The following is a 243,793-nucleotide window of genomic DNA, read 5'->3' on the forward strand; positions in this document are numbered from 1 at the left end:
AATCTCTTAAGGGCACGAAGGACAGAGGTTATAACAGGGACCTGCAGCAGTACCCCGTGAAACTTAAGGAGCTCAGGCAAGCATACCAAAGAACCAGAGATGCAAACAGCCGCCGCAGACATGCCACTTCTATGATGAGCTGCATGCCATTCTATGGGGTACCCCTACAACTACCCCAGCCCTGTGCGTGGACTCATCACACACAAGAGGGATGCAGATTCACACGCAAGAGGAATGCAGATTTTGGGGATGAGGAAGATGATGATAAGGAGGAGGTTGAAGATAGTGCACAGGAAGCGAGTGGAGAAACAGTTTTCCCTGACAGCCAGGAACTGTTTTTCACCCTGGATCTAGTATCCTCCCAATGCACCAAAGGCAGTTTCCTGGACCTAGATGGTGGAGAAGGGACCTCTGGTGAGTGTACCTTTGTAAATATAATCCACAGTTTAAAACCAAGTGTGTTTAATGATTAATTTGCCCTGAAGACTTGGGATGCATTCGCAGCTAGTATAGCTATGAAAAAGTCTGTTAACGTGTATGGGGTTGGAGTGTAAATCCTCCAGGGACATCTCAATGAAGCTCTCTTGGATGTACTCCCAAAGCCTTTGCAAAAGGTTTCGGGGGAGGGCAGCCTTATTCCATCCTCCATGGTAGGACACTTTACCACACCAGGCCAGTAGCATGTAGTCTGGAATCATTGCATAACAAAGAATGGCAGCATATGGTACCGGTGTTTGCTGGCATTCAAGCAACACCTGTTCTTTATCTCTCTGTGTTATCCTCAGGAGAGTGATATCATTCATGGTCACCTGGTTGAAATAGGGGAATTTTATTAAGGGGACATTCAGAGGTGGCCGTTCCTGCTGGGCTGTTTGCCTGTGGCTGAACAGAAAACATCCCCACTGTGCGCCACATAACGGGGAGATGGGTGTAGCGGTCATCCCAGAGAATAGGGTGGGGTGCAGGGGTTTAGTTGGGTTTGTGCTGTACGTTAACCTGAAAACTGCAGCCCCCTCCTTTTAAATGGCCAACCCAAGAGTGCTTGGTATGGGACATGAGGGCGCTGCTGTTTGAAATCATTCCCACATGTTATGAAGGTTAAAGAAGCCAAAAAACGGTGGCTTACCATGCTTGCCTGCAAGCCAAATTCTGTTGCCCACCGGCCCTGCGTGTGTGATCTCTCACACTAAACCGGCAGGCCCTCAAAATGCGACCTTGTAAAGAAAGCACACATGCTATGTAATATTAACAGCTTGGTTCACTGTGAAAGCGTGCACCCACTGTTCTCTAAAATGTGTCTTTTTAAATACTACTCCCCCTTTTTTTCTCCTCCTGCAGCTGCAAAGGTTTCACTGCTCCCCGTATCATCTCCGTCCCAGAGGCTAGCGAAGATTAGAAGGCAAAAAAAACCCACACTCGCGATGAAATGTTCTCTGAGCTCATGCAGTCCTCCTACACTGAAAGAGCTCAGCAGAATGCGTGGAGGCAAACAATGTCAGAGTGCAGGAAAGCACAAAATGAACATGAGGACAGGAGGGATGTGTGAGAGGACAGGTGGCAGAAGCAAGAGGAAAGGTGGCATCAGCATGATGAAAGGAGGCAGGAAGCAATGCTCAGGCTACTGGAGGATCAAACTGATATTCTCTGGCACATTGTTGAGGTGCAGGACAGGCAGCAGGAGCACAGACTGCCACTGCAGCCCCTGTGTACCCAACTGTCCTCCTCCCCAAGTTCCATAGCCTCCTCACCCAGATGCCCAAGAACCTGCGGGCACCCAACTACTCCACCCGAGAAGACTGCCCAAGCAACAGACTGCTGGCATTCAATAAATAAGTTTTGAAGTGCAGTGTGACCTTGTCCTTCCCTCCTCCCCCACCCCTCCCAGGCTACCTTGGTAGTTATCCCCCCATTTGTGTGATGAAGTAATAAAGAATGCATGAACTTGAAACAACAATGACTTTATTGCCTCTGCAAGCAATGATCAAAGAGGGGAGGGGAGGGTAGTCAGCTTACAGGGAAGTAGAGTGAACCAAAGGGGCAGGTTTTCATCAAGGAGAAACAGAACTTTCACACCGTAGCCTGGCCAGTCATGAAACTGGTTTTCAAAGCTTCTCTGATGAGCAGAGCACCCTGCTGTCCTCTTCCAACCACCCTGGTGTCTGGCTGCACGTAATCAGCGGCCAGGCGATTTGCCTCAACCTCCCACCCCACCGTAAACGTCTCCCCCTTACTCTCACAGATATTATGGAGCACACAGCAAGCAGTAATAACGATGGGAATACTGGTTTCGCTGAGGTCTGAGTCAGTAAACTGCACAAGCGCGCTTTTAAATGTCCAAAAGCCCATTTTACCACCATTCTGCACTTGCTCAGCCAATAGTTGAACAGCTCCAGACTACTGTCCAGGGTGCCTGTGTATGACTTCATGAGCCATGGCATTAAGGAGTAGGCTGGGTCCCCAAGGATATTTATAGGCATTTCAACATCCCCAATGGTTATTTTCTGGTCTGGAAAGTAAGTCCCTTTCTCCAGCAGTTCAAACAGACCAAAGTTCCTGAAGATGCGAGCGTCATGTACCTTTCCCGGCCATCCCACGTTGATGCTGGTGAAACGTCCCCTGTGATCCACCAGTGCTTGCAGCACCATTGAAAAGTACCCCTTTCGGTTTATGTACTGGCTGCCTTGGTGGTCCAGTCCCAAGGTAGGGATACGTGTTCCTTCTGTCACCCCACCACAGTTAGGGAATCCCATAGCAGCAAAGCCATCCACTATGACCTGCACATATCCCAGAGTCACTACCCTTGATAGCAGCAGCTCAGTGATCGCATTGGCTACTTGGATCACAGCAGCCCCCACTTGCTTGTGAACTATGAAGGCTGCTTTCATCTTGGTATTCTGGCATTTCAGGGCAGGGGAAAGCAATTCACAAAGTTCCATGAAAGCGCCCTTATGCATGTGAAAGTTTCGCAGTCACTGGGAATCATCCCAGACCTGAAACACTATATGGTCCTACCAGTCTGTGCTTGTTTCCCGGGCCCAGAATCGGTATTCCATGGCATGAGCCTGCTCCATTGCCACCAGGATGGCCAAATTACCATGGCCCATGCTTTGAGAGAAGTCTGTGTCCATATCCTCACCACTATCATCACCGCGCTGTCATTGCCTCCTCACCTGCTTTTGCAGGTTCTGGTGCTGCATCCACTGCAGGATAATGAGCGTGGTGTTTACAGTGCTCATAACTGCCGCAGCGACCTGAGCGGATTCCAGGCTTGCCGTGGTATGGCATCTGCACGGAAAAAAGGCACAAAACGATTCTCGGCTGTTGCTCTCACTGAGGGAGGGGCGACTGACGACATGGCTTACAGGGTTGGCTTACTATACTCTTCCTGCAGTCTTTGCCGCCCATTGGAATTCTGGGTTGCTCTCCCAATGCCCGATGAAGCAAAAACATTGTTGTGGGTGGTTCTGGGTGCATGTAATCAGGCCCCCCTCCCTCCTTTCCTCTGTGAAAGCAACGGCAAAAAATTGTTTCTTCCCGGGTTACCAGGGCAGATGACATACCATGGAGCCTGCTCAGCTCACTGTCACTCTATGTCTCTTGGCAGATGCGGTACTACAGCATCATAGAATATTAGGGTTGGAAGGGACCTCAGGAGATCATCTAGTCCAACCCCCTGCCCAAAGCAGGACCAATCCCCAAACAGATTTTTGCTCCAGATCCCTAAATGCCCCCCCCCCAAGGATTGAACTCACAACCCTGGGTTTAGCAGGCCATTGCTCAAACCACTGAGCTATCCCTCCCCCATTGCTTTGTCTTGCCTTGCCCTGCCCTGCAGACAGCAGACAGTAAAATACAACTGCTAACCATCATCATTGTCCCCTGGGTGCTCCTGGCCGACCTTGGTTAGGTTGGTCAGGGGCGCCTGGACAGACATGGATGCTCCTGACCGGCCTCAGTGAGATCAGTTGGGGGTGCCTGGACAAAAATGGGAATGACTCCAGGTCATTCTCTTCTTTAAGCTTCATCTAATGGAGATTCAGTCCTGACTGGAATATCATGCCAGCTGGAGGCTTCTAACTCAGGCTGCTTTCCCAGTCGGCAGCACTCCATGGTCACACCTACCCCAGCCTACCCCTTGCTCTCATGGCTCATGAAGCCTGGACAGTAGTAAAGAGCAGTTCAGCTATAGGCTGAGCAAGTGCAGAATGGTGGTTCACTCTATTTCCCTGTAAGCCAACCGCCCTTCCCTCCCCCGTTTGATCTCCACTTGCAGAGGCAATAAAGTCATTGTTTCAAATTCATGCATTCTTTATTAATTCATCACACAAATGGGGGAATAACTGCCAAGGAAGCCTGGGAGGGGTGGGGGAGGAGGGAAGCATGGGGTGGAGCAGTTGTCGGGGCACCCCCTAGAATGGCATGTAGCTCATCATAGAAGTGGCATGTCTAGGGCTCTGACCCGGAGCAGCCGTTTGCCCCTCTGGTTCTTTGGTAAGCTTGCCTGATATTCCAGGCAGGACTGAATCTCCATTAGACGAAACTTAAAGAAGGGAATGACCTGGAGTCACTCCCATGTCTGCCCAGGCACCCCCAATCGACTTCACTGAGGCCGGCCAGGAGGAACCAGGAGACAGCAGCAGACGGTACAATATCGCTGCTAACCGTATTTGCTAACTTGCAAAGGCAAGGAGCTGCTGCTGTGTAGCACTGCAGTACCGTGTCTGCCAGCAGCACTCAGAAGACATATGGTGACAGTGAGCTGAGTGAGCTCCATGCTTGCAGTGGTATGTCGTCTGCACTGGTAACCCAGGAAAAAAGGCGAGAAATGATGTTTCGCTGTTGCTTTCACAGAGGGAGGGAGGGAGGGAGGGAGGAGGGCCTAATGACATGTACCCAGAGCCACCTGCAACAATTTTTTTGCCCCATCAGGCATTGGGATCTCAACCCAGAATTCCAATGGGCAGTGGAAACTGCGGGAACTGTGGGATAGCTACCACAGTGCAATGCTCCGAAAGTCAACGCTAGCCTCGGTACTGTGGATGCACACTGCTGACTTAATGCGCTTAGTGGGAGATGCACATAATCGACTGTATCAAATCAATTTCTAAAAAAATCAATTTCTATTAAATCGACCTAATTTCGTAGTGAGGACATACCCACAGAGGTCCCCTTTTTTTGTGCAGCAGGATGATACCTGCCCTGCGGCTACTGAGACAGCTCATTCTCCTTGATACACTCCAGCACCACTAGAAAGAAGTCATGTCTGATAAGATGCCAGAGATGCTTATAGAATTCAGATGGCAGCATATCAGTAGTTGAGGTCTTGCTTGCAGAGAGCTGCTGAACTGCAACAGAGAGCTCCTGCAATGACAGCGGGTGGCCATGCACCACTTTTCCTCATCAGTTAGATGGGTAACCTGCAGCTCCTCCATTACCAGCACATCACAGGTTTCAGGCAAATACAGAATACTGTACAAGGAAACAGCTGCTTTCCGGATCTCAGCAGGGTCAGCTGTCAGATGACCATCTAGCAGCTGGAGGTGAAAAAAAAATAAAAGAAAACATCTGTCAATGGTCCATAGTCTTCTCCAACCCAAAAAAGAACCTTTTAGGAGCATCAGTTTAATGCAACTGAGTAAAACAGGCCCAAACCAGGGCTCCTTGTACCTTCTCTTCCAACAAGCACCTCAGGAGCCAGTACTTCTCAGTTAAGGCTTTGTGAATTGCACCAAGTTTCCCACATCAAGATTGCCAAGAAGGCCCAAGTTGTCTCATTCCAGGGTACTCAGGGCTTGATGCAAGGACTGCATGGCAGTCTGTACTTCTGGCAGAACAGTTTGATCTGGACATTTCTGACATCTCACCACTGTCTCAAGGACTTATACAGCAGTTTTTGCTGATGCCCACTCCCCCAAAACAGCAAACATCTATATGAAATTCAGGTCCTGAAACAATTTGGTATTAAGCGTCAGTGGGAAACACAGGCAGGAAGAGGGAAAGACACTGATGATAAGAGAAGTGAGTGGGAGACGTGGAGAACCGAACAAACATATTCACACTGGCCTTCATGGTATAAAAGCAACCCAGTCTAGACCTGGAGTAACCTTTAGCCAAGAGTACTTCCTAACAGTGGGACGAGAAAACCTCCAAACATCTACTATCCCAAAGGTCTGCAGGAGACAATACAGTTCCCTGGCTGACTGAGAGTGTGGCTGAAATCCCCTCCCAGAACAGTAATATCAGGGTCACAGCTAAGCATGACATAGGCAAGTGTCTACAAAAAGGAGACATGGTCTCACCCCAGGGTGGGAGGCATACACAGTAAAAAGATGGGGGGGAGGGAGAAACAGTCCCAACATGTGTCTCCACCTGGAGGAGCCAGCCCTATACAATTTCCTTCAGAGAGGATCTGTGCCCCTGCACCCTGGAAACAGAGAACAGCTACCCCTGCAGTGACACTGGAGCCATGGCTCAAAAAAGCTTCCCCTTCCCTCAGCCAGTTCCCCTGATTATCATGGACTGAGTGAGTCTCTTGCAAAAGGATAACTGCAGCCCATTTTTGACTGAGAAATTCAAAGAGCTGTGCCCTTTTATGACCATCCTGGCATCCATTATATTTAGAAATTGATCAGCATCATAGAGACTAGAAGGAGAGAGCCAAAGAGCAGAGAGAAACAATGGAAAGTAGAAATACTTTGGAAAAAAAAGCCCCAGGAAAGCCTATAGGCACCAACTTTTACTTTCCCAAAGAGGTGCTCCACCCCCACACTGAGACCCCACCTCCACTCCATCCCTTCCCCCAAGGCCCCACCCTTGCTCCGCCTCCCACTCTGCCCCCTCCCTGAGGCCTCCACCAACTCTCCACTGGCTGGTGTCCACCCTCTCCCAAACCCCTCTCAAGCTACCAAACAGCTGTTTGGCAGTGCACTTGATTAGCTGATCGAAGGTGCTGCCGAACAGCTGTGAATGGTGGGAGCTGAGCACCCACTATTTTTTCCCCATAAATCCATCTCATCTGTGTGTTCTCTAGAACCTGCTTCTACTTGCTCTACAAAGAAGTGCTCCTCAGCTTCCAGTACTTGCTTCTGTCCAGGCACAAGTGATGAGGTCACAACAGAAGCATCCTCTGGGGGATTCTGCTCCCTGGATAATGGCAGACCACATAAGGCAAGGGGCAAGGATAGAATTTGGCAGTGCAGATGTAGGCTCTGTCTCCTCCTGGTCCCCTTGATGTCCCAGCCTCCTACACCTGGGATCACACATTCTTACCAGATACCCCAGAGCCAGTAGTACATGGGCAGAAACCCCTCAAGTGACCAAGGTCACCACACAAGAAATACTTAAGGTTTTCAGAAATAGCAAACACTGTATGATCCACCCCATCCATGTGCTCCTTTAACTCCAGTTTCAAGGCCTGTTCAGGGTTATTGAAAACCACGTCAACCTGGCACCAGAATGACATAACATGCCTCACATTTGGGTTCTTGATGCTTAATGAATCATCCTTGAACAGCAGAAACTCCCTTCTCATAACATGAGAGCAGACGTGTGTCTCATTGTGAAGGGGGGCACTGGAAAAGACCCCTTTCAGTAGCAGAAGTAAACAAAGGTAAAACTGGAACAGAAAACTCCTTGCCCTAGAGCCCCTTCTGTACCAAACAATTTACAAACTGCTCCTGGGCCAGGAAAAATAATCACTATAGATTTGCTCATTCGAGAGTCAGATTTTATATTAACACAGCCAATAACTTTGCTTACATTCAGCAACACATCCTCCACAGCTTGAGAGACAGCCGGCACACACTGAACCCCATGCTTGCAAAACGCTAAACCCACCTGAAGTGGACCCCATGAAAAAGCCCCACACATTTCCCCCCCCAAAGAAAAAGAGGAAACACCAGTTAACAAAACAAGACAAACACAAATAGAAACACAACTAGTACACAGCACACACCAAAGACAGCCTCGCTCTCAGCCAGTCCCACAATCCAGAGAGAGACTAACTCTGTAGTCTAATGGTGAAAGCACCCACCTAGGAGGTCAGAGACCCCAAGTCTGGTCCTCCTGCTACAACCACTCTTTATTTATCCAGCATGCAACAGCTTCAACAGGAGAGATTGAAGGAATGCTGGATCAGAATATTCCATAGCTCAGTGACTGGAAAACTCTGAGACGGTAGATCCCTACTTAAATCCTCTCTTCACCTCTGGCAGAGCAGGGTGGGAGGGGGAGGCAATTCACCCTGGGTCTCCTAAGCCCAGATGAGGCCTGTAACCACTGGGCAAAAAGTTGTAAGATGAGGAGCAACACCACCACCTCCTCCAGCCATTTTGTGTGGAGCAAGGCAGGCATCCAATTCATTCCCACAAGAAACACTTTAGGCACCTAAGCCATCTAACTCTAGGTGGCTAGTTCTGCTTGTGGATCACCAAGCAGAGCTTGGCAACTCCCTGCAACCTGGATTTAGGAGCCTATCCCTCTTATCAGCATCTCCCATTGGCTAGGTTAAGTGACTACATGTCTAGCTTGCTAACTTTTGTCAGTCACCATCTTAGATGCCTACCTCTCCTCATTCATTGTATAGGCACTTAACTTGGCTTTGTGGATTGCCATGTGTTCCTGGATTTTTTAGGTGCCAAGATGCTCAGCACTGCAACACCTACATCCTATTTGTGGATCCCACTCGAGGTGCCTATCTGTATCTTTAGGCACCTAAATATCTTTTTCTGAAATCTACCCCTAAATGAATAAAGAGTGAAAAACAATGCAATCACAATGTTGCCAGTTGTACTATTCTGGTAACTCAGGTCTGAATAAAAGCATAATAGTTGCAAGATAAGCAATCTGAGATACAGTAGTTAAATCACTCACAATTCTGTACTACACTGTAACCTAAATTATCAGATCAATTATTCCTAAGTCTCCGTGATACAAATTTGGATCATGCCCTCCAACATCTGTTACATAAATTGAAAATTCTGTTGATTATCTGAAAATGTATTTACCCAAACAAACTCAATCTCTCTGTTTGTACTGTATAGGATTTCCAGCTGGACTGTAGCAAACCTGACTAAGTCAGAGGCAAATGCTACTACATCTCATTCATTCACTCACCATGGGTGAAATTCAGCTTTTTGTCCTATGCACCAGTTCAATCTCACATAAACCCACAGTGTTAATTTAATCTCTTGTGCATTCACTCCTGTATTGTTGAAATACCTTCATCTCCTCAAGACCAACATGTGAGTTCACAGGAGAAAAAAAAGGAATAAGAATTAAAACAATAAATGAGTATTTACTAGAAAGTTTCCAGCAGAGTTTTTGGAATGCCACCTTTAAGTGAGGTAAGTCCCTTTTAAATCAATACAAGGCAGGCAATGTTTATTGGCAAGCTAAGGAAAAAAAAGTGGTTTCTTTCCTAACCCTAATACTATTTTTCACATGTAGCTCCCTTTTCACTTGCATTACACCTTTCTTTATGCAACTTACAATGCAGAGTAACTAGACACCCATTTTAAGTTTCTTAGCCAAAAGTAATGTGCTTTCAGTAAACAGATGCAGAGAAGGCTTAAATGTGATCAGAGAACATCCCTCTATTCTCAGCATCTTTCAACCTCCTGTAATTTAGACCATCACAGAACTGATTTGCTGATTTTAAGTGGCAGCTATAAGAAATTATGATTTCTTTATAGAATTATTCTACACTTGATATTCAATTTAAAGATGAGATAATTAACTATATGACATAACTTTGATCCCATCTGAATGATTTGCATCCAATTACAAAACATCAGTTGTTAAACTTAAATCTCGGATATTGAATTACCTATTAATGGGGGGTTGGAGTTGGGAATTGTATTGCTTGAGGGATTTGTGATGGGATATGAGAACCTTCCCTCTGAGGCCCTGATTCAGAATAGCACTTACGCACATAGTTACAAGGAAACCCTGACACAGGCACTCTTCTGCAGCCAACCTCAGCAATACAAACATGACCTGCCTCAGTTTCCCTTCAATCAGCCTGAACAAAGGAATATTGCATGTCTCAGCAGTAAATTCAAACCCTTTTATTTGCATAGATGGTCACAAGTCCACAAATCCCTCATGGTAAAAACAGTTCTTTCCAAATCACTAAAGTAAAACAAAGTTACAATGCAGTAGCTCTTCAATCTCATTAAAAGGTTACCATTCTCAGGCCACCCACCCAAGAGTTATTAACTATTCTGTCCCAGGGCCACATTCTCCAACCTATCTACCAGAGAGTTCCAGGAATCACTTCTCTCCCATGAGCTGTCTCCTGAAGCCCCATGTCAGATCTCCCACAAGAGGACTCTCTACAGCATCACACCCCCAGCCTTCTTGCCTGTAAGTCCTATCCCTGGTCTGGAGTTGCAACCTACAGAATCAGTCCCATTTTCTCGGCTATGCTTACACTGACCATGCTGGTTCTTCCCCTCATTCTTAAAAGCATCTACACAAGCCTTCCTGCAAGCTCCCTCAAGCCATTCCCCAGCTCTAGCCTATACTCCCATCAGTTTCCCTCAGAACTCATCACAAGCTGCTCACAGTTACTGTTATCCTTCAGGACTCCTGAAGCTACTCTTCTCTCATGGCTGTTCTCAAGTATCTCAACTGCCTTACTTGACTCTCTCCTGCTGGATGCACTGGACCTCACTCCATCTTAAAGGAGGCAGTCACACAGTGATACACATGCTTAACTTTAAGCCTGGGCTTAAGTTTCAGTGACTTCAGTGGGACCTAAGCACGTGCTTAATTGCTTTCCTGAACTGGGCCTAAATCACCTGTTCAAATCAAGCTCAGTTTGGTGCTGACTAGAAGTTATTACTATCTGATGGCCTTCGGTAGCTTATGTTATGCTCTCAATTGGACAACAGAGAAACCATCAAACCTATTATGTACCTCTGTAATGTCTGTCCTGAGACAAATCAAATCTGGCACTTTATGAGGTAGAATGCCAGTGAGGGACATATAGATTTTGATGCCATCCAATTGTGTTTTAGCTCTTCTGGGGTGGCAGGAGAGGGAGATGCTCTTTTCCAGACTGCGTTAAGTGGGTCAAAATCAAAGATGATTCTCAGAGGGTAGTTGGTAGGCCGTTGGAGCAGATGACCATATCACTGTAGGGAGCACTGGGGGACCATTGAGTGTGCGGTACCTGTTTAGTTAGAACATGGATCTCTTCCTTTGATTTTAATCTGTACCTTTTGATGTCTTCCATCATTTGGAGATGCTTCAGCTGAATGGTGTCTAAATTCTTTTCAGTCTTGACTGTGAGGGACCATGTAATAGCCTCAGTCCATTTCCTACTGAAGAGCTAGTGATACAACAGAACTACCACTACATTAGGCAGCAAATTAACCTTTTTTGCAGTCTCAGCAAATGTAAGATGTCAATGACTGTAGAAGCCATGGAACCTAAACTGCCTCCACCCTTAGAGTAGACCCTTCAGAACAGGGCTGAGTGGGGAAACAACTGATCTGTGGTTAAACAGGCACCATGAGGCACCTTCCAGACCATTACATTCTCATCAGAAAAAAAGCACATATACTTTTATTATTGCTTTTAGATACAGTCTAGTCAATATTAGAAACATACAACAATTAAACAATTTAAAATAACTGCAGTTTGTATAGGCTACATATCCTAAATAATTAACTCTAATTTTAGTCTTAGCAATTAAATTGAATCTTTGAAAGTTAGTTAAGTGGCTTTGATATCAAAATGAAAGATAAGAGTATCCTCTGGCTTTAGAAGTTCCAGATGTGTTAACCAGTGGTCGGCAACCTTTCAGAAGCGGTGTGCTGAATCTTCATTTATTCACTCTAATTTAAGGTTTCGCGTGTCAGTAATGCATGTTAGCATTTTTAGACGGTCTCTTTTTATAAGTCTATAATATATAACTAAACTATTGTTGTATGTAAAGTAAGTAAGGTTTTTAAAATGTTTAAGAAGCTTCTTTTAAAATTAAATTAAAATGCAGAGTTCCCCGGACTGGTGGCCAGGACCCGGGCAGTGTGAGTGCCACTGAAAATCAGCTCGCGTGCCGCCTTCGGCACCCGTGCCATAGGTTGCCTACCCCTGGTGTAAACTTTCCCTCTACTTTACGAACAGTCTGTGAAAAGAGACAAAGCAAATGCTAATGTCATCCTGGCTACATTTATTCAAGACCATATATTGCTATTTTATGATATACTCATTCCAGTTCAAATCCAGGATTGTTTGTCACAGTCATGTAATCACAATGGTAAATACATTTTAAAAAAGAATGAATTATAATTTTTGCCTTCTCAGTGTGAGGTTAATTAGGGTCAAGTGATGACACCATGAGCCTGCTCCTATTGCCATCAATGGCAACAATTCTATTAATTCCCATGAGAGCAGGCTCAGGCCCTAAGTCTAATTAAGGATATGTGCATTTGTACAGAACATCTACTTAAAAGCTCCTACAGTCACTTTGGAATTACAACCCGAATGGAATTTTAAGAATGAAGTCCTGCTTTCCAGTGGATTACTGTACTGCTCTTTTCCAGTTAACAGAAATGACTTATTTAGAAGAATGTGCAGATCTGCTAGTTATGTAGATTTTTACATTATCACACTTTTTAACAGCTGTAACGACCTCCATCACATACTTCCTGGCAGTTAATCCCCCCCAGAAAATAAGTGTATCAACAATTATTGCTTAAATCAAGACTTATTATTAACCTCTGTGATGTGTCTGTCTTGTTACAGCCTTTTCTTTTTGATACTTGAGCAGACTAGATTCCATTTTATTCAGCACAGATGAACTGATCTGACCTTTTAATCTGATTTCTGAGGTTGGAGATTTTAGGTTTGAAAACTAGGTTCTATTCCGCTCATATCTGACATTCCTCTTTTTGTGTACTCCATGAAAACAAAACCGGAAGATTTCACATTCCAACAACTGTATTTTATACCTATTGGATGTTACTTATGGCACACAGATAAGAGCATCCATTCATATTACACCTATATCTCCTTCACTGAATTTATTTCATTGGCTTGAGCCAAATAAAAATAATTAGACTGAATCCTAAAGAATATGGATTTTTAGCCCTTCCTAATGACAAAACCTCACCAATGGATGGCATTATAGTCTTTTCAGAACTATACTGAATATGCTGAGTGTCTGTGGTCTCTTGGAAAAAATATTTTCCCTCTCTCTTTTAAAGGGATTCAAAGTCATTATTTACAGCTTCTTCTCACACTGTAATTTTCTAGAACAGGAGTTAGATTAACAAAAAAAAAATATGATGGGGCACGCAAATCATGAAGTATGCTATGCAGCACGTCTAGGTCCTTAAATGTTTCCCTTTTTCTGAAGAGAGCAAAACTAACTCCTTTGGACTTTTAAGTAGCTTCTTTTCCTTTTAGTTTGTTGTTCCAAAGTTATAATGTGATGGTTCCCGCTGCACAGCGACCTTTGGAGAACTATCCTTCTGGGACAAACTCATGAACCTGTTCACTATGATTATTACGTTTTGAGGGAGCAGAGGTTCTTTTTTTTTTAAAAAAACATTTTAGACAGATTTTGATTATGTTACAAATGATAAAATCTAAGCTATTATTATTTTTTCCCATTTATTGGTTTTGTCTTATTAAAAATAACTAAGAAGAAAGGGATTCACTCTGTCAGTTTTCATGTACTCAACACAGTCTGAACGGTTCCCCCCTTTTGAGTCAGATTGTCTGTGCATGTGTGTTTTTGCATTTGTTATTTTGTTTTTTCCTTTTTGATTGACTGAAACCACTCTGGCACCCACTGTGCCAGCTCTGGTTACATTGCTGCTAGTGGATATATGGTTACAGTATCATCTTTCAAAGGAAAGCAACTGTTGTCTCATAATTTAAGAATAAACTAGACTTGTGCCATAAATTGTCTTTTTACATTAAAAACAGTTCTATTTAACTTATTTATCCATGAAAGCTACCATTTTCCATCAACCATGCAGGAAGTAAGAGAAATCAGGACAAACATCTTATCTACTGTAATCAATGGTGTGGCGGGGGGACGACAAAGAAAGCACTGAACTGTGAATGCTGATGTAGGTAAGTCTTTCAAGTTTGGGGTAAATGTAGTTTTATTTTCACTTAGGCCTCATTCCTGCAAAGACTTACACACATGAATAATTCCAATACATCAATTGATTTACTCATGTGCACACAGCTAAATCTTTGTTGGATCAAGGTCTTATGCCCCAATTCAGAAAAAATAGCGAAGACCATGCATCCTTCCTTAATAGAGACCTTAATTTGTATTTTATTATTCTATTGTCATATCATGGGCCTAATCCTACAGCAAAGTCTATGTGAGTTTTGCCATTGTCTTTAGCACAAACAGGCCCCATGTGCAGGAATTCACTCACATGGTGTGAGTGCAACGCCATTGAAGGTAGTTACAAAGTCAGGCTGAATTGGAGTCTGAATTTGGCCCTGTGTATTTCAGTGTACGGTGTCTTTTTTTGCTTAGGTTTTCTTGCTGATGATGTCTATTTTATGAGGTATTCATGACTCCCAAGAAAATCTATCTTCTACAATCTGCTAGAAAGATGAGTGTGATACGAACACTTTATAGCATTAATAATTGTTCTACAAGGCAAGAGAAACTCTTATGGGATGAGAAGATGAGAGAAATCTGTTAAAGTAGTTCAGAGAGATATAGCATCATACACACAGTAGGGCATGTTTAATTATGGCATGGATGGCATTTATTGCTGAGCACTGTATGCACCAAGGAATTGTGAAACTAATTATCAGATTATACTAAATTATGTGCATGGAAAGTTTTAACAGATCTTTAGATAACACATCAATAGAAATTATACAGACTTGTCTGGAGAAATATTAAAGACATTTTCAAAATGAGTTCAGATAAATTAAGTAACTATGTGAAAGCATGGGTTCTGGTACTATAAAGCTTCATGTCTGATTATTTTGTAAAGATTTTATCCTAAATAGTTTTATGCTTATTATATTGCTACATACTAACATTTATTTATTCTTATTCACTGGCAACTAATCCCAAAATTTGTTGGGGACAGAACCACAGCCCCAATCCTGCATTGAGTTCAATAGGTTTATTCATGTGCTTAAAATTAAGCATGTGTATAAGTTTTTGCAGGATTGGGGCCTAAAATAAGAGCATTAATATCTCATGAAACATTTTCTACAGCTGGGATTCTCCCCAAACCATGGAGTTGGTTCATCCCTGGAGAAAGACTACTGAGCTTAATGGAGTTTGTCATGGTTTTGCTCCCTCTATTGCACATCCTTGGGATGTGACAGCATCGTGTATAAAACCCTTCATCATACAGATCTGGGATGGAAACTCAGCCTTCTGGCTGGATTCTGCTGGAGCTTATCTCTTCTGAGGTTCAAGAGAAAAGAAAATGAAGAATGGAAAAACAAATGAAGAAGCTCAGACTTACCACGGGCTTACCTTCCATCCTCCTCTGATGAGAAGTCTGGCCTAATGTCCTCAGTGGGCTACTAGAAAGTGTCTTGAGGCAAACATTGGGGGTCCAGTCCACTTTTCAATCAGGGGACTCGGTCCATCTGCAGCCATATGACCAGGCTCCATTCTCAGCCAGGATCCTACTCTAAAGAGAGTATTACAAGTCTGTCTCCTCCTAGAACTCTTCCCCCCCTCCCTGTCGCCAACCTTGGGGAGTATGAGTCACCCAGCCTCCAATCTTCCATATCCAGGTAGTCATCAACACAGGTTTAAGGCCTGGGAGACTCTGCCCTCCAGAGGAGGCCCACAGGAATCTACCCCTTCCAGGGTAGTCATAGTTCCCAAAAATGGCAAAGGAAAGAAAAACAAGCTAACTAATTAAAACCGATATTCAGGCTCCCTTCTGGCAAGTGGCCTCCAGTAGTCTGTAATAGTTCAGCACAAGGCAGGGGGGAGGAGAAGCTTGCTGTGAATGGGGAGGTAGAAGGAGGGAAGCTACTGAAATTTGGAGATGAGGAGGAGCAAGCTCCAGGCTGGGAAAGGACATCCCAGAAGTCTTAATACTGACGACCCTAAGGCAGTTCCTCAGCAGCTGATGTCCAGTGCTTCACCCTTCTATCAGGAACTAGCATCCTGTATGCCAACAGCCCCCTGTCCCTCACTCAGGGGCCAGTGCCCTGTCCCTCACCCCACCAGTAGGCACACATGCTCCTGCCCCTCTCCTGGGCCAGGTGTCTGTGCTAGGATCTGCAGCGGCTGCAAGGTGGGATGGAGCTGGGTCAAGGAGTCATATAAGCATCCACCTCTCCCAGCCAGCTGGAGGCATACACTGTCATCCCTGCACAGTCCCTGCACACCTCCCTGGCTCATTCAGTCATTGCAGCTGGCCAAGTGAAAGAAAAGGGGGAGAGGTGAGATCTTCCTGTTCCCCAGCAGCTGGTCCACCCTTATGCACTGCAGTAGGCACTCCAGACCTTCCTCTGGGATCTGCTTTAGCCTCCGCACTCCAATGCATGCACACAGGAGAAGAAAAATAGCCAGGTTCTGCTCTTGCCTCCACACGATATTGTGAGGGCAGAAAACATTGTGGTGGTTATGGGTGGGGCAGGAAGATACATAGCCCCTCCGCACCCCAGGTTTCCTGGCACTAGACTACCCCAATCTCCTGGTTCTGCATCCTCAAACAAGTCATTCACAGGACTTCAAAAGCAGACATTCAGAGTCTAGCCCACCTGCTACTTCCAAATTGCTGTCAGGAATCTGTTTATGACTTTACAAATAGTTGCTGATGAAATAATTATGATGTAACAAAGAGGATTATGAGTTCATGTGGAGAATAACTTTTACTTTGTACAAATTCTTTCCCATGCAAATAGCCGTAGTAATAAAGAATGTAGACAAATGATGAAAATATAAGAAATTTACATAAAATAAGCTAGATTCCCCAGTGTGCACCAGCTGGTTTGTACCACTCTAGATTTATAGGTTTTTGAAGTTTGTGTTGCCAGAATGGTGCAAAGCAAGCAGAGCATTTTGGTGAATCTAGATCAAATATTTCTTAATACAGTAAAAACAGCAAAGAGTCCTGTGGCACCTTATAGACTAACAGAAGTATTGGAGCATGAGCTTTTGTGGGTGAATACCCACTTCGTCAGATGCATGTGCATCTTAATACAGTGTTTTCCATATTTTTGCATGAGCCATAAGTACACTACTGATCACAAAATTAAGGACAATTTGACTTTACAATTTGATTGTCCAACATGAAAATGTTTGTCTTTTTACGCATTAAATTTGAAATTTGCATAGCAACTCATAAGAAAAGTTTTAAATGTCATTTTAAATGTCTTGGATTCCCGCAACCATTTTTGAGTTTAGAAAGAATGGTTGAGAGCATTGTTACAAAAGGTCCTAATTCAACTTTCGTTGAAGTTAATAGACACATTTCCACTAATTTAAATGGGTGTTGAAACAAACCTTTGGTAATTTGTTCCTTGAGGTGCCTGAAAACCAGTCATCCCAAAATCAGTGTCCAAAAAATTAAGTGACCTAAGCTATAATTTCCCTCACCCCATTCTTCAGTTCTCTCCCTTCTCATCTACAGTACAGTCTTTCTAAGATGGCTGGGGGGTAATTTTCCTGATGAATAGCACAGATGAGTTCTGCTTTCCTTTAATTATGAACAACTCTGGCTGTTTTCCATAGAGGCTTTATAGAGTTGTGCAGTGGTTTAGGTTTAGGTTCAGTTAGTTCATGTCACCACAACAAAAAAATCCTTTTTGCAACCCATTGTGTCTCTCAAGACTCTTATGGTCTGATCCAGCTACAGCTGAAACTTTATCCAAAGACTCCCATTAATGTCAACAGGACTTGGGTCAGCCCTTTATTTCTATTTATAGTGCTATATTTACAACACAAGATCCAAAACAAACCAGTCTGTCTTGCCGGAAATCAAACAGAAAAAAGTCTCAGCCTGGGCTACTGCCTCTGGGCCCAATCCTGCAAACCTTTATGCACCAAGGCGTACCATCAAGGATTCACCTTTTGACTGACAGTTTCTAACTTATTAAATCTGAAATGTGTTTAATTTGATATTTATACTATAGATTGTAAGAGCTGTGAAGAAGATGGCAAAAAATTACAAGGGAGAAAAAGATTTTGAATAGCAAATGTGGTATCCTGGGTAGATCAAAAGGACTACTCAGCCACAAAGAGATTAGCAGAGGATTGTAAAGTGAGCTCCCCTGGTTGCACACCTCCAGTAATGGAGATGCTACCTAAGAAGAAGAAGAAATCAAAGTCTATTCTTGGGGTAAATATTCTGCACAGTAGGCTGAATTTAGCCATGTGACTGATTAATGCTAACATTGTAGGGTGAACAGCTGAATGCTTACCTCATTGCATTAAGCTGAATAAGGAGTGACATCAGTGAATGTTATGTGTGCTGAATCGTGCAATACCATAAGCACAGCAGTCTGTGCAGGGGCATAAGCACCTCTGAAACTCCCCAAATTCTTATTCTTTCTTATCTCATTGCAGTTGTTCTTCCTCCTCTCCTCTGTTTTACCTGCTTCTGAAGTTTTACTTGCTTGTGAATTCAGTTATTGAAGTTTCATGATGCCATAGTTACAGAGTGTAAAAATATTTTGGTTCTGTGAGCGACTAGTAGTGATTGTGTAATGGTACACAATCTGGTACCACTATTTTGGATGGCATATCACACCTACTACAGTCTCCTCCAATGGTTGAGCCAGTGGAATTATTCTTTTAATTTAATAGTTAGAAGCCCAGGTTTTTGTAGTCAGGAGTAAGGGCTTACCTCCTTGGTTATGATGTCATCCAAACTGCAAAATATCACTCTCTTCCTTTTCAACTCTTCCCAATTCTTTTGTGCTTTTTTGACATTTTCCTCTCGTTGTGTTGGGGCTTTTCAACCTATTAGCAACGGGGGGCAGGAGCCAGGAATTTCTACTTAGGAGGGCTATGGTGGTTCAGCAACTGGAAAACTGGGAATGAGGTTGTTTGCTGGAGAGGTTGTAGTAAGGCTGGCAACTTGGGGAGTCAGGTCACTTGTCAGAGATGGGCACTTGGTCAGGTTGCTCCCGAGAGGACAGGGTGTGAAATACTCATGAATCCCATGACTGTAGTATTTCACACTTCTTCACAAATCCATGAATATAGAGATGTTGAACTGTTACTGCTTAGGTTCTTAGTCATTATATCTACTCTTTTTGCATACAGTTGGTGGGCTGGCAACAATGTTAGCTGCATATGTAGCTGTGAAACATTGCAATGGCTCAGCAGAATAGAACTGGCAAAATACAGGTAGTGACAAACAGCAATCATCATAATTCCAGATGTGAACTGGGTGCTTAGGATAGTGAGGCATTTGGTAAGTCTTTTGAAGTAGCCAAGATTTGTCATGGTGGTGAGAGGTACAAGGAGTCTGGCAGAAGATAACAGAATTAAGGCTCCTATTACCCCTCCCCTGTAGTTTTGTATCCCTTGAAGTCTTTCTGGGGTCTCATCAAAGCAAGTCATCTCAGACAGCAGACTATGATGTCCGATTTGATTAATAAGTCTCTCTCTGTGTGTAGATAGATGTAGCATGTGTTAAAAATTAGTGGCCGCTTCAGATTCCCCAGCAAGGTTCCAGGGCACTGAAATGATTTTTCCATAACGCTGCTGCTGTAAGGTTTGAGCGGCTGCAGATTCTTTCCTGTTGACGTTTCCCCCCAGCCTTGGCAAAGCTGCCGAGCAGACCGCTCTCCCGTTACCAGTCCCAACCTGCCCCCTCCCCGTGCTGCCCCTGCCGCCCAGTCCCGCCTGCTCCCCTCTCTCCAGCAGGTGCCCACGCTGCATCTCCCCACTCGCATCCAGTCCCCGACCCACCTCCGCCTGCCGGCATCTCCCGCTGGCCCCCGCCCGCGCCCCAACCAAGCCCCCCGTCCGGACTCCGGATTGGCCCGCGCGCTGCTCCAATGGCGGCGGCGAGGGAGGGGGCTGCGCGCGGGGGGCGGCGGGGCCGCGGCCGGGGGAGGGACTAGAACTTTCCGCCGCGGCCGGGCCGGACTTTCCCCCGCAGCAGCCCCAGCCAGGAGCCGCGAGCAGAGCGCAGGGAGCGGCCGCCACCCGCCGGGAACACGGACCCACCGCCGCCGCCATGACTCACTTCAACAAGGGCCCCTCGTACGGGCTCTCCGCCGAGGTCAAGAACAAGGTAGGGGTCGGGGGGGCGGGGGGGCCGGGCGCCCCCCAGCGGGCGGGGGCGGGTTCCTCGCTCCCCGCCGGGCTCTTCCCGCGCGGGGCAGGATCCCTCATTGTCTCCCCGGCCCGGCCCGGCCCGGCCTCATCCCTCGCTGCGCCTGCTCTGCCCGCCTGTGGTGGGGCCGTGATCGCCGCCCATGGCTCCCTCCGCCCGGGTAGGGCGCTGGGCAGCAGTCGCCGCCCGGAGCAGGGTTCCCGCCGCGGAGCCGGGTGGGGCGCGCCAGACAAAGGAGGACGAGACTCCCTGACCGGCCAGGCAGCCAGAGGGGTGCGCCCGCCCCGGGCTCTCGCTCGGGGGGTGGGCGGCTGGGCAGGAGCAGGCTGGTGCGGGTGCCCCTCTGGTCTGCGCCCCGCGAGGCCGTGGCCCGCCCCGTCGCGGAGGTGGGGAGAGCGAGGGATGCTCCGGGTTACGTGGCTGGGGTCTGGCTCCTTGCTGGTGTTTGTGGCGTGTGTGCGGTGCGCCTCGGGCAGCCCCCTGCCAGCCGAGCAATGCTTAATGTGTCATGAAGGAGCCTGGGCTCATGCGGTTAGGTACCCGGGCTTAAGCAATTTTGTTTACTTTCACAACTGATGCGACGAGCCCAGGGGTAGCCGGGGCCATGAACTGCTGAGCCTAGAGGTGCCAGGGCTCAATCCTGGCAAGCCCTGGCACAAGTTAAGGACTTGACAAAATGCCTGACTCTGCCTGACCACTCAGGGCATATTCGTCTAGTCAGTAAAAGTCGTTGTCACACTGAGGAGTAGGGTGTTTTCAAAGTTAATGTGTCCTCCTAGAGTTTCCTAGGAGCAGCAGACTTGTGTAGTATGTATCTGTTTGTATCAATGTGTAATATGCTAGAGCCATCTTTCTCCGACAACATTGCGACTCATTCCTTGTACCGGGCTGCATCACTACTAGTGCCCCCCACCACATCCATGCTTATCCCTTCATTTACCACTATATCTACCTCTCTGCCCCATCCCCCAATAGGGCCTTTCCACTCTTGCATATACTCTCCCTCCCCTGTCTGTCTAGTCTGCAACTTTCTGAGGGGATGAAATTTCTGATTCACCTTTGTAACTTTTAGGGTTTTAACTCTCCATTAGATTTGCAAACAAACAGACAGTATGAAAGGTGGTGGAGGAGCAGCTGGGTGGTATTTGTCTCCATGTTAATTAGTGAACCCTTTCGTCTGGGAAACGGATGAGAAATCCCCTCTCCTCCCAATAATTCCAGCCCAAAGCTCCGATACATTCCAATCATATTACATCATGGGGTACTGAGGAGAGACCAGCCAGTGGTGGGGGCGCTGTGCACAGAATGCTCATTGTCTCCTCTGCTGCTCCAGCCAAAAGGGAGTGGGTAGAAGAGACACACAAAGGAGGACTAGGGAGGGTGAGGCTGCAGCAGCTACTGCTGCTGGGGTTTTAGTTTCCATTACTCTCCTGGGAAAGTAAAGCATTTCAGGATTGCCACCATCACATTCATCTCATTGCCTAGTGCAAAAAGGCATGCTCCAGTGGCAGCTAAGCCACAATAAAATATGTTCCTATAGTAGTACAATCATGTCAGAGACACATGGTACAGATAATATTAATTCAGCAATTGCTTCTCCTTTGATAGTGATTTTAATCTGTTTACCAAATGTGTGTGAAACTACCTCCCAGAGTACCTATGCTTTAATATTAAAACAGTTCTAACATTACTAGCATGGCTACTTCTATACATCCTTAGGCCTCTGAGCAGCGTTTCACTGGTCGTCTTCTGTTGTTTTTGATTTGGTTGTTCTCTCTTTCCCATTATTCTGCTCTGTGAAAGATACTTTTATTAGTATTCCATTAAATCAAATCTTAAATGATAGTATTCAGAGCTGAGCAGTTGTTTTGGCACAGGCAAACATCTTTTCAACACAAAGTACACTACTAATACAACAACCATGTTGTTTATTCATAACTGGTTGTTTCACTTGTTTGTAAAGTGCCAAATCCAGCCATCAGACTTGACTTAAATTCGAATACGCTGTTTCATACTGATTTATAGTCTAGTGGAATCATTGGGTGCATGTTTATTTTACACATAAGACTAGCCCAAAAATACATAGCGGATTTTACAAAATATCCAAAATATAATTTTCTTCCTTGATAGCTATTGACTTTCTAACATAATTGTGTTTAGTTACAAACCTTGGGGAATCTGGCTAAGCAGATGCCTATTTCAAGGAGTTTCTTTTAGATTTCTAGAGTTGTGTTTGTCCAGTAAGGTTAGGGTAAAATGTGTAAAACATTTGAGCACGTTAATTAGAAGAAGTAATGCCTTTCTGTCTGATTAAGTTTCTTGGCTGTTAAAAGAGAAATCATTTTACAAGTTGTGAGTTATGTACATGGAGTAGTAAAGAAGCTTTGTGTTCGTTCTTCCACTTATTGTCATCAACTTCCTTAAACTAGTGGGCCCTATGAATGTCAGGCTGCAGTCCATAATACTAAAATAGTAAATAAAACTGTGGAACCCATTTCCATAAAGACTTAAATGTTTCACCTTGCTGAGTCCTTGTTATCTGAGTAACAAACTGGTTTCTCTGCTTTCTTCAATAAGATTGTCTTTCCAAAAAGATTCCCTCCATATGCAACTTACGGTTGATTTCTATTCTGGCTTGTGGCTTCACCCAGCAACGTCTATCAACTCAGCACCAACAGAAAGGATTTTAGAATGGAGTTAATTTCTCCTTTTTGTAGCACTGGGCATCTGTTCTCAGAATTTTGTCCTTAATGCAGAGTTCAAACACGAAATATTATAGTGCAGCCAGTCTTACAGCTTCTTTCCTAAGAGGAATCTTATGAGTGTGAAGTACAGTAGAACCTCAGAGTTAGGAACATGAGAGTTAGGAACTGACCAGTCAAGCACACACCTCCTTTGGAACCAGAAGTATGCAATCAGGCAACAGCAGTGGCAGAGACCTTCCCCCTTTCCCCCCAGAAGCAAATACAGAACCATACTGTGTTAAACATAAACTACTAAAACGTAAAGAGCCGCCTTTTTCTTCTGCATAGTGAAGTTTCAAAGCTGTGTTAAGTCAATGTTCAGTTGTAAACTTTTGAAAGAACAACCATAACGTTTTGTTCAGAGTTAAATATTTCACAGTTATTCATAACTTCCATTTCTGAGGGGTTCATAACTCTGAGGTTCTGTTGTAGGTCTTCCCTTCATGTAGAGTTCCAGAAGACCAGGAAGAAATGGCTCCTACTAAGGTCCAGATGGTCCTTTCCTAAAACTTCTTGTGTTTTGAGAATGAGCTTTGTTCATCAGTTGTTTGATTCATCCTTTTTACTTTAGTGACCCAGTATTGTCGCACCTTTTCAGTCATGCTTTCTAAAAATATTCATGCACATGGCAAACATTCTTTTTCCTTAAATTTTGATACTAGTCTTGTTTTGATGGTTTTCTGAGCTGGGTAGAGAAGTCTCTTGATTTGGTTTTAGTATTTTATTTGGCATTGTAACAGTTTTAAAAGATATTTGTTACTGTTCTGTTTGTAAGATTTTTTTTAATACAGTCTTGGTGCTCCAAAAGCATTATTTGATTGTCTTTTTTTAAGTGTAATTTGGAGCTTCAGAAGCTCCATCTACTTTCTGCATTACTAAGCTCTAATTCCATATTGACTCTGAGAGAACTTGTCTTTTCCCTTTTGTTCCTAACCTCTTAGTCATTATTAGTGGGGTGCTTTGCCTCTTTTATGGAACACATTCCTCCCCTCATTCAAACAGATGTCTTTATAATTGGTGGTAGCAGAGATATTCAGAGGTCTTGTCTACACAAGAAAATTGTATGGAGTTAGTTAAATCCATGCAACCCTCTTGTGTGGATGCTTTTGTTTCAATTTACAAGTATCTTCTCTCAAGTTAGCTTAAGTTGATTACTTACTGACTTTAGTTAAACTAATAGAAAGTACTCTAAGCAAAATGAGTGCACATATAAGGGACTATAAATCACTTTATCAATTTATTTGGCCCCCACTTCATGATTGCACATTTATATGTGCAATCATGAAGTGGGGGCCAAATAAAACTATGCTCAGTCAAGATACAGACTTTGCCTGACATTTTACTTACCCCTCAGTGTACTATTACAAATGAAATGGTTTGCAGTTGGCAGGAGTCTGTGCTTCCACCTTGTGGAAAACATAAGGTGCCAGATAGCGTAGGGGGAAAGGGAGGAATTATTTTCTTGCTGGACCAGGGTCATTACCTATCTCTTTCAAATCTCTCCTCCCCTCTCCCCCCGCCTCAACAAAAAATCAAGCCTCTTCCCCATCCTCAGTATCCAAAAGGCATGAGATCTCTGGGTGTATGGGCATTTACTAATCTAAGTTTTTAGGATGTTTTGACAGACCCCAGCAAATGCCATTATCCAGATGCTATATCTGCTGCTCCTTTCTGCTGGGGGTTGTGGGTTTTTATACTTTTAGACTGTCTAATTTTTCCCACAACTGAGAAAGGAAGAATAGACACAAAGGGAGCGTGTTGAACTTATTAGGGGGTGTGTGTGTAAATTTGGCATGATATTGTGTTCCCTATGTCTTACTGCAGGGGTGACCAACTTTTTGGCCCGAGGGCAGCATCTGGGTATAGAAATTGTATGGCGGGCCATGAATGCTCACAAACTTTGGGGTTGGGGTGCAGGAGGAGGTGAGGAGTCTGTGTGTGTGTGTGGGGGGGAGGGGCTCTGAGGTGTGGCCAGAAATGAGGAGTTCAGGCTGTGGGAGGGAGCCGTGGGCTGGGACAGGTTATTTGGGTGCAGGGGCCGGGGGAGGAAGTGAGGGCTCTGGCTGGGGGTGCAGTCTCTGTGATGGGACTGGGGATGAGGGGTTGGGGGTGCAGGAGGGTTCTCTGGGCTGGGACCAAAGGATTAGGAGGGGGATTGGGGCTGGGGCAGGAGGTTGGGGCACAGAAGGGGGTCGGGGTGCAGGCTCTGGGTGGTGTTTACCTCAAGCAGTTCCCAGAAGCAGTGGCATGTTCCTCCTCTGGCTCCTATGCAGAGGTGCGGCTGGGCAGCTCTGTATGCTGCCCCGTCCGCAGGTGCCACCCCTGCAGCTCCCATTGGCCCTGGTTCCCAGCCAATGGGAGTTGCGGGGGCATCACTCAGGGTGGGGGCAGCACACAGAGCCCGCTGGCTGCCCCTACTTGTAGGAGCCGGAAGGAGGACATGCCGCTGCTCCCAGGAGTCATGCAGAGCCATGGCACATGCGGAGCGGGGCAAGCCCCCGACTCCACTCCCTGGCTGGAGTGCCGGAACAGGACAGGCCTCCACCCCTGCAAGCCGGTAGGAGGTTGAGGGCCAGATTAAAATGTCATATGGTCCCCGGGCCGTATTTTGCCCACTCCTGTCTTGCTGCTACTTTCCATACTTTGCTTGGCAAAAACCATCAGTTCCAGCAGGAAATTGACACAAGAATAGTCTTTCTGACCCATGTGAACGATACTAAGCTTCAGTTATCCTCTCTGCAGCTGTGACCTTGAAAGGGCAAGTGCAAGGATGCAGGGGTGTGTGTGAATTGTTTTAATTTTAAGTTAGAGATTGGTAGCTAAAAGAAGCTTGGAAATAAAATATCTTCTCCATTTTTAAAGTGTGCAGGAGTGGAACATTGCCTCTGCCTCTCTCCCAAGGAGAAAACTTGAAGGAGTTTAAGTGAAAATTTGGGCTGAATAATGCCAAAACGTTTGACTTTGTTTCTCCTGCAACAGCTGATAGAGAATTTTTTAGGTTGTGATGTCTTCAGTTATTGTAGGGAAAACACAACCTTGAATTCAGTTCTTTGCCCACAAGTGATCTTTTTCTGAATATTTAAACTTACAATTTTTATTTTTGTTACCTACTTAGGAGTTTCTTTTTGAAGCTTTAGGGTTAGTGATTTAGGAGTGGGTTAGAGTCTTGGCTGCCTCCAGCTGGACTGGTTGGCCCTCTTTCCTCTCCCCCACCTTCACCGAAACTCAAATATTGTTGCTCTACTTATTTAAAAGATAAAATATATGCTTTTGTATATCTTTTTCCTTCTCCTCCCACACTATATATACTTCTGCTTCCATGTTCTGTTTCAGTTGCCTTGCCTAATGTTCTTATAGCAACAGAGGATTGCATATGTGCTGCTGCACACAGTACATCTCTAGTAGCATCACCTAGAGGAGTGTAATGAAAATGAATAGCATGTAGGTTTGAGGCCTGTCTTCACTAGTGGGGGGGGATCGATCTAAATTATACAACTTCAGCTACTTGAGTAACATAGCTGAAGTCAACATATTTAGATCTACTTAGTGTCTTCACTGCGGTAAGTTGACTGACGCTCCCCTGTTGACTCTGGCTACGCTTCTCGCTCCGGCGGAGTACCGGAGTCGACAGGAAAGCGATCAGTGGTTGATTTATCGTGTCTTCCCTATTACTGAAACTTGGTGGGATAATACACATGACTGGAATGTTGGTGTGGATGAGTATAGTTTGCTTAGGAAGGATAGACGGGAAAAAGGGAGGAGGTGTTGCCTTATATATTAAAAATGTACACACTTGGACTGAGGTGGAGATGGACATAGGAGACAGAAGTGTGGAGAATCTCTGGGTTAGGCTAAAAGGGGTAAAAACCACAGATGATGTCGTGCTGGGAGTCTACTGCAGGCCACCTAATCAGGTGGAAGAGGTGGATGAGGCTTTTTTTAACAAAATCATCCAAAGCCCAAGATTTGGTGGTGATGGGGGACTTCAACTATCCAGATATATGTTGGGAAAATAACACTGCGGGGCACAGACTATCCAATAAATTCCTGGACTGCATAGCAGACAACTTTTTATTTCAGAAAGTTGAAAAAGCTACTGGGGGGAAGCTGTTCTAGACTTGATTTTAACAAATAGGGAGGAACTTGTTGAGAATTTGAAAGCAGAAGGAAGCTTGGGTGAAAGTGATCATGAAATCATAGAATTTGCAATTCTAAGGAAGGGTAGAAGGGAGTACAGCAGAATAGAGACAATGGATTTCAGGAAGGCGGATTTTGGTAAGCTCAGAGAGCTGATAGGCAAGGTCCCATGGGAATTAAGACTGAGGGGAAAAACAACTGAGGAAAGTTGGCAGTTTTTCAAAGGGACACTATTAAGGGCCCAAAAGCAAGTTATTCCGATGGTTAGGAAAGATAGAAAATGTGGCAAAAAACCACCTTGGCTTACCCTTGAGATCTTGCGTGACCTACAAAATAAAAAGGCGTCATATAAAAAATGGAAACTAGGTCAGATCACGAAGGATGAATATAGGCAAATAACACAGGAATGCAGAGGCAAGACTAGAAAAGCAAAGGCACAGAATGAACTCAAACTAGCTATGGGAATAAACGGAAACAAGAAGACTTTTTATCAATACATTAGAAGCAAGAGGAAGACTAAGGACAGGGTAGGCCCACTGCTCAATGAGGAGGGAGAAACAGTAACGGGAGACTTGGAAATGGCAGAGATGCTTAATGACTTCTTTGTTTCGGTCTTCACTGAGAAGTCTGAAGGAATGTCTAGTATAGTGAATGCTTACGGGAAGAGGGTAGGTTTAGAAGATAAAATAAAAAAAGAGCAAGTAAAAAATCACTTAGAAAAGTTAGATGCCTGCAAGTCACCAGGGCCTGATGAAATGCATCCTAGAATACTCAAGGAGTTAATAGAAGAGGTATCTGAGCCTCTAGCTGTTATCTTTGGGAAATCATGGGAGACGGGGGAGATTCCAGAAGACTGGAAGGGGGCAAATATAGTGCCCATCTATAAAAAGGGAAATAAAAACAACCCAGGAAACTACAGACCAGTTAGTTTAACTTCTGTGCCAGGGAAGATAATGGAGCAAGTAATCAAAGAAATCATCTGCAAACACTTGGAAGGTGGTAAGGTGATAGGGAATAGCCAGCATGGATTTGTAAAGAACAAATCGTGTCAAACTAATCTGATAGCGTTCTTTGATAGGATAATGAACCTTGTGGATAAGGGAGAAGCGGTGGATGTGATATACCTAGACTTTAGTAAGGCATTTGATACGGTCTCGCATGATATTCTTATAGATAAACTAGGAAAGTACAATTTAGATGGGGCTACTATAAGGTGGGTGCATAACTGGCTGGATAACCGTACTCAGAGAGTAGTTGTTAATGGCTCCCAATCCTGCTGGAAAGGTATAACAAGTGGGGTTCCGCAGGGGTCTGTTTTGGGACCGGTTCTGTTCAATATCTTCATCAACGATTTAGATGTTGGCATAGAAAGTACGCTTATTAAGTTTGCGGACGATACCAAACTGGGAGGGATTGCAACTGCTTTGGAGGACAGGGTCAAAATTCAAAATGATCTGGACAAATTGGAGAAATGGTCTGAGGTAAACAGGATGAAGTTCAATAAAGATAAATGCAAAGTGCTCCACCTAGGAAGGAACAATCAGTTTCACACATACAGAATGGGAAGAGACTGTCTAGGAAGGAGTATGGCAGAAAGAGATCTAGGGGTCATAGTAGACCACAAGCTTAATATGAGTCAACAGTGTGATACTGTTGCAAAAAAAGCAAACGTGATTCTGGGATGCATTAACAGGTGTGTTGTAAACAAGACACGAGAAGTCATTCTTCCGCTTTACTCTGCGCTGGTTAGGCCTCAACTGGAGTATTGTGTCCAGTTCTGGGCACCGCATTTCAAGAAAGATGTGGAGAAATTGGAGAGGGTCCAGAGAAGAGCAACAAGAATGATTAAAGGTCTTGAGAACATGACCTATGAAGGAAGGCTGAAGGAATTGGGTTTGTTTAGTTTGGAAAAGAGAAGACTGAGAGGGGACATGATAGCAGTTTTCAGGTATCTAAAAGGGTGTCATCAGGAGGAGGGAGAAAACTTATTCACCTTAGCCTCCAATGATAGAACAAGAAGCAATGGGCTTAAACTGCAGCAAGGGAGATTTAGGTTGGACATTAGGAAAAAGTTCCTAACTGTCAGGGTAGTTAAACACTGGAATAGATTGCCTAGGGAAGTTGTGGAATCTCCATCTCTGGAGATATTTAAGAGTAGGTTAGATAAATGTCTATTAGGGATGGTCTAGACAGTATTTGGTCCTGCCATGAGGGCAGGGGACTGGACTCGATGACCTCTCGAGGTCCCTTACAGTCCTAGAGTCTACGAGTCTATAACCCCCGCTGGATTGATCGCTCCGGAGGTAAGTGTAGACATGCCCTCACTGTGCTCATATTGTTGTCTCTCTGGATGAGTGTGTGCAAAGGCATAGGAGATCTTCTGCAGAGGTGATCTAAAAATGTAGGATTTCTGCAGTCTAGTTTGTCCCTCCATTGTGTGAGGTAAATGCGTATGTTAACACCTATAAAACATGCAAACGATCTGAATATCTGAATTACAATGTTAAAATTCAAACATTTTCAGTTTGAATTATAGACCAAGTCTTTTTGTTTCCTTTTTATGGAGAATAAATTAAATCTGCCATCATAGTAGAACTCTTTGTAAAAGAGATTACAAATTGAGTGCAATATTCCTTTATAAAACCCAACGATATTTCAGAGTATGTAGTGATGTGATGTTCTTATGATCAAATAACTGGAATCAAGTCTCATTATTTTCATCTGACAGTAGCTTTTTAAATGGATAAACATTTACTAGTTACTCACAATCAAACTGATGTTTAATATTAAAAAAATTACTCCTTGTCTCAATTCTGTAGTTTGTTTCCCAAGGAACTATGAAACTCTCTGGATCCATGTGTGAAAGGAATTGAAATACTTAAACTCCAAACTTTTTGGTAATAGGGCATTACGGTGGAAATAATTCTGTGGCTGTAAAGTATCTTTGTGATTTGTTAGGTGACTTCTCTAAATCTAATATTCGTATCTATTAATGGTGTGTCTCTATTTTGTCCCTAATATTTGTATCTATTAATCGTAAGTGTCTCTATATTGTCCCTATTAGCAGTTAACTCCTAAGCATTCTCTGCGTTAACTGATACATAGGGATTATGGAATATTGACCAGAGCATTTTTATTCACTTTAGTGGAAGTGTAGCAGTGTGCAATATTTGAGTGCAGTGAAGGAGTGATGCAGAATTATAAGCATATTCTTAGAGAGAATGATTCAGCAAGAAATCGGTTACAAAATGTAAATATCGTGGTGGTATAGTGACTCCATAGTTAAGTTTGCATTCTATTAATGCAGTTAGCTGACACTGTCCAAAGTATGTGCACTAATTATATACATTTACATCACTAATGTTAAAAGTTCGTGTATATTTTCTGACTTGACGTTAAGGTGAATTTCCACAGGTCCATGTAGCTAAACAAATGAATTGTCAGAGTAATGTAGCTTACATAGAATATCCTAACTAGTCACTTTCACTCTTTCTATACTTAGGCTGTGTACACACTACAGCTTAGGTTGGTATAAGTTACATCGCTCAGGGGTGTGAATAAGCCACCCCTCTGAGTGATGTAAGCTACACTGACCTAAGTGCTGGTATAGACAGTTCTATGTTGGTGGGAGAGCTTCTCCTTTTGACTTAATTACTCCAGCCCCCTCAAGCAGTTGTAGCCAAGTAAACGAGAGAGCTCATTTCTGTTGGCTTAGAGCAGGGGTAGTAAAAGTTTTATTGGAAATTGGGGATGATTTAGAACAGTAGGTCTCAATCAGGGATATGGATACTCATGGGAGTATCCAGAGGTCTTCCAGGGGATACATCAATTCATCTGCATATTTGCCTAGTTTTACCACAGGCTACATAAAAATCACTAGTTAAGTCAGTACAAACTAAAATTTCATACAGATGACTTGTTTATACTGCTCTATATACTGTACACTGAAATGTAAGTCCAATATTTATATTCCAGTTGATTTATTTTATAATTATATGTTAAAAGTGAGAATGTAAGCAATTTTTCAGTAATAGTGCACTGGACACCTCCCCCTGCACAGCAAGCAGGAGGCTCCCAGGAGCAGCTCCAAGGCAGAGGGCAGGAGCAGCGCACAGCAGTGTGGGGAGGACAGCTGAGCTGCCCGGCAATTGAAAGCCTACTGGGCGGCTGCCACACAGGGAATTTAGGGGAGCTGGGAGCTGATACGGGGGCTGCCGGTCCACCCTGGTTCCAAGCCCCCACCAGCTAGCTCCAACGGGCTGCTTTTTCTGCAAGCAGTGGACAAAGCAGGTGACTGCCAAACCATGTTATAAAGGAGCATTGCGCAACTTTAAAACTAGCATGTTCTCTAATTGATCAGTGTCACGGAGTCCCCGGGCGATGCTCTGGAACTGCTCCCCACCAAGCCAGTCAGGACTTTGGGGAGCCTCCTCTCCCTTGGAGCAGACTTGTTCAGGGCAAGAAGCTCCCACGGCTTCACCTCCTGGGTCTCTCCTTGGAGCATTCAGCATCCTCTGCCCCTTCGTGCGCTTCCCACAGAGAGTCCACCCCAGCGGGGTCCTGGGGAAGCCACCGGGTTCTGCACCCCCACTTTGCAGTCAGACGTGACTCTCAGCCAGCCAGTAAAGCAGAGGTTTATTCGATGACAGGAACAGGGTCTAAAACAGAGCTTGTAGATACAGCGAACCGGACCCCTCGGCTGGGTCCATTCTGGGGGGCAGTGAGCCAGACCCCCAGGTCTGCCCTCCACCCTCAACCCCAGCCAGCTCCAGACTCACAACCCCTCCCAGCCCCTCCTCTCTGCTCAGCTCCTTTCCCGGGCCAGGAGGTCACCTGATCCCTTTGTCTCCAACACCTTCAGCTGGCACCTTTGCAGAGGAGGGGCCCAGGCCATCAGTTGCTAGGAGACAGAGGGTCAGGCATTTAGGTGCACTGGCCCTTGGCTCTGCCAGATACTTAAGAACTGCCATGGGGACACTGAGGCACCAACACAGTATTCAGAGAAAACATTAAGAACTTTCCCAGTTTGTCACAATCAGCAATGTAACAGCGTTAACCAGGACGACTTTAAGTGAGGAGTTATTGTATTGCTCAGAATGATGGGAAGTGATATCAGTGACCTATCCATTGTCAAGTTTTGCATAGGCAGCACAGCAAAGGAGAGTTTTTAATTGTAACGTCAACCTTTGCTCCATTCAGTTTCTAGTTTTTACTGCCCATCAGTCAGCTTTTCCTTTGTACACTGTTGTGCTTTTTCTCATGCTGCCCCTCATGTATAGGAAATTCCTGGGGAAAAAAAATGGTTCAGACACTACTTTACTCCCCTTCAAATACTTCCTTAAAACTCACTTCTGCCCACTATGCTTACAGAAATCTTCCTGGTGACTGCAACTTGGCAGGTGATGAGAAACGACCACTCTGTCTGCTGCCTTCCTTTATCTTAATCAACTACTACTACCTCCCCTGCTCCTGCCATGCCGTTTCATTTCACCCTTCACTTTACCTCCATTAGAAAGAACCCCACATTGGCATGATTTCATTAGTTACATGTTTTGTCAATCTCCACCATGTTCCTTTGCATGGATATCTCTGACTCCAACCCATTGTCTATTCTTGTCTTTTTTAGATGTTCCAGAGAACTTACCAGATGGCCACTTTTTGCTGGCTACTGTCTAAATACAATGGGACCCCAATTCTGAATGCCTTTGGGTACTCCTATAAATGTTTAATACTAGAATGTTAATATATGAACCAGACCTACTATAAAGTACTGAGCCAGTTGTAGCAAAAGCTGGTTGGCGTTCAGAGTTGATGACCCATATTTGTGATTACACTCGTGTTGTGACACCCTACTGTCTGGCCAGAGCAATGCAGCAATGTTTGTGCTGAGCCAAAGACTAATCTCATTTGAAATGAAATAAATAGGAACTTCACAGATTTGAAGAGTACAAAGAGCCTTATTAGTATCACACCCTACATTAATTAATAGAATTATCAAACAATTCCTGAAATTGTTGAGGGACACTTGAGTTGGACATAGTAAAAATGGTGACTGTAAAGTTCTTAAGGTTGCCAGTATAGGACAGACAATCAGAATTAAGTTTCTAAACAGTTTGATTTTTCCCAGAAAGATTCAGCCAATCATTGAATAAACCACAGTTTTGGTGTCATGAGGTTTCCTTAATTAAAAAAAAGTCTCTTGAAGAACTGACCATTTTGAACTCCTATGGACTCTGATTTGAAATACTGAACTCCTTACTCCTTTAGATGACCAATATGTACTTAAGTTTTAACAAAATAATTACTCGTCCAATAAAAGAAATGTAAAGTTTATTGCAATAACTTAACTATTCATTTGACTAGTCCCTCAAAGTCTTTACTGAAACTGTCAGTAATGGAAGAATATGAAGCTTGCTGAGGTCATCATCCAATAATCTAGTAACATGTACAGAAAAGTTAACTGCATGACTTCACACTTATTGTATGCATCATAAGACTGTTTGAATTAAGAATGCGGGAAAGACAATTTGCCTGAGTCTTGGTTGAACCAAGCTGAGGACGTGGGATTGGGGGTCTCTGAATTAAACAGGTTTAACTTGCATTTCAGTAATGGTTGCTTGCTAAAATGTACAGCTGAAGTTGTTTTGAATGCAATGTCAGTGTGATTTTTATTTTGAAATTTTAGAGAAAATTTTGCTACATTCTTGATGCCATATCAATACCATAAGGGGATGACTAAATCATTCATTGTTTCATGCCAGTGAAGTTTCAGTGAATTTGATTTTCTCTCACCTTTATCTGTGAGCATCTTAAGTCAAAAGACATCTCTTAATTTTTTGTGGTAACCTGCCTTTGAATATAAAGGATAGAAGCTTTTCTATATTCAGAACTGTTCGCTTCTGTAGCTATGTAATGCCGTATACAGAGTGCATCTAACATATCCTTTTAAGGAAAATTTTTTAGAGAGATTCCTATCCCCTATGGAACTGTACAGGAAAGGCTTCCAATAAAACAGGCTGGAGGCCAGGACACGTAGGGCAATTTGAAACAGATTTTTTCTAAGTGAGATCATGTGAAAAATCACTTTCTTCCCTTTAAAAGCTTTTTGCTAAAAAATACTTTACAAGTAGTTCATTCTAAACACTGTACACTGTTCTGCCTCAACCCGACCTCTTGTGTAACTGTTTGAGACTATAAATTCACTTTTGGAGTTTTGATTTTTTTTAACAGTATGTTTTAAGTTTGTGTTGTGTGACAATATGTTCACTGACCAAATAATCTGATGAAGTTTCTCTGCAACAAAATACATTTTTTAAACTCTATAAATATTTAAAGCTGCACTACAGTTTGTTGCAATTTCTGAAATCAATGCAGAAACTTCTTGTATAGCAGATACTAAAACCCAATAATCTTTGGTTGTTTCCACAAAAGCTCATTTTATCTCTAGCAGACATGACTAGATTTAACATTTTATAATAGATACCAAAACATAAAGGTTTTAGTTATGCTGAAGGAACTTGGCAGTAAAGAGTTTTCAAAAGAGCATTATGTTGAAGAATGAGTAAATTAAACTTCAAGTATCGTATACAGATTTTAATTCCACCCAGAAGATGTAGTCTGAGCATACCTGACTAAATGGCTTTTTCTTCTGTTGTGAAGATTTTGTTTTAGGAAACTTTGTATTGCAGCAGTGGTCTAGTCTAAATACAGTTAGTGAACAGGGGTGATTGTCTTCAAGAAAGTAGATATTAAAATAAGATAAAAGATCATAATGCTACTATATAAATCCGTGGTACACCCAAACCATGAATATTGCATGCAGTTCTGGTCACCCCATCTCAAAAAACCTATTAGAATTGGAAAAGGTACAGAGTAGGGCAACAAAAATGATTAAGGATGTGGAACAGCTTCTGTATGAGGCGAGTTTAAAAAGACTGGGATTTTTCAGTTTGGAAAAGAGATAACTAAGAAGGGATATGAAAGAGGTCTATAAAATTTGAGAAGGATGTGGAGAACATGAATAAGGAAGTGTTATGTACTCCTTCACGTAACACAAGAGCCCTGGGGTTATGCAATGAAATTAATAGGAAGCAGGTTTAAAACAAACCAAAGGAAAAAGTACTTCACATAATGCACAGTCAACCCGTGGAACTCATTGCCAGGGGATGCTTGAAGGCCAAAACTATAATGGGGTTCAAAAGAATTAAATAAGTTCATAGATAGGTACATCAGTGGCTATTAGCCAAGATGGTCAGAGACTCAACCCCATGCACTAGACTCTGATTGCCAGAAGCTGGGAGTGAACAACCAGGGGATGGGTCATTTGATGATTACCTGTTCAGTTCAGTAGCTCTGAAGCACCTGGCTTTGGCCACTGTCGGAAGACAGGGTACTGGGCTAGACAGACCATTGGTCTGACCCAGTATGGCCGTTCTTAAAGTTAGAAAAAAGACTTGTATCCTGTTTCTCAATCGTACCCTTTTAAATAAAAAAGGGTACCCAAAGCACATTAGATGAAGTATAAAAACGAACATTGAAATGCAACCCTTCTCAAATAGAATGCACTTTAACAGCAGAACAGCCAGTGACATCAGGTTAGGATGAAGTAAAGAGCTGTTTTCTTGAAAGATGGGGAAATTTGGAAGGCAAAATGTAACTAATTAATGCGGCGTTTGGCCAAGATACTACCCAGCACACATTTAACCCTATAAAAGGGATCATGAAACTTTCAGAGGACAAATGGTGAGGGCTTTCATTTTATACTTCATCTGAAATATGGCACTACCATGAGTGTAGTGCTTTCTACTATATTGTTTCAGAACTGTTGGGTTGAAGAGTGCCACTGCCTGCAGCATATGGGTTTTTTTGGGCTAAGCATGCCCAACCCCATAGGATTAATGAAGATGGTTTAATGTAGACCAGGGATTCTCAGACTTCATTGGACCAAGACCCCCTTCAACAACAAAAATTACTGCATGACCCCAGGAGGCGGGACTGTAGCCTAAGCCTGCCCAAGCCTGCTGCCCTGGGTGGGGATGGGCAAACCCTGAGCCCCACCAGCCTGAGCTGGGGGCCAAAGCCATAGTCGAAGGGTTTTAGCCCCAGGCAGGAGGCCTGTAACGTAAGCCCAGCTGCCCAGGGCTGAAGCCCTTAGGCTTCAGCTTTGACCCCAGGTGGTGAGGCTTGGGCTTTGGCTTCAGCCCCAGGTGGTGGGGCTTGGGCTTCGGTTTTGGGCCCAAGAAAGTCTAAGCAAGCCTTGGTGACCTCATTAAAATGTGGTCCCAACCCACTTGAGGTCCTGATCCATAGTTTGAGAACCGCTGAAGAGACTATATACAAATAGATAGCGTCAGACTACAGATCATTGTAATATGAAATCAGTGATATGGTGAGGCGACAGTGACTACTGAGTTGTCATTTATTAGGTTGAAAAAGATCAGTATCAACTTTAGAATTCCTAGTGCTTTATATAAATCCATCTAGAGTAGATTCTACTTATTAACAGTAGATTCTACAGTAGACTCCACTTATTAACACCCCCTTAGTGGATGGTTAAAAGTTGCCAGTAATAGGTAGTTGCTAATAAGTAAAAAGCAGATTTGCCAGTTTGTGTCCAGGGTATGAAGCACTAGGACATGTCTTCCATGGCTGCAGCAGCGCAAACTGCTTGCGGCTGCTGCATGGCATGTCCCAGGGCTTCCTTCTAGGTTGCAGCTAGAGAAAGAATAATTGGGGCTGCCTGGTACCTCTCTCTCCCTGCACTCTGTGTTTTTATCATGTGTTGGCACATAGGGCCTGGGCTTGGCAGCTCCCAGTGCTTCCTTCCCTAGCTGCAGCCCCGCATACCTGCTTTACAAGGGAACGGGGGATTAAAGCCAGGGATGGAAGTGCTAAGATGCATGGAGTCCTGGCTCCTGGTGCTAGCAGAGGATGCAGCCTGGAGAGCCCAGAGATACCATTCAGTCCCATGGGCCTCCAGTGCCCCCACTCCTTGTAGAAAGCCCTGGCATCAGGGTAACAGCCCCACTCCCTGCTGCTGCCCTGCCCAGAATCTACCCTGGGGCCTGGGCTTGGCACATCCTGGTGCGTTCATCCCTGGATTTAATGCCACAGACCTACCTGTGGCCATGCTTTCCACATGGAGTGAAGGAGCCAGGGACCCAGAAAGCTGCATGGCACATAATAGAATTGCCAATAAATAGCAAGCATGTTACCAATAACTAGACCAATTAACATTCTAGTCAGTTGGATAATTCCAGGCAAAATGTTTCTATTGAAGGAAAGTTAATAGGTTGCTGTTCAGTGGAATCTATTGTATAAGTAAAGACAGGGTATCAGCAAAGGAAAATAGTTTAAAATACAAGTAACTAACTGTATACAAGTTACTTCAACTGTTTTCAGGAAATCTTTGTCCTGGGAAGCAGATGTTGGTTATTCAGAATCTGTCAGATGATGCATAATCCATTATATAAAAGGAATTATTGTCCCAAAAATTAAGTGATGAACTATAATTAATTTTACCTTACTGGTAAGAGACCCTGCTGGTGTCAGTCTATTTATTTATTTATTTATTTAAAAGTAATTTAATTTTAGATCTTCTTATGACTGTGTTAAGAGAGCTTTCCTGGATGCAGACCTAATGATGTACTGTAATGGGCAGATCCAGAATATTATCAGGCACTGGACAATGTCTTTAGGGACAACAGGGTTAAGAAAACACTTCTTTTCCATTTCCCCCTATTCTTAAACCCTACAGGGATTCACCATGGGATATAGCCCACGTCCAGACTAACCCGCGGCATTGGCGGGTTAAAATCGATTGCTCGGGGATCGATATATCGCGTCTAGTCTGGACGCGATGTATTGATCCCCGAGCGCGCTTACATCGATTCCGGAACTCCATCAACCCGAACGGAGTTCCGGAATCGACACGGAGAGCCGCGGACATCGATGCCGCGCCGTCCAGACGGGTGAGTACCTCAATTTTAGAAATTCGACTTCAGCTACGTTATTCCCGTAGCTGAAGTTGCGTATCTAAAATCGATTTTAATACCTAGTCTGGACATGGCATTAGGATATAGAGGCAGAAGCAGATTCTTAAGGTGGCAGGGGAATATAGCTTCCCAAGTCTGTCAGGTGCTGAGGGAGCAGAGGGTGGAGCAAAAAGTATCATAAGGGTCTGAAGCAGCTGATGGATAAGCTCTTCTCACTCCCTGGAGAAAGGAGACTACATATCTTGGACTTGAATGGGCAACTACACTCCCACCAGGAAACTGGCTGAAGAATGGAGAAGAGGCTTGGTTGCAGGGAATTTCTGTGTATGGAGTTGAGGGTTTTCTCCCAAAACCTGCATGGAGAGAGGGGAAAGTGTTCTAATAGACAACATTTCTTTACTGTGTCACACCATCTCTTCTAGCTTCCTTGCAGTCCTGACCTGTGGAGAATTGCTGTGGCCCCAGCAGTTAAATTGCTCATTCCTCTATTTGGTGGACTGGTTTGTGTTTTTCTTCCCATCTTTTGGATTCTAGAAGGGGGTGTGTTCTTGACACAGACAGTGTTGCAGCAGAGGACTACCAGCTGCCTGGGAGCTGCCTTGATCTGCCGTTTATGTGCAGTCATCCAATCTTTCAAGCAGATTGTAGGGGCATGGTTTCAAGACAGGAGGTCAAATTTTAAGAACCCTGACTTGGGGTCTACGGTGCGGTTTTTCCTTTTTTTTTTTTTTTTTTTTTTTTTTAAATGGCTATCATATGTACCTCAGTTTGCCTGCTTGATTTGTGTTCTGTGTGACTGCATGGAGTTAAATCAAAGGAGGATGTTAGAAGGAAACAAACAGGAAATGAAATTGACAGAGACAAAGCTATTGTCAGTGAGAATTTTATTCATTTGCTCCACGTTATGTACCCTTTTGGTGAATAAATACCTGTTTGGAAGAAGGTGTGTCTTGAGTCATTTTAATCAGCTGTTATCATTGGGTTCTGGATGAAAAGGGATTACAGGTGCCAAACACCATTGGGCTTGTTGTGTTGTCATGGTTGGCATATAGGAAGAGATTTGGGGAAATTCAGAAAAATGGGGATATGAGCTATGGTGAATTTGTAACCCAAATCAGGGGTTACAAGAAGAAACGATTGGGGAGTTACTGTTGGTGGTAGTTTTCTAGAAGTCAGGTGAGCACAATTTTTAAATGTACTGCTAAAGTAAAGCACACAGACTCAAGGGGGCTGGTGTCTTGGACCATTTTATATTAGTAGGGCTGTCAAGCAATTAAAAATTAATCCTAATTAATCATGTGATTAATTGCACTGTTAATAAAAAATATTTAAATGGTATTCTGGATCTTTTCTGCATTTTCAGATATATTTATTTCAATTACAACACAATACAAAGTGTACAGTGCTCACTTTATATTTTTTATTACAAATATTTGCACTGTTAAAAACAAAAGAAATAGTATTTTTCAATTCACCTAATACAAGTACTGTAGTGCAATATCTTTATCATGAAAGTTGAACTTACAGATGTAGAATTATGTACAAAAGAAACTGCATTCAAAAATAAAGCAATGTAAAACTACAGCCTACAAGTTCACCCAGTCCTATTTTTTTGTTCAACCAATGACTCAGACAAACAAGTTTGTTTACATTTGCGGGAGATAATGCTGCCTGCTTCTTGTTTATAGTATCACCTGGAAGTCAGAACAGGCATTTGCATGGCATTGTTGTAGCGAGCATTGCAAGATATTTACATGCCACATGTGCTAAAGATTCATATGTTCCTTCATGCTTTAACCACCATTTCAGGGGACATTGTCCATGCTGATGACAGGTTCTGCTCGATAACAATCCAAAGCAGTGCAGAGTGATGCATGTTCATTTTCATCCTCTGAGTCAGATGCCAACAGCAGAAAGTTAATTTTCTTTTTTGATGGTTCGTGTTCTGTAGTTTCCACATTGGAGTGTTGCTCTTTTAAGACTTCTGAAAGCATGCTCCACTCCTCGACCCTCTCAAATTTTGAAGGGCACTTCAGGTTATTAAACCTTGGATACAGTGCTGTAGCTACCTTTAGAAATCTCTCACTGGTACCTTCTTTGTGTTTTACCACATCTGCAGTGAAAGTGTTCTTAAAATGAACAACATGTGCTGAGTCATCATCCGAGACTACTATAACATGATATATATGGCAGAATGTGGGTAAAACAGAGCTGAAGACAAAATTCTCCCCCAAGGAGTTCAGTCACTAATTTAATTAACACATTATTTTTTTAATGAGCGTCATCAGCATGGAAGCATGTCCTCTGGAATGGTGACCTAAACATCCGTATGCCCCTTCATGTTTCGAACATCTGGCACATAAATACCTTGCAGAGCTGGCTACAAAAATCCCATGCGAACGCAGGTTCTTATTTACAATGTTACCAGAAAGTGACAAGTGGGCAGGATTATCTCCCATAAATGTCAACAAACTTGTTTGTCTTAGCAATTGGCTGAACAAGAAGTATGACTGAGTGTACTTGTAGACTCTAAAGTTTTACATTGTTTTATTTTTGAATGCAGTTTTTTGGTACTTAATTCTACATTTGTAAATTCAGCTTTCACGATAAAGAGATTACGCTGAAGTACTTCTATGAGGTGAGTTGAAAAAATACTTTATCATTTTTACAGTGCAAATATTTGTAATAAAAATATAAAGTGACCAGTGTACACTTTGTATTCTGTGTTGTAATTATAATCAATATATTTGAAAATGTAGAAAAATATTTAATATATTTCAATTGGTATTAACTGTGATTAATTTTTTTCATCGCAGTTAAATTTTTTTAGTTAATCATGAGTTAACTGAGCTGCAGTAGCACTTCAAAAATGTAGGCCTGGTCTACACGGGAGGGAGGGAAGGGGTGTGTCAATGTAAGATATGTAATTTCAGCTATGGGAATAGCGTAGCTGAAGTCGACGTATGTTATTTTGACTTACCTCCCATCCTCATGGCACAGGATTGACGGCTGTGGCTCCCCCCCATCGACTCTGTTACCGCCACTTGCTTTGGTGGAGTTCTGGAGTTGACGGGAGGGCGTTAGGGGATCGATATATCGCGTTTAGATGAGATGCGATATATCAATCCCCGATAAATCGATTGCTACCCGCCAGTCTGGTGGATAGTCTGGACGTACCCATAGAGGCTTCCTATGCCAGTGGGAGGGGTTCTCCTGTCCATTGGTAATCCTCCTCCTCCTAAGAATTTTTCTGTTATCTCAGTGCTGTCAACATGGGGACTTAAGTCAGTTTAATTGCACAGCTTGGGGGTGTGGAATTTTCCCAGCCGATGTAGCTAATCTGACCTGATTTTCTAGTGTGGATCAGACCTCTGTGTACAGGAGTGTTTTAGCATTAGACTGATTCTGAATGTTTTCTATCAACATATTGAAACATTTCTGTTTTTTTAGTAAAAGAAGTGTTCTTGAACCGTAGCTTGCTTCACTTTATGGTTGCTATTTTTTTTTGTAAAATACCATTTTTTTCTTGTTGGTTTTAATCAGAGGTCAAAGGGGGTTGTTACAAGGTGACTCTGACATGAGTGCCCTGTAGCCAACCTCAGTAGCACAGGTATTACTTATTTCAGTTTTCCCTTCATCTGCCTACAAATGAGAATACAGTCCCAGCAGAAAATTCAAGCCCTCTTTATTCATATAAAGGCCCCAGTCTACAAATCCCTCAAGGTAAAAGCAGTTCCTCCCAAATTTCCAAAGTAAAATAAGGTAACACAGCAGCTCTTCAATTCTATTCAGAAATTAGTACTCCCAGGTCACTCACCTGAGAGTTATTAAACCAGTGTTTCTCAAACTATTGTACAGGTCACCCCTTTCACATAGCAAGCCTCTGAGTGCACCACCCCCCCAAATTAAAAACCACTTGTTTATATATTTAACACCATTATCAGTGCTGGTGGCAAAGCAGGGTTTGGGGTGGAGGGTGACAGCTCATGACTGCCGTAGGGGTCCCTGTAGGCGTGTGTTGTTGGGGTCGCCTCTCGGGTGGCTGGGAGCCAGACCGCCTCACTACACAAGTCCGGTGAGTCGGGGAGTTAGCCTGGTGGGGCAGGAAACAGTCAAGGGCTCAGGCGCTCAGGCTGGGGCTGAGCAGAGAGTTCAGTAATAAGCCCAGGCCTTCAGTCAGCGTGGGGCAGCGAACAACAGTTCACGAGCAAAGCCCAGGCTCCTGGTCCTGAGCATCGGGGCAAAGGGGAGACTGCCACCTGTGAATGGGGTGGCAGGGGGGGATGCAGGCCCACCCACTCCACTGCATCCCAGCTTGGGGCCCTGACAGCGGCAGGCGACCTGCTGCTGTTTCAGTGGGGATCCTGGCCGCAACACACTGACATTGGCTCTGGGTGGGCCACAGCCTGACTAGAGTCGGCTGCCCCTGGGCTACTTCTGACCTCCCCCTCTAGCAGTACCTGCGTCTGGTCGGCATTTTCCATGGCATCAAGCACCATGGGCTCCTTGGGGTACTCTGCGAGCGGCAAGCTGGGCAGTTCCTCTGGGTCCCTTCTCACCAGTAGACTTACTGGCTTCTCCGGCATCTGATCGGCATCCGTCCTCAACAGGTAGGGCCAGTCCTCAGGGCGGTCACAGGTGGCAGGAGTCTCCCCAGTGGGAGCTAGGGCACCAGTGTCCGGCCTGTCTGGTGGCCAGGTAGCTTCTGAGCCCTGGGGTCGGGCTTTTATGCTTCCTGTCCTGCGTCTTGACCTCTGGGTGGCGGGCGCAGGCTCCAGTGGCTCTGCTCACTTTGGAATCCGGAGAGGCTCGTCCTTCTCTGGGGCAGCTGGGAGCCAGACCACCTCACTACAGTCCTGTCCTGACCCCCAATTTGAGAACCCTTGCATTAAACACTTGTCCTGTTCCTTTTGCTCCCTGTCAAGGGCCCCACTCTCTAGCTCATCTACCGGAGGGGTCCAAGGTATGCTTCTCTCCCCAGCATTTTCTCCTGTAGCCTCAAGTCAGATCTCCCGTGAGAGGTCTCCTTGCAGTGTTCTACTCAAGAGTCCTCCTGAGCTGCAAATCCTATCCCTGCTCCTGGGGACCTTCCTCCAGAGTCAACCCTGTGCTTCTGGGCTCAGCTTGCACTGACCAAGGTCTCCTGCAATTCTTTCCCTCTGGCAACTCTAGTGTTCCTTATCTCTCCTCTCTGTTCTCAGACAGCACTCACTGCTCCCACTAACTCTGTCTCTTCTTTATTTGGCCCAGGTACCTTCTCTTAAGCCCAGTTGGGAGGCAGCTGATGAAACACAGGTGCTCTTGACCTTGCCCCCTCTTAAAAGGGCTACTCTTGCTGTGACAGGGCATTGTGGATAAAAGACATGACAGATCTTCCTTTCTTTTTCTCCCTGCTCTCTATTTTGAAATTCCCTTGTAGGCTAGGGGAGGATTGTGCTGATTTTGCTCTCAGAATCATGCAGTTGCTTAAGAAGTTGAATCTTTATTTTACTTTGCCGCTCGTACATTGTGGTGTTTTTAAATGTGCTGTGATACATATGCAGGCAAAGTAGGCACAGATGTGGTCTTTTGCTGCTGTTGGTGCAGAGTGGTGGAGTACAGCTTTTCTCTGAGTTTTCATTCCCTTCCCTCCCTGGGTTTCTCACCCTGAGGACATTGTTGCTTCTACACACAATAGATACTTAACCAAACTGTAGTAGGAAACTCACTAAGACTTAAGTTTATAAGCAACTGCTGCTACTTAGTTAGTGGGTAATATCAAAGGTGGGGCAAGAAATCCCAGGAGACTAAAAGGGGAAATTAGTATTAATTTTAGGATAGAATGTACATTGAATTTCTTGAAGCTGTCTATCTGAAGTTCACTAGATTGCTGGCTGAAAGGAAACTATTAAAACAACCACTGACACCTGATGATTTTAGTATTGTCTCATTTCTTTTCCCAACACCCAATAGCTAAAAATCAAATCATTGTGGTTTGAGAAAAAGAACCTAAGACACTGGAAACTTTGAGCCATGTAGACAGTGTGATCTCTGGTAGTATAATTAAAGACTACACTTAAAAGATTTTTTTTTTTGACTCGAGAAGTGTTGCACAGGGAAATATGCAATGGTTTTTTGCCTCTCTCTCCTGTTAAAGCTTTGATCTACATGATTTTCTATGCTAGAATATTTCCACCATGATGTTTAAAACAGAAAGTTGTGTTTTTAAAGGCAGAAAAGCCCATCTCAAGTAGAGGGCAAAGCAGTAGAGATTAAGTGAAGAGCTTGTTGGCATGGCCAACAGGTGTTTTAATTTCTGTGATAGTATTAACTACAGCAAATTGACATGCTGTCTTAGTAACATATCAGATACTCTGTGGCATGTGAAGACATGGTCTCTGCTACAGTGGCAAGCTATTTGTAACAAAAAGGGTAGATTAAATGTAAGTAAAAATAAGATAATTGGGTTTGATTTCTGAATATATTTTCTATCCATTTTCAAAACTTTGAATGGAAAATGGTTTGAGGCTGGCTGTCTTTCTTATCCCCAGCTCTTAGCTTTGTTACATATAATATTGCTCATGACTTGTCTGGGAGGAACTTTTTGAAGCTTGTATCTTTTCTTAGTCCAGGTTCCTCTGAGAAACTGGGCAGAGCTTTTTGTGGCTGCTGTTAAGACTTACATACTAGGTAAGAAGTTTCAAGTAAAAACTTGAAAGAGGTTGTGTCACAGTTCAGGGCAACAGTATTATTATTATTATTTCCTCCTTATGGTCCAACAAGGGCTCCAACTCTTAGGTTTCCGGCTCCCTCGCCATCACTTCTCTTGGACAAGTCTCACCCCCTCCTGATGGGGTATATCCAGGCTGCACAGATCCCTGCTTACACTGTGAATTCCTCAGCAAAGTCAGACTGTCTAAGCAGGCATGCTTTACTTCTCTCCTCAGAGATTATAAACAGTGTAACTACCCACAGTTAAATTACCACACAGCTCTTTCTAAGCAAGCACACTTACTTTTGAGGTGAACACATTACAGAGTAAACCTATTGCAAATAACAAAAGAACCCACATGCATGCTGATAAGCTTACCAGAGATCATCCCAACCCCAACAAGGACTCTGGCAGGCGAACAGTCCTTCAGACCCCACAAAGGGCGTTTTCTCTGGTCACAAGTTCATAACAGCTTTTGTTCAGCACATGCAGCCCCATGTATCTCTGAGCCACAGTTTTATCCAGCCTGGGCCTCTGATCTTGTCTTTGTTATAGTTAATGAGCAGATAAAAGTCCCCTCCTCAAGGTGCAGCTTCAAAAGGTTGAGTCGGGGTGAGAAGTAGACTTCCTCTTCTCCCAAGTATTTCCTAGGAGTCCCACTTTAATTACATTTGTCTGCTTTAGCACATTGTCTCCAAGAGTCCTTTGAAGCTTGTACCACTTCCCACTTACCCATTAGCCATATCTTCCCCCTAGAGACATTCAATACAATCACACAGTAATACATAGATGTATATTAAAATGCAAATGTGTAAGATACTTGAAACTTAAATCAATATGGTTTAACAATTCAAAATTCAGTAAGATTCGTCCAGGATATTGCAGGAATTTTCCGTTGTCTATTATGGGAAGAATGACAAAAGAGGCTTCCAGCACAGACTGTAGCAAAACAAGTGGTGTAAACACCATGTGCCTGTTTCTTGACTTGAAGAGGCCAAGAATGCCTTTTCTGAGCACAGGGTCTTTCATGGCAAATTGCATGTTTGTGGGAAAATATCCACTAGAAACCAGCAAACTCAACTTCAGTGACATAAGTCAGATTGAGAGAATGCATTTCCACTATCCAAACGAAGAGCTGCTCTGCTAACAAACTTGTTTAAAACTTAACCTTAATCCTGAAACTATATAGTTGATTTTTTTTACCTTTTTATATTTGTTTCGTAATAGTTTTGACACTAAATGTGTGAGTAGAATATTGGTATTAAAAAAAAATCTTAGCTGGATTTGGATGAAATTCAGTATGAGGTTAATATGTTCCCAAACTTCTCCCACCAATCTTCTACCTCTGCTTCTCTTTTGGCAGAAAAACTGTAACCTATGTGTCATTTTAAACAAGGCTGTGAACCCTGCCAAATTTTTCTATCAGGAATATTCACACCTGAAACTGAAGTCCTTATTAAATAAATTCTTGTTTTTCACCAAAAGTACATATTGAGGTGTGTGCATAACCTCAGACTTTATCCTTTTACCCAAAGAAAAGTTCTGGTCATGTCTCCAGGTCTGACGTAGCATGCAGTTAGTTGCCTTTTAAGAAAAAAGTGAAAGGAGAACTCTTTTCAGGGGTGCTGGAACAATTTGTATAGTGGGCATAGGCTCTGGGGCTGGAGCACCCATGGGGGTGAAAATGGCTATGCTCCCATCGGCAGCCCCCCTGATCAGTGCCTCACCTCCCCAGTGCCTCCTGCCCACCACAATCAGCTGTTCTGTGGCATGCGGGAGGAGTGAGGGGGGACGCACCCGGGGATGGGGCCGGGACGAATTGGGGGCAGGTCTTGGGAGAAGGGGTGGAGTTAGGGCGGGGCCTGGGGCAGATGAAACTAAAAAACCCCTCCAAGACAGCAGTGTGGCAGCACCCCCAGCTCCAGCACCGTTTACATTTGAAGTAGAATACTTATTAAATATTTAATATAAGATTTGTGAATACAATCCATAGATCAGGATGTTTTGATTTCAGTCTGACAAATATTCTAACTGATAAAACATCTGGCTCACAGAATACATTCTTCAGATGAAAATTACAGTTTATTGATACATATTAAATTCCTTTTTAAAAGAGAAATCAAAGCACAGTAGACTGAAAATCAGTTGCAGACACTGCATGTGCTTTGGTAACCTGCTCTCCCTGTAAGAATAGCATGGTCAAGTGGTTAAGAGTACAGAACTGAGAATTGGGGGTTACAAGTTCAAATCCTGACTTTGAGGTTTAATGTATGAATCTTGAGCAAATTATTTTAATCTAATTGTTCCTTAATGCCTACCTGGTAGGGGAGTTTTGAGGCCTAAGCAATTAATATTAAGTGGTTTTAGACAAAATACTATGTACATGTTAAGTATTATGGCATCATAGCAAAGAGCATCAAAACAATTTCCATTATAATCCTGCTTTCATTCACTTACAACTCTGAAATTCACCTTTTGGATCTTAAATTTCCATGCTGGTATATCCTAATTTGAATTTTTCTTGAAAGCTTGAGCAAAACTGCTGTTTGGGTTCTTTAAAAATGGCTGAAGTATTTTTTCAGAGGAATAGCAGGTAAAGTGCTAAACTCTTAAGCCTTACAATATGGCATACATGTAGTTCTTAATGTGTACTATGTGCATTGTAATTTTTTAAAAGGTTAATGTAAAAGGAAATTGAAAGTCTACATGAGATCAGCACAGTATGAAATGCAGCTACTTTTATTGAGATGTCAGCCCTCAGTGTGTTAGATATCTTTTTGTTAATTTTGCAGTTATCTGCTCTGGTTCCTTGGATAGCCTGAAATTAACCAGGATAATTTTACAGATGTTTCTAGGACTCCATGTACTTAAAAAAGGAATAGTCATGCTGTTGCTTGCTGCCTTTGTCACTAAAATTTACTGGTTGCTCAAATGATGGTGATCACAAGATATTGTATAATTAAAAAAAATAAAACAAAAACTATATGCCTACCTGAATAGAATAGTACTTGAGTATCAGGCTGGGAGTTGAAGGATTTTGAATTCTCATCATGCCATTTCTATAGATTGATGGCTTAGTCATTTGAAAATTAGATGTGTGTGATATTAAGAACTCTTTGGTGAAAGGTGCTATGTAATAATTAACACATTCTAGAGTAATTTACATATTTCATTGGACACAGTATATTGGTATTTCTCCAAATAAATCAATTTTAGGCTATCGTAGTTTTATTGCACTAAACTTACTGGCATAAATTCAGCTAGTGCCAAGTGGTCTAATGGTCATTAACCAAGTATGAAATTCTGTGTTAAGACTTAGAATGGAAGATATTTGTTGCCAAACACAATAAAAGGTGTATTTCCTTCGTACCCAGGAAGCCTGCTTCAGGATAGAAGTGGTCAGGTGATGGTTGTATTATGGAACTACTTGCAATTTTTTGCCAGCCAGCAGAGCATTGAAGTCCTGGTGTTCATTTCTCTTGCTCCTCCTACCCTTTCTCCTTTTTTTTTTCCTTTTCCTTTGGTAATAAACCAAATGCAAAAAGAAGATAAAGGGACCCCAGCTAGACATAACATTGAGTAAAAATGTTTTACATAAGAATACTATAGTGAAATTGGAGCGGCTTTTTTAGTTTCATTTGTGAACTTGACAGCATTGAACATAGGTAGTGTCACTGCTTCCTCTGTATTGTTAGACAGTTTCTCCTTCTGATTGTGTGGGTCTCCTATACAGCATCAGGGAAAGGGGGGGGGGGAAGCCTTTGAAACTTCTAGCTCTTTTTGCAAGTTGGTGTTTCTTTAAAGCAAAACTGAAATTGCATGAGTATGCACAAGTCAGGAAAGCCCAAAGTCAAGTCTGCATATGCAACCTGAACACTACTTCCTTATGTATTATGAAGCATTCTCACCATGACCACACCTTTTCTCAAATAGAATAATATATTATTTTTGTACCCCTGGATGCACATTCAGCATGGCTTAAAACCCCACTTGTTACTCCTGGGGGAATTCTGTGCCAAAAAAATTAAAAATTCTGCACACAATGTTTTAAAATTCTGCATGTTTTATTTGTCAAAACAACATTATAATAATTCCAGTTTCAATTATTTTTGGTCATTTATTTCAAAATACCTGTCAGCAAGTATATCTAACAATACAGACAACAAAAAAAGATTCAGGAAATGTTTTTTGACAAATAGACTCCTTCGTGGGCATATTAATACAGAACTCTGAGTAATTCATTTAAACTACAATACAGAACCATATTTCCCACACCCCTCGGAAGCAGTGCAAAGGCTTGGGGGAGTCGGGTAACGGAGGAGCTGAGGGAGAGGAAAGTAATTGCTGGGAACTTGGAGGGTTGTTAGGTATGGGTGGGAAAAGTACAGAACACGTTTTTTTGGGTGGGCGGGGAGGGATTATTAGGGACTTCCTCCATGCAGAAACCTGGCTGACCCCTGTCCTCTCCCATTCAGTGAGGCACATCTTCCCCTGTCCCCATGTGTCCCTCCACCACATCTACTCCCCCCATCCCCATGTGGTCTAGCACCCCTTCTCCTGTGTCTTTGTGCCCCACTTAGCCACCCCTTGTCCTCCTTCCCTCGTCACCACATGGCTCTGCATCTCCCTCCTCTCCTCTGGCCCTGTGCCTCCACTCCCATTCAACCCCTGCTGCAGTCTGTCCTCCCCCACTGGTCCTTATGAGCCCCTGTCTAATCACCTCCCCCCAGCGGCCCTGTGCTGTCCGTCTCCCCATTACCGGTCTCCTGACCTGGTCTGACAGGCACTGTGAAGAAGTCAGGCTCTTTCTCTTCCCTAGATAGCTAGAAGCTGCTGCTCTGTTCTATTGCCATACCACTCTCAGGTGGGCAAAAGGTGGAACTCAGGAACTTTCCAGCCAAAGCCTTTTTCTTTGCACAGCTCATTAATTATGCACATGGTAGTGCAGAATTCCCCCAGGAGTAACTTGTTGATCAGTAGGGAAGTTTCCATGGAAAGTGAGTTGGAGAAGGGCAAGACAAACTTTTTTCATCTTTCAAAAAAATAATTAGCATTTCAGGTATGAAACAAGGGCCTTGGCTACACTGGCACTTTACAGCACTGCAACTTTCTCACTCAGGGGTGTGAAAAAACACCCCCGAGCGCAGCAAATTACAGTGCTGTAAAGCGCCAGTGTAAACAGTGCCCCAGTGCTGGTAGCACAGCTCCCAGCGCTGTAAGCTAATCCCCACGGGGAGGTGGAGTACCTTCAGCGCTGGGAGAGCTCTCTCCCAGAGCTGGTGCTGTGACCACACTCGCACTTCAAAGCACTGCCGCGGGAGCGCTCCCGCAGCAGCGCTTTGGAGTTTCGAGTGTAGCCAAGCCCAAAGATGGACAGTGATTTCATTCTGAATCTGCCGACTATTGCTGTGTGTCTTTCATACCCAGTGTTATGAAAATTCAAGTGTTAATGTGCAAGAATGAAAAATTACAAAATTCTACATGTGTATCTAACATTGTAGAAAGTGTTTGCAGTATTTAAGAAATAGCATGTTCAATTATGGACTGTATCATAATGCAGATGCTCAAGGGACCTAAGTACTTAATTGTACAATGTTAAATTTAAAATAATTAAATTGGTTATGAACTTGCTATAAAAGGGTCACTTATCTGAAAAGGTTCCTGGAAACAATAATTTATAGCAGCATTTAAGACAAGTACTGTAAATGAAGCTATTTATGTAGTTTTTCTGTCTTCACTGGAACATACTTTCTTTTGCCACAGATGTAATTGTAAAGGTTTTAAAAAAAACCCTTCTGATGCAACTACAGCACTTTAAGAATCAGATCTTGCCAAATTGTCACTTGGCACATAAGGTAGTAATAATGGAAAAAGGGATCTGTTTTAGTACTTCAGTATATTAAAGCTTCCAATTTTCCTTCAGATAACCATCAAAAGAAAATTTGAACACGTCTGGCAGATTACTTATGGAAATTTTGAAATATTCCCTAGTTTAGTATGTTATGTAACTTTTTTGATCCTGTCATTAAGACCAAGAAATATTATACACTTTTATCTTTGACCCCTGTATCTCCTAACCCTATTTTCTTTCGCTTAATGCTTGTCACATGTTTTAAGTTAGATTGTAAACTCTCGAGGATAGGGAGTCAGTTCCTTGCTGTGCCAACGTATTGTTGGATTCTATAAGTTACAAATTCTTGAAGAAACTGCCACCAATTCTTTTTTTGGACTCTTGACAATCAAATATTTCACTAGTCCAAAGAAATTTCTGTTATGTACCATGAGTGAGTCATCTAATCCCAGAGCTGTAAAAAATTATGGTGACCGTGCATTATCATATAATCACTGAAGCTGACAATGAAACAGATTTTAGTGCTGATAAAATGACTTTCCACAATGTGTATGATCCATTATTCATTTGCATCTTTAAGCACAGCAGTTAGAGTTGAGAAGGCACTGTCATTTTATCCTCTTAAAATATTTTAAAACCTGTTTAAAAAAAAATATTGCAGATTGGGCCTGTACTTTTCATCTATGCATTCAACCCAAAGTAAATATTTTTTCAGTAGGGTTTAGTAAAATTCCATCTGGATATTTCTGAGTTATGTGAACATGGGTGAAGAGGGAGAGATTTCATGATCTTTTGTGCTCAACTCACCACTTCATTTTAAAACATCAAACTTGGAATGTATTTAATATACAGTGAGGAATGTGTTCGCCAATAAATGTGAATAAATGGTTGAAAAATCAGCTAGACTTAATTTTTTTTAGAAGTTTTTGGAGTATTAAAAAAAAAAAAGCAGGTATTTGCCGAAGTGCCATGAGTCAGTCCAAATCTAAGTAGGTATAGGAGTGCATGGCCGTCCCTCCCTGTCAATCTCAGAGGGCAGCCATGCCTCCTTGCTCTCGGGTCCCTCTTTAGACAAAGATTGGTTCAGGATTAGCAGTGTCTAAGGCCCTGGCCCTCTAAGTGGGGCCAAGCGACAGGTAGTCTGGGGCCCTGACTGTAGGCAGGGCAGAGCCCCAAACAGTTTGATTCCCTAGCTCTGCAAGACAAACACAGGCCTTTTGACCTAAGGAGGGGAGGCTGCCACCCCAGGGTGGCAGTAGGGGGTAGGGGCACTCAGGCCCACTCTACTCCACCAGGTCCCAGCCCAGGGCTATAACAGGTCAGTGAGGATCTGCCTGAAACACAGTGGTCTGGATTGAAGCAACAATCCAACCAGACTATAGTCTAGTGTCCCTGGGCTACTTCCTACCTTCATTTGGTACCTTGGTATCCTCCCTTTCCCCGGGGTAGATAGCCAGCAACAGTCTTCACAGCTCCTCAGCACCTGGTTTGGCTGGCAGCTTTGGCAAGGGATCCTCTTTGGACTCCAGGCCCAGCAACTGGTGGGAGACATCTGTCTCCTCCAGAGGCTCCAGCCCCATTTTGCTGCAAGGCCCAGCTTTTATACTTCCTGTCCCACCTCTCTGCTTCCGGTGGGGTGAGCATGACTGTTCTGGCTCTGCCCACCTGAGGTGGGTGGGGTTTCCTCCTCATCAGTCTCGGAGGGAAGCCACACCCCCTTGCTACAGTGGGATTGAAAGGAAATCCAGAATGTATGCTGGCCTTTCTGCTCATCCTGCATCCTCTATTGGGATGAATATTTTAGACTCCAATGTGTGCTGGAGGCTAAGTCCCCAGACCAATATTTATTTTTAACATTTTGTTTGCACCTTTCTAAAATACCTGTCTACAATCTGACAAATCATAATACATTGAAGTTCTACTGTAGATCCAACCTTGAGAGTTATAGACAACCTCCATTCCCGAGGTATTCATAATTCTGAAATGTTTGTAACTCTTAACAAAATGCAGCTCCAGCTCCAGCAGTTCACACTCTGGGCCAGGTTCCAGAGACAGCTAGGCAACTTCTTTCCCTGGTCTGGGCAAACTTGTCCCCTTTCCAGCTGGGGTGGGGGGATGAAAACAGCATGTACCCCTCCCCACCCACCCCCAAAAGCCAGGCTGATCTTCTGTAGAGCTGTGTGATCATGGTGAACAGGAAAGTATGGTGGGGGCTATGTTACTTGTAGACAGATGAAAATATATAGAATGTTGTTGTTTCACAGTGATACACAGAAGCATTTTTGGACTATATTTCGACATTTGCTGACATTTTAAGCTCCAAGAGCGATCTCAACTGTGTGTTTAGTTTTTATTGAAGAATAAGTTTTGAATCCACTTTCTTTGCATTGGAGTTGAAGGGTATTGTGTTTTGCCTGTGATCACTTACTCTGGCAATGTTTCCAATAGCTTTGTAAAGACTGCTGCAGGATGTCAGACTAGTTTGATTCCTCTAGTCCCCATTTCTACTCATTTTCTGCTTCAGCTGATTTTCTCAGCTAGCTGAGGCTGGTTTGCTGGATCAGTCTTTTCCAGGGTTGCCAGTCCAGTACTCATTCCACAACTACTTCATCCTCCCTTAAACAGTCTACCAACTGTTTTCCTGGCTGTCAGCTTCTCCACCTGCAAACTCGTCTCAAATGCTTTTTATATATCCATACTATCTCAGCCTCCTGTCTTATAGCTTCTCTGGTATTGCAGACCTTGATCTCACTCTTGACATTGTTCTGTACGTGGTCCAGCATTGCCACCCCTCTGTGCCATCAAACAGCTCATTTCAATGGCATCTAGTCTTAAGTGCCTCTCTTTGTTCGTCTGTGTCTGATCCAGACAGATGTGGCCTCACTCTGATTTTGTGGTTATCCCTTAAGTAATCTGGTCATAAATCACTCTGCTCATGTTGCAACAGACTTCCCCTGCATTTCTCTGATTTCTCCATTTGTTGTTAACCACCCAGAAGTTACCCAGTGCATCCACCTAGGATCTTAGCCAGGGGCGGCTCCAGGCACCAGCTGACCAAGCACGGGCTTGGGGCGGCACCTTGGGGCAGGGAGGCGCTCGGGTTTTTTTGCTTCGTTGGGGCAGCGCTGGAGGGTTTTGTTTTTTTTCCGACGGCATAGCGCTTGGGGGGGCGGGGCTTCAGGCAGCATGGCGCTTTGAGGGGCAGGGGTGTGGTGCAGCACTCAGAGGGGGGGTGAGGGCTTGGGGCAGCGCAGTGCTTGGCGGGGGCAAGGGTTTGGCGCAGCACTCTTGAGGCGGGCAGGGCGGCGGTGCGGCGCTTGTGGGCGGGGGGGTACGGCGGGGCAGTGCTCTTCTTTTTTGCTTGGGGTGGCAAAAAAGTTAGAGCCAGCCCTGATCTCAGCTTCTCAAATCAATAAATTTTTGAAAAAACTCCACTCCTCATCTGTCTAATTTGTGTACCTGTTGGCTCAAATTTTGCAGTGGTCTCAAACTTTTCTGTGCAGTCATCACATCTCATGCATGACTCACTGAATTACTCAACGTGGGTCCATTTGCCAGTTGCAACCATTACCACCAATGGTTTGTGTTGGCCTCTGAACGTTTTGCTTGGGATAATCTTACAATCCTTAACCATCTTATGACTTATTGCTATCTAATATCCAGTGAGTACGGTAAACTAACAAAGTAGCCAGACTTGAGGCTACCCAGTGGGAGAGGGAAAAAAAAAAACTCCAGTCAATTTCTCTCCTCTTGGTTTCTCTTAAATGAGAGAGAAGGTGGAACACAAAGATTTTTGCAAGAGCAGCAGTTATTCTGCAGGGTTGTTCATTGTACTGGTATACTTTTCATTTTGTGCTGAAAACGAGATGAGTAAAATCTGACAGTTTTTATACTAAATAGAGATGAGAGAAAAGTGAAGAGGACTTGCGAGGAAATTCCGTGCCAAAAAACTGAAATTGTGCACACAATATTTTAAAATACTGCATATTTTATGTCAAAAAAAATGTGGAGGCTCCAGCATGGCAGTGGGGAGCACAGGTCACTGGCTGCATGGATGTAGGAGATCACGCTGTAGCCCCTTCCTCAGGATATGAACTCAGTGATGAGGCTGCACCCAACCCAGTGCAAGGGCTGGGCCTGCCCCAGAAACACCCCAGGACCTTGCCCCTCTATGCCAGGTGCACCAAGATAGCAAGCAAGAGGGACAGAAACTCACATGCATGCCTTGATTCAGGTGAGGCGCATGCAGGATCCAAGTGTAAAGAGGCTTACTGTGAGGGGATCCAGGTGTGGAGTGAGAGGGTTCTGTGTGGGGCAATCTGGGTACAGGCAGCTTGGTGGGGGGGTCTGGGTGCAGTGAGGGATCTGGGAGTTTTGGAGGGGGTGAGAGTCAATGGGGGATTTGGGCATGAGGGAGGGGTCCAGATGCATAGTAGTTGGGCAGACAGGGGAGTAGCTCCCAGCATACAGTGACCACTGCCCCATAGCTAAGGAGCGATAGGGGCAGGTACAGAGGTTTCTAGCCTGGCCCTGGCTGCTCCTTGCAGAGGAAGAGGAAGTCCTGTTTTCCTCATCCAAAGCTGGGATCAGTAGCTGAGCCTGATGCAGGTCAGGAGTCACCAGCTGGGGCATCCCCAGCCTCCCCTGTGCCCCCATAGTGATTCATCTCACCACCAGCTGCTCTGGATGCCAGAAACATGTCTGTGCTGCTGAGGAGGGGCATGTGACTGCTTTTTGACTTCCCTTACTTCCCTGTCAGAAGTTACGTTTCTGTGGGGAAGCAAAGAAATTGGTGCAGGACATGAATTCTGCATGCACTGAGGCTCCCAGGCACTATTGCAATAAAATTTTAAAAAATACTTTCAGAAATATAAACAAAACTCAGACAAATTCCTGAAACAAAGCTAAGGTTATAGTCATTTTCCATTCCCCTTAGACAGCAAGACCTAATCAAAATGATATGATTACTTGGTTTGGTTTTAGCCAGTTCATGTTTGTGGATTGCTAAGGCTAGAAACAAATACCGTCATTCATTTCTAGTCCTGGTAGTCTATCAATCTGATCAGTGCCATGCCTTCTCAAAATGGTCACTGGTCTCTCTGACCATAGGTTTTTTGGGGGCTGCAGTGTAGAAGTGAATGTGACAAGTCTTAACTATAAATGTATGTTATCTGCTAGGCATGCCTTCCTTGTTAAGAATACAACCAAAAAACTACTTAAGCTGAATTGTCTTTCCATTAAACAGAAATATTATGGGTTTATTTTCTACACTTGACTGTTGGGTTTGTCATGGTAATTTATGATGTTTGTTTATGGAAGCTGTCACACTTAAGCCTGATCTATACTTACTGTTTAGCTGGCATAGCTACGTTGGTTAGAAATCCCCTAAATGATATAACTATGGTGCTGCAGTGTAAAGTATTTATTATGGGGGGGGGGAAAAAGTTCTCAACAGTATAGATTGCTTTGCTTTGTTTGGGGAGCTGGTATGAACTATACTGACAAAAGAATTCTTTTGCCTGTATAAGCAGTGTTCCCAGTAGGAGGGTTATGCCATTTCTAGTGTAGCAGAACCTTAGGGTATGTCTGCACTATTCACCGGATCGGTGGGTAGTGATCGATTTATTGGGGATCAATTTATTGTGTCTACAACTGATTCCCTGATTGCTCTGCCGCTGACTCCCGGGGGAGCGGCAGCGATTGACTCGGCCAGGTAAATCAACCTAAGCTACGCTATTGCATATGTTAAGTTGACTCTCTTTCCTCTCGCTCCCCCCCATGTAGACCTAGCCTTAATAGTACTGAAGGAATTGTTGGTGTAGCTAGAAGGAATATTTAACTAATCTTCAGTGTGACCTGCAAAGGAAAACAATTGGATTTTTGCCTTTTTATGTGTTAGTTTTAACATTGTTTTTAGTAGTAGAAATTTGGGTTCTGCCTGTACTGAAGGCCCCTAGTTACTAGAGAACAAATAAAATGATGACCTCATATGTCAGAATGAAATCTGAGTACTTGAAAGGGTCAGGAGGATATTTAGCTGGACTATTTAAAACCTTGTTTTTGTTAAGACCTCCTTAACTTCAGAGGGAGGAAGCCTGTGTTATTCTTTGAAGTATGGGTCAGCATGCTGACCCTTTAGTTGAATTATGAGGTCTTACTATTCATACCTTCTTAGGCATCTAGAGAATCCTCAAGCAAGCCAGGCTTGTTGTTCCCGATATTTAAGATAAAAGACAAGCAAGAGAACTTTTTAGATGTAGGGGGGAAGAGGCAGCAATTCTACAGTCTTCACAAATCATAGAGTCAGGAAACCCAACTTAGGAGAGTCAGGAAACCCAATCCTTTCTTGGTTACTTATAAGACACTCTGTATAATGGCGAGAGGTGTCTAATTCATTATCTGAGCAATATCTCCAAGGGTGCTGGAACAATTTTTATAGTAGTGGGATGCTATGAGCCATTGAATTAAACTGTAAATCCTGTATATAATGGAAACCACTTCAAGTCAGGGAGTGTTACAGCACCCGCCCGTGCCCTTAGTTCCAGCTCTTATTAATACCACAGTCATGGTGCAGGTTCCCAAAAAAAGACCGTTACTCACCTTTGTAACTGTTGTTCTTCGAGATGTGTTGCTCATATCCATTTCAAGTAGGTGTGTGCATGCTGCGTGCACGTCCGTCGGAAGATTTTTACTCTAGCAACACTCGGTGGGTCGGCTGGGCGCCCCCTGGTGTGGCGCCGCTATGGCACCGAATATATACCCCTGCCGACCCGTCCGCTCCTCAGTTCCTTCTTGCCGGCTACTCCGACAGTGGGGAAGGAGGGCGGGTTTTGGAATGGATATGAGCAACCCATCTCGAAGAACAACAGTTACAAAGGTGAGTAACCGTCTTTTCTTCTTCGAGTGCTTGCTCATATCCATTCCAAGTAGGTGAATCCCAAGCCTTACCTAGGCGATGGGGTCGGAGCGAGATACTGCAGCGTGTAGAACCGCAGAGCCGAAGGCTGCGTCTTCTCTGGATTGTTGCACCAGGGCATAACGGGAAGCAGAAATTAAACTATACACAATAAGTATTAGAACGAGCGAAAAGCTAGGGAGGTGGAGATCAGCTAAGCTGTGCTCCACTGTTCCTGCGACCAACACAGGCGGTAAAAAGGAACTGAGGAGCAGATGGGTCGGCAGGGTATATATTCGGTGCCATAGTGGCGCCACGCCAGGGGGTGCCCAGCTGACCCACCAAGTGTTGCTAGGGTAAAAATCTTCTGATGGACGTGCACGCGGTGTGCACACACCTACTTGGAATGGCTATGAGCAAGCAATCGAAGAACCCTTGTTCTCATAAGGTGAGAACATTTATTTATATGTTGCTGTTTCACTTGCTGCTATTATAGAGCTTGACTAACCAATTTCTACTGCATTGGGAAATTATCAGAACACTGGTATGTCTGTGAAATGTTATAGAATATCCTATGACACAAATTAGCTTTAGATTTGGACTAAAATATTTCAGGAGAGAGCACAATGACATATCTCTTTAAGCAACTAATTTGTATTACAGATCGCCCTGAAATATGATCCACAGGCAGAAGAAGATCTACGCAACTGGATAGAAGAGGTTACGGGGATGAGCGTTGGTGTAAATTTTCAGTTGGGCTTAAAGGATGGCATAATCCTATGCGAGTAAGAAGCAAATTTTCTTTTTATCTTAGGTAGTTTTGCTCTTTCCAGGTTCTAGAGAGTACTAGCTGAGGACTTTCTTTTGAATATACAGGCCTCTTGCAACTTACGTGCATTTAACATGCGCAATTTCAGCTTTACGCTGAAAGGCCTGGAGTCCGGGAGGGGGCTCAAGATTTAAAGGTCCTAGGCCACCAGCTGTGGCTGGGAGTCCCAGGGCCTTTAAATCACCCAGGGGGCTCCCAGCTGCAGAGGTGGCTGGTAGCCCCTGAGGCAAACTAAAGGGCCTGAGGCTCCAGCGACATGGAGCTTTGGGCCCTTTAAATGCCAGCTCCAGCCCAGCTGCCAAAGCTGCGGGCGGGATTTAAAGGGCTCCTCCGGGCTCCCCACCACGGCAGCAAGCCTGATGGAGCCCTTTAAATCCTGCCCGCAGCTCCGGCGGCAGGACTGGGGGGCATTTAAAGGGCTCCACTGGGCTCCCCACTGTGGTGGGAAGCCTGGCAGAGCCCTTTAAATCCCTCCTGCAGCTTTGGCAGCTGGGCCAGGGCGGCATTTAAAGGGCTCCACTGTGGCAGAAAGCCTGGCGGAGCCCTTTAAATCCCGTCCGCAGCATTGGCAGCCGGGCGGGGGGGGAGCCCTTTAAATCCCACCCACAGCTCTGGTGGCAGGACCTGGGAGGCGGAGGGATTTAAAGGGCTCCACTGGCTCTTTAAGTGCCCTCACACACACACCCCTCCCCCCAGCTGCTGCCGGAGCTGCGGGTGGGATTTAAAGGGCTTGGGGTTTTGACTATACGTGGTTTTCACTTTACGCGATAACCGCGGAATGGAACCCCTGCCTAAGATGCGACAGACCTGTATCACAGTTCTCAATAATCAGAATACAGTTGCTACCAAGGAAGAGACTGTTTCCATGTCTGCTCTCTCTTCCCTGGGCTCAAGAAAGATTTAAGAATTGAACCCAGATGACCAGTGTTTCAACAAAATGTATCAGAAATATGATACTACAGTATGAAACTGGCACATTTTTATGGATTTGTGTATGAATTAAGACACTTGTCAGATGTCCTTAAGCCTAAGATAGGCCCTTTACATAAATCTAAATAATTTAACCATGACCAGACCTGTTTTGCATCAAGTCACTACATCTACAGTAGCATGACAATGAAGACTTCTACAAAATGCCTGTACAAATAGTGTGAAAATGAGATTCGCTATTTACACATTTCGTTAATTTTTCTCCAGACTTATAAACAAACTGCAGCCAGGATCAGTGAAGAAAATCAATCAATCAGAACTAAATTGGCATCAGGTAAAAAAAAAAAAAAATCCTACTTCTTTTGTTTCCAAAACTGATGTGAATGGGATATTACTGCCTCTTTACTTAAAACTTTCCAGTGGTTGATTAACTATGTACATGAAGTCTTAAGCAAATGGGTAGACTGGATTGTCCTCTAAATGCTACTTCAGTACAAATGTTTAATAGCAGCTTTAATTACTAGCAGAAACGTTAGGTAGTAGACAAATGGGACACATAACAAGACTACTTCCTTGGGAGGAAAGGCTTTTAAAATGTCTGTCTTAGTTAAACTTTAACAGGAACTTTCTATCAGCCAAATATGCTAGATGCCACAGTCTATGCCATATGAAGTTAACAGCTCTGTGTGCCATACTGTTCAAGGTTACTGCATGAAATGTCATTCTGCAAAATAGGAATAAATACCACTGAAATCCTTTCATTATGCTTTTTTTTAGCAGTGTTGGATGAAATGTTGGTATATAACCCAGAAAAAGATTAAAATGGCAAAATGCACAAGCAGTAATTGTATCTCTGATATCCAGATTAAAATTTAAATTAGGCTACAAATTTGTTTTTGTACATAAGGATTGGCCTGTCTAGTACACAAGACATGTTATGCTTCGTAGTCCCTTGTAAATGGTTAGGACTAGTCTAAACTAAACAGTCTTAAGAACAGTTCTTCTGTCGTGCCTCTGAAAGAAAAAGCCAAATTTAGTCCTTACTTATGCTCTATGCAACCCCCCCTCATCCTGACTGGGACCTATAGGCACTACCCAGAAACTACTAGTAAATAATACTTGAACTTGTCCCAGTGAGTCAACAGCAAGGTGCACAGTAAAAACAGGTATTTCATATTTGACAGGTTATTAATGGACCAGTTTAAGTTAGGTTGGACACTAAGTGCCTTCTGAAACAAACACCTTATTCCATAATTTCTACACATTGTAGTTCTTCCTTCAAAAAGTATTTTCTATAACATAACTTAATGGAACTAAACTAGCACAGAAATTTGACCTTTTTTTGAGGGGGCAGGGGCATATTTAAACCAGAGGCTTTCAACCTTTCCAGACTACTGTACCCCTTTCATGAGTCTGAATTGTCTTGCATACCCCGAAGCTCACCTTGCATATAAAATCAGACCTAGAAATACAAGTGTCACAGCACACCTGTTGCTGAAAAAAGTTGCTTGCTTTCTCATTTTTACCATATAATTATACAATAAATCAACTGGAATATAAATATTCTACTTACAATTCAGTGTATAGTGTATATAGAGCAGTATAAACAAATCATTGTATGAAATTTTAGTTTTTAATGACCTTGCTAGTACTTTGTATGTATACTGTTGTAAAACTAGGCAAATATCTAGATGAGTTGATGTACCTGCAGGAAGACCTCCGCATACTCCCAGAGGTATGCATATCCCTGGTTGAGAACCACTGACTTAAACTAGAACATCTCTGGAGAAAGCATACAGATGCTGTGTAGTGCCTTGTTAAAGACATCTGCTAGGGATTTCAGGCACTAGCCACTGTTGGAGACAGCAGCCAGGCTAGATAGACCATCAGTCTGATCGGATGTAGCAGTTCTATGTGCAAAAAACAAAAAGTCCAAATGCAGAATGAATGAGTGTTATGGTAAGCTTTTCCACTCGTTTACTTTGCTTTATGTTGTGTCCCATCTATATTACATCTTGGCTAAACTCTACAAGGCAGGGACCTTGTCAAAGTTCCTACTGTAATTTTGAAGTTATAAATATTTTCCAGAATGAAACATTTGCCTTGACATATTTTATTTTTCAGTTGGAGAACATTGGGAATTTTATCAAAGCCATTCAAGTCTATGGTATGAAGCCACATGATATTTTTGAAGCAAATGATCTTTATGAGAATGGGAACATGACCCAAGTTCAGACTTCACTTGTGGCACTAGCAGGTCTGGTAAGTATTTATCTACACAGAATATACTGTACCACACTGAACTGGTAGAAATCCATGCACTGGCCAGAATAATCCCTTCCACTCATAAGTGTGGAAAACTTGGCAGGCAGGTGCTTCTGGTATGCTCCTATCTTCCCCCAGGGGTCCTGAAGAAGCCACACTTTGGGTGCCTTGGTGTCTCCCTTGTCAAGGTTGGGGGTACAAGGATTGTGGGTAAGAGCAGTTGGGGTTATGAAAGTGGTCTTTAACAGCATTGTCGCCAGCTTACATGTGAGCAGGAAGGAGTTTGACACAGTTATTAACTCATGCTAAATCTTCTCCACAACAACTGTTAAGCAGCCACAGAGTGACTTTGCTAATGGTAGCCTGAAATATATTAAAGCTATGCTTGCAGGGAACAGAAGCCAAGAGGGTTAGCTGTAAGTAGGACCACGTTTTCTCTGTCGACGAGGGATATCTTAGGTATGTGAAGTAGCAAGGCCTTGTACTCAGAACACACACAGCAACCAAATCCCATTCACTAGAGAAGATGAAGTCTGAGAATGTGGAGGTTAACCTCAGAATTCTTTATCTTTAGACCCCCCAACCCAGGGACTTTTCAGGGTGAAGACGACCAATGAATCACATGTATTACTACTTTTAAATTTCAGAAAGCTATATGAATAATTACTAGTGTGGTTGGCTACATAACCAATAGAAAAAATCCTGCCAAAGAACACTTATCTAATTGTACAGGATGACTATAGTTTAATATTAGAAAATGTTTCTAGCAGTAAAAGATGTACATACTAAATGTAAGACTTTAGTCAAGTAATACTTTCTCTTTTCAAGCAAATATAAAACTTGCTGACCAATATTTTTTGAGAAGTGACTAATGGTTTTGGGTGGTAGTTTTTTAAGTTCCCATAGTGACACCTTAGAGGGACTGATTTTCAGAGTACAGATACGCAGCACTTTCTGAAAATCAGGCCCATGTAAGGCATATTAAGTTTGGGACCCAAAAGTTGAGGCACTCAATTATTAGTCACTTTTGAAAAGCTTAGCCTGCTGTCCATGGATGGGGACAAGAAGTATGATTTGAAAAGCGTGTGTTCACTTTTTGAATGACTTGTTTTTTACTTAGGCAAAAACCAAAGGATTCCATACCACAATTGATCTTGGTGTCAAATATGCAGAAAAGCAAGCAAGGAGTTTTGATGCAGGAAAACTAAAAGCTGGCCAAAGTGTAATTGGCCTGCAGGTAAGCATGAGATTAAAGTTTTGTGTATGGTAAACCAAATTGAGAAACCATCCTCAAATGTAACCGATAATCTTCTGTTTGGAAAAAGCCGTTGATTGAAGTGCTATTCACTTAAGTGCTTGTCTATATGAACATTTAGTGCATGGCAAATGTTAATCTACCAAACACTAGCCTGATGTACAAACTGTCCACGTGGACATTGCCATTGCAAACTACAAAATTCCCTAGTGCACTTTGTAGTACCCAGCGGCAGGCTCCTGTGAGGTAGATTTATACTGCAGCTTGCTGCATGCTGTTTATGTAGACAAGCCCTAAAATGGGCTGCTGACTTCTCACCTAGAACAAGTTCTCTTTCTGCTGTTAGTGTGCAGTTTTTCTGTCCTTGTAAACAATTGATAGGATTTCTAAAATTGAGTGACAGTCAGTGAAAGAAGTTTCTTCCTCTACTGTAATTTCTAAATTAGGCTTGGCAGAATTGGGTATTTATCGATAAAATCTTGATTTCACAGTACACAAAGTAGATGAAAGATATTTCTGTTCCTACTCATGAAAATGTACTAGTGAGCAAAGAAAGAAAAATGCTGCTTGAGACTGAGTCCCAGCTTCCTGTTTATAAAACATGTTGTATTGCCAGCATTAGAAGAGCTGGAACGGGTGCTGTTTAGGTAGCTTTCAACTTTTTGAATCTCAGCATCTGCTATCATTAAATAATTATTCACTGACCCCTTTCATCTCTCCACATGTTGCAACTGTGAACATTTAAATTGGTAAAAATTGGGGGGGGGAATGCGCAACCTATAATTTTAAACAACTGAATATTTAAAATTGATATCAATGCTTAAAAATAAACATTGATCTGTCAAAACTATAAAAAATAGAATTCTGCCAGGCCTAAATATAATAGAGGTAGGGATGGACAAGTGGGCTTAATGTTTCTTGTAAAACCCAGAATTTCTCTATCCCAAGAAATAGTGGTTTAGATGCAAGTTGGAAGCTTGCTGGAGGCAGTGCTACTTTGAATTTTGAGGGGTCTGTTCTCTGTGCAAATCAATCAGAATAAGACAATAGCATCAAATGTTAATGTGTTGTACCACACAACTGCAAGTATAGTAGAACCTCAGTTAGGAACATCTCAGGATTGGAGGTTGTTTGTAACTCTGAACAAAACATTATGGTTGTTCTGTCAAAAGTTTACAACTCACTTAATACTGCTTTGAAACTTTACTATGCAGAAGAAAAATGCTACTTTTCACTACTTAATTTAAATGAAACAAGCAGTTTCCTCGCCGTGTCCAGTTTTTTAAACTTTCCATTTTTAATAGTTTACATTTAACACAGTATTGTATTTGCTTTTTTCTCTGACACTGCCTGTAGTTGGCTGGTCAGTTCATAACTCTGAGGCTCTACTGAAATGTGATATGAATTAGCCTTTCCGTCATAGACCATATGGCTAAAATATGCATTGGTGCACAAAATGAAATTCGGTTTCTCTCTCTAATCAACACACTGTTGGACACACATACCCCCTTGCATAGCCATTCAAATAGGGCATTGGATTAGTCATTCTTTGCTCAAGAGAAGCTCAGTATCTGTTTAGAAGTGAACATTAAGGTCAGTGGCTAAGCTTTAACTGCTTTCTCTATATTAAAGGTCCAACCAATGCAATTGTATCTCTGTCCTGCACTAGGTCTCCTTGAGTTGCTATATCACTCCCCTCTCACCCTTTGTGTTTTTTATAAAGATGGGAACCAACAAGTGTGCCAGCCAGGCAGGTATGACTGCTTATGGGACCAGAAGGCATCTCTATGATCCAAAAATGCAAACTGATAAACCATTTGACCAGACAACAATTAGCCTACAGATGGGTACTAACAAAGGGGCCAGTCAGGTAAGCAAGATTACAAGTGATACAGTATTTCAAAATTGGCTGTTATGACACTGCAACACTCCAGTGAGCAAGCAGGTAGGTAACAGGCTGAAGGGCTGGATCTGCATCTTGCTAAGGGAGTCTTCAGTTGAGACCTTGGGAGGGCACAGAACCAGCAGTACTTCCTTGCAATGATTCAAGAGCTGAGTCTCTTGTGGGCACATGATCTGCTTCCTGCTGAGAAGAACCTGAAGGAACAAAACACAGTGCCTACAGCAAGCCCCTTTCTCTGGCTGTATTGTCAGAAAAGTAAGAGGAAGCATCATTTGACATACCAAAATGAAAGACAGCTCCCTGGGCAGTATCCTAGTTGAATGCCCACCATCCTCTTTGCAACATCCAAAAGGGAGGCATGCTGGGCTTCTCACTAGGGCCTTCCCCCAGGGGTTATAGAGCTATAGCATAACTTTTTCATTGGTGTGCTTAGGTGTTAACTGTGGGTCCTGTAATATTGTATTTTAAGTCACTTTTACTGTTCAGCTTGTACAAGTGAATGCTGTACATACAGAAATCAGTTAGAATCATTGTCAAGATTCTTAACTGAATTTTAGGGTAACCTTAACAAAATTTACTTTATTATCCTATTTCACTAGGCTGGGATGCTGGCACCTGGCACCAGAAGAGATATTTATGACCAGAAGCTCACATTACAACCAGTGGACAACTCTACTATTTCACTACAAATGGGTACCAACAAAGTGGCTTCCCAGAAGGGAATGAGTGTGTACGGGCTTGGACGACAAGTGTATGACCCCAAATATTGTGCTGCTCCAACAGAACCTGTAATTCATAATGGAAGCCAAGGAACAGGAACTAATGGGTCAGAAATCAGCGATAGTGATTATCAGGCAGAATATCCAGATGACTATCATGGCGAGTACCAAGATGACTATCAAAGAGATTACCATGGTCAGTACAATGACCAGGGCATTGATTATTAGATCTGCATCAAAAGCTCAGTATATTAGTCCATTATTTTATTCAGTAAAAACAAAACTAGCCTTGTGGAGTTGTTACCCGTCTTCCTACACACTATGCTTAATGTTCCTAAAGAAAGATTGCCTTACATACATTCCTTTTTCCTTTCTCTACCTTTCCCTCTTCTAGCTGCCTTTAGTGCTGTAACAGTTGTAGTCTACAGCACAACCAATAACTGCATATGAAGTAAAAAGGAATACTGTGAAAGGGGAGTACTCATGTACAGCCAATTCTAATAAAGATCTATGCATCTTCGCAATCCTCTACTTAAATAGGTATTTACAGACAACATCCACCCCTCATTTTACTTATTTAGTACTTACCTAATTTCTGCATGGAATACTGAAGACTTCCATGCTTAGGTTAAATGCTAATATTAAGCTGCAGTATATTAGTAAATAATTTCTGCAGTATGGTTTGCTTATGTTTAAAGTCAGACAGACAGGATAAATGTGCATTTGTGATTGTGTATTCATTCCTTTATCTACACTGACCAAACTCCTAGAAATAGTTGTCTTAATAAAAAGGGAGCTTGTACAAAGTCCTTGAGCCCACAGAAGTCCCATGTTTTGCTGGTGCATTTATTTTTGTTTGTGCCATAATATATCCATGTAGAAACGCTTTTTCTTCCTTGAACTGTATTTATTGCCACATTTCTTATCAAACTGATCCTATTGTATTTTTATAAATATTTTTCTTGAAGGTCTATGATGTTGATGTCTCATTCATTTATTACATTACCATGCTTTGAACATTAGTTATCACAGAAATTATTCCCAAATCTTATTCTTGGCTGTGGCAAGGTAATCTAGAACCCCCACAGCTCAGGAAATGTGAGAATGGTTCTGAAAAAAATTCTAGTGTACCTGTGTCAAGCCACAGTATGAAATGTTCTTTTCAACATCCAAGTCCTAGAAAGGGAGGGGATCCCCTGCAGATCTCAACTGGGGGCAGCATACATAAGAGAATACTCTCTCCAATCCCATGAGCTACCTGGGGCATAGGTGAAGCATCTGTAGAGTATCACTAGGTCCTCCTCCCTAATGTTGAGAGTAATATTGTCCCCAATGTGTCTAAGTGCACCTGCGTACTGGCCGAAATGCTGCCAACAAGCTGCATCATCCAGAGGCAGCTTGTTGGTGAGTGCTCGTCCTCCACAGCTCATCGTCTGGTGCCGGCCAGACAAAAAGGGTTAGGGACCACTGGGGTCTAACTCCACAATCTGCAGGAACCTGCTCTGCTTACCCTCTCTTTCCCCCAGACATCTGTAGGTAAGAAACAGACCAACTTGAAACATGGAGTTTGTACTGACCCTGGTGAGAACAGCGGTTTATGACTAAAATGCAATTACAAAATCCAGAATCCTACAATTTGGGAAACAGGAGGAGTTCATGTGTTAACACAGTGAGGAGTTGCAGATTTACTACAGAGCTTCTGCTTTAGCCTACACCATTGACATGGCCAGTATGTACATTTATAGTATATCTGCTACTCAGAGGTGGTGCTTCAACTAACTTAACAGAGCATTATGTCTAGCATTCAAAAACTACAAGTTTCAGGCAGCAGCCAGCACACAACAGAAAATAAGGGCATTTTTTGTGAATGGACTAGAAGGCTGTCTCCCTCTGTGTGGACTACTGAGAAGCAACACTAAGGGTTTGTAGACATACTTATGCTGACAGGAAAGCTTCACTTGGTGGTGTAGGTAATCCACCTCTTTCATCAACCGAGCACTGTCTACACTGGGGGTTAGGTTGGCCACAAGTGTTGCTCAACCCCTGAAGCAAGGGAGCTGTAGACCAGGCCTATCTTATTTGCCTTCTCTAACCACTTTAACAATAGCCTAAACACTAGAGTTCCCAGAGATGTTAACAAAGCTGTTAGCAGTGGAAGGGGGACAGTTAAAAACAACTGTTGATGGGGCCCTTGATGTGAGCAAGTACTTAAGGAGTCATACTAATAGCAAAGCATCCTGAGCTTGTGGAGGGCCCTTCCTTCAGGAAGATAAATAAACTGCCTGTTCCTTACCGAGTTCCTTCTGTTTGCTTTTGATACGGTTTGATATCAGACATTTTCAGCTGGCCTGTTGACTGTAGCTTAGCTATTTATGTCTAACAAATCATCCTGAACTAGCTGCCTGCGTCAACAGAATTAAAATAACCATTTCACATATTAAGAGGGGGGAAAAGGAACTGTCCATCAAATCTGTGAACTATATTTTACTGCAGTTAATCCTGTATAGGACAACATGGAGTTAAATCCCTATGAAGGTAATTAATCTCAGGGCCCACCTATGGTTTTCATACTGCTTTTAAGCATTTTGTTTATTACTACTATGTCACTTATCAATATGGCATAAGTTTATTTTAAAAAAATGCAAGCTCCAGGAAAGTAGTTTAAACTACTCTTGCTCATTAGGACCACGATCTTGGCCTAACTGAAGTCAATTATTTTTCCCATTATGATGCAACACGGACCAAGTTAGTTAGCATAAAATGTGCAAATCACTTTCTTCAATCTATAAACACAAGTTTTCATTTTTCAGTGGTTTAGGCCTCATGACTCTGAATTCAGTGGACAGTCCCACTGTAGGCATGAGGAAATACCGACAATGCTTAAAAATACACTTCTCTAAATGTCATACTAGTTGGTACATACAGTCACAAATGTCATTACCTGTTTTCTTAAAAGCCCATGCTTTGTGTACAGTTGTTTTTCAAATTCATGTACTTTGAAATATACACTAATCTTGATGTCAGTTACTTAATGCTGTACTGTCATGCTCATAACTTCCACAGGGCAGACCTGTACACGCCAGACTAGTGCTGTACATCTGAAACATACTCCAGCCTGATTCTTACCTGCAACATCCCTTCTGATTTTGAAGTTCTTCACTAAGAAGTGAGGGTGCCTGTCAAACTGCCAAATTTTATAAAGACCTTTATCCACAGAAAAGGTGAAAAGGTGCTGTAAGGGCAGTGGCATTGCAGCCTTTACCACAGTGTGTTAAAGCTGGTCTTAGATGAGAAGGTATGACCTTCCTTCCCTCTACCCTTCTAGAAAGACTTATTGAAATTCCATAAAGCAGGGGATTTGCACAGAGGAAAAAGCTACTCTTCAGCAGTAACTGATACCTCCTAACTTTGTGATTTAATTCTTAATCTGAGTCCATTATGCTCTGTAGATAAAACTGAGGGGATGCTTATTAGTTACTATAACTTGTTTATCACAATTCTTAAGACAGTCATTTTAGAGGGGACACCCAACCCCACTCTAGAAATGCACAACAGGTTTGGTCCTGCCTCTTTAAGGTTGCAAATCAGAGGAATGAAGAGCTAAGACATGTCAGGATCAGATTTTACTTTTAAGAGCCTGCAAAAAGCGAAACTGACCAACCTAGTTTTACAGCAACATGTAAACAGCATAAATGGTGAAAGTAAGTAAAGGCAACTGAATATAGGTCATCAAAAGACTAAATGCATTAAGTTGGCAGTTGCACCTGACAACTTTTGATATTCAAGTACTCTAAAGTACATTTTAAAATGATCAATTAGGCATTCTTTGAAAGAGATGTAGTTAAACATATTTGGGAAGTGTCTATTTCACACACAAGCTCATGTTCCTATTTAAATGCTTAATTTCCCACTTCTAGCAGATGCAGCAATGTATTAGTAAATATGGAAAGATGACACATAACTGCATTAAAATAAACCAAAAACTCAAATAGGAAACCATTAAAAGATGTATGTGGGAGAACATGGAGATGAAACCATGATGAAAGACTACGGTTAAGCTATATTGCATTTAATTCCCAGACCAAGTTAACTGTCCTCCTACACACTGGGATGAGAGAAGGTAGCTGGTCAGTAATCCACAAATTTTCTTAACATACTCAAGTTCTTCAGGTCAAGGAAAAATCTTTCCTCTGTAACAACACTGTACAAGTTGAAGGGACTATACACATTATTGTAAGACAAGAACTGAAAATCCAGGACTTTCTTTTGAGAAGAAAAGAGATGCTGTTCAGAAACCTGATAAGTGTCCATGGCCATTCAGTATCCTACTTAAGTCTTAAGATTTTCTGTAATTTTGGCAGGGGCTAGAGCACTCAGATTTTTAATATACACCTCTACCTCAATACAACACAACTCGATATAACACAAATTTGGATAGAACAATAAAGCAGTGCTCCGGGCGGGGGGGGAGGGGAGTGCACACTCCAGTGGATCAAAGCAAGTTCGATATAACACAGTTTCACCTATAACATGGCAAGATTTTTGTCCCCCGAGGACAGCGTTATATCGAGGTAAAGGTGTATTAATATGCACAAGGATTCTGAAGATGATCTGAAGACCATCTCTGCATTTCTCAAAAGCTTGTACCTTCTACCAACAGAAGTTGGTCTCTTAAATTACCACCTCACCTACCTTGTCTCTCATACATCCTGGGACCAATATGGCTTCAAAACCACTGCCAACAACTACGGAAGATACTGTACTTAAATATCATGTCTCCTTTTCTTTAGCTTTAGGGTTCCTCCACTGCTTTAAATTTACCATTCTAAACTATACTCCAGGTTCTGACATGACCTCCCACTTAAACGATACTATAAGTTTATTTTACAAGAAAATTAAAAATAGAACTAAAGTTTTATAAATGATTTCCTACTTCCCTCTTGGTGTTTAGAAGTCTTCAGCAACAGAGAAACTGATTATACATAAAGTGCTATCAAATGCACAAAAACTTACATGACAAAAAAAATCCAACTTTTTAAAGTCACACTAGGGATTGCATCCATCACGGCTACTAAATTTTCAGTAAAGGACTAGTTTCAAGATGACTATGTGCCTTTAAAATAAGTCTCTGCTGTTGGTTTAATTAGAAGGACTCTGAGTGGATGAAGTACATCACATGCTGTCCTCTGTTTGGCTTGAAGGCTGCTGATCTAACAATGAGGATATTAGATCATAGGACTGACCTATATAAGTTGTCCTGACAGTGTCTAAAGGTAGGGTAGATACCCAAAACAGACAAAGATGGAATACAAATGAATCATTAATAATACCTTAGGCTAACAGACTTTCTTACCTTGTCCTTGCCAATTGGGTAGAGCAGCTATTAGTATGTTCAGGCTCTCACATAGTAGGAATTCACTTCTGGGAGCCAGAAGCGAAGTAAGTGAACTCATTTTAGTCCCCTTCACAAAATAACACCACAGTTTAATATACTTCCGCTGAACATAGGTGTAGCCATGACTGGAGAAGCTTTCACAGTGTCTGGCTGAGCTATGTGTCACTTGGGTCATTCTCCTTTTACAGTAGAACCTCGGAAATATGATCAGAGTTACGAACTGACCAGTCAACCACACACCATTTGGAACCAGAAATGTGCAATCAGGCAGCAGCAGAGAGAGACAGAGAGACACCCACACACAAAAAAAAATACCATACAGTTCTGTGTTAAATGTAAACTACTAAAAAAATAAGAGGAAAGCAGCATTTTCCTTCTGCATAGTAAAGTTTCAAATTAAATCAATGTTCAGCTGTAAACTTTTGAAAAAACAACCATAACATTTTGTTCAGTTACAAACAACCTCCATTCCTGAGGTGTTCGTAACTGTGAGGTTCTATTATACTAAATTCTCTCAATGCTAGAGCCAATTGCCCTGTCCCATGGGAAGAACCTCAGTGGGGGGGCTAAAGGGGAAGAAATCTCCATAATGTTTCCCTTGTGGAATTTTCTCCCCAGTGCTTGGGTTTTCAGGCTGGGCTTGCAGCTCATGTGGAAAAGGCTGCAGGTCCTGCTCCCAAATGCTCAGTTCTCCTGGGACAAGCAAGAAACTGGGTCTATCCTTATAGAGGACCTGTGTCTCTGGTCATCCCAATAGCAATAGGGTTTTCACAGCCAGTGGCTGTACCTGCAATCCCTTATATACAGCCTCTGGAGATGATCCCACCCACTGCCCTCCCCTGCATGGATCACCACACTTATAGAGTGTTAATGTCTGGCTGAAAACATGGGGGATAAGGAAATGCTGAAATGTCTAAACCTCCTTTTCACATGGCAGGGGGAGGAGGGAGGGAATCCATAGATCTCAATGGAATGGTCTGACCAATTTTTATTAGAAGACAAGAGAATTGTCACTAATTGCCTTTGCTGCATCTGATATTTCCTCAGTTATTAAACAAACTCTGTCCTCCTCCACCTCTGAGTTTGTTCTTTAGGGCAGCAAAGACAGGAACTTTCTCTTACCTGCTGAAATGTTCCAGCTCATAGACTGAAACCATCTGTACTACATGTATATCTCTGCTAGAGACATCTTCTGGTCTCCCACTCAATCCTGCCTTCAAACAGGAAGTTAAAGCAGCTCTGGGGGGGAAAAAAAAGGATTGTGTAGCACTAAGTAAAAATCGATCATCAGATCTAGATGAATTAAAAACAAAACCTCACTATATCATGTTCTTTTGAAATCTTTTCCAATTTCCTCCCAAAAGATAGAGAAATGGACCCATGTATCTCACGAAATGAGAAAATTTTGACCTCATGAAAATTTATGACATCCAAGATCTAAACCCACCCCCGAGCTCAACAAAATTTCAATTGTGCATAACGACATTCCCTGATGCTCTTCGAGGGTTTTATTATTGCTATTTAAATTTTTTGTCTTCCCCTTCAGCATCTCTTCTGGAGGCTCCTCCTCTCCCCTCAAGTCTTCTTAGGATTCCATCCTTTGTCATCTCTTCACTCTCTCCCCATGAGGTAATTTTCTTCACTTCCCAAACTACCACTTCTATGCCAGAAACTTCCACATCTACTTCTTCACCCCAATGTCTCAACCTCTGTCCAATTACGTCTGCCTCTCTCTAACATTTCATCCTGTGATCTCAGATCAACATCAAGTGCACAGCTTATTTTCTCTGCTTTCTGTCACATACTAAATGTCTGTTCATTTTAATTTACAAACCTTAGTACATGTAGAGGATTTATCCCTCCTCTGCCCTGCAGAGAGGAACAAAAGGGCTGTTCATAATTTTCCTCCTCACCAAGACCACCCATCCACCTCCACAAAAAAAAAAACTCTCCTCAAACCAAAAAACGACCGACCTCCCACAAACCCCACATACCTCGTAGCTATTGTCTTGGCTGAGGGAAACTGGAGATAATTTCCTTCCAATGGCTTCAATGTTGCTCCTTAATTGGGTGTAGTGGTTATTAAGGATATTAAATAGTCCAAATGGGAATGATCTAAAAGAATCTTCTTTACAGTTCTGTGCATCAATTGACTCAGGGACTACTGACCAATATTTTCCAGATAGGTGCATACAGAATTACTGCTGGATCATGTCAGCTGACTTATCAAGCGGGTCCGATACCAAAAGGATAACTCTTGGATTTAGTCAACTTACTGTTTTCAAGCAGCACCACAAATTTTACAGGAGATTTGTTTATTAATTCAACTTTTATAAAACCTCAAATACTTTTCCATTTTTTAATAAAATCAGATATGCTGGAAAAATCCATTATTGTACATAAAAAATTAAACAATAATTAAATATCTAATTTTTTCTTCAGTGTAAGAGGTACAAACCAGAGTTTACACATCTAAAAATTACTTTGTTGCAACATATCTGTAACCTTCACTTTGTTTTGTCTGAATTTCTATTACTGTTTATCCTGTATGCTTTCAAGGTCAATCTCAAGTTCAAGTCTACAATTGGGGGGGGGAGGGGGAGTCAAATACATAGCACTGGCCCTGACATCTTTATCAAAATATTTGTAAAATGTGATCTTTCAAGAAAATAAAGGGGGATTGTGCACTCTTATATCTGTGTTTCCAGGATTTTCTTTGGTGGGGGAAAGTAAGAGTACAAAGAACTATTTTGTATTCCTTTTGCGCTTTTCAATAATTCTTTACTAAATTCACCAAAAGTACAAGTAACAAAGACACCAAGCACAGCCATTCATAATCAGAATAATAAACTTAAAACCATGAATTCTAACCTAAGAGCTTAGGTTATTTCTCTATACAATAATGCTATGAAAAAAGTGTAAGTGCCTCAGGCCTTGTCTACACCTATAACTTAGATCAACCTAGCTACATTGCTCAGAGCTAGGAAAAAGTTTCCACGCTGTGTGTAGTTAGGTTGACCTAACCCTCACCGTAGATGTAGACTGCTCAAGGGATTAATTCTTCCACCAACCTAGGTACCATCTCTTGAGATGGGGTGGATTTACTACAGTGATAGAAAAACCCCTTTCCATTGCTTTAGTGTTACACTACAATGCTACTGCAGTTGTACCACTGCAGCACTTGTAGCATAGACCCTCAGTCTGCAACCTCTTGAAAAATAAATCAGGTAATAATCACCAAAATATATTGTTATGAGCTGGATAAAACCTTGTTATGGAATGAGTTAAAACTTCTTTAAACTGGTCCCCCATTTAAGCCAGCTGTAAAAAACAGTTAAAAGGCCACACCTAAAACAAAGCCTAATAAAGTCTGCTCAGACACTGGCCCCAGGTGGACAGAAGGTTTGCCTCGGTATTGTGATCATGGCTAAGTCGGAGGCAGACAGAACACACAGAAACTGAGAATGGACTGAGGCTATGTCTACACTATCACTTATGTTAATCAGGGGTGTGAATAAGCCACCCACTGAGCACCATAAATTACACCAACCTAAGCCTGGTCTGCACTATGTCAGCAGGAGAGCTGCTGTCCACACAGCTGCTGACACTTGTTGGGGTGGATTAATTAAGTCGGCAGGAGAGCTCTCCTGTTTGCTTAGAGTGGCTCCACTAGAGATTTTACAACAGAGCAGCTGCATGCATACAGCCTGAGTGAGTGACACTGACAGGCTGAAGAAGCAGATGAAAGTGGGTGGCTCACCCTGGAAGACACGTGGGGAGAGGTTTTTGGGTCAGGTGCAGCCTGACAAATGCTCTTGGTCCTATTAGCAAAAGAAGCTGTTTCCTGCTATTTGATTGCCTATGTGTTCAGAAAGACAGAACTTTGTACATTCGTTGTAAATAACCAAAACTGCATCAAAGAAACACTTGACTTTCACCAATTTGTACTCCCATCTGAACTCTTATCGGCCCCCAAACTTTGACTAGCCACTTGAGTCAAAAAGGGGCAACAATACCAACTTCTTTTTTGTGCATGACAATTTAGCAGGACATGGAATGGCTGCTGCTGCAGACCATTTATCAGCAAACCCTGGGCTTTACTGAGAATTAGATTTTATGCCTGGGTGACAATCATGCTGAGTTCTAACCACACCGAGTCAGATTCTCAGCTGATGTAAATTGTCATAGCTCCATTAAAGTCAACTGGCAACCTTTTTCTCTGAGAGCTTGTCTTCACAGCAACATAACTCGAGTCTGTACACTCAAAAAACTGCATCTGAGCTAGTCTACCTCAAGCGAGAGCAACCACACTACAAAAAAAAACTGGATTTACAGAGTGATACGATTAGCAGTACAGAGTAACTGGATTAATAGAGTGGTTGGATTAGCTGCTAATGATTTGTAACTCAAGCTGTTACATCCTCACAGCAGTAGGAGCTTGAGCTTCAGCATTACTTGAGTCTCAAACTATCCCATTCCTCCCCCACCCAAACAGGTTTGAGCATAAAACACCATTTCAGGCTAATGTCTACACTACAAAGTTAAATTGCTGTAATTAATCAGCTGTTGCACATCCACACTATGTTCCTTGTATGGGCATAGTATATCCACAGTTGCAGCTCTTGTATTAACACAGAGAGCAGTGCACTGTGGATAGCTATCCCACTGTGCAACTGGCCGCAGAGTGTTTTGGAAAGGGTTTGCAATGCCTTATGGGGGCAGGTTCAATGTCACATGATGCAGGTTTCTCAATCCCATCATTCCATGGGCATCCTACTAGGTTTCCAGCTGCTTTTCAGCCGCCCTGGTCACCTGTGAGCCAGCCATGTGTGGCAGAACGCATGGATCCTGTACTGCTCTTCAGTCTTGTGCTGGCATTATAAACACAAGGCTATAAGAGGAGCTCAAGTGGGGGAGCTATTCACCAACACTGAACCCAGCCTCATCCTTGTAAAAGCGGCATGTCTGTGGCTCCGCACCAGAGGTGACTATTTGCCTCCCTTGCCTTCTGCAGCTCTTTGAACTGCTGTATGTCGTAGCCCTTCTCCTTCATGCCCCGAGCAAGTTTCTGAGGCTGGAGCAGAGCTGCACCTGCACAGCCTCCTCTCCCCACAGATCCAGGAGATCCACCACCTTCCGGGTACTCAAGGCAGGGTACTCCATGGAGCCAGCATGCTGGGCAGTTGCTATGTGACAGTTAAAGCAGCGGGAGGAGCATTGCAGTGTGTACACCTCTAGTTAGGTCAACATAAGCTGCCTTATGTTGACAAAACTATGTAGTGTAGACATGGCCTAACTCAAATTAGAGATTTGAGTATGGATGAGAGTCTAGGGGTAACACAAATTATAACTTGAGTTAATTGTGCTTGAAGACACACCCTTAGTCTTTAAGTCTGAAACTGCATCTTGAGGGGGCATCTCCCTTCTTTCACTTCATAATTTTAAAATAGTGTAAAGCACAATCAAACAAAAATATCAGCTTAAAACATGTGCCAGAGTCTCCACCACATCTGAGTACTGCTCTGTGCATGGAAGCAGGATATCTATACCAGTCCCAGTGTGAATTAGAACAACCTAGCACTACAGAAATTTACACTTAAGGCCTTTTGAATCTTTACGCCAATGGAGGATCAATGTGGCTGCGAGGAATCCCGCCATATGCTCTCTCTGTGCCTCTTCATCCCTCTCTATGCTGGGGATGGGAAGGGTGGTTGGCACAAAAGCCAGCTGTGCCTGCTTTATACCAGCAGAGTTCATTGCTGGCCATTCATGGCCACAATCTGGCCCTGAGCTTCCAGTGTTAGTAACAATGATTAGTGTGAAAGGATGAAAGCCCTGGGGCTCAACAATTTGGCTGCTGCAAGAAATCATAAAGTAGAAAAATAAATATTTACAGTCTATCCCCATTCCTGTAGTACACCTGGGAGACAACATGTTATTTGATGTCCTCATCACATCGTCTTTGCTCCCGTCTCACCATAGGCTGTAGTTCTGTACCATCTTCATTGTTTTGGGGGGTCTTTTGCTTTCTGTTTTTCTCCCACTCTGTTAGCTTGGTGCTGTGATTCACAAAACTCTACAAAGCAGAAATAAAGGACAAGGTCATCCAGAAATTTAAACTAATCAACAACCTGGTGAAACACTGAAAAGGAGGACAATTAGCATGGAGCGTTAAACCCTTCAACCAGCTAGTTCCCAAGTGGATGACACTGGAAACTGGCTATGTCTAGTGGGATGATTACAGCTGTTGAGGAGAGAGCAGTCTCTCTACAACCTCCCTTACTGGAAAGCTTTATTTCCCTCTCGCCTCAAGGGCACGGCAAGTTGCACAGCCCACGTCCAGACTAACCCGCGGCATCGACGGGTTAAAATCGATTGCTTGGGGATCAATATATCGTGTCTAGTCTGGACGCGATGTATTGATGCCCGAGCACGCTTACATCGATTCCGGAACTCCATCAACCCGAACGGAGTTCCGGAATTGACATGGAGAGCCGCGGACATCGATGCCGCGCCGTCTGGACGGGTGAGTACCTCGATTTTAGAAATTCGACTTCAGCTACGTTATTCACGTAGCTGAAGTTGCGTATCTAAAATCGATTTTAATACCCTAGTCTGGACGTGGCCACAGGGAGTTAAGGCCAGAGTTGGAGAGCCTGGTAGTAGGGATTAGGAAAGAATATACACAGCAGTGCAGTGCAGACAGGGAGTGGCTATAAATTGCCTTCTTGAGGCACAAATTAAAGTTAGACACATTCTGGTATTTGGCAAATAGTTTGTGGTTGACAGAAGGAGAAGTCTCTCATTTGAAGAAGGAAAAGTTTGGAGGGCAAGACTCCAAAAGATTCCATGCTCAAGAATCTCTCTCTATTCATGACAGAACGTAAACACATGCATAGTCTTAAGCATGTGGTTAAGTGCTGTCCTGAATGGGAACAAAAAACCAAATACACCACTACCTCGATAGACCACCACCCGATATAACATGAATTCGAATACAGCATGGTAAAGCAGCGCTCCGAGGGGGCAGGGCTGTGCACTTCGGTGGATCAAAGTAAGTTCAATATAACATGGTTTCACCTATAACACAATAAGATTTTTTGGCTCCCAAGGACAGTGTTATATCGAGGCAGAGGTGTAACTCTTCTTTTGGCCAAAGGGTTATATTCATTTATAGGAAGTTTGGGTGTTTAAACCCCCCACCCCAAAAACTGAATTCTGTGAACATTACAAGGAACATGTACTATTTCAAATCAGCTATTATGGCATCTTTTCTGACGAAATCCATCAAGAGCATCCATTTTGTATGGGTTATTTTGGCTGCTAAATTTATTTTTCATGGACCAGTAATACTGTCTTTGTCACATGGCATGTGAGGAAAAATGCAGACCTGGACAGAAAGCAGCATGAAAGGAAAGAACATCTGTCTCTTTAACCTTCCTCTCCATATGAAAGAAAAGGTCTATGTACATTTAAACATTCCACGTGCCTCTGTAACTAAAATACCTTTTACTATCACTAACTACTGAATATTTGTTTAAACTTAAACTGTCTTCCTAATCTTTCGAATGATTCTCCATCATGGATCATCAGGAGTCTGGCACAGGAATTCTCATGATACAGATAAACAACCCAGTGGAAAGAGACTGATTAAGTTTGCCAGACAAGGATGAGGTTTGTTCAAAATTGTAGTGTCTTCAGGGCTTACCATAGCTACCTGAACAACTGCTGAAAACTAGAGGGAACATTTCTGGATGCAAGTTAAGATACATTACATCTACATTTCTAGTTTTAGGTCTTCATGATGTAGATGGGGACTCTACATACTGGGTCACCTATTAATTTGTTAAGCACCAATAAATGTATTTAACCTATGAAAAACACAAACGAAGGTGGTTTTTATCCAGAGAGACTGGGTCTAAAAGACTAAAGCAGATGCACTGGGAGACCCAATGGGAGATGTTAACTTTATTATATAATTTGTATCCTTTAGTCCACATCTTCTAAGGAGCTGGAGAAGGCATTTATTGTGGGTTAGTTTTTAAGGGTGTGGGGGAGTAGGGGAAAGTGAATCTTAGGCACTAGAACACCACTTGATCAATATACTATTAAAACGTATTACTGAATTTATCTGTCTGCTGTGTCTACAAGAGTTTACCAGTAATTCTTGATCCATGAAGTATGGCTTCTCTGGAGATCCATCATTTGTTTCCATATCAATTGCAAAACAAAAGAACAGGGCATCCATGACCACTTCGAAAACCGACAAAAAGCTGTGGGCTACCAAGCAGGCAAAAAGTGCAACTAGCAACAGAGGAACTACCCACACATGGAACTCATGATGGTAGTTAAATGCCATTAGCCCTCCAAAAACTGTGAAACATACAACAAACACCTGTATAAAGGGGAAAAAAAGGAAGCAGCTATATTACAATATGCACCAAAGCTATGGCAAATTTTTTATTGGCTAATCTTTTAAAGACAATTTATTTCATAAACGGGAGAGAAGGCTTGAGATCAATCAATTTGAAACCATCTAGCTGTTCACACAGGACACATGTGGATACACAGATTTACTATCAGTTATTCTTGTCCTCCCATTCATGTCCTTGCCATATGTTTGTTATACCCACTTGTCATGCCTTGTCTTAAATTAGACAAAGTTCTAACGGGCATTAACTCTCTCTTACCATGTGTTTGTGCAGCATTTAGTGCAATGAGGCCTCTCGATGCTTCTGTAATACTAATGATAATAATGAAGTAAATATAGTAAGCGGTGAATTAAGTTCCTCCAACAAAAATGCAAGAACCTGATTCTCCTCTCATCAAGCTCATTTTACATTAGTGTAACTCCATGACTTCAACAGAGTCATACTCCCGATTTACTTAGTGTATGTGAAAAGAGAATCAGTCTCAAATCTTTGTCTTCATTATTACAGGATTGGGCCTATAGTTAGTCTATAATTAGGAGTTTATACATGGACTTTGTAAATTACAGTCTCTTACCTTTCCTAGAAAAATAATGAAGTCTCCAAAGCAATTAATGAATGCTATATTAGCAGAATTCTTTGCTAAAATAAAGAGAGCATCCTTTGCCGAGGTACAAAAATTTGTCCCATTTATGGCCGTTGTGGTGTATACATGCTGAAATGAGAGAATAAAAAGGTAGAAATCTTTTAATCTGGAATTTACTATGGGAAAAGGAAAGCCTTAAAATATCTTTGGAAATATCGATGTTGTGCTTGCACATACAAGAGTTATTTTGCATAGTCTTGCAGTTTAATTTCAAGCAAGTATATTAACTATGCCTGTAACTTCAAACTGACTTTTCACATAACTTCTGCGCTAGTTAAAAAAGGACAAAAGTAAAATTTGTGATTCGAAACTACCTCTTTCCAATTTCTTTTGGAACACTGCAGAGCCACACCCATGTCCTTTGATAACGAATAACTAATATGACATGTAAACTACAATGAAACTCGTATCTGGACATATGCCATGCTGGCCGCCTTTTCGATGTATATGCCAGCTAGAGTGTTGTGTTTGGTAAATTATACAAATGAAACAAAAAGTAACACTTGTTATTAAACTTTTCACATTTAAAAATCAATGATTAAACAAGTTTTGTATCTGACCCTTTCACTTACTATTGAGCTTTTGAATTTTCATTGACCCATAACCATAAAAAAAACTACTTCACAGAAAGACAAAATAATAATAAGAGTGGCAGGGAGTGTCGGGACTAGATCAGTTGGTCTTATGTGGGGAAAATATATGTTGATTTCAGTGGAAATTGCGGGCACTCAGGATTTTCAAGTAGGTACCGAGATTTTTGCAAGATTTTACTATTATTTGTCTTCAAGAGGAGTTTTGCAAAGGCAGACTGGAGGATAGCCTTATCATCTACTTCTATAGGATTCTTCTAGCATCTTTTCAAAATAGTTTATATCAACATAATGGACAGAAATCATCAATGAGGAGTTGAATTAGTATCTGAATAAGGAGCAGGAAAAATGTCACGATATATAAAATATAATTATACTATACTAGTTTTTGAAAAAAGAAGCCAGATTATACAGTATTAAAAACATTAGTTGAGTTTGGCATGCTCACTAAGACTAACAGAATGCAAGAGTTTTTGTGCAAAAGGAATTTGATGGCCTCACTGTTTATTTAGGGATTAGAACACCTTCTGCTTTGCTTGTGAATAAAAAAAATTCTCAGCATCTGCTGAAGGAAATATTTCTTTCTGGATTTCTGGTCTAACTTTCCACTTTTTCTTATTATAAATCAAAATACAGAACTGCCCAGTATAGCATCTATTTACTTTACATATTCCTAGAATGCCCAGTTAGTTATCCCAGTCATGGAAAATAACATCTAGGCACCAAGTCCTGGTATAATATAAACTATGACATGACTGTATTTTAAAATATTTTAAAAAGGGTATTCATAAAAGCAAATTAAGACTTCTGGTATAAACGTAGTAGTACAGCGTTTCTCGAACTGGGGTCGACGTTTGTATAGGGAAAGCCCCTGGCGGGCCGGGACAGTTTGTTTACCCGCCCCGTCTGCAGATCTGGCTGATCGTGGCTCCCACTGGCCGCGGTTCACCGCTGCAGGCCAATGGGAGCTGCTGGAAGCAGCGGCCAGTAAGTACCTCGGCCCGCGTCGCTTCCAGCGGCTCCCATTGGGCTGGAGCTGCGAACCACAGTTTGAGAAACACTGTAGTAGCATAATATTCATTTTATCTGATGAGACAAGGGAAATAGTTTCAGTTCCTAAATCAGTGAAACCACACAGTGGGGTCATGTAAGCAATGATGTTCTTTCATTGGGAAATTATTATATAGCACCAAATGTGTTCCAAGTGCTTCCACAGAGCTTAAAATAATTCATGTCAAGACTGATTTCTACAGCACTAGGCAATACATACATAAGACAGCGGAATGGACACAGAATGTAGAATGTTTGCATGCATATCTGCTTGTTCATATTATTTTAAATAAGCTGGTTAGAAAAACAGACTCCCGTACTAGACAGTTTCATTTCTACTCAAGCTGCTCCTTTTCCTTGCCAGTACCGTAACAATGTCTGTGCAGGGTATAAAAATATTAGCTAAAGTATCTGTTAGTAATAATGATTAGTAATACTATGGGCATAGCATGTCTTCCATCTGAAGATCTCAATGCACTTTACAAGCTTTGATGGATTTATTTAACACTCTGTGACATTATTTGCCTTCAGTATCCTAAGCGTAAAGGCTACGTACCTGGTCCTGCTTCACTGAAGTGGATGTGAGTTTTGCCATTAACTTCAATGAAAGCAGGACTGGACTCTACTTATATAACTGGCACAGTCTCTTCTCTTGAATATCAAGAGAATACTATGTACTTTTGTACAAACACTATTTCCATCCTTCAAAAGACAAAAATGCACTTGCCAGCTATGTTGGGATGCGAATAGCACCTGCATGATGATTTGTGGTACTACAAGCAAACAAAGCAGAAACAGAAGCAGCAGCAGCAGCATTTAGTCAACGCTTTGAAATTTCAAACCATATAAACATTAACCAAATCACCACAACACTCAGCAAGGCAGACAGGTAAGTAATAATACAATATTACGGGAGTAAAAAGAAGCACAAAGAGATTGAGTGAGTTGATCAATGTCACAAAAGCAGTCAGTGACTGAGGCAGGATTAGAACTCAGGAGTTCCTGGCTTTCACAGTGCAGGCTAAATCTCCTAAACCAAGCTCTCTCCATGCTTTGAACAAATTTACAGGTACAAGATAAAATGCATGGTTTAGAGAGCAATTCCATGCACTTTAACCACATTTTACTAGTTTATTATACAAACAATGAAATAACACATTGGTTCCACACATATTAAAACCTCAGTCTCACAGTTCAGGTCTCTATGTTCCTAATCCATTAAACCACTTATGTACCTGCCTAATTTTAAAGCATATGAACAGGCCTATCTGCATGGTTGACATTAAGCACATTACTGGAGGGTTTTGTTGGATGGTGGCCTTAGCCACTGTGAAGAACTGGGGCTATTATGCCTGTACATAAGACTTCTGGTTGGTATTGTGAAGTTGATTTAGGAAAAACTGCTGTATCACAGGTGTCTAAATGTATGTGGATCCACCACTGCTGGCAGGTACACGCCAGACTGATACAATGGAGGTTATTAGGATTCAGTGATCCTAGTCAGGTACAATGAATGAGCTGCATCTTTACAAAACCAGTTTTGGCTCAATCACCTGAGGAGTGGAAGAAATAAGGAAGGAAGGAGCAGTAGAAAGTTACATAAAAGGCAGAACAAAGGAAGCCAGCAGGGTTTAAAAAGCAAGCCACACAGGAATATGAGAGTCAGACAGGAGGAAGCAGCAAGGGGGAGGAGAAAGCAAGGTCACCCAGGATGGGGCAGCATCATGGGGCAAGGTGCTCTGACCACTTTCCTATGCCCAGATGGCCCCAAGGCCTCTGAAAACCCGGACTCCGGACTCCGACCCCAGTCCAAAAGAATGCCCTGGAGTGATGAGGAAACTGAGACAGAGATGTGAATTTAGTGTTTATTATTTTGTATGGGGGAGGGACAGCTCAGTGGTTTGAGCACTGGCTTGCTAAACCCAGTATTGAGAGTTCAATCCTTGAAGGGGCCATTTAGGGATCTGGGGCAAAAATCTGTCTAGGGATGAGTCCTGCTTTGAGCAGGGTTTTGGACTAGATCTCCTGAGGTCCCTCCCAACCCTGATATTTTAGGATCAAGTATAAAAGAGAATAAATGTGTTAGACGTGCAGACTCTGTGTGCATGTTAACTGCTTCACAACTGCTGCATGCACCTTAGAGAATTAAACTATAAACCAGAAACTTAACCCCTTGGGGTGGAGTTCTTGGGAGAGGGTGTGTTTAACAACAAGATATCTTGAGGGGTCACCACTGCACCCAGAGGGATTAGACAGCTGGACAGCAAGTTCCAGATCACAAGGGGGTACTAGATGGAAGGTCTGAGCCCTGAAAATGTGCCTAGGGACCGAGAAATGGCTGGACTCCATTCATACACCAGGGGCTTAAAACACACAGGAATCTAGAGCGAAAGAGGCTTGGATTTCCCTCACAACAGTACTAGTGAGTGACTGAAAAGGGTCACTTGCTAGGATCTGCAACAATCACCAGCAACCAACACAGACAGACAGACAATAGCTAAATCAGTGTCCCCAAACTGAGCAGTTACAATCGTTAACACACAACATTATACTCAGCCTAACACCTATTTGGAAAGAGCGTCCCAAATCCTAAATCAAAAGGAGCATTTCCAACGTGTTATGAAATCTTAAATGTTCCATTGTTTTCTAGTTAGCGGGAGAATTCACTAACTCATTTCCTTTCATGGAAAGATATATTTGCTGAGTAAGGGAAGGTAAATCAAAGTCAATTTAGAATTTGCTTTCATTTGGAAACAGGCAATATAAATAGATTTCAATAGATTTTAAACTTTTCCCTTAGTCACTAGATTCTGTTTAATATACTAGTGATTTTCCACTAGCGCAGTCCTTCCCAAAGGACTACAGGCAAGCAGTTATGACATCAGAGCTGCGCCATAAATCAAAGGGCCTGGGATGCAGTAGATAAGACACAACCTCACTCCTTCACTAAAAAGAGTTAATGTACCAAAACCACCTTTGTGAAGAACACAGCCCTCTTTGCTTTGAAGCCTGGGAACCAGACATATTTCTCAGTATCAGGACAGATAAATAAGGAATGTGAATGTTTACATATTTTCTAATACCACAGTATGCAAGAAAACTACTTAGAAAAAACATCCTTCTATATTTCACAACACAGAATGTCAAGGGTCTTGGAAAAACTGACCTGCTAGCTTCATGAGAAAAGCACTGTGGCAGAGATCCAGGCCATAAATTCTCTGTCTGTTGAGAATAATTGCTACTTTGTATAACAGCTGAACACAGTCCTCCATTGAAGGATTGGCTATAACAAAATGAGCTCAGTGAAAAAGAATTGCCATAGCAACAGAGTCATCTTAAAAAAGAAGCCAAAACCAAGCTGCTTAGATATCCCACTTCAGCTTCTTCTGCCCAGCCTGGCCTGATTTTTTCTTTGCTTCAATAGAGCCGCAGACTCTAGAGGGCCGGCCTGCAATGTGGTGGATCTGAGTTTAAATCCTGAGTGCCATAGAAATATGCTCAGAGAATGAAAGCTGGATAAATAAGAGACTATGATGTAACTCTGGCTAGCTTACAGAGCAGTATCAGAGCAGACTCTGGAGGAAACCATGTCACGCCACCTCTGAATAGAGGGACGAAACAGAGCAACATGGGGCCTGTGAGAACTGCAACAGGGAGGAAATGCAGGACTCCTTCAGTGCCTTGGAAAATACCATCTCTTGAAGTCTCAGGAAATTTAAAAAAGTGCTACTCATCCAAAGGGCTACATTAAAACACCAGTCCACCCTCCAACAACTTTCCTGATGTGCCCTACACAGACTCACAGGCCTCAACTCCTTGATCTTCTCAACTCCTTGATCTTCAGCCCTTTCCATCCTTGAATCCTTGACCTGCTCAAGGGACTACGCATGCCCCTCCACTGTCTTCTTGTTCTTTTCCATGCATGTAATCTAGTCCCTCCCTGGCTATCAAAGACAGACTGGTACTAGCAGCACATTCTCTGTCTCAGCCCCATTCCTCTCCCTCAGCAACTCACTGCTGCATCTGGGTTTCCTCTCAACCATGGGACCTAACCATAAGGACTCTGCCTCTATTGACCCCGTAGCCCTAATGTATGTTCTCTGTAGTTAGTGCCACACTGATTCTCATTTGGATGTTCTCAAATAAACCTGTGCTGAGCCCCAGCATAGCTCAGGAGTTACCCGTCTCAAAAGCACTGTTTCTGAATTCCTTGGCACCTGCTTCCTTGTTTTAAAAAGGAAGTTTCATTTGGCAGACACTAATGGACAATCACAGATCAAAGTCAGGTCTATGAACTACACTTGCTATTAACTGAGAGCTTATTATGGAGTCAAAAGTTCACTTCAACCTGCATCAATGGAATCATAGGCCAGTACAGTATAATTGTTCTCTAATTCCCACATGGTAAACCATACAATAGAATATATAAAACCGAAGTTTTTATTTCCTGTTGAGGCATTTATGAAGGCCCTTAGGGAAAGCAAACAAGCTTTTTTAAAAAAATATGATTTAACTGAAACTATTCATTCTTTTAGTTGACTGTGTTTTTGAGATGCCTGAAAACTCTAGCCGACCATCTAGTAGCAAATCTGTCAGTAACATTAAAATACAGTAATTTTGGGAGGATGGGGATAGGAAGAGGTATCTGATGGGGTAAGATAGTAAGAATGTTTGACAGTCTGCAGAAGAAAGTGTATTTATATCAGCGTTTCTCGATTTTGTCTGCATCCACATCACTTTTGCACAAGGTATTTTAATCCCATGACCACAAAGCTCTTGCCAGACTGCCACCCAAAGGTTTAAATTACGGAAGAAAGCACACCAGTAGACATGAATATGATTGTTAACTAGGGTTACTATTACTTTTATATTTATATAATAAGGCAGTTAAAATAATTTCATAATTTTGCTGAATTTCAGTACCAATAAATGGTGAGCCATAACACTGGCTATTATCACTAATGGCCGCCACAAGGTTCTATATGCCATTGCAGCCTCAAAATCATGGTGCAGATTAGAATAAAGAAACCACACGCTTCTCAGAAATTCCTTCAGAAACCTATGTGCTGCACTTTGGAATGGGTGCTTGCCAGTTGGCTGCAGATCAACCCAAACCGGACATAGAAAAGCAAAATTACACTTCTGGTGATGTACTATAAAATACATTTATTGAAACAAGACTAAGGAAGGAGAGATGTCTTTGAAATACCCAAAGTTAAGGAACTGCCACAACTATTTAAGAGACGAGGCAGAAATTGTGACTACCAAACCAAAAAAAAGGGGATTATTTATATGGAAGAGAAATTCCAATCCACTGGATTTTACTTGAGATGATTTGGATAGGTTTATCTGGGCCTTACTGAAACCATGAATGCAAGATGATGAAAAATCTATGGTAATTCTAACAAATGTTGGCAAACAGAAGGATAATGATTTTGTATTCATAATGCACCTTTCATCCAGATAGATCCCAGAGAGTTTTACTAATGTATTATACACATACAAATCAGAAATACAGTAGATTTGGGGTGAGCTGTTTAACATAGTAACGTTATGCCACAGGACAGGACCCAGTTGCAAGTACGGAGGGAATTTAGGCAGGCAGAATATAATTACCCAAATTGTAGTCCAAACAGAACATTGGGGTAACACTGCTGCTTATGCGGGAAGTGTCACTGAATCTTTAATGATTATAAGTGGCCACTGCAACAGAACTCTATAGTCAGCACATGTTATAACTATTAGTGACTAACAAGTAACCCAGGTAATGGCAGGATGTCTTTGAAGGAAAGTCTCCACTGTAATTAAAAGCCCACTGCTGGCCCACGGGGCTGTTTAACTGTAGTGCAGACGTTCGGGCTCAAGCTGCAGCCTGAGCTCTGAAATCCCCCCACTTTGCAGGATATTAGAGCCTGGGCTCCAGCCCGAGCATAACCATCTACATTGCAATTAAACAGCCCTTAGGTTGAGCCCTGCGAACCCCCATCACCTAGCACAGGCCATCAGTGGGTTTTTTTATTGCAGTGTAGATATATCCTAGGCATCTCTTGAGCAAGGTCCTTAGAGATCTGTATGAGACTCAGATGAGTGCTTTGGGATTATGATTCATTTCCAGGAGACTGTGTTTGAACTGAGCTGAGGGGAGAAGAACAGAAGATATTACTATATACCAGCTGTTTTCTAGCCTAGGACCTGATGCTTTGAATTAGTGAACTAAAGACAGAAGAGTGGAGATACAGAAGTGCAGATAATCCTGAAAATCCACAAACAAGGGACATTTATTCAGTGAACAGGCCTTAATGGAAAGTCTAGGGAGAAGGTAATCAGCAAGAGGTTCTTATTGCCTGAGCCACTTTTGAAATCTGCGGATGAGTGAAAGGGCAGTTATAATCTCTTTCCATTATTTAGAGATCTAGCATCCTGTTCATGTTTTGGTATATTTAATATTAATGTCGTGCTGTTCTGCACATCCAAGCTACTGTTTCTATTCCACATGCAGCGTTTGCAGGTTTTTAGATATAGCATGTGAACAAATATCCTTTGGAGTACCATATAGATAAAAGGAAAGAAAGGCAGAATAAGAAGCCTAAATGGATCCACACTTGAACAATATTATGTTGTAACAGATGATTAAGGGGGATCACCAAATCCACACAGCACTGGACAGTTCAAACAACATAGTAAAATACCCTATTGTTGGCAATGGGCTAATTCTCCACCTGTAGGAGATGCACATGAAAATCAGGGCCCAAGTTTAAAATCTCATCTGAAAGATGGCATATCCAGCTGCATAGTGCCCACTCACAACATAATGTGCCACTGGGTTGATACTATCTCACAGATAAGAGTGCTATAGTCTGAATCACCAACATTACTTCCTGGGGCACTTGTTATTCCTCTGCAAGTTTCCCATCCAAGTACTGATCCATTAAACCCTGCTTAGCTTGCGAGATCAGAATTTGTGTCAATCAGATTACTTAATTCCTCCTCAGAGACAGGTAGGATAAGAAAATATCAGTGTTGGAATGATGGGGAGAGATTTGAATTCATTTTTTTTAAATGTGATTTCTTCCCACCTATCAGGGTTCTCTATGGATTTCTTTTTAGAATTCCCAGGTAATGATGCATTTGCAAAGGGAATATTATCACCGATGAACAAGACTGCAACAAAGGACAAACAGAGAATGGAAAATGTCAGTACACGCAGTAACTCTAGGATCAACTTCAATGACAACTGTTCTACATTTGAGTAACGTAAACCCCTCTTAAAGCTTTTAGTACATTTCAGATTTTTTAAAAAAATAAATATCAGAAATATACAGACAGGTCAAATTTTTAAAAATGTGTTCCTAAAGTTAGGTTCAAACCTAAGCAGGGCTGGCCGGAGGTGGGGGGGGAGGGGGACGGCAAGTGGGGCAATTTGCCCCTGGCCCCGCACGGGCCTTCACAAGAGTTTTTCAGGGCCCCTGGAGCGGGGTCCTTCACTTGCTCTGGGGGCCCCGGAAACTCTCGCGGGGCCGGGACCCCGGAGCTTCTTCCGCTCCAGGTCTTCGGCAGCAATTCGGCTGTGGGGGGTCCCTTCCACCACCAAACTGCCGCCGAAGTGCCGGGTCTTCGGCGGCAATTCGGTGGCGGGGGGCCCCTGCTGCAGGTCTTCGGGGCACTTCTGCGGCAGGTCCCAGAGCGGAAGGACCCCCTGCCGACGAATTACTGCAGAAGCGGGGACCCCCGCCACTGAAGACCCCAGGCCCTCTGAATCCTCTCGGCAGCTCTGAACCTAAGTCCAAATTCAGAAACTAAATAGGTGGCCTCATTTTCAGAAGTGCTGAACACTCAGCAACTTCTATGGATTTCAATGAGAGTAACTGAATGTTCAGCACTCTTGAAAATCAAGCCACTTATTTAGACACCTAAAATTGGGCTTGTCTTTTTGAAAATCTTGGTCACAATTTTGCAAACTTGAAGCCTGGTTCAGATTTATTTACCTAATCACCCCCCAAAAACCTGCATACACCTTATTTTGTGGGAGGAGAGGGGGGAAGGATTAGACAAATTGATTATCCTGCATAATACACTCATCTGTGCTTGTTCTAACTTTTTTCATATAGCTATAACTTCTATAGGTTACCTTACAAAAGGTTTATGGTTATCTTCTTTTCTAACCTTCTCCCATATGCTACGTTGCTCTGGTTTACAAAGCTGGAGCCATGGTCATCTTTGCCAAAAACATATCCAAACAAACAATTATTTAAACAACAGGCACAGTAATATGATCTTGAATTTAAAAAAAACAAAACAACAAAAAAACCACACAAAACACAACCCTCAGTTTTTTGGTTTGTTTTTTTTTAAAAGAGCTATTTTTTACTACAATGGCCAAGGAAAATAACAGGAAATCTTTTAACAAAGTAAGAACTGAAGCACAAGCCTTTGACCCAAGCAGACAGCATTACAATAATTAGACATTCTTGTAACAAAAACATAAATAATATACAACAGCAGCTGGCGAAACCAAATGCTTTTATATTGGCTATCATCTTCGAAGGGCAGGAAGCGAAGGTGAAGGGTGACAACAACATGCTTGGAGTCCAAACTAACTACAAGGCTCTTAACCAAGTCAGTGACCATGAGATCTAACCCAGAATGTGAGCCGAGAAAGTTCATCCCACGGAACTCATGATTTTGTTGAACAAGAATTTAGTGTGGTCTGGACTAAGACATATCCTATTTCTTTCAAGCCATTCAGCATTCATTTTCATTTATGCAGCCACTTTAAAATAGCAAAATGCAGCTCTAGCAGAATCTGACTTTAAGAGTTATCAAAGCTCAACTTGTACTGCCCAATGGCATCTTCAGAACTGTAGCATACAAAGTATTAAAAGGGACTGGAGTGAAACAAGAACCCTGAAGACCACCACACATAATCTTTAGGGTGAAGAAGATCTTCTTACTGTTTCTATTCTAATGGCAAAGGATGTCAGAGCCACCACAGATGACAAAGGGACTTTGTAAAAACACAAGAAATAAGTATAGACAAGAATGGAGATGGAGTTAGGGGAAATGTGGAAGAAAGGACCAGGAAGAAAAGAGTAGAAGTCAAGTATTTGAAAACTGGCAGTATGTAAAAGATCAATTATTTCCAATAAAAACACCTTGGAAAATAACAGCTAAAAAAGTTGTCTTTCTAAGAAAGGGAATACTGTATTTTGTGCATGCTCCATTTTGGTTTATATTCCAGATAAAGTAATACTGAAAATCAGAAAAGATTAATAAGAGAGTTTTTTCTGTTAGTGAAAGCTCCCAGGGTGGACAGTTATTTATCTATCTAGATTGTATTATAAACTCTTCAGGGCAAGCACCATGTATTTTACTGTTTGTCTAGTGCCCAACACAATTAGTTCCCTATATTGAATGAATAAGGCCTCCAGGTACTGTTTGTCCTACAAACACAGTAATAAATAATAAGCCACACAGTGTCCATGAGCCATCAGGAGCTGGACATCATCTTCTATTCGGCTTCTTGCATCCTCTAGATCCTCCATTTGGGCCCTCGACATCTCAACAGCCTGTCACCTGACTCATAGAACCCTCTGGCTTTCTAAACCTTGAAAAAGATGGGGAAGGGCCACTGTAGTTTTTCTAATAAGATCTTTCTAAATCGGGGTTCTCATACTTGGGGTTGGTACCCCCCAGGGGGTGGCAGGGTTATTACATGGGGGGTCGCGAGCTGTCAGCCTCCACTCCAAATTCCACTTTACCTCCAGCATTTATAATGGTGCTAAATATATTTTAAAAAGTGTTTTTATTGGGGGGGGGGATGTCACACTCAGAGGCTAGCTATGTGAAAAGGGTCACCAGTACAAAAGTTTGAGAACCACTGCTAAACCATCCTTTACACCCAGCTACTTACAGCTGTTTGTAATCTCTCTGTTGCTTTGCCACAGGCACCTCTGGATATGCTAGTGAAACAAACAACCCACAAGTTCATGAAGAAACTTGCACAAATACAGACAGATATCTTCCTTTCCAAATGCAAACGGATGGACATCATACCAAATGGACTAAAGGTAAAAAATCCACTGCTATCTACATACTACACGGACCACAGTGAGAGATTATGTTATACTCTATCAAAAAAACTGAGGAACCACCTGATCAGCATCCTATACAGCAAACAGGAAAACATCAAAAAAGAGCTCTCCAACCTGGAGACTCTCATTAATAACCAAACTTCTATACAAACGGACTTCACTAGAATAAGACAGGAGATCTACATTACTCACTTCACCTCTCTTCAAAGGAAAAAGGACTGTAAGCTGTCTAAACTCCTACCTGCCACATGGGGCCACAACAGTGGTACTCCTAACCCACCCAGCAATATCGTCAATCTATCCAACTACACACTCAGCCCAGAAGAAAAGTCTGTACTATCTCGGGGACTCTCTTTCTGCCCTGCCACCCCCACCAACATGATACAGTTCTGTGGCGATCTGGAAGCCTACTTTCGCCGTCTCCGACTCAAAGAATACTTCCAGGACAACACTGAACAGTGCACTGATACACGGGTGCCCTCCCACCAACAGCACAAGAAGAAGAACTCCACATGGACTCCTCCTGAGGGTCGAAATGACAGTCTGGACCTATACATTGAATGCTTCCGCCGGCGTGCACAGGCAGAAATCGTGGAACAACAACATCGCTTGCCTCACAACCTAAGCCATGCAGAACGCAATGCCATCCACAGCCTCAGAAACCACCCTGACATTATCATCAAAGAGGCTGATAAAGGAGGTGCCGTTGTCATCATGAACAGGTCTGACTATCAAAAGGAGGCAGCCAGACAACTCTCCAATACCAAATTCTACAGGCCACTTCCCTCAGATCCCACTGAGGAATACACTAAGAAACTACAGCATCTACTCAGGACACTCCCTACACTAACACCAGAAGAAATCAACATACCCCCCTAGAGCCCCGACCAGGGTTATTCTATCTACTACCCAAGATCCACAAACCCGGAAATCCTGGACGCCCCATCATCTCGGGCATTGGCACTCTCACTGAAGGACTGTCTGGATATATGGACTCTCTACTCAGACCCTATGCCACCAGCACTCCCAGCTATCTCCGCGACACCACTGATTTCCTGAGGAAACTACAATGCATTGGTGACCTCCCAGAAAACACCATCCTAGCCACCATGGATGTAGAGGCTCTCTACACAAACATCCCACACACAGATGGAATACAAGCTGTCAGGAACACCATCCCTGATGATGCCACAGCACAACAGGCTGCTGAGCTCTGTGCCTTTATACTTACACACAACTATTTCAAATTTGATGACAATATATATCTCCAGATCAGTGGCACTGCTATGGGCACCCGCATGGCCCCACAATATGCCAATATCTTCATGGCCGACCTGGAACAACGCTTCCTCAGCTCTCGTCCACTCACACCCCTTCTCTATCTACGCTATATTGATGACATCTTCATCATCTGGACCCATGGGAAGGAGACTCTGGAAAAATTCCACCATGATTTCAACAGCTTCCACCCCACCATCAACCTCAGCCTGGACCAATCTACACGGGAGGTCCACTTTCTTGACACCACGGTGCAAATAAGTGATGGTCACATTAACACCACCCTATATCGAAAACCCACCGACCGCTATGCCTACCTTCATGCCTCCAGCTTCCATCCCGGGCACATCACACGATCCATTGTCTACAGCCAAGCACTGAGGTACAACCGCATCTGCTCTAACCCCTCAGACAGAGACCAACACCTACAAAATCTCCACCAAGCATTCTCAAAACTACAATACCCGCATGAGGAAATAAGGAAACAGATCAACAGAGCCAGACGTGTACCCAGAAGCCTCCTACTGCAAGACAAACCCAAGAGAGAAACCAACAGGACTCCACTGGCCATTACATACAGCCCCCAGCTAAAACCCCTCCAACGCATCATCAAGGATCTACAACCCATCCTGGACAATGATCCCACACTTTCACAGGCCTTGGGTGGCAGGCCAATCCTTGCCCACAGACAACCTGCCAACCTGAAACATATTCTCACCAGTAACTGCACACCACACCATAATAACTCTAGCTCAGGAACCAATCCATGCAACAAACCTCGATGCCAACTCTGCCCACATATCTACACCAGCGACACCATCACAGGACCTAACCAGATCAGCCACACCATCACTGGTTCATTCACCTGCACATCCACCAATGTAATATACGCCATCATATGCCAGCAATGCCCCTCTGCTATGTACATCGGCCAAACTGGACAGTCTCTACGGAAAAGGAGAAATGGACACAAATCAGACATTAGGAATGGCAATATACAAAAACCTGTAGGAGAGCACTTCAACCTCCCTGGCCACACTATAGCAGACCTTAAGGTGGCCATCCTGCAGCAAAAAAACTTCAGGACCAGTCTTCAAAGAGAAACTGCTGAGCTTCAGTTCATCTGCAAATTTGACACCATCAGCTCAGGATTGAACAAAGACTGTGAGTGGCTTGCCAATTACAGAACCAGTTTCTCCTCTCTTGGTTTTCACACCTCAACTGCTAGAACAGGGCCTCATCCTCCCTGATTGAACTGACCTCGTTATCTCTAGCTTGCTTGCTAGCACACATATATATACCTGCCCCTGGATATTTCCATTACATGCATCTGAGGAAGTGGGTATTCACCCACGAAAGCTCATGCTCCAAAACGTCTGTTAGTCTATAAGGTGCCACAGGATTCTTTGCTGCTTTCACAAACAACCCACAAAACTCCCCAAATATAGTTGGAGAAATGCTGCCAACACCTATCTTCAGTTTGTCTACACAACTTTGTTTTTAAAACTCAAGTTAATTGATTGCCAGTTGACTGGGGTTAGCTGGTACACGTGTACATACTAGTTGGGACACCTCACAAATGTTTGTGGTGCATCCAGACTCGCATGGACAAATGTGCTAGCTAACTCAAGTTAATCAGCAATCAATTAATTTGAATGCAGACTCAGACTTCAAGGTCAGAAGGGACCAATATGATCATCTAGTCTGACCTCCTGCACAAGGCAGGCCACAGAATCTCACCCACCCACTCCTGTAACAGACCCCTAACCTATGTCTGAGTTATTGAAGTCCTCAAATCATGGTTTAAAGACCTCAAGGAGCAGAGAATCTTCCAGCAAGTGACCCATGACCCATCCTGCAGAGGAAGACAAAAACCCTCCAGAGCCTCTGCCAATCTGCCCTGGAGGAAAATTGCTTCCCGATCCCATATATGGCGATCAGTTAAATCCTGAGCATGTGGGCAAGACTCATCAGCCAGTACTCAGGAAAGAATTCTCTGTAGTAACTCAGATCCCATCCCATCACAGACCATTGGGTATATTTACCTGCTAATAATCAAAGATCAATTAATTGCCAAAATTGGGCTATCATACCATCCCCTCCATAAACTTATCAAGCTTAGTCTTGAAGCCAGATATGTCTTTTGCCCCCACTATTCCCCTTGGAAGGCTGTTCCAGAATTTCACTCTTCTAATGGGTAGAAACCTTCGTCTAATTTCAAGTCTAAACTTCCTAGTGTCCAGTTTATATCCATGTTTTTTTGTGTCAACATTGGTACTAAACTTAAATAATTCCTCTCCCTCCCTGATATTTATCTCTCTGATATATTTATAAAGAGCAATCATCTCTCCCCTCAGCCTTCTTTTGGTTAGGTTAAACAAGACAAGCTCTTTGAGTCTCCTTTCATAAGACAGGTTCTCCATTCTTCGGATCATCCTAGTAGCCCTTCTCTGTACCTGTTCCAGTTTGAATTCATCCTTCTTGAACATGGGAGACCAGAACTGCACAATATTCCAGATAAGGTCTCACCAATGCCTTGTATAACAGTACTAACACCTCCTTATCTTTACTGGAAATACCTCACCTGATACATCCTAAGACCGCATTAGCTTTTTTAATGGCCATATCACATTGGCAGCTCATAGTCATCCTGTGATCAGCCAATACTCCAAGGTCCTTCTCCTCCTCTGTTACTTCCAACTGATGTGTCCCCAATTTATAACCAAAATTCTTGTTATTAATCCCTAAATGCATGACCTTGCACTTTTCACTATTAAATTTCATCCTATTACTATTACTCCAGTTTACAAGGTCATCCAGATCTTCCTATATGATATTCTGGTCCTTCTCTGTATTAGCAATACCTCCCAGCTTTGTGTCATCCGCAAACTTTATTAGCACAAACTTTATTAGCACATTTTTGTGCCAAGGTCAGTAATAAAAAGATTAAATAAGATTGGTCCAAAAACCGATCCCTGAAGAACTCCACTAGTAACCTCCTTCCAGCCTGACAGTTCACCTTTCAGTATGACCCATTGTAGTCTCCCCTTTAACCAGTTCCTTATCCACCTTTCAGTTTTCATATTGATCCCCATCTTTTCCAATTTAGCTAATAATTCCCCATGTGGAACCGTATCAAATGCTTTACTGAAATCGAGGTAAACTAGATCCACTGCGTTTCCTTTGTCTAAAAAATCTGTTACCTTCTCAAAGAAGGAGATCAGGTTGGTTTGGCACAATCTACCTTTTGTAAAACCATGTTGTATTTTGTCCCAATTACCACTGACCTCAACGTCCTTAACTACTTTCTCCTTCAAATATTTTTCCAAGATTTTGCATACTACAGATGTCAAACTAACAGGCCTATAGTTACTCACTTCTTTTTCTTTTCTTAAAAATAGGAACTATGTTAGCAATTCTCCAGTCGTACAGTACAACCTCTGAGTTTAATGATTCATTAAAAATTCTTGCTAATGGGCTTGCAATTTCATGTGCCAATTCCTTTAATATTCTTGGATGAAGATTATCTGGGCCTCCCCAGTTTAGTCCCATTAAGCTGTTTGAGTTTGGCTTCTGCCTTGGATGTGGTAATATCTACTTCCATATCCTCATTCCCATTTATCATCCTACCATTATCCCTAAGCTCCTCATTAGCCTCATTGAAGACTGAGGCAAACTATTTGTTTAGATATTGGGCTATGCCTAGATTATCCTTAACCTCCACTCCATCCTCAGTCAAGTATCAGAGGGGTAGCCGTGTTAGTCTGGATCCGTAAAAGCAGCAAAGAATCCTGTGGCACCTTATAGACTAACAGACGTTTTGGAGCATGAGCTTTCGTGGGTGAATACCCACTTCTTCTGCATCTGAAGAAGTGGGTATTCACCCACGAAAGCTCATGCTCCAAAACGTGTTAGTCTTTAAGGTGCCACAGGATTCTTTCCATCCTCAGTGTTCAGCAGTCCCACTTCTTCTTTCTTTGTTTTCTTCTTATTTATATGGCTACAGAACCTTTTACTATTGGTTTTAATTCCCTTTGCAAGGTCGAACTCTACATGGCTTTTGGCCTTTCTCACTTTATTCCTACATGTTCTGACTTCAGTAAAGGTAGCTTTCCTTGCTAATCCCTCCCATCTTCCACTCCTTGTAGGCTTTCTGCTTTTTCTTAACCACACCTCTCTGAGATGCTCGCTCATCCAGCTTGGTCTACAACTCCTGCCTATGAATTTTTCCCCCTTTCTTGGGATGCAGGTTTCTGATAGTTTTTGCAACTTTGACTTAAGTAATTCCAGACCTCCTCTGCCTTTAGATCCACAAGTTCTTCAGTCCAATCCACTTTCCTAACTAATTTCCTTAATTCTTTAAAGTTAGCCCTTTTGAAATAAAAAACCCTAGTCCCAGATCTACTTTTGTTTATCCTTCCATCTAGTTTGAACTGAATTAACTCATGATCACTCGAACCAAGGCTGTCCCCTACAACCATTTCTTCTATGAGGTCCTCACTACTCACCAAAACCAAATCTAAAATGGCATCCCCTCTTGTTGGTTCTTCAACTATTTGGTGAAGGAATCCATCAGCTATCATGTCCAGGAAAATCTGAGCCCTATTATTATTACTTGTACTTGTCCTCCAGTCTGTATCCGGGAAGTTAAAGTCTCCCATGATCACACAATTCCCATTAGTGTTTACTTCATTAAAAACATTAAAGAGGTCTCTATCCATATCCAAATCGGATCCTGGTGGTCAGTAGCACACGCCAAGCCTCAGGGGAGGCTCTTTCTTTCTCAATGTGATTTTTGCCCAGACAAACTCTGTTTTATCCATTCCATCACTTATTTCTTGACAGTTAACCTCATAATTGATATACAATGCTACTCCACCACCTTTGCCTTTATTTCTGTCTTTCCTAAACAGCACATAGCCTTCAATACCTCTACTCCAGTCATGACTAGTACTCCACCACGTTTCTGTTATCCCTGTAATATCCAGTTTCATTTTCTCCACCAGTAGCTCTAGTTCCTCAATTTTGTTACCTAGGCTCCTCACATCAGTGAACAAACATCTTAAATTTTTGCCGTTTGGTTTCACTGACATTCTTTACCCAATTAGATACAGACATTCTACCACCAGTATCACCTATTAGACTGGTATCTACACTACCCTTCTTCCTTATGTCCATTCTCAAACCCACAGCTGTATCCTTTCTTTCTTTGTTTTCTTCCCTCTCAGTGTTAAATTCTGGTGTGGAGATTACCTGGACATCTCCCAACCATCTCCCCCAAATTTCTAGTTTAACGTTCTCTTAATCAGTTGTGCCAGCCTCCATCCTAGAAGTCTATTTCCCTCCTTAATCAGGTGAAGTCCATCCCAAGAGAACAGTCCTCTGTCCATGAATGCTTCCCAGTGGCCACACATCCCAAAGCTCTCCTCATAGCACCACTGCCTGAGCCATCTGTTGAGCACCATAATCTTGTCACACTTTTGTTGCCCTTCTCTAGGAACAGGCAGAATCCCACTGAAATTACCTGAGCCTCGATTTCCTTAAGCATCTTCCCCAATCTGGCATAGTCTCCCTTGATACGTTCCAGTGAGAATTTAGCCATATCATTTGTTCCCACATGAAGGACAATCAGCGGATTCTTTCCCGCTCCCGTTAGGATCCTTTTCAGCCTCAGGTGCACATTCCGTATCTTAGCACCCGGCAGACAGCACACCCTTCTGTTCTCTGGATCAGCTCTGGTTACAGGCCTGTCCATTCTTCTCAGTAAGGAGTCTCCAATCACATAGACCTGCCTTTTCCTGGTGATGGTGCAATTCTCTGGTCTATCCCATTCCCTCTGGCTGCAAGTCCTCTCGATTTCTATTGTCCTCTGCAACCCATCCCGTATCTCCTGGGGCTCATATTTGGTGGTGTTATCTCCACTGACTCTTCCCCTCTTTTCTATAGGACTAGTTGCTCTTCTCTTCTTCCTTGCCCTCTCACCTTCAGCAACCACCTGCTGTGCCCCTTCTTCATTTTCCAACTCCACAAACCTGTTTCCTGAGTTCTATTTCTCCTTCACTGGCCCATCTTTTCCCCTGCCTGGTTCTCTTAGTCACATGGTTCCACTGTCCACTTTCGTCACCTGGCAGTCTCCCCTCAGAATTCTTTGGTCCTGCTTCCATCTGCAAGTCTAAGCTTTTCCCTTCAGCCTCCTCATGTCTTTGCTCCACCATCTGCTCGAACCCCCTTCTAAACTCAACCATCAGCTCTATCAGGAGGCACTTTGTGCAGATGAAACTCTTATCAGGTGCCCCCTCCAGGATCATGTACATGCCACAGCTTCCACATCCAGTCATCTTCATTGTGTCTTCCACCGCTGCCTCTGTATTGGTCATAGCCTTCCCACCTAAAATCTGTTAGCCCAGGAAACACAAACCAAACCACCACCACCCACAGCAAAACAAACCCCCAATGGGAACCAGAACACCATCCACTCCCTTCACTAGCCTGTCTATTCCTCGGCCCAGCTCTCTTTGTCTCCCCCGCAAACTCCCGCTGAAACTCCCCTGTTTACAGCTCTGTTTGCTGGCTCCTGTGCAGCTGCAGCTGTCTAAAACAGTCTTACACTAATCTGGCATGTCTACATTAATTTTCCTGATATTACACACCAAGATTGTGCCTGTGTTTGATAGGGTTCTTCCATACTGTAGACAATATTTTATAATATTTAAACTAATATAGCTAGACACAATGCAGACAACAACTCAGTCTGAAATGAACTCTAGGATGCAGAGTACAATTCATCTATATACAGCCTTCACTATATTGAATAACTTCACTTGTAGATTACTTTAGATATGCACTTGATATAATGTATTGTACCTGGTTAAAGTATCTTAGGCATCTTTCTAGACACCAAAAGCAGCAGAAACAGCATTTGAACATGCATCTTGCACATGCACTCTCCTGCAAGGAAATGAAGTAACTAGTTAGTGCGGACAGATTTTATATAAAACTGACATTTTACACCAACTTGCTTAACAGGACACTGCAGTTTTTTTCACAAAGTATTCATTTAAACAGCAGAGATTTCCTTCCTGCTTGTGGGAATTGTTTTTAATTCAGATCCTACAATATTAATGATTGATGAGCTGAACATTTTTTTCCTTTGGATGGAAGATTTTACTCTGGAAGGAAAATAACTGACGTAAGCAACTTTGGTTTGCTAACAGCTGCATGTAGCACAAAGCATGCAGGCAAATCAGTAACCGTCAGTGTAATATTAGATCGATGACCAACAGAGAGTCTATTTACAATTTTTTTTTTTTTACTGTATATATAGTATTTATTTTCTTTGTAATTTATACAAATGTTAGTTTTATTTTTGGGTTGTTTTTCAAGTGTTTGAAATAACCGGAACCCTGACAGAAATAAAAAGAATATAGAGATTTATACAAATGTGTGCATCACACACAGGAAATGTCTACACAGCAGCTGGGATCATGCTTCCTAGCATGGCTAGATGGACATGCTAGCTCTGCTTAAGTTAGTGTGCTAAAAATAGCAGCATGGCTATGGCAGCACTGGCAGTGGCTCAGGCTAGCCACAAAAGCACAAACCTGTCTAAACCCCTGGGTACGTATTCAAATGGCTAGCCTGAGCTGCTGCCCAATGCCACCACAGCCACAGGGCTATTTTTAGTATCCTATCTCAAGTGACGGTAGCACATGGTCTTGTCTATCTGTGCTGGGAAGCACACTCCCGGCAGCTGCTATGTTGACATACCCACAAAGTACTTTAATTTTATTAGGAAAGGTAAAAACGACAGGCTTAAATTCTCAAGGAGATCACTCCTTTCAGGAAACAGTCTGAAGTTCTTACAAAGACTTTGATGAATATTAATTTTATATTAAACATAAAACAAAACAGGGAAAAACACCTAACATTACCTCAAAAACCAAAGTTGTTAATCCTACAGAGTATTTTAATATATAAACATGAAATCCTACATCATGAGTGCCATTGTGGCATGGCCATTTCCCCCAGATGGTATTTAAAAGCAAATTCCATGTGGTGATATTTGATCAAAAGTCTTTTTTATCCTCTATCTTCAGGGCTCAGAAAGGTGTTTTTTTGTTTGTTTGTTTTTTAAAGTAAAGCTCTTAGAATGGCTGTGTTAAATCTTCAGGTCACATGCATAGCGGTGGAGTTGTATGGAAGCAGTGAAGGTGAGAATTGTTTAGTCTGGAGTTTAATATCCATGGAAATTTTCCAGCATTCAATTTTTTTTTAAGTGTCACCAAAGAATAATATACTCTGAACCACGATAAATGGCAATACTTTGCCATGTCTCGATGGAGAGCTGTGTTTATTATAAAAGCAGCATGCTAATTTCCTCACAATGGACAATATTCATCCCCTTCCACATTAAGACTCAGAGAAGGAGACTCTGCAGGTTGCGATTCCTCTTGGTAATTCTGTCAGGAGGAAGGGAGGGGGTTGCCTGGTGGAAAAGGCCTGGATGTCCTTCTACAAACCCACAAAACTCCAGGGACATCTATATAGATGCTCTGGCCTCTAGCAGTACCTCCCCTCTCCCAGACAGCATGGCTGCAGTGGAGCAAAGGATCCCCTGTTTCCAGAGGGAACAGGGACATCTATGGAAAAGGCAATAGAGTCTAGTTACGTCCTGTGAGACCACAGGAGGGATGATTTGCATCCCTTCCAGTCTGCCCACTCCCCAACCACTGCCACCTTGTTGGCCCCTGTACTTTGTGGAAGGGAGTCTGCAGAGTCCAGAGATATGGGGGATTGTACTCTGGTATGCCAGAACGGAGTGGAATCACTGTGTGGAGGGTCTTCCTCCATGGATTTGGGGGGAACAGTCTGGCCCACTGTTAGCAGGTGCCCTGCAGCCTGTTTAGGAGCTGCACTGCCTAACTTCAGAGGAAGTCCTGTCAAGTCCTCTTCAACTGGAAGGCTGTATGCTGGCCATGGGAGGTAGAAAAGAAGAAGACGACGTGGAGGATACACCTAGGGATACAAATAAACCCTCTTTGCTAGACAATATTGGCTCATTCAACATTTATCCAGAATTTCCAGCAACTAGCACATCTGCTTCAGATGCACAACAAAAGCAGCCGACCATAAAGTTTCTGGGTAGTTGAATCTTGTCATTAATCTGTAATATCCCATTTGTTCTTATGCATTATTTGTGACTTTTACATAGACTCCAGTGAATGGTCTTGTATGCTTCTGGTTTTAACTCCTTCACAACTGGAAAACAAAACGTATATTCTTCCTAGTAACAAAACCCTTCTTATCCATCATGTCATATCTACTGGCAAAATGCAAGCCTCAAGGTGTTTAACTGAACCAAACACCCAAGGTTTAAGGGCAAAATTTTCCACAAATGGGTGCCTAAAGTTAAGCAACTACATCCAAGTTTAAGCACCTAAAAAGAGTAACTAGATTTTCAGAGGTGCTGAGCACCCACAGCTCCTCTTGACTTCAGAGAATGTTCTGAGTACTCAGCACCTCTGAACATCAAATCCCTCGTATTTAGGCACTTACAGAGTGCCTGCAAGTGGATTCCTGCACTCATACGGAGCCCCAGTGATGTCAGTTGAGTGCCACACAGACCCACTACTGCTACTAATTTATTACAAACTGCAGATTAAGAAAAAGAGCTTAACATCTCATAAGAACAAGCCGGTCCCATGAGATTTCCAGAAATAAACACAATTTGCATTCCTGTGTTACTATGATACTTCTGTTTCCAGCAGAAGCCCAGACATGCAGAGGTACATGAAAATTAAAAAGACAAACAACAAAAACACTTAACCACCCTTCTTTATACTTTAAAAGATATGCTGAAATTCTGGACAAGAAAGTGGGCTACTCTTTGTATCCACATCTCTACCTCGATATAACGCTGTCCTCAGGAGCCAAAAAAATCTTACTGCGTTATAGGTGAAACCACATCAAACTTGATTTGATCTGCCAGAGTGAGCAGCCCTGCCCCCCTCAGGGCACTGCTTTACTGAGTTATATCTGAATTCATGTTATAACGGATCGTGTTATATCAGGGTAGAGGTGTACTCTTGAGTCTCCCATCACAAGGCAGGTGAAATCACCTAGAGAAGAGAGCTTTCATGCTGAAAATAAGCCATTCTTGGTAAGTTGGATTTTTAAAAAAATGATTATGATGTGAGAGTTTAAAAAAAAAAAAATCCTTCTGCCAACTCTAAATTGTTCCTTACTCCTCATATAAGATTTTACATTAAAAAAGTAAAAATAAAATCACCTTTGATTTTCTTATTTGAAGTTAAAAAAATCTGATCTGAGGCAGAAAGGAATAGATACAAAGAAGAAACTATTTCATGAAGAAATCAGAATAAAACACACTACAGATCACATTTCTATTTCTTACACAGAGGTTAGTTTTTCAGTACATTTCTTTCCTGAACTTCACCCCTTAACCACTGTATTATTGTGTTACACAAGTATGTACTCACCTTTTCTTTTAGAGCATCATAAAGGTATATAAGAATAATTCTTGGAATTCTCACTATTGTGATTAAAAACGACCCCTTTACAACTGTTCCTTGATGATAGCAAAAAAGAACTGATATTGAAGACAGGATCAGGTGTCGTGGCAAGCTACTCTTATTTCTATGGGGGAAAAACAAACAGTATTTTAAAATGTTATAGAAGCAGAAAATACAGCTGATTCTACTGCTGTTTAAACAAATTAATATATTTTATTGTTTCAGTTTCTTGTAACTGAAGTATTACTGGGATTGCATATCTAGTGGAATCCCATGGAGGTCACTCCGGAATCCAGTGCTATTGAATATTTTCATTAAATGACTTAGATAATAGAGTAGAGGGTATGCGTATAAAGTTTGCAGATGACACCAAGGTGGATGGGATTGAAAGCATGTTGGAGGAAAGGCTCAGAAATCAAAAACAACCTTGGAAAATTGGAGAATTGCTCTGAAATCAACAAGATGAAATTCAATAAAGATAACTGAAAAGTACTACCTCTTAGGAAGGAAGAAACAAAACGGACAAATACAAAATGGGGAATAACAGGCTACATTGTAGTAGTGCTGAAAAGGATCTGGGAGTTATCACGGATCATCAATTGAATATGAGTCAATGATGTGATGCGGAGAAAGCTAATATCATTCTGGTGTGTATTAACAGAAGTGTTGTATAAAAGTCACGTGAGATAATTGTCTTGCTCTCCTCAGCACTGGTGAGGCCTGAGCTGGAGAACTGTGTTCAATTTTGAGTGCCACGCTTCAGGAAAGATGTGAACAAATTCCAGAGAGTCAGAGGAAAGTAAGAAAAATTACAAAAGGTTTAGAAAATGTGACCTATGAGGAAATGTTAAAAATCTGGGCATGTTCAGTCTTGAGAAAAGAAGACAAGAGTCTTCAAATATGTTAAGGGCAGTTATAAAGAGGATGGGGATCAACTGTTCTCCATGTCCACTGACGGTAACACAAGAAGTAATGGGCTTAATCTGCATCAAGGGAGATTTAGGTTAGATATTAGGGAAAATTTTCTAATTACACCTCTACCTTGATGTAACGCTGTCCTTGGGAGCCAAAAATCTTACCGCATTATAGGTGAAACCATGTTATATTGAACTTGCTTTGATCCACCGGAGAGGGCAGCCCCATCCCCCCGGAGCACTGCTTTACCACATTATATCCAAATTCTTGTTATTTCAGGTGGTGTTATATCGAGGTAGCAGTGTATAAGAATAGTCAAGATCTGGAATAGATTCCCAAAGGAGGTTGTGGAATCCCCATCATTGTAGGTTTTTTAAGAACGGGTTGGACAAACACCTGTCAGGGACAGTCTAGGTTTACTTGGTCCTGATTCAGCATAGGGGACTGGATTTGATGACCTCTCAATGTCCCTTCCAGCACTATATATCTATGATTCTATGATCAATCTAGACTTTTATTGACTCCAGTTGGGAGCTAGATCAAGCCCTAAGTCCAGATGAAGGAAAACAAGTTTAAATCTTTTACCGGGTTAATTAAGTACATAGGCAATGACTATTTTCATGCATTCATTAACAGATATCACAACAGGAAAACTGGTGGAGGCGGGAGGGGAAATGTTCTAAGTAAACAAACAATGTATGAGAATTATACTTCCTTTGAATGCCTCCTACCTTGCTTCTGACATCTTTCTAGCCCCTCTGCATTCCCTATTTGATGATATTACAATAGGAGATCAGTCTGCAGAACTGGGTCCACTTGCTCTGAATCAGTGGTCAAACTAAAATAAACAGTCTGGCAAGATCTTACATGCAAAACTAAGATTTACTCTCTGATGTCACTGTAATGATTGGGGCAAATTTTGCTCTCAATTTTGCTGATTTAACTCCAGAGGTTTATTTCAACAGGTTTATTTCACGTATATATTCAGGTTTATTTCAAGTCAGAGCAGAATTTGGTCTAATGTGTTTAAAACATTATCTGGCCTACTCATAACTGAAAATATACTATTCTACTGCATTTTAGCTGTGATGTTTTGAGGCAATAACAAATGTTCTAAAATCTAAGTATACACATGAAAATTAACTTCATTTTTTGTCTTATAAGTGATGTCAGAATCCCACATGAAGGGGTTTTTTTTGTTTGCATTTTAAAGATCACTTTAACATGAATCAGATATGAGAAATGGCATGACACAGGTCTGAAGAATTTAAACTTATTAACTCTCCAAAACCAAGAAATGAACTAAAAAAAAAATAAATAAATGACTGAAATCAGTCTTCTCAGCACAATAAATCCCCCAAAAAACATTTTGGGGTCTTCAAATACAGTGATTACTATTCACTGTAGTCACACTAGCATAAAAAGGCAAGGAGACCCTTTTATTAGCAACCCTAAATAATAGGCTCAATGCTGAAATATTTACTCAAGTGAAAATACACTGAATATGGAATTAAGTAAGAGTCAGACCCCAAATCATAACTAAAATGTTCACTCTTCATAAGGAGCTTTTGAAGGATTCATTTATTGCCTTTAAAATGAAGAGTTTACAGAAAAAACGGAGCATAAAAAGGGTTTGTGTGTATGTGTGTGAGAGACAGAGCAGCTGGGTGGGATTTGAAAAGGAAGGTCTGCAAACACATTTTTATTAAATCTTCACCACAGCAGGGATTTATACAACTAAGTTAAGATAGGTATCATAGTGCTCCAATAATCCTGAGTATATCACTGCAGTCCTTTCATAGCAATAATTACTTTGCAGCTATAAAGTCATATTTCTATATGCCTATGTACCACATTATTTTAAATAGGAAATACCAGCAAAGCAGTTGCGAGTATGCAGCAGTTTTGATCTTATGGCCAGGGGAACAGCTTGAGGGATGGTGATTTTTTATGTAGAATGAGTACTTTGATAGACTCTCTTAAAAACATCATTTTTAGATGTCAGAAATACATATGTATTGATAAACTTTAATGATTTCACCCCTGTACTGCTGCTCTTTTCTATTCATAGCAGCTTACACTCAGCTGGGAAAATTAAAGATTAAAGAACAGCAAGTTGAAATATTAACCATGTTTAGAAAATATAGAGGACAAGGTTTACAATTCTGTTAATAATTCACTTGCTGCTGAAGAGATAAAGTATAAATTTTCCTTCTCTACTTTAACAGTACTGATTAATAAGTTAAGTTTGGCTTGCATAAACCTCTACAAATTTGGAGGCTGTTGCAAACCGCCTTGGTCTAGCTGCGAATTGTCATGTTCTAACGAGATTTCATTATAGTTCCAGGCATGTTGGAATCTGATTTTCCTTCTAATCATGGATCAAAGCAGGAAAGGATGAGAGCCACTATGACAACCCAGTTCCTGTTTCGCTTCCCTCTTCCTCCTGCCCCCCCAGAGCCCAGCTAGGGGGCCAGACACCTACAACCCCTTACCCCCCGAGCCCACCTCTGGGTCCCCTCCCCAGCCAATACACCCAACCTCCCTTGCCCCAGAGCTCAACCGCAGGGCCCCTCGAGCCCAGACACCCATCCCCCTCCGGCCCCAGAGCCCAGGGATCCAGAGGGAGAAACAGCCTGATGCTTGGTTCCAGGCTTGCACAAAGTAGAGGCAGCTCCAGGCCCCAGCACGCCAAGCATGTGCTTGGGGCAGCAAGCCGCAGGGGGTGCTCTGCCGGCGCTGCGAGGGCGGCAGGCAGGCTGCACTCCGCGACTTGCCTTGTGGAGGGTCCGCTGGTCCCGCGGCTTCGGCGGACCTCCCACAGGTCCGCGGAAGCAGCGGACCATCCCCAGGCAAACCGCGGAGGGCAGCCTGTCTGCCGTGCTTGGGGCGGCAAAATTCCTAGAGCCGCCCCCGCACAGAGTTTCCTGCACACTGCTGTCTCCTTCCCTCGGGGCGTGCTGGGAACTGCAGCTGCCAGGAACCCTCTAGCTCCTTCCCCCACCCCCAGCACTGTCTTCTATTTGCAAGCGGCGCTCTGCCAAGTCCATTGGCTCCTAGTGGCAGCTAGCAGCACTGCAGCCCATTTCTGTGGGGGAAAGGAAATTCTGCACGCATGTTAATTTCTGCAAAATTCTGCATTGCGCAGTGGCACAGAATTCCCCCAGAAGTAATACATGTAAGGGTTTGCAGGCTCAGGGCTCTGATCCTACAAACACTAAAGCAGGTGAGTAAAGTTACTACAAGAGTACTATGGGACTACTTGCATGAGAACAGCTATTCAACATCCTTAAGCATTTGTAGAATTGGGCCTTCAGTAAATAATTTTGGGTAACTAGTCAAATCCACAAAACGTTTTTCTTTAAATCAATGGCAGGGGGAACATCTGATCACAGTGAGGAGGAAGCACCTATGCACTTAACCCCTCAACACATGATGGAAACAAATCCTTATACAAAACAAACCAAGCTAACAAGATTTCCATGAAGAATGTTCTACACACACACACACACACAAACAAAGGGGGGGGAGGGGCCCCGTCAGGAGCACAATCTCTTTTTGCAAGTTATAAAAGAGTAGCCATTACATGAACCACAATTTCTTTAATTAAATTAATAAGGCCTCTTAGGAATTTATCTTTTATCTGAAATAAAAGAAAGCAAAGTGTAGTTTCAGTATTATTATTTCAGGTCAAACAGATGTCACCTGTAAAGCTAATCCAGCTGAAACAACTCTCGCCCTCCACATTTTTAATTCCACTTATGGACAGTGGCTGAGAAGTGCCTAATGGATTGTTGTGTTATTGAGGAAGCAAGTTTCCTCAGGGAAAGGCTGTTCCATTTCCTGTGGCCATTCACTAGCTAGAAGGAAAACCTCTCCATGGGGTATCATAAACAAAGCAATTGTGACAAGCATTTATGAAGCTGCATCACAGAACACATTAAATTGCAGATTCCTGGTGACAAATTCATTGTTGTCAATCAGAACTAAGATAGTTAACTGCCCTCTGAGATCAATACTATTGCTATTTCACCTTTCTATCACCCTTACTTCACTGCTTTGATTTATCTACTTATTTGTACTGACAGATTGAGGGAGAGGAAGAGGAATCACCATCATTAAAAATATATATAGCATTTCCCTTCCCATGCACAACTCTCTCAACACAATGGGTGTCAGCTGCCAAGCAAATGAAGTACATTTAAGGAGAGAGATTTCAATGGAATTTGGAGCACAGAACTTGTCTACTCCAAGAACCCAAGTCCACTGGCTAAAACCAGTTCAGCCTGAGCTCTATTGAGAGCCCGAGAGTAGATGCGCGTCTGACAGTGTTTTAAGTGCTATGTTGATTAGACTTACTTTGACCAGGGACAGAGAGAACAGTGCTTAAAATGGTGGTGGCAGCCAGCAACTTGTCTACTCTTGGGCTCCCAACATTGCTACACCAATGGAGTGAAACCAGTGTTCCAACAGTGGAAAATTATAGAAAAGGTCTAAGCTGGGTTTCCTGCAGGAAGAGAGGAGAGTAGAGTTCATCTGGAGTTTTCCAAAAGAAAACTTCCTATCCAAAAGTGCTGACTTGTCAAAATCAAAATGTTCTGTGGGATTGTTTCGATTTGGATGAAATTCCAGCAGGAACCCAGCTGGTTTCCTAACAGCTTGTCTGATAGCTCCCTGTCAGCCTCAGAGCCTGGATGCCCTGGGAACCCCAGCTCCCACACAACCTGGGTCCCCAGCTCTAGGGCAACCTGCCAGGTAGGCTGTTGTGCTCTCAGACTCTTCACATAGCAAACTGCTAGAAAACTGTAGCTCACATGGATACCCACCCCCCACTGGCCATACAGCTTTTCTGGGGGGAAAAAATAAATCCATTTATTCGTTTTCTTTGTTCCACTGCGGAACAAGAATTTTTTCAAAATCTCAGACTTTCACAGAACAGAAAATTTTACCATATTTGCATGAAATGGAGCAGAGGAAACACGGCAATGTGGCTGGAAGATCAAAACATTCCTCTGCAGTGTTGGAAATTGAAACAAAAACAGCACTGATTTACTGCATGAAACCCATCTTGTTTCACTATCCAATATGAAGGAAGTGAAAAACGTAAAACAGGATAAATAGTAAGTAGCAAATGAGATTTTTACAATTCCTGCACGTCTAGCTAAGGTGGTATCTTGGTAACAAAGTAAAACACTTCCAGTAAAAATATTTGCACGGCATGACATGATTTTCAATTGTTTTCTACAGTAAACTTTAGAGGCTTATTCAGCCATACCAGACTAAAGCCTGGCGGGAGAGATGGAAAGGAGAACAAGTCACACTACTTTAGAATTACTCTGGGGCTATGTGTTACACCTTTACTTAGAACTACCGACACTTACTGAGAAAAGGTTAAAATTTAATCTGGGTTTTGCTTGCACCAGGGCTTAATTTGGCTCAAAATTTTCTAGGATTTAAAGAGAGGTGATACAAATTAATGTCACATGAGATCGCGTTCGAAGCCTTGCAATGAGCTGCTTGAATTCCTAGTCACACATTCTTAGAATAATTTAGCTCCCAAGATACTACCCTAGATATAAATCCATGGCATTTATAGTGGTTTTCCTAAAAATAGACAAAGTCAATGCTAAGAAAACACCAACCATATAAGGAGGTAAATTTTACACATACCGGTTGAAATAGCAAGTAACCACTGCTCCAGCAATAGTCATTTGTTGACAAGCCAAGATGAATTCACTAGTCCAGATAAGGCCGACTAAATGGTACCACCACATGTAGCGAATGCCAGACAGAATTTTATATTGTACTTGTCCTCCTGAAATGACTTGTGCACTCCCTGAGAAGTCAAAGATATCAGAATATTAATCACAATTCCGCAAACAAAACAGAACTTAAACATGTCTCATATATCCCATGTATTCGCTTTTTTCAGTAAAGTTATAAAACAGAATCTAGCTGTTGTTTAATTCTATCAAATGTTTACTAAAGCAAACAACTAAATTTTGAGAAAAATATTCTTATAGGGCCTAATGCCTCTGTTTTAAATCAGGTCATTTTTACAGTTGCCAGTAAAGTCAATAGGACCTGTTTGAGCAAGGATTTAGGAGAAACCAGGTTACAACTTCAGGATTTCCTCCAAAATGAATGTTTGAGAAATAAACAAAAAATCTTTGTTATCAAAATCTGAAATCAGATTAAGGTCAATTACAGAAATGTCTAAAAATTAACGTTTTCACTTATGAGGACAACAGCATTATTATGCAGACAAAGCACAATTAGAGTTGCAGCTGGCAAGGGATGTGAAGGGTAACAAGAAGGGTTTCTACAGGTATGTTAGGAACAAGAAGGTAGCCAGGGAAAGTGGCGGGCCCTTACTGAATGGGGGAGGCAACCTAGTGACAGATGATGTGGAAAAAGCTGAAGTATTCAATGCTTTTTTTGCCTTGGTCTTCACAGACAAAGTGATTTCCCAGACTGCGGCACTGGGCAGCAGAGTATGGGGAAGGAGGTGAGCAGCCCTCAGTGGTGAAAGAACAGGTTAAGGACTATTTAGAAAAGCTGGACATGCACAAGTTCATGGGGCTGGATCTAATGCATCCAAGAGTGCTGAGGGAGTTGGCTGATGTGATTGCAGAGCCACTTGCTATTATCTTTGAAAACTCGTGGTGACTGGGGGAGGTCCCGGACGATTGGAAAAACGCAAATATAGTGCCCACCTTTAAAAAAGGGAAGGAGGAGAATCTGGGGAACTACAGACCAGTCAGCCTCACTTCCATCCCTAGAAAAATCATGGAGCAGGTCCTCAAGGAATCCATTTTGAAGCACTTGGAAGAGAAGGTGACCAGGAACAGTCAACATGGATTCACCAAGGACAAGTCATGCCTGACCAACCTAATTGCCTTCTATGATGAGCTAAGTGGTTCTGTGGATATGGGGAAAGCAGTGGACGTGATATATCTTGACTTTAGCAAACCTTTTGATACCATCTCCCACAGTATTCTTACCAGCAAGTTAAAAAAATACAGATTGTATGAATGGACTATAAGATGGATAGAAAGCTGGCTAGATCATCAGGCTCAACGGGTAGTGATTAAAGGCTCGAGGTCTAGCTGGCTGCCAGAATCAAGTGGAGTGCCCCAGGGGTCTGCCTTGGGGCCAGTTTTGTTCAACATCTTCATTAATGATCTGGATGATGGGATGGATTGCACCCTCAGCAAGTTTGTGGATAATACTAAGCTGAGGGGAGAGGTAGATATGCTGGAGGGTAGGGATAGGGCTCAGAGTGACCTAGAGAAATTGGAGGATTGGGCTAAAAGAAAACTGATGAAGTTCAACAAGGACAAGTGCAGAGTTGTCTACTTAGGACGAAAGAATCCCATGCACTGCTACAGCCGGGGACTGACTGGCTAAGCGGCAGTTCTGCAGAAAAGGACTTGGGGATTACAATGGATGAGAAGCTGGTTATGAGTCAACAGTGTGCCCTTGTTGCCAAGAAGGGTAACCGCATATTGGGCTGCATTAGTAGGAGCACTGCCAGCAAATTGAGGGAAATGATTATTCCCCTCTGTTCGGCACTGGTGAAGCCACATCTGGAGTATTGCATCCAGTTTTGGGCCCCCCACCACAGAAAGAATGTGGACAAGTTGGAGAGAGTCCAGCGGAGGGCAACAAAAATGATTAGGGGGCTGGGGCACATGACTTATGAAGAGAGGCTAAGGGAACTGGGCTTATTTAGTCTGCAGAAGAGAAGAGTGTGTGGGGGTTGACAGCAGCCTTCAACTACCTGAAGGGGGCTTCCAAGGAGGATGCAGCTAGGCTCTTCTCAGTGGTGGCAGATGACAGAACAAGGAGCAATGGGCTAAAGTTTGCAGTGTGGGAGGTTTAGGTTAGTTTTTCCTAATATCCATTTCACTAGGAGGGTGGTGAAGCACTGGAATGGGTTACCTAGGGAAGCGGTGGAATCTCTATCCTTAGAGGTTTTTAATGCCCGGCTTGACAAAGCCCTGGCTGGAATAATTTAGTTGGGGATTGGTCCTGCTTTGAGCAGGGTGTTGGACTAGATGACCTCCTGAGGTCTCTTCCAACCCTCCAATCTTCTATGATTCTACTAAAAGAGCAGAGAGAGAAAGATTGCTTGAAAAGATTAAGGATATATATGTATCATTGAAACAAAACAGAATAAAGTATATGTTATAGCTGTGACAAAACTAGGTTTTAGAACATTAAACAGACAAAATTAACAAAATTCAATCCAAATTCAATGTCGTTTTTTTTTCTCTCTTTTTTTTGAAAACAGAATGTAGACATCTTTAAGGTAACAAGAACTCTAAGGCTGTTTGCATCAGATGTGTATTCTTGAACGTGCACACACATTTACATCTAATTATGTTAGCGAAATGTATTTCCATTTATGTTGACAAGACATGAACGTATTTCCCTATTAACCTAAAAGTAGCTACACAAAATTTGTGATGCACAGTCCCAATTGCTGAGTTCAAGTTAGACACTGCTATTTATAATTCGTGAATTTGAACTTTTGTTTGGGGGTAGGCAGACAGAGGCAGGATACTTTTTGTGGCAGGTCATTGGATCTGGAACTTACTCTCTTAATCAGTTTGCCAGGGCTCAAATTTGCTGACCTTAAGGATGCATCTGTTCAAAAAAAAGAGAGGAATTCTCTAAGGACGAGCTGTGGATATTCCATGTTACTAACTTCCAGTACAGCATTGGTGCTGTCAATGTCAACTATGCGAGTAGGGGGCAGGATAAGGAACTGTCCACTGATGTCCCTGCGCTGCTTCCCGCGGCTCCCATTGGCCAGGAACAGTGAACCACAGAGACTGGGAGCTGTGGGTGGCCATGCAAATGTAAACACAGTCTCATCGCCCACCAGCGGATTACCCTGACAGATTGCCCACCACTGGTCTAGTGGGTAGAGCTGAGAACTGCAAGTCAAAACAAACGAGTTCTCTCAGATTCAGGTAGACCTTGTTCTCATTGTTCCCTGGATCAAGAGTCATACCCTGCACCACGATGCAGCTGGACTAGACTACTAAAAAAAGTTCATAGGTTGTAACAGACTAGTTAATTGTTGCCATGAGGTAATCCTCTTTGAAGTGAAGGCACTGATGCATGCACTGGTTACTTCATGTTCAGAAAGATGTCTCAACAGAAAAGCACTGTCATGAGCTGCAGGCATTTAAGAGAGGTTAGGACTGTGTACTGCTGTAAGTACACTGCTACTGAAATTTGGTTCTAATGCTTTTTAGGCCTGTAAAAATTCAAGTTACTTTACGAGTGGAAAAGCCTTTCGTACTACCATGGTATAATTCCCCACTCTGAACCTTAGTGTCCAGAAGATGAGGTACCAGCATGAATTCCTCTAAGCTCAATTACCAGCTTAGAACCTGTAGCGCTGCCACCAACCAGGAATTCCAGTGCCTGGTACACTCTGGTCCCCCCAAAACCTTGTCCGAGGACCCCCAAGACCCAGACCCTCTGGATCTTAACACAAGGAAAGTAAACCCTTTCCCTCACCATTGCTTCTCCCAGGCTTCCTCTCCCTGGGTTACCCTGGAAGATCACGGTGATTCAAACTCCTTGAATCTCAAAACAGAGAGGAAAATTCACCTTCCCCTCTCCTTATCTCTCCCCTTCCCAGACTCTCCCTGAGAGAGAAAGTAATCCTAACAGAGAGAAATTTAACCTCTCTCTCCCCCTTCCCTCCTTTCTCCCCACCAGTTCCCTGGTGGATCCAGACCCAGTCCCCTGGGGTCTCACTAGAATAAAAACAAACAAACAAACAAACAAACAAACAAACAATCAGGTTCTTAAACAAGAAAAGCTTTTAATTAAAGAAAGAAAAAACAGTAAAAATTATCTTTGTAAATTTAAGATGGAATATGTTACAGGGTCTTTCAGCAATAGACACTGGGAAAACCCTCCCAGCCTAAGTATACAAGTACAAATCAAAATCCTTTCAGCAAAATACACATTTGAACTCCTTCCAGCCAAATACACATTTGCAAATGAAGAAAACAACCATAAGCCTAACTTGCCTTATCACCTAGTACTTACTATTTTGAATCTATAAGAATCTGTATCAGGGAGATTGGAGATAAACCTGGTTGCATGTCTGGTCACTCTCAGAACCCAGAGAGAACAACCACCAAAAACTAACAGCACACACAAAAACTTCTCTCCCTCAAGATTTGAAAGTATCCTGTCCCCTGATTGGTCCTCTGGTCAGGTGACAGCCAGGCTCACTGATTTTGTTAACCCTTTACAGGCAAAAGAGATATAAAGTACTTCTGTTCTATTAACTCCTACTATCTGTTTATGACACGTACCATCTCCCTCTTTCCCCCACTCTACCCCCTTTTTTAAAAAATGCAGACCCAAGAGTTGTTTTTCTTCCTCAGAGAATTCTGAAGTGGATCACATTTCCACATACTATCAAAGTAAATTTCATCAGCTGCACTGTACATTTGTGTCTCATTTTGTATTCTGAGCATTTCTCAACTCCTTTAACTCTTCCAGCAGTTTTAGGCCCCTATGTTCTTACAGCATGTACAACTAGCCAAACATGCTCATACATCAATTGTAATCATTACCAGCAGCAATAGTGCAAACAATACATTGGATAAGATAAATGGAGGTCTCTTCAGCCTTCAATATCATTTGAAAAGAAGTCATTTCCTTCAGTAGCAGAACTGAGGACTTTTTCCTGGTGCGCAACCTTTACTTATGAACATTCCTATTATGCAAATTGTTAAGATATTTTACTTCTGCACCGATAGACTGGTTAAAATGATTAATGAATCTCTGCAGCACAAACTGTAATTCCATTGCTCTTAACAAGCCACTGCCTTTTAAAATAATGATTAACAGTAACAGCCTTGGCTAAACAGAAATTGTCATGGGCTGGTATTGTGTGCATGTGTATCACTGCCCTCTGCTGGATGTCATCATGTGGCAGTGATCACCTTATTTCCCAAGTAATAGGAGCTAAAGATTATGTGCTGCATTCCCTCACGGCGTACATCTGTGCCTGCCTGATACCCTTTGTGTCTATGGTTACCAGGCACATACAAATCTGATGACAGAATAATGCATTATATTATGTTTCACATATAAAGATAAGTATATTGGTAGCATGGATCAAACAGCAAGGATCACTCTGACATCCTAATAAAAAATACATTTCCTTTCCTTGTCATTCCAGTGTGATCTGGTCATGGAGGCACAAAAAACAGAACAAAACCTCAGAATATGGTTCTACTTTGTCTGCAGTACATTTTTCTTCCAGCAGTATCATCACAGGAGAGAAGTCATTCACCGAAAATCAATCCTGCCAGTGCAGCCATTTGCCAATTCCAAGTGGTTAATAAGTGACTAAAATCCCCATTGTTGAGCCATGACATTGCCGAAAGCTGCCTACTGTATATATATTTTTCTTAGATTTGTTACTGTGATGCAAATACTTCAAAAAAATGTTGGTCAGATACCAAGATGCTGCCATAGAATTTTTAGTAAGACTGAAAAGTTTCTCCATCAGATTCATTAGCCCAATACTACAGCCTTATATCAGTCACAGCCAAAGAGATGCACAATATCAATATCATACAGTATATTTTGTGACTTGCAGACTTGTGCCATACATTCTACGGGAGTGGCTACTGGAGTTATTTTTACTGCTATCAGGAGCAACCAGAAGTTTTAAGTGGTTGGAACTCCTAGGAACTGGAAATCATATTTTCTTCAATTTAATCAATTCCACTGTGGGCAACAAAGAACAATTGGCCAGAAAGTACTAACTCAGAACCAATTTCCCAGTTCTTGCTAATATGACAATATTTGCCACTTTTAATGCTTCCTGCTGCAGAGTCGGAAAGTTTCTATAAACCATTGTTCTATAAAATTTGTGTTTCCTCCCAACTGAATTTCCTTTGTAACTGCTCCTTTCTCACATATGAGAATTTACAATGAACTTAGCTAGATTTAGTTGGAATATCTTGGACCCTTCAAGAAATTTGCTTTCACTGGTTTATCCGCAGCACATTTTTACTGTAATAGTTTTACTCCTCACTATACTCAGAGATATATTTTCATTATGTGAAAATCTCGCCTAGCACTTCCATCTTACACTTATACTCCATATCCTATTCCTGATGTGGATTTCACTGTTTCTGCCAGATTCATACATGAGGACACACATTACAGCAACACTACTGGAATACCACAAGGCCACATCTAGTTCTATTGGCTTTTCCAAATCCTCACTGAGCTCCAGTCCCATTAGAATACATAGTTACAACTGGTGCCACTTGATTTTGTGCTAACTCCAATCTCTTGCAATTTGGCATCTCTCCTGGCCAATGTCTGGCATTTGTCCCAGACATATAGATTTGCAATACACTTGGCTTCTGCTACTCTGACAGCCCCTGATTTAGCAAGGTAGTTAAGCAGGTGCATAACTTTGAAAACATAAGCTGCCTCACTTCAGTGAGACTACTTGTATATTTAAAGTTAGGCATGGGCTGAAGTACCTTGCTCAACTGGGGCTACAGTTATCTGATCCTCCCAAGGAGTTAGCTTCTTCTCAATGTAACAATAGATATTAAAAATGACATAAACAAGGTGATCTGCATGGATGCATAAAGATCAGATACATCACAGATGAAACATGGATCAGGTGCCTCAGAGTTACAAGATGCACACAGGCTGTAAATATTACAGAACTACAAGAAGCACAAGGGAAACATTAAGAACAGGTGCAGCACAGTAGCAATTCAATTTCACTAGCCCATCTCCTCTTGCTGCACATAACTAAAAATACCTATTTGCTGAAAAAAAATTAAATATGTATAAACATCATTCTCAAAATATTTTCTGACAAGCCCAAACTAAAACTAAGTGGGTGTTTAGCCAAAAATTAGAAACTGCTATGACGGAAAGGTAAAGATTTTACAAAGATTTTAAAAACTGAGCCCCTTCTGAGAAGGCTGGAGTTCTCAAATAACCAGGACATGGAGGTTCAGAGCAGTATTCTGATCTCCCTCAAAGAGCCCAGAAAAATCAGAGAGCAGGAAAAAGTTTTCTTCCATTTCCACAATCAGCTGATTCCAGAGAGAGTGGAAAACACAAAAGCTGTTCTGATAATATATTATGGAATATGAACCCTAGATGAGATTTAAAACCTAGATGAGATTTTATGTTAAAGAGCGTATTTAAAACTAAAAAAAAAATGTTTTTTTTCAGACTGTCAAGTAAAATACTATTTACTTTAGAGTAGGAAGATGTCCCGCTACTGTATGGAAGTTTCAGGTTCTCTTCCTCCCCCAGAAGCCTTTGCTAACTTTTTGCCATTTTACAATACAATTTTTTAAGTGTTTTTCTCCCCCCACCTCCCATGCAAGAATTACCAGGGAAAATTGTGAAACTGGCTTATACAAAATTTGCTGTCAATTGCACAAAGTAAACCCATTTTACTCTAATCTTTTTCAGATACAATAATCTTAGATGTTATTTGAAACAGGGTAAAAGGCAAAGAAAGTATTCAGACAAAAGTGTAATTTTTAAATTAACATCGTCCATTTAGCTTATTATGAGACATTAATGGAGCAAGCAAGTCAATCCCCCCAGTAGTGTTCTCAATGGACTATGCAGAGGTCAGAACATATTGAGATAAAGTGAGAAAGGCCAAAAGCCATGTAGAGTTCAACCATGCAAAGGGAATTAAAACCAACAGTAAAAGGTTCTATAGCCATATAAATAAGAAGAAAACAAAGAAAGAAGAAGAAGTGGGACCGCTAAACACTGAGGATGAAGTGGAGGTTAAGGGTAATCTAGGCATGGCCCAATATCTAAACAAATACTTTGCCTCAGTCTTTAATGAGGAGCTTAGGGATAAGGGTAGGATGACAAATGGGAATGAGGATATGGAGGTAGATATTACCACATCCGAGGTAGAAGCCAAACTCAAACAGCTTAATGAATCAAAATTGGAGGGCCCAGATAATCTTCATCCAAGAAAATTAAAAGGAACTGGCACATGAAATTGCAAGCCAATTAGCAAGAATTTTTAATGAATCAGTAAACTCGGGTTGTACCATATGACTGGAGAATTGTTAACATAGTTCCTATTTTTAAGAAAGGGAAAAAATGTGATCCGAGCAACTACAGGCCTGTTAGTTTGACATCTGTAGTATGTAAGGTCTCGGAAAAAATTTTTGAAGGAGAAAGTAGTTAAGGACATTAATGTCATAGGTAATTGGGACAAAATACAACATGGTTTTACAAAAGGTAGATCGTGCCAAACCAACTTGATCTCCTTCTTTGAGAAGGTAACAGATTTTTTAGACAAAGGAAACGCAGTGGATCTAGTTTACCTTGATTTCAGTAAGGCATTTGATATGGTTCCACATGGGGAATTATTAGTTAAATTGGAAAAGATAGGTATCAATACGAAAATTGGAAGGTTGCTAGAGAAACTGGTTAAAGGGGAGACTACAACGGGTAAAAACGAAAGGTGAACTGTCAGGCTGGAAGGAGGTTACTAGTGGAGTTCTTCAGGGATCAGTTTTTGGACCAATCTTATTTAATCTTTTTATTATTGACCTTGGCACAAAAAGTGGGAAGGTGCTAATAAAGTTTGCGGATGACACAAAGTTGGGAGGTATTGCTAACACAAAGAAGGACCGGGATATCATATAGGAAGATCTGGATGACTTTGTAAACTGGAGTAATAGTAATAGGATGAAATTTAATAGTGAAAAGTGCAAGGTCATGCATTTAGGGATTAATAATAAGAATTTTAGTTATAAACTGGGGACACCTCAGTTGGAAGTAACAGAGGAGGAGAAGGACCTCGGAGTATTGGTTGATTACAGGATGACTACGAGCTGCCAATGTGATATGGCTGTTAAAAAAGCTAATGCGGTTTTAGGATGCATCAGGCGAGGTATTTCCAGTAAAGATAAGGAGGTGCTGGTACTGTTATACAGTGAGACCTCATCTGGAATATTGTGTGCAGTTCTGGTCTCCCATGTTTAAGAAGGATGAATTCAAACTGGAACAGGTATAGAGAAGGGCTACTAGGATGATCTGTGGAATGGAAAACCTATCTTATGAAAGGAGACTCAAAGAGCTTGTCTTGTTTAGCCTAACCAAAAGAAGGTTGAGGGGAGAGATGATTGCTCTTTATAAATATATCAGAGGGATAAATATTAGGGAGAGAGAGGAATTATTTAAGTTTAGTACCAATGTGGACACAAGAATGGATATAAACTGGACATTAGGAAGTTTAGACTTAAAATTAGATGAACGTTTCTAACCATTGGAGGAGGGAAGTTCTGGAACAGCTTTCCAAGGGGAGTAGTGGGGGAAAAAGACATATCTGGCTTTAAGACTAAGTTTGATAATTTTATGGAGGGGATGGTATGATAGGATAGCCTAATTTTGGCAACTGATCTTTGATTATCAGCAGGTAAGTATGCCCAGTGGTCTGTGATGGGATGTTAGATGGGGTGGGATCTGAGTTACTACAGAGAATTCTTTCCTGGGTTCTGGCTGCTGAGTCTTGCCCACATGCTCAAGGTTTAACTGATCGCCATATTTGGGGGTCAGGAAGGAATTTTCCTCCAGGGCAGATTGGCAGAGGCCCTGGAGATTTTTTGCCTTCCCCTGCAGCATGGGGCACAGGTCATTTGCTGAAGGATTCTCTGCAGCTTGAGGTCTTCAAATCACAATTTGAGGACTTCAGTAACTCAGACATAGGTTAGGGGGTTGTTACAGGAGTGGGTGGGTAAGATTCTGTGGCCTGCACTGTGCAGGTCACACTAGATGATCATAATAGTCCCTTCTGACCTTAAAGTCTGAGTCTATGAGATATTTATCAAATATGATATAAGCTTTAAAATTTATGAACTACCGAGGGTGGTAAATAGAGGACAGCATGATGATATACTTCTGCCAACCCCTAGTTCCATTTAATGCAGATTTTCACACCTTTAGTCAAGAAGTCCTACTGATATCAGAGGGACTACTTGCACAGTGAGGAACAAGGGTGGATAAAAATCAGTGATTCTCTGGGAAAAAAATCAAATCAAATTTTGATTTGCTTATTTAAATTAGCTTTATTATTAAAATAAAACTGTTTAAAATGAAATCTGAATTTAATACAAAACATGTTAAGACCTAAAATTATTATAATCTCTTTACATATTTAAATAAAAACAAATATGCTGAATCCATGAGCCAAAAACTTTCAGTTAAAGGTTACTTTTCTATACAGAGAAAGAAAGCAGGGAAAAACATCTAATTTTTGAGGTGCTATTTTTACAAAGCTTGACAACAGGTTGTGTACCATACTAATGGCTTGAGCCTTTGGGGGACCCACAGGCTGTGCCACTGGGTGCAATATTATCTAATAAAAATAAATTTTATATGCTATTGTGTGTGTTTAATTAAATTCCAGTTATCATCCTTACGCAGCCTGACGCAAACTATGAAGAAAAATTTAATTATTTAGTAAATAAAAAATATTCACTAATTTCTAACATACTAAAAATGTACAATTAATAAGAATCAGAAACTTTGACTACTGCCGATGGAGGCACACTCACCAGCTCATAGCAGTGTCAGGGATACACGCTGATTCAGGATGAAATCCTTTGAGCAGACACAGGCACAGACATCCTGTCTGCCACCGCCACGAACAGCTGTGTTGGCTTACAGAATGGCAGTGTCCTATTGATATAGAAGGCCAGCACCCTCCATACGTCCAGGGCATGTAACCTGTGCTCCTCTTCGGATTTACGGGGCTTTGGAATGAAGACAGGGAAGAAAACATCCTGGCCAGTATGGAATGGAAACTACCTTGGACAGGAATGCCGGGTGCGGCAGCATCTGGACTTTATCTTTGTAGAAGACCATACAGTGTAATGAAAATATGGACCAGAAGTGTGGTGATGAATCTGAAGGTTAAAACCATTATTAAGAGAGAAGGCTGGAAAATTAAAAAAAAAGAAGAATATATGCATATATACATATATACACACACACACACACACACACACACAGGTGACATAGTGTAGTGGTTAAGAGCGCTGTCCTTTGATACGGGAGACCGGGGTTCAAATCCCGGTTGGTACCCCTAACGCGTCACCTGCCTACCTCAAATATGAGAGCAACACGAACTAGGAGAGCCATACCGGCTCGGATGTTGCCCGGATTAACAAGGTCCGCACCAGATATCGAGGAACCAGGACAATCTGACGATAAGTGGGCTACTGGAACAAACCATTCATGGACGAGACAAGAGAACCTGAAACTGATGGAATGCTACTATAACAGTAGACCTAAGGAGAGGGGATATATGAAACGTATGAGGGGGCTATGGATAGACAAAAGACCTACATCCTACTTACTGAGAAACAGCTAGTTATCCAACGCTTCAACATAGTAAAGAGGAAGCTGCTCTCACAGCTTGAGATAGACCACCTCCACATTACATCCCAGACTCAAGAAGGCCTGGAAGAACAAATGGATGTGCAGCCCACTCCTGAAGCTGAAACTTCACTGCCACCTCCTCCATTGCAGATCACAGCAGCTGATATGAGGCATAAGATCATGGAGAAACTAGCTACAGTCAATCCTCGAGACCAATTAGCAAGGCTCAGTGGAGAAGTACCATCAGATGGTATGTTAGAAGATGCCAGTAGGGCCCTCATGACAATCCCTACTACCACCATAACTCAAACCAATGAACTGGTATACGCTACAGCCTCTGTAATCCTGGAGATGCTTGGCTGTACGATCAAGAAGAACAACAGTATATACCCACCCTGGAAAATGAGGCTGGAGGATAAGACCAAGGTGACTTGGAGAGAAGTTAGTCAGCTGGTGGAACTACAGAAGGGTGTAGAGATTAAGGATAAGACTCGGCTACTGAAAAAATACAAGGGCCTGACTCCTTCTGAAGCCCTAGAGACTGCTAAACAAAGGCTCACAGCACTGGCTACCAGGTTAAGGAGATCCACTAGAGAAGCAGAGGCCAAAAAAGGTAAATGCCCTGTTCTCTAAAGAACCATCTAAGGTGTACTCCCAATTACAGTGCAACAGCAGAGCCACCAGCAGCAGAAACTGAACAGTACTGGAAGAACATATGGGAGAAAGAGAAGACTCATAACATCAGTGCAAAGTGGCTGCAGGACCTGAGAACAGAGCACAGCAATCTCCCAGAACAGAAATCAGTTACCATCACAGTAGAAGACATCCAGCAGCGCGTCAAGAACATGAAGAGCTGGACAGCACCTGGACCAGACATGATCCACACCTACTAGCTAAAGAAACTAACAGCAGTGCATGAACGCCTAGCAGCACAGATGAACCAGCTGCTGGCAGCAGGCTCCCACCCAAACTGGCTAACACAAGGAAGGACAGTGCTGATCATGAAAGACCCCTACAAGGAAATAGAACCATCCAATAACCTGCCTCCCCACAACATGGAAAATCCTATCAGGTATCATAGCCGCCAAGCTACAGGACCATATGGGCCAGTACATGAGCACAGCTCAGAAGGGCATTGGGAACAACACCAGTTGCTCATAGATAGAGCAGTCACCCAAGACTCAAGGTCTAGACAGATCAATCTGAGCACAGCCTGGATTGACTACAGGAAAGCCTACGACTCAATGCTGCACACGTGGATCTGTGAATGTCTGCTGCTATACAAAGTCAATAGGATACTAAGGACCTTCCTCAAGAACTCAATGGGACTATGGAAGATGACACTGGAAATCAACTCAAGGCAGCTTGCACAAGTGGCCATCAAGTGCGGCATATACCAAGGTGATGCACTGTTTCCACTGCTGTTCTGCATAGGCCTAAACCCCCTCAGCCAGATAATTACAAGGACTGGATATGGGTATGGGTTTAGGAGTGGAACTACCATCAGCCACCTCCTCTACATGGATGACATCAAGCTGTATGCTAAGAATGAACGAGACATCGACTCACTAATCCACCTGATGCGGATTTACAGTGAGGATATCGGGATGTGTCATTCGGACTGGAGAAGTGTGGCCGGATGGTAGTGAAGAGAGGGAAGGTAGTCAAGACTGATGAGGTGGAACTACCAGCAGGCCACATAGCAGACATACAGACCAGCTACAAGTACCTTGGCGTCCCACAGTCACATGGAAACCACAATGAGGAGGCAAGGAAGACAGCAACATCCAAATATCATCAAAGGATAAGACAGGTCCTGAAGAGGAATTCGAGGAAGGACTGCTAGGAACAGATGGCGTTCACCTTTCGAAGAGGGGAAAGGCCTTATTTGCGCACAGACTGGCTAACCTAGTAAGGAGGGCTTTAAACTAGGTTCGATGGGGACAGGTGAGCAAAGCCCACAGGTAAGTGGGGAACAAGACCTGGGAGATGGGTTGGAAACAGGAGGGAGCACGGGCTATAATGGCAGAGAGGAAGGAGGGTCAGGGCAAAGCTGGGAGGCAAGATCAAACCAGTATCTTAGATGCCTATATACAAATGCAAGAAGTATGGGTAATAAGCAGGAGGAACTGGAAGTGCTAATAAATAAATACAACTATGACATTATTGGCATTACTGAAACTTGGTGGGATAATACACACGACTGGAATGTTGGTGTGGATGAGTATAGTTTGCTCAGGAAGGATAGACAGGGGAAAAAGGGAGGAGGTGTTGCCTTATATATTAAAAATGTACATACTTGGACTGAGGTGGAGATGGACATAGGAGACGGAAGTGTGAAGAGTCTCTGGGTTAGGTTAAAGGGGGTAAAAAACACGGGTGATGTCGTGCTGGGAGTCTACTACAGGCCACCTAATCAGGTGGAAGAGGTGGATGAGGCTTTTTTCAAACAACTAACAAAATCATCCAAAGCCCAAGATTTGGTGGTGATGGGGGACTTCAACTATCCAGATATATGTTGGGAAAATAACACCGCGGGGCACAGACTATCCAATAAGTTCCTGGACTGCATAGCAGACAACTTTTTATTTCAGAAAGTTGAAAAAGCTACTGGGGGGAAGCTGTTCTAGACTTGATTTTAACAAATAGGGAGGAACTTGTTGAGAATTTGAAAGCAGAAGGAAGCTTGGGTGAAAGTGATCATGAAATCATAGAATTTGCAATTCTAAGGAAGGGTAGAAGGGAGTACAGCAGAATAGAGACAATGCATTTCAGGAAGGCAGATTTTGGTAAGCTCAGAGAGCTGATAGGTAAGGTCCCATGGGAATTAAGACTGAGGGGAAAAACAACTGAGGAAAGTTGGCAGTTTTTCAAAGGGACACTAGTAAGGGCCCAAAAGCAAGTTATTCCGATGGTTAGGAAAGATAGAAAATGTGGCAAAAGACCACCTTGGCTTACCCTTGAGATCTTGCGTGACCTACAAAATAAAAAGGTGTCATATAAAAAATGGAAACTAGGTCAGATCACGAAGGATGAATATAGGCAAATAACACACGAATGCAGAGGCAAGATTAGAAAAGCAAAAGCACAGAATGAACTCAAACTAGCTATGGGAATAAACGGAAACAAGAAGACTTTTTATCAATACATTAGAAGCAAGAGGAAGACTAAGGACAGGGTAGGCCCACTGCTCAATGAGGAGGGGGAAACAGTAACGGGAGACTTGGAAATGGCAGAGATGCTTAATGACTTCTTTGTTTCGGTCTTCACTGAGAAGTCTGAAGGAATGTCTAGTATAGTGAATGCTTACGGGAAGACGGTAGGTTTAGAAGATAAAATAAAAAAAGAGCAAGTAAAAAATCACTTAGAAAAGTTAGATGCCTGCAAGTCACCAGGCCCTGATGAAATGCATCGTAGAATACTCAAGGAGTTAAAAGAAGAAGTATCTGAGCCTCTAGCTATTATCTTTGGGAAATCATGGGAGACGGGGGAGATTCCAGAAGACTGGAAGGGGGCAAATATAGTGCCCATCTATAAAAAGGGAAATAAAAACAACCCAGGAAACTACAGACCAGTTAGTTTAACTTCTGTGCCAGGGAAGATAATGGAGCAGGTAATCAAAGAAATCATCTGCAAAACACTTGGAAGGTGGTAAGATGATAGGGAATAGCCAGCATGGATTTGTAAAGAATAAATCGTGTCAAACTAATCTGATAGCGTTCTTTGATAGGATAACGAGCCTTGTGGATAAGGGAGAAGCGGTGGATGTGATATACCTAGACTTCAGTAAGGCATTTGATACGGTCTCGCATGATATTCTTATAGATAAACTAGGAAAGTACAATTTAGATGGGGCTACTATAAGGTGGGTGCATAACTGGCTGGATAACCGTACTCAGAGAGTAGTTGTTAATGGCTCCCAATCCTGCTGGAAAGGTATAACAAGTGGGGTTCCGCAGGGGTCTGTTTTGGGACCGGTTCTGTTCAATATCTTCATCAACGATTTAGATGTTGGCATAGAAAGTACGCTTATTAAGTTTGTGGACGATACCAAACTGGGAGGGATTGCAACTGCTTTGGAGGACAGGGTCAAAATTCAAAATGATCTGGACAAATTGGAGAAATGGTCTGAGGTAAACAGGATGAAGTTCAATAAAGATAAATGCAAAGTGCTCCACCTAGGAAGGAACAATCAGTTTCACACATACAGAATGGGAAGAGACTGTCTAGGAAGGAGTATGGCAGAAAGAGATCTAGGGGTCATAGTAGACCACAAGCTTAATATGAGCCAACAGTGTGATACTGTTGCAAAAAAAGCAAACATGATTCTGGGATGCATTAACAGGTGTGTTGTAAACAAGACACGAGAAGTCATTCTTCCACTTTACTCTGCGCTGGTTAGGCCTCAACTGGAGTATTGTGTCCAGTTCTGGGCACCGCATTTCAAGAAAGATGTGGAGAAACTGGAGAGGGTCCAGAGAAGAGCAACAAGAATGATTAAAGGTCTTGAGAACATGACCTATGAAGGAAGGCTGAAGGAATTGGGTTTGTTTAGTTTGGAAAAGAGAAGACTGAGAGGGGACATGATAGCAGTTTTCAGGTATCTAAAAGGGTATCATCAAGAGGAGGGAGAAAACTTGTTCACCTTAGCCTCCAATGATAGAACAAGAAGCAATGGGCTTAAACTGCAGCAAGGGAGATTTAGGTTGGACATTAGGAAAAAGTTCCTAACTGTCAGGGTAGTTAAACACTGGAATAGATTGCCTAGGGAAGTTGTGGAATCTCCATCTCTGGAGATATTTAAGAGTAGGTTAGATAAATGTCTATTAGGGATGGTCTAGACAGTATTTGGTCCTGCCATGAGGGCAGGGGACTGGACTCGATGACCTCTCGTGGTCCCTTCCAGTCCTAGAGTCTATGAGTCTAAGAGCCAGCTCAGTGGGAAAAACAAGATCCACGCCATTAACAGATACGCCCTGCCGGTTATCAGATACCCTGCCGGTATAGTGAGCTGGCCAAAGGAGGACATGGAGGCTGCCGATGTGAAGACCCGGAAGCTCCTCATAATGCACGGAGGTTTCCACCCCAAGTCCAACACCCAGAAACTGTATACCAGCAGGAAAGAAGGCGGGCGGGGCTTGGTGAGCGTCAAAGCCACTGTCCTGGACGAAACCCGAAGCATCCAGGAGTACATCAGTAAGATGGCCCCCAAAGATGAGCTGCTGAGAGAATGCTTGAGGCAGCAGCAGACATGGGAGGAAGACCAAGCAGAAGAAGTGCCATGGCAAGACAAGATCCTGCATGGGATGTACCATCAACAGATAGCTGAGGTGGCTGACATTGGGAAATCCTATCAGTGGCTGGAAAGGGCTGGACTAAAAGACAGCACTGAGGCACTGATCATAGTAGCACAGGAACAGGTACTGAGCACCAGATCCATTGAAGCAGGGGTCTACCATATAAGAGAGGACCCAAGGTGCAGACAGGCCTCAGAGACAGTCCAACACATAGTGGCAGGATGTAAGATGCAGGCAGGAACAGCATACACTGAACGGCACAACAAAATGGCTGGCATTGTGTACAGGAACATCTGCACAGCGTATGGGCTAGATCCTCCCAAGACCAGATGGGAGATTACACAGAAGGTTGTGGAGAATAGCAAGGCTAAGATTCTGTGGGACTTCCAGATCCAGACGGACAAGCAGGTACTGGCCAATCAACCAGACATTGTGGTAATAGATAAGGACCAGAAGACAGCGATAGTGATAGATATAGCAGTGCCAAGTGACAGCAACATCAGGAAGAAGGAGTATGAGAAGCTGCAGAAGTACCAGGGCCTGAAAGAGGAACTAGAGAGGATGTGGAAAGTGAAGGCCAAAATGGTCCCAGTGGTGGTAGGAGCACTCGGGGCTGTGACTCCTAAGCTGGGTGAGTGGCTCCAACAGATCCCAGGAACAACATCAGAGCTCTTCCAGAAGAGTGCAGTGCTAGGAACAGCTAAGATACTGCGCAGAACCCTCAAACTCCCAGGCCTCTGGTAGAGGACCCGAGTTTGAGGAAGACACATACCACCCATAGGGGTGAGAGGTTTTTTTTTTTTTTAATATAAGAGTTAACTTCAGATGACTGTTATGATCTATTTACTTAGGAGATGGGGCATGCACCGCCTGGGGCAAAGTATTCAGTAGGACCTTAACTGCTAACTATTAACTACATTTAATTACTTAACACTAACTACTATAAACAAACTATTTACAAGGCCCGAAGTCGGTAGACAAAAAAACAGCTAGCCCTTGCAATGCAAGGAAAGGCGCTCTGACTAATCACCATGGGCGGTAAGAAGGAACAGAGGGCTTAGAGTTGGCAGTAGCTGATATACCAGTGCATGTGCATGGCATTCAAGGGGACGACATTGCCGACTCTACAGATACTGCTAAGAGAAAAATCTCCAAAGACCACGCACACACCTAGAATGGAATTGACATGAGCAAGCACTTGAAGAAGAATGAAAATGAGTTACTCAACAGAAAGTTTTTCAAACTACATTAATGGCATCTAGTGGATTATGGGTGTTATTACAGTTTTCTTTTACTCAACTGGTAATAACAAACAAGTATCACTTGAATTATTAACAAAAGCCACTGTTTAACTTTGATGTACGCTAAAGCCATAACCTGATTAGAAGCAGAATTAAAGCTCCTAAAAGCTCACTTGCAATAAGGAAGACAAATGAACACATGGGTTGATATTTCTGTATCTACTCTAACACTTCCTTTAACACTCATATTCTCACTTTACTTTGTTTTAAGTAACATGCACATTCTCACTATAAATATTTATACTTTAACTTACTAAATGGCAGAAAATTACAACTATTGACACATCTGCTAAAAACAACCCAGACACAGGATTGAAAACAAACTCCTAATGAAGTATACAGCAATACTCAGGAAACACCTGTCCGTTACAGCTATTCCCCTATTCCATTTTGTTTCCCCAGACTCCATTTTGTTTTCTGTTCTCCTGTGGCCGCCCTTCCCTGGCTGTTAAGTTGTTTACCAGGGCCACTGCCCTTCTCAAAGGGATGGCCACTTGTGCTGCATGCTAAGTGGGACCACTGCCCTTTTCAAAGGGTTAGTCCTGTTATCACCTCGTTGAACCTGGGCTTGGTGTAGGGTAGGCAATGTCCAGAGCTGCAAGGCCTATTGTGGTTTTAAGATCCTGGGCATGAGTCATAGTCTCATGTGCTCTTGAATCACCTATTGCACAGGACTATGTCCAGGCATGTCTCTGGGCTTACCTTCAGTTTTTTCCCCTGTGCCCCCTCCCCTGTGACAGAGGGAGCCTATCAGGATTACTGGTGGGAAACTGCCCAAGTTTGCCTTTAAAACCAGACATTTTTGAAACACACCTCAGAAAGGTTCCTGCATTGCTGCCTGGTCTGATCAGCCAGGGGTTCTGGGGGGTCCTTTCTCCGCTCTCGTTTTATTTTTGAGCGTACCCCCGTTTTTGAAAAACCCCCCACGAAGAACGAATTGCTACTTGAGAGATCTCCTGATTATTGAGACTGTACCGAACCCTCCTTGCCTCTGCTGATGTTGCTGCTGCTTCTGCCTTTGCTGCTGCCTTGGGGACTGGTAAGAATCCCTCTGTAAAACTTTCTATACTTTTATTTTATTATTTTAGCTGCTGGCTCTGTTTCCCCAGCACACAGACTCAAGCTAAACCTTGGTCTGTGTCTTAAAACCTCTCTTAAACTACAGGGCTCTTTGCCACTGCTAAGCTCTGCTCCTGTGGGCTTTGCTTTGGGGCTCTCTGCTTTCAGCTGTATCCACCGCTGTAGCCACCATCCCTTGGCTTCCTTGGGAGCTGGGTCCTGGATACATACCACTCTGCCCTCTGTAACCTCCCCATAGCATAAGGTGCACCATAGGTCTTGTGTTTTTTTTTTTAATTTAATAAGTTATAGTTTGTTAAGATTGTAGAGCTTGTAAGTTTCTGTGATATTTGTTGTGTTGCCTAATTGTTGGTTAAGATAAGTTTAGAAAATCATTGCCTGGTTGTATTCTGTAGCTGCTTGTCATTTTATATAAGTTTGATTAAGTTAGGGGATAGATAAGGTTTTTACTATTTGAATTTGTCTTCCCACTGCCCCAACCCACCCCCCTGAGCTCCCCAGTCACTCATTGCAGTCTCTCTGCTGTTTAAACTTGCAGCCTGTCTGCTCTCTGTGTCTCCCTGAGTTTAAATCTCCCTCTGTAGCGCCTCTATCTTTGGTTTCTGCTCCACCACGTGCTCCTCTTCCCCCATCCCCTAACCTCATTCCTCTACCACTGCCTTTCTCTCTCTCTCTCTCTCTTTTAATCCCTTCCCCCACGTGTTCACCCCGCTCCTACTGCTGCCAAACCTCAATTGTATTACTGAAGTCTAGCATAAAACCCCATTGGTTACCCTTTTTCTCTCTCACACACCTCACATTTTATATTTACACCACTGTGACACATTTTTACCTAGAGTTGTTGGTTATTTAACACATTTTACCCATAACTGTTAGTTGGTTATATGCTGCTGTGACACACCCTTTACCTAGAAATTGTTAGCTACCTGTTACATTTATACTTCAGTGTTAGTTGGTTACCAACTGTATTGTACCCCACTATTGAAACCCCCTATACTATACTAAAAGAACTCCCTCCCCAATTGCCTACCTTAACAAACCCCATACCCCTCACTATTAAATTTTCCCTGTTTTTTGCATTTTCTTAATAAAGTTTATTTTGCACCCCACCTGTGTGGTAATTGCTCCCCAAGATCCCATATACCTGCAGGCAGGGACAACACCCAACTATATCATCTTGCACTTCTCATCAAATTGATTCTGTTACGCTACCCAAAATATTTATAACCTCTAACTCTTTTGTATCCCTAAGAGACTAATAACCTTTTTGAACACTTTGGGCTCACTTGGCATTTTCCGAATTTAGATTTAATAAGGACAAACTTCACACACAGTGTTTTGTTGCATTGGAGAATTACAGTGAAGATTCCTTTGGGTTTTTGTGCAGTCTCTTATAGTCAGCTCTGCTTAAATGAAGAATGTCTGTGTTGTTTCCTCTAGCTAGCATTCCTGAAAATTAGTATTTCCAATTTAGTTTGTTCAGATTCATTCTACTAACTGCTACCAGCTTTACTAGAGTTACTGTAATTTATGTGACTAATACCTTGTACTTAGATCTAACCTCTGACCAAACAGAGCTGTTCAAAAACTACATGAAAAGCACTCCTATACTACCTAAAAATGAGCAGTTATACCCATACATCTTTAAGGCATAACCTTTATCCAGATTAATAAAAGGCCTTAACCAGATGAAAGCAAGCCACTAACTGAAGCTCCAATGGCCTCCTGAACTATACCACTGCACTGACCGTTCGTGATTCTGAAAGGTGTGCTTCCCTTTCAGTAACAACCACATAGTGCAGCATCTGGCATACCCAGGCAACATGTGAAAAGCACCAATAAGGGGCAAAAATTACAGGCTAATAACAGTGCTTTGAAGAAGCATCCATGACATCTCAAAGCAAAGTAAATCTGTCCCACAAGAACTGATGTTCAGTTAGGCAGGAAAGATTCATGAAGAGGCTACGGGGGCTGAAAATTTGGTGCCACTGTGCCTAACAACTTGGAGAAGCAGCAAGTCACCTCTCAGACAAATGCTTCAAGCAAGTGCTTCTGAAATACCTTAACAGTTGGGGATGGAAGAGGAAGAAAGAGAATCTCTCCACAAATCTGCAGAGCTTTCCATCAAATGCTGGGAAGAGATATTCAGAATAACTTTACATCTCTTTCCTGTTGTTCCCATAGTAGAAACACATTAATTTCACAACCGCTGTACTAAATCAAAACACTCCCCCTTTCTGTTATGCTCCCCATTTACAAAAAGCAACTACATAGTTTGGATCTGGAATGACATTTTATATTATGAGAACTAAAAAGAAAGAACAAAAGTTAAGTCTCTGTGAGAGTGCACAAGTGTACAGGCTGTATTATCTTTGCCTCATAAAACAGTGGCTACTTTTGCAGTACTCCTAGAAATGCAAAGGTGAAGTAAACAGAAAACAAGAACATATATTACATCTTGTACACTAACACCAACGGGTTCTGATTTTAAAGACCAAATTTTAAAACAAGATAGTGTACACCCATGACCATGATAAAATACAACTACTTACCTGCAGTTCCTAAGCTAAGTAGCACAGCAACCCAGAACACCCAGAAGAAAATGAGAATCAAAAAAGTCCACAGTGGCTGGAACAGTAGGGAAGGGACCCTGCTAATTATTTTATTAGCAACCCAAAAGAGCTGTATAGTCAGCTGAATCCTCTTCCTTAGTACAAATATGAGGGAAAGTAGAACCATCTATTAAAAGAGATGAAAAACAAATCAGAAAAATAGTAAACTAGGAATTTCTTTCTTAAATTATCAGAAGTTGTCAAATTTTGTAGGGGGAGCATGGTACTGATTTCACAAAGGAACTGCAGCAGAACATGTCTTTTCATAAAACTATTATGCACTAAATCTTTAACACTGAACTGCAATCATCATCTAAAAGACATGCACACTGGAAACTACAAAACAACAAATATTCACAATAGAAGCTGCTTCATCACTTTTCTAGCCTGCTCTACAAAGATGCCAGATGGTCTCAGAAGAGCCACTGGGAGCAGATGATGTATTTGCAATTCTACAAATGGCAAATGCATTGCACCTGAACAAATCTGCATCCAAAGAAACCTTCTCTTATTTTTTTATTTAGGAAGAGAAGAGGTGCAGAGTCCACTGTCTGATAATGTACAGAGAATATGCAAGCAATCTCTAGTGTGTATCACAATTATATTAGTCACTTTAACACAATACAGACTGTCGATTGTGGACAACCACATTTTCTTTTAAAAAAATATTAATGTAACTGATTCATTTCCCAACAATACATAACCTGTTCACACATTCATACTGGGCTACAATGCTAAATAAGGTGAAACATTCATTTCAACAGCATAAAGCCATAGTAATCAGGTTGTGTGGTGAACAGGAGGTGGATGATAGGAAGGCAAAAATTCAGCACTACAGCTTCTGGCCAGCAAACTAAACTGCAGCACAGACCTTTCACCCTTCTGCAATGGCTGTTGCCCCTTTGTGCCACCTACAAGGTATGTTGGGTCCACAGGATTCACATTTCCATGGATCCAGTGTCTCTCTGCTCACTCAACCTCATCATTAGCTTAACTGAGGATGGTCTATAGACCCACACCTCAGCAGTGTGCCCAGGGCAAAAGTCCTCCAGCAAAGCTGCTCTGCTGGCATCATCCTATACCCCTAGCACAGGGTTTAAGTTTGTCAAGAGACTCGTACAGACTCTACAAGTGAATACAGCTGAATGTCACCATAAAATGTAAGAAAAGGATTCAATAATTATAAGCAGATCTTATTTGGCTGCAAATGGAAAGCAGAATGCACTAGAGTGCAATCCACAGAGAGATAAACTGTCCATGTCAAGGTTGAAACATCACCACACAGCCTCAGTTACCCTCTACAATGGAGTTTCTCCTTTTCAATGTCAAGTGTAAATAAAGGAGGGAGCATGTGCACTCACATTACTGCAATATAGTTTTATTTCAAGGTTTCAGATTACCATCTCTAACATTAAACTCCCTAATGATCATTCTGTAAAATTTCTCACCGTGATGATGGTAGATATGATAGCAAATCCAAGTAAAAATTTTACATTTTCCTTTTCAGTTTCCAGTTCTATGCTTGGGTCATTAGTGTAGTCATAGTAGAGCCACCACAAAACACCTGAGACAACTAGAACAAACACAAATCCATGAAGGTGCAGAGAGCACTTCACAAGTGACTGGCAAGCTAATGTGTACATGTTATAGCTCTGTTACCTTCTCTTGAATTACAGATTAACTGAAGAATGGAGTAGTGTAGCACAGAATAAGAAACATTAGGAGTAAATACACATATCTGTGCTCACAGAATGAAACTGTGTGGCTGGTTTGCTATTTTGAGGTCAAAGCCAACATTAAGTCTGGTTTTCTCGCAGCCTTGAAGTTACAGCATCATTGCAGGAGATAAACATAACTTATAAGATAGCTCACATTTCAGGCTTTGATCATTCTTAATAGTTTTCTCTTTATAAATGATGCATTGTTCAATTCTCTATTTAAACTTTGTTGGAAACGTTAACACTGCTCATACTCAAATCATTTGTCAAAAGAAATTCAATCTGCAGACATCTATAAATAATTAAAACAAAACATACCTCTCAACACTCTGATCCTACAGCTGGACCTACACAGCCAGGCCTTTTCATCCACAGAGAAAGAATCCAGCACAGAACTGACTGCAGGATTGGGACCCAATTTAGCTTGCTGAAGGATAGCCGAGGAAAAACAGGCTTGCTGTTTATTCCTTTATGTTTTTCCTTCAATTCGGTGAAATAATGTGCTACTTAAACATCCATTATAAATAAATATACTTACATAACAATCCAAACACAACTAGTGTAATGAAAATATGGACCAGAAGTGTGGTGATGAATCTGAAGGTTAAAACCATTATTAAAGAGAAGGCTGGAAAATAAAAAATATACATACATATATATAGAAAGAGTTAACAGTCATCTGAAGTTATGATCTATTTAATCAAACTAATTATTTTACATGGAAAATTTAGGTTTTTCTACAGTCCTGATTTTTTATTTGTAAACACTGATCTCAAAAGCAGAGATCAATAGGCCTTAAAACTGAAGAGATTCTGTTTTGACCAGAAATGTTCCAAAATCAGAGCCTAAAATGACCAGAATTAGTAATTATGTAGAATAGTCAGGTTCGTAAGGTAAATTCATTACTGGTATAACCCTTGACTTCTGAAGTCGATTCTCTCTAGGATGGATTTACCCTCTGTTCTCTCATCCTGAAGCTAGTTTTTGTTAATTTCAACTCACAAAACATGAAATCAAAGCTATCAAACTGATTTTTAATACTGAAAATGTAAAATTACCATTACCTATTAATAACTAGCTTAATTACTTTAATATTTATAAGCATATAAAACATTTTCAGTTTACATGAGTAAGAGAGTTATCTTCCTGTACTGTAGGTATTGCTCTTCAGGGTGAGAATGCACATTTATATTCCACTCAGAGGTCCATGCTGAGCGCACCAAAGCCGGAGAACTTTTGGCTAGCAGTACACTGATGGGGTGGTGCTAGTGTAAGGGCGATCTCCCCAGTCTCTTTTTTCATGCCTGTGGTCCCAATCTACTGATTCAGTATCAGTCAGATTTCACACCCAGCACTGAACAGCCTGCACCTCACAGCATGGATGCTGCATGGATAGACACGGAACAGGAGTGCTGTTCTGAAGCTGTTTGACAGGTTCTACACTAAGGGCCGCCTATCTGGCTAAACAGACATGTTTTTCAATTTGGTTCCTAGGCTGCAGGATTCTACCAATACAATCCTGCATTCAGGACATTCTGGAGTAATTGTTGCACCTTCACTCCTGTGGTCCGTCTCTGTTTGTGGAGGGTCCACCTGGCAGTGATTCTGGCATTTCATCCTCCATCCAAGGCAAATCAAAGTCTTCTCAAACTCCATGGTAGTCAGATTTCTGAAAGGATCCCTTGTCTCTTCCCACCAGTGCAGGAAGTGATTCCTCAATGGGACCTTGGCACTGTGTTGGATGCCCTCATGAGTCCTCATCTGAGCCCCTGGCAACTTTGTCTTTTCTTATAGTAGAGACAGAGAACGAGTTATTTGTGGCCATAACGTCTGTGAGCTGAGTTAGTGACCTGCAGGCCCTTAAGCATATACTAGAATAACCAGTTTTTCAAAGACAAGGTCGCTTTGGTGCCACATCTTAAGTTTCTGTCTAAAGGTCGTGTCACAATTTCATCTTACTCAGACAATACTCACTTGTATTTTTTCCCAAACCTCATTCAAGTGTTGACAAACAGCGTTTTCATTTGGAAGGAAACTAAACCATTCCGTTCATCACTTCATCTTTTTGTTTCCTTTGCAGACTGCATGAAGGGTCTATTGGTCTCCATGCAGCTGATTTCCAGGTGGATAACATCCTGTATTACAATAGCTTATGGGATAGCTCAGACTTCACCTCTACACAGGTTAAGAGCTATATAACTAGGTTCCAGTGGCACTGGTCACATTTCTCAGTGGCATTTTGACACTGGACATTTGCACAGCTTCTACTTGATTTTTCATACATAAAGTACTCTAACCACGCATTATGTTAATACATCTGAGTGCAGATCAGATGCAAATTTTGGGAAGGCAGTCTTGAGAAGACTCTGAGCCCTACTTCCTTCTTAAACTACTTGTGAATCACCTGAGCACATGTCTACAGTCACTCGAAGAAAAGACTGTTAGTCACAGTACAGATAAGTGTTGTTCTTCAAGATATAGGTGCAGAAGTGTATTCCTTGACCCACGCTCCATCCCCTCTGCAGCCGAGTCTCAATTCTTAATGTTTGGTAAAGGAACTGAAAAGGGTCAGAGTGCTCTTAAACAGCCTGGGAAGGAGCTAATGGCCAGAAGGCATCAGCGCCATCCCTACAGGTACTGCTAGGTAAGGTTCTCTGGCTTTGATGTGCTAGGCACATTCACGCCCAAGGAAAATACAGATCTTCAATCACTCAAAGGAGAAACTAGTTTCTAAGACCTCGATGGCCCCCTCAGAATGGCAAGAAAAGAGGAAATAGTATCATTATCATTAGTATCATTTAATATCATTAAAACATACCTCATGCTAGGATAAATTCTGATTTAAAAACTTTAGGTGACAAAGTTATAAATGGAGTCAGACAAAAACCAAATAAGTGCTACAGAATAAGTTTCCAGTCTGGTTTCTATAAATCTGAATTTCATTAGTCTACTAAATGTCTTGTGAAAGCAAACAGCAGTTCTCTCTCTTAACAGAACAAACTTGTCTAGGCAGCAAATATCAAGATTCAATATTTTAAAAAGTGTGTTCTCTCTACAAAGATCTGAAACATGAGACTCTGTTTTAACAATTTTTTTTAAAATCCATCTTCTATTCATAACCTTACCTAGTGCAAGGACACTCAGTCCTATGACAGTATCTCTTCCTGCCATTATTCCACTCAGAATACGATGAAAAACATCAACTTCATTAACCACATTTATCAAGATGGATACAAACTGCGAATAGCACTCAGGGTTTTGTGGAACACATCGATTAAACAATGGAAAGGATTTGCTGGAAAATTAAAAAAAAACAGAAGTGGGAGAAAAAGATTGATTACTGGAGAGTAAGGTTTCAGATACATTCAGGGATCAATCCCGCAGTCCCAAAACAAGTGCAACTCCCAGTCAAGTTCCCTTGTTTTGTTTATATGTACTATTATGTTTTCTTCCTTTTTAGTAAAAATTAAATATATTAACACTGCCACCAAAATAAAGAAACAGTTCCAAATTGAAGTAAGCAGTTTATGCTGAATTTGGAATATTTAGACTGAATTTAGGGTTCCCCTGAACTATTTCAGGTTGTCTCAAAACACTTTCCAGAACTTAAACCAATATACAGAGATCATTTCTTCCTACCCACTAAACTGTAGCCACTTCTGGAATAAAATAGCACAGCAAATTTAACAATGCACAGCAGTTTATAATGGAAAGTGAGTATCTCTATCTGATTAAAACAGCAGGAGAGATTTAGGAAGGCAGAACATATTCAGCCAAATTGGAATTTTCCCAGGTCATTGTGATTAATACCACTACTCTTAGGAAAAGAGACAGAAGATCTTTCATGGCCACAAATAGTGAGCAGATCAGTTATATTTCACCTGAAAGACAGCACTTCTATCAGCATAGTGCCTCCACGTGAGGTATTGGTTCACTACTGACTCAGGAAGAGTGCCATCTACTAAACACCAACAGTGTTTCTGCTCTGTTTTGGGCTCCTATTCAAATATGAACTGGGCTTGACTAGTTAATTTGCAAGAATGGATGGGATCAATGCACAAGTTAGTATAGCTGTAGGCTATATCAATATTATTATTCATTGTAGGTATTTTTAATACACACACATTTTTCATGGTGTTTAAGATATTCCAACATTCTTAAGGGTGTATTAAACTAGAACTGACCAGCTTGAGAAAACAGGTAGGCCAGTCAAATATTTACATATAAAAATAATGTTATTTGGCACTGTTAGCCAAGTGTCTTAAATATATTATCTTTTTAGTCTTGGCACTGCTACACTAAGCCAGCAAGAAGGTTTTTAGATCTCAGACAAACTCATGTGTGTGTCTAAAAGGAGACAGCAGTCCATCAGCACAGTACGCCTCCCTAATTAATAAGTAAATTGTGACTATTACTAGGGAAACTGATTCAACCAGTTTTGCTTTTATGAGGAAGTATCACATACATAAAGAGACTGTTCTCAAGAATTTCACGCTGCAGAAAGAAAATACAGATTGTCAAAGCAATAAGCGCGAGGTGCCCTCTTTTCAATTCATTTTAACGTTTCACCTCTGAAAGGTCTCTCATGCTCTTTTTTCCACTTTCCTTTGTGCAGCGGAGTAGGTAAGCATAAAGAGTCCAGTTCTGTGCCTTCAGGAGGCAATGGGATTTCACTTGAGCACATGCTTAACTATCTCTGCTGAACAGGGGTATGAACTGTGTGTGTATAAACATGAGAATTCAAAAATATAATATCAAAGATATTAAAGTAAAATAAATCTGATTGACTTGATGCATAACAAAGACAAAATGGGAAGAACAGTCTTTGAAAAGCTGTCTCGAACAAACAGTGCAGTAAAGCACACAGTAATTCTTACCTTGGTGAAACTGGCAGTGTAGGACACAGCTCAGATGCCTTTGGATTTAGCGTGTAACTGGAAATGTTCACGTTATAAATACAAAGGGAAGAACCTAAGAATAAAAAACCCACAAATGGTAACTTATTAGTTCACATCCGTTTTTGGGCAGAACACACACTTCTTAAAAATACTAAAAATCTCTATAAATAGCCCTTAATTGCATGGCTGCTCAAATAAATCATTGTTTTGATGATTTTGTGCAGCATAATAAATATTAATTAGCAAAACTACAGTGTTTTTCCTCAATAATTCTGTATTTAAATTAAAAAAAACCATGATGCTAAACACTTATGTTTAAGATTTTAATCTATCTCCTAAACAGTCCACATAACAGTTTCATGAATCAAGATCAAACCCCTATCCACTCTCTACAGAGTACTGTTTTCCATTTTTCCTACTTTTATCACTACACTGTTGTAACTTCTTTTAGAAAATGCAAGTACAGCTAACTGAAACACCGGAAAAATCCAAATTTCTCTAAACTCAGATGATTACACTAATTCCTTTTCTCTCATTTCTCATACCTCGAGAAGCCTCCCCTTTGGGCCAAATTCAGAGATGATGTGTAATATGGTGTAAATTAGACTTACTTATACCCATTTGCTGGGTAGATCAAGCTTGTTAACCTGGGAAATTGGGCAACTGATCTAAGAGAAGGTCATTCTGAAAATAAACATGCAACCAGCAAGTCCTTCAGTTGTCTCGATTTACATTGCCGCTGGAAATTGTCTTGTTGATCGAGAGAGTATGTGAGTTGGTATGCAACTGCTCCTCCACCTTACACAATTTCTGGCACAGCCTTTGACAGCGTAATAAGTCCCAGAGTGATAGGGTAACGGTGAAAGTGAGAGTGATGGTCATCACTGGGAGTCATAGTTGTGAAACTGCACGTGGGCAGGTCAAGATTCTGCTTTGACTTGGAGTGATACTATAGTCTAGCAGCATCTTGATTGACTCAGCTGCTCTACTCAGGAATAGCACAGCTGATCTCAATCAAAGGAGGGTGCTAGAAAAGTTCTCCTGAAAATTGCTCATCGTGAACAGCCCATCGAAGCTGGAGGGCATCCCATCAAGCAGTCAAAATTCAAACAAGCCTTGAAAAGTTTCCTTTGTTTCAACGTTGTAAGGTGGACTGTTCGTACACCCCTTAACTGTCCAAACCAAACTAATGGTCCTGCCCAGTGGACTGCTTCAGTTGCTCAAGAGCTTGAAAGATACTGTATTCACATTGCAGCTCTGAGAGAGATGTGCCTTGCTGAAGAGGGTCAACTGGCTGAGGAGCATGCTAGGTGTACTTTTTTTCTGGAAGGGATGCCCACAAAATGAGCCCCACAACACAGGTGTTGGCTTTGCAATCAGATGGAATCATGTCTCTTGTTTGGGGAACCTGTCGGTATGAACAACCGACTGGGAACTCTGCCCCCGAGTTGAATGATACACTTCACTGATCAGGTCTTACATACTGACAGTGATTAACTCTGATGAGGGTGTGACATTTTGGAGTTCAACCCAGACCAGTAACGGGTTGTGTCACCACCTACCCTGCACCTCTGGGTGCTTTCAAAACTATGCTTCTGTGGTTCACAGCCTTAACACCAACAGCCTGCACACAAACATACCGGTCACACCCTGGCTTCCACTGCCCACTTACCATTTCTAGAATAACCTTAATACCCTCCCAGTCCTGAATTTTCCCAAAATCATCTGCCAATCTGCTGAGGGCCCCAGAACTGAGTTACTGTGTTACCCTCTCTGACTCAGCAAGTGAGAATTTTGCTGCTGCTAAGTTGTATGACAACTTCCTGACACACCAGCTTGTGTGCCTTGCCAGCAAACTCTTCAGGGCTCTGTCAGCCCAAACCTTGCCCTACAAGTAACAAACAGTGAACCCCAACTCCCGAGTTCCCCAGAAATGTCTCCCTCTAGCATGCAGCCCTCTCCTGGAACACTCACAGAACTTAATAAGTTCTTTGCTCCTTCAAAGAGACAATGCAGCTCACTAATTTAATTAGGGTTTGACAAACACACTAATTTCAGTCACAGCCATCAATTGGTTTATAGTAAAAGTTAAACAAGTTTATTTAAAAAAGGGCATAGGATTAAGTGAAATCCAGTATAAGGAATAAAGACACAAAAGGCTACAAAAAAAAAAAAGTAAAAATATGCTGAAAACTGTTTTAGTCTTAGAAGCAAGTTACAATCTTTGCTTAAGCAGATTTCTCACCAAACTCATTTCCCAGAGACTTCAACCCCTTTGGCTAAAGGATCCAGCTCTCGCCCCTTGAATCCCTCAAGTGATGGACAACTCACATCTTTTTGCCCTCCTTATATCATCACAAAGTTCATTGTGTCTGTCTCAAGAGCCTAGAAGGCTTCCTGCTGTTCTTTCCTTCTTGTGGATTTTCTATCCTCATGTTAATTTGTATTTAAACAGCGCTTCCATTGTTTTGACTCCACACTGCTTAATTTACATTGGAGACAGGTAGATAGCCGCCTTTCCTCCTGTCTGGAAGAAAACCTGTTTCTCCCTGTGTTTGAGCACCAACTTTAAAGCATAATATCAGTGAGTATCCATGATTCCTCCTAGGGTGTTAATACATACATTTCACAATGATATTAATCACCAGAATGTCACTGGCTTTCATAAAAAAATCTTACTTGATACAATTTTAGAATATAGTAATATTGTATACAATCAATTGATTCAATTGCTTATCATTTGAGGTTAAGAACCCTTGTCTTTATTGTTAAGAGGCTACCTTCCACACTTGCTAATTTGACACTTTTTTTTTTTAAACCTTGCATTTAAATGTACCTTCATTGTCTGCCTGACCATCAGGCTGGTCCGATAAGGAAATGACATTCTTTTTTCTAAGGCAGACTGTGCTTATGCATTGCTTGCCAAACACATTTTAAGAACAAATTTCTAGTGCATATTTATAACTCTTTGTACACAGCCCACACAAGTCAGACAAGAATATTAATGATGATACATTATACGCCAACTTTGGGGAATATATCATGACTAAGGATACAATTCTGTCACAGAGGTCATAAAGATCATGAACTCCATGACTTTCCGGGACCTCCATGACTTCTTCTGGAGCAGGGCCAGAGCAGCAGACCCCAGAACAGCTGGCCAGTGGCCAGCCCTGGGGTCGAAGGAACAGCAGCCACGGTAAGCTCTGGGACTGCTGGAGCACCAGCCAGTCCCAGAACAGCAGCTCCGCAAAGAGCCAGCTGGCGGTCAGCTCCTAGGGCTACCCAACAGCTGACTGGCCTGGACCTGCTGGAGCACTGGCCCTCAGCCCACCGGAGCAGCGGCCAGGGTTGGGTCAGCTCCCTTGACCCTCCCCCAGGAAGGAGGTTTGGCCAGTTCCATGCAGGGGGAGGGGGTGGAAGGGAAAGAGGGCTCAGGTCAGCTCTGCACAGGGAGGGTGGGAGGGGAGGGAGAGGGAGTTCAGCCAACTCTGCACAGGGAGAGGAGGGTTTGGCCAGCTCCGCGTGAGGTTGCTGGCCAATGGGAGCTGCGGAGCCAGGGCTTGGGACGGGGGCAACGTGTGGAGCTGAGAGGAAGGGAGGGACATCACCACTTCCAGAGATCCGCGAGGAGTTGGGTAGGGAGCCTGCCAGCCCTATGAACCCCTCCCCCCAGCACTAGTGGGGGTCCCGGGCTGCCTTCCCCAAGCATCCGTGGTGTCCCCCCAGGTTGCCCCCCCCACAGCACCCCCTGTCGTCATCCTGCCCTTCCCCGCCGCCCCCCACATTTAGTCAGGGGTATATAGTACAAGTCATGGACAGGTCACTGGCCATGAATTTTACTGCCCGTGACCTGTCCATGACTTTTACTCAAAAACCCGTGATTAAAACATAGCCTTAGTTAGCGTTGATGGTGATCTAAACAGACTCATTTCTAATCACAAATATGGTGAAGCAAGTATTTCTCCTAGCTCCCAGTCTTTTTGTATTCTTTGCTGCAATGCTAGAAGAAGCCTTTTGTGACTCTTCAAGTGGCATCTTTACGAGCTTTACACTGTAAGCTCTTCAATCTTTCCCATCTACATGCAAACACCAAAGCGACAGACACATTGATCCAAGAATTGCTCTACACTGATGACTGGGTTTTGATGACACACTCTGAAGCCGCAGTAAAAGATCTTACAAATTGTTTTGCTGAGGCAGCTCATGACTTCGGCTTCACCATCAGCCCAATGAAAACCAAGTTTATGTACCAGCCAGCTCCTCCACAGCCTAACTAAGACCCATCAATAAGCTTGGAAGGTATGAGGCTCCAAGCCGTCAAACAGTTTACTTATCTCGGCAGCACGTTGAACAACCAAGTGACAACTGACCACAATGTGGATGCGTGAATTAAGAAAGCCAGTACTGTATATGGTCACTTCTATCACTGAATCTGGAAGCAATATGGAATACGTCTACAGACAAAAAAAATCAAAGTCCATAATGCTGTTGTCCTCACGACATTGTTCTATAGGTGCAAAACATGGACCTGTTAACAACAGTACATTAAAAATCTTGACAGTTTCTATTTGTGACACCTACAATGATTGCTGAGCAACAAATGGCAAGACCGGACTTCCAACACTGAAGTCCTGGCAAAAGCTGGTTCAGTTGGCATCAAGGCTCATTTGATCAGTGCTCAATGGAGATGGACTGGCGATGTAATTTGTATGCCTGAGACCCATCTATCAAAACAAGTCTCATATTCCAAATTAAGCTCCAGCAATCTTAAGCGTGGAGGGCAGACGAAATGCTTCAAAAGACACCCTGAAACAAAATCTGCGCAAAATGGACATTTTGAGTTGAATTTTGAGCAACTGGTGATTGAGCATTTTTAAAGTTATGATTCTGTGACTTTCCAGAACCTCCAAGACTTCCACAGTGGCAGGACTGGAGCAGCGGCCCCAGGGCTGGAGCAGCCGAAGTCAAGGGGGGGAGCAGAACAGGGGTTGGGCCAGCCCCTGCCACAGGAGCAGTGACAGGGCAGGAGCAGCTGCCGGAGTCAGCCCCAGGGCTGCCAGAGCAGCAGCCAGACCCCAGGCTGCTGGAGCAATGGCCCCCAACAGCCCTCCTGGCAGCGCTTCTACTGTTAGTCTGCCCCACCCAAGGTATTTTTAGTAAAAGTTAGGGCATTCTGTGAATTTTTCTTTATTGCCTGCATCTGTCCCTGACTTTTGCTAAAAATATCTGTGACAGAATCGTAACCTTAAATCATATTACATGGTACCACGCCATAAGGCAGTGTGTCCTCGACTTTGAGAGGAATCATGCTAAGAACTGGAAGTACAGTCCCAGACACAGAAACAAGGTGCAGCTCAATCAATACAACCAGGCAAATAGCTCTGTGGCCAGCACCGTAAATGTTCTTCCCAAATTCGTCCATGGAGTCACACGAAGACCCATTAGTAAAAACTACAATTGTCACAGTCATCCTGAAAATCCAGGTGACTAGCATCATCACTGCACAGCTGCTGATGTGTAAAACAATGTAATGGAGTCTACACTGGTGTAAATTAAATGCTATAGAGACAGAAGGTGGTGTATCAATGTGTATATTCAAGAAGGGGAGGAGGCTTTTTTTCTTGCTACACACTTCTCTTTGGTGTACGTTTCACTCATTTACATTTCCTTAGACTCCATTCGTCATACTAAGTGGGAATGTAAATTATACATTACTACATGTAAGTCTAAGAGAGCCTTAGGAGAATTTACATTGGAGCAATATACATGTTGGAGGGTTGGGAAGATGGTGGAATAACAGTACACCAACTTCAGCTCCCTCTTGAGTCACCTCTGAATTTGGCTCTAATTCTCATTTTCATTAATACTGAATCTTTAAAATTTAGATTCCAAAGCTATGTGAATTTATTAAGGGAAACGAGCACAGCTTTATTTCTACCTTACCTTCTGCATTTCATTGTCATCTATCACCAATCCTCCAGACTGGAGGCACACAAATACCCACATATTTAGGTATTTAGAGTCTTGTTTGCTCCCACTAAGATAATGGCAAAAACCTTATTAATGTAAACTGAAGCATGACTGGGCCCTTAATGATTTAGAATGGAATAAAATATCATCCAGCCTCAGACCTAAGAACTTTAGTCCAGTATCTTCAGGCCCTCTGCTGGTAAAACACTACATCATAATGCTAGTGAAAAAGCAATGCTTGGATGTACTCAAACCAATTAAAATGCAATATTGCCAGCTCTCTAAAGACAGATAGGCAAATTCTTTACATGGAACTCCATCGACATTTAATGTAATTCAGTTATACTGAGACTATTTAAGGAGCATCACTGAGGTACACAGGTCTTTATGTACATAAAAAAGCATCAAATAATAATCAAATTATCTCAAAATTACATAAACTCATTGTAAATAGCTATGCTTGCCATCCAATCTAAGAACAATTCTCAGAGCGCTAGTTATTGCCTGCAAAATGCCAAACACCCTATTCAGAGAGCAGTGTTGGCCAGGTTTATGTAGTTTACTGTTTGAAAAAGAAAAAGAACCAGATTTAGAATCAGAACTTCCCTGCTTCGTACCCAGAGAACTCAAACCCTCGGCTTTTTTACAAAATGCTCTGGATAAGTATATAAATGGTTTCTTAATTGTGCCTCATGGGGTTCTCCAAGGAGCATTTCAGATTTCCACATTCAGCTTTGTATTCTATACATGGATAACACTGGGTAGAGGCCAGGTAATTTGTCTCAATTCTCTGGTATCTTGAGTATTGAGTCTTAGCTGTGTAATGTACCACTGAGGTAAGGATCAATTTTAGCTTACTCTATTTAAATGTTGGAAAGCAATGCAAAAGAAGTAACTGCTTTTGCACAATAGCTACTTGTCTATGCTTATTTAGAGTATCAGAATAAAATCAAAATGATTCTACTTTGGCTCTGAAAACAAAACTCATTACATATAAAGGGCTCACAGATCTGATTCGCCAATGGAATAATAGTGTTTTGCTATAGTTTTAATTGAATTTGAAGGATCCAATTCAAAGTCAACGCAGATTTCTCAAGCATACAAACAGCATCCATTCACTAACTCCCTCTCCAATCTGAACTAGTTTGTCCTCAATAGCCACCTTTCTGCTGAACAATCCAGTCCTGTGCAGAATTGCATACAACAGTTTTATACACACAAAAGATCCATAAAATTTCTGATAACTAAAACATTTAAATAAGCATGAACTAAAACATGCTTTCCATTGACTTAAACAAATCAATTAATGATAAAGAAGTAAACATCCAATGCAACATATTTCAAACAGGAGTACATTTTCTAGAATTAAAAACTGCATAACTCTTCCAGACACAGATTAAGGAATCCATACTCTTTACTACATACCATTGTTCTTTGCAAAAAGCTGGATGTCTTCCAGAGAGTTAAGTTGCTCTTGAGGACAGCTAGATACACACAAGGCGACTGAATTGATTTTAAGGTTTTTAATTTCCAGACTGCACGAATTCAAAAAGAACACATGTCTAGGAAGGAGGCAGAGAATTCACTTTTAAGGCAAGCTTTCTATTTTTCATATCATTTAGAACCTGCTCAATATCTTTAAAAACACTACAAAACATGACAATTGGTAATGTGTTCTTCCACACAAAATTGGAACACCTGGATTTTGAAGTTAAAAGTTAAAAAGTGATTCTAGCATAGGCTACATTTTACACCATATTTTTGCCTCATCTTAAATCAGATTGCAAGCCCCAAACATGCAATCAACCCACGTGGGCAGACCATCATTACATCTTGTGGAGTTTCCTGGGGTATGTGAATCCACAGGCAGGATCAGGAATTGCTTCTGTTTAGTATTCTTGCACTCTTTCATATGTATCTCTTAGCAAAATGCCTATATGCACTTTAGAGGCTATATGCACCAAAGTGACCAAATTTCAAGTGTTTAATTCATTTAAAAATCTGAAATACTTACTTTTTATTTGTCATATCCTGTCCAGAAAGAGGTGCACCCTGAATATAAGTGTTCTTCCTACCACATACATTTCCATAGCTGTCATACCCAAATACAAGTCTTTCTGCAGCTCCAGCTGTTACAGCATAGCCAGTTATAAACATCTATTAAAAATATACATTATATTATTTTTTTCTTTTGAATTCACGATACACAGAATACTATGCTTTTTTCCCTCCCCCAAACAATGAACATTCCTTGTTTAACCTACATAATTTTTGTCCGGTGCTCGAAAAACCAGACAAAATTTTCAAACATTGTTTACACTGTAATGAATATTTCAGAGTGAAATTCACCACTGCCTAGAAGGCCAGAGCAAGGACTTTGAACCACTTAGGCCCTAGAGTATGTTGACTTTAGGATGCTTCCACATTTGTTACAGAACTTGGAAGGTGTGTAGTTAATGCAGGGTAGTACAGGAACAGAAAAAATAGTCTTGTGTTTAAAGAAGCTGAACATCCTGCATTCTAACCCTGCCTGCAACAGAGTTCCTATATAATGCTGCACAAGTCACGTCCATCAAACTTTTCACAGGTGTTCAGTAATCATCTATTCCTAATTTTCTGAGTGCCCAATGAGGGACAACTGTGGCCAGATTTGCAGAAGCTCTGAGCACTCACAGCAGCAACTGAAGTCAATTAGAGCTATGCTTGAATATATAAAGTGATGTAAAAATGAAAATACTGTGCTCTTGGGGACAGACATTGAATGAGAAGGATAAAAAAATAAATATTGATTAAATAGCCATTCGCTGAAGGAGGCTGAGCTCCAGCACCAAAAACAATAATATGTGATCATGTAATTAAAGACTGCAGCATAATACATATGCATAAAAACACCAAATTAAGGTTACACAGGCAACCTTACTTATGGCATTTCCTAAATTTTGAGAGCTTGACTTTCAACTTATATATTCTTTTAAGAAGTTTTGGGGTTTTTTTATATGTAATTAGTCTGTGCAGAACTGAGCCTCATCCTGCAAGGAATTAAGTACATTTATTACTTTAATCATATGAATAATCAGATTTGTACTTAGTGTTCGGAATCTAGTGATTTATATCAGCAGTTCTCAACCTGGGGGTCCGCAAGCCCTGAGCCCATGGGTGGAGTTGAGGCAACTTAGGAGGCACTGGCCCACCCAAACTGAAGTGCTAGAGCAAGGTACTACCATGGGCAGCTCCATACTCCCCCACACTACTTCTCCCCTCATTCAAGGCTCCGCCCCCTGGCCAGGTCAGAGGCAGTTGCTTCTCTGGCTGGTCCCATGCAGTGGAAAACTCTGGCACTCTCTCATCTTCTCTTTCTGCAGCTGCTAGTGCCTGGGGCTGCAGCTGCTCCTCAACTCCCAGCCCACTTCGACTGCTTGCGCAGCTAGTAAGAGCTGCCTGGTAGATGAACCCAGCTCTGGGGCCAGCAGAGCCCTCCGGGAGCAGGGACCACAGGAGGGGAGCCCTCCCTGCACCCTGAGCTACCCCCCTGCCCACACAGAGCCCCTACCGACCCCTCCCTGCACCTGAACTACTCCCCTCCCTGCACCCTGAGCTACTGCCCTGCCAGCACACAGCCCCTAGCTACCCCCTCCCTGCACCCTGAGTTACCCCCTGCCCACACAGAGCCCCTACCTACCCCCTCCCTGCACCTGAACTACTCCCCTCCCCGCACACAGCCCCTAACTACCCATCTCCCTGCACCCTGAGCTACTGCCCTGCCAGCACACAGCCCCTAGCTAGCCCCTCCCTGCACCCTGAGCTACCCCCTGCCTGCACACAGCCCCTAACTACCCATCTTCCTGCAGCCTGAGCTACCCCCTACCCGCACACAGCCCCTAGCTACCTCATCCCTGCACCCTGAGCTACCCCCCTGCCTGCACACAGCCCCTAGCTACCCATCTTCCTGCAGCCTGAGCTACCCCCTACCCGCACACAGCCCCTAGCTACCTCATCCCTGCACTCTGAGCTACCCCCCTGCCTGCACAGAGCCCCTAACTACCCAATCCCTGCAGCCTGAGCTACCCCCTGCCCGCACATAGCCCCTAACTACACTCTCCCTGCACCAAGCTAACCCCCTGCCTGCACACAGCCCCTAGCTACCCTCTCCCTGCACCCTGAGCTACACCCCTGCTCGCACAGAGCTCCTAGCTATCCCCTCCCTGCATCCTGAGTTACACATCACTGTACACACAAAGCCCCTAGCTAACCCCCCTGCACCTGAGCTACACCCCTCACTGCACACAGCCTGTAGCTAACCCTCCTGCAGCGAGCTATACTCCTCACTGCACACAGCTCCTAGCTACCCCCTCCCTGTACTCTGAGCTACACCCCTGTCCACACAAAGCCCCTTGCTACCTCCTCCCTGAGCTACAACCTTTGCTGCACACACTCCTAGATGCCCTCTGCCTGCATCCTGAGCAGTTTTCAAGTGTTCTGAGCTGAATTATACATTTTTGGTTGCACTCTCCTCCCAACCCAGACAGGCTGGGTGGCCTGCCGAGGCAAGTCAGGGGTTGGAGGTGGTGCTTCCTCCCCAGGGCCCACCGTACAGACCTGGCCTAAGCCCTGCCAGGCCATGCCTCTCCAATGAGAAGTCAAACTATACCTGTGCCCAAGCCTCCCCCTCCTACCCCAACAGCCAAAGCCTGGAGCCACGGTGCCCTGCAGGGCTAATGCTCCAAGTCCACATCTCCACCCCCACCAGTGGCTATAGGCCAAAACCCCAAGACCCCCCTCGCTGGATCTTGGAGTTTTTATAGCATGTTGGGGGGGGGGGAGGTGGACAGGACTTCAGAAAGAAAAAATGGTTGAGAACCTCTAATTTATATCACTTGACTATTGTGATGCCTGAATTTTTATATATTAATTTATCTTAATATGGCATTGTAGTGACTCCATAGTCAAGGTTGCTATGTATATGTGCATCTCAACTCTGTCACAACAAAATATTTTAGATCTAGTTTATTTATACAGTAAATATACTTCCAGCAATCAGACAGCTACCTCAAAAAGTAGCAAGAAGGATGCAGTAGTCTTTTGTGACCCTACTTCTAAATATGAAAAATTCTGACAGATGGAAGTTACAAGTCCAACAGAACTTTATTTGCTAAGCTGGTCCATACTGCTTCCATACAGATTGCAAACTAAGACAAAAGCTCAGCATACCGAATCTGATCTAAGACTATTGATAACAAATGGCTGGCTCCAAACATTAAATAATTACAAGAGGGTGTGCCAACATGTATGCACCAATAATGTGCACTTCCAGATCATGAAACAACCTGAAACAAAGCCAGTGTGAATAAATAACGCTGGATGTCACCACAAAGGTGTTTTAAACTAAAGGAAATCATAATTCAAATGTGAGTAATAAAATATATCGCAGAGTGTAAGCAATAAGAATAATGAAAGAATAAAATTGCTAGATACCACCATGGTTTGACATGTCTTATATCTACATGTGCATTAAACACAAGGTGGCATACAAAACTCATCCTGCTTCTCAAGTCAGTTTAGTTTATAAAGTGTGCCAGAGACTTACACAGAGTTCTTTTGCATTAATTGTAAGTTTTTAAAAAGATGTTAGAAAATTGAAGAGACTATGATTATTAATTTGCATTGTGGTAATGCCTAGTGGCGCCACTGTCCTAGACACTGTACATAAACATAACAAAAAGACAGACAGACTCTGCCCCCAAGAGCTTGTTCTAAGTACAAGAAGCTGAGCTTCCCATTGGATCCTTGCAACCAAACCCTCTGATCAGGTGCATGAAGCTAAACTCATTTCATTGTGGCTTTGCGCAAGCACAAAGGTTGTCCTATCTGGTCACAAGATGAAGGCCCTATAATTTCTGCAGTGAGGTCACTTAAATTATTAAAGTATCAGAGGGGTAGCCATGTTAGTCTGGATCTGTAAAAGCAGCGAAGAATCCTGTGGCACCTTATAGACTAACAGACGTTTTGTCATGCATCTGATGAAGTGGGTATTCACCCACGAAAGCTCATGCTTCAAAACGTCTGTTAGTCTATAAGGTGCCACAGGATTCTTTGCTGCTTTTAAATTATTCAGAATCACTTTAAACTTACAGTAGTTCTAAGTAAGATTTCTCTTTCAACAGATAGCATGCTTACCAAACCAGCCCAAAAAAGAAAGAATAAAATCAACCAGAGTACATCTGTGCATTTTCTATAAATTAGAGGTCTCCATTCTCTTTGTCCAGAAATCCCATCTACAGAAACCTAAAATTAAAAATAATTTTTAAGTGCAATTGAAGTTATAGTTCTCAGTTTCAAACATCTGAAAAGCAGTGAAAGAGTAACTTTAGCTTGCACAAAATGTCAAACATTTGGTAGTGTGTGTAGTCTTAACAATAGTGAATTTATTTTACATGTACTGCACATTACTATATTAAACAACCTAACTGTCCTCCAAATAATGGGGAGTACTTTAGAGAGTAGAGAAAATGGGACACACCCAGACAAATGATAGCTATCCACTGTTACCACCATCCGGAGACTACTATCTACTCCTGCACAAGACCTGGCTCACAGAGTACCCTGGGAGGCACTTCCATGTGACTATACTGGGCAAAGAATTGTCAAACGACTTTAAGCCAGCACTTTCTCTCCTCCTTTTTTCTAAGTACTTTTCCCCCTGATGTAGTGGGCGAGTTTGCTGCTTCTCAGCCTTTTCGACTCACTCAAGTGTCATAGCAATCAGTCTAGTATCCAACAACAGCTCTATGGGGGGCTGTAGTCTGTGCCAGCCAGAGGCTGGACTCCATTTAGGGCCAGCTTTTGATCTCGGTCATTCCAGCATCAATGGAGTCAATCCGGACTGGCATGGCTGTAGCAGACACCAGAATCTGGCTCCTGACGGGTCTTTCCCAGCTCTAACTACTAGCAGGAGTTGTGAGAGTTCTGGGGGGCGGGGGGAAGCCACCCAAGGACCCCCGAGGCTCCAGGTAAATGGGATCTCCGTTAGCAAGAGCTAGAACCCGCACAGAAAAAAAAAGGGGGGAGGAGGGGGGGACTGGGGACAAAGCCTTCCCTGCCTGCCCGGGGAGCGAGGGAGACGGGGCAGCGTGTTGGACAGGGGACTCCCGTGCTGTCCCTCGGAGCCTCCTCCCTGCCTCTGCCACAGACGCTCTTGCGCGAGGGGGAGACTTTTACCTCCCGGGCGGGAAAGGCAGCAACTCCTTACTGCGGGCGGGGGCACCAGCCTATCGCTCCTCCGCGGGGCTCACAGCTGGTCAGTGCAGCCCAGGCCCTTGGTGGGTCCCACGGAGAATTTGGGGGGAGGCAGGGGGGAGGGAGGCTGCAGCTGCTGCCGGCCACCTTCCCGACCGGACAGCGGGGTCTTACCTGGTACTCGCCCCAGCAGCACGCCATGCCGAGCCGAGCCAGGAGGGGGCTCCTCGCGCTCGGGCCTGCCCGGAGCGGTGCAGGAAGTCCAGGGCCGCGCTCAGAGTAGCCTGCCTGCCGGGCGTCCAGCCGTGGCGCCGTGCCTGGGGCTCCGGCCGTGCGGTGCAGAGGCACGGCCCCTCCTCCCGGCTTCCAGCCCAGCGCGGGGCGGACCCTTGCTCGCCTCACCTCCTGCCAGGGCCGCTGCGCGGCTCCCAGACCCTGGACAAGCGGCACCCCCGCCTCCCCCCGGGGAGCCAAGGCGGGAGCGTGTCCCCCGTGCAGGTAGCTGCGCAGGTGGCAGCCCGAGCGTGGGCGGAAAAGGTGCCACCTGCGAGCAGAGCTTTCTCCCCTGCTGGGGCACAAGCTTCACACTTGCACGCATTCGCCTAAGGGTTTGCATTGTACAGTCGCAGCCAGCGACACCAGAGCCTGGCTGAAATCAGAGCAAAACCCCAGTACAGACGTGCGTGCTTGTCACCCCTTCAGGGCTTCTCCGAGTTGCACCCCTTTAAAACATGTGATGTTAAAGTGAGGTACTTAAACCAGTGCAAAAGGCCTCTTAAGCCTCGTCTACACACAGTTTTTGCATCAGTTTAGAAACTGATACCGTTAAATCAGTGCACCCCCCTAGTGTGGATCAAAACAAGCCTACCAATATAAATACTTCTATATCAGATTAAATGCATCTGCACTAGGGAGTTGCAGCAGGGCTGCCCAGAGGATTGAGGGGGCCTGGGACAAAGCAATTTTTTTGGGGGGCCCTTCCATTAAAAAAGTTGCAATACTGTAGACTACTATATTCTTGTGTGGGGCCTGGGGCAAATTGCCCCATTTGCCCCCCCTCTGGGTGGCCCTGAGTTGCAGTAGTTCAGGAGTTCTCAGTCTTTTGTATTGGTGACCACTTTCACATAGCAAGCCTTTGAGTGCAACCTCCCGCTTATACATTAAAAACACTTTTTCATATATATAACCCCATTATACACGCTGGCAGCAGACCGGGCTTCGGGGTGGAGGCTGACAGCTCGTGACCGTCTCCCATGTAGTAACCTCGTGACCACCTGAGGGGTCCCAACCCCCATTTTGAGAACCCTTGCACTAATTTAACTATATCAGTTCACTTTAACTACAACAGTTTCTAAAGTTACATACACTGTATAGTTTGTATAGTAACATCAGGGTAAAAACTGTTTTTGGACAAGCCTAGTTTAAATCAGGCTTATATTAGTTTAGCTTGCATTAGTAAATTTACAGGCTATGCTAAACCAAAATAAGCCACTCTTAAATTGAAAAAAAGAATGTCCACACAGGACTTTGCACAAATGATTTCAGTAAACAGTTTAAATGGTATAAATTCATATGCTGTCCATGACCTGTTCCTCCATTAAGCCCAACCTGGTCCTATCCCTCCCTGAATAGGATGTCCTGCCATTTAGAGGATGGTCACCCTCTGGCTCAGACTGATATTGACTATGTTTGCATTATTTTCTTTGGCATCCTAACATCTATTTGTCTTCTGCAGTGTCCCCACCATCATCATCTTTTTTATTACAGACAATCCCATACTGATTTCACATCCTACTCTCCTTCTAACTTCTTCCCTTTACACCTGCCATCTTTTGAAGAACTCTCATCTCTACTGCCTCCAGCCTTTTGATATCTGTTTCATTTAATGCAGTTACTTCCAGACCATGGAGTAACCTGTTAGAACATTGGTTTAATACATTTTTACTTTGGTATCAAATGTCAAGTTTTTTCTAGAGTTAAATTCCTTATCTTATGCAGATGAAATATTTCAACTGGCAGACATATTTGAATTGATTATATTTTTTGCTGCCATAGAAAATTGGTGTAGTTGATTTGGACTAAGAGAGAGACTGATGTAGCAGAGCTGCTATTGAATAGTGTAAGTGGATCCAGGATAAGAAGATTGTTAAAGGAAAAATATGCCCATCTGAGAAGGAAAACTATGGGTAATTTCCTGAATCCTTTTGGAATAGCAAAGGGGTATTTCACTTTTCCAAAGCCTCAAAATGGTTTTGTTTGAATAAATCAAATCACTTTCTTGACTAATGAGAATCATTTTAAAAATTCATTTGATGGGGAGGTTCTCAGTTCAATCTTACGACACATGTCTTAACAGTATCCAAATGCATTATCGAATCTGATATCCAAATGTGACATTTCAGCATGTGTCAGAAATAATCTCACTGCAGCATTCTGGATCAGTTTATGTTAAAAGGATGCCAGCAAAGTTGCAGAAAGAGTTACAGTCCAGTCTGAATGTGATATTCTGTATTAAATCCATGGGATAACCATTAGAAATTGGAGAGCTGTTTACAGCAAGAAGCTTGTTCTTTTATTTCAGTGCAGCAAGTAACTGGCGGCCATTGGAAGTGCAGTTCTGGAGAGCTAACTTTGAGTTCATTCACAATTGTACTTCTCAGGGTTTACAGATATACACTGGCTAGTCTGGATAGGGATTTTGAAGTTACAATTAATTTATTTGTTAGTTTAAACCATAGAATTTGCAGAGCTATTTGAAATACAGAATGTTTCCTATTTCACTATGAATAACCCACTGACATGCATTTGGTAATTACCTATGTATTGTCAAAATGCCAACGATCACATAAGTTTGATCCCTGTCAGGCTTGGGTTTTGTACCCTAAATGGCATGGAAATTATTTAGGTTATTATATTAGGGTTTGATCCTGTAAGGTGCTCAGCATCTTCAGATCTCATTGAAGACAATGGGAGTTTTATGTGCTCAGCACCAACCATGATCAACTGTTTGTTATTTGAATGGCCAGTGAGTACTGAAATAGCCAGCCAACTTTACTGACCTACTTTTTCAGTGTGCTGTCCTGGCTGCATTTTTAAATGTTTACTATGTCTTGCTCACTAATATAGATTAAAGAAGATTTATGCAACACATTATTAAATAACAGTGTTAACAGTACTTCTTTCTTCCCTTTAGTGCTAGCCAGTCATAAAATATCTTTTTGCTGGAGATCTTATTTTGAACACTTTAATAAAACAATCTGAAAAGTAACATACCGTCTGTGGTAGTAGCGAAACAATGTTAAATTGAAACTGTTATGGCACATCTTGCAGAGAAGATAGTGGCTATTTTATGCTGGATTAGAAGCTTTCATGAAAAAGATTCTAGTTCAGCGCCCAACTGAAAAACAAGAATGTGACTGCAGGGTCACTGTAGCTCACAGAATATAGCTAATGAAAGATGTATTAATTTTCTTACTTAAATGACTGTTACATTGATGCTTTCAGGTATCTACATTTTTAAATATTTACTTTATGTATGTTTTTTTCTTCATATCTTATTAAATTTGCCTGAATTCATCATTGGATTACCCTGATGCCATGGCCCCCAAGTTGAGGGATCCTTAGCCAAATTTTAGGGGTAAATTCCTGATGTCAGAAACAGGGAGGGGGAACAAATGACCACACAATCATTTTTTAAGAGGATTTCATTTTAGGTACTCCTTAAAAGCTAAATTAAAAAGGTACATTTTAGAAAAAGAGTTAGTTTGTTACCTAAGTGTGGTGTTTCTTAAATGGAAATAAACAGGCCTTTTTGCTGTATTTTACAGGACTTAGTACATTTCTACATTATATTTATGAAGAAAAATACAAATGTGAGGCACTTATTGCAGTTTTTACAGAACTTTAATATAGATACTGTGACACAGAGGCTCACTACTTTTGATGGCTCACTACTCTGTGTCAGCAACACTTATCAGGCCTGACATACTCACCACACCTAACACACTTGTCATGATACCCACAAGGGGGCAAGTAATATATATTGGAAAACTAATAACTCACTGATGATTAATATTCTTGTGTGATGCACACCTGGGGTGTGCACAAAGAGTTATGGATATGTGCTAGAATTATGTTCTTCAAATGTGTTTGGAAGCAATGCATACGTCTAGCCTGCCCTACACAAAGGAATTGGTATTTGTTTGTCAGACCAGCCTGGTCATCAGGCAGAGACAGTGAAGGTGCAGTTACATAAAAAGTAAACAAAGCCATCAAGCTAACAAGGGGTGCAGGTAATGACTCAACTATCACCATCAGGGGTTACTCTCAGATGAACTACAAGAACAGAAAATGAATATGGCTCCTGCACTCCGGAGAAACACAGGAGACTAAATCCCTAGGAGGCCTTCCTGACTTTTAGGATAAAGACAATTTCTTGGGAATATAAGGGACAGAGCTAGACTCCATCTTATCCTTCACCTGGGAAGACAAAGGACCCAAGCACTTTGTTCTCCTTGTGTTGGGTCGTGGCCAGAGAGTCTATCACTTAACCTATGTCATTTTGTCAATAAACTTGTTTGACTTTTAATCTAAACCAACCCATGCTGTATTTGAATTGAACTGATTGTTAACTGAAGTTACAGTAATAAGCTGTACTCTCCTTAGGGGAGCAAACCTTGTTATTTCCCTGAGTGTTCCAAGAGAGGGCTGGGCACTTCAGAACAGACAGTTTTGGGGAAATTCAGGACTGGGAATGTGTTGGGATCACCATGCAAGTAGCAACCTAGGTTGGTGGAGAACAGAGTGGGGCTGTTATATTGCATGCAGACTGCTGGGGTCAGAACACTGAACCAGGGCTGCACAGCACACGGAACCAGGTTACACAGCACACAGACACTTACAGAACTGCATGCTTGATTGTTGGCTGTTGGTATCCGGGATGTGAGCCGCAGCAGCAGAGTATTTAAGGCACTTAGGACTACATGGAAGGGAGTGACGCAACCTCTTGCTGGTCTGGGTTGCACCTCAAAACATTACAGGTGCATTGACACTTGGGCATGCGGTATTTTTTTAAACTCTACAAAATTTGTTTACCTGCTTAACTTCAGGATGTTACTAAAGTATTCTGTGAGAAATCTATTTGCTTTACCATTGTTTCACTGAAGTATTCTACGTTCTATGACCTTACATCAAAAACTATAGAAATGTAATGACAGCAGATTCAGCATCCCTCCCTTGCTGTGCTGATGTAGGTGCTCAAAGGCTTATCCACAAAGGGACTTAGACGGGGCAGTACTCAGTGTTGCTGTCATGGTATAAATCACCACTCGGAACCTTAGCGTCCAAAAGATGGGGTACCAGCATGAATCCCCCTAAGCTTAATTACCAGCTTAGATTCTGTAGTGCTGCCACCAACCAGGACTTGGAGTGCCTGGTACATTCTGGTCCCCCCAAAACCTTCCCTGGGGACCCTAAGACCCAATTCCCTGGTGAGTACAGACTCAATTCCCTTGAGCCTCAACAAGGGGAAAAAATCAATCAGATCTTAAAAAGAAAAACTTTTAATAAAAGAAAGAAAAAAGTAAAAGTTGTCAATGTAATTTAGATGGTAAAGGTTACAGGGTCTTTCAGCTTATAGACACTAGAGAGAAGCCTTCCCCTCAGCACAAATACAAATTAAAATCCTTCCAGCAAAATATACATTTGCCAATAAAGAAAACAATCAAAAAGACTAAACCGCCCTTCTACTTGTACTTACTATGTGAACAGAAAATTAGAGAGCCTGTAGGTATGTCTGGTCGCTCTCAGAACCCAGAGAGAACAACCGACAAACAAACAACACAAAACAAAGACTTCCCTCCACCGAGATTTGAAAGTATTTTGTCTTCTGATTGGTCCTCTGGTCAGGTGGTCGAGGTTCACTGCTTGTAACCCTTTACAGGTAAAAGAGACATTAACCCTTAACTATCTGTTTATGACAGTTGCAACACCTAATTTTCAGGCGCCTAAAAAATCAATGAAACAACAATGGGGCCCACAAAGCCTAAGTTAGGCATTTAGGCTCCCTACACATTGCACGCGGAGAGATAGGCGCCTAAGAATGTGATCTACCAAAGCTAGCACACTAGGTGAGGAGCCACCTAAGCTAGCCAATGGGAGATGCAAATGAAAGGGGTATGTACTGTGTTCTGCCCCTCTCATAGAAGTTAGGTGCCTAAATCCAGGCTGTAGACAGGCACCTGTCTCTGCTTGTGAGCCAGAGCTGGGAACTCTTCTCTTGGAGTCAGGTGGCTTAAGTGCCTAAGCTCTTTCTTGCAAGAATGAGTTAGGCACCTGCCTAACTACACACAAAAGGGATGGAGGAGAAGGTGATGGTGGCTATTATATGTTGGATAAATACTTAAATAGTCATTAGGCCAGAGAGAGAATTACTCTATACTTTAGACTCGTGGTTAAGGCACCTACCTGAGAGGTGGGAGACCCTGGTTCAACTCTTTTCTTCCCATCAGGCAGAGGGGGAAATTGAATCCAGGTCTTCCATTTTGGAGGCAAGTGCTCTAATAAGCATTGGGCTAAAAGTTATAAGGGGTTACCACCTCCTCCTTGCTTCTGAATGGTCCCAATCCAATAAGTATACACAGAGTACACCTATTGTATGGGCCCCACAGGCCTGTCTTCCCCTGGTTTGTAGATTGTGCTGGGGCATAGGCCTGAGAGAGGCACCTGGAGTGAGGCATCAGTGCACATGCCCAGAGGCAGAAATATAGGGAACTTTTAATTCCCCAAATCAGAGGGACTGTGGCTGTTGGCTTTGTAAGTCACAAAGGTTGGTTGCTCTGTTAGCCTCCAGGCATGTTTTTATTTAACTGTGTGTGTCAACATTTGATCTGATTCATGGTTTGTGAGACTGACTGATTAGTTTCCAATTAAATTAACAGAAGTTGTATTTTTCCCAGGCTGTTTCTGAATGTTTCGGGAAGAAAGGGAGCCAAAGCTAAAACCCTGATCTGACTCCAGGTAAACATTCAGGTGGTTTGGAATGCAAAGACAGGTCCATATCTGAATTTTGAAATTGGCCCTTTTCTATGTGATAGGTTAAACTAAACTCCTGGACACAGTCACCTGCAAAACATATGGTGTTTGAAATATGGATTGAAACCTCATTGCCCAATCCCTTTCCTAGGGAAAACCAACTCTGATCTAGGAACAGCTAATGAAAGCTTGACCATAGCTATAGCTTTTGCTACCAGAAGTGTTATTTTCTAACAATAACTCCTGCTCAATGGAAATAATTTTAACTGAAAATGCCTTACAAAGGACACACTAAATAACGCAGTTATCAGTCAACTATTTTTATTTTCATCCATTTGTAGTTTTCCAAATATATATTGTCAATTTATTGTATGCTGTTTTCATCAATTGTAAAAAGTTTTATATCTGTATCTTCTAGGCTAGGGGATTTTGCACAAGGAATTTTGTCTTTATTGTATTTTTTCTAGATGGATAAATTAAATATAACTAGAGGAAGTACAATCACTTGTCTATAGTCTTGCACTCTCCTACTTCCAAAATAAGCAGTAAAACCTGGAAAAAGATTAGCTTCTCTTTGAATAATAAATTTGTAATGAAAGTTCACAAGGTAATGTTAACAAGTGTGCATTTAAGAGGCTGTTAATATTTTGAAAATGTATCTCCTCATGGAAAATTATTAAGGAGAATATTAATAACAATTAGTTGACTTATCTTGACGCAAAGGTTACTAATATCCTGTGTCTGGTATAGCTATGTATGTTTTAGTTTGCCTTTCTTCATCAGGTTCCAATTTTAGATTTCATAGCAGGCATGAATTTTTTTTTGAGCAATATTCCTGAAGTTTTATGTTACATTTTTTAGGTGAAGAAAAAAGAATAGCAATGGAACAATGATTTTTCAATAAGGACCTAATTCAAAGCTAACTGAAGTCAATGGAAAGACTCCCAAATCAGTAATTTAGGGCCTGCTCTGGTAAACATTACAGAACATAGTGCTTATTTGACTTCAATCATGGTAGCAAATACTCTACTTGGTAGTAAGTACTTGCAGAATGAGACCTCACATTTGTATTTGCAGGTAACTAAATGAGGGCTTGATCCAATGTGTCAAATCTAAGGAGCATCGCTTTCCTTACAGTATTACATTCCAAAGCTTGAGCAGGTGTTAGAGTCTGCTCCAGACACACGTCGCAGCATGGCTATATCTTGGGCATCTCAGTACTCTGATTTGAAGAGAATATCCAGGAAGTTATCTAGAGTCCCTTGCCAAATTATACTAGCAGTACTTATTTTTAGAGATGAACCAAATCCCCAGCTCTAAACATTTTGGACTTTGAGGAAATTTGGATCTGAACTGCATGGACTGGACCTGACCCCATCAGCAAAGTTGTGTCTCATCCCATAATATTGCTGATGGTAGAGCAGTGGTTTTAAACCTGTGGTCCATGGACCTCTGGGGGTCCACAGCCTATGTCTAAGATTTCCAAAGGGGTCCATACCTCTATTTGAAATTTTTTAGGGGTCTACAAATGAAGAAAGGTTGAAAACCACTGACATAGAGGATGATATGCTATTACTGCTACCATTAGCTTAATTGGCAGATGGCTGTGCAATGGTTCTAAAAGTTCCAAACTACTAATGAACCATGTGAGTGTGAATATAATGCCACATGATGAAATTTCTGTTTTTTCAGTTTGTTTTTAAAAAATGTAGGAAATGACACAAAAAAGCTATATTAAAACAATATTAAGTTTGCCAAGTCAAGCCCTCAATTTATTTCCCCATAATCATATAATTAAAGATGTATCATAATGCATTCTCATAAGGATGCTGAATTAAGGCAACTTTAATTCTCAAATTTCCTTAACTTTTGAGTGCTTGACTTTGCAACCTTAAATATGTTCTTTTAATGTAGTTTTTGTGTGTGTAAGAATTATGGAGACTATTTATATTACCACAGAATATTAAGGGTCAGAAACTGGAAGTTAACTTTTCAGTTAATCTGTTTTCCAACATGTTCACACCTGGCCTGGAATCTTAGTTACTTGAAAGACTTCCTGCATCGCATATGTTGTAATATGGGAAATTTGTTGTGTAAGATCCCACATTACTTGAAGGGAAATAGCAGAGATAAGATAATCTTTAAAATAAAATACAATAGAAAATTGTTGATATCTGCTACATTCTGTTCCATGAATTATTTAGTAGTTAATTTGGAATTTGATTATTTGATTAAGGAAATGAATTCTGTAGGTGACATATGATTAAGACAAAGAAAGAGAAAACCTAAATTAATACAATTATTTTAATTTGATCTCTTATTTCATTAATGATACTGTACTTTGTTAGGGCATAATCTTTGATTTCAGTGGGAGCTGAGATTACTCAACACCTCTGAAAACTGAACCTTTATACTGGAAATGTTTGTCTAGGAGCTTAAACTGTATATCTATTTTTTCAGCCTCCCAGAAATTACAGAATTATAGAGAACACATTCCATATATTTCTATTTCTATACAGTTGTTTATGCAGCCAATACCAATCACTTGTATATTGAACAGATGTAGCTCCACACATAAACTTTTCCACTGGAACATGACATGACAACATTGAAATATCTATCCATCCCAAGCCTTACTTACTTGATCACAGACTGGCTGGTCTTTTAAGGCAAGTGTGGTTCAGCCTTAGCTGTGACCTAGGAGCTAGCCCCCAGCTTATGATTATATGGAAACTGAATGATGAGTAGTGATCCATCTGTGAAAGGGGGGCAGGAAAAGACTATTCAAACATACTGCCAAACTCAATTTGGAGCAAAGACTCAGGAGATAGGAGCAAGGGGAGTTCTCTCTCTGGGAAAGGCTTGGGAAGCCAGGCTGGAAAGCCAACAGGAAGCAGGATAGACTCCCGTGGGGGAAGCCCTGAGCTAGGGCCCACAAGTGCCAGGGATATCCCTAAGGGAAGCTGCCAGAGTCCCTGGGAAGGGGAGGCAGTGAGGGAATTCTGTTAAGACAAAGAAGCAGCAGAAGGGGAACTCTGCAGGAGAAAGTCAGGCTCCTGTGTGGGAAGCCCTGAAGTAGGGCCAATAGGAGCACTTCAGTTGAGCCTGATAGAGGTGGAAGAGTTATTAGTTTATACATTTATCTGGACTTTCAGTTGGACCTTTTTCTACCTTGGAAAGGGAAGAAACTTTTAAGTAATTTAGGTGGAGGGCCAGGCCACAGACCAGGGCCGGCTCCAGGCACCAGCTTAGCAAGCAGGTGCTTGAGGAGGCCACTTCAGAGAGGGATGACATGTCCAGCTATTCGGCGGCAATTCGGCGGAGGGTCTGTTGCTCTCGCTCAGAGCGAAGGACCTCCTGCTGAATTGCTGCAGATCGCAATAGCGGCTTTGGGGGGGGGGCTGCTTGGGGCAGCAAAACCCCTGGAGCCGGCCCTGCCACAGACCATCTCAAGGGAGACCACACTAGCTAGGAAGGGCCAAGGAAGTGGCTACCGGGGGGTGCCAAAGAGGACTTCTTGCAATGCAGTGCTCTGACACAGGGGGATGCGTGGTGATGAATACACTACCTTACACCACTCATGTATAATAATGCCACATCTGTTTATATATACTGCCTCATAACACTGCTGTAATGAATGCATGCTCTACTATTTGCTAGTCTTCACCAGTTGACTTTTTATACACAGGTAACAGTCAATATGTAACAATTTTCAGTTAATAATCCCACACTGCTACCAGCTGCCTCTGCAACATCATCCCATCCTCCTTAATGTGGATTTACACAGCACTAAGGGTCCTCGTTTTCAGGATGTATTAACTTCTGAGCAAGTTCCCTAAGGGGCGGAGGGATTACAATGTGTATTACATATAGACCAGCCTCATCCCAGCTGACCACTGCTGGCATTTTATTCAGATTCCCTATCATCTCATCAAACATTCAGGAAAGCAATGGGGGATACCGTGCTGCAGAGAGGTTTATTTTTGATTTCCTGTTTCTACATAGGAAAAAGCAGATTCAATCATGAGGGATCCCTCTTCACCATGCAAACCTCTAGGGCACCATTTGGACCTAAGACACTGTTGGAATACATCCATTTTACTGAAAGTGATTTACCTTTATAACTGACTCTCTTCAAGCCCTTCGTAACATTCTAGGGAACTTAGTGTCTCAGGATTACTGCTCTCTGTCTTACATGCCATGTTAATTACAACTCTAGACAAAGAATTAGACTGACCTTGTAGCTTTGCAAAATGTCAGGTTTAGAGTATATGAAATATCTTTAACAATATATTACACTTATGGCAACAGGGGAAAAGGAACTTTGATTTTAAGCTTTCCAAATGTTAAGATTATCAATATCCATCTCAAGTCCAGAGAAATAGGATGGTGCTCTATTTGCTATTGAACCTGGCCGTTCCAAAGGAGATGGAGGTGAATTGTTCACGGCTTCAAGGAAACTGACCCACAAATACAGTGAAGTTTGGGAATTGCATTAGGTCGGAGGTCCCCATAGGGCACTTTTCTCTGTAAATTATATGAAAGAAGGAGAGAATGGAAGAAGCTCTTTAGAACAGGGTAATATGGGAGAGTGACTTGGGACAAGGCAAATCAGGCAGCCAGCTAGTAAAGAGCAACATTGGCATGATCTAGCCTCTATAACCATATGTGTGAAAGGGACTGAGGCTTTCTAGTCCATTAACTGGATGGAAATCATAGCAACCAGCATTTGTACCAATATTGTGTTCACTTCAAAGGAATTTACCTGAGCCTGGCAAACTTTAAACAAAATGACTGGCAGGTTATTACTGAGTAACAAACAAATTAATCTTATCGAAGATAAGGGGGGAAGCCCTTTGTCCAAACATAAGATCTTTCATAAGTAATTTCCTTCTCTTAAGAGCAGTTCACTTTAATTAAGTGGGTTTAACTAATTTATGTTTATCTATGAAAAGTAGCTATGTTGAATCGAAAGAGTTAGGTTGGAGTTCCAACTTTAGGCTGGTGCACTAGTAGAATCACTGAAATCAGTCTGCCTAAAATTTTATGGTTACCGATTTCCCCCAGAAGGTGTCAGTGTAAGGCAGGTTCATCAGTCATATTGTGTGATTACAGTGATTTCAGCACTAAGGACTAAGCACTAACTCCCTTCAAAGTGATTGCTTAAATATCACCAAGTGATTTTAAGTACAGTTTTGCTTAATTTTTAGTTATAGGCCAACCAGGCAACTGATTTTTGCTGATTCCTTTGGTGGCTGCTTAGGACTGTTTTCCCTGTATTTATTCACATCCCATAGCATGAAGGAATGCATCTAGATTTTGTTTCCTCCATGTGGGGCTTTGGAAGCATGTAAATCACATTTTCACAAAGTGTTGTTTTTTTTTAAATAAAAGTCCTGGCAACATATAGTGAAGTTTGGGCAGCAGCTTGTCTTTTTTCTTTCCTTTCTTGCTATAAATACTCAAAATGATAAATTGAGAAGACCTATTGAGTTAGATCACCTAGTCCATTCAGGATTCCCCAACCTGTTGGTCACAACCCCCAGGGAGATCGTCAAGGGGCCTCAAGTGGCTGTGGATGGGCAGGCCCTTACTGTGGGGGGGCGTGCAATAGAATCAAGAGAGGAAGTAGGAGGGCAGTCTCAGGAGAGCTGTATTGTTGCAGCAGCACTGGGCACTCCCTCCCTATGGCTGTGGGCCGCACCCAGGTAGGAGGAAGGAAGTGCCTGGATGCAAATGGGGGAGGAAGAGAAAACACACACCAGCCCTCCCCCAATCCAGCTGTGTAAAGACAGAGTTCTGAGGGAGAGAGAGGATATGTGGATGGATTGGAACAGATGGGACCTTGGGAGGGGAAAACAGGTAGGGAGCGGAGGGGATCTTGTATGGCTGAGGCACAGAATCAATTTCTTTTGTGTGGGAGAGGTACACTATCAGCTGGCACAGTACAGCTCTTCCCATCTCTCTTCCCTCCCCTCCAAGTCCCACAGTTTTTTTGATCAAATGACTCACAAAACAGATGTAAAATTGTCCTTTGAAAATGTCATAGGTTTCAAGATGATTTTTTGGCTCTCTTGTGGATGTAGATGGGAAAAAAGGTTTAGAGTCACAGACCTAGTCACCTCCTGCTAGCACAGCGCAGCACAGGTTCTCAGCCTAGGGACTATACTAGTTACTAACCTAATAACAGATACTGTATTTATTTGATCAACTAAGAAAATATATGTGCTGTTTGCAGATGGGCAGGCTGCCTGTATTTGTAGTACTTGTACAGACAGATATGGTTTCCAACCAGCAGCACATTAAATTGTGCCAAGTGGCAACAGCTCCTTTATGATGAGGAATGAGGACATGTTTTGTAATAACCTATGCCAAAATTTTAAAATAATATAGAATAGATGTATGTCTAAATAACTGTGTACAACTTGGCACAACTATATACTACATATTATGGTGTAGGTTATTATAAAACATGTCCTCACTCCTCATTATATGGGAACTATTGCCACTTGGCTCAACTTAACCTGCTACCTGTTCTACTCCACAAGGATTACAGTTAGGTATTATATTGTGTAAATATATAAAAATACCTAACTGGAATCCTTTTGGAGTAGAGAAATGGAAGTATATCATCTGATGCACCTAGTTTCCCTTTGTAAATACCTGACTTTTATTTGATTGGCAGAACTGTATGAATTGTGAAGATGTTTTGTGCTACCATCCCTGTTGGAATAGACATCAATAACATTTGAATTTGTACACTAACTTTTATTACACTTTTGTCACGGTTGATCTTTCCAGTGGCTCAACTGCATAGTTAGTACTATCTTAAGAAAATATTAAGTTCAAAATATTAAGTACTATCTTAAGAAAATATTAAATTTCTCTCCTGATATCCCAGTGAGGTGCAATTTCAAGTAATACAGTAACTACAAAATATCACTGTTGCCAATTCCTTTTCTCTTTTGGAAGAGGAAATTATGCACATTCAGAAACACAAAATAAATGTATCTGAGTGTGTGTCCAATCCTATAAGGTGCTGAATACCTCGTATGAGGCAAAGCCAGTAAGAGATGTGGGTACTCAGCACTTTAAGGGCCTAATCCAAAGCCCGCTGGAGTCAATGGGAACCTTTCCACTGGACTTCAATGGGTATTGGACCAGTACCTAAAGGAGGCATTTAGCAACTTGCAGGATTGGGTCCTTATGAAAATGTGAAGCACATTTTCTGCCAGCTTTTTTCAAAGCTTACGCATAGCTTTGATACTTCAGATGTTTTTGATAAGGTATAGAAAAACACTGAACTCCTCTAATTTTATGTCTGACTTCTGCCAAAGACGTAATTATGAATTAGGGCCTGATCTTGCAAACCCTTAGTCATGTGAGGAGTCCTTACACAAATTATCCCATTGAAGTCAATGAAACTACTTACACTAGAACTTGCAGCATTAGGCCCTCAGTTTGGAACTGGTAACGAGAACACATTCTTATTGATTGAGTATAGAGATGTAGTTCTTCGTCTGTGAATATCATTGCCTGGCAAAAGTGAATTTGCCCTGTCTTTGCATTGTTTCATACTGAACTAGTGTTGGGACAATGCATTGATGAACAACCTATAGCTGCCTAGGTAGATAGACCTGTTGTGCTGAGTAGCATATTGGTCTGAATGAGAATGTAAGTACTCTGGGTGTAGGACCCTGGCCTTTTTGCATGGTCTTTAAAGTACTGTGGTTTATGATGCTAGCTAACAAAATGTTCTTTAAATAAATGAGAGTGCATATTAAATCATAATGGGCCTGCATCTGTCTTCGCTTATGCTGGTTTTACACTAGTGTAACTCCATTGACTTTAATGAAGTTACTCCAGGTTTACACTGGGTAAGTGACAGACGAATGAAACCCAAATTGTTTTCCTCATATTTGAAAATCCCATCCCATCAAATAAACGGAGATGGGAAAACCTTGTGCCAGGCATTCCTTTTATGTGTTATAGATTTTATTATATCAGTATTGCAAGTCAAACTACAGTGTGGGCTTGAGCCTCCAACAGTTACTAATGAGAGCAGTACCTCAATGCAGTATACAGCTTTTAGTTTGTAGTTTGTAGTTTGTAGTTTTTGTTTTTCTGTATCACTTATGCAAATGAATGTAAAATACAAGAAGTAGATCCAAAATCTCACTGAAGTGGAGGTTAGAGGAAATCACAGGCATAAACTTTTTAGTGCTTGAAAATAGAACATCATATATGACATTTTGTTGAATCACTTGTTATTAGTGGAAGTAAATGTAACATTATATTTGTTCAGTGATGATATGCTCCCTTTACAAGGAAGTGGCAAGTTGCTTTAAAAATAGTGATGAATCAAGATGTTTGATCAACATTTGCAAGTGGCTCCTTGTATGAACTGGTTCATGGCTAATAAATAATCTTTTTGAGCAGTTCTCAAACTGTGGGTCGGGACCTCAAACTGGGTCACAACTCTGTTTTAATGGGGTCGCCAGAGCTGGCATTAGACTTGCTGGGGGTCAAAGCTGGAGCCCGAACTCCACTGTGCAGGTCCAAAGCTGAAGCCTGAGCCCCACTGCCTGGGGCTGACCCAAAGGCCAAGGGCATCAGCCCTGGGTGGTAGGCCTCAGGTAACAGGCCCCCTTCCTGAAGCTCAGGGCTGGCTCCAGGCACCAGCAAATGAAGCAGGTGCTTGGGGAGGCAAATGGGAAGGGGCGGCACGCCTGGGTCTTCAGTGGCAATTCAGTGGCAGGTCCCTCAGTCCCTCTCGAACCGACGGACCTGCTGCCAAATTGCCACCGAGGAATGAAGCAGCGCGGTTGAGCTGCCACCAAAGTGCTGCCGAACGAGGCTTTTTTTCCCCTCCTTCACCGCTTGGGGTGGCAAAAAAGCCTGAGCCAGCCCTGCTGAAGCTGAAGCCTTTGGGCTTCGGGCTTTGCTCCGCCCAGGTTGGTGGGGCTCGGACTTCAGTTTCCCCTCCTGGGGTAATGCAGTAATTTTTGTTGTCAGAAATGGGTCATGGTGCAAAGAAATATGAGAACCCCTGATCTATTTATCTGACTTGTTGCCTAATCTACTATGGATTTACCTTGCCAAACCTTTCTATAGAAATGTTTTTCATATAACAGTCAGGATGTCTCATAAATTATGCCTCGCTGTATTTAAAACAAAAGAAAAAATACTGTCTTGCTCCTTAATTACTCACAAGATTTGTGAAAGGAAAAGGAACGTAACTGTGGAATTAACAGAATGGCAGTGGGGTGGAGTGTGAGGGAATTAGTTATTTTTTAAAATGTTAATTTTGTTTGTTCAAAATTCTGCTGAATCAGTGCAAAGGCCCAAAACTACAAGCTCTCACTCACATGAGTAGTTCTATCCACAGGAGACTTCAATGTGTCTCCTCACATGAACAAGGACTTGCAGGGTGGGACTCTGATATATTCCCTGTCAGAAAACTGCCAGCTCTTAGTCATATGTGTCGTTCTTACTCAGAGGATTAATCTCATTATAGTAGTCCCAACACTTAAGGATAAGGGCTACTCTGACCCTATGTGCTACTCTTGCAGACGGATGGGGTCTAGGATATAATAGGTCTTTTCCATATCTTAACTGATATCATCTCTATTGTCAAATAATATTGTCAGCATCGCTACATTTAAATGTCACACACCTAATGGTGAAAGTTGCTTATCCTCAGTTATATATATCAGGTTCAGATGGTTATTGCCACTGGCTGGCAGAAGAAGAAGACCTACAGTTTCACTTTAGTGGCCACGTGGGTTCTGGCTTAATGGTTCTGTTCAGTTGTCCAGGTGTACTCCAAATACTAACAAAGTACTTGTAAGAATATCACTCATGTAATTTCAAATATAACTTTTATATAGCTTTCAATGTCTGTTAAAAGGTCAGTTGAAACATGAAAGAAAAAATCAGATTTCCTATTATAGAAGTAAAATTAAAATGTACTATTTGTATGGTATTGTCACTAAAATTGTTTTATTTTTAATCTGAGATTTAGGAACTATATTTCTCTGAGGCAAGTTTTCAAATGCTAACACTGCTACTGCAATAATAATTCACTTGTGAATATTGTGGTCATTATGGTTATTACTGAATCATGCTACGGGTTATCTCAAAAAACTTGAAAGTTTCATGTTCATTCATATCGGTATTTTTTGTATTTATAAGTAATTTTATTTAACACTTTTGTGGTATTATGGAAAATGAGGATAATGATACTTATCCCCTTTGAAATACAACTTAAATCTTGAGAAGAAAAGATGTGTACATAAGAGCTAAGAATTATTATTATTTGATTTATTATTATCAATTGCACAATGTCCATGTGTTTTATATATTGGGTCATTACTATTATGATTAAACAATGGAACAGGGTTGTTTACACTATTCCAGTATCACTGAAGTTACTGCTATGTTAATGTTCATGCAACAAAAAGAAAATATAATTCTACTAGATAAAAGAAAATGTTCTCTTCTTTCTAAGAAGCAGTTGTATAGCACAAAACTATTACATTTCTCTTATTAGTCACAGTGTAAAGGAATGACACTATTACATATGATACAAAAAAATTGGATAGTAAAAATATCTATATCTTTCAGTTGTTTGTGTGGCTGCTGAGGAAACACCAGTATGTAGCAATCATTGTATGTTTTACAAGGGAAAGATGTATTTTTAGACAACAGGATGTTGCTTTTCTTTCTAATGACTAAAAAGCATAAGCATAGTGTGCAGTGACAGTTTTGCAAGGCAATTTTTGCAGTAAAATACAATTCAGTTCCTGTTCACGTAATACATTTTGCACAACAGTAGGCAACTGCTAACACGAACAGTTTAAGAAAGCTTATAAAACCCAAAGGATATACATATGACTGGGAATTCCTTGATCCTTCCTGGTCACTACGAGATATGGATTTATTGGATCAGAAGGAAGGAATTAGCAACCATGGACTAAACTATGCAAACCTTGTGATTTAGTCTATCCTCATCCAGTGACCTATCAAACACATTACTCTACAGACTGTTTTATTAACATAGCATGCCATATAGCCAGAAGTAATCAAGCTGATAAAATAACATGCCTCAGCAAACAGTGAGCTGAAATCCAGCTTTGGTATATGAACACAGCTGTACTAGAAAAGCCAGTCGGTTAAGAGCAAACTACAGTTCTAATCCATTTCTGGCTTCCCTCTGAACCCGCAGACATGTCACTTTGCTGGTTATTAGTGGCTTTGTCTTGTAGTGCTGGAAGTGTCATTCCCAAGCAGACTGCAGTCATGGAGCGTACTAGTAATTTGCATCTTTCACTGCATATACACCCTGATCTCTCTGCAGTCCCATAAATTCTCATTTGCTCAGCCTATTACTGCAGGAATGATTTGCGCAAAGCAGTGGGGCTGTGTATGGGACCATGAGAGTCTGAGCCTTAGATTCTCTCTCAGCTCTGCCATTGACTTACTAGCTGGTGGCCCCAGAAAAATCACTTCACTATTTTGAACTTCTATATCTCCATCTGCAAAATAGTGACAAGAGCTCATCCACTCTTGTACAGTTCTTTAAGATCTTTGGATGAAAAATGCTATATCAATGCTGAGAATTGTTTGTATTACGTTAATCTGTGCAGGATCTATCATGGAGTCAGATAATTATAGCAAACAATATGCAGAAAGAACATTCCCATAAGTTATATTCTAGGTATATCTTGACCCAATGCTGTAAAAGTTCTTAAGTTACCAACTAGGATATGTGCATATTATTTTGTCTTTCTATCAGATTCAGAATGAAGTTAACCAAAACTTTTTTTTATGCCAGAAGAATATGCATCTTTCTCAAAAGGATTTTCATTTGAAATGTAATCTAAATACATTTAACTATGAATTTGTTTTCCCCTAGGAATCAGCTATAAAGCAGAGAAGTTTCAATTTCATGTGCTGGTGCCCACGGATGAAGTGTGAAAGAAGACAATTTCCTGTTTTGTTTTATTGTCCAACAGTAGAAAAACCCCATAATGATGCATGTCAGTTTTTCCCGGAATAATGCAATTTCCACTCTCACAAAAACTCAGTCTCAGGGTTGCAAGCAGTGTATTTGCATTTGATTATCTGTAGCAGACCCGGTTGCAATCCCCAAAGGGGCACTAACACTCACAGCCTGCATTATTTTTGACTAAAGTTATACAATTGTGTGTGAAGTACACTGGTGACAGGGTCCAAAGTAAATATTAAGTCAACAGCTGTTTAACTATGTGTATCATATATGGGATGTTAACTGGCAGAAGTTCAGGTTTGTGGGATGTGGCTTAACATATTTTTATCTGTGTTGACAGTCTGTATTTTATGCTTCTTATTGTGGCGTCCCCCAGAACCTCTGCTTAAAGTAATAAAAGGCATGTGACAGTCTGGACAGTCTTTGTTTTCTTTATGCTACAGTTCGTATGATGTTATGTTAATATATTTTGCACATTAATACATTACTAGTCTGTCCTATTGCTGCATGTTTTTAACCTACATGCTCCCGTGTTCCAAAAGTATTATCTGTGTTTAAGGTAGTCTGAAGGAAGTGTTGGGTCTGCCATTGCCTGACAATGCTGTCTGTCACAAATCTTCACAGCTTAGAAAGCTCTACATGTAATGTATACTCCTTCCTTTCAGCAGGCAAGGTCATAGTTTTTTTAATCCTGACCCACTTCAAAGCTTTTTATTTTCCTGATCTGCAACACACCCCAATTAAAGTCTTGATTAACAAACAAACATCCTATAGTGGAAGCCTAAGTCAGAGGAATGATTCCAATTGGAATGTTAGATGGAATTTAGGAACTAGAACAGCTAAAGCTGAAGCTCCAAGTTAGAACATAGTAACTGCCATACTGGGGCAGATCAATGGCCCATCTAGCCTAGTATCCTGTCTTCTGACAGTGGCCAATGCCAGGTGCTTCAGAGGGAATGAACAGGACAGACAATCATTGGGTGATCCACCCCATGTCATTCACTCCCACCTTCTGGCAACCACAGGCCAGGGACACCCAGAGCATGGGGTTGCAGCCCTGACCATCTTGGCTAATAGCCATTGATGGACCTATCCTTCCTGAATTTATCAAATTCTTTTTTGAACCCTGTTACAGTTTTGGCCTTCACAACATCCCCTGGCAACAGTTCCACAGGTTTGCTGTGCATTTTGTTTGTTTTACCCTGCTGCCTATTAATTTCATTGGATGACCCCTGGTCTTTGTGTTATGTGAAAAAGTAAATAACACATCCTTACTCACTTTCTCCAGCCAGTCACAATTTTATAGACCTCTATCATATCCCCTCTTAATCGTCTCTTTTCCAAGCTGAAACATCCTCGTCCTTTTAATCTCTCCTCATATGGAAACTACCATCTCCTTAATCATTTTTGTTGCCTTTCTCTGTATCTTTTCCAATTCTAATATATCTTTTTTGAGATGGATAACCAGAACTGCACACAGTATCCTAGGTGTGGATGTACCATAGATTTATATAGTGGTGTTATGATATTTTCAGTCTTATTATCTATCCCTTTCTTAATGGTTCCTAACATTCTGTTCGCTTTTTTGACTGCTGTTGCACACTGAGCGGATGTTTTCAGAGAACTATCCACAATGGCTCCAAGATCTCTTTCTTGAGTGATAACAGCTGATTTAGCTCCCATCATTTTGTATGTGTAGTTGGGATCTGTGTTCCCTATAAGCTGTGTGGCCGCACAAGAGTCAATGAAGTGCTGCCCACTTGATTAGCAGAGACATGCACATCCAGTGATGTGTGTTCAGATGCCCCTCTCCTTCTGCTGTGCTGCTGTGTTGCTCCTGTCCTCTGCCTTGGAGACCCTGGCCAGCAGCTCCTGGGACCCTCCTGCATGCTGTGCAGAGCGGAGGGGACAGGGAGGCACTGATGTCAGAATGTTCTCCTTCCCCCAGACCATGTACTACATCTCCTCAGAGTGGGGGAAAGGGCAGGGTCGGCGCTACCATTTAGGCAGCCTAGGCAATCGCCTAGGGCGCCAGAATAATTGGTGGGCGTTGTTTTACCGGAGGGGGCGGCAGGCGGCTTCGGTGGAGCTACCGCAGTGGTGCCTGCAGAGGGTCCGCTGGTCCGCGGCTCTGGTGGAGCTGCTGCAGTCGTGCCTGCGGACGGTCGGCTCCTTGCACGGCTCCAGTGGACCGCCCGCAGGCATGACTGCGGCAGCTCCTCCGGAGCCGCGGAGCACCAGACCCTCCGCAGGCACCACTGCGGCAGCTCCACCGGAGCCCCGGGACCAGCACGTGGGGCAGCAAAATTGCCGTGTGCCTAGGGCACTCAAACCCCTAGCGCCGGTCCTGGGAAAGGGGACAGGGCTCAGGATCAGGACAGAATTACTGGCAGCTGCTGCAGTCTGAACAAGCCTGAACAAGCCGCTGTGCTTAAAGAGACGGCTCACAGTGTCTCATAGACTTCCCCAGCAGCCAGCCCACACACACTCTGTCTCTACATCTCTCATACATTCTCTCTCTCACACACACACAGTCTCACTCACACTCACTTCCCAACACATACTTGTGTTATTGTTCTTTTTGCTACTTCTTGGTGCTTCCTGAAATGCACATATATTCTCTGTAATTTTATTCTATAAAAGTGCTGTTATTTTAATTTTTTGACTGGTCTATGCATTTCATAATTTTACTTCTTTCTGATGCTTAAATTTAATTCCTTGAGTAGTGAGTTCTAAAATGCCTAACCTGTTCTGGCTGGAGTAATTATCCCTATGGGAACTTTTAAAAAATATATAATATATCTAGGCTTTTTGTTTCTACCGGTGGTGCACATCCACACATTACCTCAATTTTGGTGCACATAACAAAATTCATTCTGCACATAGATGGAAAAAATTATAGGGAACATTAGTTGGGATTATGTTTTGCAGTGTGCATTACTTTGCATTATCAACATTGAATTTCATCTGCCATTTTGTTGTCCAGTCACCCAGTTTTGTGAAATCCCTTTGAAACTCTTCACAATCTGCTTTGGACTTAACTATCTTGAGTAATTTTATATCATCTGCAAATTTTGCCACCTTACTGTTTACCCCTTTTTCCAGATTATGTATGAATAAATTGAATAGCACTAGTCCCAGTACAGATCCCTGGGGGATACCACTGTTTACTTCTCTCCATTCTGAAAACTGATCATTTATTCTTACCCTTTGTTTCCTGTTTTAACCTCTTACTGATCCATGAGAGGCTTATTGCTTAGAGGCATATGAGGAGGTTTGCAATAGACAAGCTCATTCTAGATAGTCCAAAAGGAGGAGAACTGAACACTGTGGAAATAATGTGCCTTGTATCAGAGCAGGACAGAGATCCTAAAGCTTGAAATCATCAATCAGAATTTTGAAAAATAGATGGGTGGAGTCATCTGATAAATCTCAGAAACTGTTTCGTGTTAACTTTAGAGAGACAGGGTGGGTGAGGTAATATCTTTTATTGGACCAACTTCTGTTGGTGAGAGAGAAAAGCTTTTGAGCTTACACAGAGCTCTTCACATCTGAGAAACGTACAGTGTCACAGCTAAGGGCATGTCTACACTGGCAAAGTTACAGTGCCGGCAGTTACAGCTCTGCTCAGAGAGCACTGAAGGGAACCCACTGTTGTGTGTTCACACAGTCAGCTGCCTGTGCAATAGCATGTTCACACTTGCGGCACTTGCAGCAGTATTCGGAGCGGTGCACTCTGGGCAGCTATCCCACAGAGCACCTTTTTCTCTTCTGCCACTAAGAATTGTAGGAAGGCAGAGGGGGCCGCAGGGCATCCCGGGTCCTGTCCCAGAGACCCGTGATGCATTGCTTTGCATCCCAGAAATCCCTATGCTTCTGTCCACATTGGGCACCATATTTCAACAGTTTGTGTACTGCGCACTCTGCCTCTTTGGGCTGTAGGAATGGATCCTGAATTGTTGACCAGTACGCTGCTTGCTCTGACTAACACGTCACGAGTGGCAGTGGCATTATTCCTTAAACTACAAAGGCAAGAGGAGTGTGACACTGATCTCGCCATGCATAGTAGCCATGACATGAAATTGCTTGTGGCATTCACGGAGGTGTTGACCACAGTGGAAGCCGCTTTTGGGCTCGGAAAACAAGCACTGAGAGGTGGGATCACATTGTCATGCATGTCTGGAAAGACAAGCAGTGGCTGCAGAATTTTCGACTGAGGAAAGCCACATTCATGGGATTGTGTGATGAGCTCGCCCCAGCCCTGCAGTGCAAGGACATGAGAATGAGAGCTGCCCTGTCACTGGAGAAGCGCATGGTGATCACACTGTGGAAACTGGCTACTCCAGACTGCTACCAATTGGCCGCTAACCGGTTCGGAGTGGGAAAGCTGACTGTTGGACTTGTGTTGATGGAAGTGTGCAGGGCAATTAATCGCATGCTGTTCTGAAAAACTGTGACTCTGGGCAACGTGCATGACATTGTAGATGGCTTTGCACAAATGGGCTTCCCTAACTGCGGAGGGGCGATAAATGGCACACATATTCCAGTTCTGGCACCAGACCACCTAGCCACCAATTACATTAATTTCAAGGGGTATTTCTCAATGGTTCTCCAGGTGCTTGTGGATCACCAGGGTCATTTCACAGACATTAACGCAGGCTGGTCTGGAAAGGTGCATGACACATGCATCTTTCGGAACACTGACCCGTTCAGGAAGCTTCAAGCAGGGATTTTCTTCACGGATCAGAAGATCACCGTAGGGGAAGTCAAAATGCCCATTGTGATACTGGGAGACCCCTCCTACCCCTTAATGCCATGGCTCATGAAGCCATACACGGGGCAACTTGAAAGCAGCAAGGTGCAGTTCAACAAAGCAGCTCTGCTGAAGAACCTGTATCAGTGGATTGCCCAGTATCTGCACAAGAGTTTCCTGGAGATCTCTGAGAGTCAATCGACACCGTATTCTGTTGCTCAGACTAAGCATGCTTGGGACACAAGCCTGCTTTCTGCAGCCTTCGTGCCCCCAACAACTTGTTTCAGCGATTCCCAAAGTCAGATCCACTTATCAGGGGCCTCCTCTCCTGTTTGTACTTCTCCAGTCTCTGACAGCTGTGACTGACTAGCCTCCTCCAGGGTAGAAAAGAGCTCCTGGCTGCATGCATCTCTGGCCTCTGAGTCATCCTCTGCCTCTGGATCCCCCTCTCCCTCCATATCCTCATCCAAGATTTCCTCCTGCTGGCTCGGTGCACTCTCAACTGGCATATGAGCCACCAAAGTATCCACAATGGTCTTCACAGTGGAAGTGGAGTCACCACTGAGTATCGTGTCCAGCTCTTTGTAGAACCGGCAGCTCATGGGCACAGCACCGGAGCAGCAGTTTGCCTCCCACCCCTTGTAGTAGGTGTTCCACAGCTCCTTCACTTTGACCCTGCACTGCAATGTGTCCCAGTCATGGTCATGAAATCTGTCCGTAGGTATCATAATTGAAATCTGTCCGTAGGTATCATAATTCCTATGGCTGGAGGGCAGCTGGGACTAGACAGCCTCCTCTCCCTAAGTGCTGATGAGGTCCAGAAGCTCAGCATTACTTCAAATGGGGGATCGCCTGGTTTGTAGAGCAGGCATGGCCACCTGGAAAGATGTGCTGAGACCACTGCATGCGTCACCAAGTAAACAGGAAGGGGACTTTCAAATGATTTACGGGGTGGGGATGACAGTTGTTCACCTGATGGCAGGGCAGTAGAGTTCAAACCGATGACCAGAAAGGTGAAAACAGGCATTGTGGGACACCTCCCAGAGGCCAATTGCAGCATTGTAATCACCACGGTGTCTACACTGGCACTGCAGCACTGTAGCCCTGGTGCAGAAAGCTCTACGCCTCTCGTTGGTTGTTTTTTTTTAAGCGCTACAACTGTGCAGTTTCTGCAACTAAGTGGCTTGGCAGTGTGTACACCTCAGGAGTTACAGCACAGAAAGCTGCTTTACTGCGCAGAAACTTGCCAGTATAGACAGGGCCTAAATCGAAGGTGGAACAGATGGTTTAGCATAAATAGTTAACACATATTTCAAGAAACCATTCAAAGTGAAGTGGCCTGTTAACACACCTCCAATCATAAGAAGGAAAGGCAGCTGGGAGAACATTGCTAGTGGGTTATAGATTGTTGTAAAAAGCCATAAATCTCTATTTAGTCCACGATTTTTAGAGTCTAGCAAAGTTATGAATTTAAGCTCCGAGGCTCATCTTTTGAAACTGTTATGACGATTTCCTTTGAGAAAGAGGATTGGGAGGCCAGATGTAAAGTGATTTATCTGTGAAAAGTGTTCACTCACAGATGATAGAGTGTTTTTGTTTTTTATTATTTTCCTGGGTGAGTTCATTCGAGAGCATAGTGACTGATTTCACCCACATTGTTGTTGTTGGGGTATTTAGGGCACTGGATGAAGTACACTACATGTTGTGATAGGATGTACAGGACCCATGGATCTTGAAAGGTGTGTTGTGGGGTTTTTTTGATCATTTTAACAGTGGAGATACGTTTGCAGGTTTTGCATCTGTTGTTCTGGTGCTGCTTTGAATTGGTGTGGCCTGGTCTGTGGGAAGCTTGCTTTTGACGATGAGCTTGGAGAGATTGGGGGAGGGGGTTGTATGAAGGCCAGAAGTGGGGTTCAGGAAAGATTTCTTTCAGGATGGGGTCCCCATCAAGTATAGGCTGTAGTTGTTTGACAATACCTTGCATGGGTTCCACTATGAGGTGAACAACTGGGTGACAACTAGGGGTGTGCAGTTGGAGGGGGCTTTATTTCTGTATTGAAGCAGGCCCTCTTGGAGTATTTGGGTGGTCTGTTCCATGACAAGATCTACTTCTCTGGCGGAATGTCCTTATTTGGTGAGGGCAGTTTTGAGTGTGGCAAGATGTATATCCCAAAGTTTCTCCTCGGAGAATATTCTGTGGTATCTGAGTGCCTGGCTGTAGATAACAGATTTCTTGGTGTGTTTGAGGTGGTTATTGTATCTATAAAGGTATGTGTGGCGATCTGTGAATTTCTGGTATATAGTTGTCTGTTATCTTTGTTAAATTTATTTGTACTTATGAGACAGACAGTGGGAGTTCAGAAAGGTGATCACTTCATTTCTGGTCACTATTCCAATAGGAAAAGAAACAGACTAAAATCTCTTTGTCTAAGCAGACCTAATCAGAAACATTCTAGCAATTGTAAAACTTAAAACAAAAGAAACATTAGGATTTTTTTTTAATGGGCATATAATATTCTTTTCCTCTGGACATTTCATATAGAGTTGTAGTAGCAGTAATTTATCATTTAATTCTTCAGTTGTGCGGGGAGGGAACCAACACAAAGATGCAGAGTAAGATAAAAATAATGTCCCAAGAAAATGATGCCACAAGCCAAAGAAAATTATATATAGGACTGGAAAACACACTCTCTGGGTGGAAAGTCATTGAACATGGAGAAGCAGGGTACAGACAAGAGTTTAACAATCTTCCCCTGCCTTTTCTAGTACTAATAAATCTCTGAACAGTGAAAAAGTTAAATACTTTTCTCTTCTCATTTTGGACCTCTTCACTGCCATGGAAAGAACATATCAAACATTGATTATTACAGTCAGAATCTTTAGATTTCTAAATCAATGAAATATGGGACTATGGTTAAGTTAGGATTTATAGTAGAGATGGTCTAGAGCTGCAAAGTTCAGATCCAGATTTAAAGTTTTAAGCTCAGGGATGTTTGGTTCAGCTCACTGAAATAAAGTACAGGCATTCAGATCCAAATTAGAACTTTAGCAAAGTTTGTGGGTGTTTGGACTTGTGGTTTTGGATTTAGTCCCATCTCTGTTAAATGGTTATGATGCTCTATACCTCAGGGGGACACCCTAGACCCCCATGTTCATCCTTATAAAATGATTGTGTGGTATCCAATGCAAAGTTTGTCATGTCGGGTGTCTTTATAAGGCTCATGATGCAGTGAGCACTGTTACAGTAATGTTATAGTCATTGTTATTATAGTAATGTTATAGGTTGTAATTTCATGTATATAGTTATGAGGCTGAAAATGTGTCCTCATGGCTTAAAACAAGCCCAGGCAAAAACTCTCCAAGAGCAGAGGAGCAGTTCACACCTCATCAGGGCATGAATGGGACAAACTCAGCTCAGCCTCACAGGAAGAAAAGATACTAGCCTAGGCAGCAATAAAGGCTCTGTTGGACTCTCGAGTGAGTCACCCCCTCTTCCCTTGGTCAGTTTGGTACTACGGTGAGGTAATGCTCACCTGATTCTGAGGGAGGGATGGGGCAAAGCCAAGAGGGAAGAGAGGATGTGATAAAAGGGAGAGACGTTTGCCATGCTCTTCCTCTCTCTTCCACCTCAATCTACAGACACTACCACCAAGTGACTGAAACACTGATCAAAGGGAAGAACCTGGCTGAAACGCAACCAGCCAGCCTGTGGTGAGAAGCATATAAGTTTGTAAGGGCACTGAAAGTGTTAAGGTCAGCTTAGAATGCATTTTGCTTTTATTTTGTTTGACCAAATCTGACTTGTTGTGCTTTGACTTATAATCACTTAAAATCTATCTTTGTAGTTAATAAATTTGTTTGTTTATTCTACTTGAAGCAGCGTGTTTGGTTTCAAGCATAGCAGAGACTCCCTTTGGGAAAAGAAGCCTGGTTCATATCAATTTCTTTGTTAAACTGACAAACTCATATAAGCTTGCAGTGTCCCACAGGCATAGCTGGACACTGCATGACAGAGGTTCCTAGGGTTGTGTCTGGGAGCGGAGATATTGGCTAGTGTCATTCTGTTGCACAATCCAAGGAGCAGCTTACATGCCAGAGGCTGTGCGTGAACAGCCCAGGAGTGGGGGTCCTCACAGCAGAGCAGGGTAAGGCTGGTTCCCAGAGTCAAGAATTGGAGTGACCTAGCAGATCACTGGTCCAGATAACACCAGGGGAATGTCACAATGGTATAATCCAGTTTTTTAAGGAGTCACACTGAAGGTTCTATAGTAATGGTTACATAGGCATTGACAGTCTGTAAAAAGACATTTTTAAAAATGTAGAGTCAAATATTTTCAACTACAACTAGAGCTGATTAATTTACAGTGAACAATTTACTTGAACTGAGCCTTTTTCTGCTCATTGACTTTTCCTGTAAAGATTTCCTCAAACTTTTTTGTTTAAATTTATCCAATTTTTGATTTTTTTATTCTGTGGATTGATCATGAATATTCTGAATTTGAGTTGTGCATTTGTAGTTGGCCAGATAAATCACGTATTATTGTTTGTTCCCTAATTATATGAATGCACAAACTTTTATGGCACTGTCATGATGTGTAGAAACCCTACCCTGGAGAAGAAGGGGTTAAGGAGCAGCTGTGAGCTCAGTTGGCCCTGCTGCACTATAAAGCCTGCACAAGCAGGAGGTGGAGCTTAAAAAGGGAAGCAGAACAGCTCAGAGGGAGATGACAGACAGTGGAAGGGAACAAACCTTGCTCTGAGCTCTTGGGAAGGAGCATCCCAGGAGCTCTTGCTCCCTGAGGCTTGGAGATTTTGAACTGCCCAAGCCTGCAAAGGAGGGACTAGTGACAACTTTAATTTTGTGTTTGTTTCTGTATTTTTTCCCTTTGGGAAGAGGGGACAGTGGTAGGACGTGATCCAGAGAGGCAGGTACATAGCACCCAAGGTACACGTCTTAGCTGCCTACTATTGGGCCCTGGATTGGAGCCCAGTGGAGAGGGTGGGCCTGGGCTCCCCTGCCAATCTCTAAAGGAGGGAACTACGACAGAAGTCTAACCCTTGGTCGGGAACCTAACTGGGGGAAATCTTGGATGTGCAAGAGGTCAGAGCCTAAGTCCTCAACCTAAGGGGGAAGCCCTTACTGACTTCTCAAGATTTCCATATCATTGGACTTTTTATGTCTATCCCGAAAGGGATGGACTCAAATGTTTGACCTGGCCACAGGGCTGAATTGCTAAAAGGACAGACCCCCACACAGCAGCTCTATAGTGAGAAAGGGGAGTGCCTGGGAGAAACAACCTACCACATCCTGACCTGACCACTAGTGTTGAGTGTTGCTTTCACAGGCATGAATACTTACAATTGCGTCAAAATTCATGCTCCAGAAGGATTTGGTGTGAGCAAACTGAATTACTCATGTGTTCCTGGAACACCAACTCAAGAGGGATGCAAACACGGCCAAAGTGAATTCATTCACAGATTTAACTGAACATTCGTGAAAAGTATCTTGATTTATTCACCCGTTTCTGCTTATGCTCTAACAAATTATTACATAGTTCTTGTTAATATTGAGAATGATTGGATGAGATTGGGTTGTAATTTTAAGGGGTAGAGAAAAGACAAGGGACTCTGTTAATTAAAACTATACTTACAGTGTGTTTCTATATGGTTGGAAGGATGTGATTTTTATTGGCAAAGGTCAGTAAATGTTGATTTCTCCATTCACACACATACAGATGAAAAAATATTTCAATTGATGATCAATGTACAGATAGGCAAAGTGAGAAAAATGCTGCTGGAGAACTTCAGTTTGATATAAGTATATTTACTTTGTATATTTTGCATGTAATGTTGATACTTTGTGTTTTCACTGTTATAAAGCTCTTGAATCTCAACATCTACTGTCATTATATAATTGTTTGACTCCCACCATAACTTCCTGCAACTGTCAAAATGTAAATCATTAATCAAAAAAATACTTAAATATTATCCATCCCCATTTTTAAAACAAATCAAGTTTTGCCAAACCTAAGTATGCAGTGTGTGGGCTGTTATACTAAATACTGCAATGGGCATTGTACATGAGATTATTGGGTGCAATATTGCAGGTACTCAGTGTTAGAGTAGCTCACACTCACAGCAGAATCACATAGACTGTTAGACAAGGAAATGTATCCTCCTACCCCTTGACTCATACAAATGACTACACCACTTGCATTCAGGGATGTGAAGAATCATTATTTTGTTTAATACTCTGACAGGGGAGCAGCATCAGGAAGAGAGATGATAGAACAAACCCTCTCCCCTCCACTGAGTTCCAAGCTCTCTTTGCCAATAACTTAATTCTTCACTTTTGTGTTTTCCTGGATCTTTTCATCACCTACACCTCCACTCCCCCCAACCCTACACAGTAGGCCCAGAGATGAATGGGTGATAGAGACTGACTCATCCCTCACCATGGTTCCATCAGGCTTGAAGCATGCTTGTGGGATAGAGTAAGGAAGCTCACTGCTATTCCTCATGCTGTTACTGTCCTGTGGATAAAGAGAGAACTCTTGTCTGGCCCTTTTCACAAGAGCTACTGTAAATTCACTAAAAACAAAAAATTAAAGGATAAAGTGGAAAAAACCTAGGAAAAAGCTAGTTAAAAATAAATAGAGTTGGGGAGAGCATTTCACTGTATCTGAAGTAATCTAGGCCAAACGCTGCTGGAACCCGTGCAGTGATAGGGAGCAGTCCACAGACCAATGTGTCACTGGCTACCAGGCTTCTTCTGGTACAGGATTGCACAGGGCAACTTTGCTGCTCTTCTGAGAAGGTGCAATGTGCCCATTTCTCATTTGCAAGTCTTCTAATTAGCAAGATGGAGTTGTACACGCCCTGTAGCTCACAGACCAAGCCCCTTGAGAATTAAAGGTCAGATCCAAAGTCTGTTGAAGTCAGGGCCGCCCAGAGGATTCCGGGGGCCTGGGGCCATCGGCGGCAGGCGGCTCCGGTGGAGCATCCGCAGGCATGCCTGCGGGAGGTCCACCGGAGCCGTGAGACTGGAAAGCGGCAGGCGGCCCCTCCCGCGTGGCGAAATGTCTAGAGCCAGCCCTGTCCGGGGGGGGGCCCTTCCGTTCCGGGACCCGCTGGCGAAGTGCCCCGAAGACCCGCGGGTGAATTACTGCTGATTAACGCTAATTCGGTGGCTGGGGACCCCCGCCGTGGGTCTTCGGGGCACTTCGGCGGCGGGTCCCAGAACGGAAGGGCCCCCCACCGCCGAATTACCGCCGAAGACTGGGTTTCACTTCGGCGGTAATGCGATGGCGGGGGGTCCTTCTGCCCCGGAGCGGAAGGACTCCCCCGCCAGCGAAGACCGGGAGTGGAAGAAGCTCCGGGGCCCGGCCCTGCAAGAGTTTTCTGGGGCCCCAGAGTGAGTGAAGGACCGCGCTCCAGGGGTCCCGAAAAACTCTCATGGGGGCCCCTGCGGAGCCCGGGGCCTGGGGCAAATTGCCCCTCTTGCCCCCCCCCGGGCGGCCCTGGTTGAAGTTGATGGAAAGATTCCATCTCAGGACTCGCTCGCCAAACCTTGCTCTCAAGTGCTCTGTATAGAGTGCCCTGCCCTGCTGCTTGTATAGAATGAAGAGCCAGTCTATGCCTTTTACTCCCGGCCCCCACTTTGTGCACAAACACAAGGCAAGAATGAGTCCTTTGTCTCAAGGGCAGAACAAATACAATGTATTCTACCCTCCTTGCGCAAGCACCAATGAACAGCCCATAGAAGTCAGAGAGGAAAAGGCCTATTTGGTCACCAAGTCCTCTCCCACCTTCACTAATAAACAGAGAATGCTCCCTCCAGTGCATCTTCCAGAGCTCTGTCCAGACCAATTTGGAAATAGGTCAAGTAATTGAACTTTAATCACTTTCCTTGGATGAATATTCCCATGCCTACAGATCTCTCTTCCACTATTCAGCCAGGTATTCCTGCACATTACTCCTGCCACCACCCAAAATAATGCCTTGTCCTCCTTATTTATACTTTTAAATGATATCTGTTATGATCTCACCCCATCCCAGTAATAATAAGACCAAGGAGCTAAACATATGATCTCACATCAGTGTCAATCAAGAGTAATTCCATTGACTTCAGTGGAGCTATTCTGGATTTTCACTGGTTTAGCTGAAAGAAGACTCCAGCCTGCTATAAATATTTCACTTTTTAATCTTTCCTCATAAATCAATCTCTCGAGCCCACTCACATGTTTTCTTCCTTAACTTTCCCTATATTTTATAATGAGGTGCCCCAGACTCAATGTAGTAGTCACCTCAGCAGTATGGAGAAGGGCTTTTAGATCCCTGCTCCATGACATGACAACTCCACATGCAGGCCAAAATTATACCAGCCAATTTTGTTGACTATAGCATTGCAAACTCATGCAATTTTCTGTCCATTATCATTCCAAAGTCTCTTTCAGTATTACTGCTTTCTAGGTTTCTCCTCTTATTAGGTTGTTTTTGTCTTTCTGACAGGATCAGAGCCTCAGCTGGTGCAAACAACCATGGTTCCACTGATTTCAGTGGGACTACATCAATTTACAGTAGCATCTGGGCCGGTGACCTCAACCACCACTCCAACTCCATTTTCCTCTAGGCCATTCCCCTAGCAATTCAAAAGTACATACTTATATAATCCTTGTGATCTTATCTGAGTATTGCATATAGTCCACACCAGAATGGATTGGATCTGTTAGCCTCCATTCCTTGTAGCAGTTGTTTCTTTCTTTAGATTGTCACCTCACTTATTAGAACTTGTTAGCATCAGGGTGCTCAGAGGTCCCATGTTTACACGTCTCCCAATCACTTTTTTGAAAGTTTATATTTACTAGATTGTGTCTTTGTTACATCAGTTCAGTATTCAGGACCCAGCTTCACTCAGATTAAGCTCTCTCATTGTTTGGATTCACTTGGTTGCTACTTCCACTGCTAGCTGGCCTCTTGCTATCTGCCTTTGTATACCCTCAGCAAATCACTCACTTCCTGCTCCACGCCCAGTTTCCCCAGGGCCCAATACCAGCTTCATAAATAGTCTGTTTCATACCTGAGCCAAATCACTACAATGGTCTCAGCACAGAACCTACTTTCTCCAATTCAGTGGGCAGAGCACTTGGATGAACTGAGAAACAGCAACAAGTAAATATTCTCACAGCTTCTATTTCAAATTCAACATTCTCTAAAAAATGCTAAATAAAAATACTCATTGAATTTTAGACACTGCCTGATTCTCTGATCAAACACTCCTAGCATTTGTGTCTCTCTGGGCACCTCTAGACAGCATGCTTCTACACAGGGACATATGCAGGTAGCCCCCTAGCACTGGTAAAAATAGCAGTGTAGATAGTGAGGCACGGCTTAGGCAAGCACTAGAGTAAAGACATGCCTGAAGGGTGTAGTATGTACTCAAGTACACACCTACCCAGCTCATCACTCGCCCAAGCTGTGCCTCCCCATTTATAGTGCTATTTTTAGCAGCTTAGAGTCCTACTACTTCTGGTAGGGGGTGAGGCTGTTCCTCCCTGCCAGCGCCTTTCCTCACTGCAGTGAAGAAGGGCTCAAGCAGCGGGGAGCTGACGATACCTTTCCCCACTGCCTCCCTCCACCAGAGTCTTTCACTGACCCATGTAGCTACATGCTGCAGAACAGATGCAGCCTGCTGTTCCTGCTCTTCACTTTGGCATGTAACTACACGTATCCATGTCGCTGCCAGTGGTGTGTAGGGCAGGCACAGCCTAAGTTACAATCTTGTAGGTCAGCCAGCAATTCAGCCAGAGGATGACTGAATCTGGGAGTTATACAAGCATACCTCAGGGCGGGACTTATTCATAGACTGTAAATAATGCAGTAAGAAACCATGCAATTTTTTAAACATCATTTCACAATATCTAGTTACTGATCACCCTTACTGAAGTTGTTTCGGGAACAATCACTCCTGCTGTTCACATAACCAGCCAGTTGTGACTGTGTTGTTCCTGCTTGTGTTTATTTATTTTTTAAAATACCAGCCTGGATAAACGAACAGTAGAAGACACTCCCTTGGCTTAAATTACTCTTGAATATAGAAGTCAACCTTGTTCATTTGTTTTGTTGTTGTTTCTTTACATGTGTGAATGTTTGGTTCATCTTGTAAAACTATGGGCCCACTGAAAAATAACAATGACTTTTACCAATGAATAATAATTAATTAAATATTTATTATATTATTATTATTATTACTATTATTAAATATTTGTACTAGTTACTATACAGACATATAATGAACAGTCTGTGCCCCCAAAAACTTAGATTCTGAAAGACAAGACAAAAGCTGGATGAGATAAACAAGCAGGTGCAGGAGGGGGAGTTGAAACAGAAGTATAAATAAATATAAGAAAAAACAGTCTATTCCCAGCCATACAGTAGTAGTGATCACAGCCATCATCTGCCGAGCCCTTAGCAGACTGCAATTTAGTCTATGGATTATGGAAGAAGTGAGGTTTGAGGAAGGACTTGAAGAGGAACAGTGATTCTCTCAGCCTCTCATTAGTTCTTTTATTTCATGAGGGAGTCAGAGTATGTTTCCAAAATGAAATGTTTGCGCCAAATTCATCCCTGGGGTGGCTCCATTAAAGTCAGTGGAGTTGCACAAAGATTGGAATTGATCTCTGCTCCAAGGATTTTACAAAGGGCTACATTCCAGTGGGAGAGGGGGGTTGTTTGAACACGATGGCCTGCATCTGATGGGTAAGGGGGCTAATCTTCTGAATTGGAAACTAATTGGAGCAGGAAAGGAAGGGTGTTTAGGAGGCAGATGTGGTACAATACTACTCAACCTTGATGTGTCATAAACAAACCTAACCAAGGTTGGCAAAGAATGTGAAGAGAAGAATTTTTGCACTTGCTTATATGCTAGGAGTCTGCATAACAAGCAAGAGGAACTAGAAATTCTCATTGACGAGAAGAAGTTTGAAATCATTGGTATTACTGAAAACTGCTGCACAATTTGTGTGATTGAAATGTTAAAATCTGTTTAGGAATGATAGCGTAGGTAAAAGGTATGCATTAAAGATGCCATTACCTATTTCAGTGTTGCTGATAACTCAGACCCGCAGGATCTTGAATGCCTAACTAACAAAACCCAGGAGAAGGTACTGATGGGAGTCTGTAACAGATCACTGACTCAACTAGAAAACAGGATAAGTTACTCCTTAAGCAACTGTCTGTGATGTGTGGAAAGAGAAATTGTATTGTTATGGGGGACTTCAATTTGTGTGAGACATGCTGGAGAGCTCAGGCAGCCGGTAGTAAGACATCATTAGAGCTTGTAAAAATTAGAGATGAATTTTCTAACACAAAAGGTATTGCACTCCACATGAATAACGCTGTTATGTACTTCATTACAATGGATAAAGATGAATTAATCACTTAACTGAAAGTTGGTAGTCGCGTAGGTACCAGTGATCACGACCTGATTACATTACACAGGGGCAAACAGTGGGCAATCCTATCTCTCTGTCTCTCTCTCTTTGGCCTGGTCTACATTTCTACACTGGGGGTGATGTTGATGTAAGATACGCAACTTCAGCTATGGGAATATCGTACCTGAAGTCGACGTATCTTATTCCGACTTACCTCCTGGCCTCACGGCATGGGATCGACAGCCATGGCTCCCCCATTGACTCTGCTACCGCTGCTCGCTCCGGTGGAGTTCTGGAGTCGACGGGGAGCACGTTCGGGGATTGATATATTGTGTCTCGACGAGACGCAATATATCGATCCCCAATAAATTGATCGCTACCCACTGATATGGCAGGTAGTCTGGACATACCTTTTCTCTCTATATATATTTTGTGCTTTGAAAGGGCTAATTTAGCAAAGCTGAGGAAAATTATCAGTGAAATTGACAGAGAGGAAAAATGTGAATTAATTTTGGGAGTTCTTTAAGAAGAGTCTATTAGATGACCAAAAAGCCAATGTTTCAGGTCAGTTCAACAAGCCAAAATGAAATGTTTGAATAGTAGAATGTTTTGTTTTGACTGAAAATGCTGAAGAGAAATGTATCACCATTTTTGAATCAAAGTTGTTCACAACTTTTCATTTTGTGACAAATGTTGATATTCTAGTTTGGGAAAAGCAAATATTGAAATATTGGCATTTCCCACACAATGGCAATTCTGATTTTTGCTCAGCTCTAGTTGGCTGATACGGATCTATTCTGTATAAACATCAGCTTGAATAATATATATCTGAATCCTGTATCTTCAGGTTTAAAAAATTAATCCAGTATTTTACTAATAGAGAATTGTAGTTGTTCTCCATATGCTCTTTACAGAGGGAAAATATAATACAATATAAAATATGAAATTAAAATTCTCTATTGATGATATTTTTCCTTAGTGAATACAGTTGAATGTTGTTTATCATCACCCAAAGTCTACACTCCTTAGAGTATGGCTGAAACCTATTTCTCCGCCACAGATCTTAACATTCCAGAATTTGGAGGAAGTTTGGATCTGCAGTGAAACTTAAGACTGAACTCCTAGCTTTTTATTGGACTGGATGAAAATACCATCTGGAGCTGGATTCTGATCCCAACTTTGACTTAGTCCCATCTGTAATGCTGATTCAAGGTAACATTAGGACATGCCATACTTCAGGATGGGAATGTAATTTAGAGAGAAGGGATGTTTTTTTTTCCTGAGATATGTCAAGGTCGAGGATACCACTGCCAAAATCATGTTTTTCTTTTTCTTCCCAGGATTTAAAATGCATGTGCTCAGCTGATGCTTTAAAACTTTTACTTTATGGTATAAAATATGAAACTTAAAATGGTCTTTAAGCATCCATTTATTTAAGATGACAGAGAAAGGAATGAAAATATGGTAGGAACACCCACAGCAGTGTTATTAAATGCAATAATAACCAGGAGAAAAGAGAGAGAGAAATGTTTTTTCTGTGATTTAAGATTACAAGGGTGCCAGTGGAATCAACTCCATTGACTTCAGCATAAATGGTGAAAAGTAAACTAGTTATTGAGATTACTATAATTTAGACTTTGTATCATTTGCTTTTATTTCTTTCTATAATTTCTTTGAATACTTTCTCCGTGATTTTCCACAAGTAGCTCCAAATCCCACAATTTCCCATTGAGCTTTCTGAAATTTCTTAGTGGATTTGAGCTTTATAAAATAAAGTAATATGGGGGTAGGATTAGGCCCTAAAATATTAGCAGATAATATACCACCTTTCTTTAAAGTGCAGTACAAAGGTGGGTAAGTATTATCCCAGTTTCACAGTTGGGAAAACAGGCAACAAAAAGAAAAGTGAGTAGGGCAAAGTGACTTATGGTGGCTTATGTTCTAGAACCCACCTCTTCCCTTTGCCTTCCACTGATAAGATCATTGTTTTTCAGTGTATGACTTTTAATTTAACAATGTTTCTTTTAAGAGAAGTGATCAAAATATGCCCTGATAGAAGTCTATTAGTTTCAGCAGAGTCACCACCTGACCTGCATTTAACCAATGGTGATAAAGAGACACCATCAATTTGAAATCTAGCTGATTTTAAAAACTGTTAAAGGTAGTTTCAGCAGTAAATCGCCCCATGCCAATTTTTGTGCTTTCATAATCACAGTCATAGCCTCCATTATCAGCTCAATGCCGACAGATTTTAGGGCATGATCCTGAAAGGTGTTTTGAACAACTGCATCTCCCACTAGAAGTTGTACCCTGAGAAATTAGGGCCTGCTCCTGCTCCCATGTCAATGCAGTTAGGATAGGTCCCTTAACAACTGCTAAACTAAGACCAATTTCCTGCTTAATGTTTATTCTACATATGTGTGGCTGGTGGCTGTGTATTTTTGTCTTCTATTTTCATAAATAAAAAACTTACAGTAATTGACCAAAACATTATATCATTTGTGTATCTGTGGTTTTTTTTTACCATGACAAAAGAATAAGAAGCGAAGAGTTTATCATACTGGATTAGGCATCAACCCATCAAATTAAATATCCTGCCTCTAGCAATGGCTGATGTGCAGTGCTTCAGAGGAAGGTGAACCCATTCACAAGACACAAAACAATTGTACAAAGCTGTGTGGATGTAAGAAATTCTTTTCTGAAGCCTCTGGAGATCATCTTATGCCCCGCAGCATAAGATTTGATTACCTACATCTAGGCTGATATGGATAATCACAAATATCATTATTGGTCAATGTTAAAATTCAGCTACAGCATGACTTCATACAGCAGTAGTTTTATTATTTCACATAAGTCAACAAACAACTCTCAGATGGTGGCAATTTTCAGTCACCATCCATCTGGGATGGATTTTTACTCATGAAAGGTTCTTATCCAATTACCAATCTCCTGACCCATGCAGTCCCTCCCCTATTTTGTAATCTCCAGGTAAAATATGACCATGGCGTCAATCTGTCAAATGTTACTTTTCCACCTATTCTGTCCAAGTTGTTAGGTGTGATTTTTTGTTCTTGGTGGATGCACAAAACCCTTACACACCTCACTTTCTACATGTTTCCCTCTCTCTCTTTCTAAATTGTCAAACTTAACTTTAAAAAAAAATGCTTTGTGGTCAATCCCTAACCCATTTTTAAAATAATATTTCAAATGTAAGCAATGCTAAGCAACTACTCATTTGTTTCAATTTCTGTGGTTACTACCCAGAGGATCCAATTCACTATATTACTTAAATATAATTATATGGTATAGATTTGGTAAAAAATTTATCTGCCTTAAATCTGGTATAAAAAGTATCTTGCTAGATGCTTTTCAGTAACTGTAACGAGTCCTGCTACTGCCATTGTTCTTAAAGAAGGAAAACTAAAGAACTGAAAGGAAAAACTAAACCAAAAAAACCCCACAGGACTAAAAATATCTTGTAATACTGTAATTTTGATAATGTGTATGTGACTTGCTGAGTAATGTTATCCCCATTAAAAAAACAATGCTGTCCTTATTCTTGGAAACTGCTTGTCATTCATTCAGACCACATCCTCTGCACATCAAGGATCTTGCTGAATCTTCTCCCATAACATCAGTGACTGTGTTTTTTTCTATTAGTTCTTTCCGTTTCTAAGATTACACAATTTCCAAATTATTTGATTCTCCAGAAAAAGCTGTGTCACTGTATGTGAGTAGCAAATGTTGTGTCAGAAATTGCTTGGTAATGGTGTGACAGAAGTGGAGTGGATATATAATAAGATCATATGAATGCTGTAGAATTTCTATGTATTAAGCTATTACTACTGATATGCAATAATGATCTGGACACTGTATGTGATCAGATCAATGAGGTTATTCTGTATTGGGTAAAAAGACTTCCCCATGTTGACTGTATTGATGTAATTTGTATTAGGGTTAGTTTATTATACACCTATAATGCTTGAATTCAATGGGAACTGTACAGGAAGGCAATACAATGTGTGATGGGGCAAGGCCAGATGGCTACAGTAAAGTACTGAGAAACAGGTATGTTAGCCCCAGGCTAAACAAATTCCTAGGACCCTGGTAACCAAATGGCAGTTGCTCCAGGTTAATCAAGGCACCTGGGCCCAATTAAGATCTTTATAGAAGGCAGTAGAGATAGCTACTTTAATTAGAACACCTGCAGCCAATCAAGGCAGGCTAATCAGGGCACCTGAGTTTAAAAAGGAGTTCACACCCCCCCCCCCCAGACAGGCAGAGAGGAGCCAGAGGACAAGGAGTATGTGTGAGGAGCTGGGAGCAAGAAGCTAAGAGTGAGAGAGTGTATTGCTGGAGGATTGAGGACAAGTGTTATCAGACACCAGGAGGAAGGGGCTGTGTTGAGGATAAAGAAGGTGTTTGGAGGAGGCCATGGGGAAGTAGCCCAGGGAGCTGTAGCTGTCATGCAGCTGGTACAGGAGACACTATAGACAGCTGTGATCTACAGGGCCCTGGGCTGGAACCCGGAGTAGAGGGTGGGCCTGGGTTCCCCCCAAACCTCCCAGCTCCTGATCAGACACAGGAGGAGCTGACCCAGACTGTGGGTTCCACAAGAGGGGAAGATCACTAAGGTGAACAAATCTGCCAATAAGCGCAGGACCCACTAAGGTAGAGGAGGAACTTTGTCACAAATGGCTTCCCAGATAAGGATACTTAAGTACACACTAGAAAGTCAATGGAGGCTAGCTGTTAGCTTCAGAGATCCTGTATTTTGTCTCCAATATGCACCAAATCTTGTTATGTCAGGCTGCAACTGAAGATCAAAAGACCACCACACAGCAAATGAAGATGTGAAGGCTATGTTGCCATGTCTTCTCTGTTGTGCTGTTGTTACCCATGCTACAAACACTCCTTCGTGTACTGTGCAGACATACCCTAAAGAGTTAAAAAGCCTCTCTGAGGAGGAGAAGAGTGGCTTCTCTTATGAACAGCTGTCTGGGCAGACAGGCTCAGTGGAGGAGGCTGAAGGAATTGAGTCTCCCAGCTGCAGGGAATGCTAAGTCTTAGGGAAGAACTAGTTATGTGTGCAGTATGCTTCATTATTTGTAAGATATGTTTTCTCTTAAATAACACTTGGATTTAAGGAGAGGCCACTCAGGCCAATCTGCCACCTTGGGCAAAACTTCAGTGTGCAACCCCTGTCCTATCCTCTTAGAAGTTTGCAGTAGGGACTTGCCCCACTGCTCCCCATACAGCTGCTCAGCTCAACCACAACAGGACCCAGGCAGCCCACACCCTTGTCTGACACCCTGCACTCTCTTCCCTCCCCAACCCAACCAGTCCATCCCTGCTTGCACCCCCTGCCCCAGATCACACATACACACCTTTCTGGATGAGCTCCTATCTGTCATGCTCATAGCATGGGGTGGCCACTATGCGAATCCAAAGTGGTGGTGGCAGCAGAAGTCAGGACCTACTTGGGCACCAGGGTCTGCGGGGGCTGGGGGTGGCATGGCAGGTGCAGGTTGGCCACTAACGTGGAGCCAGGCTGGTCATTGTGCTTGTGGCCAAAGCCCCAGTAGCACTTGCAGTGCCACTAGAAGCAGCCCTGAGCAGCTCAGCGCCTGAGCTGTGGCCAGAAGCCAAATGACTGGGGATGGGGAGCAGCTGCAGAGGGGGCAGGGGTGCTTCCCCAGAGCCCTGGTGGAGGCCGTTTCCTACTTCTAGGAGCCCAGCTGGCAAAAACACCCTCTTCCAGGCAGCCCTATCCCCTACTGTCCATGGAGGGAACTTGGGAAAATCCCAAAATCTGTCACTTTAGGTAGCTGTCTAGGTTGCCTATAAGCCTAGAACAGCCACTGGATTTAAGGAAACTGTTTGATCACAAATTGCCACTATTATGTCCTGGAGGGAGCAGAACTGCAGAGTCTGAGCCCAAGTCAGACCTTCTAAAGTGATCATGGTTGATACACAGGGATCTGTCACCCAGCACCTGGTCTGAGAGTGGGAGAAAAGCTTGCTTCAACCCCAAGAAAGAGATGATGGCTCCAGGCCTGAGACCTAAAGCCTAAAGGGGTTGTAATTGGAGAGATCAGGAGGTGCTAGAGGTGAATTATATGGATCATTCAGGTGGTGGCTGGTAATTGTATGGATCATTCTGTTGCTTAAAACATTCCTCCCTACATAATGGTTTATTTGAATGTTTGGCCCTGTTGATGTGTCTAAGCTGAAGCAATTTTCTTTGCTTGGTCAACAGAATGGTGATGCTTTGTCCAGTCTCCAGCTAAGTCTGTGTTTGCTACTTTCAGTCTATTTACCTAAGGCTTTTTCCATTCTCTATACACGTTCTTTTCTTTGTGCAGAGTAGTTAATGGTTAGTAGAAGTCATATAATGCCCCCTTTGTGTGTTTGTTTTCTTGGCTGTTGCCAGGCAAAGACTATTTTTCTTCCCTGGAAAATATAATTATTTATTTTACCATACAGGTAATGTGAGAAGAGATTAGGATATTTTCCGCCACTTCCAAGTTGAACAAACATTTGTATGAAGCATTTATTGGAAAATACTTGTGCTGTACCTAGAGCAATATACATTGTAGATAAATGTACCATGTCTATATAAAATCTGATAGATACTATTCTTTTCAAAATTGTATTAGCCAAACTACTGTTAGTTTAAGGATTTAATTAAATGCTGTTAAGATAAACTTGGGACGACAGAGCAGTCTAGCAGTTACACTAGGAGCCAGAGACCCAGGGCTCCCAGATTCTATTCCTGACTGTAACTGATTCATAGTTTGACTTTGGCCAAATCATTTAACTTCCCTGTGCCTCTATTTTCTCATCTATAAAGGGGAGGAACCTCTCTTTTGTAAAATGCTTGAAGATTCTTGGATGAAAAAAATGCAAAGTATTGTTACTATTATGTCCTTGGTTTGCCTTCTCCAAAATGTCCAATATGCCCTTCCTGCAGTGTAATAAAAAATGAAGAATGACAGACTAACACAGCTGCTACTCTGAATCTTTCTTCTTTGTGAGCTCTGTCTTGCTAGGCGCTGAGCACCCACAGATCCTTCTGATGTCAGTGGACCTAGTCCTCTTTTCTCACTGCTGTAATTCAAAATGAACTCATGTAAGAGATAGGAAGAAGGAGGCCCAGTGAGGGTTGGAAGTTCTTAGCACATTACAGGAAACAGTTGGCATCAGGCCCAATGATGGGGAAAATCTCAAATGGGTTGGAATTTTGGTTTGGTCTGATAAACAACCCCAAGTTTAGATGTTTATCTGAATGTTTTAAACCGACTAAGATTTCAACTAGTATGGAGCTCTAATGAGAAGAGATTTTTTTTTTGTTTTTTGTTTGTATTTTGTTTTTCCCTCTAGGCTATTTCTTGTACTACTTCTGCTTATAGTAAGGTTGGATACAACATGAGCACAGTCTATCTCAATGTATATTTTCCCTTTCTGCACTGATTTTGGCCAGAATCCTCAAGCTGAGGTTTAACTGCTTTTTAATAAAAACATTGTACATTTTTGGTGGGGTCATGCAATGAAGCAGCATTTAACCACCGGGAACTGATTGAAATCTGGCTTGGGTCACATGCAGAATCAATTTAGTGGTTTCAGTTTAGTCCAGGATGAACACTTTTTCACATCATAAATCTTAGCACAGAGTTTGGTGTAATGGACAGTCTCTTCTCTGGTGACGTCTAGGATTGGAACAGGCAAGCTTTTAGGTCATGATTGAAGTACATTGGCTGGACTATGCCAGGCAGTTTGGTGCTGTCCATGCAAGATTAAATATTGTTTGACATCCAGGGGTGGCTCTAGCTTTTTCGCTGCCTCAAGCACAGCAGGCAGGCTGCCTTCAGTGGCTTGCCTGAGGGAGGCCTTGGTCCCATGGATTTGGCAGCTTGCCTGCGGGAGGTCCGCCGGTCCTGCACCTTCGGCGTGCCCGCTGCCAAATTGCAACCAAATCCGTGGGACCAGGGGCCTCCCTCACACAAGCCGCCAAAGGCTGCCTGACTGCCACCCTCGCAGGAGCCGGCAGGGCTCCCCCCTGCGGCTTGCCACCCCAGGCACATGATTGGAGTGCTGATGCCTGGAGCCGCTGCTAACAACTACAAAGCTTTGCTAGATGGCCTGCTATAGTGTTACTGTTGTGGCAGTTAGATACTAAAGACTGTGGAAAAGATTTGTGTTGGCAAAAGCAACAAGCAGAGGACGGCTTGGTTAGGAAAAAGCAGGGTCGTAGGAGGAATTTTACTTTATTTAATTTTCTATCACTAAAGCATCTTTACTGCTGGTTTGAAAAATATGGAACAGTAACAGGCAATTCATCCTAAAGTGACCTTTCCCAGTGCAAGTTCTCTTCTCGATATTTCTTCTAGACTGTAGACAACATTTTTGAAAAGTCATGTGAGTTTGCAATAACTGTGCAAAAAGTTCAGACTACAGGAGATAATGTCTAATAAAAGGAGCATGTGAAACTTAGGCACAAACACAAGCTTCTGCAGCTGTTACCAAATCACTTTTACCATTTGTTAGAACAAAGCACTCTTTAATTTGGTATTCTTAAATCTCAATGCTAAAGCATTTACGATTTAAGTAATTTCTGTTATGTTAAGTTTATAAGAAGCTGCACTAGCAATCATTAGGGTTTATATAGACAAGATAAATCCTGCTAACATAGGGTGACCAGATGTCCCGATAAAATCAGGGCTGTCCTGATATTTAACCCTTTGTCCCTCGTCCGGTCAATGTACGATCAGGACACCATTTGTTCCCCTATTCAGGTAAGGGGGAGGGATAGCTCAGTGGTTTGAGCATTGGCCTGCTAAACCCAGGGTTGTGAATTCAATCCTTGAGGGGGCCACTTAGGGATCTGGGGCAAAAATCAGTATTTGGTCCTGCTAGTGAAGGTAGGGGGCTGCACTCAATGACCTTTCAAGGTCCCTTCCAGTTCTAGGAGATAGGTATATCTCCATTTATTAAATCAGGAGGTGAGTGGGAGGGAGGCACTGACTCCATGGGTGTTCTGGGGTTGGAGCACCAATGGGAAAAATTTCAGCCAAGGTCCCCTGTCCTCCTCACCCCAGTGCACTGCGTCTCCAGTGCTTCCTGCTGCCTAACAGCTGTTTGGCAGCGCTATGCACTTTCCAGGAGAGAGTGGGGAAGAGCGGGAAAGCAGCGTGCTCAGGGTACAAGGTGGAGAAGAGGCAGGGGCAGGGACTTGGGAGAATGGTGGCAGATAGTTGGGCGGGAAGAGGCAGGGGATGGGCAAGCACTCAACTGTCAGAGGGGAAGTCAGTGCCATAGGGGTGAGTGGCGGGCGGGCAGGTGAAGAGATGAGCAAGCAAGCGAGGGGTGTGAAGGAGGTGAAGGATGGGTTGGGGACTGAGGAGGGATGCAGCAAGCCAGCAGGGGGCTAGGGGATGGGGAAAGATGCAGTTGGGAGGCAGAGTGGGAAGCGTGAGGGACCTAGGGGGCAGAGCCTGGGAAGAGTGGAGGTGGACTGTAGGCAGGGCTGACGGCACCCCAACGCGTTCTAATATTTTAGTGTTGTGATCTGGTCACTCTATGCTAATATCAGTGAGAGTTATGCTCACATATAGGAGTCTGCAATATGAACTGCTTTTGGTTCCTTGATTGCTTCCAATGTAGTACTGGGGGCCAAAGTTGCTTTTTGCCCTTTGTATTTGCTTACCCTATTGCAAGCATTTCACTCAGATGCAGATCTTGTAACAATTCATGCCATTGATCTCTGTAATGAAAGACTGAAACATGATCTACAGCAGGGGTGGGCAAACTATGGCCTGCCAGCCATTTTAATCTCGTCCTCGAGCTCCTGCTGAGGAGCAAGGTCTGGTGCTTGCCCTGCTCCTGCGACCCAGCTCCATGCGGCTCCTGGAAGCAGTGACATGACCCCCGACTCCTGCTCCTATGTGTAGGGGCAGCCTGAGAACTCCACTCTGCATGCTGCCACTGCCCCAAGCACTGCCCCCAGAGCTCCCACTGGCCAGGAACCGTGGCCCATGGGAGCTGAAGAAGCGGTGCCTGCAGATGGGGCAGCATGCAGAGCCGCCTAGCTGCGCCGCCAAATAGGAGCCAGATAAGGGACATGCCGCTGCTTTCAGAAGCTGCTTGAGGTAAGCACTGCCCGGATCCTGAACACCTGAGCCTCTCCCGGCTCCCCAACCCCCTGTCTCAGCCCTGATCCCCATCTGAACCCCTCGATCCTAGCCTGGAGCACCCTCCTGAACCCCAAATCCCTCCTCCCTAGCCACACCCCAGTGCCTGCAGCTCCAGCCCTGATCACCATTGCACTCCTTCCTGCACCCAACCCCCTGCCCCAGCCCTGATCACCCTCCCGCCCTCCAAACCCCTCGTCCCAACCCACAGCCCCCTCCTGCACCCTGTACGCATTTCTGGCCAGTGCCTGCACCCCCAACCAGAGCCCTCCCCTCCTCCTGCATCCCAACCCCAATTTTGTGAGCATTCATGGCCCCCCTACAATTTCTATTCCCAGATGTGGCCCTCAGGCCAAAAACTTTGCCCATCCCTGATCTATGGGGAATGAAGCATAAGGGTCACTTGAAAGATACAGCTAGTGCATTACAGATAAATCCTGGTTTTGATTACACCAGTGTAAATCCAAAGTGACTACAAATTGAGGATGAATGTGCCTGTCTGATTACTAGGGGTGCTAGCCACAAAGAGCACTTTACATTTGCTTTCTTAGATCACTTCTGAGTACAATTTCAGGAGGTGGTTGTTGAGATCTGCATGTTTTGGGTCCTGACTACTAAAGAGATCACCTACCTTTACATAGAGCTGTTACATTTGAGATCAGCTGGCATGTTTTTGCTAAGAGGAAGGTCTGGAGAACAGAGTCAAGGCATTTGATTGGAGGGGCCTCATTTCTGAAATTCAGTTCATCGGGTGTTCTGACGAAGTCCTGGTTTGTAGGCCTTTATAGTTTGGTATCATATTAACTTAATCTGTTTTCATGGGCATCTTGCAAGAGGATTTGTTTGAGAATTATATTGAGTTTTATTTGGATGGAGTCTGTTTGAGATCGATAGTTGTCAACATGTTGTGTATTAGTTTTTACACTTTGTACATAAATGGTCAGAGATAACAGATTAACCAGGTCTTGGTTGCAAGACAAATTAAAGATTTTATTACTAGCTTTAAAATTTGGCTTCTTTCATGATACTACTTCTGAGGTTCTCATGTGTTGTATATTACTGTATTCCATGAATCTGGAAAAGATTAATATACAAGTGGGAGGGTTGTGAGAGAATAACAGGAGCATCTGACTCATGTCATTAGAAATGCTAGCCCACCAGCTCAGCAAGAATGCCCTGAGGTGGGGGAGCGGGGAGACGGGACGAAGAAAAAATGTGGAAAACAAGGAATAGGGTGTTCAGTATGTAGATATGAATTTGTGTGTCCTGTATACATTTCACTTCACATGCACATACAGTCATGTGAAGGAATTGCCAAAAGGAATTGCCATGAGGAATTGCCAAAAATAAACATATTTCATGAAATTGGTTTAAAAAATTGCAATTTTGTTCCAGACTAGCTATTTTGTAGCCCAGAAATTTTGCGTTAAATGAAAATTTTACCAAAAAAATCATTTTGTGGTTCATTCAAATATTTGCATCTTTTTTGTGATCGATACTTTTATTTTCATAAAGAACAATAAAAAAATACAAAAAGTCTTATATATGTTACCAAATATAGCACATTTCACAGGATAACCTATAAAATTATGCAATTACACAACTTAACAAGTTGTCAAAGCTCCAAGCAAATATTTATCTTTTGATATAAACAAATAATCAGTAGAACAAAGTAGAATTCAAATTTTGAAACTCAAAAGCAGTCAATGTCACTCAAAACTGTTCCTATTGGGGAAAGGGGAGGGGTCCTCCCATTTTTTGTTTGGTAAAATCAGATCACTTTTACCAATTCATGTTTAATCCATCATTATATTGCTAGGTTGTTGCATGTTTTGTTAATATTTCATATAGACTAATTGGTGTGTGTGTGTGTGTGTTTACACCAGGGGTTGGCAACCTATGGCATGTGTGCCAGAGATGGCACGCAAGCCGATTTTTAATGGTCCCAGCAGGCAGCAGCGTGCCATTAAAAATCCTGCCCAGCCGGCTCTTCTCCACCCTCCGCCCCCTCCCATGGGGGCAGGGGGCAAGGGGCAGGAGGCAGAAGCTTGGTCCTGCCGCTTTCCACAGTGTACTGGGTTCCTGCCCCTCCTCCTCTTCCTCCTCCTCCTCTCCATCCCTCCCTCCCTGCTGGCCGATCAACTGATGGCCCTTGCGAGGGAGAGGGTGGGGGAGGGGCAGAGTCAGCGTGCTCACTGCTCCCTGCGGAGGCAGAGAAGAAGCGAGGGCAGGGCCTTGGGGAAGAGGTGGGTGGAATCGGGGCATATCCCCTCCAGCCCCCTGCCGTGAGCACCCCGCGACCCCAGCCCACACCCCACCTCACACACACTCAGCCCTCTGCCCGGAGCCCTGCAGCCCTGCACACCCCCCAGGCTCCTGCCCTGAGCCCTGTACCCCCTCACACACACCCAGCCCTCTGCTTGACTCCTTCAACCCCACCATCATGACCTCAACTCTGACTCTGGCACCCCCACACATACCCAGGCCCCCCACACCCCATGCCCTGGCACCTGCACCCCCCCTCACATGCTCCCAGCCCTCTGCCCTGACTCTTGCACTCCCCCACATCCCAAGCCCCCCCCACACCCATGCATCCCCCACATCCTCACCCCCACCCTGAGCACCAAACGGGAGCTCCTGCATCCCCTCCCCTCATTCCCATCTGCACCCCTCGCACCAAATGGGAGCTGCCCAGGAAAACGCTCCACACCCAAACCTCCTGCCCCAACCCTGAGCCCCCTCCCTCATTCTAGCTCCTGGCCAGACCCTACACCCCAACCCCCAGCCTGCTCCTTCACCCCCAGCCCTGTGCTCAGTGCACTCCCACCCTCAGCCTAGTGCAGAGAGAGAGGAAGAGAATGGGCCAGAACCAGGGAGAAGGTAGGTACCCACTGTATGTGGGCATGGCTGGGACCCCAGACCAGCAGCAGGCTGAGCAGGTCTGGCAGCCGGGATCCCGGCTGGCAGGAGCCAGCGGATGGAACCCCTGAGCGGCAGTGGGCTGAGCCGCTTAGCCCACTGCCGGTCTGGGGTCCTGGCTGCCAGCCCCGCACAGCCCGCTGCTGGTCTGGGGTTTTGGCTGCCGGTCCCTTGCCAGCTGGGGTCCCAGCAGCAGGCCCTGCTCAGCCTGCTGCTGGCCTAGGTGAATGGAACCCCAGACCAGCAGTGGGCTGAGTGGGCCAAGATCACTGCATAAGATCAACTTTTTAATTTAATTTTAAATGAAGCTTCTTAAATATTTTGAAAACCTGGTTTATATTACAATACAACACTAGTTTAGTTATATAATATATAGACTTAGACAGAGAGACCTTCTAAAAAACATTAGAATGTATTACCGGCACGTGAAACCTTAAATGAAGGTGAATAAATGAAGACTCGGCACACCACTTCTGAAAGGTTGCCGACCCCTGGTTTACACTTTGATCTCCTCTAATAAGTTTACTAGCAGTCACCACACAGTGAGATGCCACAGTTTCTTCTCTCTACTTGGAAAGGGAAATAACTGAGGTACTGAACTTTGAGGAATCCATTAGCAAATGCCAACTTTCTAAGAGCAGCCACTGTGCGTGCATGTGTGTGTATAAAAATGAGTACATAATGGAGTGGAGTGATATAAAGTGTAGATGGGGGAGGGGCTATTCCACATTTAAGGAGAAAAGGGAAAGGAAATCTTTGTGGCAGGTATGATTTTTTTTAACTGTCTGAAGCATCTCAGGGATTTACAATATTTAGTTCTTATACAGAGCTTTTCTTTTATAGATCTCAATTGCTGTACAAAAGGAAGGTAAGTGTTATCCCAGTGGAGGAACATTAGGGAGCAGATGGTGGTTAAAATCATCAAAGGTTTATAAATATAAATGCAATGTTTATATGGATATGACCACCATATAGTAATGTATATTATGCATTATAAGTGGTGGTCTTATTTAAGCCCCTGTCATAGTTTTTGCCATATCTTATTATTCTTACAGGTATATACTATCTGCTAGAGAAGTCAATTCTCCATCTTACTTTAAATGCAGTTGTGGGCTGCTAATTTTGAGCATAATATCAGTTTCCTGTCCTGCTTACAGTAATGGGTTGTTATTTGTGAACGGATTGTTGGATTTTTTGTTTGCTTTAGTTCTTGGGGGCAGTGCTATGGCAAAGAGGTGTGTTTTACAATGACTTGAATTTGGAAAAGATAGGAAAGAAAAGAATCCTAACTTCCTTATAAGGATGAGAGAACATATCCAATATTGCAGGCCTAAGCTGTGGGACAGAATGTAGTGTATATCGTCCATCACAGTACTAGTATCTAAGTACAAAGGACTTAGTAAAGTAACTGTGAACAAATCTAAGAATACTATTTAAGGCAACAATCTCCAAACTTTTATGGGTTGTGTGTCCCTTTATCCCTGTCCGGGTGCCGCCCCCACCCCCTGGGCTGGGAGCAGGGCTGTGGCTGGGGGCGGGGAAGGGGAGAGAGGTGCAAACAGGGGTAAGGGGGCCAAGGCAGTGGTCGCAGTTGGAGATGGGGCTGGGGCTGGGAGCAGGACTGCAGCCAGGGGCCAAGGCTGAAGCAGAGCCACAGCTGGGCTGTGGTGGGGGCCAGCAGCTGGGTCTGCAGCCAGGTATGGCTCTGCTCCCAGAATGCCTCCAGCCTGTGGTTCTGCTCCCAGAATGCCTCCAGCCTCAGCCCTGTTCTGGGAACGGACTGGGGGCGGGGCGAGAGTGGAACCAAACCAAGACTGGGGATGGGGCCAGGTGCAGGGATGGGGATGCAGCTGGAGGAGGATCAGGAACAGGTCCCGCCACACTCCTCCTGGACGTTCCTCCATGCCTCCCTCGGGGGATGCTCCCCACAGTTTGAGGACCTCTGATTTAAGGCAATTTTTTCACATAGTTTCTTTATGCACAGAAGTATTATAATTTTCTCAAATCCACTTTTATTCTGTCTCTCTTTTCCCTCTTCTAGTGAAACAGTAAAAAAGAGCCAGTAAGGCACTCTTCCTATAAAAAAATGTACCAGTGTCTGCGTTACTTTGGTCACACACACAAATGCAGACAGGCGGGAAGAAAGGCTACAAGTGTTACTCATTATACTGACTGCTTAACTTACTCACTATTTTGCCATGTGTGGGTAATGTGGTCATTATAAACCATGGCTCATCAAACTCATACACACCCTTCAAAGATATACATGTGATTTATTTCCTATAAGTAAAACCTACCATGTTTTTGTAATTATATATTTTAAATAAATACTTATTTTTGGTAAAGTGTCCTATTCATTTTCAACTTCTTGGTGAAAAATATTATATAATTTCATGGACTTCAGTGGCATTAATTCTGACTTAGACTCGTGAAAGTGTGATGAAAATCAGGACTGTTGTCTGTAATTTGCATTGAAAAGCAGCTACTGTGCCTGAATAATAACTTGATAAATTTGTTTAGAGTTCTAAATATTTTGTGTTGGGTGTGCTGATCTGGCTGGATGATTAATAAGAGGGAGCATACAGTATCTTTTCATTGTATAAAAGGGACAGGTATGGTTGGTACTAAATTAGATAATGCACATAATATTCCTTGGCTATAGAAATACATAGATGATTTTAAATATGACATTAAAATCTCTCTAATATGAGGGTAATATACTAGTGGGCTAGTTTTTGGCGCCACTGAAGTCTGTACAAAAGGGAGAACTTGGCCCCCTTGTATTTAGTCTGCTCTGGCTGTGCAGGGCTACAGGACTGTTGAAATAATCCCCATCCAGATCCCAGTAATATTCACATAGTTAAATCTTAATCCTTAGACTAATATCTGTGATGGTCATTGGCGTAAGCTAAGCATTTCTAGTAAAAAGCTTTCTTTCAGCCTTATGATCAGCCCCATTGAATGACTCAATGATTAACTGAATATTTACTTCTGGGAGTACCAGGCTGCTTTGATATTAAAATATCTGCAGCATACCAATAGTCTGTGGGTAACCCCAACGTTCCAAAGTTCCTGAATTGTTTCCAGATACTGGGCTAACTCTCTCAAACCTTTTTCTCTCTTACTGTGATCACTCAGAAACCATGTATGCTCTAAACATGGTCTTTCTGCTCAATTTGTAGTAATTACTGAAACTTCCATATGTACTGAGTGGGCTCGTTGTGATTGTGTAATGGATGATGGCGTGGGAAACAAGCACAGAAACTGGAAGTGCTGGAGAATTGCAAAGAATCAGTCTTGATGAAGGAGCACATTTAGTCACCAAATCTGTGGCTGGGGATTCACATCAATGCCAGTTTTATGACTTGGATTTAGACAGAGGAAAATAATTCAGCAGCAATTATTCAGTAAATTATTAGGTTTGGAATGGACAGTTACTAAAAGTTCAAAGTCGGAACCTAGCTGTTTCTATTAAAGCTCTTCCTTGACTACTATAGCACTGATATTGCTTACATGCAAGCAGGATAGCATCCTAAATGTAAGTTTTGAAACACAACCTCTTATAAAATCTGACTAAACTTGTACAGAGTTTTGGTGAAATAGTCTGATAAGCTTTGAGAAGACAGTTTATCACAAGTCACACTTCAGTAAAGTTCCATCCCCCTGAGAGTGCTCTCACTTATCTTTTCTATTCTGGTTCTCTTTATTACGCCACCAGGAAATTCAGTCTCTACAGCTCATCCAAGGCCCTCTTGTCTCTATAAGCTACCATCTTTTAATGACCCTGCTACAGGTATGAGGAAAAGAATCATACCACTGATGCAAGTGGAATCAGGGTCAACTCAACTTATCTATAAAACAGGAATAACAAATTACCACATTTTGGTGCCATATCCTGTACTCACTCAGCTAATGGAACTCCTGTTAATTCAATACATGACAGAATAAATAACCAGACAGCATTCGGTATGCAACTGCTTGACAGCTCATTCAATATTTCAGATAAGAATAATCCCACTTTGTAAACACAAGTAAATATAAATACATTAACATGAATTTCTGGACTGAATAAAATGCATGTTTTAGAGTCTGATGAACACTAAAGTTAAAATGAATAAGGGTGATACATTGCTACAAAGCCAGAACGTTCAATGCCCTCTCTGGCACTCCTTCCTTAGATAATGCTATTGTGCTTCTTAAAAAAAAAAAAACAAAATAAAATAAAAAACATCACACAGATTGAGGGAAATGCATGAACATCAGCTGTCAATTTGATAGTTGATCAGCCTGTGCTTGCAACTTTAATATTGCTTAAACAGAAGGAGTTACAGGCAAGTCTCATCTTACGCAGGGGTTCCGTTCCACGGTTAGTGCATAAAGCAAAAACCGTGTATAGTGAAATACTCATTGAGTTGAATGGTGGGTGGAATCACCCGCAGTACAGATGCAGTTTTTATACTGTTGTTTTTCTTTTTTTCCCCTGTTTTTGCCAACTGTGCAAAGCTGAATTAGCGCATGTTAAATGCACCTAAGATGCGACTTGCCTGTACTGCATTTTGCCCTCACTGACACAATGAAACCCAATGCCTTCAGTAGGATTTCTGGGGTGTAACTGAAAGCAGGATTTGGTCTAGTAAATGCAATAACCATCCTGATTTTGGGGATGAGAGAGAGAGAGAGACTGTGTGATATCTAGAGAACACGTCTAGCTTTGGTACAGATGGCACCTGGGAAAAAACTGCCATGTGCCTTCAATAAGAATGAAGATTTAGTGGGATGTTGAGAAGTTTGTGGAAAAGACCAACTTCAGGCCTGGTCTACACTGGGGGTGCGGGATCGATGTAAGATACACAACTTCAGCTATGGGAATAGCGTAGCTGAAGTTGACATATCTTATTTCGACTTACCTTCCATCCTCATAGCACAGGATCGATGGCTGCAGCTCTCACGTCGACTCTGCTACCACCGCTCACCCTGGTGGAGTTTCAGAGTTGACAGGAGTGCATTCGGGAATTGATATATCGCGTCTAGATGAGGCGCAATGTATCGATCCCCAATAGATCGATTTCTACTCGCCAATCTGGCGGGTAGTCTGGGTGTACCCTTAGTTTCAGTGAAAAGATTAAATGAAGTACTGTATTGAGCTGCTGCTGTATGGAAAATCATAGTCACAAACAAACATGGAATAGTAAATGGGGTGACTACGCAGACACAGGTGCTAAAACAATGCTTGAATATGGGGAAGCACAGCGCTGCCAGAACTGATTGTCTTCAAAAAGTAACCTTGAAGGCTGGGCCTAAAACCTAAATCTCCAGGAAAGCACGCAAAGAAGCAAGGTGAAATGAATTGGGAGACAAGTGTTTCTGACTTTGGTGGTGTGACTTTGTTATTCTGACAACATTTTGAGGTAATATCTTTTATTGAACCAATGTTTGTTGGTGAGAGGGACAAGCTTTCGAGACAGAGCTCTTCTTCAGATCTGGGAAAGGAACTATCAGCATCACTGCAAAATGCAAGGTAAAACAGATTGTTTAGCATGGGTAGTTAGCACATACAAGTAGACAGCCTGTTAACAACCCTGTAGTCGGGATTTCCTTTACATGTTATGAGACAGACAAGGTGGATAAGGTGGCTGAGGTAATAGCTTTTGTTAAACCAACTTCTGTTGGTGGAAGAGAAGCTTTCAAGCTTCACAGAACTCTTCTTTGGGTGTGGAAAAATAGCCAGTGTCTCAGAGGATACAGCTACACTACAATAAAAAGCCCATGGCACAGAGTCTCAGAACCTGAGTCAATTGACTCAGGCTTCTGGGGCTAAAAATTGCAGTGTAGATGGTCAGGCTCAGGTGAGAGCCTGGGCTCTGAGACTCACCTTTCTCGTGGGGTTTCAAAGTCCAGGCTCCAGCTCCAGGCCCAGAACATCTACACTGCAAGTTTTAGCCCCACAGCCTGAGCCCAATTAGCCTGAGTCAACTGATCTGGGTCAGTCAGAGCTTTGCTGTGGGTCTTTTATTGCAGTGTAGATATACCCAGAGTGTCACAGCTAAATATAAGGTGAAACAGATTAAGCATAAGGAGTTAACACATGTTGCAAGAAACCATTCAAAATGAAGTGGAAATTAACACCTCTGTGGTCATAGGACAAGGAGTTAGCTTGCAAACTGTAATGAGTCATAAAACCAGTCTCTGATACCATGATTTTTAGTATCTGGCAGAATTACGAGTTTAAGTTTCTAAGCTTGACTTTTGAAGGGGTAGCACAGGTTTCCTTTGAAGACTAGGACTGTGAAGTCACATATGGAGTCGTTGCTTTGAAAAGGGTTCACCCATGGATGATAAGAGTATTTTTGTCTCATCATTTTTCTGTGCAAATTCATTTGAGAGCATAATAATTGTCTAGTTTCACCCACATAGTTGTGGTCTGGCATTTCATGCACTGGATGAGGTACACCACATTTTACGACAGGCATCTGTAAGAGCCATGGATCTGAAGTGGTGTGTTGTGTGTGGGGGGTATTGATTATCATAGGAGTGAAGATAGGGCTGCAGGTTTTGCATCTGTTTGTTCTGACCTGATTTGGTGCCATTTTGAGTAGGTGTGTCATGGTCTGTGAAGAGTTTGCTTCTGAGGATAAGCTTGGTGAGAATGATAGTTTATTTCAAGGACAGAAGAAAGGTTGTGGTCCCCTATCAAGTACGGAGTTATATTTCTTTGATGACCCATATGGTTTCCAGTGTGGGGTGGTAGGTAACAATTTGGAGTGTACAGTTTTTTGTTTTCCTATACTAAAATAAGCTCTCGGGGTATTTGGATGACCCATTGCATGATATGATCTGCTTCTCTGATGAAGTATCCTTGTTTGGTGAAGGGGTTTTTAAGTGTGTTATCCCAGACTTTCTCCTTGGAGCATATTCTGTGTATGAGTAACTGGCTGTAGGTAACAGATTTCTTGGTGTGTGTGGGGTGCTTACTCGCTCTGTGGAGGTATGTGTGGTGATCTGTGGGTTCTTTGTAGATAAAACCTGTCGGGTTCTAATGCTGAAGCTGATTGTCGTATCCAGGAAGTTGATGGTGATGTGGAAATGTTCTAGAGAGTTTGATGGATGGTAATGGCTACTGTAGCTGTGGTGGAAATGTAAGAGTTTAGTTCCTCTTTCCAAAGGATGAAAATATCATTGGTGTATTGCTTTTGTGGTGCATTTTCCTCATAATTCTTCCATGAGTTGCCTCTTGAAGATATTGGCATATTGCGGAACCGTCCTAGTATCCATGGTTGTTTCCATGGTTTTGGACAAAGTGTTTATTGTTAATTGCAAGGTTGTTATAGGTGAGGATGAAATAGATGAGTTTGATTGTGGTTATGGTGGATATCTGAGTACTGTCCACTGTCTTGTAGATATTTCAGGCAGGCAGTCATGCTGTCATAGTGAGGGATGTTGTTGTATAGGGAAGTGATATCCATGTTGGAAAGGATGGTGTTCTGAGGTGGAAGATTAATGTTGTGGCATTTCTGGAGGAAGTTGGCTGTGTCTTGGAGGAAACTGGCCTTTTATGTGTTGAGTGGTCTGAGGATGGTTTCTAGGAGTCCCAGTATTACTACAATAAGAGTGCCATGCCCAGATATAATAGGTCTACCTATGTTCCCCTGTTTATGTATCTTAGAAAGCAGGTAGGAGGTCCTTGGAGTGGGCTTGTGTGGGATGAGGACGTAGAATTTCTCTGGGAGTTGTTTGGGGAAGGGTTTGATGACATCCTTAAATTCCTGTGTGAATTGTGGCGTGATGTCTTGTTTGAGTTCTTAATAGTAGATGGCATTGGAGTGTTGTCAATTGTCTTCATTGATATAGTCATCACAATTGAGGATTATGACATTGCCCCTTTTGTCTGCTGGTCTGATCACCACTGGGTGATTGGTAGAACCCTACCAAATTCATGGTCCATTTTGGTCAATTTCACAGTTATAGGTTTTTTAAAATAGTAAATTTCATGAGTTCAGCTATTTAAATCTGAAATTTGTTGTAATTGAAGGGGTCCTGACCCAAAAAGGAGTTGTGTGTGGGGTTTTTTTTTGCAAGGTTATTGTAGGGGGGTTGCTGTACTGCTACCCTTATTTCTACACTGCTGCTCGTGGCAGTGCTGCCTTCAGAGCTGGGCAGCTGGAGAGTGGTGGCTGCTGGCTGGGAGCCCAGCTCTGAAGGCAGAGGTGCCGCCAGCAGCAGCGCAGAAGTAAGACTGGCAGCCACGACTCTCCAGCCACCCACCTCTTAAGGCAGAAGTGCAGAAGTCAGGGTGGCATGGTATGGAAGTGCCACTCTTACTTCTGCGCTCCTGCTGGTGGGGCGCTGCCCGCAAAGCTGGGTGCCCGGCCAACAGCTGCTGCTCTCCTGGTGCCCAGCTCTGAAGGCAGTGCAGCAATAAGGGTGGCAATATTATGACCCCCCCTGCAACTCCCTTTTCGGTCAGGACCTCCAATTTGAGAAATTCTGGTCTCTCCTGTGAAATTGGTATAGTAAAAGTAAAAGCACATAGAAGACCAGATTTCATGGGTGGAGACCAGATTTCACAGTCCATTATGCATTTTTCATAGCTGTGAATTTGGTAGGGCCCTAGTGATTGGATTTCAGGGACCATATAGTTATCTAGTCAGCAGTGGAAAGCTTGTGTGGATGTGAAGTTTGTTAAGGATTTCAGTCAACATTTTTTTCTTGATGCAGTCGATGTAATTAAGTGTGTGGTTTCATCTGCTGGGAGGTGGCTGGTCAGATTCTTTTTTTCTTATGCCTATTAGTGGGGATGGGGTAATTCTGAGTGGTGTTATCTTTGTTGTGGAAGAATTCTTCTAGTTCTCGACATTAGTATGATGTCATGTTCTGTGGTGGGGCAGAAGTTCAGTCCCTTGGAGAATACAGATAATTGAACTCTGCCTAGAGGTGGTCTTGATAGGTTGATAATGTAGGGGTGTCATGTACTGTCCATGTGGTGGGTCCTGCTATCATGGTTTTTCCCCACGGTGAGTTGCGGAGTTGTAGTTAGTTCTGCTTCTTGGTTTTGTGTTGGATGGCTGTCTCCGGGTTTTGTTTTGGTGTGTTTTTTTAATAGTTGTTTTGGATTTCCTCCATGATCTCCAGATTGGTTTCCTGAATGTGTCCTTCCAGTGTGGGAGCATATGATGATTTCTTGTTTGAAGTGATCACTTCTGGAGTATCTCTTTTAAAGACCCAATCCTGCAAGGCACTGAGCATTCTCAACTCCTAAATCAGAAAAAATTCAGAGAGCTCAGGACTTTGCAGGAGGCTGCTAAGCATCTTGGTAGATCAGGCCTTTAAAAAATAAATTCAATATTATGAATATAGTATATGTTCCAGTGATGATACAAACACATTGTCATGGCAATAGAATATAATGAAAGAGGGCAATGCTTTAACTAGCACCTATGTATGTAGTCTATCTAGGCACAATATCCCCCAAAGAAGTGGTACTAGCTTTATATAATGTCCTGATTAACATGTATACATGCTAAGCCAAAAATGCAGTCATCCTTTTGTTATAAGCATTATCAGACTATACTCTTTGAATGTCTGTTTCCTGGTTTTTAATAACTAAACGAGTCTTTCTATAAATACAAAACCCTATCATCAGAGGAAATCTCACTGACCTGGCACCTATGACCCAAAATGTTTGATTGTCCAAACTGATTATTTGACAGATCTGTAACAAAAAGCACATCTTGTCTTGTTGACAAATACTACATGCATGATACAGAACAGATGTTTTGTTTGAGTAAGATTATGGTTAAAACACTGAAAGGAACATGACCGGATATCATTAATTAAGAAAAAATCAACAACTGTTCTGAAGTTTAATTGAGAGTAGTTTAATCTCCATTTGAAAACAAACTATTGAGATAAGCAGTTAGTGAAGTTTGTGACTAATTCAATGCCTGAGCAACAATGACAGTGAACAGAATTCAGGAACAGAGAATAGAAATGAAGTGAAGAGTAAATTGTCTTTTACTCCCAACTTCAGAATTAAAATTAAACAAGTCCAGCTTCTTCCTGTCACTTTCATATAATTCAAAACAAATCATCAATCTTTCCAGCTAAAGTAATCTTTATGATCAGTATAATCCTATATAGGCAGAAATAGTTCTATGGTGGGTGTGTTTGTAGAGGGAGGCGTTTTCCATGAAATTATGCTTACACTTTTACGAGGAAGTGAAATGAATGAGACACTTTCTGATAGGTCTTTCAAAGTAATTTCCATTCATCACAAATCTATAAGCCCACAGGCAAATTCACGTGGCCTTATTCTCGCTTACACTAAGGCCCCTTTGCAGCACTCTGGCAGTGCAAAGGGATTTTAAAGACAATGTAAAAATACTTTATATCCATTGTAAGGCCCCTTTATCCTACCAGAATAGTGTGATGGGGCCTTAGGATAATAAGAATTAGGCCCTTTACAATTTTCGAGGCAATTCTTGCTTGTTTTGAGTAGTATCATATTCCACAAGAAATCCCTCTGGAGTTAATGGGAATATTCACAGAATAAACTACTACAATGTAGGGTGACCAGATAGAAAGTTGGGATAGGGAGTGGGGCGAAATAGGAAAAAACATAATAAGATATTAAAAGATATAAGAAAAAAGCCCCGAATATCGAGAGTGTTCCTATAAAATCAGGACATCTGGTCACCCTACTACAATGGGAATAAGAGTGGCAGAAAAAGACCCTTTATCTGTAGTGGTGTCTGATCTGACGAGTTGAGAGGGAACAAGCACGGGTCTAGACTGGTTTGTAATTAGTCCTGTTGACAGTGATAAGCCAGAATCAAGCACTGAAGTTCTAACCCTTGACATAAGTTGCATGCAGGGGGTTGGAAGCTCCCTGTAAATGTGGTGGAACAGAGGGATAAGAGGGTGAGTTAGGGGAGCTACTAAGAGGGGTGAGGAAACTGCTGGCTCCAGGCTAGAAGAGTCATCCCAATAGTTCCTTCTACTGGTCCTACGGCAATTCCTCAGTGGTTGGTGCCTGGTACCTGTGTCCCTATATGTTGGCAGTTGGCATCATGTATACTTATGCCCCCACCCCAGTGGCTGGTGCCCTGGATGCCTCCGCCATGGTGCCTGTGCCTTGTCTTGTCTCCCACCACACCCCAGTGGGTGGTTTGGGGGCTCCCGAGGCTGGGCATGTCCATCAACACTAATGGTGGCTGGAAGGTGGGACCTAGCTGGCCCGGGGTGTCATACCTACTCTCCGGTGGCTGGCCCAATCTTATGCACTATGGCAGCTGCTTCAGACCCTTCCCCGGGTCCTGCTCTCACCTCTGAGATAGTGTGATATGCAAATCACTGTGGATCCAGAAAGGTTCCATCACCCCTGGTTAGTTCTCTGCTGTCTCTCCACTTCTATGACACAGCGTATTAGGTTGCCAGTATATCTTGCTTTCTTTATCCTCCCACACTCAGGTTCGTAGGGCATTCACCTGTTTCTGACACTTATTTTGGTCTTGTGCTGCTTTGCTCAGGCTTCTGAGTGTCATGCTGATGGATTTGGCTTCCTTCTCTATGTTCTGCCTAATGTTTCTCTAGTCACCATTTTTTATCTGTTCAGGTGGCACTCATTAGCAATTGACATAGAAGTCATTGGTGGCTCTCAAGCTGTTTGGAGTGGCTCATGAGTGACAGTACCAACCTCAGGGCAGACTTAAGAAGCAGGCACAAACCCCACACTGGTTCTATACTTTGATTTCACCTACAAAGTATCAAGTGTGAACTCTCCCAGCACTACAACAGCCTTCACATAAAGTCACAGACAGTCCCCCTTGGATACTCCAGTTGATCTTGCCAACCAGGTAAGCTTGCCTTTGTGATAAATGGTCCCTTACATCAAAAAATCACAATAATATTCAGGTTGCTCCCAGTACCAAAGGATTGGTCACTTACCCCATGTAAACTGCACCTCAGAACCTACCCCAAAGATAAGGCTTGTAGCCAATCCGATAATAAATTAACTAAAGATTTATTAATTAAGAAAAAAACAAGTTATTTACAAGGTTAAAGCAAGTAAACATAAACACACAAATGAGTTAGTCTTAGGTTCCAAGAGGTAATAAAAGCTGCTGTAATATGCAAGCTCTATAAAAGTTCGAGGGTTAACTTAGGCCAAGCACAGGGGATCCCTTGCTTATGCTTAGAAATCTTGCCCTCTTCAAGGGGTTATCTTCACATATAGCACTGCAGCTGTAGCACTTTAATGAAGACACTCCTACACTGACGGGAGAGCTACCAACTTCACGGTCCATTTTGGTCAATTTCATGGTCATGGGATTTTAGAAATAGTAAATTTCATGATTTCAGCTATTTAAATCTGAAATGTCATGGTGTTGTAATTGTAGGGATCCTGATCCAAAGAGGAGTTGTGGGGGAGGGAGCAAGGTTATTGTAGGGGGGTTGTGGTACTGCTACCCTTATTTCTACATTGCTGCTCGTGGCGGTGCTGCCTTCAGAGCTGGGCAGTTGGAGAGCGGTGGCTGCTGGCTGGGAGCCTAGCTCTGAAGGCAGAGGTGCCGCCAGCAGCAGCACAGACGTAAGACTGGCAGCCGCCACTCTCCAATCACCCACCTCTGAAGGCATCAATGCAGAAGTAAGGGCGGCATGGTATGGAAGTGCCACCCTTACTTCTGCGCTCCTGCTGGTGGGGCGCTGCCTACAGAGCTGGGCACCCGGCCAACAGACGCCGGTCTGCTGCTGCCCAGCTCTGAAGGCAGCACAGAAGTAAGAGTGGCAATACTATGATTCCCCCTAAAATAACCTTATGACCTCCCTGCAACTCCCTTTTTAGTCAGGACCCCCAATTTAAGAAATTCTGATCTCCCCCATGAAATTGATATAGTAAAGGATAAAAGCACAGAAGACCAGATTTCACAGTCCATGACACTTTTTTCATGGCTGTGAATTTAGTAGGGCCCTACCCATCGGTGTAGCTAATCTACCTTCCTGAGAGGCAGTAGCTATGTCAATGGGAGAACCTCTCCTGCTGACATAGTGCTGTCTACATGGGGGAATAGTTTGCTATAATTGTGTTGCTCTGAGTCCCCCTGCCCCTCCCTCTGGGTGGTTGACCCTTGTTCCTCTGCAAGGGGCTCTCACTCTGAAGAGAAGTGGCCCCAGCCCCCCTTGAGACTGTTGTCCGCTGGCTGCCTGAGCCCTGCAGCCCAGGCCCCAGCCTACCTGGAAGACTGTGTTTGCTGGCTGCCTGAGCCCCTCCCAGGCTATAGCCAGCCCTTTGAGACTGTTGGGGCAGGCAAGCCCAGTACTCAGGTAAACAGAGACAACCCTGGAGACAGGCTATCGCTGCCCTCCAGGGACCTCCCTCCTCTGGGGTGAGTGAGGAAGCATTACACGGTCCATGATCTCTAAGAGTAAATGTGTGTTCAAATATGATGAGTAAGATTAAATTAATTGTGTGGCAAGTCTACTGACTTCAAAGAAATTGCATAAGGGATGAAACTATCACCATTTGTTTATGCTTTTAATCTAATACATTTGCAAGTTCCCTCAATCTTAAAACTCCTTTTCAAGAAAGTGGTTACAGCCACTTAGATTTCCATGTAACTGGCCAGAGGAAATAGCCCGTGTAGATGAGATTCTCCTAAGCAAGTTTCATTCTATCTAAAGTAGCATCTGGCTATTATAAATGTAGGGTTTTTTTGGCTAATGTGCAATATAATGTCTTACAGCTGTGCACCAAGAAAATTGCTTTTAGTCACACTCACACAGAATACCAGGAGTCCCCCCGCACCACCACCACCACCAGGCTTTTCTTATGAGTATCACAATTTATGTGCTTAGTCACTGGGGTTATAAATAGACCAATCACTATGCTCTGTGGAAATGAATAGCTTAGATATGTGGCTAGTTGTGTAAGTGAGAATTGTGAGAAAACAGTCTGAATGTAATTCAGTGGCAGAAGTAATTTAAATATATTTAAAGGAAAGGTCCTCTGCACACATATGAAATTATTTCTCACTGAGAGTGAAATTTGTTCCCCCAAATTCCCACATAAAAGCTCAACTATTTGGGCTCTGTGTGGGTGGAGTGCAGGAAGGCTGAAGATGCCAGTAATGATTATATAAATCCAAGCCATTGCTTTGTATAGTCTGGCTTCTGGTCATGAACTTCCAGTTTACAATATTTCAGATTGTACTTATTCTTTATTGAAAAAAATCTGCTGACTAATTATTCAGCCCAGTAGAGAACAAACTTGTAATGATGTAAGTTTCTCAAGGCTTGTTGGCATTTCTTATAGCAAGATGTTTTCTGTTAGAATTAATATCTCTATTTGCTTCATTATTCCTGGCATGACATCCAGTTATTTGAAACATCTGTTAGACTATGACCTATACGAGCTTGGCTTGAGAATAATAAAGAGTCTATGTATGGTTTTAAGGTTTAATGATGTGAGTGGAAAAACACTCCAACTGACTTCAATAGGCTTTGAATCAGGCCCTAAGAAAGAAGTATTACCGTACTCTTCCCCTCTGAATTGCATGACTCCCTCTTCTCTGAAAATCTCTGAATTAAAGGTGAGCCCAAACCAAAATTCCAGTTCCGAACACTCCACATACTTTGGCCAGGTCCAGACTAGAGCTTTAAATCGATTTTAAGAGCTTTAAATCGATTTTAAGCTGTAACCGTCCACACTACAGAGTGCATAAAATCGATTTTAAGGGTCCCTAAAATCGATTTTGGAACTCCATCAAAACGAGAGGAGTAACCCCAAAATCGATTTTTTAAAATCGATTTTATGATAGTGTGGACGGCCATCGAAGTTAATGGCCTCCGGGAGTATCCCACAGTGCTCTAGTGGCCGCTCTACACAGGTAAAGGTACTCTTCTGCTGGCCAGGTAAACAGGAAAAGCCCCGGGAACTTTGAAATTCCATTTCCTGCTTGCACAGCGTGGAGCTCTCAGCAGCAGAGAGAACAATGCAGTCTCCTGAAAATAGGAAAAGAGCTCCAGCATGGAGCACACAGGAGTTACAGGATCTGATAGCTGTATGGGGAGAAGAGTCGGTGCTTTCAGAACTGCGCTCGAGCAGAAGAAATGAGAAAACCTTTGAAAAAATTTCTAATGCCATGCGGGAGAGGGGACATACCAGGGACTCGTTACAGTGCCGAGTGAAAGTGAAAGAGCTCAGACAGGCGTATCAGAAGACCAAAGCAGCAAAGGGCAGGTCAGGCTCTGCCCCCAAAACATGCCGGTTCTACGACGAGCTTAACGCAATATTGGGGAACAGCGCAACGACGAACCCCCCCTTGTCTGTTGATTCAGAGGTGGGCGTCGTGATTCCTGCAACTACGGAAGATTTATTTGATGGCGATGATCAGGATGATGAGGACCAAGAGGAGGGGGCTCCAGCAGAGAGCACAGAGCATTTTATCCCCCCAAACAGCCAGGATCTTTTCCTCACCCTTACTGAGGTTCCCTGCCAGCCATCTCAAGGCATTACTCCAGAAAATGAAGCTGAGGGACCGTCCTCTGGTGAGTGTAATTTTTCTTACCTTTCCTAAAACACTGACCCATGAGGTGGTTTTTAGAAAAGTCTCCATCCTGCTTGTTCGGGGAATGCGAGAGCAAAGCAGGGAAGGAGAGCAGCCTCGCCGCGGTTTGCTCTCCCGTTCCACGAACCACCCAGCAAACCGCAGGCAAGGAGACCTGCTTTTTTGGTGGAATGCGAGAGCAAAGCAGGGAAGGAGAGCAGCCTCGCCGCGGTTTGCTCTCCGGTTCCCCGAACCAACCAGCAAACCGCAGGCAAGGAGACCTGCTTGTTCGGGGAATGCGAGAGCAAAGCAGGGAAGGAGAGCAGCCTTGCCGCGGTTTGCTCTCCCGTTCCACGAACCACCCAGCAAACCGCAGGCAAGGAGACCTGCTTGTTCGGGGAATGCGAGAGCAAAGCAGGGAAGGAGAGCAGCCTTGCCGCGGTTTGCTCTCCCGTTCCACGAACCACCCAGCAAACCGCAGGCAAGGAGACCTGCTTGTTCGGGGAATGCGAGAGCAAAGCAGGGAAGGAGAGCAGCCTCGCCGCGGTTTGCTCTCCGGTTCCCCGAACCAACCAGCAAACCGCAGGCAAGGAGACCTGCTTGTTCGGGGAATGCGAGAGCAAAGCAGGGAAGGAGAGCAGCCTCGCCGCGGTTTGCTCTCCCGTTCCACGAACCACCCAGCAAACCGCAGGCAAGGAGACCTGCTTGTTCGGGGAATGCGAGAGCAAAGCAGGGAAGGAGAGCAGCCTCGCCGCGGTTTGCTCTCCGGTTCCCCGAACCAACCAGCAAACCGCAGGCAAGGAGACCTGCTTGTTCGGGGAATGCGAGAGCAAAGCAGGGAAGGAGAGCAGCCTCGCCGCGGTTTGCTCTCCCGTTCCACGAACCACCCAGCAAACCGCAGGCAAGGAGACCTGCTTGTTCGGGGAACGCGAGAGCAAAGCAGGGAAGGACAGTAGCTTGATTACCAGTACAATCTACTACAGGGATTACTAGCCATTATTAACTTCCCATTTTCTCCGGACAAGGTCTGTGTGCTTCCCTGACCTGCGTCTGAGCAGAACTCTCTGTCCTCAGCCACAAGCAATAAGTATTAAAGGAATCCTAAGGTGACCTTGTGGTAAAGTAAAATGTTCAAGGTTCGGTAACAGGCACAGGTCAGTGAGGAGAAAGACTGTATGAATGGTTGTGTGAAATGTGTCTCATGATTCTTTTATCACTCTTTCCAAACCCCACCCCCCCACACACAGCTGCACATTTCTCCAGCCTCCCTCTCGCTTCTCATCCACGTGGGGGGGGTATCATAAGAAGATTGAGGAAAAGGAGGACGCGTGAGGACATGTTCACCGAAATTATGGCAGTGACCCGTACAGAGAGAGCTCAGCAGGGAGACTGGAAGCAATTGGTCGCAAAGTACAGGGAGGCTGCCAGTCAACGCGAAGACAGGAGGGACGCCAAAAATGATGTCAGGTGGCAGGAAGATCAGCGCTGGCGAGCAGCAACTCTGGATCTTCTTCGTGATCAGACTGACATCCTCCATGATATGCTGCAAGAGCTCCGTGGTTTCAGAATGCCCCTACAGCCCGTGTATAACCTCCCTCAGTACTCACCCTGTCCCACACCTTCCAGAACCAGGCGTGTAAGAACGCGTGGGGGAAGGCTCTCTACACCAGCCCCCTCCACTGCTGCGGACACTCCAACCAGAAGGCTTTCATTAGATTGAAAAGCCCTTTGTGTCCTGTTTTTTCCCTCCTCTAATGATCCAAACTTCTCCCATGGCACCTTTGCCTATTTTTACTCTCAGGTCATGCTATTAAGGAAGTGTGACTGTAGTTTGGTAATGAACTGAAGCAAGCAGCTTTGGAAAGCTGCACGGAAGCTAGTTATCAGCATCAGGATTTGACAATTGGGGATATGGGTAATAAAGGGAAAACAAAGAAAGCAGCCATACCGTACCCTGGTCCATGAGAATTCTTGTTCTGTCTACTGTGATGCACTTTCTTCTTTCAAACCTCCCTCCCCCTTCCTCCAAACCTCCCTCGCTCCGTCCCCCATAGAACGCTGAGTTATGAAATTTCAAGCACAGTATTGTAACAACAAGCTTGATGCTTGATTGATGAAAGGATCTGATTTTAAATAAAGAACACAATTCTTGTAACACATAGTAGTAACTTTATTTTCAATAAAAAAGCAGTTAAGGAAGGTTGCAGGTCCTGTGCCTAGCAGCAGACGGAAGCAGCTAATGGTGGAGGTAGGTAATAATTGGGAAATACAGAATTATATGTTTTCCAATGGACAGCTCTCGCAAGTAACCTAAGCAAGCAATTGAGGAATGCTGCAGGCAAAGTATCTTGCAGCAGCAACAGCGCATAGCCGGGGAGGGCAGCAATCAATTGAAAGGAAAATCAGCATTCAAACTGTACCCTGGCCCATGAGGAAGCTACTTTTCAGTGCTTCTCTGATGCGCACAGCATCCTGGTGAGATCTTCTAATTGCCCTGGTGTCCGGCTGCGCATAATCAGCGGCCAGGTGGTTTACCTCAGTCTCCCACCCCGCTATAAAGGCCTCCCCCTTGCTCTCACAGAGATTGTGGAGCACACAGCAAGCAGCAATGACAAAGGGGATATTGGTTTGGCTAAGATCTGAGCGAGTGAGAAGCGTTCGCCATCTCGCCTTAAGCCTGCCAAATGCACATTCTACCACCATTCTGCACTTGCTCAGCCTGTAATTAAACAACTCCTGAGCACTGTCAAGGCTGCCTGTGTATGGCTTCATTAGCCAGGGCATCAAGGGGTAGGCTGGGTCCCCAAGGATAACTATAGGCATTTGGACATCTCCAACTGTTATTCTCTGATCAGGGAAGTAGGTCCCTTGCTGCAGCCGTTTAAACAGTGTAGTGCTCCTGAAGACACGTGCGTCGTGAACCCTTCCTGGCCATCCCACGTGGATGTTGGTGAAACGTCCCTTGTGATCCACCAGGGCTTGCAGAACCATCGAAAAGTACCCCTTGCGGTTAATGTACTGGGCACCCTGGTGTTCCGGTGCCAAAATAGGGATGTGGGTTCCATCTATGGCCCCCCCACAGTTAGGGAATCCCATTGCAGCAAAGCCATCCACAATGGCCTGCACGTTTCCCAGAGTCACAACCTTTCGAAGCAGCAGCTTAATGATTGCTTTGGATACTTCCAGCACAGCAGCCCCCACAGTAGATTTGCCCACTCCAAATTGATTCCCGACTGACCGGTAGCTGTCTGGCGTTGCAAGCTTCCATATGGCTATTGCCACTCGCTTTTCCACTGTGAGGGCTGGTCTCATCCTGGTGTTATGCCGCTTCAGGACAGGAGAAAGCGAGTCACAAAGTTCAAAGAAAGTGCTCTTACGCATGCGAAAGTTCCGCAGCCACTGCGAATCGTCCCACACCTGCAGGACTATGCGGTCCCACCAGTCAGTGCTTGTTTCCCGTGCCCAAAAGTGGCGCGGAACGGGTAGAACCTCACCCATAACCGTCAGGAGCTCCAACGTGCAGGGGCCCGGGGTGTCAGAAAACTCGTTCTCCAGTTCGTCATCGCTGTCGTCCCCGCATTCAAGCATTCTCTCTTGCACTTCTGCATCATGGGTCAGCAGTGATAGAACGAGAATGCGTGAATTATTTACAGCATTCGCGATCAAGGACAAGAGCAGACCTGGATCCATGCTTGCTGCAAAATGGCGTTTCCCTCACTGCAGCCAGTAAAAACAGCGCGAACTGACTGTGTGCCGTTTACAGGAAGGGGGGGGGGGGGCTGTACCCAGAACCACCCAGGACGGGGACTTTGATCCCATCATGCACTGGGCTAGTAACCCATAATTCCAAAGGGCAGGGACCCGTGCAGGAACTGTGGGATAGGTACCCAGAGTGCAACGCTCAGGGAAAACATGGACGCCAGGGAACATGGACGCTCAACATCGATGTAAGTAGCTCTAGTGTGGACGCGCAAAATCGATTTTATAAAGCCTGCTTTATAAAATCGATTTTAATAACATCGATTTTACCCTGTAGTGTGGACGTGGGCTTTGAGGCTGCTCAGCTCACATTAAGCTCTGAACTGCGCAACTGCCCCTTCTATCTATGAAGGATGAACCACCTCCCAGAATTCAAACACCCTAAATGTGGAATAAATTTATATCTGTATGTCTAGCCATTTCTGCTCTTTCCTTATATAATGGCCCATACCAAAAGCCCACGACTAGAGTTAGTCAAAACATTTTCACTGGAAAAATTGGGTTTGGTCAAAAAACTAAATTTCACACATACACACACACTTCATTTACAAACAAAATACACAAGTTCATAAAAATTCCCCCAAATCATGAATTTTTTTGCCAAAAACCTGACTTTTTTTTTTTTACTATAAAACCGGAAAATTTTGGTTTTCAGTTTGTTTTTAAACAAAAAATTGGAAATGATTTGTTTTTGTCTAAAATTTTCCAAAAACATTTTCTTTAATATGTTTTAGAGGGGAAAAGCATTTCATGACCAGCTCTATCCATAACCACATACCTACACACATTCTGGGTAAGTTAAAATCTTATGCCATGGGTACATTAGCAAGCGTACAGCTGTACCGATGCAGCTGCACCGCTGTAAGATCTCTTGTGTAGCCGCTCTATGCCGGTGGGAGAGAGCTCACCCACTGATATAATGAAACCACCTCTACCAGCAGCGGTAGCTATAGTGGCAGGAGAAACTCTCCCACCAACATAGCACGGTCCACACTGGCACTTCTGTCAGCGTAACTTGTGTCGCTCAGGCTTTTGGTGTATTTTTACAACCCTGAGCAGCATAAGTTACACCGACAAAAGTGATAGTGTAGACATGGCCTCAATCTGACTCTTGTGGCCTTCGTTACTCTTTACTAGGAATGAAATAAAATGTTGGAATGTTACACAGTATTATGGTATAAAGGCAAGAGGAAATAATTTCATCTTGTGAAGAGATGGATTCTCCGAATCTATTATTTCACACTAAAAGAATCACCCAGCAGGACTTCTGTCCTCAGACATCACAGACCTGACTCATACACTACTATGGCACTATTGATGAAAATCACTCTGTGCTCCCATTTTCATCTATGACACACATTTGAACCAGTACGAAATTCCTTATAAGGCAATCATATTGGCTTTGCTTTGAACAAATGCTAGTCTATTTGGACTTAATTAAAAAAAAACCCTGCAGATTTGTGATGGAGAAGGGGATTGCACAGGCTTTTAAGTGATTTGGAATTTGAAAGCAGATGTTCCGAGCAGGAAGTCTAACTGCAGTTTCTCATGAAATGAGTCAGTTTTTCATTATAAAAGATTCTCTTGGGTTTTAATGTTTTGACAATAATACAAACAATTAAGACATTTCAATGGGTTTCACAGAGTTATAGGACATCCGGAGGTGGAGCCTTGGCTTTTCCAGGACTGTAAATATGCTTATAAGCCTTCAGAACGTGTCTTTTCGCTTCTCGAGAAAGTAGAGTCTTGATTCTGCCTGTCTTCCACTCGTGTCAATTAGTGTCTTACTCCATGAATAGTCCCACTGAACTCATTCAGGACTAGTCACAGAGTAAGACACTGCTCAGTGTGATCAAAGGTAACAGAATATCAGACAAGGATGCATTTCCTTGTAGACCTCAGCTATACATGCATTGGCAACTGCAGATAAGCCAGGCCAAACAACACAAACACACACTTTATGAAGTTGCTTTATGCCAATCATATTGCACTGGGCATAGAGTACTGTTGTAACAATCACTAACTATGATTAAGGCTTGTAAGCACTATGATAATACACATAAATAATAAACTGATTTGGGGTCTTATTTATTAAATGCATGTTTTAAAATGGAGTGAAATATAACACTATCAACAATTTGGTTGGGATTTTTTATTCAAAATCTTATTTTTATTTTGTAGAAATTATAGAATAGTTATATTCAGGCATGAGGTGGGGTTAGGTTTGGTAGTGGTTGATCATTTTATGTAGAAAATGAGGGTCTAAAATTGAAGTACATTTCTGGCTTATGTTTTTGAGGTTAACAACATAGTTAGTGAGGTTGCTGGCCAGCATATGCAGAAGTATTTGTTCAGTATGATATTTACAAAAAACTCTGGCACACTTTGGGTCACGCTTTTAAGAGGAAATCCAATAAGCGTAGTGAATGAGCACATTGTACTGCATACCCAAAAATCTAATAGTGGCAAATATTTCCTCTTGAACTTCCATTATATACAGTGGTATTCTCAAGGGTTACTTGGTGTTGTGCATCCAAATATGATATCCAGAAAAGGATAGTAGCTGTACCACAGAGATTTCCTTTAGATCACTTGGTGTAGTTTTCCCCCAAAAAACCATAAGGATTCCAGTATGACTCCTGAATGAAGTTGTATGTGTACACACAAAGATATGGGATCTCTGCTAAATGACCAAATCCGTTAGGTCTGGTCACCAAGTGGTGAGACAGAACCTGAACAGGAATTAGAAAAGCAGGAAACGCCTCTTGAAGGTGACTACTTTTTAAATGTGAGCAAACTTTTCTGTAATTGTATTTTAATAATTCCTCACTCGCTGTGCTAGTAATTTACAAAAATAAATGGTGACCCAACCTCAGACAAGAGCTATAGAAGAGAAAAGGAAATCTGGATCTGAAATGTGGCATTGTTCCATACAAATGAAATATATGAATGAATTAGAGCCAAATGAAACATCCTAAACCAGTATATGGAAATTAGAAAAACATTTATTTATTGGGATTTTCCTATGAATTGGAAACCAATACAAAAAGAAGGAAATACCCTAAAAATATACTGCCAGTTTCTGATTTCAATTGCACCTGTGTGAATCAAAAGTAATTCCACTGACTTCAGTGCAGTAATTCCCAATTTATACCACATTGCTAACTATTATTATTTATTTAGATTTAAGTTACAACAATAATGAATTACAAAACAAAAATGAACTTAACTGTGTGATTACTCCTGGAGAGTTATTTCAAAATACTTTCTGTTTTTTAATTTTTTTGGGTAAGGGATTTTTTTCAAGGCAAGTATTCACTGAATATTATAGCAAGGGTACCATAGTCTTGGTAATATTTAATATTAAGAATGGCAAGTTGATAAATATATTCTCTTTCCATATAACAAATTTTATTATTCATATCTTTCTAAAGTGTGATTTGGTACTTTCACCAGGAAAATTTAAACCTGAAAAAATATGCTTAATAGATTTAACTTACTTAAATCTTAATGGATTTAACTTACACCTACTTCATGGATTTAACTTTTGGTGATCACATTTTACTGTTGGATTCCTGATCATTTTATCATCTTAGTCATATGAAGCAGCTTGGTGCTACTTCTTTTATTATAAAACTCAGTTTAAGATTCCAGCACAACACATGTCTGTGAGAACCATGAAAGGCTGCCTGGAAAAAGATGAATGTGTTTCAAAAATCCAGATATAGGAAAGCAGAACTTGGGTCTTAGGAAGTACTGAGGCAGAACTCCCATTTACTTCAAAGTTAACAGGAAGTTTCATCCTTATTTTCTTGGACAAACTGTACAAAGACCAGAAATGTATCCACCTCTATTTATTAGCCTCTTTTTTTAATAACTGAAAAAAACAAAGCATTGTAATGGTCTAGCCAGGATTCAGTCTGGGTTTAAATTCTATGATGATACTAAACTTATTTAGTTCAGCAAAAGAAGATTGTTTGGTCTGTATTCTGGTTCTATGTGTCACGATCTATTTCTATTTTAGAATTTATCGGTATAATCTGAAATAAGCTTTTGAAAGCATTATGAAAGTAATTAAACTCTATTCAGATTTTATACCAGGAATTAAACCTATCCATTCTTCCCTGCTTCACAATACCTTTAGTTCTCAGGTGAACTAATCAAACGATGAAGAGGTATTGCCAAATTGACATCAGCTAACCAAACATGATTCATTCTATTCCAATATTGTTTCATCATTTTCTAATGATGCCTCAATAATTAGAGTCCCAACCAATATGTAATAGTCATGATTTTAATCATGGCTTTGATTTCTCTCCTTCTTTCCATTGATAAATACCCTTTATGTTCCAATCTCTGCCTCCTGGGATGCTTTTCATTGCTCAATTTTAAGCTAGTTGAACCTGGGCTGGGCCCAGTTTAGCGTTAAAATTTGGTTTAAACTTTGTGTGCTTGTACAGCATCTCAGATTCTCTAGGACGAAATAGGGGCTTTAATTACAGATACAGATGTTAGTATTGCATATTACTAGGGCAGCCAGGCACTTCCCATTATAAGATCCTGTTTTCAGTTGCTTATAACTTTACCAAACTTTAACCATTCAGGTTGAAAATTTACATGCCTGGTGTCTGCCTGTCAGTTATGATTATTGTACACCCATTTCTGAGAACTTGGCTTGGGAGGACTATATTATAGGGTCCAGCTTAAAAAATTCTGGAGACCTTTTCTTTGAAAAGCTCTAGCACCCCCATGCTTTTTGAAGCAGGGACTTGACATCTGACAGGGTGGCCTTTGTGTCAGGAATGTTCCTTTTGCTGTCGCTGTGAAAATCTGCCCAAATTTAGTTGGGGCTGAAAAACTGCCATTTGTTCATGTTCAGCAGAAACTTCTTACACTTTAGCATCAAAAATTTTTCCTGAAGATTCCACCTGCTCTGGGCCTGCTTCACCCTGGGGGTAAACAGGACTTCCCCACAATTGCAACTCTGGGCTGCTGCAGGCCTTGCCAAGTCCGGACACCTGAAATCAGAGCAGGGAGCCTGTCTCTCCATTGTTCTCCACAACCCTCTGCTGACACCCAGGCAGCATGGAGGAGGAAGCCACCTGATTCAAATGTTGTGGGGACAGACCTGCTGACGGACTGGTGGTAGTAGATTGGGACAAGGAGACTGGGAGCAGCGGGAGGGACACTGGAACTGCAGGCTGGCAGGGGTATGGAGAGGGAAACTGGGAGTTGGTGTAAATAGACTGGTTATGAAGGAGACTGGTACTGGGAGGCAGGGAGAGAAAAATGAATGGAACTGGAATTTAAAGCAGAGGTTGTACTTGTGGACAGGGCCGTCCTTAGGATTTATGGTGCCCTAGGCGAGATTATTAAACTGGTGCCCCTGTGCCTGATCTGCTCTTAGCAACAGAAATATAAGCTTACAGTATTGGAAAACATGCCAATTCACGTTATTAAAACCAGTTTAACATAATAAAGCACACTGTAATGCTGATGGACTAGCACTAAAGAAGCAGCACTATAGAAAAAATTCTGATATGACAGAATGATGCAAATAATATAATTTTTTTAATTTATCAAAATTTTATTGGAAATTTATATGAAGAGGTATTGAAACAAAGATCAGTTTTTAATTAAAAGCAATCTTTCTGGCTTTTTTGGCTGCAAAATCAGGAATAATGTCATCGTATGACAAAGACAAAGTCGTGTCTTGTTCGATTGCAAGAATAGCAAGACCAGTTAGGCATTCCTGACTCATTGTAGAGCGGAGATAGTTTTTAATGAGCTTTAGTTTTGAGAAACTCCGTTCTCCTGATGCTACTGTTACAGGAATTGTCAGTAGAATACGAGTGGCAATGTACACATTAGGATATATGTCAACAAGTTTGCGGGTATGAATAAACTGTACAATGTCCATCACCGATTTTGCATGTGGAATATTGATGACAGTGTACTCAATTCTTCGTACAGTTCAAATCCATTTAAATCAGAACTATCACCGTGCTTCAGGAGGCTCTCTAGGTTCTTGCACTTTGTCATTGGTTGTTCTTGTTTTCCTATTTCGTTGAATTTAGTTATGTCATACAAAAGTCCAATCCTGCTCAGGCCACTGCCAGCTGAGTAAATGAAACCCCAAACCGGCAGGGGGCTAAGCGGGGCTGGTGGCTGGAACCACAGACAAGGATCTCAGGCCCTGCTCAGCCCGCTGCTGGTCTGGGGTTCTGACCACCAACTCCTGCCAGCCAGGATCCTGGCCGCCAACCCCCCTCAGCCCACTACCAGCCTGGGATTCCGCTCACCCAGGCTGGCAGGAGGCAGAGTGGGGCTGGCGGCTGAGCTCCTGACTGGCAAGGGGCCGGCAGCTGGAACCCCGGAGTAGCAGTAGGCTGAGTGCTGCTGGCACCCGAGACTGGCAGCAGACTGAGCCACTCAACCCCCCACCGGCCCTGCTCAGCCCACCACCAGCCCACTCAGCCCGCTGCCGGCTGAGTGAATGGAACCCCAGGCTGACAGCAGATTGAGTGGTTCAGCTGGCCTGCTCAGCCCGCTGACAGCCTGGGGTTCCTTGGGGGTCCCCAGGCCAGCAGCAGGTGCTGAGTGGGGCCGATGGCTGGTATCCCAGCTGGCAATAGGGCAGCAGCTGGAACCCCAGAGCAGTGATGGGCTGAGCCGCTCTGCCTGCCGCTACATACCATCAAAAATCAGCTCACCTGCCACCTTTGACACGTGTGCCATAGGTTGCCGACCCCTGCTTTATACACTAGTAAGGAGATGAGCATATTACAGTTGTTGGAGGGCTCTTATCAGGAGTAACAGGCTATAGGAAAGTCAGTCAACATTTTTTGTTTCTCTGATGAAAACTGGCCCACTCCCTGCCTCAAACCAAACCTGTCACTAATAATTGTCAACAACTTAATTTTCTGTTTTTGGCTAAGATATTGATTTTTTAAAAAAAAAATATTGAAATTGGATTCAGGATTGTTAGCAAGAATTTTTGGCAAACAAAGTTGTTAAATGACAATCTAAATGGCAACACAGTACTGTTTTCATGCTTGGCTCACCCCCCAGCCTGCTGGTCCAACAGCTGCAGTAGAGGAGGAGATAGGTGGAAAACTGCAGGACCCCAAAATCCACCTCCTGGGGTGCAGAGTGGCAACAGCAGCAGCAAACCCTCAGGTCCAATCACACGCCAATGGGCACCACCACCAGCCTTATGGACCATGGTGAAGTTAGCACAGCATCTGATCTCAGGGACAGGTCACCCATGGAGCCACAGCAGCTCATCCTGCCCTGTGCAGCTCCCCCCGGATGAGATGGATTGCTGGCAGCTGCCAGCCCGGGGGAGAGGCGCTCCCCATCTAGGGTGATAGATCCAGATGTCCTGATTTTATAGGGCCACTCCCGATATTTATATAGGCACCAATTACCCCCACCTAGAGTGACCAGACAGCAAGTGTGAAAAATCAGGACAGGGGTGGGGATGGGGGGTAAAAGGAGCCTATATAAGAAAAAGACCCCAGAATTGGGACTGGCCCTATAAAAGAGGGATATCTGCTCACCCTACCCCAATCCCCTATCCTGATTTTTCACACATCTGGCTAACCTCAACTCAGCCCTGTGTGACATTCCAATCCTGGCTCACTGCCGAGGAAGTGAGTTACTTTAACTTTCATTCTTCAGCAGGCAGCCAGCCAGCCTCCTCCCCGCACCTATCCCCCAGCACCTCACCCAACCCAGCCCTGATGGAGGGGAGGGAGGAGAGAGAGAGGGGTGCTCCTGGGGAGGAGGGAGAAAGGAGGGGGTGCTCCGTGGAGCTGGGGGGGGGGAAGAATGGATGTTATGGGGGACAACAAAGGATACTGGTTCCAGAGCCACAGAGTCTGCCTCGCCTGACCTCAGCCGGGGGGAAAGAGTCACACTCACAGGTGAGCTCCTTCCCCAAACCCCTACTCCCTCCCCTTCCCAGAGACCCCAGCAGCCAATCCCCTCCCTCAGACTGTGCAGCATTCTGCTCTTTCTAGGACACAGCAGCCCTGCTCTTACATGCTCCACTGCTTCCCGTCTGTCTGGGCTCCCGGCAGAGTGGTGCCCCCAGGCAGAGTGGTGCCCTACGCGGCTGCCTATTCTGCCTATGGCTAAGGACGGCCCTGCTTGTGGACATGAAAGTAACTATAACCTGTGTGTATCCATATTAACCACAAACCAAAAATACAGGGTCTGATTCTCTCTTCACTTATACCAATGTAAATAAAGGTAACTCCACTGAAGTCAATGATACTACACAGGCCCTTTGTGTCACAGTCCAATTTCTCCTACAGATTTTTACTCCTGAGTGAATTCTGCATCACTGCGCATGAGCAGAATTTATATCCCCCACAGATTTCTTTGCTTCCTCACAGAAAAATGACTTTCTAATGGGGAAGCAAAGGGTAGCCACAAGAATAGTCATGTGCCCCTACCCAGCAGTCAGCAGGGAGGTAAATCAATGTGGGGCAGGAGGTGGGACTGGAGAAGACTTGGTTGGTGGCTCCTACCCTGCAACGGGCTCAGCTGCTAGTCCAGCCTGGGCTGGGCAGGATGGGATTTCCTCTTCCCCTGCATAGCATCTGGGGCTGTGTCAGATCCACCCCAAGATTTCTCCCCTGGCTGTAGGAAGCTCTGCAAACTCCACCCCCCCCCACCCCCAGCTTCCTGCACCTATCACTCCTTAGCTGCAGGAAGAGGGATTCCTGTACAGGGAGCTGCTCCCCCATCCACCCAACCCCATGCATCCAGATGCCCTAATACCTAGTCCCTCCTGCTGAGCCTCACCCACCTGCATTCAGACCCCCCCCCAATGAGCCCCACTCCCACTACACCTGGACCACCCCAACAAGCTACCCGCTCCTGGATCCCCAACCTGAGTCCCACTCCCCCAGCATCTGGACCCCTCACTGAGCCCCCCACACCCAAACCCCCCTGGCGAGCTCAAGCTCTCCCACATACCCAGACCCTCCCACTGAGCCTCACCCACTTGCATTCAGAACCCCCCTGATGAACCCCACTCCCACTGTACCTGAACCACCCCAATGAGCCACCCACACCCAGATCCCCACCCCACCCCACCAAGCCCCAACCACCATCACCTGGACCCCCCTGCAGAGTCCCATTACCATTGCATCCAGAATCCCCCAACAAGCCTCTGTGCATCCACATCCCCACCCTGCACACCTAGATCCTCCACTGAGCCGCCTGCACCCAGATTGCCTGACACAGAGTCCTCTCAACCTACACCTGGATCCCTCCACACTTAGATCCTGCATTGCTGAGCCTGCCTGCCCCACACCTGGTGCACCAGGCATGGAGGGGCAAGGCCCTGGGGTATTTCTGAGGCAGGCCTGCTCCTTGCACTCTGTCAGGGTCCAGTCTCACTGCTGAGTCCTTGTCTGGCAGGTGGGGTGGGGAGCTGAACAGTAATCTGCCACTCATCACCTAACAAAAGACTAAAGGACCCATCTGTGAGTCTCTCATTTGTTTCAGCCTGACTTTTCTTCTCAGCCCCTCTCTCCTTTTCTCTCATATACCGAAACAAGTGTAGCTGCACCTCTGCACAGCAATCTCAGTGGGTTAATTTAAAATGTATATTTTTATTTATGACCGTGCTCAGTGCCCTGCATTAGGTGTCCTCTACTCCCTCAGGTAGATTTTTCTTCATCTCTTTGTTTATACAGGGGTTAATAAGCATGTCCCATTGTTGTACCCTAGGTGCTTCCGTGGTAAGAAGTATACGTCTGTGCCCAGCTGGCTTACAATAATGTTAGACTTTGGCAATTAAAGTCTATTACAGTAACTCCTCACTTAACGTGTCCCAGTTAATGTTGTTACGTTGCTGATCTATTAGGGAACAAGCTCATTTAAAGTTGTGCAGTGCTCCCTTATAACATTGTTTGGGAGCTGCCTGCTTTGTCCACTGCTTGCAGGATTCTCTGGAAGAGTAGCCCCTCCTTGTGGGGATTAGAACTGGGGGGGCCGGCAGCACTCCTAGAAGGCCAGACAACCAAGCATCCAGGGAGCCCCAGGTGGAAGAGGGTAGGGGCCACAGAGCACCTGGGAACCCAGAAGGCGGGGAATAGCCTGAGCAGGGGGAACCACTGGGCAAAGACCCCTAACCTAAGAGACAGAAGAGCGCCTAGAGGTCCTTATAGGTGTTACACATGTGGGAAATTGGGACACCTAGCGGTGCAATGTCCCAATATTGAGGAGCCCATGCAGTGTAACCTGGGGGACTGGGCAGACCCCTGCATCCTAATCAACCTTGTGGGGGTCACAGTCACCCCACATCAATATAAAAAGCCAGTGAAACTCAATGGAGTAGAGACCATGAGAAGCGCGGGACCCACCAATACAAGCTCGGAGCTTTGTCAGATATTATTAATCATTCTATTGCATCAATGCTAAAGTAAACATCATCATTCTATTGCATCAATTTACAGTAAATGATGACAGATTTCTCAGATCAAATCATCTTCCCTTTTTGTAGTATTGTTTCAACAAAAACAAATTCAAAGAAAACAACTAGAAGTAAGTTGCTTCAATAGGTGAAGAAATACTAGATAAGATCATAGATAGATCTGTGAATGAAGATTTCATGGATAGTGAAAACAGTACACGGTCACAGGACAGTGTAGTGATTCAAAATTCACCAAACAATGGAAATCTGATAAAATGGACTTTTTTAAAATCTTCAGAAACTATTTTTCATAAACAATCCAACCCACATAACAGATCTTTTTGATAAAGAAAAGTATATGCAGAGATTACAGAGTGGTCCTACTCTAAAATGTAACTGCATAAAACTGGCACTGTCTTACCCAACAGGGTCCTGATCCAAAGCCCATTAAAATCTATGGTGGGCTTAGGATCAGGCCCCAGATCAACTTCTTAGGTGTATTCAGAGCCGTAAGTGCTTATTCTGTGATAAAAGTAAGTTTTACTGATTTTTTTTGTCCTGTTAGCTGTGCGGAGCCACACAGCTGAGAGAGTGAGCTGGATTCTATTTCATCTTGTGCATTAACAACAAAATTCGTTACTAATGTCCAGTTACTAACAGCAGTTCAAACCCAGTAAAGATAATGGGACTGCATACATGTAACTGAAGGTCTAATTTGTGACAGCACTCCCGGAGTCCAGGAGCGCCATGGTCTCTACCCCATTGAGTTTCACCGGCTTTGTATATTGATGTGGAGTGACTGCGACCCTCAGAAGGTTGATTAGGGTGCATGGGTCTGCTCAGTCCCCCAGATTACATTGCATGGGCTCCTCAATATTGGGACATCGTGCCACTAGGTGTCCAAATTCCCCACACTCGTAACACCTACAAGGACCTCTAGAAGCTCTTCTGTGTCAGATGTTATCTGTGTCTTGGGTTGGGGTATTTGCCACGTGATTTTCCCTGCTCAGGCTTTCCCCTACTTCTGGGTTCCCAGCTGCTCTATGGCCCAAACCCTCTTCCACCTGGGGCTCCCCGGATGCTTGACTGTCTGACCTTCCGAGGTCAGGGCAGGGTACTCGTTTCAGGGGGCGGTGGGGGGGGAAAGCTTCTCTGGGTAGTCGGGACCAGGGCCGGCTCCAAGGTTTTTGCCGCTCCAACCAGGGGAGGGGAAGCCGCGATTGCGATCAGCGGCAATACAGCGGTAGCTCCACCGCACTGCTTTCTTCTTCGGCGGCAGGTCCTTCCCTCCGAGAGTGATTGAGGGCCCCCCTCCCAAATTGCTGCCGAAGAGCCCGACGTGCTGCCCCTTTCCTTTGGCTGCCCCAAGCACCAGCTTGCTCAGCTGGTGCCTGGAGCCGGCCCTGGTCGGGACAGCTCTCAGGCCGCTATCTGTCTCTCCACCAATGTGATCATACCATCATAGGTGGAGGGGTTGTTTTGGCCCACCCATGCATGAAGATCCAGCGGCAGTCCCCTCATATAGCGGTCTATGATCAAAGTTTCTAAAATTTCCTCCGGGTTGCATGCCTTGGGTCGTAACCATTTCCGCGCAAGGTGGATGAGGTCGAACAATTGGTACTTTGGAGGCTTGTCCTACTGGTACCTCCACTCATGGTGTCTCTGGGCCTATACTGCAGTCCTTACCCCGATCGCACCAGGATCTCCGCCTTCAGCTGGGGGTAGTAAATGGCTGCTTCAGTAGCCATGTTGTGACAAGCTTTCTGGGCTTCTCCACATAAGGAGGAAGTGAGGATGCTGGCCCACTGGTCCTGGTGCCACACCTCTCTCAAGGTGGTCCTCTCAAAGGAGAGAAGATACATCTCTATGTCACCATCTGCCGTCATCTTCGGTAGACAACTGGCAGCCCTCCATACTCGTGACCCTTCAGATCCTTGGTTTTTGGCAGTGAGGGCTTTCAGCTGATCCACCAACTCCCACAAGAGGGCTCAATCCTGGGAGGCCTGCCCTATCAATAATTGGTTAGTTTCTTGTTGTAGCTGCATGGATTCCTGTTGTGCAATCGCATGGACTCGGGTGGCCTCCTACTGGGCTGCAGTGGCTTGCATCAGTGGTTTTATTATGTCTTCCATTGTGGTGAGGACACCCAAACCCAGTGCACTTTAAAAAAAAAAACAAAAAAAAAACAACAACCTCTCCCCTTCTTCCACCATGCAGTGAACAATAAGTCAAAGATCCCACTCTTAACACCAGTTGTGACAAAGCTCCGAGCCTGTAGTGGTGGGTCCCGTGCTTCCAGGAAGATTCAGTGGCCTCAGAAGCTCACTAAGGTCCCAGTGTGACCTCCCTGCCTTAGCCTAGCAGCAAGAGCCACAGCCTACACCAAGCTACTTTCATCACAGGCCAGTGTGGGAGGTGGGAAGGGGGATGCCCCACGGTCTCTGCTGCTCCTTTGGGCCTAGCAGGTGTTGTTCAGACCCCTGCCTGGATCAAGGTCTGCTTCCCCTCTCAAGGGGATCTCTGTAGAGCATGGGGTGGGGGGAGACACAGGCCCACCCTTTACTCAGGTTCTGGCCCAGGGACCCTAATGGTAGCAGCTGTTGGCAGTTTTCCCTTCACCACCAGAGCTGCTTTGACTCCCTGGGCCACGTCCCTGCAGCCTCTTGTTCTACCTTCTCCCTTACCTCGGGCCTCCTCAACACTTCTTCTCCACCAACTCTTTCTCTATCTTCACCCTTCTTCAGGCTTTAGCAATCACTTCCAATCACCTTCCCCTAGAACTCACAGGAAGGAGAGCTTTTAAGCAGTATAAATGGGACCTTGATTGGTTCCAGCTGTCTCTATTAGCCTAACAGCCTTAACTGATCCTTAGGCAGGTTAAATGGTGTCAGATGTCTTGACAGGCCTGGGAATAGGGACCTGCTCATCCTGAGACTCATATATTTGCCTTCCATTACTCTTTTATAGCCTTCTGGTCTGAGTCCGTCACAAATTATAAATTAAATAAGTAATTTCCCAGGAATGAACTCATTGAAAGGGTCCATTGCACATAGTGGGAACAAATTCTGGTTTAACTGTGAATATAGTGGAGTTACATCAGGGACAAATGTCTAATTAAATATTTTTAAACAAGTTTATACTAGAAGGAAATGCAATTTACTATACCGATATATATGTCAATCTACAGTCTGTGAACCTGACAAAGCACACTTGATTATGAATGAAACCGGATTACATAATCCCTTAGAAAGTAAACTGTAATGAGCCCTCTTCAGTTCCTGCTGTGCAATGTGCAACTAGAACTCAGCTCCAGGTGTAAATTAGACACTTACGAGGATTCAGAGTGTGAGTGGTTTTCATCAGTGTCACTTCTATAAAATAAACTAAGTGTATCTATCCATGAGTGGCCAGGGTTTGTGAAATATGCACCCAAAGCATAAACTATTTAGGGAATATTCCAAAGTGCAGGGGAGCTCCCCCTACTCTCCTTAGGTTGGAGGAGCAGTGCTCTCTCAAAGCTTCTCCTTCTTCCTTGGCTGGTGGAGTGAGAGCTGCCTACGTCTGAACCAACTATTGCCTTGAAGCCAGGTGAGAACAGCAAGAATAGTGGCATTTATTGGAACCGTGACGGGGATAAAAAGGAATTTATAAAACCAAAGACCACATGGGTACCATTGGTTTCTACAGCAGACAGCTGGCATCCTGATGGGCATTTTAGTATAACACGCTGGCTTAATGTGTGTGATCACATCTCACTTTAGTGACTGGGCCAAATGCCTACAACAAACTACTACCTCCTAACAGCTAGAGAATTTTTCCATTAGCTCAACTGGTAGAGGCTTTTGTTTTCTGCACAGAAGGTCCCATTTCAATCCCTGCTTATCAGTGTGGTATCTAGATGTATGTATGTGGCCGTGGTCTGTTACTACAGCTGTCTGTTGTGGGTCATTGAGCGTGCTGACTAACTCACTACAAAAACAAAACAAAAAACCCACAGCCACCCAGTATGGACTATATTGTACAAATAAACATACAGTGTATAATATTGTTGTTTTGCACACAATGTTTTTTAAAATTTGACAAACATTTGTTTTCTCCGAGGAATATGACAAGTCAGCAATACTAGTTCTGGGATGTGAGTGTTTTGGAAGATAAACCCATAAAATGACTTCATTTACAATGAAAATACTTCATTTTATGCAGTATCAAAATGATCTGCCAATTTTTCATACAGATATTGTCTCATTAGATCAGGTTTTCCGTACTCCTCTGTCTAGTCAAATTACATTTCCAGGATTGTTGTACTTGTTCACCTCAAAGCTTTCAACAGTAGAATCTGCCTCACTTATCCGCTATTGTTCTGCAGAACATTCATTTCCTGAGAAAAACCAAAAGTCAAATGTATCCTAAAATGGATCTCAAACCTGCAGCTCAGTTATGACAGGTCATTGCTCAAAGCTTTTGTGTCATGTGATGGCTGTTGCCTGCAGACCAGAATATTGGATGAACACAAAAGGCTTGTGATCACTCTAAGCCAGTGGTTCTCAACCGATTTATTGTTGTGGAACTCATATGCAGTCCACAAAGTATTAGCTGGGCCTCGGGTTGAGAACCACCGTGTTCCCCACTTAACTCCCCCCACAAACTGCTATGCTCAGCACTTTCTGCCCAGAGATCCCTCCACAGAGCAGGCCAGGAGCGGAGAGATGGGTGGGAGGCAGGGACCCCAACCCCCAACCTTGCTACACCGGAACCTCAACCCCAGAAGTGTGGGGCGAGGGGACAACCAGCACCCTGACACCGGACCCCGCCATGGGTGCCGGGGGGCAGTTGACTGCCTGGACCTGAGCCACATTGTGCAACAGGGGGAATAGGCAGCAGCCGGCCGCCCAGACACCAAGTCCTGCCTGGGGGGCAGCCAGGACCCCAACCCTGGGAGCCCACTGGGTGGCAGGGGAGCCTGGGCTGCGGCTGTGTGCTAATTGGGCCACTTGTGGCCCGCAGATTGAGAACCGCTGCCCTAAGCAGGTGCTTGTGCTGGCCCAGTCCAGTCTCTGAGACTCTTTCTATTGACTTTAATTATCTAACTTTCATAAGTGCTCTATCCAATATCACTTTGTGTTTCAGAGTTTCTGGCAGTCCGTCCAACTTAGACTTTAGTTTTTCCCCCATAGCCTTTGGCATCAAACTATGAGTTTCTAAGGTATTCTATGGCACTCATTAGTCAAGTTGCATATCAAGCCTTTATAATTTATCCATAAACCAGGCAGTAAATCCAGTGTGAGAATGCCATGGCACCCTGACCTGGCCCCACATTCGGAGGTATACTTTTATATTTATTAAAGGCTTCAGTTTTCTCAATGAGTCTAAGTAAGAGCCACAAAAGATTGTGATACTTTATTATTTGAATGGAATCATAGTCACAATCATAATCACAAGGGATTCTGGTGTAAGGGTTTTCAATTATCCTGAATGAGAGTTACGTGTTCAGGAAACTGTTTAATTACCATCTAGAAAATTTAATTAATTTTAAGGCCCAAAGGGACAGTATGATAATCTAGTCTGACCTCCTAAATAACACAAGCCAAAAACCTCACCTAGTAATTTCTCCCTCAAGCTTATTACTTCTGTTTGAGTTATATTGTATCTCTTACACAGATACCTAGTCTTGAATTTCCAACTGCAAATGATAGAAAATCTACCATGTTACTAGGTAAAGTGTTCCTTCAATGGTTAATTACCCTCACTGTTAAAAGTGTGCACCTCATTTCTACTCTAAATTTGTCTAGCTAAAGCTTCCAGCCATTGGATCTTATTATGCCAGTTTCTACTAGATTAAAAGAACTGTGATCAGAATCTCTTCCCTATATAAGGTCTTGTAAACTATGATCAACTCATTTCTTAATTTTCTCTTTGATAAACTACATAGAAGGAGCTTTTTAAGTTTCTCACAAAAGAGCATGTTTTCCAGGCCTCAATCTCATTTCTGAAACTAAGAAAGATTAGAAAAAGTTAAACTCTTGATTTTTTATCTTGTTTCAAAGAGACAGTTTGTATGGTGACTAAGCAACAATAGGACAATTGTGAGTAATTTAAGAAAGAAGATTCCAAGAGAGAGAACTGGAAAAGATCATCAGTTTCCTGACCCTATATGAGTCAAAATTAGTTTCACTTGTCTAGCCATAAAGAAGAGTAAAGGGTACAACTAGCTACAGATCAGGGATGGCCAAACTGACTGACCCTCCAAGCTGCATACAACAACCTTCAGAAGTTTGAGAGCCGGGGCGCACCTGCCAGGGCTCAGAGCTTCAACCCTGCAGGATGTGCATGCCGGGGCTCGGGGCTTCAGCCCTGCTCCTGCTGACACCCCGAGCCCTGTCAGGCATGCCCTGTGGGACTGAAGCCTCAAGACACCCCCTCCCTGGTGGGCAGAAGCCACTACACCACCACCTTGCTGCAAAGCAGAGGTCCCAAGTACCCCCCCCCAACATCTGGTAGATGGAGAATGGGAGGAGTGTGAGGGGCTCTGTAAGCCACGCTTTAGCTGTAAAAGATCTGCATGCAACTCACAAGCCACAGTTTGGCCACTCCTGCTATAGTGTGTGTGGCTCTGTTCTTTTTCCTTTTGTTGTTCACTTCGTGGGAGTGATGAGCATTGTTTATCCTGTAATCTGTAACCCTAACTGTGGGGTTTCTGCTTTAGATTTGATGTTCAACTGAATCTAATGTTATCTGCATTTAGAATAGTCCCTTTTATGTCTCTAAACAAATATTCTCATGTTGTAGAATGTTTGTCAATAACTATAAACATTAAATAATAATAAAAACATTTAGAGTTTCATTAGCCAAAACATATAGATCTCAACGTACTTTACATATATAAATGAACCAATCCTCAGAACAACTCTGTCAAATATATAGACTTTATTTAGATTGCAAACTCCTGTGAACTGACTGACCTCTTCTGTGTTGTAATACTATCCCCTAAAAAGGGGAAGCAGAGGAAAATTAAGTGACTTATCTCATCATACAGAACTAGTGGGAAAAATGGAAATAAAACACAGATCTGTTTAAAGCCACTGGACCATGATTCCTCAGAAGGCCAACTGAGGCTTGAGGGAGGTGGAAGCTTTTTCCTGGTGCTTTCCCAGAGGTCTGCACATTGTGAAGAGAATGGTCACTGAGCACTACTGAAGACTTGGGGGTGCTCAACTCCCTGCTCCGCCCCAGGCCCTGCCCCCACCTGCCCGCTTCCCTCAAGCCTCCACTCGCATCCTGCCTTCACTCCAGGCCCTGCCCCCACGACTTCTCCCAAGTCCACACCCCACCTCTCCTCTTCCTGTCCCTGCCCTGCCTTTTTCCTGCTTAGTTCCGCTCCCTCCCCTTAGCATGCCCCATCCCAGCTCCTCCCCATCCCTCCCAGAACCTCCTGCGTGTCACAAAACAGCTGATTGCAGCGGGCGGGAGGTGCTGGGAGGGTGGGAGAGAAGTTTATTGGCGGGGCTGCTGATGGGCAGGAGGCGCTGGGGAGGTGGGAGAAGCTGGCTGTCAGTGAGTGCTAAGCACTGTGAGAGGGTCCGACCAGATGGCTACAAGAGAGTGGTCAATAGATACATTAGCTCCAGGTTAAGCAGGTCCCTTTTCCCTGGGTAAGATAACAGGGACTATTCCAGAACACTCAGGAACTTTCTAGAACTAATTAAGGCAGGCAGTCTAATTAGGACACCTGTAGCCAATTGGGAAGTTACTAGAATTAATTAAGGCTAATCCAGACACCTGGTATAAAAAGGCTCTCACTCCAGTTAGTGAGGTGTGTGTAAGGATCTGGGAGTGAGAGGATGTGCTGCTGGAGGACTGAGGAGTACAAACGTTATCAGACACCAGGAGGACGGTTCTGTGGTGAGGACAAAGGAGTTGGGAGGAAGCCATGGGCAAGTAGCCAAGGGAATTGTAGCTGTTGTGTAGCTGTTCCAGAAGGCACTCTAGACAGCTTCAGTCCACAGGGCCCTGGGCTGGAACCTGGGGTAGAGGGCAGGCCTGGGTTCCCCCCAAAACCTCCCAACTCCTGATCCAACACAGGAAGTTCTCTGAGGCTAGCAAAATCAGCCAATAAGCACAGGACCCAACAAGGTAGAGGAGGAACTTTATCACAGCACCCACTAATTTTTTTCCATGGGTGCTCCAGGCCTGGAACATCCATGGAGTCAGTGCCTATGACTGCAAGACCATGCTGCATTATAGCCAGGGAACATTGTGGCAAGTTAGCACCGCAACATGTACTGCTCAAAGGAATCAGAATGACAGTACCCTGTGGCCTTCTGATTGGCTAAACATGCTGTTTAACCCTGGAGGGTAGCCTAGAAAGTTGACTGGGTAAGCATACAGCCTTACCTTATCTCCTGATCCTAGCCCGATTCTGACCCTGAATCATGCCTGGTACTATCTCTGATCTCCAATCTCCAACTCCGGCCTGATTCTCACCCTGATTCCTGCCTCCTGATTGGTGCTATCTCTGATCTCTGACCCTGACTCTTGTTTGCTGAACCTGGCTCTTACAATTCCTCTGACTCCAGCTCAGCGACTACTGTCACTGACGTCCAGATTCCTACCCAGCTGTGACCGCTAAGCCAGGCCACCAACACCCTGGACCCATATAGCAGTAGACCTTGATTTTTAGAGGACCATATCTTTGCAAATTCCCCAAGCAGAGAATTGTGTGTTAGGCTGTGATGGCTTGTCAAGTCACATGTCACACTGCAAAACTGACACACTATTAGTTTTCTGAACTCACCCAACCCAGGAAGGCAAATGATAATGCAGGCAAAAAGTGTGTGTTTCGGAAGATTTCTACTACAGAAAGAAAGAGGAAATGGTTTCACAGCTTCCGGACAATCTGGTCTAGGTGTCATCACCACCTCCGTTTTGACACAATCAAGATATTCACAGTACTAACAATTTTTTTAAGTGTCAGGCTTACTTTTAAAATATAGTGAAAGACATTGAATAATTCATAAATGTGTTTGTCAAGTTGTCAACCTAGCTCTCTAGCTGGATGAAATACATAAATAAAATATATGTGCAATAACTTATTTACAAAATATCAAACTCTTCAAATAAATTATCTGATAAATATAATTTGAACAGCTCTCTGCATCTGCCATGTTTGCCGGCTAAAATAAAACCTGAAAACGTCCCAAGAAGTGAAGTTATCAATACTGTCTTGGCCAGATTTCAACTTTGTTTTTTATATTCCGTCTATACCTTTCAGTTTTGGCATATATTATTCTTCATTTCTGCTCCCCCCCCCCACCAAAAAAAAATATGTATATGCTGTCTGTTGCTGGCACAAAATAGCTGTCACGTTTCAAGTCACTTAAATTTTTCAAAGAAATTATTAAATGTGTGTTCCTCGTTTTTTTGGGTTCCTGTCTGGAGACCCTGAAGTCTGATTTGCAGACGTGTAGAGCACTCACAACTGCAACTGAAGTCAATGAGAGCTGGGCTTTAAACACATAAAGTGCTACATAATGCTAATGACCCTGAAAAACCAGGCCCCAGATGTCTCAAATTTTGCACCCAAAATTAGTGGATACTTTTGTCTTAATCTCTTTGCCTCAGTTCCCCATCTGTAAAATGGGGATAAACCTCTCATTTCACAGGAGTGTTATGAAAATAAATTCATTAATGTTTATGAAGCACTCAGATACTACAGTGATGAGTGCCATACAAAAACCCACGAGGACATTAATAATTCTGTATTCAGAGCAGGGTTGGAATAGTGTGCAATAAATACCTCGAACAATGAGGAGAAAACAAAATATTGAATAGCTGCTCAGTTAGTGAGCACCATCTATCCTATGTGCTGAATGAGGCAGAAGTACAGTGGGGGAGGCGGAGAGGGAAACGTGATTGAGTAACCAAGGACTATATCTTTACATATACATATCCACAAGAAGGCTGAAATAAGGTTGAACAGGCAGACTTCCTTCTGCTTTTCCTAACTTTTGAGTGCTTGACTTTGCAATTAATAGTGGTCTTTAAACATACTTAAATGTAGTTGTGTATGCAGTATAGATAAAGGCTGAAATAGTCAAAGTCACTTAAAGGATTTAGGCACATGAATTTCATTGGGAGTTGAGCAAAGTGAAGGCAGGGGACTGGACTCGATGACCTTTCGAGGTCCTTTCCAGTTCTAGGAGATGGGTATATTTAACTCCCTTAGGTTCCTTAAATCTTAGCCTAATATAATAACAATACATTGCACTTACACAGTGTTTTAAATAGGTTCGTATATTAGGTTTCACAACACCCCTGAATGGTAGAGATATATTATTACCATCAATTTACCCATCAAGGTGGGTAAATTGAGCCCCGGGCGCTTTAGTGACTTGGATAATATCATATAGAATACCATTGGCACAGTCATATATAGGACTCCTGACTCCAGGTGCCAGGCAAGTAAGAACAACTCTGGATAATACCTCAATCTTAATAAAATATCAGAACATGTTTGTGACCCCATGTATTACCCAACACATAGTTCATTTTACAGTAACTTCTCCTGCAGCAAAGGATATCAGCAAGACTTAAAGACTTAGTGCAGAGTCTTTAGAGTTTAAAGAATTTGGGGGTTGCAAGTTCCATAAAATTGATTAATGTGTCAAAAATTCTCACGTATGCACCATACTAAGGCACATAGGACACAAACACAATTACAGTAGGGTGACCAGATGGCAACTGAAAAAACGGGACGGGAGTGGGGACTGCTCATATAAAAATGGGACATCTGGTCACCCTACTGTAATGTCACAGGGAATTGTAACTTTACCCCTCTTCAATGCAAGTGCATATGGGGGTTATAAACGTTTAAGTGCTGTATTTATGTGGCTGAAATGAGATCCTAAACTGAGAGAAGAAGGGAATGCCATCCTCCATGTTAACATAAATATTTTCTCCTTTGTTAAAGTTCTTCCACCATCCATCTTTAAAACATTTTCCATTGTTGTTACATCCTGTTGGCATTGTAGCAGCCATGGTTGCTGTTACCATTCTGTGCTGAAAGATCTGGCCTTCTCTGATAGGAAGGATCCTGTGTAGAAGCAAGAATTCAGCACAGTGCCAGTAAGTGCTAGTGACAGTACTAGTGACAACATGGAACAGTTTTTTAATCAACAGTTTTTTAATCAATTACCTTCAAATTAATATATATAAATATTAACACTAACTGTCTGGTTAGGTTTTGGATTGCAGCTGCTGCTGCTGAATTGTAATAAGAGACAAATTCTGTCTTCAGATTTGCACTGTATAGGTGATTTTTTTTGTGATTCAAATGAGGCACTTAAATCTGTCTCCTTGATCTCCTAGTATCTACTACAGTGATGGGCAGTCTAGAAATACCATTGACCGGTAAGACAGATCTTAATATTTCTTTTCTGTTAAACATTTGCCACGTGACTCAACTGAAAATTATATTCCATGTTACAAAAAGTTTACATTTATTCAACCTACCACAACTCTCCAATCTATTAATAGCCTGCAGTGTTAACAAGTGGATTTTAATTAATCATCAATTGCTTGTCAGTTACAACACTAACCCTTAGACGTTCAAAATGCTATTGCAAAGAAATATTCCAAATGACTACCTACAGTAGCTATTCTGAATTACTAATAGTGTGTGGCTGATGAGAAAGCAAATTCAGAAGGTAATCTTTTAAGGTCAAAAGGATGATAACAGCACTTGATCTCTGCAGAAAAAGTATCTAGAGGAAGAAAGACACCCTCCCCCCCAGACTTATCGTATATTCCAGCTCTTAAAAAAAGGAAGAGCATTACATGAAACAAATTATACTACCTTTTAACCATTGAGAGAGCTGCCAAAAAAAATCTAACAAAACAAAAAACCGCACAGAGAAACCATACCAGGGAATCAAAACTGGAGTAACTCTAAATCACCAGACTAAAAGATGACATTTTGGCCTGGCCCCAGACTGTGGAATTTACATACCAGTACATGACTGTGTTGGGAGTGATGTACGGCGAGCCCAGAACTCTATGCCACTCATTAGAATGGTGCAGCCTGTTCCCCGCAGTCTGATCAGTCCTTTTTGGAGAGAAAGGAGGGGAATGGGCTATGGCCATGCCTTTTCTTCCTGTTCCACAAGCCCCCATGGATGCACTGAAGAATGAACTCCATGTTCCCCTAAATCCAGGGGCTGTACTTTATGAGAGGCCCTAGTGAGGGCCATGCAGTGTGGGAAGGGAGAGAGAGTTGGCATTCTCCCCCTCCCTCCCCGTGGTCATGTAAGGGCCTGTTGCAATCTAAGCTTAAGGCTAGGAATGCACTAAAGGGCAAGGACATCTTTCTGCAGAAATGAGAATCATTAATCAATAAAACACACTTGATTGTCTGAGGGTGCTTTGTGCTGCACGAAGAGCTTTCAATCTCAACTGGTACGTACGCAATAATTACGTTAACACGCACTCTTGAGTATCTCGGTCAGATTATGCATCATGATAAGTATTACATTAAGCAATACTCATCTAACCAGTTTTTGGGGTGATGTCAGTCAGTCTGAATATTTGCTTCATTACAGCCACATTACAATCTCACCATTTTGTCACATTCATTTCACATTCTGTCTCTCATGATTGGCAATTGCTAAGCCTGCTCCCAGCCACTTACTCATATTGTTCGGCTGAGTGGCCCCTTTAGTGTATCTATTGCCAGCAAACATTCCTATTTTTGTATTATAATACTAAAATCCAACAGTTTCTGTATTATCAGGATGCCTTGGTGACAGCTTTAAAAGGCAATTTAGACAAATGAAATGTTCCTGGAGAATACTTAAGTTTTTATTTGAAGTCCTTAAATAAAATGTTGATAATTTTTATCATAAATGATTCAGAGTATTTAAAGCTGTAACCTGCTTTAAGTCTGGGCTATTTATTCCTGGGGGAATTCTGCACCACTGCACATGCACAGAATTTATGTCTCCCACAGATTTCTTTGCTTCCTCGCAGAAAAATGACTTTATGATGGGGAAGCAAAGGGAAGCCGCAAGAGCGGTCATACTCCTCAGCAGTATGTTTTGGGTGCCCAGGGCAGCCAGCAGAGAGGTAAATCACTGTGAGGTAGGAGGTGGGTCTGGAGAAGACCCGGCTGATGGCTCGTGCCCAGCGTCGGACTCACCTGCTACTCCCAGCTGGGCTGACGAGGACGGGACTTCCTCTTCCCCTGCATGGCATTTGGGGCCAGGTCAGACCCACCCCCCGATTTCTCCCTCGGCTGTAGGAAGCTCTGAAAACTCTCCCGCCCCCTCTGCGCTTCCTGCCCCCATTACTCCTCAGCTGCAGGGGGAGATATCATTGTACAGGGAGCTGCTCCCCCATCCACCCAACCCATGCATCCAGACCACCTCATACCCAGACCCTCCCACCGAGCCTCACCCCGCCCGCACACAGAACCCCCCCGATGAGCCCCACTCCACCTGCACCTGGACCATTCTGACAAGCTACCCACACCTGGATCCCCACCCTACTGAACCCCAACCAACTGCACATGGATCTCCCAGCACTAAGCCCCCCCACATCCAGACCCCCTGCCGAGCTCTATCCCCTCCCATACCCAGACCCCCCGATTGAGCCCCAATCACCTTCACCTGGACCCCTCTGCAGAGTCTCATTACCATTGTACCCAGAACCTCCAACAAGCCCCTATGCATCCAGATCCCCCCCACACCCAGATCCCCCCATTAAGCTGCCTGC

The 243,793-nt window shown here is 42.9% G+C and overlaps 2 protein-coding genes and 1 long non-coding RNA gene across 9 annotated transcripts; 2 read left to right on the plus strand and 1 right to left on the minus strand.

Annotated features, from left to right (window-relative positions):
* The first annotated feature begins 20,043 nt into the window (after nucleotides 1-20,043).
* Nucleotides 20,044-66,442, plus strand: CNN3 (calponin 3). Its single transcript, XM_030572159.1, has 7 exons — nucleotides 20,044-20,216; nucleotides 58,234-58,355; nucleotides 59,597-59,663; nucleotides 61,454-61,591; nucleotides 62,715-62,831; nucleotides 64,573-64,719; nucleotides 65,352-66,442. The coding sequence occupies exons 1-7, from the start codon at nucleotides 20,160-20,162 to the stop codon at nucleotides 65,697-65,699; spliced, it is 996 nt and encodes a 331-aa protein (XP_030428019.1). The 5' UTR covers nucleotides 20,044-20,159; the 3' UTR covers nucleotides 65,700-66,442.
* A 9,128-nt stretch (nucleotides 66,443-75,570) lies between these two features.
* SLC44A3 (solute carrier family 44 member 3) lies at nucleotides 75,571-242,382 on the minus strand. Of its 7 annotated transcripts, XM_030573127.1 has the most exons (15): nucleotides 152,135-152,265; nucleotides 150,902-151,009; nucleotides 146,742-146,884; nucleotides 146,153-146,289; nucleotides 138,734-138,827; nucleotides 136,982-137,151; nucleotides 134,395-134,484; nucleotides 133,587-133,711; nucleotides 132,079-132,265; nucleotides 110,068-110,233; nucleotides 103,450-103,606; nucleotides 99,815-99,898; nucleotides 79,873-80,010; nucleotides 79,025-79,261; nucleotides 75,571-76,942 (listed from the first exon to the last, which is right to left on the minus strand). In XM_030573127.1, the coding sequence occupies exons 1-15, from the start codon at nucleotides 152,159-152,161 to the stop codon at nucleotides 76,802-76,804; spliced, it is 2,004 nt and encodes a 667-aa protein (XP_030428987.1). In that variant the 5' UTR covers nucleotides 152,162-152,265; the 3' UTR covers nucleotides 75,571-76,801. The 7 variants fall into 7 exon arrangements, with proteins under 7 accessions (XP_030428987.1, XP_030428991.1, XP_030428992.1 ...); XM_030573131.1 differs by lacking the exons at nucleotides 150,902-151,009; nucleotides 152,135-152,265 and adding an exon at nucleotides 242,034-242,382; XM_030573132.1 differs by lacking the exons at nucleotides 150,902-151,009; nucleotides 152,135-152,265 and adding an exon at nucleotides 163,403-163,487.
* On the plus strand, nucleotides 164,771-171,415 carry LOC115656424. Its single transcript, XR_004001658.1, has 2 exons — nucleotides 164,771-164,854; nucleotides 170,910-171,415. It is a non-coding gene; the product is annotated as an uncharacterized LOC115656424 (long non-coding RNA).
* Nucleotides 242,383-243,793: the final 1,411 nt, after the last annotated feature.

This window comes from Gopherus evgoodei, chromosome 8 (assembly GCF_007399415.2).
Source record: "Gopherus evgoodei ecotype Sinaloan lineage chromosome 8, rGopEvg1_v1.p, whole genome shotgun sequence".
In the NCBI taxonomy this organism is placed as follows: Eukaryota; Metazoa; Chordata; order Testudines; family Testudinidae; genus Gopherus; species Gopherus evgoodei.

Excerpts from the sequence above, each read along its gene's own strand:
- CNN3 (XM_030572159.1), top strand. The coding sequence starts at position 20,160 with ATGACTCACTTCAACAAGGGCCCCTCGTACGGGCTCTCCGCCGAGGTC. Across the intron at positions 20,217-58,233 it reads CCGCCGAGGTCAAGAACAAG|ATCGCCCTGAAATATGATCC; the intron begins GTAGGGGTCGGG and ends TTTGTATTACAG. Across the intron at positions 58,356-59,596 it reads GATGGCATAATCCTATGCGA|ACTTATAAACAAACTGCAGC; the intron begins GTAAGAAGCAAA and ends ATTTTTCTCCAG.
- SLC44A3 (XM_030573127.1), bottom strand. The coding sequence starts at position 152,161 with ATGGCGTGCTGCTGGGGCGAGTACCAG. Across the intron at positions 146,290-146,741 it reads CAGGATATGACAAATAAAAA|ACATGTGTTCTTTTTGAATT; the intron begins GTAAGTATTTCA and ends CCTCCTTCCTAG. Across the intron at positions 110,234-132,078 it reads ACTTAGCTTAGGAACTGCAG|GGAGTGCACAAGTCATTTCA; the intron begins GTAAGTAGTTGT and ends TTGACTTCTCAG.